The 288,358-nt window shown below is 38.4% G+C and overlaps 14 protein-coding genes, 4 long non-coding RNA genes and 6 pseudogenes across 41 annotated transcripts in view; 13 read left to right on the top strand and 11 right to left on the bottom strand.

The window, feature by feature from the left end:
• Positions 1-2,145, top strand: part of LOC126600370 (folylpolyglutamate synthase) — an 8,691-nt gene extending 6,546 nt beyond the window's left edge. For 3 of the 8 annotated variants that reach the window (XM_050266958.1, XM_050266957.1, XM_050266956.1), the window contains 4 exons: positions 79-157; positions 605-757; positions 918-1,114; positions 1,847-2,145. In XM_050266958.1, the coding sequence (XP_050122915.1) occupies positions 79-157; positions 605-757; positions 918-1,114; positions 1,847-1,906 (489 nt within the window). In that variant the 3' untranslated portion in view covers positions 1,907-2,145. Of the gene's footprint in view, positions 1-78; positions 158-604; positions 758-917; positions 1,115-1,846 lie in introns of those variants that run through there. The other 5 variants (XR_007615430.1, XR_007615429.1, XR_007615432.1 and 2 more) reach the window with 5 other exon arrangements.
• Positions 2,146-5,601: 3,456 nt separating this feature from the next.
• LOC126598682 (uncharacterized) lies at positions 5,602-7,011 on the bottom strand. The gene is made up of 2 exons (XR_007614924.1): positions 6,061-7,011; positions 5,602-5,974 (listed from the first exon to the last, which is right to left on the bottom strand). It is a non-coding gene; the product is annotated as an uncharacterized LOC126598682 (long non-coding RNA).
• An 820-nt stretch (positions 7,012-7,831) lies between these two features.
• On the top strand, positions 7,832-12,893 carry LOC126600482 (glycosyltransferase-like At3g57200). The gene is made up of 11 exons (XM_050267047.1): positions 7,832-8,400; positions 9,085-9,234; positions 9,364-9,416; positions 9,699-9,807; positions 9,896-10,030; positions 10,567-10,611; positions 10,751-10,938; positions 11,143-11,284; positions 11,733-11,779; positions 12,045-12,132; positions 12,255-12,893. Exons 1-11 carry the CDS (start codon positions 8,029-8,031, stop codon positions 12,561-12,563), a joined length of 1,638 nt encoding a protein of 545 aa, XP_050123004.1. The 5' UTR covers positions 7,832-8,028; the 3' UTR covers positions 12,564-12,893.
• A 45,519-nt stretch (positions 12,894-58,412) lies between these two features.
• Positions 58,413-61,051, bottom strand: LOC126598737 (protein ANTAGONIST OF LIKE HETEROCHROMATIN PROTEIN 1-like). Of its 3 annotated transcripts, none has more exons than XM_050265097.1 (3): positions 60,380-60,712; positions 59,269-60,283; positions 58,413-59,171 (listed from the first exon to the last, which is right to left on the bottom strand). In XM_050265097.1, exons 2-3 carry the CDS (start codon positions 59,623-59,625, stop codon positions 58,635-58,637), a joined length of 894 nt encoding a protein of 297 aa, XP_050121054.1. In that variant the 5' UTR covers positions 59,626-60,283; positions 60,380-60,712; the 3' UTR covers positions 58,413-58,634. The 3 variants fall into 3 exon arrangements, with proteins under 3 accessions (XP_050121054.1, XP_050121055.1, XP_050121053.1); XM_050265096.1 differs by lacking the exon at positions 58,413-59,171 and having other exon boundaries at positions 59,676-60,283; positions 60,380-60,605; positions 60,704-61,051; XM_050265098.1 differs by having other exon boundaries at positions 59,269-60,712.
• A 427-nt stretch (positions 61,052-61,478) lies between these two features.
• On the bottom strand, positions 61,479-63,546 carry LOC126598738 (uncharacterized). Its single transcript, XR_007614952.1, has 2 exons — positions 63,330-63,546; positions 61,479-61,675 (listed from the first exon to the last, which is right to left on the bottom strand). It is a non-coding gene; the product is annotated as an uncharacterized LOC126598738 (long non-coding RNA).
• A 763-nt stretch (positions 63,547-64,309) lies between these two features.
• On the top strand, positions 64,310-78,560 carry LOC126600608 (probable CCR4-associated factor 1 homolog 5). Of its 11 annotated transcripts, none has more exons than XM_050267199.1 (9): positions 64,310-65,048; positions 65,860-65,931; positions 66,455-66,621; positions 74,063-74,162; positions 74,321-75,209; positions 75,467-76,958; positions 77,047-77,093; positions 77,204-77,333; positions 77,703-78,560. In XM_050267199.1, exons 1-5 carry the CDS (start codon positions 64,509-64,511, stop codon positions 74,525-74,527), a joined length of 1,086 nt encoding a protein of 361 aa, XP_050123156.1. In that variant the 5' UTR covers positions 64,310-64,508; the 3' UTR covers positions 74,528-75,209; positions 75,467-76,958; positions 77,047-77,093; positions 77,204-77,333; positions 77,703-78,560. The 11 variants fall into 11 exon arrangements, with proteins under 11 accessions (XP_050123156.1, XP_050123155.1, XP_050123151.1 ...); XM_050267198.1 differs by having other exon boundaries at positions 75,393-76,958; XM_050267194.1 differs by having other exon boundaries at positions 74,321-76,379; positions 76,836-76,958.
• Positions 78,561-78,622: 62 nt separating this feature from the next.
• On the bottom strand, positions 78,623-89,481 carry LOC126600613 (uncharacterized). Of its 2 annotated transcripts, XM_050267208.1 has the most exons (4): positions 89,337-89,481; positions 88,782-88,805; positions 88,151-88,560; positions 78,623-78,994 (listed from the first exon to the last, which is right to left on the bottom strand). In XM_050267208.1, exons 3-4 carry the CDS (start codon positions 88,541-88,543, stop codon positions 78,824-78,826), a joined length of 564 nt encoding a protein of 187 aa, XP_050123165.1. In that variant the 5' UTR covers positions 88,544-88,560; positions 88,782-88,805; positions 89,337-89,481; the 3' UTR covers positions 78,623-78,823. The 2 variants fall into 2 exon arrangements, with proteins under 2 accessions (XP_050123165.1, XP_050123164.1); XM_050267207.1 differs by lacking the exons at positions 88,782-88,805; positions 89,337-89,481 and having other exon boundaries at positions 88,151-88,588.
• A 4,079-nt stretch (positions 89,482-93,560) lies between these two features.
• LOC126600605 (uncharacterized) lies at positions 93,561-99,709 on the top strand. The gene is made up of 11 exons (XM_050267189.1): positions 93,561-94,025; positions 94,527-94,614; positions 95,607-95,698; positions 95,812-95,930; positions 96,795-96,910; positions 96,983-97,110; positions 97,205-97,291; positions 98,060-98,120; positions 98,262-98,302; positions 98,400-98,520; positions 99,347-99,709. The coding sequence occupies exons 1-11, from the start codon at positions 93,667-93,669 to the stop codon at positions 99,404-99,406; spliced, it is 1,272 nt and encodes a 423-aa protein (XP_050123146.1). The 5' UTR covers positions 93,561-93,666; the 3' UTR covers positions 99,407-99,709.
• Positions 99,710-99,942: 233 nt separating this feature from the next.
• On the bottom strand, positions 99,943-111,710 carry LOC126600615 (U4/U6 small nuclear ribonucleoprotein PRP4-like protein; annotated as a pseudogene).
• A 1,273-nt stretch (positions 111,711-112,983) lies between these two features.
• On the bottom strand, positions 112,984-116,564 carry LOC126600611 (uncharacterized). Its single transcript, XM_050267206.1, has 3 exons — positions 116,382-116,564; positions 116,018-116,163; positions 112,984-114,236 (listed from the first exon to the last, which is right to left on the bottom strand). The coding sequence occupies exons 2-3, from the start codon at positions 116,107-116,109 to the stop codon at positions 113,384-113,386; spliced, it is 945 nt and encodes a 314-aa protein (XP_050123163.1). The 5' UTR covers positions 116,110-116,163; positions 116,382-116,564; the 3' UTR covers positions 112,984-113,383.
• A 4,061-nt stretch (positions 116,565-120,625) lies between these two features.
• On the top strand, positions 120,626-122,150 carry LOC126599001 (uncharacterized). Its single transcript, XM_050265391.1, has 2 exons — positions 120,626-121,182; positions 121,852-122,150. The coding sequence occupies exons 1-2, from the start codon at positions 121,050-121,052 to the stop codon at positions 122,148-122,150; spliced, it is 432 nt and encodes a 143-aa protein (XP_050121348.1). The 5' UTR covers positions 120,626-121,049.
• Positions 122,151-122,191: 41 nt separating this feature from the next.
• Positions 122,192-124,161, top strand: LOC126599000 (PKS-NRPS hybrid synthetase cheA-like). The gene is made up of 3 exons (XM_050265390.1): positions 122,192-123,730; positions 123,822-123,895; positions 123,989-124,161. Exons 1-2 carry the CDS (start codon positions 122,192-122,194, stop codon positions 123,825-123,827), a joined length of 1,545 nt encoding a protein of 514 aa, XP_050121347.1. The 3' UTR covers positions 123,828-123,895; positions 123,989-124,161.
• A 3,184-nt stretch (positions 124,162-127,345) lies between these two features.
• LOC126600606 (probable inactive purple acid phosphatase 16) lies at positions 127,346-139,524 on the top strand. 3 transcript variants are annotated; one of them, XM_050267190.1, is made up of 5 exons: positions 127,347-127,707; positions 128,213-128,437; positions 129,058-129,334; positions 129,498-129,666; positions 139,073-139,524. In XM_050267190.1, the coding sequence occupies exons 1-5, from the start codon at positions 127,446-127,448 to the stop codon at positions 139,283-139,285; spliced, it is 1,146 nt and encodes a 381-aa protein (XP_050123147.1). In that variant the 5' UTR covers positions 127,347-127,445; the 3' UTR covers positions 139,286-139,524. The 3 variants fall into 3 exon arrangements, with proteins under 3 accessions (XP_050123149.1, XP_050123147.1, XP_050123148.1); XM_050267191.1 differs by lacking the exon at positions 139,073-139,524 and adding an exon at positions 129,757-130,012; XM_050267192.1 differs by lacking the exon at positions 128,213-128,437 and having other exon boundaries at positions 127,346-127,707.
• An 8,143-nt stretch (positions 139,525-147,667) lies between these two features.
• On the bottom strand, positions 147,668-149,183 carry LOC126600609 (glucan endo-1,3-beta-glucosidase, basic isoform-like). Its single transcript, XM_050267205.1, has 2 exons — positions 149,018-149,183; positions 147,668-148,828 (listed from the first exon to the last, which is right to left on the bottom strand). Exons 1-2 carry the CDS (start codon positions 149,115-149,117, stop codon positions 147,888-147,890), a joined length of 1,041 nt encoding a protein of 346 aa, XP_050123162.1. The 5' UTR covers positions 149,118-149,183; the 3' UTR covers positions 147,668-147,887.
• A 7,605-nt stretch (positions 149,184-156,788) lies between these two features.
• LOC126600617 (uncharacterized) lies at positions 156,789-159,107 on the top strand. The gene is made up of 2 exons (XR_007615487.1): positions 156,789-158,397; positions 158,466-159,107. It is a non-coding gene; the product is annotated as an uncharacterized LOC126600617 (long non-coding RNA).
• A 1,811-nt stretch (positions 159,108-160,918) lies between these two features.
• On the top strand, positions 160,919-170,783 carry LOC126600614 (bidirectional sugar transporter SWEET5-like). 2 transcript variants are annotated; one of them, XM_050267211.1, is made up of 5 exons: positions 160,919-161,028; positions 161,128-161,164; positions 161,284-161,503; positions 161,578-161,739; positions 170,203-170,783. In XM_050267211.1, exons 1-5 carry the CDS (start codon positions 160,986-160,988, stop codon positions 170,206-170,208), a joined length of 468 nt encoding a protein of 155 aa, XP_050123168.1. In that variant the 5' UTR covers positions 160,919-160,985; the 3' UTR covers positions 170,209-170,783. The 2 variants fall into 2 exon arrangements, with proteins under 2 accessions (XP_050123168.1, XP_050123167.1); XM_050267210.1 differs by lacking the exon at positions 170,203-170,783 and having other exon boundaries at positions 161,578-161,880.
• A 139-nt stretch (positions 170,784-170,922) lies between these two features.
• Positions 170,923-182,388, bottom strand: LOC126600616 (uncharacterized). Its single transcript, XR_007615486.1, has 3 exons — positions 181,907-182,388; positions 181,628-181,863; positions 170,923-171,338 (listed from the first exon to the last, which is right to left on the bottom strand). It is a non-coding gene; the product is annotated as an uncharacterized LOC126600616 (long non-coding RNA).
• Positions 182,389-185,947: 3,559 nt separating this feature from the next.
• Positions 185,948-189,019, top strand: LOC126600612 (mediator of RNA polymerase II transcription subunit 6-like; annotated as a pseudogene).
• An 11,374-nt stretch (positions 189,020-200,393) lies between these two features.
• LOC126598750 (protein IQ-DOMAIN 12-like) lies at positions 200,394-203,265 on the top strand. Its single transcript, XM_050265107.1, has 6 exons — positions 200,394-200,583; positions 200,927-201,101; positions 201,243-201,554; positions 201,772-202,017; positions 202,128-202,259; positions 202,380-203,265. Exons 2-6 carry the CDS (start codon positions 201,027-201,029, stop codon positions 202,818-202,820), a joined length of 1,206 nt encoding a protein of 401 aa, XP_050121064.1. The 5' UTR covers positions 200,394-200,583; positions 200,927-201,026; the 3' UTR covers positions 202,821-203,265.
• Positions 203,266-215,575: 12,310 nt separating this feature from the next.
• LOC126600045 (protein NIM1-INTERACTING 3) lies at positions 215,576-216,276 on the top strand. The gene has a single exon (XM_050266550.1). It carries the CDS (start codon positions 215,660-215,662, stop codon positions 215,990-215,992), a length of 333 nt encoding a protein of 110 aa, XP_050122507.1. The 5' UTR covers positions 215,576-215,659; the 3' UTR covers positions 215,993-216,276.
• Positions 216,277-217,880: 1,604 nt separating this feature from the next.
• Positions 217,881-241,599, bottom strand: LOC126600470 (pentatricopeptide repeat-containing protein At1g56690, mitochondrial-like; annotated as a pseudogene).
• A 14,610-nt stretch (positions 241,600-256,209) lies between these two features.
• Positions 256,210-260,299, top strand: LOC126600471 (uncharacterized; annotated as a pseudogene).
• Positions 260,300-268,038: 7,739 nt separating this feature from the next.
• On the bottom strand, positions 268,039-269,215 carry LOC126600475 (glucan endo-1,3-beta-glucosidase, basic isoform-like; annotated as a pseudogene).
• Positions 269,216-281,303: 12,088 nt separating this feature from the next.
• LOC126600474 (glucan endo-1,3-beta-glucosidase, basic isoform-like) lies at positions 281,304-282,670 on the bottom strand (annotated as a pseudogene).
• Positions 282,671-288,358: the final 5,688 nt, after the last annotated feature.

Raw genomic sequence — 288,358 nt, 5'->3', positions numbered from 1 at the left:
CTCATGGATTCCTGTTTACAGTTAGATTATGTTTGATCTAATAATTCGGTTCTTATGCATAATTCTCATGCCTTATAGATTCTTTTATTCAATTGCATGGAGGTTAGAGACCCTCAAGCACTGCTTCCGCAGCTTGTAAATACATGTGTTTCCTCAGGTATTGCAGATTCAAACACAATTAGTTAGTCGATTCAATTCTACCTTTTTGTTTCTTCCAAAAGTTCTGAGGTATGGGTGTCAACTGGTGTCTTTTCCTTTATAAGGGGAATGTTGTGTGAACTTGTCGGCAGAGTTGGGGATGGGGCAAAAGAAAGAGGCAATTGCCGGCCTCCTTTCTAGACCTTACATATGATATCAGTATCCTAAAGTACTACGATAATTTAAACATTTAAAGAACGTACTTCTGTTAACTTTAAATATCCAATTAAACAGAGTCAAGATCAGAGGTGGTCCCTTGAAATTCTGAGAATAACATCATGTAAACAAAGTTTCATTTTTGTTCATCTTATTGCTTATTCATTTTTATGCCTTTTTTTTCAAGGATAATGATCTATGGTAGATCTGACACCAATGCCTTAACGACGTGTTGCAATTTTTTGCTCAGGTATTCATTTCTCAAAGGCCCTTTTCGTTCCAAGTATGTCAAGTTATAGCAAAGTTACTTCTGCTGCCTCGGTCATTCCTGAAAACTTTAGCCGGGACCTGTCTTGGCAATTTAACCTCCAGAGACTTTGGGAGAAGATGATTCATGGGAAGGGTATATACTTTGACTTCCTTTATATTGCATGTTATTCGAATATTACACACCAGATAATAATGAAAGCGTTTATGTATATATTTTACGTGTATATTTTGGTTTACTTTCACTATGTTAGATACATCCAGCACCAATACAATGTTTTTCTGCTCGGATGCAGAAGTCGACATTGTTATGGATGCAGAACTAGAGATTGATGCTGCAAAAGTTTTACCTTATGAGTTTCTTTATGAGGATGCTTCTCATTGCAGTCCGGTAGATAATCGTTTTTCCTGCAGTGCTGTAATCCCTTCACTACCATTGGCAATAAGTTGGCTCCGGGATTGTGTAAAACGTAACCCTTCTGTTAGAATCCAGGTAAATTACTGGCTGAAACTTATACTTTCATTGAACGCGTGAAGCTTTACTATTTGCTTCGTATAGATAAACAAGCAGACCGTGGAATTAATATTGGAATTTAAAAGGATCTAAATAGGGATTCATGCATCTTAGTGAACTTATTCATGTGGGTCAAATGTCGTTCTTTCAGTAACTAGATGAAGCCTTTTTCTTTTCGGCTTGAATTCCTATAAGAAAGAGGCTATATCATTGTATAAAAATAAGGTGTCATGTATGACCGATATAGATATAAGATTAAATCGTACAAGCCTACTTAGATGAAGTAGCAAGGCGTATAAAGGGAGTGACGACCCTTCTTGGAGATAACTCCAAAAGCCAAACCTATCCCAACCTAGACCATTAATGACTAGTTTGAACATCAGGAGCGGTCTGATCAAATAAGGGATCAGACCGCTCTTAGAAACATGAAACAAAAGCAATCTCTCATAGTTCAGTCACATACAGTCCCACATAAGTTCTCCATATGTAGCGTTGTCCTTCAGAATTATTTGGTAAGTTTTGAATAGGCTGCTAGACAGATATACTGAATGATGTGCATTGTGATATTATACGCGATGGCCATTGTTCGATTACTGAAACCCGTGAAAACGGAGCCATAAAATTATGTTCTTGTAAGGGTTCTTGTAAGGGGGAATAGTCTGGATGATGGTAGAAATGAATACATGTTGAATGCTTATTGTGGATGTTCAGGTTCTTGTAACGGGATCGCTGCATTTGGTCGGAGATGTACTAAAGCTGTTGAAGAGATGATTCCAATATTTTTCAACCAAAACATTCTTAACATTCTTAAACTCCCCCAACATTCTTAAACTACGTTTCCGTTTTGTACCAGTAACTGTTTGTATTACCCCTTCGTGTTGTACCATAAAGAAAATTGTTCTGTTCTTTTGGCAATCCCTGCGTGATATAATGTCTTGTTTAACAATGCCGGAATGAACCGTATGTATGCATACTGTCATGATTGAATTAAAGAAACATTAATTTTTTTTCCTTTGTTATCAACTAAGGGATAAAAAGTTGAGTAGTTTGAAGCCAGACTTTTATTTTATTTTTTTTAGTCAAACAACAGATTTAGTTAGATTAGATGTTAAGATAGCCACCGACGAAATTCGAATCCACACCGTCAGTACAAGAACTCGATTACTTTTTCATACTGTAATAAAGGACCACTTGCGTCTGAACTGAAGCTGGAAAATGAGTTTCAAAGTCAAATTGTAAAAAAGTTGGCGTGCACGTTTAAGTTTTGGAATAATTCTTCAGTAGGATTCGTAGCCAGCCACCATTAAAACAGTTTCGATCCAGTCCCAGTGTAGCGAACGAGAACCCTCTCTGGATCCTCTTTAAAGAATTCTCGAAATTCTTACAAAGATGATCCGGAGATGGATCCTCATTCCAGCGTAGCCACCATTTTTAAGAGTAGCCGCCTTTTCTCTTTAATGCCGGTTTTCTCTTTAATGTCGGTTTTTGTAGAGCAGTAGGTGGGGACGATAAGGTACAATTTACAAACACATGGATCAATTTCAACGGCGAGGATTGCTACCCTGATATGTAATTTGCTTAAGCCAATACAAAGAGCTCATAAATGGTAGCAGCTACAGCTAGGCGTACCAAATTTGTTACTCTCACCCTCCTTTCATTCTCTCTCATGTTCCCACCTCAACAAATACAAGCATGGTCGTATTTATGTTTCGGTTTGCAAGATCCTTCTACTTTGTAGTTAAGGACTAATCTAAGAGTCTTGATTCTTTCAAACTGCTTTGTGCGAAATTAAAAAGTAAGGTTACTATTGTAATTCGATGACCAAAATTTTAGTTAGTTCATTTGTCTTAATTCATTATCATCCTTTCATTTTATAAAAAAAAAATTGCAAGAACGTCGGTTGTTGTGTTTGCTTTCTTACAAGTATGTTGAGATTGGAGATTATGAATTTTGTTTTGATGAACACCAAACATTTTTCGATAAATAGATTGGAGATTACGAATTTTGGTTTGCAAATTTGGTTTTAAATTTTGGTTTCCCTAACATTATTCATTTGGATTAGCTTTTTATCCAAAATAATCCTTGAGATTGACATAACTTCTCACTTTGGTCACTAAGATTTGAAATCAATATCAGTGGTCCCTGAAATTGTCCATTATCAATCATTTTGATCATTTTGTGAAAAATCTTCATTAAATAAAGATACAATGACAAAAATATCCTCAATTTTTATCAAATTAATTTAACCCATTATTTATTAAATAAAAAATATTTTTACTATTTTAGTTCTTATTTAATATAACACTTTTGAATTTAGATTAAGAATTTAGAGTGGCCTTCAATAATAACACTTTTGCTTTTGCAATTAGTGCACGACGGAGTCGTTTTTAGATATATAACACGTGATATGTGGTCTCTTGGGAACAATACCTAAGCACAACACCTGTCTCTTTCTTTTGTCTAAAGAGAGAAAAAAACCAAAGAGGAAAAAACGCGCGATGAATATAAAGTAATTACTTTTGTTTTCCTCTTTCTAAAAGCTCTAGAGAATAATGACCATTTTTGTTTATTTTTTATTAAATAACTGAAATCTAAATTTTGACATATGTTACTAGACCAAATGGTTATTGACATTAAATGTGCGTTTATTGCACCAAACTATCTTAGACTGGACTAGCTTTAGGGACTAAACTGGACTGGCTTATAATAGGCTAAGTTGGACTAATTTAGTGAAGCGTTTGGTGCAATGTCACACTAAAAAGCCGAACTATAATATTATATTATTTAATCTATATCTATTAAAATTTGATTATTAATTTAAAGAAAAACTAATGAAAATGGCTTGAAAATTTTGAGTTTTAACGATAAGGACAAAATAAATGATAAAGTGAATAATTTTAGGATTGACTTTTTAGTGTAAAAATGAGATTTTTCGTTAAAGTGAATAGTACCGTGAGCTTTTCGTTAAAGTTTTCTTAATTTAATCTATATCAAATAATATTTTATTATTTCTTTATCATTTTCCATTTGTTCTAGACTTATCTTCTTCTCTGATATCTATGCCTCTAATTTTTTCAATCTCATGTTTTACTCCGCCCACTGTCTCCTACTTCCCCTTCCTTTTTCTACCGTTTCACATCTGTACCACTGTCTCCTCTCCCCTCTCTCCCTTTGTATTCATTTTGTTTTGCCTCCAAGGAAGCGCTTGGCGTAGGAGCTGTGGGGTAGCAGAAGGATCTCAAATTGCGAAGATTGTTTTCAGATCCAAAGTTCTTCAGGCGGAGACCGTTATCTCTGCTTTATGGGTCTAATTCCAGTTCAATCGACAAAAATGGAGAACCCATTTCCGCATATTGATTAAGTGTTCTTTCGTCGGTTCGTTGGGAAATTTGGGTTGTGGGTTCGTCGGGAAGCAAATAGGGGGTTGGGTTCGCGGAAGTGTTCTTTCGTCAGTTCGTCGAGAAATTTGGGTTGTGGGTTCGTCAGAAAGCAAATAGGGGGTTGGGTTCGCGGATGATGGAGATCGGCAAAAAGGTTGGATTTTGATGACTGGGTTCACGGGATGTTGGTGGTGGAGACAGGATTAGCAATCCTGTAGTTTTCGAGGGGCTTAGCTAAGATCAACTAGCGAAATACTTAGTCGGCATGAGTCCGACTTAGTCTCATTAAACTCAATCCCTTCTTGCACCAAACACGGACTGGGAAATCGATCCAATCCAATGAATTCTAACGAAGCCAAACAAACGCCCCCTAAGTTTTATTTAAAAATTATGACAACCCGACTTTGTTTTGACACTTATGTATTGAATGAGAACAACAAAACGATTGATTCATTTTTTATCTTAAATAAAGACATAATGCTCTAAACACGAAGATGAGTAAGAGACCCAAGTAAGTTCTTGTATAAGAGAAATGCTTACATTAACCTTTGCAAATGAAATTTCTCAATTTAACAAGTGTCGTGTCATTTTTTATACAAAAATAAAAAGACATTTAATGCATTGAAATTATATTATTTTTTATTTTCCTCCTTTAATTTCTAGCCCGAAGCATTAAAAGTCTTGCTTTTTTGTGTAGAAAATGACATGTGTTATTTGTATATGCAAAGGTTAAGTTCATGGCTTATTTTTAGCTTCATCCTCTAAAACTCTATTTTGATAACTCAAAAGTCAACATTTTACTCTCTAAAACTCAAAATTCGTTCAACTTTGACTTGTGGGCTCTCTCTTTTCCCTGAACATGTATGTTGCCTCCTAAAATATATGTGAGACCCAATACCCAATAAGGTTATGTCACACGGGCAATAAATTTTATTATAAATCTCTATTATGTGTTAACATTCAACAATCAAAGAATATTAAGTTTAAAAGCAATTGAAGAGATGAAAAATAATAAAAAAGAAATTGATTGCCTTGACACACCCAAATCAAACCCACATAAGAAATTAATAGATCTAAGGCAATGTGGAGCGAATTTTGAGTTTTATATAGACGACTTTCAAGTTTCAGAGAAAAATTGGATCAAAATCGAGTTCTATGGGGCAAATGGAGCGCACTATGAGTTTCAGAAAGTAAAGTGACGACTTTTGAGTTACAAAGAATAAAATGAAATTAAAATCGAGTTCTAGTGGGCGTATGAACTAGGGGTGGGCACGGGCCGAATATTACAAATCTCATCACTGGAACCAGACCTAACCCGGCCCATTTGAAACGGGTCGGTTCGGGACAGGTCCACGAGTCTTTTTTTTTTTTCGGTTTGGATCGCCTCCCGGACTTGCTCTGTCACTCATGCTCCAGATCTTTGACATCGCCAGAGCTTACCGGATTCTGCAGAGAAGATCTAGAAATTGTCTAGGGTTAGAATCAGCTTTATTCTTTCACCAAATTAAATCAAAACCCTCCAAACAAGGGTGTGAAGGAAATAACTTTTCTTGGCCTGTAGCAAGTGCCGGCCAATAGAAACTTGAGATTCAAAGACAGCATTTGCAGCCACACATACATAAATAAAAAAGTTCAGAGCTTTGTTGAATCTAAGCTTATTTTAATCAAAACCCAGCAATATACAACATATAAATACATATATAAAATTTTAGATGTTAAATTTGGCAATACCTAAAATGAAAGTTGGAGAGGAAGAAGAAGCAGGAAGACCCAGAAAAAGGAAGAAGAAAACAATGGAAAAGCAGAAGTAGAAGCTCTGATTAAACACCATACTTTCTGGGTCTTCTCTGTCATCACTACCAACCTTTTCGCCCTCTACACTATTCTTCCAGCTACTATGACTTCAAATCTATCCTCGGAAATGCCGTGTTCACCCAAACCCACCTCGATTCTCCGTCACGGGAGCCAAAGCGTCTCAAATCCTCATCCGGGTCTTCTCCCTCCGAACTCCTCTTCAACCACCCCGCCACCTTCTCCATTCCACAACCACAACAACCAATCTCCCTCCCCGCCACCGCCAAGTCATCATCAACCCGCCCAGGCCTCATTGTCGACTCGCAGGAAAATAGAGTCTGGCTTGTCCATGGCCTCATGGCCTGCGTGGAAGCCGTCCAGTAGAACATCTTCGACCTCACCAAAGCTCTGGTGACCCAGATCGATTACCTGGCAGGTTCACAAGCATGCGTTGGTCTTTAGGTAAGAGAGGAGAGAGATGGAGTTCGAGAAGACGATGAAGATTGAAGTGAATGACTAAATCTGGAAGTGGAAACTTGGACACATGGGACATCGACTAGGGTAGGAATTACTAGTTGAGATTAGATAATAGGGTATCATTTAATCTCGACCGTTCATTATTATTAGAAACGGGTCGGTCCGGGGCCCCGTTTTTCTAAGGATTAAGACCTGGCTTGCCCCATATTTGACAGTGCCCCGCCCCGCCCCAGCCTATTTACTCTCTACAATATTTGGAATCGGCCAGTACCCGCCCCGAACCTACATTACCCGCCCTGACTCGCGATTCCTTTACCCGTTTGCCCGCCCCTAGTATGAATACATATATAGCACGTAACAATTACAATTTATAGTTCAAATTAAACACATAAAAATAGCTCAAATTAAACATACTTACAACACTTTGTTAGAGAAATATTGCATTTTGAAATGAGAAATTTTTGCACCCAATTATTTTAATGTTGAGAAATTAGGCCCTTTTACAAATACAACAACCAAAATTAGGTCTGTCACATCCTAGCCCGGCCCCCACCATATTCCGGGCTCGACTCCGCCATAGCACACTATTGTCCGCTTTGGGCCCCGACCACGCCCTCACGGTTTTGTTTCTGGAACTCACGCAAGCAGAACTTCCCAATGGGTCACCCATCATGAGATTGCTCTCACGCGAACTTGCTTAACTTCGGAGTTCTAATGGAACCCGAAGCCAGTTAGCTCTCAAAATGCCTCGTGCTAGGAAGAAATGAGAATATACATATAAGGCTTACATGATCCACTTCCATATGCGACGTGAAATGTTACAAGGTCTCTTTGACAAAAGCACTCTTAAGAAAAATAATTTATCAATATTGAATGGAGAACGTATTAATTTAATATTGTATCGATAATATATTAACTTGAGGGTATTTTTTGTTAGTAGATTTGTAAAAGGAAAAATATAAGAAAAGAAACCTTTCCAAAATAGAAAATAAAAAACTATGAAGGCCGGCAATATATTGTCGACACAAACAACAAAAAACGTCTGTCAGTCTCTGTCTCTCTTTCTGGGGGGATTTCCAACTTCCTTTCCTCCTTTCAGTTACAAATTACAATTCAAAACTCTCTCTCTCCTCCCCCCTTCTCTCTATCTCTCTCTATACATATCACAATTCAGCCGTTATATATATATATGCACAGACCAGAGACCTCATCTCTCTCCTGTCCCTCTCTCGTCAACCTCCCATGGCGGGTCTCTACTCTTCCTCCAGACCCACCTCGTCTTCCTCCTCCTCCTCGTCGTTTGCATCTTCTTCTTCCTTCCAGACCTTCGCCTCCCGCCTCCTCCTGCTCCTCACTGTCCTCCCCCTGACTCTCGCCGCCTTCGCCTTTGTTCTCCAGTGGCGAGGCGGCCTCAATGACCCCGTTACCCGGTGGTCGCCGGACCGCCACGAGTTCCCCGGCATGGTTGGGATGGTCCAGACGGGTGGGCCCCAACGCCAGGCTTTACGTTCTTCGGGTTCTGACTGTGTCGATGTTCTGGGTGGGAGCCACTCCCCCGCCTTCCCTTACTACAAGGATTGGAAGTTCGATTACGCCTCCGATCTGAGGCCCAAGGTCTGTGTGTGTCTGTGTGTTCGATTTGATTTGATTTTTTTTATTGCGATTGGTGTTTGTCGAAATTTGATTGATGGTGTTTTGGATTTGATTTGATTGATTGTGTTTGGATCTTGGGATCTGATTGGCTCTGAGAATCTATGCTTGGGGATTTGTTCTGTAGTAGATTACTCTTTTGGTTGTTTTGGCATTTGTATTGTCATTTCTGATTTAACGATGTCATTGTGCCATATCTTTTTAAATACGATTGGATTCTATTATTTAGTTGTCACTGTCTAAATTCTACAGCGATTTTCGGGTTTCATGATGTAATTTAAAGTTGTACTAGGCATCGGTACATGAAGAGGCAATGTTACGACTGATGAACTAGTAAATATATTGGCGTCATGACTTGTGGATGGAAGCACGAATTGAACTAAATTTAAAGGAACAACAACGATCATTTTACATTGAAAGAAAACTGGAAAAAATGGTTCAAGTAGAATTTTATGTCACGGGTGCATTAGGTTGTATGTGTGTCGTGGATTTTCCAGTTTGCTATTTGTATAAATGATATGGAATCGTGTTTCCAATTGGTCTTAGATCTTTGATTTTGCATTGATTGCCATGATGTATGTTTATAAATTTATACAACCATGACATTGGAGCCATCTCACGACCCGTCTGTATTTTTGTGTGTGCCAGATATCCATTCAAACAAGCACTTCAGCTGGTTTAGAGCAAACTTTGCCATGGATCTTTTATCATAAGGTTATTGGAGTAACAAACTTTTTCCTTTTCGTGGAAGGGAAGGCTGCATCCCCCAAAGTATCTAAAGTTTTAGAAACCATTCCAGTGAGTTCTAGTTCAATGCTTCACTTAAATATATTACCAGTGAACAAAACTCAGTTGATGTCTATAAGCTTAGTTTCTTTTTAGTTTTGGTTTGCCAAGTTCTTATGGGATACAACACCCGTGTTATAGGGAGTGAAGGTTATATACAGGACAAAGGAATTGGAGGAGCAGCAAGCTAAAAGGTTGGTACTCTTTCATTTTCACTAGGCTGTTTTATATCTTTGATTCCCCTCTAGAATGGGTAAATGTAATAAAGAACTTTACTTTCAAGATGGTGTGCCAAATGTACTGAACGGACTCCTCTCCCGCAATTTTTTGACAAATGAATAAATAAGCTTAGATTAGAGCACTTTTTTTTCAAGAGAAAAATTCAATTTAAAGAAAAAAGACAGTCCTGCGGTTCTCTCATACTCTTACTACCATGATCTGATGGTTTATTTACACCTTTTGTTTTGTTTACTTAGCCGGATTTGGAACGAGACTTGGTTGTCTAGCTTCTTCTATAAGCCGTGTAATTATGAGTTGTTTGTGAAGCAGTCCCTTAACATGGAGATGGCTATTGTCATGGCAAGGGTATGAATTTTTTCTTTCATTGCACACAGCACAATTTCTTCTTTTTCCAGCTTGATATAGTCTGTAAAATTTTCTTCTACTATTTTAGGAAGCTGGCATGGATTGGATCATCCATCTTGACACTGATGAGCTAATATATCCAGCAGGCATTCATGAGTACTCTTTGAGACAGTTGTTGTCCGATGTACCTGGAAATGTTGATATTGTTATCTTTCCAAATTATGTAAGTGATTATCTAGATATAGTTTTTTTCCGCACATTTTTTGTCATATGGGTTTTTAGGGTATACAGCGAAGAGTGGCCGTCTTCCATTGTTTGAAGTTTGAACTCCAACTGTAAAGACAAGTTCTGATCTTGGTTCTGTAGAGGAATGCTAAGCTTTACTGTCTAAAGCTAGACTGCGCCCCTGAATGTGGATTTTGGTCTTTTTACTAAAGGAAAACTAATGAAAAAGGTTTGAAAACTTTGAGTTTTAACGATAAGGACAAAATAAAGGGTAAAGTGAATAGTACCAGGATTGACTTTCTAGTGTAAAAATGTGGTTTTTCGTTAAAGTGAACAGTATCGGAAGCTTTTCGTTAAAGTTCCCTTTTACTAATGATGCATTCATTTTGCCCTGTGAAAAAAATGATGCATTTTATTGATGTCAAGAAATTATAGTTGATCAGACTTCTAGTCTATTTGCTTTTTTAAATTTACCATTGACACTAATATGAGAGTAAGTTTAATTTATGGTGACATCTGCTTGTGTTTCTTCAGGAAAGTAGTGTAGAGCGTGACGATATCAAGGAACCTTTCAGTGAGGTATAATTACTGTAAATAATTTCAAATGCTCATGAAGAGAAAGTGAATCAATTTTGTGGAATCATTATATTATTTCTATGAAAAAAGAACACAACAAATTTTTGCTGACCATTATCATTTATCGTTTATGTTGTTGTAGGTGTCAATGTTCAAGAAAAACTATGACCATCTTCCAAAGGATGTATATTTTGGAAATTATAAAGAAGCAACTCGGGGCAACCCAAACTACTTTCTAACATATGGAAATGGGAAATCAGCTGCTCGAATTCAAGATCACCTTCGCCCTAATGGTGCACACAGATGGCACAATTATATGAAGACGCCAAAGTATGGCTATACTATCTAAAATATTTTATCAACCTTTTAAACATGCGTCTATATAATACTTCTGTCCTTTTGCAATTGACTAATCATTCCAGTATATTCCCAATTTACGAGCATTGTAAACAGTCTTTCTGCTTGTAGTTGATTACTAGTGTTCTCCTTGGTTATATGTATTTACTTAGCCTTCATCCGTATGATATTTTATAGTGAGATCAAATTGGATGAGGCTGCTGTTCTGCATTATACATATCCCAAATTTTCTGATTTGACCTCTAGACGTGATCGGTGTGGTTGCAAGCCTACCAAGGACGATGTTAAAAGATGTTTCATGTTGGAATTTGACAGAGCTGTGAGTTCTGAACTTCTTATACCTGTGTTCTTATTATGTTCTTTGTTGCCTTGTATATTATTCTACTTTTCCCCCTTGACATATTACCATCTATTTTAATCTTGCTATATATTTGTTTTTGGTCAAATGTACATTTATTATGTTTGACGACTAACCTTGATATTACATTTGTTATGTTTGTAAATTTATTAAGCTTGTTATTGTTGTGGTAATATTTGAAGATTTGTTGGAGATGTCCTGGGACTACCACATATTTTATTTTTCTATGGTTTTTATTATTGTAAAAGTGTAATTCATGAAAACAAATTTCGTTGAAGTCTGAGGGACGAGAAAGTCTTTTAGGTGTGGCCATATTTCCGATATTGGTTTTTCTTTTCAATCCAGTTGTCTCGACAGTTAGTTAAATTTGATTTGTCATGCTTACACTTCTTCCTCTCATCTTTTGCAGGCATTCATAATTGCTTCCACTGCAACAGAGGAGGAAATGCTTAGCTGGTAATAGTTATTATCACAATCACCAATAAATTTTCTTATCCTTGTTATGTGGCGGTGCAGAAACATTCAGGCATTAAGTTACGTTGATCACTTCATTGTGGGGTTTCTAGCTTTTGCTTAGTAACAATTGTCACTCCACTCCTACAAAGAAAAGGATTTCTTCCAACAAGAAATTGTTGGAAATCCTTGAGAGTCGGATGTAAGGTGGTCTCAAAGTTGAAATTTGTTTAGGTTCCTAGTCTTAAAAGTCCCTTCTGTGATTTAGGTACCGGGAACGCATTGTGTGGACTGACAAAACGCTAAACTTAAAACTTCAAAGGAAGGGCATCTTGACTCGGATTTATGCACCAATGGTTAGTTCTATACCATGGCTTGCCTTGCTTTTCTTTCTTGGTTCAATCAATATGGTAACTAATTGTGTGATGATACAATTGCTGTGAGGTTGGACTCCTGACTTGATTTCATTCTGTTTCAGGTCATCATTCAAGGATTAAGGGAATCGGGTGTTTTCAGCTCGGTAATTGCATCAGCTGCACAAACAAATCTCTCAAAAGATCAGTTTTTGTCATCGGTTGAGAGTAGCAACTCCTCTAGGGAATCAACGTCTGGGGCAATTACTTCTAGAAAGATTGGTAAACTAATAGATTCTCAAGCAACCGCAAGAAGGGTCTTGGAATTCACAGACGATGCCTCTCACCTGTTGGCAGTTCCACCATTATCTCCTCCTGGCTTGGATGAGGATGATTTTCAAATTGACGTACAACTCTCTTCCGAATCACAATGACCGATACCTCATCAGAGGGAGTGAAAGAAACAGACAGGTTTGGCTGCTGTTGAGATGTGTTTTTCCGTTTCTCGGTTTTCTATGGGGTTCTTCCCGATCATTGCCCAAGCGCTGATGTACATTACAGGTTTAGATTAGGATTTTTCAGAGTTTTAGAGGTTAGAGGGGATTTCCTTTGGCAGTGTCTTAATTTTCTTACTTGGTAGCTATTCAAGAACCCGCCGGATTGCCGGCCACTGTAAACCATTTTCTTGCTCCCCTCATATTCGTTCTGTTTATACAACATTGGATGGGGGTTAATAACTTAATACAGAGATGCTTTACCTGGAACCTTGATTATTATTATTTTTTTTTAATAAAGGATATTATCAAACTAAGAGCAACTCCACGGTCTCCACCCCTAAAAACCTCTGTAGGCAAGAGTTTATTCAATCCACCCAAATGAATAGTAATCGACTGCAATGACTAGTAACTCGTTAAGTACATTTCCACCCTTAAACTGAATAGTCTAGTCAATTCGTATTAAAATATTATTAAGTTTTTTTTATAAAAAAATATTAGTTTTATTTTTTCTGTATTTTTAAACAATTTTTACATTTTTTTTTAAATTTTTAGTAAGTTAATTAATCTAGACCGTTGGATTTCAAAAAAATTGAAATCCAATAGCCCAAAAGTTCCAACAGTAAGATTTCAGACATTTTTTTAAAGTCCGGAACGCGCGCTCATGCGGGCATGGATCCCACGTGCCAGCCGTAAAAAATATTATTTCACATGGCTGACATCATGCTGATGTCAGCCTGGCGTCATGTGGCCTGATCAGTTTATTTGTTGGGCCAGCTAATTGAATGGGGTGGAGTGGGTTTTTGGGGTGCTAGGCTTAAAAATGAGCTATTGCCCATCTCATTTTGGACGGGGTGGAGTTGCTCTAAGGGGGTGGGGGGTCAAGCTTTACAATGGGTTAGCAATAATGTGGTTCAAATTTGCTTTTGTCGAGAATCAAACCTAAGACCTCTCATTTATAAATGAAGAGGAATATCACTAGACCATAATACTAAGTGACCCTAAAATCCGTCTTTTGAAGACGTCAGTTTTACATGAAATTGACCTTTTATTCTTTTCTTTCGTCCCAATTAGGTCAAAACTTTTTGATGAAAGTGTGTTTAGCCGAGCCAGAGACTGAAACATATCTTAAAATTATTTGAATCAGCAACAGTACTCTAGTACTTTTAACTATTAGATCTTAAGTTTAAAACACAAAAATTAAGATCAATGGTTGAAACACTCGTAACATCGTACAAGTAAAACCATAGAGAATGAGGAATCAGTTTTAATTGCTAGTGATGCACTGAAATCTCAACCTAGTTGTCGCAACGCTTGAAATTGGGTATCGAATTAAGCAAGGGATTAGTAATTCGATATGGTGCTCTACTTTGCTCTATTAATCCCGATAGAAATTAGTTATTAATTCTATTTTAATCTTCTTGTTGTATCTCCTTGTCAGGTGAGGAGTTTGAACAAATTGTAGTAAGCAGCTCAGGGCTCATTGGTGATTAGAACTGCGTGTTAAATGAATGTGGGTCTTGCCAATAAATGAGAGGGCATTCCCGTTATTAGTGAATAAAAGTCTATGTGTCAGCTTCAAGATTTTTTGAATTATTTTTTGCTCCACAAATGTTCGCACATATCATGCTACGCATAGGAGATGCAGGAGGTTAGGAATCTCAAGTTGAGTAGGTGTGAAATATAGATTCCTTGACTGCATTGAATTTTGAGCTTTGACTTGCAGTATAAGTCTTATGGAGATGAAATCCAATTGCCTGTAGAATTTATTTATTACTATAAATACATGATTAAATAAATTTAGTTAGCAATTATTATTCATATTTGTCTTCTTAGGTTGAAAAATGAACATTTTTAGGAAAATTATTTTTAGGCAAGTTTTGCTTGACGAAATTAAATTAATCTTGATAGAATTACCATTATCTTCTTGCATGATAACATCTTGTCCTCCTGCCTCTTCCTCTACACGAATGCGTGTAATCAAGGTTTCCAATAAAATCTCTTTTTGCTTGTGGCGCATTGTTTTTGGGAACTCTCTTCAGGAAGGTGGAAATTTGTCTACGATGCCAACTACAATGAAATTGTCACCAATTTTGACATCTTCGGATGTGGTTTCCACTACAATCATATAGAAATTTTTGACTTGCTCTACAACTAATTTCCCATCCACCATTTGGTAACGGAAAAAAAGGTTTGTTGCATATTTGTTTGCACTTGCTTCCTCGGTGTCATATTTACCCTACAAAGCTTTCCAAATTTTTAGAAGAGCAAGTGGTATCATAATAGCCATAGAAATGATCATTAAGACAATTCAAGAGATAATACCGGCCTTGTACTCATCTTTTTCATATTGTTAAACATTTTCTTCATGGTCATAGAGCTCATCTTCATTCATGCTCTCCAAGCTCTCTTTATCTTTGGATTATCTTTGGATTTTTGTTGGTGAGAACGTAGGCCACTTTGGGAAGATTGAGATGGAAAAGGATTTCCCTTCCACTTCTTGAAATGAGTTCCCTTGAAACATAATGGCTTGTTGAGATCTCCAACATTATCAAATGGCTTCTCAGGTACATGCTCCATGAATCTCCTTAAAATTGTTGGGAGAACTACAACAAAATTACGATAAAAAGTTACAATAAAATAATATTCTTCTAAGAAGCATGTAGACAATTAGGTTGAGGCGTGGTTATCTCGCTCTCTTTAAGGGGATTCAAGCCGGTTTGATAAAGTCCACAAACTGATGTAACAATATATCCCTTGACTTGTCCTCTCCAGAATAAAATAGCCCAACTAAATTGTTGTGTGACTCAAACCTATCTGCACAAAAAGAAGAGAATACCCTTCTTTAGCCAGTAAGTAAAAATGTAAAAGATGGAGAAATTGAGAGAAAAAGTATGAGGGAGAAAACGCTACCAATCTACTGTTAGCAATGTATAGTGGTCAAATAAAACAATTTTCTTCTGGAGATCTTTTACTTTTTTTTCATAATGTGGGTGTTAGAATTAAATCCAGTTAATCTACTTCTATCCATGTGGGGATATGGAAAAAGGATTTGCAGTCCTCCACCTTACCGCTCGGCCATGCCACCAAAATGATACAAAATATATGAAAAAAAATTCTTTTTGCCTAGTATTTTGAATCTTTCAATCTCTCAACTTTGATACCATGAGGCGGACCCTAGAAAGTTTTAACATAAGCAACAGGGATTCGCAAATCCTCCAAACATAGAGCATGCAAGGCCTTGAACCCAAACAAATTACCTCCAATGGAAGTCTATAGGAATCATCAAATCAATACCAATAAGTCATATTTGAAAAGGCTCGTATACAAAACGTCTCGATATAATTCCAAGAGGAGATATCTTGAAAAGTATTTAGTGCCCATTTCTGTCAACTCTCCATCATCTTTCTTTGGTTGAGTGGTATGGGATTTGCGATCCCAAGTAAGATCGGTTCAGGATCATGGGATCCTTTTCCATCAGATAGAAAGGGTTGTTACACAAAATGAACTTCTAAGTAATTGCTTCATAGATCCTATATCTATCTATATGCAGAAGAAATCATGTAACGCAGGGGATACTTATTTGTACAAATGGTACTTCAAACTTGGAACGAACATGAAGAAATTAATGACACTTCTTTATCTTTTGAGTTGTTCTGTCGGATTAGGTCAGGGTAGAAACCAAATTGTGAATGAACCAACCGAGCTTGCTATCAAAAGAAAGGATGATTTGAATTAGGGAATCGGCACGGCCCGAACCCTTAATTCTTCATGAGATGTCTTTAGCTTGAGCCCAAAATGGATTAAGGCTATCCGACCTCACAAAGATTGTTTTATTTTCACAAATATAGATTCTCGAGGAGGCTATTAGTGAAGGCTTCTCGAAAATGTACTTCAGAGGATCCATCTTTGACATAAGCATGTTGGTGAAGTTTAACATGTAATGTCGTCGCCAATCGTAGCATCACCATCTGCTAAATTTTCCATTTTTAATACATTTACCTCGTCGAACCTTGGGTTTTTGGTGCATACAAGTATTTTGGTTGGAACGTTGATATATAACTAAATGGAGGAGGGATGTTCAGTATCGATTTTTATAGTAGTGTTCGGGCGGCGGCCCGGACGGCCACGCGTCAATTTGGGTTGCTAAAAAGTTGGCCGGAAAAATCAACGACGGCAGAGCACAGTACCTCCGATGGAGGTGCATATGCTCTATGGGCCAGTTAAGACAGGTGCCCACGCAGGCCCACACCCAAGCCCAAGCACAACCTGGATTTTGGGTTGGGCTTGGTTTTTGGGCTGGGTTGGTATTTGGGTTTGGGTTTGTGTTTAGGCTTGGCTTAGTGGATTGGGTCTCTGAGTTGGGGTTGGTTACAGAGGCCCAAGGTTTGGGCCATATTAGGGGATTTGGGCTGGGTTTTACGGGTCGGGTCGACCCGGTTTCAAGCCAAGGTTTGCCTGGATTTTGGGCACAAATTCAAATGCCTATAACTTCTTCAATACTCAACCAAATCAAGTGATTCAAAAACCAAAGTTGTAATACTCAACGACATGAAGAGAATGGTACCTTTCACGATGGCTAACTCAATGTGGTTTGGCCTGAAAACACCTCGAAAGTGGCGATGCTCGTCGGAAAACTGGGAAAAACTACTCCGAGCTATTTTTTTACGATTAACACATATGTACAACTTAAAACAAGCTTCATTTGACCCTAAAATACATCCCAAGGGTTTGAGGGAACTTACCAATGTTGGAATAGTCACGAAACATGTAGGAGTCCGACAAGGAAGACGGTGAATAATGACTCCGTCACTGTTGAGGTTCGACGAAGGTTTGCCTAGGGTTGTGGTTAATGTGGTTAAGCCCAGAGAGGAGAGGGAGAGTTTTTCGAGAAAAAGAGAGAGAGAAAGAGTCGGGGAACTAAGAGAAATGGGAGAGAAAAGTGAGGGGAAGGAGAGATATGAGAGAGTTATAAGAAGGAAAGTGAGTCAAGGGTCCAAAGGAAGAAATGAGAGAGGGTCGGAGGGGGACCAAAAAAGAAATGGGCCCCAAGTGGCACACAATTTAAGACCCAAAAAGCAACAATTCAAAATATCTAGCCCAATCCCAATGACATTACCAAAATGCACTTCTGATCTGTAAATTCCGGGACAGGTCGTCACAATTTACCCCCATTAAGAAAATTACGTCCTGAAATTTGAAATAACGTATTATACATAAATACTCGAAGATAGGAAAGACTATATGTATAAAGAAGAAATCAAGTTAGAGTGGTTGCATCAAAGAGAATATGCCACACCGTCGCGAGCGGGTTGCAAAATCCTCTTTCATACCTCTAAGCTCCTACTTTCTCCCCCCATGACAAAATAGTAGAAACATACTTTATAAAGATATAAAGTCGAAAATATTTAACAACATAAGGTCAAAAGTATGTACGTAGTCGGATAATGTCAAAATAGATAATTACTAACATATAGGTCGAAAACTAGTATTGAACTTAAAACTGAAAGTGGGAAAGATTCAACCGAACATTTGTAACATCAAAAATACAAATATATTACTATAATAAGGTAAGTTAAAATACTTGTATTGAAAATCAAAATTGAAAATGAAAGTGGGTATCGCCCAAGCATTCATAACATCACGTACTCCGAGAACAGATGTGTTTTTAGGTCAAGCCCTAACAATAACTAAACAGTACCAACTATCGTAGGTGGGTCTACCTGTCCACTTGCTTGACGATCCCAACAAATAAGCTATCGATATCACAGTCGGCCGCCCGTGATATTGACAACACATTGTTGTCTCGATAAGCAAGTAGTAATTTCCTAAAGGTGCAAACATACCAATCTATCAAAATACTAAGGCGACAACAACACATGCAAACAGTTTCTCAAATCGTAAAATCAAACATTCGAAAACCAATTCGCAAAACTCTACTGTTTAACCAATGCTGCCAATAGAATTTAGGGAACTTTAACGAAAAGCACCCGGTACTATTTACTTTAACGAAAAACCACATTTTTACACTAAAAAATCAATGATGGTACTATTTACCTTACCCTTTATTTTGTCCTTATCGTTAAAACTCAAAGTTTTCAAGCTCTTTTCATTAGTTTTCCTTAGAATTTATCATACCAAGTATGAAACAGTGCTATACTCAAACTGAAAATAAAACTATCGTCGTAACTACTCCAAAAGAGATCGGTGCAAAATCTAATCATTTAGAAACCACAAATCAAAGGAACGCAACATGTCTTTCAAGATCTAGATAGTTCATTCAAGACTGTCCAACAGTATGCAAATAAAAATGCAATACAAGACAAACAACTTAGTATTCAAGACCTTCCCGAAAACTTCACAAAACTTAGAGGTGAAATGCGCATCATGATGAGGTACAAAAGTGACGATACACCGAGAACCAGAACAATGTGATTCACAACACCTACAGAAGCTGATTCATTGAAAATTTCTCTCGGATTTAGCAAATAGTGATGCCGAGAATGATAAGTGAACACTCACGAATTTAAGGGTCAAAACAAGGTCAACAAATCTAAAGTATATGGTAACAGGAGTGAATGTGTAGCATTGATGCAAGAATACGTGTAAGTACCTAACTTGATTCTATGGTGGTAAGTTAAGATGGTTGAGTGTGGACTTGACTTCAGTGGTAGTCTAAAGTAATCTGATGGATGTGAACTCAAACTTTTTCCCTATTCTAATATTCACAACAACTTGTTACAACGATAAACTCAGGGGCAATAATTGCATGGATATTCAATCACCGGTAGTAATGATTCACTCGACAGAATGTTAATGGGTGATTAAACACCTAAAGGTTATGGCTAAAACTTTCGGATCTGAGTGCTCTTCCAAGACAGTCTGTCTGCTATAGCAAAGATATGAAGTGAAAAGATACGAAGTGTTGTAGGGTAAGCACGAACCCAAAGTTGACTAAAATGCCTTCCAGTGGTGAAACAGAGATTTCAGTCGAAACCGATGTTAATCGAGATGTCAGTCAAACAAAGTCTAGGATGAAGAATTTTACCAAACAATCGAAGTATAGTCCTTTCGAACTGGTAGATAAAATGACAAGTGAGTTGATCAACAAATATTAAAACATCTTATAGTCTCCACGTGTACAAGATGGTTTGTATCGAAAATCTATGGTGAGATTCACCCATTTCCATTCACATCCTTAATGGGTCCCCGACAACCCAAGAAGGACAATCGTGGGAATTTCTTCCCACCTCCAAACAAGAATTGAAGGAAATTGAGAAAGCCCAATGACTTCCATCTCACCGCTTCCACTTACCAGTAGATCAGACATCTACTCACATATTCAACGACATCCCATTCATTCAATGCCAATAATAAAATGGATGAAAATAGTGGTAATTTAATACTGCCAGCATGCATGGCATAAGCTAAAATGTGAGCCTCACCAAAAATTTTCCTTTTTTCCAACTTCGTCGCCCTTAAGCAAAAGCAACTAGTTTCATATCAAGAGAGTTCAAATTTCACAAAGAGAAAACAATAGTGGGACATAGATAGCTCAGATGAAGGTAAACTGTCCATGAGATTTCCGACTAAAAGCATCAGCTACGACAGTTGCCTGACCATGATGGTACTCAAAGGTGCAATCAACTCACCGATGAGTTCCATCCACCTATTCGGTCGCCAACTCAACTATTTATGTGTGAAGACACATGATAGGAGCATATTTATGCGACTTAGTTAGCTTTTTCTTGTGCATTTATGTTATTATTTCTTAGTTGAATTAGTATTTCAAGCCATTTTCGTGTGGTTGTAGGTACAAAGGGTTAAAGAGGCAAAGAAGTGCATTTTGGTGCCTTTTGGAGCAGTTTTGGGCATGTAATGGATATCACATGCATGGAGCAAAGTGGTTGGACAAAATTAAAGATCTAAAGAAGCTAGGAATGTGCCAAGGAAAGGAAGAAAATAAATTGAGGACCAAGGAAGACTAGGAAACCATTAGGAATGAGGAAAGACTAGTCAAACTTGCCTTATCTTGTCGTTACCTTTCCTAATCCTAAATTACCAAAGATTTAGTCACACGAAGGGTTCCTAAATACTTTGGGACATTTCATTACATATTCTACAAGTCCTAAACCTGCCTAAAAGTCCAAGGCATACCATCCTTCACCATTTCTCTTCCTTGTCGTGCAAGGGAGCCATTCCTTTCCTATTTTCTGCCATAAATCACTCCATTTTACCACCTATGCCATGCACATTCATCCATGTTCCCTCCTTGCACTCATTTGTTGCATCATTCCACTTCCTTTCCTTTGCCTACCATGTGCACAATATCCTTTCACCTCCTTACACTCATTGATTCACCACTTACTCACCTTTCCACCCATGCCATGCATTATCACCCTTGTCCCCTTCATGCACCAGATTTCTTGCACTCATTTCATTCACCATTACACTCATTATCCCTCATTGTCGTGCACCACCCTTGTCTCCTTCATTATTTCTGATTTTATGCACCAAAACATTGAATCATTGCACTCAATTGTTGCACTTGTCCCCTTCACCCATCAGATTTCATACAACTTTTACTTCCACTACATGCACTCATTGATGCACCATCCACCACCTTTGGAATCCCATGCCGTGCATCATGACTCAACTTGCACCTTTGACTCATTTCTGCATCATTCCACTTCCCTATCCTTTCTCTACCATGTGCACAATCATTCATGTTCACCACTTGCATTCATAGCTGCAACACCACTCTATTTTACCTCTCATGCTTTGCATCATCACTTCACTTTCACCTTTGAATCATTTCAACATCACTCCATGCACTCATTGATGCAACAACACTCCATTTTACCCCCCATGCTTTGCATCATTACTTCATTTTCACCCTTGAATCATTGCACACACCACCATTTTCCCCTCCTTGCCGTGCACTTCCTCTATAAAAGGAAGTGTGTGTGGCAGCCAAATAGTTTAGTTTTTGCTTGATCATTCATCCCCATTTCAATACAACCTTCATCCAAACACATCCATTCCTCCATTCAAACAAACCTTCAAACACTCACCAACACCTTGTGCTGTAGCAAAGGAATGGAAAGAAAGTGTTAGGACGTGCTTGCTGTCCAACTTGGATCGTTGGAGCGTTTAGGTGTTTTCTTTCTTTTGTTTCCAATGTTTAAATTCATTTTCTTTCGTTTTGTTGTGAACATGAGTGGCTAAACCCCTCTTAGCTAGGGGTGATTTCAAAGCCATGATTATGTGTGTAATATGATTTGATAAATTCTAGTTATGAACTCTTGAATCGTGAATGCAATTGGCTTAACTATTTGATTGATAACTTATTTGTATTTGTTGATTAAGGGTCGACACTTAATTGGCATGCATAAATCCGATGCTAGAATATAAGAAAGTTTCACATAATCGTTACAAACTTATATTCATAAGTAGTGGAGGTCACTTATAAACGATCACGTTAAGTTTAATTCTAGCATGAGTGACATGATGTCATAGTTGCAAGTGCTTTGTCAATGCTTATGATTTTCATTAAACGTAATGATCTTTGATTGTATCTCTATTATGATATCATGTGGGGAACTTTTGAAGAATGTTTTGGGTTGTCAAATGATGTCATCTAATCCAATAAAACAAGGAAAATTTGAGGGTTAACTAGTGATGTCACAGTTAATTTGGGGCATTGTCGTTCATAATTCAATGAAGTAGTAACTGGAAATCGAGTTGTTTGCATACATGTCATGTGTGGAGAAAAAGCCTCTAGCTATCCCATCCATCATCTTATTTCTCAAATTTGTTTTACAATCTGTCTAGTTTTTCATACTTGTTTGTTTGTTTCAACTTCATCCAAATCAAAACCCCCCTTTTTAGTTTCTTATTTCAAAGTGTTTCAAATATGTTTTAGTTTGTGTTTTTAAGTGTTTTGATTCAAGTAAAAGTCAATTTTCGTCCAAAGTCAATCTTAGTGTCTAGTTTAAGTTTGTTTGGTTCTTTTAAGCTATTTTGAGTATTTTAAGTTTGCTTTGAGTCTTGTGAGTCTTGTTAAGTGTTTTTTAAGTTAGTTTTATGTTTTTGAGTCAGTTTAGAGGTTATTAGCAAGCCCTCCTAATCCCCGGTCCAGAACGATCCCTGCTTATACTTATACTACAATTGTCAAACGAGGGTTAAATTTGTGTGTTAAGTTAATTTTCGCATCAAGTTTTTGGCGCCATTGACGGGGATTAGCAACTTTGCTAATCCCTTGTTATTTCTTTTTGTTTATTTTCATGTGTTTTTGTTCCTAGTTGCTAATTTTACTTGTTTTCTTGTTTTAGGTGGTTTATGACTCGAAGTTCTCAACTTGTTCATAAGCACATCTTTGACTTTGACGACGATTTTGAATGAACTTTGAGACGAGCAAGGAATCAACAAGAACCCCAACCATCTCAACCTGCACCAGATCTTGAAGAAGAAAAAGTAGAAGAGCAAGAGGAGGCCACGACAAGGACTTTTGAAAAAGTCCAAGATATGGCAGTAGACAATCAAACAATCAAGGAGTTTTCCGCTTCGGGATTGGACAATGCTCTGCCTTTATGCATTCAATATCCAAGGGCGGCCCAAAACAAGACCGACGAGTTCGAATTAAAGTCCAGTTTATTGCACCATATTCCTAAGTTCCATGGGTTGTCCATGGAAGATCCTAATAAACATTTGAAGAGTTCGAGGTTGTTTGTTTGAGCATGACCCTTGTGAATGTTGATGGGAGCATTCTGAAAATGAAGGCTTTTCCCTTTTCTCTCTTGGAAAAGGCTAAAGATTGGTTGTATGAGTTAGTCCCCGGAACTGTCACATCATGGGAGAGTATGAAATGGGCATTTTCGGAGAAGTTTTTCCCAACTTCTTGAGTCATTCTACTACACAAAAGGATTAGTGGCATTCAGCAAAACCAAGGTGAATCCTTTCCCACTTACTATGAGCGTTTTAAAACCCTTGTTGCTTCATGTCCACAGCATCAAATGAAGGAGGAGCTTCTTCTTCAATATTTCTATGAAGGGCTTCTACCAATTGAACGCCAAATGCTAGACACCTCAGCAGGAGGAGCTTTGGTGGACAAAACACCCATGGCTGCCAAGACCTTAATTGCTAACCGAGCATTAAATGCTTAACAATATGAAGGCGTTGGTCAAAGAGACAACCTACGACGGCAACAAGTTAATGAGGTAAGTGCTATTTCTGAACTTCAAAATCAAATGGCTAATCTTACTACTCTTCTTTCACAGGTGGTTGAAAAACCAAAAGAACAAAGTGTAGCTGCTTGTGGCGTGTGCTCAATGAATGGACATATCACGGATAACTGCCCTCAATTGATCGAGAACGGAGGGTGGGAATCTGCCAACGCCGTGGGTTTTGGGAGTCAAAACCAACCAAGGAATGACCCATTCTCGAATACATACAATCCAGGTTGGAAAGATCATCCAAATTTCAAATGGAGGGAGCCCCAACAAACCCAACAACAAAGTGCATTCAGACAACAACCTCCGGGATTCTACCAAAGGCTGTATGCACCCACACAACCCCAAACACAACCTACCCAAAATAACTCAGGTTCGTCTTTTGATAATGCTTAAGTTATTCAGTTACTAACTACGTTGGCAAAGGGTCAGGAAAATCAAGCCAAAGATATGCACAATTACGCCAAGGAAATGCAAAATCAAGCTCGAGAGGTGACTGAATTGAAGAGACAAATGGGACAAATGGTTGAATTCATAGGGCAATTTAGTAGAGAACAAGGTAAGTTACCTAGTTTGACAGATGTGAATCCAAAGGGAAGCTTCGAATCTGCCAAAGCCATCACCTTGCGAAGTGGAAAAGAAGTTAGATCTGATCCCAACCCATCTAAATCCAATCAAAAGGAGGAACAAAAAGATGCAATCTGAGGAGAAGGAACAAGGCCTGCCCTCGGCAAGGATTGAGCAATCTTTGCCGCAGCCACCTACACACCCTAATTCAACCATCAAAGGTAAGTTGGGTTCAAATTCCATTCCACCTAATGCACCATTTCCTCGTAGGTTTATGCAATCAAAGAAGGATGAGAGTGACAAAGACATCATTGACACATTCAGAAAGGTGCAAGTCAACATTCCACTTCTAGATGCAATTAAACAAGTCCCCAAGTATGCTAAGTTCCTGAATGAGCTGTGCACTACAAGGAAGAGGGCTTCGAACAAAGAGGTGGTAAGGGTAAGTGAGAATGTCTCAGCCGTGTTGCAACGAAAATTACCTCCTAAGTGCAAAGATCCCGGCAGTTTTACAATTCCTTGTGTTATAGGAAATACTCGCTTTGAATCTGCCATGTTAGATCTAGGTGCATCAATAAATGTCATGCCTTATTCAATATATGCATATATGAACTTGGGAGAATTAAAAAATGATGGAGTGATCATTCCACTAGTCGATAGATCTAATGCGTATCCAAAAGGTGTTTTGGAGGATGTTTTAGTGCAGGTGAATCACCCAGTCTTTCTGGCGGACTTCTACGTGCTTGAAATGGAAGACTCGAACCATTCCCCTCAATTACCAATCTTACTTGGCCGACCATTCATGAAGACTGCCCGTACAAAGATAGATGTATTCAAGGGAACATTGACCATGGAATTTGATGGGAAAGTTATTGATTTCAATATTTCTGATGCTATGAGATATTCTTATGATGGTCACTCTTGTTTCTCTATTGATGTGATTGACTTTTGGGCGCAGGAATTCTTGATGATTTGAGTGAAGATGCACTTGAAAAGACTCTCACGCAAAACATTGGACTAAAAAACGAAGGGTTAGCACTTTGGCATGCACACGGCAACAACAAGGAACACCTTGCCGTGCCTATTCAAGAAGAATTGGTGGAGATGGTTGCTACCCTAAAGTCAAATTCAAGGCATGTTGGTTGCTGCCCTAATTTCAATTCCCATTTCGACTAACAAGTTGCTTCCTTCTGTAATCCAGCCACATTCCCTAGAGCTTAAACCATTGCCTAGCCATTTGAAATATGTGTTTTTGGGAGAACAAAAGACGCTGCCCCTCATCATCTCTTCTTCACTCACTGCACAAGAGGAGGACAAGTTGGTGAGGGTGCTTCGGGATTACAAAACTGCCATTGGGTGGACATTGACCGATATCAAGGGAATTAGTCCTACCACTTGCATGCATCGAATACTCTTGGAAGAAGGAGCCAAACCATCTAGAGAAGCACAACGCTGACTCAATCCACCCATGATGGACGTTGTGAAGAAGGAAATCATCAAGCTACTAGATTGTGGAGTGATTTACCCAATTTATGATAGCCATTGGGTCTCGCCGGTCCAAGTTGTTCCTAAGAAGTCCGGAGTCACTGTGGTAAAAAATGAAGATAATGAGCTTGTGCCCACCTGAATCCAAACCGGATGGAGAGTTTGTATTGATTATCGGAAACTCAACGCTACGACAAGAAAATATCACTTCCCGCTGCCCTTTATTGATCAAATGCTGGAAAGGTTAGCCGGTCATTCGTTTTATTGTTTTCTTGATGGCTATTCAGGTTATAATCAGATTGTGATAACTCCCGATGACCAAGAAAAGACTACCTTCACATGTCCCTTTGGTACCTTTGCTTATTGACGCATGCCATTTGGGCTATGCAACGCACTAGCCACATTCCAAAGATGTATGGTAAGTATTTTCTCAGAATTTGTCGAAAAGATAATTGAAGTGTTTATGGATGACTTTAGTGTTTTTGGTGACTTATTTGATGCATGCTTGAATAATCTTACTTTGATCTTACAACGATGCATCGAAACTAATCTTGTCTTAAATTGGGAAAAGTGACATTTTATGGTAAAACAAGGTATAGTTTTGGGGCATATCATATCAGAAAAAGGGATTGAGGTTGATAAATCTAAAATAGATCTTGTACATCACTTACCCTCTCCCACTTCAGTGAGGGAGGTTCGCTCTTTTCTTGGCCATGCAGGATTTTATAGGAGATTCATCAAGGATTTCTCAAAAATCGCCCAACCCCTTTGCCGTTTACTCCAAAAGGAAGTAGCCTTCGAGTTCAATAAGGAGTGTGAGACCGTTTTCAAAACCCTCAAGGACATGTTGACTTCGGCCCCCATCATCATGCCACCAGATTGGAGCCTTCCATTTGAGCTAATGTGTGATGTATCAGATTATGCCATTGGTGCTGTTTTAGGCCAAATGAGGAACAAACAGCCCCATGTCATCCATTACGCTTCCCGGACCTTAAATGATGCTCAATTGAATTATTCTACCACTGAGAAAGAACTTCTTGCAATTGTATTTTCTTTAGATAAATTTCGTTCATACTTACTTGGCACTAAAGTGATTGTATATTCTGACCATGCAGCGTTGAAGTATCTTCTCACCAAGAAGGAGGCCAAACCAGTGCTGATTCATTGGATGCTCCTACTTCAAGAGTTCAACATTGAAATAAGAGACAAAAAGGGGAGTGAAAACGTGGTGGCTGACCACCTCAGTCGTTTGGTGCATGAGGAGGACTCCTTACCCATTCTAGAGACATTCCCTGATGAGCAATTGCTGTCTCTAGATGTAAGTGAGCCCTGGTATGCTAATTTGGTCAATTATTTGGTCACAAAACAAGTTCCTAGCATTCTAGATAAATACAAGCGTGATAAACTCAGAAATGATGCACGATTTTATGTGTGGGATGATCCATATTTGTGGAAGTATTGTCCTGACCAGATTATTCGTAGATGTGTGCACAATTCTGAGTTTAATTCAATTCTTGCATTTTGCCATAGTTATGCATGTGGGGGTCATTTTGGCACCCAAAGGACAGCCCTTAAGGTTTTAGAGAGTGATTTCTATTGGCCTACATTGTTTAAGGATGCTAGAACATTTTGCATAACTTGTGATAGATGCCAAAGAACAGGTACAATAGGCGCCAATGACCAAATGCCGCAAACCCCTATCTTTAATATGGAGATCTTTGATGTATGTGGTATGGATTTCATGGGACCCTTTCCGCCCTCATATGGTTTTACTTATATTTTGCTAGTCGTTGATTATGTGTCGAAATGGGTGGAAGCCAAAGCCACCCGTACTAACGATTCTAAAGTGGTGGCAGATTTTATCAAGGCTAACATCTTTTCCAGATTTGGCATGCCGAAGGTGTTCATAAGCGATGGAGGCTCCCACTTTTGCAATCATACCATTGAGGCGCTGTTTAAAAAGTACAATGTGAAGCATCGGGTTTCCACGCCATACCACCCTCAAACAAGTGGCCAAGCCGAAGTCTCAAATAGAGAAATCAAGCAAATTTTGGAGAAGACTGTTGGGCTAAACCAGAAAGATTGGAGCTTGCGTTTAGATGATGCATTGTGGGCATATTGCACTGCCTACAAAACACATCTAGGGATGTCTCCATTTCGACTAATCTACGGCAAGCCGTGTCACCTACCTGTGGAACTGGAGCACAAGGCGCATTGGGCTGTGAAAACATTCAATTTAGACTTAGATGCTGCGGGAATGAATAGGAAGCTCTAACTGAATGAACTTGAGAAGATACGGAACGAAGCCTATGAGAATGCATGAATTTACAAGGAGAAAACAAAGGCGTTTCATGACAAAATGATTCGGGGAAAAACATTCTGAATTGGATAGAAAGTGCTACTATTCAATTCCCGTCTACGATTGTTCCCTGGTAAGTTACGGTCTAAGTGGATTGGGCCATTTGTTGTCACTAATGTTTTTCCCCATGGTTGATGTGAAAAATAAGTTAACACACAAAATTAAACCCTCTTTTTATCAAATGTAGTAAAGTATGTAAGTAGGGATCGTTCTAGGCCGGGGATTAGGAGGGATTGCTAAACACTTGAAAACTGACTTAAAAACATAAAAACAAAATTTAAAACACTAAACTAGACTCAAAGAATGCAAAACTATACTTTAAAACACTAAAACAAACCAAAAGACTCAAAACAGCACCTAACACTCAAAACTGCCATAAAAACACAATCTGGGCAGTTTTGAACACTAAGGAAGAAATTGAACGAAAATATGTTATAACTTGACTCAATACACTTAGAAACACAAACTAAATTGATTTCTAACTAAAATGACACTTGAAACTACAGGGGAAATTGGTTTTGACGAATTTAAAATAAAATAAGAACTTTGTAAAACAAAACAGGTTTTAAAACGACTTTGGTTTAAAACTTATGGATGGAAGGCTAGCTAGGAGGTTCTTCTTCACACATGTCACACTTGCATACAAAATGATTTCCAATTGCTTTTCAATAAGTTATGAATACTCAACGCCCCAAATTAACCGTGAATTGCACTAATTAACTCTCAGTTTTTCAACAAGTTATTAGATTGGATGATTGCATACGACAACCCAAAACATTCCCTACAAGTTCCCTACATGAATTGCATAATAGAGATACAAGCAAGAATCATTAAGTTCTATGAAAAACATAAGCATTGACGAGGCACTCGTTACTATGATTTGCATGAAACTTATGCCAAGAATTTACTTAACGTGATTGTGACTAGCAACCTTCACTACTTGTGAATATAAGTTCATAACGATTAGGTGAAACTCCCTTATATTCTAGCGTCAAATTCATGCATGAAAATTAAGCGTGCACTCTCAACCAACATACACAAATTAGTTTTTATACGAACGGATAAGTAAATTGAATTCACAATTCAAGAAACGCAATTGGAAGTAATCAAATCATATAGCAAGCATAAACATGGTTTTGAATCCCCCCCTAGCCAAGGGGGGTTTAGTTCCTCATTCTTGCAATACAAAGATACATAAAATTAGACATTAAAATCAAAGGAAAGAAAACACCTAAAATGCTCCAACTTGGAAAGCAAGTGCATCAATGGATCTCCCTTCCTCTTTGTTGCGGCATGAAGCTTGTGGACAGATTTTTGGGTGGATTTATGGTGTAGAATGGATGGGGAATGATATGGAGGGGTTTAGGGTGAGTGTGGAAGAGTGTTTGATGGTTGGAAGGTGGTGGAGAACTAGGCAAAGAGGGTGGAAGAAGGTGGAGTGGCTGTTATGTTTTCTAGGCACTAGAATGGTGTTTTTGGGGTGTTTTGCTTCCTAGGGTGTGTATGGACGAATTTCTGTGATAAAATGATGAATATGGGGGATTGTTCTTTGGCCAAGGGGTGTAAACATGTATTTATAGGCCCCAAAAACCTTAGAAAATCAGGTTAGGCTAGGGATGAAATGCATGGCAAGTTGGTGTGTGTGGTGTGCAATGGTCCAAGGGTGAAAATGAAGTGATGATGCAAAGTGTGAAGGGTAAAATGGAGTGGTGTTGCAGCTAGGGAGCATGAATGATTGTGTACATTGCATAGAGATGGAAAGGGAGGTGAAATGTGTCAACAAATGGGTCAAAGGTGCAACAACATGTGTGACACATGCCATTGGATTCCAAATGTGAATGATGGAGCATCAATTGGTGCATGTAATGGATGTAAAGGTTGTCTAAAATCTGATGGGTGAAGGGAACAAGAGGTATCAAGCAATTGAGTGAAATAATTAAATGAATTAAAGCATGAAATCAGAAATTATGTAGGGGACAAGAGTGATCAAGCATGGCATGGGAATCCAAAGGGAATTCTATGTGTTTTGCATGGCAAGGAGTGTGCAACTTGGAGTGACAAATTTTTGGGCTGAATTCTTTATCTTTTGGACACTAATTCTTCACATTCTTGGCCTCTTTAGTTCTCAAATTCGTCCATCCACTTTGGCCCATGCATTTGCTATCCATTCCAAGCCCGAAACATGCTCCAAAGGCCTCCAAAATGCATCTTCTTGCATACTTTGTACTTAGAGTCTTTCACTTTGCATGTGGGCTTATTTGCATGTGTATGAGTTGTCATTGTTTATCCTTGCAATTACACACACACACTTGCACACACATATGCCCAAAACGTCCATCCTCATGCATGCAATCCATTTGAGCCCAATATTGATCCAACATGCACCAAAATGCACTTTTCTTGCCAAGGTTGTTATTAAGACCTACAAACAAATGAAAATGGCTTTAAACACTAAAATAACTAAAGAAACACAACGTAAACGCACAAGAACAAGCCAATTAAGTCGCATAAATATGCACCTATCAAATTCCCCCACACTTAGCTTTTGCTAGTCCTCGAGCAAAACAAAGAAATAAAACGAAACAAAACAAATAAAACACAACCTAAACCTTCCAACATTTGCCTCAGGGATTTCCAATGCACATGACATGTTAAAAATCATTATCCCCACAGATTTGAGTCATCTTTACACTTAAGCACATACTTAATCATAGTCACCACTTACTAGTTCACAATTAATCAATTAAAACAATGTTTTTGATGTAGTAACATGCCTTAGAGAATTCGCTCAATTCCTTACAAGATATGCACTCAATTTTCACTCAGATTTTCCAACTACACACCCTATACTAGTTATATGTGAGAAGATTGATGTAGATATGAAAACGAATGCTCACATATATGTATCACAAAGAAAGCAATTTCTGGAGTTAATAAGCAGGTTTAGATATGATCTCATGAATGGAATGCTATTACTTAGACGCGAGAACCAGTGACACCATATGCTCATACCAAATTCAAACTCCACAAATTGAAACACATAACACTCAAGATTGAAGTCAAAGGTTGTAACGGGCTTGGGGTGTTGGCTAACAAATGAAGGATAGGGATAACAAACGTTCTTAAAGCAATAGCAAGAAAAGTAATGAAATGGAAACTTAGAATTCACTTAGATTGCAGTAATCAACTTTTAAACACGAAGGGAAGATTCAAGCAATATTTAGGGCCGAATTCAATGTTTTGGACCCTTTCTTCAACAAGCAACACTTTAAAACTCTTTTTCACATATTTTTCAACTCCTTTTTCTCTTCACAGCTCTTCTTCTTTTCATTCTATTTTTCACGAATCTTTCTTTTCTACTCGTGCCTTATGAATGATTTTGGCATACACACACACAAGAATCACTTCCCCCACACTTGTTTTCTGCCATACATTAATCAAAAGGAATTCAATTTGACTCATACTTTACTATGCTTCAAGAACAAGGGTATGGATGGTCCTAAACTAGGCTAGGTAAGGATAATGTGGTTTAACAAAGAATGTAGGCTATCAAGGCTCAATGGGGTTAACTTAAACATATAACGATATGGGATACATGGCAGTTTGGCTTTGGTGGTGGTAACTACACAACTTCATCTTGAATATGTGTTATGCAAATCAATAGCATGCTTTGAATGAAATAGGCATGAGTTCTAGCATTTGGAACTAAATGATGAAACGCCTTCTAAGTAATAACCAAGCAAAGAATAATGAGATCATGCAACGACTTTAGAAAACAATAATGCACAGATTTTAACTCTCCAAATAAACATTTAGGCTCAAGTCTCACAAGGTTGTAGCGTTAGTTTGAGTTCTTTCCTTCAAGCATGTTACAAAAAACTAATTTTTTTCTTTTATGATTACATGTGATTTCATAAGTTATAACCACAATCACGCATAAATAAAGAGTAAATCAAACTTTCATCCATGTTTATAACTCTCTTTAACAGTCATGCAATTACAAACTAAATCCTCATCATTGTGTTGGAAGGTACCCTAAGACACAAATAAGCACACAAAAACAACTTTTTTTGGGATTTTCAAAAACAATTTTTCAAATTTTTATGAATTTTCGGATTTTTATATCAAAACACACTGAAACACTCCAAAACAGCTTAAAAATACTTAAAACAGCAAGGAACAACACTAGAAGTAATGGGTGATAATTTTCTACGAATTTCATGTAAAACACTAGTTACCCCCCCCACACTTAAATCAAACATTGTCCTCAATGTTTCAAGCATAACTCACACAAAAAACAAGCAAATAAACAAACAATGAATGAACATGACAAATATAGCAAGGTAAAAACAAGAAGGAGTAGAGTTTAGGAACGCAAATCTGGTTATGGAGGTAAATGATCTTGTTGCCTTTCCACAGCTTTGATCTTGAACTGGATTGGAATTGTACAGCGAAGCTTTGCTCTTTGGCGATGTTGTTGAAGCTTCTTGAGTTCTTCAACTCGGACTCCTTGTGCTGGGTTGATTGTACGAGCTGCATTCTTCTCTGCTTGTTTCCTCTGCATAGCGGGCAGGCACGAGGTAGAGGTGTTGGTCTGTTTCTTTCTTCAATCTTTCCAAGTGCCCACCTCTTGCTTTCTTTCTCCTTGTCCCTAGTTGAGGATGAATCAGCACGTTGTCTCCACATGCTTCGAGGTATCATCTTCACTTCCCTTATACGTAAGAGACGAAGAGGAAACACAAGATGATGAGTACTCGAGAGCAAGTGCTGGCTGGAGAAAGGACAGGGAGAAAGCATGATATGAGATACTCGTGCTCTCAACCTGTATGATATGAAATACTTGTGCTCTGGATGGGTTGTTTGCAAGGGTATCCCAGGGGATGAGAAATACAGAGTGACTCGAGAGGGTTTGTTGGAAAGCCATTTCAGAAAGATGAAGAAGTGCTGAGAGGGTGTGCCTTTGCTGTGGAAGGCGAAGGTAGATACTTATAGGGCTTTTCTTCACAACCGGAACTATTCTCTCACTCATTGTCGGTAGCCGGTGGATGGATGAATAGTACAAATTACGCGCTTTCTGACAAAGCTGCCCGTAATTTCCGCAAAGCTGCAAGTTGCATGTGACGAGTGACGACACGTCTGGACAAATTGATCTTTTGAAATCCGGGGTTCGGCTCGTGGTTTCTGAGCAAGCCCTTTTTTTTTGAGAAATGAAACGCCTCTTTTGAGAAAAGAATCCGGCTTTTGAGAAATGAGCCTCGACTCTTCGATTTGCGAGAGGACGCTTCTTCGATTTCTGAGGAGCGCTTCTTTGATTTCTTCTTTTTATAGAGGCATTAATTTTGTTCCACAACACACTTGAGCTCCCTCCTGTAAACACTCCCTTCTTGCACTTCCGAAATCTTAATCTGTCCGATCTCTTCTTTCTCCAAAACCTCTGAAAAATGTCTGGCCCTTCTGATCGTCGTTTTGATTTGAACCTTGGTGAAGGTGCAGCCCCGCCTTCTCCAGACAACATATGGCGCCCGTCCTTCATATCCCCTACTGGTCCTCTTACGGTTGGGGATTCGGTGATGAAAAATGACATGACCGCTGCGGTGGTGGCCCGGAACCTTGTCACCCCCAGAGATAACAGACTGCTCGCTAGATGGTCTGATGAATTGGCGATTAAGGAGTCTCTGGCTCTTAGCGTGCAGTGTGCGGGTTATGTGTCCAACATGGCCCAACGCCTATTTGCTCGAACCCGTCACGTTGAATCGTTGGTGGCTGAAATACAGAGTCTCAAAGAGAAGATTAGAGGACTCAAGCATGAAAATAAACAATTGCATAAGCTTGCACACAGTTATGCCACAAACATGAAGAGGAAAATTGACCAGCTGCAGGAAACTGATGGTCAGATTTTACTTGATTACCGGAGGTTTGTGGGTTTGTTCCAACAGCATATGCCTTCGTCTTCTGGGGCGGCACCGCGTAGTGAAGCTCCAAATGATCAACCTCTGATACCTCCTCCTTCCGTGGCCCCACCGACTGCTGAGACTTCGCCGACTACTGCAACTCCGCCGACTACTACATCTCCGCCGACTACTACATCTCCGCCGACTACTACGACTCCGCCGACTACTACGACCTCTCCCAAGCAGCCTTTGTGAAGGCTCCCTCTTGTATTATGCTATGTTTCTTTATTTCCCAGTTTGCTGTTCATTTCCACGAAGTTTAATGTTAAAATCCTTTGCATATTTGTTAATGTTTCAAAATAGAAAGTCATAACCAAAAATAATTAAACAAGTAATAAAATAGACAATCAAACAGAATAAATGGGTTGCCTCCCTTAAAGCGCTTGCTTTAACGTCTTCCAGCCGAACGATGAACACCTTCACTTCTCCTTGGAACCCACGGCATGCAGTGGGATCTCCTCCACAACATGCTCCACAAAGTTCTCGTAGTATGGCTTCAAGCGATGTCCATTCACTTTGAATTCTTGCCCGGTTCTCAAGCTCTTAATTTGGACTGCACCATGCACAAAAAGATTAGTAACAACAAACGGGCCAACCCATTTGGAACGTAACTTACCAGGGAATAGACGAAGGCGGGAGTTGAACAACAACACTTTCTGCCCAATTTCGAAAGTCTTGCCTCGAAGCATCTTATCATGGAATGCCATGGTCTTCTCTTTGTAAATTCTAGCATTCTCATAAGCTTCATGCCTTATCTCATCAAGTTCACTCAATTGAAGCTTTCGATGAATTCCAGCTTGGTCCACATTCAAATTGAAGGTCTTGATGGCCCAATGAGCTCTATGTTCTAATTCCACGGGAAGATGGCAAGGCTTGCCATACACAAGTCGAAAAGGAGACATACCAATGGGGGTCTTGTAAGCTGTTCGATACGCCCATAGTGCATCATCCAGCCATAAGCTCCAATCTTTTCTATTTGGCCCAACGGTCTTCTCCAAAATCTGTTTGATCTCACGATTAGATACCTCGGCTTGGCCATTGGTTTGGGGGTGGTAAGGTGTGGAAACCTTATGCGTCACATGATACTTCTTGAGTAATGCCCCAATGGTACGGTTGCAAAAATGAGACCCTCCATCACTGATTAGCACCCTAGGCATCCTAAATCTAGAAAAGATATTAGTTTTCACAAAATCTGCCACAACTTTAGAATCGTTAGTTCGAGTGGCTTTCGCTTCCACCCACTTTGAAACATAATCAACGACAAGTAATATGTAGGTGAAACCAAAAGATGAAGGAAAAGGACCCATAAAATCGATACCCCAAACATCAAAGATTTCAACAACAAAGATGGGTACCTGCGGCATTTGATCTTTTTGGCTAATATTACCTGTCCTTTGGCAGCGATCACATGTTAAACAGAAGGTTCTAGCATCTTTAAACAAAGTAGGCCAATAAAAACCACATTCAAGAACCTTAAAAGCTGTCCTTTGGGTGCCAAAGTGACCCCCACATGCATATGTGTGACAAAAACTTAAAATTGAGTGAAAATCTGATTCATGCACACATCTTCTTATAACCTGATCTGAACAATACTTCCACAAGTATGGGTCATCCCAAACATAAAATCTAGCATCCTTTTTAAGTTTATCACGTTGGAATTTGTTTAGGGTGCTAGGAACTTGTTTAGTCACCAAATAATTCACCAAATCCGCGTACCAAGGCTCACTTACCTGGATAGACATTAGTTGCTCATCGGGGAAGGTTTCAGAAATTGGCGATGCTTCCTCATGCACCATTCGACTTAGGTGGTCAGCCACCACATTCTCCACGCCCTTCTTATCCCGAATCTCAATGTCAAACTCTTGTAGAAGCAACATCCATCGAATTAGTCTAGGCTTGGCCTCCTTTTTTGTGAGTAAATACTTGAGAGCTGCATGATCAGTAAAAATAATAACTTTAGTACCAAGTAAGTATGATCGGAACTTATCTAATGCAAATACCACAGCAAGTAATTCTTTTTCAGTGGTGGAGTAATTTAATTGAGCATCATTTAGTGTCCTAGAGGCATAATAAATAACATGAGGTTGTTTGTTCTTTCGTTGCCCCAAAACAGCACCAATCGCATAATCCGAAGCATCGCACATCAACTCGAATGGAAGGCTCCAATCTGGAGGTGTGATAATGGGAGCCGAAGTAAGAGCTTCTTTTAATTGCTTGAATGCCGTGGAGCATGCATCATCAAACTCGAAAGCCACCTCTTTTTGAAGCAATCGGCATAGTGGTTGTGAAATCTTGGAGAAATCCTTTATGAAACGCCTATAAAAACCTGCGTGACCAAGAAACGAACGAACCTCTCTAACCGAAGTTGGAGAGGGTAAGTGACGAACAAGGTCTACCTTAGATTTATCCACTTCAATGCCTTCTTCAGAAATAATATGTCCTAGAACAATACCTTGCTTAACCATGAAGTGACATTTTTCCCAATTAAGCACAAGATTCGTTACAACACAACGTTTCAAAATTAAGGTTAGATTACTCAAGCAATGATCGAATGAATTACCAAACACGCTGAAATCATCCATGAATATCTCAATAATTTTCTCCACATAATCAGAAAAGATACTCACCATGCATCGTTGAAATGTCGCAGGGGCATTGCACAAACCAAATGGCATGCGCCTGTATGCAAAGGTGCCAAAGGGGCACGTGAACGTTGTCTTTTCTTGGTCCTCTGGAGCTATCACAATTTGGTTATATCCGGAATATCCATCAAGAAAGCAATAAAATTTATAACCGGCTAACCTTTCTAACATTTGGTCCAGGAATGGCAACGGAAAGTGATCCTTCCTTGTCATGGCATTTAACTTCCTGTAATCAATACAAACACGCCAACCGGTCACCACACGAGTGGGTACAAGCTCTTGTTCTTCATTCTTCACCACCGTGATCCCGGACTTCTTTGGAACAACCTGCACGGGAGACACCCAACGACTATCAGAAATAGGGTATATAACACCACAGTCAAGCAATTTTATAACCTCCTTCTTTACTACTTCCAACATGGGTGGATTAAGGCGACGTTGAGCCTCCCGAGATGGCTTAGCTCCCTCCTCCAAAAGGATGTGATGCATGCACGTGGTGGGACTAATGCCTTTGATATCCGCCAAGGTCCATCCAATGGCAGATTTGTGCTCCTTTAACACCCTTATCAACTTGTCTTCTTCTTGGGCCGTGAGTGAGCTAGATATGATGACGGGTAGTGTTTGATCTTCTCTCAAGAAAACATACTTCAAGTGACTAGGTAATGGCTTCAACTCAAATGTAGGTGGCTGCACAATGGATGGAAGTAACTTGTTAGCCAAAACCGAATCTAAAATTGAGAGTGAAGACTTACCAGAATGTGATGGCAATGACTCGAGGGCCGCGACCATTTCAAACACTTCACCACAAGGGGGCACGGCAATATGGTCAGATTCCATGCCGTGGATTGCTTGGATTCCCCCACACTTGTTTCTTGCTCCTATGCCGTGCACTAAGGCTATTTCAAGTGCATCGTCGTTCATTCGATCCAAATGTACCTGTGCCAAAGAATCAACAATGTCAATAGCGAAACAAGAATGGTCCTCCATTGGATATTTAATGGTTTCAGAAAGATTAAAACGAATAATGTCTCCATCAAACTCCATGGTTAATGTTCCCATAAACACATCTATTTTTGTTCTCGCTGTTTTCATGAATGGTCGGCCTAGCAAGATTGGCAATGATGGAGCATGGCTTGAATCCTCCATTTCTAAGACATAAAAATCTGCAGGAAAGATAAGATGATTGACCTGCACTAAAACATCCTCAAGGACTCCCTTGGGATAAGCGTTAGAACGATCGGCCAATTGAATTATCACGCCATCCTGTTTTAACTCACCAAGGTTCATTGATGCATAAATGGAATATGGCATGACATTAATAGAAGCACCTAAATCTAACATGCATTTTTCAAATCTAGTGTTTCCAATTACGCATGGGATAGTAAAGCTCCCTGGATCCTTACACTTTGGAGGTAACTTCCGTTGCAAAACCGCGGATACATTTTCACTTACCTTCATAACTTCTTTGTTTGAAATTCTTTTCCTAGTTGTGCATAATTCTTTTAAAAACTTTGCGTACCTGGGCACTTGCTTAATAGCATCAAGTAAAGGAATGTTCACTTTGACTTTTCGAAAGGTATCCAAAATGTCCTTTTCGCTTTCTTCTTTCTTCGATTGTGCAAATCTGCGAGGGAAAGGAACATTGGGCAGATTAGTGTTCGAAATCACAACATTTGGAACATTCTTACCTGAGGTGGACGGATGGGATGTCTTAGATGGCTGCAGCATGGGTGATGGTACCCTTGCCGTGGGGTAGGTGTTCTCATCTTCCTTGAGTTGTATCTTCTCATCTTCCTTGTTTCTCACCTCTTTTCCACTTCGTAATGTGATAGCCTTTGCAGATTCCTTCAGCTCATTAACCTCATTTGCTTGGTTCTGCATTCCCTGCGCCATGGTGGTTAGTAACTGATATGTTTTATCATCATTCATAGACGTACCTGGGTTGGTTTGGGAAGATTGTGCCTGAAGAGGTGGTTGTGGTGCCATTGGCCTTGGAAAGAAACCCGGGGGTTGTCGGAATCCACTTTGTTGGCCATATTGTGGTGCATCTCTCCATCTGAAATTGGGGTGGTCACGCCATCCCGGGTTGTATGTATTGGAGAAAGGATCATTCCTTGGTTGGTTTTGATTCCCATAACCTACAGCATTGGCCGATTCCCATCCTCCATTCTCAATTAATTGAGGGCATTGATCAGATTGGTGTCCTTGAATGGAGCATACACCACAGATTGTAGTTCCTTGCGTTTTGGGGCCTTCAACCAACTGCGATAACATAGACGTAAGGTTAGCCATTTGGGATTGTAACTCAGAAATAGAACTTACCTCATTGACATGATGTGGCCGTGGGGTGTCTCTTTGCCCAACACCTTCATATTGTTGTGCATTGAGTGCTCGATTCGCAATGAGGGTTTTGGCATCCCTAGGTGTCTTATCCACTAGAACTCCTCCCGCGGAAGCATCCAACATTTGCCGTTCAAGTGGTAAAAGACCTTCGTAAAAGTATTGAAGAAGTAGCTCCTCCTTCATCTGATGCTGTGGACAAGAAGCAACAAGTGATTTAAATCGTTCATAATAAGATGGGAAAGATTCACCTTGGCTTTGCTGAATTCCACTTATTTTTTTACGAAGAAGAATGATGCGAGAAGTTGGGAAAAACTTCTCCAGAAACGCCCTCTTCATACTCTCCCAAGATGTAACTGTACCGGGAGCCAACTCGTATAACCAATCCTTGGCTTTGTCCATTAAAGAGAATGGAAAAGCCTTCATCTTTAAAATACTTTCGTCAACATTAACCGGAGTCATACTTGAGCACACCACTTCAAATTCTTTCAAATGTTTGTTCGGATCCTCCATGGACAGCCCATGGAACTTTGGAATGTGGTGGAGCAAACTTGACTTTAATTCGAACTCTTTGGTTTTACCTTGAGCAGCCATGGGATATTGGATACACAATGGTGCGGCATTATCCAAACCCGAGGCGGCAAGCTCCTTGAGCGTACGGTTGTCCATGGCTATACCTTGCTCTTCTCCACCCACTTGTGCCGTGGCCTTCTCTTCAACCTCAACTTCTTGCTCTTCTAATTCAGGCTCGGGACTAGGAGGATTAGACTCTTGCAATTTCTTTTTCCTTCTCAAAGTCCTCTCAAAATCACCGTCAAAGTCAGAGATATGCTCACGAACAGGTTGTGAGCTACGGGTCATAAACTAGTACCTAAAAACAAAGAAAACAAAACAAATCAGCAACTTAAACAAAATACAATAATTCGAAAGAAAACAATCCAAGAGATTAGCAAAGTTGCTAATCCCCGGCAACGGCGCCAAAATTTGATGTGAAAAATAAGTTAACACGCAAAATTAAACCCTCTTTTTATCAAATGTAGTAAAGTATGTAAGTAGGGATCGTTCTAGGCCGGGGATTAGGAGGGATTGCTAAACACTTGAAAACTGACTTAAAAACATAAAAACAAAATTTAAAACACTAAACTAGACTCAAAGAATGCAAAACTATACTTTAAAACACTAAAACAAACCAAAAGACTCAAAACAGCACCTAACACTCAAAACTGCCATAAAAACACAATCTGGGCAGTTTTGAACACTAAGGAAGAAATTGAACGAAAATATGTTATAACTTGACTCAATACACTTAGAAACACAAACTAAATTGATTTCTAACTAAAATGACACTTGAAACTACAGGGGGAATTGGTTTTGACGAATTTAAAATAAAATAAGAACTTTGTAAAACAAAACAGGTTTTAAAACGACTTTGGTTTAAAACTTATGGATGGAAGGCTAGCTAGGAGGTTCTTCTTCACACATGTCACACTTGCATACAAAATGATTTCCAATTGCTTTTCGATAAGTTATGAATACTCAACGCCCCAAATTAACCGTGAATTGCACTAATTAACTCTCAGTTTTTCAACAAGTTATTAGATTGGATGATTGCATACGACAACCCAAAACATTCCCTACAAGTTCCCTACATGAATTGCATAATAGAGATACAAGCAAGAATCATTAAGTTCTATGAAAAACATAAGCATTGACGAGGCACTCGTTACTATGATTTGCATGAAACTTATGCCAAGAATTTACTTAACGTGATTGTGACTAGCAACCTTCACTACTTGTGAATATAAGTTCATAACGATTAGGTGAAACTCCCTTATATTCTAGCGTCAAATTCATGCATGAAAATTAAGCGTGCACTCTCAACCAACATACACAAATTAGTTTTTATACGAACGGATAAGTAAATTGAATTCACAATTCAAGAAACGTAATTGGAAGTAATCAAATCATATAGCAAGCATAAACATGGTTTTGAATCCCCCCCTAGCCAAGGGGGGTTTAGTTCCTCATTCTTGCAATACAAAGATACATAAAATTAGACATTAAAATCAAAGGAAAGAAAACACCTAAAATGCTCCAACTTGGAAAGCAAGTGCATCAATGGATCTCCCTTCCTCTTTGTTGCGGCATGAAGCTTGTGGACAGATTTTTGGGTGGATTTATGGTGTAGAATGGATGGGGAATGATATGGAGGGGTTTAGGGTGAGTGTGGAAGAGTGTTTGATGGTTGGAAGGTGGTGGAGAACTAGGCAAAGAGGGTGGAAGAAGGTGGAGTGGCTGTTATGTTTTCTAGGCACTAGAATGGTGTTTTTGGGGTGTTTTGCTTCCTAGGGTGTGTATGGACGAATTTCTGTGATAAAATGATGAATATGGGGGATTTTTCTTTGGCCAAGGGGTGTAAACATGTATTTATAGGCCCCAAAAACCTTAGAAAATCAGGTTAGGCTAGGGATGAAATGCATGGCAAGTTGGTGTGTGTGGTGTGCAATGGTCCAAGGGTGAAAATGAAGTGATGATGCAAAGTGTGAAGGGTAAAATGGAGTGGTGTTGCAGCTAGGGAGCATGAATGATTGTGTACATTGCATAGAGATGGAAAGGGAGGTGAAATGTGTCAACAAATGGGTCAAAGGTGCAACAACATGTGTGACACATGCCATTGGATTCCAATTTTGAATGATGGAGCATCAATTGGTGCATGTAATGGATGTAAAGGTTGTCTAAAATCTGATGGGTGAAGGGAACAAGAGGTATCAAGCAATTGAGTGAAATAATTAAATGAATTAAAGCATGAAATCAGAAATTATGTAGGGGACAAGAGTGATCAAGCATGGCATGGGAATCCAAAGGGAATTCTATGTGTTTTGCATGGCAAGGAGTGTGCAACTTGGAGTGACAAATTTTTGGGCTGAATTCTTTATCTTTTGGACACTAATTCTTCACATTCTTGGCCTCTTTAGTTCTCAAATTCGTCCATCCACTTTGGCCCATGCATTTGCTATCCATTCCAAGCCCGAAACATGCTCCAAAGGCCTCCAAAATGCATCTTCTTGCATACTTTGTACTTAGAGTCTTTCACTTTGCATGTGGGCTTCTTTGCATGTGTATGAGTTGTCATTGTTTATCCTTGCAATTACACACACACACTTGCACACACATATGCCCAAAACGTCCATCCTCATGCATGCAATCCATTTGAGCCCAATATTGATCCAACATGCACCAAAATGCACTTTTCTTGCCAAGGTTGTTATTAAGACCTACAAACAAATGAAAATGGCTTTAAACACTAAAATAACTAAAGAAACACAACGTAAACGCACAAGAACAAGCCAATTAAGTCGCATAAATATGTTCCTATCAATGGTGCAGTCCAAGTTAAAAGCTTAAGGAACGACGACGAATTCAAAGTGAACGGGCATCGTCTGAAGCTATACTACGAGAGTGATATAGGGCAGATTGTGGAAGAATTCCCACTCAGTGCCGTAGACCCTATCCAAGCTTAGAAGGAAGTTTTGTCTGGCTACAAGACGTTAAAGCAAGCGCTTCTTTGGAGGCAACCCATGTATTCAAATAAGGAAGATCTTTGAATTACTCCACGATTAGTTTTGCATTCCTAAAAACCTTCCCTGTTCTGCATTTTTATTTTGCCATGATTGTCATTTTTATTTGTTGGTTGTTTAATTGTTTTTAGTGTGGGTTTATTTTTGAAACATTGACAGATATGCAAGGTATTTTTACATTAAAATTCGTAGAAAATGAACAGGAGGTAGAAAAATACAAGAGTGAGCCTTCACAAAGGCTGCTTAGGAGAAGTCTCAGTAGTCGGTGGAGCCCAGAAAGAAAAGGCACCGGAGGGTGATCATTCGGAGCCTCAGCAGTCGGTGGAACCCTAGAAGGATGAGGCATCGAATGTTGATCATTTGGAGCTTCATTACGCGGTACAGCCCCAGAAGACGAAGGCAAATGCTGTTGGAACAAACCCACAAACCTCTGATGATTAAGTAAAATCTGACCATCAGATTCCTGCATCTGGTCAATCTTCCTCTTCATGTTTGTAGCATAGTTATGTGCGAGCCTGTGCAACTGTTTATTCTCATGCTTGAGCCCTCTAATCTCCTGTTTGAGACTCATCACTTCAGCCGCTAATGATTCAACTTGACGGGTTCGAGCAAATAGGCGTTGGGCCATATTAGACACAGAACCTGTACACTGCACACTGAGAGCCAGAGAATCCTTAACAGCCAACTCATCAGACCGTTTGGAAAGTAGTCTGTTATCTTTGGGAGTGACAAGGTTTCTGGCCACCACCGCAGCGGTCATATCATTCTTCATCACCGAATCCCCAACAGTAAGAGGACCAGTAGGGGATATGAAGGATGGGCGCCATATGTTGTCTTGAGAAGGCATGGCTGCCTCTTCACTAAGGTTCAAGTCAAAACGACGGTCGGAGGGGCCAGCCATTTTCAAAGGTGTTGAAGAAAGAAGAGGTCGAACAAATCAAGATCATAAAAGTGCAAGAAGGGAGTTTCTACAGGCAGAAATTCAAGTGTGCTTTGAAACGTACTGCGTGCCTCTATAAAATTCAGCACTCAAAGAGATCGAAGAGATCGAAGAGGCGAGCTCAGAAATAGAAGAGGCCAATTCAAAAATCGAAGAGGCACTAGCTTTCTCAAAAGCTGGGCTTGCTCAGAAACCACGGGCCAATCTTCTTTTCCAGACTTGTCCGCACTTGTCACATGCAACCTCTGCATTCGATGAAGCTCAGAAATCAAAGAGGCAATCTCAGAAATTGGAAAGGCATTTGCTTTTCCAGACTTGTCAGCATCTGTCACATGCACACTCAGCTTTGCGGAAATCACGGGCAATTTATCGAAGCGCCGATTTCAGATATCGAAGAGGCACCTACTTTTCCAGACGTGTCAGCACCTGTCACATGCACACTCAACCTTGCAGAAATTATGGGCAATCTATCGAAGATTTCTGGTGAAGTAGAAAGCACATGAAGTTTACTGTTCAATCATCCAACGATTGCCGACAAGAGTGAAAGAATAATACCGGTTATTAATTCATATAAATGTTAACCTTCACCCTCCATAGCAAGGCAGACATACATAACCTTATTCATCTCCGAGAATGTCTTCCCAACGAAGCCTCTCGAGTCACTCAGTGTTCCTTATTCCTTGGGGTACCTCTGCAAACAATTCATCAAAAGCAAAAGTATTTCATATCATGAAGGTTGAAAGCAAGAGTATCTCATATCATGCTTTCTCCATGTCCTTCTCCTTGTCGTTGTTTTCACCTGCAGGACAAGGAGAAATAGAGCAATCAGCCAACACTTGGTATCAATCTTCCGATCTGGAATCGACTGCCTGGAACCCTTTCCTGATTGCTTACCTAGCCTTGCTCTCGAGTACTCATCTTCAACATCTTATGCTTCCTTAAAAGCTACCACATCTGCCTGGAGAACAGATAAGGGAAATGAAAATGATACCTCGAAGCATGTGGAGACAATGTGTTAATTCATCCTCAGATAGGGACAAGGAGAAAGAAAGTAAATGGTCGGCACTTGGACAGATTGAACAAAGAAACAGACCAACACCTCTACCTCGTGCCTGCCTGCCGTGCAGAAGAAACAAGCAGAGAAGAATGCAGACTGCACAATCAAATCAACCCAGCAGAATGAGTCTGATTTGAAACCAAGGAACTCTCATATTCCTCGCTCAGAATTCCAAACCAGTTCGAGATCAAAGCTGTGGAAAGTCAACAAGATCATCTATCTCCATAACCAGATTTGCGTTCTTAAACTCTACTCTGTCTGGTTTTTACTTTGCCATACTTGTCATGTTTATTCGTTGTTTGTTTGTTTGCTTGTTTTTGTGTGAGTTTATGCTTGAAACATTGAGGACAATGTTGGATTTAAGTGTGGGGGGGTAACCAAGTTGTTTTGCATGAAATTTGTGGGAGTTTATCACCCATTACTTCTAAGTGTTGTTCCTTGCTATTTTTAAGTGTTTTTAAGCTGTTTTGGAGTGTTTTAGTATGTTTTGACATAAAAATCCGAAAATCTCATAAAAATTTGAAATATTGTTTTGAAAAACCCAAAAAGAGTTGTTTTTGTGTGTTTGTGTCTTAGGGTACCTTCCAACACAATGATGAGGATTTGGTTTTTAATTACATGACTGATAAAGAGAGTTATAAACATGGATGAAAATTTGATTTACTCTTTGGTGTATGTTTGGTTGTGGTTATAATTTATGAATTCACATGCAATCATAAAGGAAAAATCAATTTTTGTAACATGCTTGAAGGAAGGAACTCAAATGAACGCTACAACCTTGTGAGACTTGAGCCTAAACGTTTATTTGGAGAGTTAATAATCTGTGCATCATTGTTTTCTAAAGTCGTTGCATGATCTCATTATTCTTTGCTTGGTTGCTACTTAGAAGGCGTTTCATCATTTAGTTCCAAATGCTAGAACTCATGCCTATTTCATTCAAAGCATGTTATTGATTTGTATAACACATATTCAAGATGAAGTTGTGTAGTGACCACCAAAGCCAAATTGTCATGCCCTTATTTCATTATGTGTTTAAGTTTAACCCCGTTGAGCCTTGTTAAGCCTATGTTCTTTGTTAACCCACACTATCCTTACCTAGCCTAGTTTTAGGACCATCCATACCCCCTTGTTCTTGAAGCATAGTAAAGCATGACTTAAAATGAACTCCTTTTTTATCAATGTATTGCAGAACGCAAGTGTGAGGGAAGTGATTCTCGTGTGTGTGTGCGCCAAAGTCCTTAATAAGGCATGGGTAAAGAAAAGAAAAAAGAAAAAAAACAGAGTATGAAAAAGAGCTCTAAAGTGTTGTTTGTTAAAAAAAGGTCCAAAACATTGAATTCGGCCCTAAGTGTTGCATGAATCTTCCCTTTGTATTTAAAAGTTGATTCTGCATTCTAAAGTGAATTCCAAGTGTCTATTTCATTGCTTTTCTTGCTATCGCTTTAAGAACGTTTGTTATTCCTATCTTTTCTTTGTTAGCCATTACCCTCAAGCCCTGTTACAACCCTTGACTTCAATCTTGAGTGTTGTGTGTTTCAATTTCTGGAGTTCGAAATTAGTATGATCATATGGTGTCACTGGTTCTCGCATCTAAGTAGTAGCATTCCATTCATGAGATCATGCTTAATAACTCCAGAAAATTGCTTTCTTTGTTATAACATGTGAGTCCCAGTCTTTCATGTTTACATCAATCTTCTCACATATAACTAGTGTAGGGTGTGTAGTCAGAAAATGTGCGTGAAAATAGAGAGTATCTTGTAAGGAATTAAGCAAATTCTCTAAGGCATGTACTACATTCAAAACATCGTTTTAATTGGTTGATTGTGAACTAGTAAGTGGTGAGTGTGATTAAGTATATGCTCAAGTGTGAAGATGACCAAACTCTGTAGGAATGATGATTTTTAACATGTCATGTGCATTGGAAATCCTTGAGGTAAATGTTGGAAGGTTAGGTTGTGTTTTGTTTGTTTTGTTTGTTTTGTTTCGTTTTGTTTCTTTTGTTTTGCTCGAGGACTAGCAAAAGCTAAGTGTGGGGGAATTTGATAGGAGCATATTTATGCGACTTAGTTAGCTTGTTATTGTGCATTTATGTTGTTATTTCTTAGTTGATTTAGTATTGCAAACCATTTTCGTGTGGTTATAGGTACAAAGGGTTAAAGAGGCAAAAAAATGCATTTTGGTGCCTTTCAGAGCAGTTTTGGGCATGTAATGGATATCACATGCATGGAGCAAAGTGGTTGGACGAAATTAAAGATCTAAAGAAGCTAGAAATGTGCCAAGGAAAGGAAGAAAATAAATTGAGGACCAAGGAAGACAAGGAAACCATTAAGAATGAGGAAAGACTAGTCAAACTTGCCTTATCTTGTCGTTACCTTTCCTAATCCTAAATTACCAAAGATTTAGTCACACGAAGGGTTCCTAAATACTTTGGGACATTTCATTACATATTCTACAAGTCCTAAATCTGCCCTAAAAGTCCAAGGCATACCATCATTCACCATTTCTCTTCCTTGCCGTGCAAGGGAGCCATTCCTTTCCTATTTTCTGCCATAAATCACTCCATTTTACCACCCATGTCGTGCACATTCATCCATGTTCCCTCCTTGCACTCATTTGCTGCATCATTCCACTTCCTTTCCTTTGCCTACCATGTGCACAATATCCTTTCACCTCCTTACACTCATTGATTCACTACTTACTCACCTTTCCACTCATGCCATGCATAATCACCCTTGTCCGCTTCATGCACCAAATTTCTTGCACTCATTTCATGCACCATTACACTCATTATCCCTCATTGTCGTGCACCACCCTTGTCTCCCTCATTATTTCTGATTTCATGCATCAAAACATTGAATCATTGCACTCAATTGCTGCACATTCCTTGTCCCCTTCACCCATCAGATTTCATACAACTTTTACTTCCACTACATGCACTCATTGATGCACCATCCACCACCTTTGAAATCTCATGCTGTGCATCATGACTCAACCTACACCTTTGACTCATTTCTGCACCATTCCACCTCCCTTTCCTTTCTCTACCATGTGCACAATCATTCATGTTCCCCACTTGCATTCATAGTTGCAACACCACTCCATTTTACCCCTCATGCTTTGCATCATCACTTCACTTTCACCTTTGAATCACTTCAACACCACTCCATGCACTCATTGCTGCAACACCACTCCATTTTACCCCTCATGCTTTGCATCATTACTTCATTTTGACCCTTGCATCATTGCACACACCACCATTTTCCCATCATTGCCATACACTTCCCCTATAAAAGGAAATGTGTGTGGCAGCCATATAGTTTAGTTTTTGCTTGATCATTCATCCTCATTTCAATACAACCTTCATCCAAACACATCAATTCATCTTCACATCCATTCTTCCATACAAACAAACCTTCAAACACTCACCAACACCTTGTGTCGTAGCAAAGGAAGGGAAGGAACGTGCTTGGACGTGCTTGTTGTCCAACTTGGATCGTTGGAGCGTTTAGGTGTTTTCTTTCTTTTGTTTCCAATGTTTAAATTCATTTTCTTTCGTTTTGTTATGAACATGAGTGGCTAAACCCCTCTTAGCTAGGGGTGATTTCAAAGCCATGATTATGTGTGTAATATAATTTGATAAATTCCGGTTATGAACTCTTGAATCGTGAATGCAATTGGCTTAACTATTTGATTGATAACTTATTTGTATTTGTTGATTAAGGGTCGACACTTAATTGGCATGCATAAATCCGATGCTAGAATATAAGAAAGTTTCACATAATCGTTACAAACTTATATTCATAAGTAGTGGAGGTCGCTTATAAACGATCGCGTTAAGTTTAATTCTAGCATGAGTGACATGATATCATAGTTGCAAGTGCTTTGTCAATGCTTATGATTTTCATTCAACGTAATGATCTTTGATTGTATCTCTATTATGATGTCATGTGGGGAACTTTTGAAGAATGTCGAATGATGTCATCTAATCCAATAAAACAAGGAAAATCTGAGGGTTAACTAGTGATGTCACAGTTAATTTGGGGCATTGTCGTTCATAATTCAATGAAGTAGTAACTGGAAATCGAGTTGTTTGCATACATGTCATGTGTGGAGAAAAAGCCTCTAGCTATCCCATCCATCATCTTATTTCTCAAATTTGTTTTACAATCTGTCTAGTTTTTCATACTTGTTTGTTTGTTTCAACTTCATCCAAATCAAAACCCCCCCTTTTTAGTTTCTTGTTTCAAAGTGTTTCAAATCTGTTTTAGTTTGTGTTTTTAAGTGTTTTGATTCAAGTAAAAGTCAATTTTCGTCCAAAGTCATTCTTAGTGTCTAGTTTAAGTTTATTTGGTTCTTTTAAGCTATTTTGAGTATTTTAAGTTTGCTTTGAGTCTTGTGAGTCTTGTTAAGTGTTTTTTAAGTTAGTTTTATGTCTTTGAGTCAGTTTAGAGGTTATTAGCAAGCCCTCCTAATCCCCGGTCCAAAACGATCCCTGCTTATACTTATACTACAATTGTCAAAATAGGGTTAAATTTGTGTGTTAAGTTAATTTTCGCATCAACACACTACAACTTTTATGGTAAAAAATGATGCAACATTTCTCACTGTAGAGAAAACGTCACCAGATTTTACATCAAGAAAGATTGTTATCAGCTCTAGGTCAAAGATAGGATGGTTCACATCATGCGATTCCAATCGTCAAGAGGTACACACGTTACTCGATCCTGCTACATCAACATGCAGCCAACATTTAATAATACACCACCGCAGAAATTTCAAAAGTGTAAAAGCTATGATCAGATAAAACAATACCCCATTGTCAGAAACTTCGTTCACCGTCAGCTTTGCAATAAGGTTGATTGGTTTCTTAGCCAAAAAGGAAGTAGGTCTAAGCTCAAAGAATAGTTAAGAAGTGCTGATAGGATTTGACAAGACTAAAGACATTTCGCATTTCACAACATCTTGTGAGGATTTTCAATTTCCAACAGTCATAACCCTTTTTGGAAATTGATAAGAATAACGTATGCTACCAAAGAAACTCCCAAGAAGAGTATCTACTCTAAACAAAAACAATGTTCAAAGAATTTGACATACAGCTGACTGTCGATGTTTAGTGAACTTGAACTCATGGTTGAAGTAAGCGAGAAGGTTATCGATAGAACAATCACCGAGAATTGTTCTAAGGATCCACATGAATTTTCTCAGCGGGAACAAGTTAGAGGACATTGATTCGATCCCACTAACTAACACTTACTAAACTTTGCAACATCTATTGCTTACTCGCTTTCTCCAACATGAACTTAAAATGTTTCAAAAAAATTCCATACAGATATGACTCTGCCTGCCATTCCTAGGGAACGCATGTCGCAGAGTGACATCCCGATTCATTTCTTACAAATTCAAACCATTTAGATTTTTTATGTTTCACCATACTCCAGTGTAGATACGACTCTGCCCGTAATCTTAAGGAACGCATGTTGCAGAGTAGCATCACCGTTTCGGGTCTCCAATTGGTTTTAACCAACTCATACCATATAGATCTTTCTGTTTCCCCACACACTTATGTAGATCCGATTCTACCCACAATTCCTAAAGAACGCATGTTGCAGAGTGGCATCCCCACCTCGGATCTTCAGTTGGTCTTAACCAGACTTCCTCTTACTGAGATTTATAAATTCAGGTTACTTCAATGCAAAATTGACTCTACTCGCAATTCCTAGGGAAAGTATGTTGCAGAGTATCGGTCTAGTGTCGAAAGTCGTCCAATAATCCATCACATCGCCGATGAGGCACAATCCCGACACGAAATTTGTTATTCTCCAATATGATGCGACTATTCACTCAGAATAAAGGTTGCACAACCGTGCCGAATGACAACAAATCCAAAAGTCGTGACATCCAAATGATGTCATGACCGACACATTACTACTCTAACAGAAGATCCTAAGTATGCTCTGAACAAACCATGCTCTGATATCAAATTAACACACATGACCCTGATATCCTCCAAATACCAAGGTAAGCACATGCTGGCTGACACCCAAAGATGACGAAGCCATATTAGAATGCATGAGAACAAGAAAGAAATAACTAACATAAATAAAACTTATAAATTTAACTATAATGAATATGCAATTGTGGAACGTGTTCAGAGCATACAACTAATCCAAGACACTAAAAAGGAATAATATAAAATTGAATGAACAAAAGGATGAGTCCTACATCGAGAGAACTCGAAGATACCAACACGAAAATGCCTTCCCGCCTGGATTGTACGCCTCGATTCTATGTCCTAAGGGGGCATAAAACATGAGTGGACCAAGTTGATATATAACTAATACTAAAATAGTTAATCTTTAACGTACTAACCCCCAGGTTTAGAAAACTCATATATGATAATAAGTAATAGGTTTTTCCAAAAACCCTAGCATGCCACAAAACCTTTCATAAGACATATATCGTATATAGGGTGCTTAGTAGTAGTAGCACAATATATATATAGACACACACACACACACACATACATATAACTTCATTTGCCTGAAGGCACTATATCTCCCGCCGAAGCCAATATAAATATCTTCCGGCCGAGGCCACCAACCTACAACCGGCCGAAGCCAATATAAGTATCTTCTGACCAAAGCCACCAACCTACGCCCGGTTGAAGCCAATATAAGTATCATTCGCCCGTAGGCATATCGTATGAATAACCACTAAGTAAGCACATAAAAACATTAACATAATACTTCTAATATATATATATATATATATATATATATATATATATATATAAATCTCTCTCTCTCTCAAATTAGAGCTCAGTAACTAAAACATCATATCGTAAAACCACGTTCATAAGTAGGTATATAGTCATCAATATATACCACAAAGAACGTAAAGTCTAATAAGCATGATAATTTATAAAGTGTGAAACCAATTTACTCATAAACATTTATTTCATAAAACGTAGACATAAAATCATGCTTTTCATGTATGCATTTTGTTGATGCACAAAACCGGAGGTCTTGGAACAACGTAAATCCGACCGTAAATCTGCAAGAAATGTAAATAACATAAGATGTATCGTGGTTCATCCCAAGGTTTGGGCTACGTCCACACTGATATTGTATTTATCTGAGAGGTGAGGGAGAGAACCTCTGAATATGAGAGGGGATGTGAGAGGGGTGAGAAGGCTTAAGAAATTGCCTCCTCCAATTATGAGGGTGACGAGTCCTTTTATAGAATAAGGGCTCCTCACTTATTACATATTTGCCCCTTCCTTTATTACATAATTACATTTAAGTCCCCCGAGTATTTATACGAGATCTAAATATGAAGGCCCTAAGTATGGTACAAACAGTAGTCCCCCAAGTCTTCAATCAAGAGAGTCTTTTGGCTGGAGACTTGAAATTCAGTCCATGTGTGGGCCGAAGTAACTAGATGTCGTCTAGAGCTGAATACTCGATATGAGGCGGCGCTCAATGTGAAATGAGGCTCAACTAGATATAGCACATGTTGCGAGGCTGCTCGGCTTGTGGCTTATGTTGCCTTGGTTGGCTCGGCTTGTGGCGTTTGAAGGTGAGGGAGTCCCTTTTATAGAATAAGGGCTCCCTTCTCAATACATAAATATGGGCTGGAGTTGATGCTCGCGGCGAGGCGGTTGCTCAATAGGCGGTGATGCTCTCTAATGATGGTGAGGGGGTCCCTTTTATAAAATAAGGGCCCGCTCCTCAATACATGAATAACGGGCTAGAGTTGATGCTCACCGCGAGGCGGTTGCTTAATAGGCGGCGATGCTCTCTAATGATGGAGAGGGGGTCCCTTTTGTAGAATAAGGGCTCGCTCCTCAATACATAAATAATGGGCTAAGTCCCCCAAGTATTTTTTATGAGGCCCAATATATGGTACATAATGTAGTCCCCCAAGTTTTCGGTCAATAGAGTCTGTTGGCTGGAGACTTTAAATTAAATCCGTGTATGGGCCGAAGTGGCAGTTGTTCGGAAGTGGTATTTGTATACCTTGCACTGAAGCTTTGTAGGTGAAGCTTTGCAAGTGAAGCTTTGAAGCTGGAGCTCTGTAAATGAAGCTTTTGAAGCTAGAGCTTTTTGTAAATGAAGCTTTTGAAGCTAGAGCTTTTTGTAAATGAAGCTTTTGAAGCTAGAGCTCTGTAAATAAAGCTTTTGAAGCTAGAGCTTTTGTAAATGAAGCTTTTGAAGCTGGAGCTCTGTAAATGAAGCTTTTGAAGCTAGAGCTCTGTAAATGAAGCTTTTGAAGCTGATTGACATGAGTGATGCTCATGAATGTTTATGTTGATTGACATGAGTGATGCTCATGGATTTTGACATGAGTGATGCTCATGAATGTTAACATGAGTGGTGCTTATGAATGTTGACATGAGTGATGCTCATGAATGTTTATGTATGATTAAATGAGTGATACTTCATGAATGTTTATGTATGATTGACATGAGTAATGCTCATGTATGATTTGGGAGTACTGGACGTACTTTTGATCACCTAGTTAGTGGTAATAGCAGCAGGTTGCCAAATAGTTTTGGAGTACTGGGTGTACTTTTGATCACCTGGTTGGTGGTAATAGCGGCAGGTTGCCAAATAATTGTGAAGTACTGGGCGTACTTTTGATCACCTGGTTGGTGGTAATAGCGGCAGGTTGTCGAATAGTTTTAGAGTATTAGGTGTACTTTTGATCACCTGGTTGGAGCTATTTTGGGCTTATGGGCCTTCGCCCTCTACACAACATTCCAGCCCATTTATTTTGGGCTTTGCTGTTTTTTTTTTTTAACCTTCTGATGGGGTTTATACAGATGTCTCCGAAATATAAGAAAAATAAATTACATCATTCAACAACAAGAAAAGTAAATCACATCATTCAGGTGGGGTGTTTATTCCTTGGTTTTGCTTTCTCTTTTGCTTTCACTTTCTTGGAGGACCGCTCTTTTTAGGAATAATGGTGCTCGGTGTCTTGTCAATCCAATGTCCCAAGGCATTGACACAAGGAGATATTGTGACCTTGTAGTGGGATGGCAACAGCTTGGCATCATTAGATGTCTGAATTCCTTTATCATCGTGGTCGCAGGACCATTTTCCAACTGTGTGTTTAAAGAAAACCTGTTTTACCTTTACTGCTTTTCCACCACATAAACTCCAATCTTTATCTTCTCTCCGATTTCTCTCTCATAGTCATCCTTCATCTCTCTCTGTCTTCAATCTCTCTATACGCCGAGAAAGCCGACCACAGTCTGTCTAAAAAGATATTAAACGGGACGTTCCCTACGTAAATCTTCCTGGCCGAAACGTCAGCAGCGTTGGGGTTGCTGTTGTTTAAACGACGTCGCTAATCCGGCGTTGGCGAACTGCGTGACGCTGACTCTGCCGTCGATTTTCTTGCTCGGTTCTTTACGGGACATAGCTCTGACCATCTCTCGTCTCCCTGTTCTTCCTTGTACCTTAATCTGTCCTTTCAGAACCTTCTCTGTGTCTACATCCTCCTCCGCCTCCATCCATGCAAATGCTGGATATGGTTCAATGGACTCTCCAGAGAAGATGCAGTACTTTTAGGGTAGTTGGGTAGGCTGAAAACTTCACTTGCTCGACCAATTTTCTTAACCTCTCCCATCTGTTCCCCATTATTTGATGGCAATGGTCGAAGAAGAGCTCAGAGTTATCAGTGGACTTGCAGTTCTCATATCCGTCGCAGATCACTCACATTATCTTTGCAGCTCGTTGCTGTGAATCCTTGGACTTTTGCATCACCATTCTTTTCCAGATCATTAGGTGTCAGGGTGCTGCCATTGGTGGCAGCATACCTTCATCCCACTATGGTTGCCATGGCAGCTTTGCTTCTACTCTTCAAGATTCCTTAGGAAAAACCAGCGAAAAGAAGAGATCAGCTTTGCTCTTCTCCAGATCTACCTCACCTCAAAGCCACTTGCAGTTCTTCTTTCTTGAGCCATAGAGAGAGGAAGTGAATGAGCCAGAGATTTATGCGAACTTGGTGGGTTTTGAAAGCTTTCTACAGAGAGAAAGAGAAAGGGAATAAACTGTGGTTTTCTGGAAAAAGCCCCAAGAAGGGAGGTTCTGGGTTTGGCTTTGGATCTTGGGTTTTTTGCAGATTCACGGTGGAGGTGAAAAAATGAAAGAGAACCGACATAGTTTTTCATGTCGATTCCCACAGACGGCACCAAATGTTGATGCACAAAACCGGAAGTCTTGGAACAACGTAAATCCGATCGTGAATCTGCAAGAAATGTAAATAACACAAGATGTATCGTGGTTCACCCCAAGGTTTGGGCTACGTCCACACTGATATTGTATTTATCTAAGAGGTGAGGGAGAGAACCTCTGAATATGAGAGGGGTGAGAAGGCTTAAGAAATGGCCTCCTCCAATTGTGAGGGTGAGGAGTCCTTTTATAGAATAAGGGCTCCTCACTTATTACATATTTGCCCCTTCCTTTATTACATAATTACATTTAAGTCTCCCGAGTATTTATACGATATCTAAATACGAAAGCCCTAAGTATGGTACAAACACATTTCTAATAGTAAAATATGCATTTTAGAAATGGTCCACTCACATATACTTCACCGTCGAAGAGCCATGCAAACAAGAGTGGATGGAAATGCCATACACAATTGCACCTAAGCACATAAAGGTACCAATTAATAAAACTATACTAAAACAATTGAATTTCGGGAAATAGACATCATAAATGGATTCAGGACGTCAAAAAACATAAGGGGGGACCTTAAGTACCCCTACGCGCCGCCATGGACGGCGATGGAGCACAGTACCTTCGGTGGAGACGCGTGTGCTCCACGCGTCGGCCAAGATAGGTGCCCACGCGAGGCCTGGATTTTGGGTTGGGCTTGGTTTATAGGCTGGGTTATTATCTGAGCTTGGGTTTGTGTTTGGGCTTGGCTTAGTGGATTTGGTCTCTGAGTTGGGCTTGGTTACATAGGCCTAAGGTTTGGGCAAGATTAGGGGATTTAGGATGGGTTTTGCAGGTCGGGTCGACTCGGTTTTAGGCCAAGGTTTGGCCAGATTCTGGGCATAAATTCAAGCGCCCATAACTTCTTTGATACTTAACCAAATCAGGTGATTCAAAAACCAAAGTTGTAGTACTCAACGAGATGAAAAGAATGGTACCTTGCACGACGGCTAACTCATCGTGGTTTGGCCGAAAAACACCTTGAAAGTGGTATTGCTCGTCGAAAATTGGGAAAAGCTACTCCGAGCTATTTTCTCCAATTAATACGTATGTACAACTTAAAACAAGCTTCAATCTGACCCCAAAACACATCCCAAGGGTTTGAGGGAACTTACCAACGTCGTAAAAATCACAAAACACGTAGGAGTCCTACGGGGAAGATGATGAACAATGACTCTGTCACTGTTGGGGTTCCACAAAGGTTTGCCTAGGGTTCTCGAGGTCCCTACGTCCAGTGGGAAGGGTTGTGGTTGATGTGGTTGAGCCTAGAGAGGAGAGGGAGAGTTTGTCAAGAAAGAGAGTCGAGGAACTAAGAGAAATGGGAGAGAAAAGTGAGGGGATGGAGAGATATGAAAGAGTTGTGAGAGGGAGAATGAGTCACGGGTCCAAAGGAAGAAATGAGAGAAGGCCAGGGGGACCAAAAAGGAAATAGGCCCCAAATGGCACATAATTTAAGACCCAGAAAGCAACAATTCAAAATATCTAGCCCAATCCCAATGAAATCACCAAAATACCCTTTCGTTCCGTAAATTCCAGGACGGGTCGTCACAGTTGATAAGCTAATTCATGTGGATGTCCGTTTGTTGGGCTATCCACCGAAATCGAAGGCCGTTATAGATGCTATAACAAAACTTTGTAAGGAAATTTCTTGAGACAGGAATATCAACATTTTACTACCAGTCATAAGTTTCATGTTGGATGCAATACTCATACTAGAAATTATGATCAAAGATTGCTCTATCAACCACCGTCTAACGTTTTCTCCATCATACTTATTATTCATTATAAATTTATCCACTCTTGATGAATAGGGTAATAAACACAAATTAATAAGAAAAAGTTACAAGAATTACATAAGTTGAAAGGCATAATTTTTTACTACCAATTCATTATTTATTTATCTAATAATAAAAATGCACCAACACTTTGTTTTTTGAACAAACGATAGTGTCTACACTGAGGGGATGGGGGAGTAGGCTAAGTCTTATATTGGACTTACTATAATAATGTGATTGAAAATCGTCTTTCCCGATAGTAACCGGATGTTAGTTTAAGATGGCGAATAATTCTTGCCTTTCCTTTGTTGCAGGATTCTCGTTCCGCCTCCATCTTTATTTGGCAACAAGGCGAAACTAGTTTGAAGATATTGTTGACAAGTTACAGAGATTAAATTGGGGCTGTATTTTGACAGTTTTGATGTTTTTGTTTTCTCTAATTTTTCTTTTTATTTGCTAGTGTTGGGTATTAATTAATTTGAATTAAGTGTCAAACGTTATGTGTATTTGTTTTATCAAAGAGAATTGTTATTAGCACTTCAAAAATTTCATTTAGCACTCCAAATTTTCTATAATTAGAAAGAAAAATAAACTTATGACGAGTGTATAATGAATTTTTTGGAGTGCTAATAACAGTTCCTTTATCAAATTGATTTTTATTATTTATATAAGTTTTAATCCCCTAATTTTTTTAGTGTCATTCGAAATTGGTCTCAAGACTCTCAACCATTTTAATTTTAAACATTTTAAGCAAGCACCCAACCCATTGACAACGTCACATCCATTAAGCCTCGGTTAATTTTTTCCCCTAAATATACATATGGCAACAATGGGTTCCACTTTTTAGCTTACTTGAATAAAAATTAGTAACCTGAAAAAATGAAATAAAAAACGAAGACCGGGAAAAATCAAGCTCCCGTTAGGCTGCCACCACCAGCTCAACCTACCACCACCAAAACCACAACCCAACCTTTACATTCAAAACCTGTTGACCAGCTGGGTTTTTCATGGTCAACATTAATATTAATAACCTCCAAATCTAAATTTCACACAAATTATATAATATGTAACCCAATAGTTAAAATGGTATTAAATTGAATCAAAATGGACCCAAATTGCTTTACATTAGGAGGCAATCTCCTAATAAAGAAGAGGGTTAAGAATTCATATAGGGTTTCAAGAAGCCTTTTTCTGTTGTTTATTCTCTTATTCTCTTCTGCACATCTAGGGTGCGTTTGTTGCGACGGACTGTCTCGGACTGGACTAGCTGCCGGGACTAAGCTGGACTGGCTTAGACTGGACTAAGCTGGACTAACTTAGTGAAGCGTTTGGTGTAATGTCGGACTAAGAAGCAGGATAAGAAAAATAGTACTGTTCACCAGATTTGTGTTTGCTTAGACTAGGACTACAAATTTTTGCCATTGTGTAATAGAGTAATGCTACAAATCTCATGATATGGGTTAATTGGAGCATATTTTTGCCATGTATATTATGAATCTTAAAAAAAATTGACAATTGTTTTGTTTCTATTACCTGCTAATAGAATTGGGTTTAATTTGCAAATGTAGCTTGGTTTAAACTCTATCACCCAACAGAAGAAAAATAATAGTGCCCAATACATGCAACTTCAACAAATACAAGTACATAAGAAGATCTCCATAATTTAGAAAATCCTAGTTAACATTAGTTAACATTAGCCAAAATAGATCTCCATAATTTACAAAATGGCTAGTTAACATAAGCCAAAATACTAGTGCAAAGCTAAGTTATAAGCCATAACATAAGATTGTATGATTAATAAAATACATCCATGTTAACATTAATAAAATACATCCATGTTAACATTAGCCAAAATCCTCATTCGCTTGCGTTGTCGCTTAAAAGCCTTTGGACGAACACTTTCTTGAGTTCCGGTTTGATTGCCCTGAACACTCCCACATTTTTTGGTTTATCCAAAATAAGAGACAATGCATCAATTTGATCCATAGGAGAGAGACCCATTGCTTCAAGTTCATTAGCTATGTCAGTATGATCTGCAGTACCTTGAACTAAAGCTTCAGTTACCATTTGCATCCTCTTCCCACTTTCAACATAAAAATCTTTCAGTCCACTGATAATTGCCTCGGTTCCATCACTTGAACTTCCCACAGCTCTTTTCCTCTTTCTTTGGCTATTTTCAGATGGGGTGCTTTGTTGGCTTTGTTGGTTCATTGAAGAAACAAAATTTTCACCTCCAATATCACTTTCACCAACATGATCATGACTTTGTTCCTCCACCATTTGAGCAGGGGTTTCGGCTACATTACCCGTAGCCCGATCTTTTCCAAATATATATGCAAATCTATCAAACAGTGGAAAAGGTTTGCTTCTCCATCCATCGGCTTCTTTATTTCTCTAAGATTATATCAACATAGCAAAACTAAAATTTAGCATGCGTAACAAATATAGCAGCAATAATATAACTAATGTATAAATAAAATAGGATATGAACCTGCACATAAGTTTGCCATGAGTCATCACTGTCAACTTCAACGCACTTTTTGACATCATTCCATGCAAATCCACTTGTGTTTATCATGTCAACGACCATACTATATGTTTTTTTCCATTTCTTCAACTTGGACTCAATATGTGGATTTGCCTTTATATTTGAATGAGGACATAAAACATTGACAGCTTTTGCTATTTCAACCAAAGTACCTTGTTTGAAAGCACCGGTGTCACACCGTTGCTTCCGAGCAACAAAATCCTCAAGAACTCCTAGTAATACTTCTTCCTCAAATGCTTCCCATTTACGCCTTCTTCCTTTTGGTTCTTGAGTAGCATTCAAAATATTTTCGTTATCCATACCTAAACAAAAAATATTTTAATGAAGGAAAATACCATACAAATAATCAATTTGCATAATATCCAATCAACTTGCATAATATCCAATCAACTTGCATAATATCCAATTAATTTGCATACCATCCAATCATTGTGCTAATATCTAACAAATGCATGATAAAAAGGAATACTAAAATAAAATGTTATCATTAACACATATAGCTAGTTCGGTTGCTGGTTCCTAATTGCTCTCCACTCGTTATACATTTCCTGAGCCATATCATTCCTCTTTGCAGTCCACTGGTCAGATGTTTGAACACTACCAACATATTCACCTTCTTCTGTATTTTGTCCATCTTCTATTATTGGCAAATTCTCCATTGGATCTACAGACATCTCTTGCCTAATAAGATTGTGTAGTAGGCAACAAGCGGTAATTATTCGACCTTGTGTCCTTATCGGATAGAAAGATGGACTCCTTAGTATCGACCACCTTCCTTTTAGCAAGCCAAAACAGCGTTCAATTACATTCCTTGCCTTAGAATGCTTCATGTTAAAATATTCTTCTTTATTAGAAGGTGTTCGTCCCTCCCATTCAGATAAATGATAAGGTATTCCTCTATAGGGTGCAAGGAATCCTTCACCATTTGTATAACCACCATCTACAAGGTAATAATAACCTAATGAAAAAAAAAAAACAGACCTTATTAGTGTTTTGTAGTTGACAAACAGAACTAGACCTAACTTACAAAGTTGAGACTAAGTAATAGTCTTACCCGCTGGTACCTTAAAACCATTAGGCCTAGTAATTGCATCATGTAGCACTCTAGAGTCTGATGCGGAACCCTCCCACCCCGGAAACACATATATGAACTGCATATCTCCTGAACACACACCTAACACATTAGTTGCGACTCGACCCTTTCTTGTTCGGTATCTTGGTTTGTCAATTTCAGGTACATGCACATCAATGTGTGTTCCATCCAATGCTCCCAAGCAATTCTTAAAAAAAAAAAAAAAAAAAAAAAGTTTTTGTTAATTTATACAAAGGGAATGAAGAGTTAAAGCTTAGGGAAAATGAAAAAAAATTCTCATCATACCTTAAAACATTGCCACCTAGGATCTGTAGAATCAATAGGCACAGGCTGAGGGACTTTTAGTAGGATACCTTGTAATCGCAAAATTCCTTGCAATACGCTATTGAAATACCTACTTATAGTCTCTCCCGACCTATAAAATCTACCGCCAACACTACGATTCTTAGTATGATGTGCTAATATTTGTAAAGTCATACACACCTGCTCCTCTACAGACACCAAACCATCAGTTTTTACCCTCCCATCTTGACGAAGTAAGTCACATAATATGCCAAAAGTCCTTCTATCCATTCTCAATTCGTTGACACATTCAGTATCAGTATTCCCTATTATACCATTTAGATAACACAAACTAATCTCTCGTCTAATAAGTGAACGGTTAGTCAATGTGGGTCGTTCAACATGTCTCTGTTTGCCACGTAGCATCATCAACACAAGAATCGTACAAATGCAAATTGTCTCCAAATAAGACATCTCTAACAATAAGATCAATAAAAGCTTCCTTCGATCCATATCTATCCAAACAAAAAAAAAACAAAAAACAAATTAAGGACATTATATATGTAATATTTACTGTTATTAAGGGTGATGGAAATGAAGTGATTATGATACGAAATGAACTAGATCAAAGTAACTAGCGAAGTCACAATCCGAGGCATCAAATATACGGGTGGTGTTGGAAAAAAAAAGTTATCATTAACCCGAGGCAACAAATATACAGGTGGCGTTGAAAAAAAAAAGTTATCATTAACCCGAGGCAACAAATATACAGGTGGCGTTGAAAAAAAAAAAGTTATCATTAACCCGAGGCATCATATTCAAAATGTTCTACTCTTATACATCTATAAACATGTGTCTAAGAACACTAGTATGAGGATTGCTATCATTGCTAGGCATTGCATGTGAAGAGGGAAATTAAAGGACAACTGTAATGCAGTAGCCTTAGCCTTAGCCTTCCGTTTATGCTCCTCTTCTCTGCAACCAACAACCACAAAAAATTGCAATTCAGCATCAACCCCACACAATACAAAACATTCACATTGTAATATCATGGTTATAAACCAAGTACACACACACACACTCATGGACAAATGTGCAAAATACACATACATACTCACACTCACACTCACACTAACACACACACACGGACATACACACTCACACACACCCTGCATACATACACACACACACACACACACACACACACACACTGCATACATACATACACACACACACACACACACACTGCATACATACATACACACACACACACTCACACTGCATACACACACACACACACTGCATACATACACACACACACACACACTGCATACATACACACACACACACACTGCATACATACACACACACACACTGCATACATACATACACACACACACACACACACACTGCATACATACACACACACACACACTGCATACATACACACACACACACACACGGCATACATACACACACACTGCATACATACACACACACACACACACTGCATACATACACACACACACACTGCATACACACTCACACACATACTCACACGGACATACACACTCTCACACACGGACATACACTCACACACACCCTGCATACATACATACATACATACATACACACACACACACTGCATACATACATACATACACACACACACACACTGCATACATACACACACACTGCATACATACACACACACACACACTGCATACATACACACACACACACACACACACTGCATACATACACACACACACACACTGCATACATACACACACACACACACTGCATACATACACACACACATACATACACACACACACACACACTGCATACATACACACACACACACACTGCATACATACACACACACACACGGCATACATACACACACACACACACACTGGTCAGCTGCACACACTGCACTCACACGGACATACACACTCTCACACACTGACATACACTCACACACACCCTGCATACATACACACACACCCTGCATACATACACACACACCCTGCATACATACATACACACACACACACACACTGCATACACACACACACACTGCATACACACACACACTGCATACACACTCACATACATACTCACACGGACATACACACTCTCACACACGGACATACACTCACACACACCCTGCATACATACATACATACACACACACACACACACTGCATACATACATACATACACACACACACACTGCATACATACACACACACACACAGAGATTACATACACACACACACACAGAGTATACACACACAGATTACATACACACACATATTACACTTACACACACACAGATTACACACACACACACACATAGAGTATACACAAACAGAGATTACACGCACACAGAGAGTATACACACACACACATAGTATACACACACACGCACACACACACAGACACACACAGAGATTACACACACAGATTCTAATCTCAATTTGACCTAAAAATTGATTTTGAAGTTTACCAGAAAAGTTGAAATACGAAAACCCCAAATTCTAATCTCAATTTGAACTAAAAATATGAAAACCCCAAATTCTAATCTTAATTCGACGAAATCAATCGAAGATTTGAAGCTTACCAGACTGTCTCCGACCAGATGAGGGCGAGAAGACGCAAAGATGAGGGTGAGGAGGACGACGACGAGGAAGCAGGGCAAGGTCGACGACGAGCGACGAGCAGGACGAGGGACTTTGGGGATCCTCGCAGAGATGAGGACGAGCAGGACGTTGGGGATCCTCGCGGTTTTCTCTCCGAGCTTACGAGTCCGCCCAAAATTGGGGTTCTTCGTTAAGAACTCGTAAGGAGGCGTGTAATCCGAGCGAGTCTCACCTAAGCCCATTAAAGCTAATCCGGTTGCACACCAAACACAGGACTATAGTCTAGTCCAGTCCAAGCCTTGCTAATCCTGTCAAACAAACGTGCCCCTAGGGTTTTGTCAATTTAGGGTTTTAGATTTTTGTGAATTTTGGGGTATTAGGTTTCCTAATGACCTTAGGAAAAAAAAATCAGAGAACTAAAGAGCATGAGAGGGTAATTCTACGGTTCACAAAGATTAGAAAAATAAAATAAAATAATTTTGAAGTTTATGCATATTCTACATATATACAAGTTCTTCATGCTCCAGCATGTACCGGTGAAATATCAAACATATAAAATTCTTAATATTAGAACTACATAAAATGCTTGACCATGTATTAGGAGTACATGCTCGATCATGTACTCGTAATACCAAAACTATTTCAACATATCAAATTCTTTTGAATTGTGTCAACATGGACTAGTGTGGTGTGTCTAAAGAACAAAATCTTATTTAAAAAATATTCAATATAAAGCAAATAAGTCTTTTAATATTAAAAATAAACAACCCAATTCTTGTCATAATTTTAATTGTTATTTAAAGTTAAACCGAATTGAGTTGTCAACAAGGGTATAGTAGTAATTTAACACATCACCAAAAGCGCCAATTTGACGCCAAGTATTCAAATTGGAGGGAAAACGGTAACATGTGCTTGCGGAGCCCTAATAAGAAAAATTAAAATTAAAATAAAATAAATAAATAAAAGGAAAAACGAATCTGTACATATTGCGATTGGAGCGCGGTGAGAAAATTAGAAACTTGAAAAACGAAAAATAACAAATATCAGAGAGAAAAAGCGGCCGTTTGAAATTTGAATCTCTCCCTCTTCTTTCTTCTCCGACCTCCATTGATTCTTCATCATTCATCGCTACACAGAGCAATTGATTTGTTGTGAAAGAGATGGCCAACAGATTCACGGCCGTTTGGGCCGACAATTTTGCACAGGAAATCGCCGCCGTCGATCGCTTTCTCACCCACTTCCCCATCGTCTCCTTCGACGCGGAGTTTCCCGGATTTCTCCGCAACACGCCCAGAAGTGCTTCCGACGCTCTCCGCTACCAAGATCTTCGCTTTAACGTCGATTCCCTCAAACTCATCCAATTGGGTATCACCCTCTTCGACGATCTCGGCAACATCGGGGGCACCTGGGAGTTCAATTTCCGGGGTTTTGACGAGGAAACCGACCCGCACGTCGCCGATTCCATCACCCTTCTCAAAGCCAACGGCTTGGATCTCGAGAAATTCCGGAAATTCGGAATCGACCCGGAGGTTTTCGAGGAGGGTTTTGCCGAGGTTTTGCGGATGCACAGAGGGCGCCTCTTATGGGTGAGCTTCCACGGCCTCTATGACTCGGCCTATGTGATGAAGCTCATGACCCGGAAGGCCATGCCGAGCTCACCTACCGAGTTCGCCGCGATGGCGGGAAATCTATTTGAGAGGGTGTGTGACCTGAAATTTATGGCCAAATTTTACCAGGGCCTGCTTGGGGGCGAATTTGGGCTCGAGAGGATGGCGAAAATCCTCCGAGTGCAGCGTTACGGCGATGCCCACCAAGCGGGTTCCGATAGTTTGTTAACGGCTGATGCATTTGTGAGGATGAGGGCTCAATTTGGGTTGAAGCCAGGGATGTATGAGGGGTTTCTATATGGGTTAAGTCCAAAGATTTGTGCTTCTTCTGATCCTTCTTCTGTACACAGGGTTAGAGCTCCTCCTGGTCAGGTTATCCTTGTCCCTGTTGTACCCACTAGACCTGTCATTCTCGTCCGCCACTCCTCCTCCTCCTCCCGTGATCAGTCCTTCCAGAGCCATCACAAGGCTTCGCCTATGCTCTATCCTTATCCTTCTCCAGCTCCGATGTTTATGCATAGGCCGATGTGCATTCCTTTTCATGCCTTGCCTCAAGCCCCTCCCCACTATCAGATTCAAATGTGAATTTGATGATGCATATAATGTGATAATGTCTCTGTTAGTTAGAATAGTTATATATGTTTTGGATAGATTAGTCGAATGTAAACTAGTTCATATGATGTCATTTTTTGTAACACTCGTCTAATTGTTCATACATGATTAATTTATTCATTCAATTAATGAAAATTCTATGGAATAAAAGCTGTTTCAGTCAGTTCAATTTTCTTATGCAGCACTTTCTGTTTGAAGTAATTATTGTTTTTATGTTTATTTTCACTTTGCCACTACCCTTTGTAATGCTTTCTATCTTTTGATATTTGGATCATTGAATGTTTATTTTCAGGGAATCTCTACTTTCCTGTTTTCCCATGTGGAAGATTTTGATGTATTGTGTTTGCATGAGACCAAACAGCAGGCAAGTATTTTAGTTCTTGTTGTTCTTCACAAAGCTTAAATTCTTGTCAATAATAAAGTTAACGTCTTGTTGTTCTACAGTCATGTTTTATTATTCCGACATCATATCTTGATCTGTGATTGGCAAAGAAATAACTCACTATTTGGCTTCTGAAAACTATTCCCTTTTATTGTGAAGAAATGGAACAAATTGCTTCTTTTATTTTTTTGTGTTTTAACATGATGGGCTATCTAAGGCTTAATGTTCATTCTCAAGAAGGCTCACCTATGAACAAGATTGAGTTCTTTTACGTAAATAATGCTGGATAACCTCTGTCCAATATCTCTTTTATGTACAACCGTGTATCAAGTTTCTTCGCTACTGTCACTTAATGTAATTTTGAGCATTATATAAGTAAACAGAATTCTTTGGTAGATTTTATTAAAAAATAAAAAGGTGGTCTTGTAGTGTACTTTTATGTACTACCATGTATCAAGGTTTCAATTTTATAGCAATTTCAGCTACATTAGTGATTGATGACCAGAATAGCATCAGTGGCTTCACAGTAGCTCCAAGGAATTCGAGAAGTGGAGGAGCATTGGGCTCTTTTTTAGATTGTGAGCAACCCAAGCAGTCCCTTAATGACTCATATCGATTTCAATTACATCAAAGATGTTCAAAGGATCAATGGGAGCTGGTGGGTACAACCAGGTCAACTCCTTGTAAACCTATTTGATATATATAAGTATAACCAAGAAAATAGGTTTACAAGGAGTTGACCTGGTTGTACACACAAAAGAAGTACTTTGATCCTATTAGACGGGGGATGGTGAAGAAGCTAGGACAGAAGGGTAGAGTTCAAGAGAGTAGAATGCGTTTAGGAACGTGGAATATAGGAACCTTAACGGGAAAATCTATGGAAGTAGTGGAAGTTATGGTGAGGAGAAGGATAAATATTATGTGCCTACAAGAAACTAAGTGGGTTGGTCTTAAGGCAAAGGATCTAGAAAACTCAGGGTTTAAGCTTGGGTATTCGGGCACAAATAGAACGAGAAACGGTGTTGGCATCATTGTGGACAAGACCTTGACACAAGATGTTGTAGATGTCAAGAGGGTAGGAGATAGAATCATGGCAATCAAGATTGTAATAGGACAAGAACTCATCAATGTGATTAGTGCGTACACACCTCAAGTAGGGTTGGATACGAGTTCGAAGGAGAAATTTTGGGAAGACCTTGGAGACTTGGTGCAAGGAATTGCTCAGACGGAGAAGTTATTTATAGGAGGAGATTTAAATGGACACGTGGGCAGGGAGACAGGCAACTATGGAGGTTTTCATGGTGGCCATGGTTTTGGGGAGAGAAATGAGGATGGGGAAGCTATCTTGGATTTTGCAATGGCATATGATCTCTTCTTAGCCAACACCTTCTTTAAGAAGAGAGAAGAACATGTGATCACCTACAAGAGTGGGTCGTCAAAAACACAAATAGATTTTCTTCTAATGAGAAAAGGGGATCGTATAACTTGTAAGGATTGCAAAGTTATACCGGGGGAGAGCTTGGCTAATCAACATCGCTTGTTGGTGATGGATGTACATATCAAAAGAGTGAGAAAAAAGAACAAGACTTGGAAGTGCCCAAAGACTAGATGGTGGAATCTAAAAGAAGAAAAACAAGTCATTTTCAAAGAGCAAGTAATCACCCAGTGTGTGTGGGATAGAGAGGGGGAAGCTAGCCAAATGTGGGATTCCATGGCTAGCTGTATTCGAAAAGTAGCAAAAGAGGTATTAGGAGAGTCCAAGGGCTTTGCTCCACACCAAAAGGAATCTTGGTGGTGGAATGAGGAGGTACAAACAAAGGTGAAGGCTAAGAAGGAATGTTGTAAAGCCTTATACAAGGATAGGACCGATGAAAATGGTGAAAGGTATAGAAGAGCAAAGCAGGAGGCGAAGAAAGCTGTGAGAGAAGCTAAGTTAGCGGCTTATGACGATATGTATAAGCGACTAGATACCAAAGAAGGAGAGTTGGATATCTATAAACTAGCTAGAGCAAGGGAAAAGAAGACAAGGGACCTAAACCAAGTGAGGTGCATCAAGGATGAGGATGGAAAGGTTCTTGCTACAGAGAACGCGGTCAAAGACAGATGGAGAGGTTATTTTCATAATCTTTTCAATGAAGGACATGAAAGGAGTACTCCTTTAGGGGAGTTGAGTAACTCAGAAGAGTGTAGAAACTACTCCTTTTATCGTCGAATCAGGAAGGAAGAAGTGGTTGTAGCTTTGAAGAAGATGAAGCATAGAAAAGCAATGAGCCCAGACGATATACCGATTGAAGTGTTGAAAGCCTTGGGAGAGACCGGTATAGCATGGCTCACTGACCTTTTCAATAGGATTTTGAAAACGAAGAAGATGCCAAACGAGTGGCGAAAGAGTAACTTGGTGCCTATTTACAAGAATAAGGGCGACGTACAAAATTGCATGAACTATAGGGGTATTAAGCTAATGAGTCATATAATGAAGCTCTGGGAGAGAGTCATTGAGCATAGATTGAGGCAAGAGACACGGGTTTCGGACAACCAATTCGGGTTCATGCCAGGGCGCTCAACCATGGAGGCAATCTATCTCTTACGAAGATGGGAAAAAGGATTTACACATGGTCTTTATAGATTTGGAAAAAGCGTATGATAGGGTCCCAAGAGACATTCTTTGGAGGATTTTAGAGAAGAAAGGAGTACGAGTAACATATATCCAAGCTATAAAGGATATGTATGAAGGAGCAAAGATTGCCGTAAGAACTCATGAAGGACAAACCGAAAGCTTCCCCATAACTGTAGGATTACATCAAGGCTCATCCTTAAGTCCTTACCTTTTTGCGTTGGTAATGGATGAGTTAACAGGACATATTCAAGATGATATTCCTTGGTGTATGCTTTTCGCAGATGATATAGTGTTGATAGATGAAACTCAGGAAGAGGTAAATGCGAAGCTTAACCTTTGGAGAGAAGTGTTGGAATCTAAAGGTCTTCGCCTAAGCCGATCAAAGACAGAATATATGGAGTGCAAATGGAGGCCAAAATGAGTTAGGGGTGAGGATCGGAGATCAGGAAATACCAAAAAGCGACCGTTTTCGCTACCTAGGATCTATCTTGCAAAAGAACGGAGAATTAGATGGAGATCTCAACCATAGAATACAAGCTGGATGGATGAAGTGGAAGAGTGCATCCGGCGTGTTGTGTGATCGTCGTATGCCACTGAAGCTTAAGGGAAAATTTTATAGGACGGCAATAAGGCCGACGATGCTGTATGGTACAGAATGTTGGGCGGTGAAGCACCAACACGTACACAAAATGGGTGTAGCGGAGATGAGGATGCTTCGTTGGATGTGTGGGCACACGAGAAAGGATAAGATTAGAAATGAGGATATCCGAGGTAAAGTAGGAGTAGCCGAAATTGAAGGAAAACTAACAGAAAATCGGTTACGGTGGTTTGGATATGTGCAAAGAAGGCCTACTGACGCTTCGGTTAGAAGATGCAACTACGGGACAGAGGTTCAGGGCCGAAGGGGTAGAGGAAGACCTAGGAAAACTTTGGAAGAGACTCTAAGAAGAGACTTAGAGTACTTGGATCTAACGGAGGACATGACACAGGATCGAGTACAATGGCGTTCTAAGATTCATATAGCCGACCCGACTCAGTGACTTGGATTTTTCAAGTCTCCAATCGAGAAGTTTTCCCCACTCGGGAAATTAAGGGAACACTAACTCAACCTACATGCTCCACTCACAAAGCTTCAATATACAAGCTTCAACAAAAGAAAAATTCAAAGAACTTAGTGAAGAAGGCTTTGGTGTATTTAACACAATACGTTGAAATGAAACAAAGCTTATTTATTGATATCTCTAAGAAGTTACAAATATGTACATATACACGAGTCAAAATAAACAAACAAGAGGGAGCCTTCACAAAGGTTGCTTAGGAGAAGTCTCAGCAGTCGGCAGAGCCCCAGAAAGAGAAGGCACCGAAGGGGGATCATTCGGAGCCTCAGTACTGGACAGCACCCTAGAAGGAGGAGGCATCCGAGGTTGATCATTTGGAGCTTCATTACGCGGTACAGCCCCAGAAGACGAAGGCAATAAATGCCTTTGGAACAAACTCACAAACCTCTGATGATCATGTAAAATCTGACCATCAGATTCCTTCATCTGGTCAAGCTTCCTCTTCATGTTTGTAGCAGTCATGAGCGAGCCGGTGCAACTGTTTATTCTCATGCTTGAGCCCTCTAATCTCCCGTTTGAGACTCATCACTTCAGCCGCCAATGATTCAACTTGGCGGGTTCGAGTAAATAAGCGTTAGGCCATATTAGACACAGAACCTGCACACTGAACACTAAGAGCCAGAGAATCCTTAACAGCCAACTCATCAGACCGTTTGGAAAGTAGTCTGTTATCTTTGGGAGTGAGAAGGTTCCTGGCCACCACCGCAGCGGTCATATCATTCTTCATCACGGAATCCCCAACGGTAAGAGGACCAGTAGGGGATAAGAAGGATGGGCGTCATATGTTGTCTGGAGAAGGCGTGGCTGCCTCTTCAACAAGGTTCAAGTCAAAACGACGGTCGAAGGGGCCAGACATTTTCAAAGGTGTTGAAGAGAAAAGAGGTTGGACAAATCAAGATCTTAGAAATGCAAGAAGGGAGCTTCTACTGGTGGAGATTCAATTGTGCTTTGGAACTTAATACCAGCCTCTATAAAAATCCGCACTCGATGGAGCTTCAGAAATCAAAGAGGCGCCTGCTCAGAAATCGAAAAGGCGTTTGCTTTCTCAAAAGTTGGGCTGCTCAGAGACCACGAGGGCCGATCTTAGGAATCGAAGAGGCGTTTGCTTTCTCAAAAGCTGGGCTGCTCAAAGACCACGAAGGTCGATCGCAGAAATCGAAGAGGCGCTTGCTTTCTCAAAAGCTGGGCTGCTCAGAGACCACGAGGGCCGATCTCAGAAATCGAAGAGGCACCTGCTTTTTCAGCCTTGTCAGCACCTGTCACATGCACACTCAACTTTGTGGAAATTACGGGCATTCTGTCGAAGATTTCTAGTGAAGTAGAAAGCACGTGAATGTTACTGTTCAATCATTCACTTTCCACACGCAACATCAACTCACGGGTACCACAGATAACTTTGCCAAAAATCTCTGACAAAGTTTAGACACGTGAAGCTTGCAGCTCCCATTACATCGCTATGACCAAGAAGGGTAAAAGAATAGCAAAGAAACAGCACTAACAAAGTTTAGACACATAAATTTTGAAGGTCTAGCTACCATATTATTACCCACAAGGGTAAAGGAACAGGACCATTGCTGGATAATTGGAAAGTCCCTGTGGGTCAACCTCTGTGCTCCGTGGCAAGGTAGACTAGCAAACAGGCCTAACCTTTACTCACATTCGAGAAAACACTCCCAACAAGATTGCTTGCTTCAAGATCGAAGAGGCATCGTCCTCCAAATCTCGAGAGCCAGACTCCCAACATGATTACTTTCTCAAAAAGCGACGAGACACCGCTCTCCGAATCTCGAGAGCCAGACTCCTAGCAGGATTGCTTTCTCAAAAATCGAAGAGGCACTGTTCTCCGAATCTCGAGAGACAGATCCCCGACAGGATTCCTTGTTCGAAAACCGAAGAGGCACCGCTTTCTCAACTTCGAGAGCCCCTTAGATAAAGCTTGTCTGTAATCCTCACATCGCTTTCTCAACTTTGAGAGCCAGATCTCCTTGGATAAAGCTTGTTTGTAATCTCCACACGTAACATCAGCTTTTCAAATACCACAGACTACTTTTTCAAAGTGCTCTGACAGAGTTAAAACACGTGAAGTTGGCAGCTCCCACTACCGTGCTATGACCAAGCAGGGTAAAAGAATAGTATTACTCCTTGTTAGGGAGACTCCTATATATGTCGACCTCCATCCTCAACGGACAGGCAGACCTGCAAAAATGCTCAACCCTTCCTCATATCTGAAAGGGCACTCCCAACGAAGCCTCTCGAATTACTCAGCTTTCTTTCCCCCCGAGAATACCTCTGCAAACAAGCTACACTAGAGCAAGAATATCTCATATCATCCGGGTTAAAAGCAAGAGTATCCCATATCATGCTTTTTCCCTGTCTTTTCCTTTGGCCTTGTTCTTACCTGCAAGACAAGGAGAAAGAGAGCAATCAGTCAGCACTTGGAATCAAGCTTCCCGTCCGGAACTGACTGCCTGGAACCCCATTGCTCTCGAGTACTCATCTTCAACATTTTATGCTTCCCGAGAAGATACCACATCTGCCTGAGGAACAAATAGGGCAAGTGAGAAGGATACAAGGAAGCATATGGAGACAAGCGCAACAGAACACGTGCCGATACATCCACTACTTTGTCAACAGCAAAAGTATCCCATATCAGCAGGGTCGAACGTACTCTAGATTTGATGGACTTGTTTTGACCCTCAAATTCTTCAGTCGGCCTTATACTCTGGCGGAAACAAGAAAACCCTCCAGCTCAGTTCAAGAATAAGCCTGTGGAAAGGTACTTCTTCAAAAGCAAAAGTATCTCATATCACCTTTTTTCCTTTTCTTCTCTTTATCCTTCATGCTACCTGCAAGATAAGGAGAAGGATAACAATCAGCCGAAACTCGAAATCAAACTTCTGATATGGGACTGATTGCTTGGAGCTCTGATTGCTTACCTTGTCTGTCACCTCTTTCAGCAGATCCCCTAGCTCGGCGACTTGGGGAACTCCTACTACATGGTTTGTATCGCGCTTGACCAAGCCTGAAACTAAAAGTAAGCGTCAAGTGAAATTGATACATTACCTTGTGCATCTCCACCAGTTAAAGATACCACCCCTAGAGGGAGGAAGAGTACTTCCAAAGAAGATACCACATCTACCTATGAGACAGATAAGGCAAGTGAAGATGATACCACACTTCGGTACTTAAAAGTTTCGTGATTACGAGATCATTCTTCCACAATATTTCCTAATGTCATTTGTACTAAATCATTCACTTGTACTCACTAAAGGAGAGCTTGAACCTATATACTGTGTAAACCCTTCACAATTAATGAGAACTCCTTTACTCCGTGGACGTAGCCAATCTGGGTGAACCACGTACATCTTGTGTTTGCTTCCTGTCTCTATCCATTTACATACTTATCCACACTAATGACCGGAGCAATCTAGCGAAGATCACAAACTTAATATTTAAGATGATATTCTTTGGTGTATGCTTTTCGCAAACGATATAGTGTTGATAGATGAAACGTAGGAAGGGGTAAACGCGAAGCTTAACCTTTGGAGAGAAGTGTTGGAATCTAAAGGTCCTCGCCTAAGCCGATCAAAGACAGAATATATGGAGTGCAAGTTCAGTGCAAACGGAGGCCAAAATGAGTTAAGGGTGAGGATCGGAGATCAGGAAATACCAAAGAGCGACCGTTTTCACTACCTAGGATCTATCTTGCAAAAGAACGGAGAATTTGATGGAGATCTCACCCATAGAATACAAGCTGGATTGATGAAGTGGAAGAGTGCATCCGGCGTGTTGTATGACCGTCGTAGGCCACTGAAGCTCAAGGGAAAATTTTATAGGACGGCGATAAGGCCGGCAATGCTGTATGACATAGAATGTTGGGCGGTGAAGCATCAACACGTAGGTGTAGTGGAGATGAGGATGCTTCGTTGGATGTGTGGGCACACGAGAAAGGATAAGATTAGGAATGAGGATATCCGAGGTAAAGTAGGAGTAGCCGAAATTGAAGGAAAGAGGAGAGAAAATCGGTTACGGTGGTTTGGACATGTGCAAAGAAGGCCTACTGACGCTCCGGTTCGAAGATGTGACCACGGGACAGAGGTTCAGGGCCGAAGGGGTAGAGGAAGACCTAGGAAAACTTTGGAAGAGACCCTAAGAAAAGACTTAGAGTACTTGGATCTAACGGAGGACATGACACAAAACCGAGCGCAATGGCGTTCTAGGATTCATATAGCCGACCCCACTTAGTGGGAAAAGGCTTTGTTGTTGTTGTTGTATACTTATATATGTCATGTATCTACGGCATCTGCGCTGATTTTATTCATCATTTTTTGTTGGGTAATTTGCAAATACTTTGTTATTATTTGATTGAATTTTTCAGGAAGAATGTGTCGAAAGCAATGAGTTTGAGATTGAGAGTATCAAGTATGACCGACATGAGTCAAGGCAATGACAGTTCAGCAACTCAGAACAACCCTGAGGTAAACATTCCAAGTCCTAATTTTTTGTCAGTCAAATCGGAATGTTCCTTTTATCAAGTATATGGTATTGACCAATATGAAATGGTGGCTTTGAGTTGTAAATGCTATGTTTACACAATGTCTTATACAATGGTTTGAAACTTTAAATTTACTGCCAGGAACTTTGGGATATCTGCCAAGGTCATAAATGTGAGCTTGTCTCTGGCTTGAAACAGCTTTCCCAAAGGGAAGATTATGATGCAGGTGTTTGCAATAGTCAAAACTACAGGCAAGGATTTTGGTTCTTATTTCTTTTTAAAGATAAAATTCTTGCTGATAATACAGTCGACAAATTGATATTCTGCAATTACTTTTTATTACTCTGATATCATATCCTGTTCTGTGATTGGCAAAGAAATAACTGACTCTTTGGCTTCTGAAATACTTTGCCCTTTTACATGTTGAGCATTGATTGAATTTAACGCAACGCTAACCTAAGAATAGAATTCAATTTTTGTGGCTAAACAAAGGTCAACTTTTTGTGTTTATTCAATCTCTCTTTTATGTATAACCCATGTTTCAAGGTTGCTTTGCTACTCGCACTTATATAATTATGTTCAATTTATATGAAAAAAGAATTCCTTGGTGGAATTATACAAGAAATAGAAAGTGAGCTTTCAGTGTAATGCATGCCAATTACTAGTAAGCATTCCCTACTTTGAACTCTTAGGTAGTTGGAAGATACTGTGCAAGTTTGTTGTATGAGGTATATACTTTGTTTTGGCCCCTGTTCTATGGTAGCAGCCACAATTTCAAAGATTTAGAATATTTGAGATGGGAAAATCCTCATGTGTGTGTTTTAGAGCTGATATAGAATATTTCTTTCTAGCTGGGACAACCTTATGACATTAGAGTCCTTCTGAGATTGACCACAACTTTACAAGACATGTTTTGAACCCATCTTTCTTATAGCATATTGTGAAAAGGTTGCTGATAGTTATCCATGAGAATAGCTTCTGGTGTAGTATTTGCAAGCTCGGTTATTCAGGAACTGCGGTTACTTCTCAGGTATGTTGCGTTCTTTTTTCTTACTGGCAGTTATATGTGTTTAGGAAATCAAGCATTTAACAATCGTTGCTTGTTAAATGTGTAACTCTCAGCATTGTGGCTCTTCGTTTTTTGGGTAAAACATTGTGGCTCTTTAATGTCCTGTAAAGTTCATTTTTGTGAAAATGCTTTAACCAAATGTAGAATCAAATGCGAAATATCTTTTGATTGAAATGGCGGGGGATGTCGTTTGTTATTGCTGTAATGAGAAATCACAGACAGTTCGCAATGAAGAAGAGATGGCAATGGAAGGTAGCACGAGCGCAAGTAGTGATGGGAGCAGGAATTCGAGATGCGGACACGAACACTGATTATCATTTACCAGAGAAGAAGGATGATGAAGACTTTTAAGGCTTGGCTGAAATTAATTGTTTACATATTCTATTTGTGAACTTTTGTTAAAGGTTTCTTTTTAAGGAGTTTTATTGAGATCCTAAGATGTGGCGTGCATATATATAAACTGTGATTACAGGCAAGTAATCTTTGGATGAATTTTCATGCTGAGCATTGATTGAATCTAAGGCTTGAAAGTTTATTCTCATAAACGCTTCTCTAAGAATAGGATTCCATTTTTGTTAGTAAACAAAGGTCAATTGTTTGTATTTATTTCAATCTCTCTTTTATTTATATTCCATGTTTCAAGGTTGCTTTGCTACTCACACTTAAATAATTTTGATCAATTTATATTAAAAAAGAATTCCTTGGTGGAATTTATACAAGAAATAGAAGGTGACCTTTCAGTGTAATGTATACCAATTACTAGTAAGCATTCCCTACTTTAAAGTCTTAGGTAGTTGGATCATAATGTGCATGTTTGAGGTCTGCAATCCGCTCTTTCGAAGATTTATTCTATTCAAAACTTTGGATAATTATCGTAATATGTGCGCAGGTGATATAAAATATTTCTTTCTAGTTGGTACAACCAAGATAAATCTGACAACCTTTGTCCTTCTGAAATTAACTATAAGATGAGGTTTGAACCCTTCTTTATTATAGCACATTCTGTGAAAATTTAATATGTTTGGTACTAGGAGAATGATGTTGAAGATGAAAAGGTGTCTGATAAATGGCTATGAGAATTGCTTCTGGACACTTAGTGTTGGTTATTCAGGAACTGTGATTATTTCTCAGGTATGTTGCATTCTTTCTTCTTGAAGGCAGTTATTTCTGTTTGTTATAATGTATGACAGTCTTGATTTATGCCTGTATTGTGGATCTTTAATGTACTGTTAACTCCACTTAATGTTTAGTTTTGATCACCAATTTATTTGTGTGAATTTTTTTTAACAAAATGTAGGTTCCAGCCCAATAGTGAACCAAAAAAAATTGATAGAAACAGATAAGTTTAATGAAATCTGTTTTCTAGGAAGTTCAAGAACATTTTAAAGGGAATGTGATTTTGAGGGTAGCTAGTTTAGCCTTATGCCAATTTGGAAATGTTTCGAGCAATGACTTTGCTTATTATTAAGAATGATATGGTTACGATTAATTATATACATCTTTACTATCAATTGCTTCTTTATTTAAATACCACTATTCATTTTTGCTTTTATAGTGCTATTTAAATTGGCTTTTGTTCTTTGACAGATAAAGCCATGTTCAGTCATACATGGCCTTTGCTTACCAATCATGATAGTGAGGGGCAGGTTGTAAGAGAAGAGTTTGATTCAGTGGATATGTTCCTAATTCTGGAGATGGTTTGAGAAGCTGGTAAATAAATTCAAGCCATTTGCAGCCTATTTCGAGGATGCAGTATTAAAGATGCCTTGTTGACTAACAGTTCTGTTTTCTTTTTTAGTAAAATAGGAGTACGGAGTGGGATCATCTCTCAGTAGTTACATGACAGTAAGTGCACTCACATTTCCCCTTCTATTGGAGGACAAATACTCTTTCATTGATTCATTCAATGTATGAAGCAATTTTAAATGCTTATGAGCGCTTTCATTTTAATTCAGGAGCCAGAAAAGTCAAAACCTGTCATTTTAAGGTTAAAACATTCGTCGAGTAGAACTTTTCTAGGAGAACAAAGGTGCCACGAAGAAGGAGAAGCTGTCAATTGAATCCACTGAGGTTTCAGCCTTTCAGGTGCTGTGAAAAATAGAGTGGATTCTCATAATTGAGTGTATATTCATATTTTTTCCAGTCTAGGTTAAACATAACGAAGATGACTGGTTCTACTTGTACCGTTGTTATATGTCTAGGGGAGAAGCTTTTATAGACTTGGAGGACGGTATCTTCAGAAATTATTAATACTAATGTCAAACTGATGATAATGCATCTGAACCATGGATAGCTTTTGCACCCTCGAAACCTCAGAAAGATTGGTTTCCTTATAATCCAAGAAACATGAAGCTTATACTGCTTACTAGGGATGCTAAATTTGTTAAGCTTATATTCTGGAATGCCAATGGTTTAAGTGCATTACTGAAGTAAGAAGGACGTTTTGCTTTGCAGCTCCACAAAAGGGAAGATTTTGATGTAATGTGTTTGCAGGAGACAGACGCGCAGGCAAGTATCACAGTTTTTATTTTTCAATTTATCATTTATGCATACTCCGAGTATCAAGGTTTGCTTCCCTACTGCCACTCATCTAAATTCGATCATCTAGTAAAAAAAAATATTCGTGGTTGAATTTATCAAAAAATATAAGGTGATGTTTTAAGGTACTGCAATGCTTTACTGCAAAACCGCGAAATATGCATGTCAAGTACTAGCCAAGCATTCTTGTAGCATATTGTGAAAAGGTTGCTGATAGTGACCTATGAGAAAAGCTTCTGGATATGTAGCATTTGCAAGCTCGGTTATTCAGGAACTGCGATTATTTCTTGGGTATGTTGCATTCTTTTTTTCTTACTGGCGGTTACGTGTGTTTAGGAAATCAAGCATTAACTAGCGTTGCTTGTTAAATGTATAACACTCTGCATTCTGGCTCTTTGTTATTTTTGGTAAAACATTGTGGCTCTTTAACCAAATGTAGATCAAACGCGAAATGTCTTTTGATTGAAATGGCAGGGGATGTCCTTTGTTAATGATGTAATGAGAAGTCACAGGCAATTCGCAATGAACAAGTGAAGGCAATGGAAGGTACCACGAGCGCAAGTAATGACGGGAGCAGGAGATGGGAGTTGCAGACACGGCCACTGATTATCATTTTCCAGAGAAGAAGAATGCCGAAGACTTTCTGTGAACTTTTGTTACAGGTTTTCTTTTTGTCGAGTTTTGTTGAGATCCTAAGATGTGGCATGCATACGTATAAAACTGTGATTACAGGCAAGTAATCTTCGGATGAAATATAACTAGATTTTCATATTCTTTGTTCGATCTTTAATTTTTCAGCATCGTACGTAATATCAACTCTAACGCTGAGTCGATCATTAGAGCAAATTTTTCTCAATGACATTACCATAGAAGCATCGCGATCACAATCCATTCGGATATTATTAAGTACCTTACAAAGTTCTGAGCATACGCGTACAAATTTTGTCAAAACTGAGGACTCTAAAGTCCCGAATATCTTGTGTATACGGTGAAACTACAAGAGAGCAGCGCTTGGACAATTTGGAAATGAAATAGACTCAAAGGGGTGTGGTATCAACGATGGCTTCTAAAATCTTCTTTTCCAGTTCTTGTTCATTGATCCACATGGAACTCTTGCGTCGCAGCAGTTCTTTCTCGTCTTTTTTCATCTCTTCTTTCCGTTTTTCCTTCATCTTCCAATTCTCAAGCTTCTCTGCTCTTTCTTTCAACTGTGCATTAAGACAAATCAAAACACGTAAGACAAGTGCAAGAAACATAGAAGCAGTGTCGAACAAGAAAAGAAAAAATAACCGGTTCTCCTTCCTTCCTCTCGAGGACATTGGTTGGATTTCAATCAAGTACAAAATTGTCATTTATTTATGTAACCCGCCAAGGTAGATTCGCATGCCGCAGTTAATCATGTGAATTTACATTAGATATTCAAAACTTGCGTACTTAACAAAGAACAGATCCCACATGTCCCTACCAAAACCACATCAAAGGAAGTTGCATCCGCATCTGATAGACTTAATCTTTTCATCCAAGTGGTGAAATCTTGACTACATAAGGAGAGAGAGAGTTGGAAAAGCTTGAACCCCGTGTGCACTCTAAAAGGAGAACTCTACCAAGGAAACTGAAAACGACGACTTCACCTTCTACCCCAAAGAAAACACCACTTTACCACACACCACTATGACTATTTTCTTTAAATGATCAAGTAAATCTGACAATTGATACATTTAAGTTCACCCAAAATTTGTTAATCATCATTATTCATGTTATTACAGTATGAGCTTGGATTGTTAAACGAAAATTATGAAGACACCAGTATCAAATATATTTTTTATAGTTCATGAAATCAATGACAATGAACATTTTCTCAAGTTTAAGTTGGTACAGGAATGGAAACTAAACGGATAACATTCTAAGATGCCAAACCAGAATTTCGATCAACGCTTAACAAGGAAATTTATTAATTCTTGCAGAACATATTTCACCATTGAACATTTATAGACTACCAGCCTATTGTTCTAATCAAACACTAAGTTAAACACATTGATTTGGACTCAATCTGAGGACCTTCTTAAAAGCTTTCTTTTTTTCCGTAAGAAACAATTTGTTAAAAGGAAAATGAAAGAGTACAAAACAGGGGAGAAATAGAAAAAATTAAACCTAAAACTATCTCAAGGTTTCCCAGGAATACAAATCAATGTCTGGTTTTACTTTTTACGTAATGAACTTTGTTTTGAGATCAGGGTCAGAATGCACCATGCACGTTATCGATGAATAGACTGAAGTACTGTCCGAATAGTTGGATGCACAACAGCACAAATCGATCCATTATGAATGTCTTACTTTCTAATGCTTTTTATGGGTAAACATCTCAACATAAATAGCAAAGACACTAACATATTAATCTATGCTAATTTCTAACTACAGGACCATTAGTTATTGCCCTCAAATTTCATATCTTCTTAATCTGCATCTAAATTCAATAAAACGAGGAAAAAAAAAACTATCATCTAGCTTTTCTCCTATTAAATCTTCCCAATTTCTCCCAGAAAACAAACTGAAAAACCAAAAAACAAAGGATTCAAGTGTTCTCATTCTTTTCATCTTTCCATCCACAAAACTGATAATCAAAAGTTCAAAACGAAATAGAAATTTGAATTTGAAGCAAACACAAACCCACCGAATAATGTTTTGACCCAACGCCAAACTCAAATGATTTACTTTTCCCTTTTTCATATTTTCTCTGAAACTTAACCAATTCAAATTCTACTCTGCCCTCCCATTTGCACATGACAACCCCTAAAAACAAAACCCAGATCCTAGATTTCAAAATCAATTCAAAACCCATAAACTTCCTTCCATTTCACACTCTCAGCAACCAAACAACAACAACAACAACAACAACAAAGCATTTTCCCACTAAGTGGGGTCAGCTATGTGAATCCTAGAACGCCATTGCGCTCGGTTTTGTGTCATGTCCTCCGTTAGATCCAAGTACTCTAAGTCTTTTCTTAGGGTCTCTTCCAAAGTTTTCCTAGGTCTTCCTCTACCCCTTCGGCCCTGAACCTCTGTCCCGTAGTCACATCTTCGAACTGGAGCGTCAGTAGGCCTTCTTTGCACATGTCCAACCCACTCATTCCTAATCTTATCCTTTCTCGTGAGCACACACCTCCAACGAAGCATCCTCATCTCCGCTACACCCATTTTGTGTACGTGTTGATGCTTCACCGCCCAACATTCTGTGCCATACAACATCGCCGACCTTATTGCCGTCCTATAAAATTTTCCCTTGAGCTTCAGTGGCATATGACGGTCACATAACACGCCAGATGCACTCTTCCACTTCATCCATCCCGCTTGTATTCCATATATTCTGTCTTTGATCGGCTTAGGCGAAGACCTTTAGATTCCAACACTTCTCTCCAAAGGTTAAGCTTCGCATTTACCCCTTCCTGAGTTTCATCTATCAACCCTATATCGTCTGCGTAAAGCATACACCAAGGACTAACATCTTGAATATGTCCTGTTAACTCATCCATTACCAATGCAAAAAGGTAAGGACTCAAGGATTGTTGATGCACAAAATCAGTGAGGACTTTGGTACAACAGGAAGTATTAACTTTGTGACCTTCGCTAGATTGCTTCGGTCATTAGTGTGGATAAGTATGTAAAAGGATAGAGACAGGAGAGCAAACACAAGATGTACGTGGTTCACCCAGATTGGCTACGTCCACGGAGTAGAGGAGTTCTCATTAATTGTGAAGGGTTTACACAAGTACATAGGTTCAAGCTCTCCTTTAGTGGGTACAAGTGAATGATTTAGTACAAATGGCATTAGGAAATATTTTGGGAGAATGATCTCCTTTTATAGAACAGAGTTTCTAGCCTTGTTCTGACATTGACACGTGTCGTGTTGTGATTGGCTTTCGATGTTGACACGTGTCGCGCTATGATTGACTTCTGATGTCGACACGTGTTGCTCTGTGATTGGCCTCCTGGTTGGAAGGGAAGCTCCTCGGTTGGGGACTTGCAAGATCCAAGCCGCTGAGTAATCACGAAACTTCTAAGTACCGAAGTGTGGTATCGTCTTCACTTGCCAAATCAGGAGTTTGATTTCGAGTTCCGGCTGATTGTTCTCATTCTCCTTATCTTGCAGGCAGCATGAAGGATAAAGAGAAGAAAAGAAGAAGAGATGATATAAGATACTTTTCCTTTTGAAGAAGTAACTTTCCACAAGCTTATTCTTGAATTGGGTTGGAGGGTTTTCTGGTTACCTCCAGAGTATAAGGCTGACTGAAGAATTTGAGGGTCAAAACAAGTCCACCAAATCTAGAGTACGTTCGACCCTGCTGATATGGGATACTTTTGTTGTTGACAAAGTAATGAAAGTATCGGCACGTGTTTTGTTACGCTTGTCTCCACATGCTTCCTTGTATCCTTCTCACTTGCCCTATCTGTTTCTCAGGCAGATGTGGTATCTTCTCTGGAAGCATAAGATGTTGAAGATGAGTACTCGAGAGCAATGCCAGGTAAGTAATCAGGTAAGGGGTTCCAGGCAGTCAGTTCCTGACTGGAAGCTTGATTCCAAGTGCTGATTGATTGCTCTCTTTCTCCTTGTCTTGCAGGTAAGAACAAGGCCAAAGGAAAAGAAGGGAAAAGCATGATATGGGATACTCTTGCTTTTAACCCTGATGATATGAGATATTCTTGCTCTGGTGTAGCTTGTTTGCAGAGGTATTATCGGGGGGAAAGAAAGCTGAGTATTTCGAGAGTCTTCGTTGGGAGTGCCCTCTCAGATATGAGGAAGGGTTGAGCATTTTTGCATGTCTGCCTGTCCGTTGAGGATGGAGGTCGACATAAATAGGAGTCTCCCTAACAACAAGTAGTAATGCTATTCCTTTACCCTTCTTGGTCATAGCACTGTAGTGGGAGCTGCCAGCTTCACGTGTTTTAACTCTGTCAGAGCACTTTGAAAAAGTGGTCTGTGGTATCTAGAAAGCTGATGTTGCGTGTGAAGATTACAGACAAGCTTTATCCAATGAGATCTGGCTCTCGAAGTGGAGAAAGCGATGCCTCTTTGGTTTTCAAACAAGCGATCCTGTCGGGGATCTGGCTCTCGAGATTCAGAGAACGGTGCTTCTTCGATCTTTGAGAAAGCAATCCTGCTAAGAGTCTGACTCTTGAAATTTGGAGAGCAGTGTCTCTTCGATTTTTGAGAAAGTAATCATGTTGAGAGTCTGGCTCTAGAGATTCAGAGGACGGTACGTCTTCGATTTTGGAGCAAGCAATCTTGTTGGGAGTGTTTTCTCGAATGTGAGTAAAGGTTGGGCATTTTTGCTAGTCTACCTTGCCACGGAGCACAGAGGTTGACACACAGGGACTTTCCAATTATCCAGCAGTGGTGTTGTTCCTTTACCCTTATGGGTAATAATATGGTAGCTAAACCTTCAAAATTTATGTGTCTAAACTTTGTTAGTGCTGTTTCTTTGCTAATCTTTTACCCTTCTTGGTCATAGCGATGTAGTGGGAACTGCAAGCTTCACGTGTCTAAACTTTTTCAGAGATCTTTGGCAAAGTTATCTGTGGTACCCATGAGCTGATGTTGCATGTGGAAAGTGGATGATTGAACAGTAAGATTCACGTGCTTTCTACTTCACCAGAAATCTTCGACAGATTGCCCATAATTTCCGCAAGGCTGAGTGTGCATGTGACAAGTGCTGACAAGGCTGAGAAAGCAGGTGCCTCTTCGATTTCTGAGATCGGCCCTCGTGGTATCTGAGCAGCCCAGCTTTTAAGAAAGCAAGCGCCTCTTTGATTTTTGAGATCGGCCCTCATGGTCTTTGAGCAGCCCAGCTTTTGAGAAAGTAAACGCCTCTTCGATCTCTGAGATCGGCCCTCGTGGTCTCTGAGCAGCCCAGCTTTTGAGAAAGCAAACGCCTCTTCGATCTCTGAGCAGGCGCCTCTTCGATTTCTGAAGCTCCGTCGAGTGCAGATTTTTATTGAGGTTGGCATTAAGTTCCAAAGCACACTTGAATCTCCACAAGTAGAAGCTCCCTTCTTGCACTTCTAAGATCTTGATTTGTCCGACCTCTTCTCTCTTCAACACCTTTGAAAATGTCTGGCCCTTCCGACCGTCGTTTTGACTTGAACCTTGGTGAAGAGGCAGTCGCACCTTCTCCAGACAACATATGGCGCCCATCCTTCTTATCCCCTACTAGTCCTCTTACCGTTGGGGATTCCGTGATGAAGAATGATATGACCGCTGCGGTGGTGGCCAGGAACATTCTCACTCCTAAAGATAACAGACTTCTTTCCAAACGGTCTGATGAGTTGGGTGTTAAGGATTCTCTGGCTCTTAGTGTTCGGTGTGCAGGTTCTGTGTCGAATATGACCCAACGCCTATTTGCTCGAACCTGCCAAGTTGAATCATTGGCGGCTGAAATGATGAGTCTCAAGCAGGAGATTAGAGGGCTCAAGCATGAGAATAAACAGTTGCACAGGCTCGCACATGACTATGCTACAAACATGAAGAGGAAGCTTGACCAGGTGAAGGAATCTAATGGTCAGATTTTACTTGATCATCAGAGGTTTGTGGGTTTGTTCCAAAGGCATTTATTGCCTTCGTCTTCTGGGGTTGTACCGCGTAATGAAGCTCCAAATGATCAGCCTCCGATGCCTCTTCCTTCTAGGGTTCTGTCCAGTACGGAGGCTCCGAGTGATCACCCTCCGGTGCCTTCTCTTTCTGGGGCTTTACCGACTGCTGAGACTTCTCCTAAGCAACCTTTGTGAATGCCCCCTCTTGTTTGTTTATTTTGACTCATGTATATGTACATATTTGTAACTTATCGGAGATATCAATAAATAAGTTTTGCTTCATTTCAACGTATTGTGTTAAATACACCAAAGCCTTCTTCACTAAGTTCTTTGAATTTTTCTTTTGTTGAAGCTTTGTGAGTGAAGCATGTAGGTTGAGGTAGTGTTCCCTTAATTTCTCGAGTGAGGAAAACTTCTCGGTTGAAGACTTGAAAAGTCCAAGTCACTGAGTAGGGTCGACTATATGAATCTTAGAACGCCATTGTGCTCGGTCCTGTATCATGTCCTCAGTTAGATCCAAGTACTCTAAGTCTTTTCTTAGAGTCTTTTCTTAGAGTCTCTTCCAAAGTTTTCCTAGGTCTTCCTCTACCCCTTCGGCCATGAACCTCTATCCCGTAGTCGCATCTTCTAACCGGAGCGTCAGTAGGCCTTCTTTGCACATGTTCAAACCACCGTAACCGATTTTCTCTCAGCTTTCCTACAATTTCGGCTACTCCTACTTTACCTCGGATATCCTCATTCCTAATCTTATCCTTTTTCGTGTGCCCACACATCCAACGAAGCATCCTCATCTCTGTTACACCCATTTTGTGTACGTGTTTGATGCTTCACCGCCTAACATTCTGTGCCATACAGCATCGCCGGCCTTATTGCCGTCCTATAAAATTTTCCCTTGAGCTTCAGTGGCATACGGCGGTCACACAACACGCCGGATGCACTCTTCCACTTCATTCATCCAGCTTGTATTCTATGGTTGAGATCTCCATCTAATTCTCCGTTCTTTTGCAAGATAGATCCTAGGTAGCGAAAGCAATCGCTCTTTGGTATTTCCTGATCTCAGATCCTCACCCCTAACTCATTTTGGCCTCCATTTGCACTGAACTTGCACTCTATATATTCTGTCTTTGATCGGCTTAGGCGAAGACCTTTAGATTCCAACACTTCTATCCAAAGGTTAAGCTTCACATTTACCCCTTCCTGAGTTTCATCTATCAACACTATATCGTCTGCGAAAAGCATACACCAAGGAATATCATCTTGAATATGTCCTGTTAACTCATCCATTACCAACGCAAAAAGGTAAGGACTTAAGGATGAGCCTTGATGTAATCCTACAGTTATGGGGAAGTTTTCGGTTTGTCCTTCATGAGTTCTTACAGTAGTCTTTGCTCCTTCATACATATCCTTTATAGCTTGGATATATGCTACTCGTACTCCTTTCTTCTCCAAAATCCTCCAGAGAATGTCTCTTGGGACCCTATCATACGCTTTTTCCAAATCTATAAAGATCATGTGTAAATCTTTTTTCCCCTCTCTATATCTTTCCATCAATCTTCGTAAGAGATAGATTGCCTACATGGTTGAGCGTCCTGGCATGAACTCAAATTGGTTGTCCGAAACTCGTGTCTCTTGCCTCAATCTATGCTCAATGACTCTCTCCCAGAGCTTTATTGTATGACTCATTAGCTTAATACCCCTATAGTTCATGCAATTTTGTACGTCGTCCTTATTCTTGTAGATAGGCACCAAAGTGCTCTTTCGCCACTCATTTGGCATCTTCGTTTTCAAAATCCTATTGAAAATGTCAGTGAGCCATGCTATACCTCTCCCAAGACTTTTCACACTTCGATTGGTATATCATCTAGGCCCACTGCTTTTCTATGCTTCATCTTCTTCAAAGCTACCACTTCTTCCTTCCTAATTCGACGATAAAAGGAGTAGTTTCTACACTCTTCTGAGTTACTCAACTCCCCTAAAGAAGTACTCCTTTCATGTCCTTCATTGAAAAGATTATGAAAATAACCTCTCCATCTGTCTTTGACCGCATTCTCTGTAGCAAGAACATTTCCATCCTCATCCTTGATGCACCTCACTTGGTTTAGGTCTCTTGTCTTCTTTTCCCTTGCTCTAGCTAGTTTATAGATATCCAACTCTCCTTCTTTGGTATCTAGTCGCTTATACATACCGTCATAAGCCACTAACTTAGCTTCTCTCACAGCTTTCTTCGCCTCTTGCTTCGTTCTTCTATACCTTTAACCATTTTCATCGGTCCTATCCTTGTATAAGGTTATACAACATTCCTTCTTAGCCTTCACTTTCGTTTGTACCTCCTCATTCCACCACCAAGATTCCTTTTGGTGTGGAGCAAAGCCCTTGGACTCTCCTAATAACTCTTTTGCTACTTTTCGGATACAACTAGCCATGGAATCCCACCTTTGGCTAGCTTCCCCCTCTCTATCCCACACACACTAGGTGATTACTTTCTCTTTGAAAATGGTTTGTTTTTCTCCTTTTAGGTTCCACCATCTAGTTCTTGGGCACTTCCAAGTCTTGTTCTTTTTTCTCACTCTTTTGATATGTACATCCATCACCAACAAATGATGTTGATTAACCAAGCTCTCTCCCGGTATAACTTTGCAATCCTTACAAGTTATACGATCCCCTTTCCTCATTAGAAGAAAATCTATTTGTGTTTTTGATGACCTACTCTTGTAGGTGATCACATGTTCTTCTCTCTTCTTAAAAAAGGTGTTGGCTAAGAAGAGATCATATGCCATTGCAAAATCCAAGATAGCTTCCCCATCCTCGTTTCTCTCCCCAAAACCATGGCCACCATGAAAACCTCCATAGTTGCCTATCTCCTTGCCCACATGTCCATTTAAATCTCCTCCTATAAATAACTTCTCCGTCTGAGCAATTCCTTGCACCAAGTCTCCAAGGTCTTCCCAAAATTTCTCCTTCGAACTTGTATCCAACCCTACTTGAGGTGCGTACGCACTAATTACATTGATGAGTTCTTGTCCTATTACAATCTTGATTGCCATGATTCTATCTCCTACCCTCTTGACATCTACAACATCTTGTGTCAAGGTCTTGTCCACAATGATGCCAACACCGTTTCTCGTTCTATTTGTGCCCGAATACTAGAGTTTAAACCCTGAGTTTTCTAGATCCTTTGCCTTAAGACCAACCTACTTAGTTTCTTGTAGGCACATAATATTTATCCTTCTCCTCACCATAACTTCCACTACTTCCATAGATTTTCCCGTTAGGGTTCCTATATTCCACGTTCCTAAACGCATTCTACTCTCTTGAACTCTACCCTTCTGTCCTAGCTTCTTCAACCTCCCCCATCTAATAGGATCAAAATACTTCTTTTGTGTGTCCTGTGTAAAGTTGATAGGAGCGTATGCTCCCAAACAACTTTGAGTGGAGTCGTTCGAAAAAAAGTTTATATGGCCCCCTAGCTCATTTAACACTGCATCCGGGTGCCGATGGAGATACAGCGACCCTTGCTCACTTATCACTGTGCTCGGGCCACACAGCGCGCCACTTACGGGTGACGCCCTAGCTTTAGCACGATTTCGTTCTGGATTCATTTTCATAAAGATTCGACGTAAACCAGGAGTGTCGGCTGTCGACTACCTCACGCCCTCCCCCTCCTCCTTTATCCGGGCTTGGGACCGGCAATATAAGATAAACTTACACAGGCGAAGTTTCTCTCAGCAACCAAACACCGGAGCAAAATCAAAATCAGAGAAAAATCATATTGCACATACCAGCGTTTGCTGGAACTCCTGCTCGGCAACCTCACGCTGTTGGGCGCGGACCTTTGCAACCTCCGCCTTGAGCCTCTTGCGCTCCTCGTTCTGGAGCCTAAGGGCTTCTTTACGAGCCTCGTCCTTGCGAAGCTTATCAAGCCTCATGAGCTCGACCTCCTTGATGTACTCCTTGCGGACCTCCTTGACCTGCTTGGTGTAGTCTCGGCGGAGGTGTGCAAGCTTGGCCTCCGCCTCCTTGGGGTCCTTGGGGGCCTCCCAACACCCAACGAAGGAATTGGGTTCCGTGTACTGGTGGTTCTGCTGGTGGCTGTTGTGATGCGTTGGCTTTGTGCTTGTGGAGAAGGACCGCAGGCACAGTCTGCAGTACAATGAGCGAGAGGTGGTTGCCATTTTTGTGCGCTTTGTCACTGTTGAGAGCATAGTTAGTTAAAAAAACACATCTGTATGTATTTTTTTTTTTTTTTAAATATGCCTGTATCTGGCATGGTTCAAAAGACATGAAAAGAAATCACAATTTCTTCAGCTCAAACGTATAATACTGTATTATACAACTTAAAAAAGGGCAACAAACTGGGAAAATAAATCAAATTGGAACACTTCATCATTATATATATATGAAGAGACTAACCTGCAAATGAAATGTTGTTGAGTCCTGCAGAATAAAGAACAAACTATTATAAGCATGCATTTGATAGTATTGAAAATCAACTAATAATTTAGGTAATTAGTTGACTGAAGTTGCTTTAAAAATCCAAACTTTATGACCTGAATGTTGAATATTCTAGAATCTACATGACAGTACAGCTAATAAACAGATTAATTAACTTAATTTCATTAGCAGAAATCTAAGAGTTTTAGGGTTTCAGCCACAAATTCGTAAGAATTTGATGACATTTGGTACACACTCATACATATTAAGGAACAAATTGACTAAAAAATGATTATGTTAGAAACTTTTCAAAGCCCAAAAAGAAAAAACCCTAAATTGATATGAAACCCTAGAAAAATACCCACCAAATCACAGCTCAAACTTGACCAAAATCATGATCAAAACTTAAAATGAAACAAAAACCCCCAACAGATTTTAACCCATAAAATAACTGAGTGAGACAGTGAAAGAGTGAGAGCAATCGTATGAGAGAGTGGAAGAGAAAAAGAGAGCTCTGGAGAGGGAGAGGTTCACCTCAGTGCGTGTGTGTGTGAGCAGAGCTCGGTCGCAAACCAGGAAGCGCTTGAAAGCGCAGAGTACCAGAGGAGGCCTAGAGTATATTGGGCTAATCACATAGAAATCTTGGCATGGGCACCCCTTTTTTGGGCACACTATTAAAAACATTTTGTTTTTACTTTAAAATGAAAAAAATGAAATTTGTTTGATTGCTATTTTCGTTTCTCAGTTAAAAAAAATTAAAATAAAAAACAATAAAGTAGTCAAAGTTAATTTTAAAAATTCAAAAACGTCGTTTTTGTTATGAAATGTGGTATGAATGTCACACATGCGTTTATGTAAGAAAACTAACCAAAATAGACTTTGGTGAATGCATTAAATGAAAATGTCATAGAAAGGTGAAATATTTTCTTTTTGTATGTAAGAAATTGTCGGATCAAACTCTTATAAATAGAGGCATGTCTGTAACTTCATTACAACACACTAGATCAAGAGAGAAAGAAATAATACCATTATCCCCCTCCTCTTTTTATCTACATCATTTGTGTGATACATTGCACTCACTCCGCTTCTATCTCTAGCAAATCTTATCTCTCTCACTTTTACTTATTTATAACAGTTTTTAATTGGTTTCATTTTTTGTAAACTAAAAGTAAGAAGAGACTTACTTGCATAAAACATACTAGATTGCTTGGCTTCAAGATGGGTGTGGATGTAAATTTCCGCCACAGAGCAATCAGTTAGTCTAAGTTCTTATCGACTCAATTGAGACATGCTATATTCTTTAAAGAACATACAACCAACAAAATGTTAGAAATGTGCCATAAAGCCAATCATATGATGATACTTTACGAACATTTCACAAGTTAAACTAATTTAGTTTAATATAAAGGGCAAAGATTATTATTTGAAGTCGTCTCATATAAATGTTATATGCTTAAACGATAAGTCCAAGGAATATGTAATTGGGAGAATGTGATCTAAATAAGTCATGAGACCATTCTCTTTCATATACATATCCTAAACGTTCCTGATTATAAGATTGTCAAGTGGGCATTGACAATCCGTTAAGATCAATATGTGTTATATCTTCTTTTCGAGAGAGTGACTGGTCTCGAGTCATTGGTGTGATTGACACCAAGACAAGCATGTAGGTGCTCAATAGAGAATGAGTTCACTGAACGCGATCAACAAGGAGTTCTCATACTCATATTATATGAAAACTTATGGTTAGGATAATGCAAAGTAGTCATTTGACCTAAGGCATCATAGTTGTCTTATGGTTAGGTCCTTGATCTTTGACTATGTCAAAGTCACTCCGTCAAGGGGTGTCCATGACATAGTTGAGGTTAAGCCACTTAGCCATGGAGGCAAGTGAATGCACAACAAGGGATCTCTAACTTTCAAACCGTTTAAGGGAGAATACTCTATGATATGATTAAGAATCTATGGCCAGAGTATGAATGAGATTTAGGAATTCGTTTCAAATCACATTCAAGGTAATCATATAAAAAAGATAATCACATTGGATAGTAGACATGAATAAACTATCAAATCAAACAATGTGGTCAAGAGTATTGTATTAGAGAAAGATTGTATTGCATTGTAATCCCAAACTGAATAGGTTATCCACCTCTTCTGATTAGCTTGAGTAGCCATGGCATACTGCTAGGTGTTACTCATAGTTTGTGAAAGCCCTAAGGTATATATTCACTAAAGGGAGAATTGAAAAGAAAGTTTCAATTTACAATCGATTTGAAGAGTTCTAATCGCTCATTGCCTCGCTAAAAGGAATTTAATGAATCGTACACCGTGTAAGATAGAGATTAAATAAACAACGGAGATGAGTAAGGATAATTAAACGGTTTAATTATTTATGGCTAAGATTAAATAATATGTTAATTAATCAAACAAATAAGTTCATTTTAGACCTCGAGTTATTTTTGGGCATCAAGGCCTAATGGGCTTCGAATGTCAAGTCCAATAACTCAAGGTGTATGACAACTTGAAAACACAAAGGGCATGAAAGCCCAATGAACCCACATGGCCGGCCATAGAGAGTGTGAGGGAGAATTGGTTTTGATTTCAATTATGCCACTCAATGTAAGTGGCTATAGAAAGGAAAATATAACCCATTCCCTCATAAGGGTTTTCTATAGAGAAACGAGAAAAACACAAAAATGCTTTCTCTTCTCTTAGGAGGCCGGCCACCCTAGGAAGAATGGACTAGCATCAATTTCTTCCTCGGTCACTCATCTCTTCCTCAATGCTCTCCTTGGTGTGGAAACTTAGAGGTTCATTTTCTTGGGAACTTGGAGAATTCATTCCCTCATCCATAACTAAGAAGTCATGGAGCCAAGAAGCAAAGTTTTTCCATCCGCATCCATGGAGCCAAGGGGTAAGGAAACTAAGGAAAGAAGGCCCTCAATATCCTTTGCTAAGCAAAGATCTCTTCTAATAATGATCATGCAAAAGTACCTTCATAATAAATGCATTAACATATCTAACTAGAAGTAATATAAATATTACTATACAACAAAGCATAAGCTAATATGTAGATAATGTTAAAATACAAGTTCTCACAAGGCAAGTGAATGCGCAACAAAGAATCTATAACCTTCAAATCGTTGAGGAGGAATACTTTATGATATAATTGAATCTATGGTTAGAGTATGAGTGAGATTTAAAAAGTCGTTCAAATTACATTCAACGTAATCCTATAAGTAAGAGAATTACATTGGATAGTAGACATAAATAAACTATCAAACCAAACTATGTGGTCAAGAGTATTGTATTACTTCTCACATTTCTCCTTAGTCTATGAGTTTTTCACCTACTTTGGATTTTACCATAGCAAGATTTGTGAGTTTACTACCAATGCATGCTTTCGTTAATTTGAGACTCGCATTTGCCCATTGTGCTAATGACTTCATAAACTAATCTACTTCATCCATTGAAGACCTGATGCGATGTTTTGTTTGAGTATTTACACACTCAAGGATGAGTTTTGTAGCCCTATTAGATTAATAATGTGGTCATGTAAATCCTATCGTGTATTTTTGTGGGATTCTACAATATCTCTTAGATTAGATATTAGGAAACTGTTATTAGCACTCCAAAAATATCATTCTACGTTCTTCGCAAGTGTATTTTTGTTTCTAATTATAGAAAGTTTGGAGTGTAAGGTAAGATTTTTGGAGTGTCAATAATAATTTTTTGATATTATCCTATAAGAGTTGTAATCCTATTGGGGTAATAAATTTACCTTCCCTATATAAATAAAAGCACAATGGGATGAGATAACTCACACCTCATAATCACACATCTCTTTCTTGATGATGCACCCTTTCTCTCTCTGTTCTTTATATTGTTTAGTTAAATCGGCCTAAAATAGTACATTAATTATTATGAATTTTAATTTATTTTGACCTACTAAAACCAATGTTCACAAGGGTTAAAAATCCAAATGACGACGTACCATCGTCGAAGTGTAGAGAATGCAATCACAAGTGTTTGCATTTTTATTTTTTTTACATTTTTCACACTTATCAATTAAATATTGTAAATATTTTAATGTATTATGGTATTTTGTAAGAAGAATCAAATTACCTTAGAAAAATTCATAATAAGTGGCCAAAGTTGACCAGCCTTGATCGTTAATAAGTGGCCAAAGTTGACCAGCCTTGATCGTTAATAAGTGGCCAAAGTTGACCACCCTTGATCGTTGATCATTGTTGATTGTCTTTTTTTTTTTTTGAATAGACTGAGCTAAAACTTCATAATGGGCTAGTAATAATATGATTCAAAATTTCTTTTGGCGAGAATCGAACCTAAGACCTTTCAATCTCACTTACAAGTAAAGAAGAATATCACTAGACCGTAGTACTAAACCTAAGACCTCTCAGTTTCACTTACAAGTGAAGAAGAATATCACTAGACCGTAGTTCTAGCAATTAAAAGTTACTAAAATAAATTTTTTCTTAACGAGTTGATATTACATTTGAAACTTGATTAGTTAATATGTTAACTTGAAACCCATTATTCTCGTACCGTTTCGTGCCAGGTTAACGATCCAAAACCATGTGGCGTAAAATTACGTTTAACCCAAAATAAAACATCATGAAAATGATGACGTGGATGAGAATGGAAGGAGTCTAGTAACAATGGTGAGTTGGCAGCGCGCTACTGGTGCAATGACGGGGTGAAAAAACGTAACTGGACAGTCATGAGTCATTATTCGGGGGGTCTAAACGCAGACTTTCAATTGAAGACTGCAAAGAAACTACTCAGATCGTCGGGGAGAGAGAGAGAGAGAGAGAGAGAGAGAGAGAGAGAGAGAGAGAGAGCCATGGCAGCTCGAAAGCGAGCTTCAACAGACTCGTCGGCACAACCCAAACCAAACGAGACCGCCTCACGGCCCAAACCCCAAGAACCCACATTAGCAGAGCCGCCGATTGCACCACCAAAGTCGGGCCTAATTCTGAAGGTCGTGCTCTTCTTCTCAGTCCCATACTTTTACCTCATCTTCTACCACTACAAGATCGAACCAGAGCTTCGCAAATCGATTCTCATCAATGCGGGTCTCAGCCTTGCCGGGTTCTTCGTCACCGTTAAGATGATCCCCATCGCTTCCAGATACGTTCTCCGGCGCAACCTCTTTGGCTACGATATTAACAAGAAGGGTACCCCTCAGGGTACTGTCAAAGTGTGAGTATTTTTTCCATTTGTTTTGCTATATTATTCATTTGTTGAAATTATGATGTGGGTAATCGAAATTATGAGGTGGGTATGTACTAGAATTAGTTTTTAGTTGAATTCATGAACTGGGTATATGTTTGTTACCTTAAGCATTTCGCCAGGGCAGTGAATCCGGCATGTTGCATTCTAAACATCCATCTCAAATGTTTTGTTTTTTTCGAATCTTTGGAGCTCATTGCTTAGACTGTTGGTTATGAAGGCTTTTATTAAATATGAAAATCCACATATTTGACAATTGAGTGCACAGTGATTGACATCATAGTTTTGTATTTGGTTTTGCCCTTTTGATTCGCGATTAATTGACATAAGGTTTGTTCCGGAAATATGGATTGTGTATTGGAGAAGATCCTTTTTTACTTTCCAAATACATTGTCATATATATTGATCTAATGCTTCATACTCTGCACGTATTTTCCTTTTGATAATTATGGTTCCATTTGTGTTTTTCAGGCCTGAGTCACTGGGTATTGTTGTTGGAATTGTCTTCTTGGTCTTGGGAATCTTGTTTCAGTATTTTAACTTCACTGCAGATTCAAATGTAAGTGTGCTACCTTTCATTGAACTCAGGAACATACAGTTTATTTCAGCTTAAGATGAAACTTATAGATCTTGGTGACAGGAGACGTTTTATGTTGGTTTTGTTCTGTATCTTTGTCTACTTGTTTAATGTATTTATTTGCATTATTAAGGGTGTGAGTGAAGGAACCATTGCTACTTAGGAACCCAATGGGCAGGGAGAGAGATATGAATGCATACTAAGACCATAGTCAATCTATATGCTTGCTGGAATAGGCCTCCTTTGGTAAATGGTGGTGTTATGGTGCAATCAAAGCAGGTTTAGTTAGTGTTGTAGAGATAGTCATTAGTTTGGTGTGGTTGGTGATGTAAAAGTGGCCTAGAGGGAATGTCACTGGTGGCTCAACTAGAGGCCTAGGAAGAATTTATAAATAAGGCACTTCTGGTAGAGAGCATCTCAGAATAATTAATGTTAAGTGTTTTTCTTAATTATTCGATTTTTGTTATCAGAAAGAAGAGTAAAAGAGAAAGAAAAAAGATATTAATGTGAAAAAATTGGAAAGTTAGCTTTGATTGAACCCTAAATAGATGGGGTTTTAAATTTCGTTTTGGTCCTTGGCCATTGCCTTTGGCCTTAGGAAGAGCTGGAGCAAAACGACTCAGAACAGCTGACAACCCCATCTGAACACCATACAAGTGCTGAAACTTCCTCTAGCCTCTGGATTGTTGCGGCAACCACATAGTAAGGTAATGGGTGGGAGTGGAAAATCTTTGAAATCCAGAAGCTTGTGAGGCTTAAGCCTCTAACTCTTTCACACAAAGGCACAACAAAGTATACAATTCACCAAAAAGCCATACACCTTTAGGAAGCCTGCTTTTGAGAACACTGGGAGAGAGAGGTCTTTATTCTTTGACATCAGCTTTAAAGGCTTCTTCTATTGAACTTTGTGTTTGCAAATTGTGACTGTGTTCTAATGATGGAAGACTAAATTGTTAAATATCTGAATCATGCAGTGGCTTGTCGAATACAATGCAGCATTAGCATCCATATGCTTTATGGTATTGCTTGGATTTGTAGATGATGTTCTTGATGTACCTTGGAGGGTGTGAGTATTCAATCACCATTCTAGATTTTATACCACTTAATGCATTTTTTACGGCTCTCCAGATTAATGCTATATTTTATTCCTGTGTGCTTTCTTGTAATTGAGAAGAGCAGGAAATTAGTTCTGCCATCCATTGCAGCTCTACCTCTGCTGATGGCCTATGCTGGACATACAACTATCATCATACCAAAGCCTCTTGTTCCATATACTGGGCTTGAGGTTTTGGACCTAGGTATTCTTGCAATATAGTTATTTAACTCCAATACAGTTACTTTCGTCACACCTCCCGCTCTCCCCCTCTCCCTCTGTTACACATACACCCCAAAAAGGATGCTAGATTTAGTTTTGTTAATTTTCCCTCATGTAAATGTAGTGAGATGCCATTAAGATCTCGAAGTATTGTAAAATGTAAAGGATATAATTTTTTCAAAGTGTATATCTTGCTGGTGAAAATAGAAAAGGTATATCCTTTATTTTGTGTTATATCTGGAAATATTGAGCATGTAAAAGTGTGCACTAGAAGGTAGCCACGTACTTATCAATTCTGAATTCCAAGGAATCAGACCGATTATTAGCTTTTGCACTTATGGATGACAAGGAACAGATTTCCTGTCATTGGTCCAAGTGATACTCATCACATGCCCTTAATTCATCTTGTAGTTTTTATGTCTCTGCATATATAGCCAACTTGTCTTGGAAATGATTTACTATATAAAAGACTTAAATTTGTTCTATTTATCTAATCTGACTGTATATAATTATTTTCTAAAATGTAATGGAAGTGATGTAGTTTTTTATCTTAACAATCATAATCATCATTCACTGGCATGAATATTGACTATAAATTAGCATCAAACCGAGTCACTAGGATGCAACTCGCAAACAGAGGCATAGGGAAACTTCTGCATCTTTCTGTTATGTGTTTGAAATTTGTATAATCCAAATTTGAGAAAACAATAGATAAATTGATCATATGCACTAGGTAGCAATTGAAATTATCTATTTATATGCAGTAATATCCTAAAAGTTTACCACGCTTGTATATTAACAAATGGATTCTTATCCTTTCATAAATATGTTCCTTTTTAATGTGAAGGATGGATTTATAAACTGTACATGGGACTTTTGGCGGTTTTCTGCACAAACTCCATAAATATTCATGCTGGCTTGAATGGTCTTGAAGTTGGGCAGACGGTTGTTATTGCAGCTGCTGTAAGTATACGGACTTATGAAACAGTTGAAGTCCAACTCTATTTTGAAAATGACACGTGCGACTGATTGCAGGTTTTAATACATAATATCATGCAAATCGGGGCATCTGCAGATTCTGAGTATAAGATGGCACATGCATTCTCTATATATCTTGTCCAACCCTTATTAGCCACCTCTTTGGGATTGCTCTCTTACAACTGGTGAAGCTGCTTGTTGATTTTATTTACTGAGTTGCCTATGCTTATGGCTTTCTTCTTGCATCAGACATTAACATTTCCTTTCTCTTTAATTTAGGTATCCTTCTTCAGCTTTCGTTGGAGATACTTACACATATTTTGCTGGGATGACGATGGCTGTAGCTGGGATTTTAGGCCATTTTAGGTGTGTTCTCCATTATCTTTAAATTTCACTATTAATACAAATGATATGTGGACCTTAATTTGCATAATTTTAATGTGGCTTGCCGTACTATGGGCAGTCCTTATCACTAGATAGTTTTCTAACTGGAACTCACAATCTTGCATAGCTAAAAGGAACTACGGTAAATTCCTTGTTTTTTCTTTCAAATCTGTGGCATAGCTGGAAGGTCAAAATTTGGCTCTCTTGTTTCAATTAATAATTCTGTCATTTTTTTTTTTAATTTTATGCAAATATGGTTGTTTCTGCTTTTGCTTAACCTTTAAAATCTCATATCATACAGGTCGTTTTTCCTCTGATGTTTACTCATAACAGTAAGCTGTTTTTTTTACCCAAAAAAACAGTAAGATGTTTTTTGACCAAAAAAACAGTAAGATGTTTTTTGACCAAAAAAACAGTAAGATGTTTTTTGACCAAAAAAACAGTAAGATGTTTAAGAATTGAACCTTAAGCTGTACTACTTGGATGCAATTCGTTAGAAAAAAATTGTGGATCTTATCATGACCACCTTTTAGCTAAACAGAAAAAGTATTAAGTACTAGCATTGAATGAGGGGTCAAAGTATAATTCTCATGAGATGACCCCACAGAGTGTAGTACAAAGTTAACAATATATATACCTTATGCAACGAGGCTGTTTCTTTCCCCATACGTACTTTTTGTCGACTACTATCTAGCATACTCATACAGTCGCTGATGGTAAACTCTTTTCTTCTTTCTAATTTTGTCTCAGCGAAACACTCCTGATTTTCTTTGCACCTCAAGTATTGAACTTTCTCTTGTCAATGCCCCAGGTTTGACTCATCTCTCTCTCTGTCTGTCTCTCTCTCTCTCTCTCTCACACACACACACACACACACACACAGAGTCACAGACACACGTGACATCTGAAATTCATGACATGTAAAGCATCTTATACTGTTTTGTGTTTTCAGCTTGCAGGAATTGTTCCATGTCCACGGCATCGTCTGCCTAGGTAACTTTGTATAAATTCGAACAGACAGTTCAGAAATTGCTGGAGGCATCTTATGGGAATGATTGTTATAAATATCTCACGTGTCTTTTTACGTCAGGTTTGATCCTGAAACTGGACTGCTGACTGGGACAAAGGATGGGACGGTTGTAAACCTTTTTCTAAGACGATTTGGCAGGATGACAGAGAAGTCACTTTGCATCTCTCTTCTAGTTTTCCAGGTGATTATTCATGTTACTTTTGCCTATAACTGCATTTTTAGGAAAAATAAAGGAAAGATCCCGCTGAACTACTTTTAATCCTTCCGGTGCATATGAGTGTTTCCCATTTTGAGAATAAAGTGATTCTGTTGGCATGAATCATGATTATGTTGTGTCAGTCCATCCCCTTACAAGTTGATCCAGCTGAACTACCCATATAAGTTTACAACGTACCCAACTAGATATTGTAATATACCGTGAATATGTTTCTCAGATTTATTTGGAGAATCAGGCACTAAGAAGCCCACAGAGTCACACAGTGGCCTCAGGAAGGAGTTTAAGTCTTGGTACATTGCTTTAAACAAAATGCATTCATCTCTTAAAAATGGGGTTTTAGTGACTTTTGGCTCCAGGTGGAACCTTATGGACGGTTAGCCTGGTATCAAGATAATGCACATTCTTTGTAGTCTTGTTGTGCTATTCACGATCTCTGTTCTGTAGCTCGGATGCATTCCAGAAACTTGTTCAAGATATTCTCTGTGTTTGACGATCTGGACAGTGCCTGTTTGGAGGTTCTTTGGGTTAGAGCTCAGTTTTTATCTCTGGGCTTCAGTTTCCTAGAGTTTAGAGGAATTTCACCCTAGTGAAAGATGGCTACTTTCTAGTTGGTCTTAGGTCCTTTACGAGCTTTGTTGAGTCGGTTGTTTTTCCATGCTTTTGTTGTATTTTGTGGCTTGGGTGGTCTTGATCACCCTTTTTGTTTCTTCTCTTTGGGTTCACGTGCATGCTTGCGTTTTAACCGCGTTATTTGTATGTTTCTCATTTGTTGAACGCCTTCACGCAACAGGCTACGGCATGCTGCTTCTGTTTCCTGCTGAGGTACTTTCTTGCTGGCTGGTACAAATGAGGTGGAAAAGATGAAGGTAACTTCGGGCTAATCTTATTAACACGCGCATTTGATTACCGGTGGTGGAAGCATGTTGTACTGTATCATTTCCTGCAGGCGGGTTGATGGCAGATGCTCGAGAGAACATCTTGTGAGTAAAATACAAATGACCAGTTTGAAGTTTTGACATCCTTAAGATGGTTGATTCCAACTTGTATTTGTTTATAGTATCTTAAACAAAGACGAGAAATGTTAAATTTAGACATACAAAATTTGTATTTTGGCACTAGAAGTTCAAGATGAGAAAATCAAACCTTACTTGAAGTTCATTCGTAAAAAGATTATTGGTGATGCTGGTCGCATGCACTATCGTCTGCAGCTTGTAGTGACTGTTTGAACGAAAGGAAAGCTTTACATCCATGTCCAAAACCAGCCTAGCGCTAAGAAAAATTTCGCTAAAAACACAGGAAACCATTAGACACACCAATGTTTTATGAGTTCAACTAAAACAGAAGGAATTAATCTGTAAGCTGTAAAAGGGAGACATTAAGGAGACATTAAGGAAACAGTAGGCATACCGAACAATTCGTAAAATGTCTGAAAACAAGCCTTCAACGTTACATAACAAACGAGTAATCGAAAGCAATGTACAAGAGCAGGGAGGATTTTGACTCGAACAAAACCCTCTTTCAAATGGGTTCCTTCATGGTTAAAAATAAAGTTGAACACCAATATCTGCCTGAATACAGTACTAGAAGCATTGTACAGAAGTTTTAGATTGGACAAAACTGTCTCACTATAATCCATGTATCCGCTAGTAACCCACCAACTCTTTATCATCTTTCGAAAGTCTGTCTCGAACTGAGCAGGTCCTAATCCGCATCCATTGCCTGGTCTTTGCAATTTGTACTGGAATCCACATCCATTGCCTGATCCTTCTAACTTGTACTGTAATCCACATCCATTGCCTGATCCTTCTCATTGGTACTGCTGGACCACAGTTTGATGGTTCGGTCATGTGATACAGTAGCAATTTGATGCCCGTCTGCTATCAACAACATAAGTTGGGAAATTAATCCAGAAACTAGCTTTCCAGCACAACAATTAGATAACTAGTCAACCCGAAAAGTACCCGAGTGGGTTAAAAAGGTACTCTTATTTTAAGAAATTATTAAAAAGCAGAAGCAGGTTAAGAAGAGCTTTTAGAAACTAGTTAATTCCAAACAAAACCCAAGAAGGAAAGAAAAGCAAGAAGAAAAAAAGAAGAAAAGAACTGGAGGTGCAGTTACAGGGTCTACGATACAGAATTTGAATGGCTAAGTGGCACAGAGATATTCATATATCATAACGATATAAAGGGAACTACAGAGTTTAAGTATTTCCAAAAACAGTGTCACGGAGAGGGAAATAAAAATAGAGAACGGGAAGAAAAAAGGGGTAAGGGGTTAAGTGGAGGAGCATTTGCAGGTTAATGAGTTGTCTTGAGCTGCAACAGACAAAAGTTTGTTTGCTTTCATAACCTAGGATTACAAGGCAATGCACATGTTCATATCCTAAACCCGTTAAATAAAAAAATGTAATTTCAGACTTGGTAGATCAAACAGTGCCACAAGCTCAAGATACGATTGTTCTAAGGGCCCCTTAGAAACCTTTGAAAGCATTACACTTCAGAGAAAAACACTTCAATCTCAATACTTGTGGTAAAAATACCTGGGCTGACTTTGTAACAGGTGAAGGGCACCAAAATAATTTCCCAACTAAGAATCAATTAGAGTATGAATAGTTGGATAGATGAGGGTTATTTCTCCAAATGAGCTTTTAAAGTGTTTTTGTGTAAATCTTGTAGTTGTCCGTGTGTGTGTCTTCTAATTTATTATTATTCGATATGACCATTGCCTCATTAGTTACAGCATCATGCGATTAAAAACATTGTTTCAGAACCAATCATTCTGAATAATTATTTTAAATAAATATGATTAATTGTGAAGCTCCGACTAGAATTCCCACTTATGACCCCAGAAAAACAATGCAAAATATGATGCAATACCTCCTAAGGTAACAGCTTTAAAGAGCAGCTGGTAGGGACGCACTAACAATTGTTGAGATTTTGGGGTTTTGATATTGACTTAAAAATGTTTGGGTGAGACTTTACTGTTTGAAAATCTAAACTTAAGTACAAACTGATCGCAACAAACCATCATGGACTCAACATAATTAACTACAACTTATCACTTTATTTTGACAGGGGTCTCTACAGTTAAATTAATCCATAAAATTGAGCTAACTTGGTGATATCAAAACACGATGACAAGGTCCGATTGCAGTTGTACACAGATGAAAGTCTGAACCAACTATATAAGGGAGGAGTCAGTATGATCTGGTATAGTACAAAGTTGGAGAGGGGTGAAAAATGTAAGAGTGCCTACATGTAACATATGTATACAGTACATATCGAAAGGTGTACATGGTAACACATATCAAAAGGTGAGATAAGTTCACAGCTCTGTCTGCCACTCTTCGTTCCACTTATCAATTTCTTATTACACAAAAATCCACTCATTCTAATTACGGATTAGTAGACCTATGCCATGATATAGTCATACACCCAAAAAATCCATCCATACTTTTTATCAATAAAGTCCATGCATACCTTAGGTTGGTGAAACAAGAAATAATAATGAAAAAAATTTGCATAACTTGGACGAGGAAACTTACCTCCTGAAATATCCAAAGATGCAACTTTTTCTTCATGTCCAGAGAGCGTTTTGACAGGCTTAAATCCCGGGCTGACCATATCTGGCAAAGATGAAATATTTCATAGTCAAGACATGAAACCAAAAAAATAGTAATAACAAATAATAACTACATCTCGTATCAATTCAGAAATCCAGGTTCTCAAAAGAAGTATACCTTTGCTGTCAAATCATATGAAGCAGTTACAAGGAAATATCCGTCTTCAGGCTCAAACTTGACCTGTGATATGAGATTGGAATGTGCTGGAATGGTGTATATGGATTTCCTTTTTCGTAAATCCCATATCCTGCAAGTATTGTCTTCACCCCCAGTGGCTAAATAATAGCCATTTGCTGAGAAACTGAGTGCAAGAACCTGAAAGATAGCCAAATACATGAATGAATCATGAACAATAAAAAACTATAACTAATAGCCCTTAGATAACAACAACAACAACAACAACAAAGCCTTTTCCCACTAAGTGGGGTCGGCTATATGAATCCTAGAACGCCATTGCGCTCGGTTTTGTGTCATGTCCTCCGTTAGAACCAAGTACTCTAAGTCTTTTCTTAGAGTCTCTTCCAAAGTTTTCCTAGGTCTTCCTCTACCCCTTTGGCCCTGAACCTCTGTCCCGTAGTCACATCTTCGAACCGGAGCGTCAGTAGGCCTTCTTTGCACATGTCCAAATCACCGGAACCGATTTTCTCTCATCTTTCCTTCAATTTCGGCCACTCCTACTTTACCTCGAATATCCTCATTTCCAATCTTATCATTTCTTGTGTGCCCACACATCCCACGAAGCATCCTCGTCTCCGCCACACCCATTTTGTGTACGTGTTGATGCTTCACCGCCCAACATTCTGTGCCATACAACATCGCTGGCCTTATTGCCGTCCTATAAAATTTTCCCTTGAGCTTCAGTGGCCTACGACGGTTACACAACCCGCCGGATGCACTCTTACACTTCATCTATCCAACTTCTATTCTATGGTTGAGATCTCTCTAATTCTCCGTTCTCTTGCACGATATATCCTAGGTAGCGAAAACGGTCGCTTTTTGTGATCTTCGCTAGATTGCTCCGATCATTAGTGTGGATAAGTATATAAATGGATATAGATAGGAAAGCAAACACAAGATGTACGTGGTTCACCCAGATTGGCTACGTCCACGGAATAGAGGAGTTCTCATTAATTGTGAAGGGTTTACACAAGTACATAGGTTCAAGCTTTCCTTTAGTGAGTACAGGTGAATGATTTAGTACAAATGACATTAGGAAATATTGTGGGAGAATGATCTCGTAATCACGAAACTTCTAAGTATCGGAATGTGGTATCGTCTTGACTTGCCTTATCTGTCTCACAGGTAGATGTGGCATCTTCTCTGGAAGTACTCTTCCTCCATCCAGGGGTGGTATCTTTAACTGGTGGAGATGCACAAGGTAATGTATCAATTTCACTTGAAGCTTACTTGTAGTTTCAGGCTTGGTCAAGCGCGATACAAACCATGTAGTAGGAGTCCCTCAAGTTGCCGAGCTAGGGGATTTGCTGAAAGAGGTGACAGACAAGGTAAGCAATCAGAGCTCCGGCTGATTGTTCACATTCTCCCTATCTTGTAGGCAGCATGAAGGATAAAGAGAAGAAAAATGAGAAGAGATGATATGGGATACTTTTGCTTTTGAAGAAGTAACTTTCCACAGGCTTATTCTTGAACTGAGCTGGAGGGTTTTCTGGTTTCCTCCAGAGTATAAGGCCGACTGAAGAATTTGAGGGTCAAAACAAGTCCATCAAATCTAGAGTACGTTCGACCCTACTGATATGGGATACTTTTGCTTTGACAGAGTGATGGATGTATCGGCACGTGTGCTGTTACGCTTGTCTCCACATGCTTCCTTGTATCCTTCTCACTTGCCCTATCTGTTCCTCAGGCAGATGCGGTATCTTCCCTGGAAGCATAAGATGTTGAAGATGAGTACTCGAGAGCAATGCCAGGTAAGTAAGTTCCAGGCAGTCAGTTCCTGGCTGGAAGCTTGATTCCAAGTGCTGACTGATTGCTCTCTTTCTCCTTGTCTTGCAGGTAAGAACAAGTCCAAAGGAAAAGACAGGGAAAAAGCATGATATGGGATACTCTTGCTTTTAACCCTGATGATATGAGATATTCTTGCTCTAGTATAACTTGTTTGCAGAGGTATTATCGGGGGGAAAGAAAGCTGAATATTTCGAAAGGCTTCGTTGAGAGTGCCCTCTCATATATGAGGAAGGGTTGAGCATTTTTGCAGGTCTGTCTGTCCGTTGGGGATGGAGGTTGACATATATAGGAGTCTCCTTAACAACAAGTAGTAATGCTATTCCTTTACCCTGTCAGAGCACTTTGAAAAAGTGGTCTGTGGTATGTGGAAAGCTGATGTTGCGTGTGAAGATTACAGACAGCTTTATCCAAGGAGATCCGGCTCTTGTAGTTGGGAAAGTGTTGCCTCTTCGGTTTTCGAACAAGCAATCCTATCAGGGATCTGGCTCTCGAGATTCGGAGAACGATGTCTCTTCGATTTTTGAGAAAGCAATCCTGCTGGGGGTCTGGCTCTCGAGATTCGGAGAGCGGTGTCTCTTCGATTTTTGAGAAGGTAATCATGTTGGGAGTCTGGCTCTCGAGATTCGGAGGGCGGTGCCTCTTCGATTTTGGAGCAAGCAATCTTGTTGGGAGTGTTTTCTCGAATGTGAGTAAAGGTTGGGCATGTTTGCTAGTCTACCTTGCCACGAAGCACAGAGGTTGACACACAGGGACTTTCCAATTATCCAGCAATGGTACTGTTCCTTTACCCTCTCTTCGATTTTTGAGAAAGTAGTCATGTTGGGAGTCTGGCTCTCGAGATTCGGAGGACGGTGCCTCTTCGATTTTGGAGCAAGCAATCTTGTTGGGAGTGTTTTCTCGAATGTGAGTAAAGGTTGGGCATGTTTGCTAGTCTACCTTGCCACGAAGCACAGAGGTTGACACACAGGGACTTTCCAATTATCCAGCAGTGATACTGTTCCTTTACCCTTGTGGGTAATAATATGGGGTAGCTAGACCTTCAAAATTTATGTGTCTAAACTTTGTTAGTGCTGTTTCTTTGCTATTCTTTTACCCGTCTTGGTCAGAGCGATGTAGTGGAAGCTGCAAGCTTCACGTGCTCAACTTTGGCAGAGAACTTTGGCAAAGTTATCTGTGATACACATGAGCTACTATTGCGTGTGGGAAGTGGGTGATTGAACAGTAAGACTCATGTGCTTTCTACTTCACCAGAAGTCTTCGACAGAATGCCCATAATTTCCGCAAAGCTGAGTGTGCGTGTGACAGGTGCTGCCAAGGCTGGAAAAGTAGGTGCCTCTTCGATTTCTGAGATCGGCCCTCGTTGTCTCTGAGCAGCCCAACTTTTGAGAAAGCAAGCGCCTCTTCGATTTCTGAGATCGGCCTTCGTGGTCTTTGAGCAGCCCAACTTTTGAGAAAGCAGACGCCTCTTCGATTTCTGAGATCGACCCTCGTGGTCTCTGAGCAGCCCAGCTTTTGAGAAAGCAAACGCCTCTTCGATTTCTGAGCAGGCGCCTCTTCGATTTCTGAAGCTCCGTCGAGTGCAGATTTTTATAGGGGCTGGCATTAAGTTCCAAAGCACACTTGAATCTCCACCAGTAGAAGCTCCATTCTTACACTTCTAAGATCTTGATTTGTTCGACCTCTTCTCTCTTCAACACCTTTGAAAATGTCTGGCCCCTCCGACCGTCGTTTTGACTTGAACCTTGTTGAAGAGGCAGCCCCGCCTTCTCCAGACAACATATGGCGCCCATCCTTCGTCTCCCCTACTGGTCCTCTTACCGTTGGGGATTCCGTTATGAAGAATGATATGACCGCTGCGGTGGTGGCCAGAAACCTTCTCACTCCCAAAGATAACAGACTACTTTCCAAACGATCTGATGAGTTAGCTGTTAAGGATTCTCTGGCTCTCAGTGTTCAGTGTGCAGGTTCTGTGTCTAATATGGCCCAACGCCTATTTGCTCGAACCCGCCAAGTTGAATCATTGGCGGCTGAAGTGATGAGTCTCAAACAGGAGATTAGAGGGCTCAAGCATGAGAATAAACAGTTGCACCGTCTCGCACATGACTATGCTACAAACATGAAGAGGAAGCTGGACCAGATGAAGGAATCTGATGGTCAGGTTTTACTTGATCATCAGAGATTTGTGGGTTTGTTCCAAAGGCATTTATTGCCTTCGTCTTCTGGGGCTGTACCGCGTAATGAAGCTCCAAATGATCAACCTCTGATGCCTCCTACTTCTAGGGTTCTGTCCAGTACTGAGGCTCCGAATGATCCCCCTCCGGTGCCTTCTCTTTCTGGGGCTCTACCGACTGCTGCGACTTCTCCTAAGCAACCTTTGTGAAGGCTCTCTCTTGTTTGTTTATTTTGACTCATGTATATGTACATATTTGTAGCTTATCGGGGATATCAATAAATAAGTTTTCCTTCATTTCAACGTATTGTGTTAAATACACCAAAGCCTTCTTCTCTAAGTTCTTTGAATTTTCTTTTGTTGGAGCTTTGTGAGTGGAGCATGTAGGTTGAGGTAGTGTTCCCTTAATTTCCTGAGTGAGGAAAACTTCTCGGTTGGAGACTTGGAAAATCCAAGTCACTGAGTGGGATCGGCTACATGAATCTTAGAACGCCATTGTGCTCGGTCCTGTGTCATGTCCTTCGTTAGATCCAAGTACTCTAAGTCTTTTCTTAGAGTCTCTTCCAAAGTTTTCTTAGGTCTTCCTCTACCCCTTCGGCCCTGAACCTCTGTCCCATAGTCGCATCTTCTAATCGGAGCGTCAGTAGGCCTTCTTTGCACATGTCCAAACCACCGTAACCGATTTTCTCTCATCTTTCCTTCAATTTCGGCTACTCCTACTTTACCCCGGATATCCTCATTCCTAATCTTATCCTTTCTCGTGTGCCCACACATCCAACGAAGCATTCTCATCTCCGCTACACCCATTTTGTGTACGTGTTGATGCTTCACCGCCCAACATTCTGTGCCATACAGCATCGCCGGCCTTATTGCCGTCCTATAAAATTTTCCCTTGAGCTTCAGTGGCATACGGCGGTCACACAACACGCCGGATGCACTCTTCCACTTCATCCATCCAGCTTGTATTCTATGGTTGAGATCTCCATCTAATTCTCCGTTCTTTTGCAAGATAGATCCTAGGTAACGAAAACGATCGCTCTTTGGTATTTCTTGATCACCGATCCTCACCCCTAACTCGTTTTGGCCTCCATTTGCACTGAACTTGCACTCCATATATTCTGTCTTTGATCGGCTTAGGCGAAGACCTTTAGATTCCAACACTTCTTTCCAAAGGTTAAGCTTTGCATTTACCCCTTCCTGAGTTTCATCTATCAACACTATATCGTCTGCGAAAAGCATACACCAAGGAATATCATCTTGAATATGTCCTGTTAACTCATCCATTACCAACGCAAAAAGGTAAGGACTTAAGGATGAGCCTTGATGTAATCCTACAGTTATGGGAAAGCTTTCAGTTTGTCCTTCATGAGTTCTTACGGCAGTCTTTGCTCCTTCATACATATCCTTTATAGCTTGGATATATGCTACTCGTACTCCTTTCTTCTCTAAAATCCTCCAAAGAATGTCTCTTGGGACCCTATCGTACGCTTTCTCCAAATCTATAAAGACCATGTGTAAATCCTTTTTCCCATCTCTATATCTTTCCATCAATCTTCGTAAGAGATAGATTGCCTCCATGGTTGAGCGCCCTGGCATGAACCCGAATTGGTTGTCCGAAACCCGTGTCTCTTGCCTCAATCTATGCTCAATGACTCTCTCCCAAAGCTTCATTGTATGACTCATTAGCTTAATACCCCTATAGTTCATGCAATTTTGTACGTCGCCCTTATTCTTGTAGATAGGCACTAAAGTGCTTGTTCGCCACTCATTTGGCATCTTCTTCGTTTTCAAAATCCTATTGAAAAGGTCAGTGAGCCATGTTATACCTGTCTCTCCCAAAACTTTCCACACTTCGATTGGTATCTCGTCTGGGCCTATTGCTTTTCTTTGCTTCATCTTCTTCAAAGCTACAACCACTTCTTCCTTCCGGATTCGACGATAAAAAGAGTAGTTTCTACACTCTTCTGAGTTACTCAACTCCCCTAAAGAAGCACTCCTTTCATGTCCTTCATTGAAAAGATTATGAAAATAACCTCTCCATCTGTCTTTAACCGCATTCTCTGTAGCAAGAACTTTTCCATCCTCATCCTTGATGCACCTCACTTGGTTTAGGTCCCTTGTCTTCTTTTCCCTTGCTCTAGCTAGTTTATAGATATCCAACTCTCCTTCTTTGGTATCTAGTCGTTTATACATATCGTCGTAAGCCGCTAACTTAGCTTCTCTCACAGCTTTCTTCGCCTCTTGCTTCGCTTTTCTATACCTTTCACCATTTTCATCAGTCCTATCCTTGTATAAGGCTTTACAACATTCCTTCTTAGCCTTCACCTTTGTTTGTACCTCCTCATTCCACCACCAAGATTCCTTTTGGTGTGGGGCAAAGCCCTTGGACTCTCCTAATACCTCTTTTGCTACTTTTCGGATACAACTAGCCATGGAATCCCACATTTGGCTAGCTTCCCCCTCTCTATCCCACACACACTGGGTGATTACTTTCTCTTTGAAAATGGCTTGTTTTTCTTCTTTTAGATTCCACCATCTAGTCCTTGGGCACTTCCAAGTCTTGTTCTTTTGTCTCACTCTTTTGATATGTACATCCATCACCAACAAGCGATGTTGATTAGCCACGCTCTCTCCTGGTATAACTTTGCAATCCTTACAAGTTATACGATCCCCTTTCCTCATTAGAAGAAAATCTATTTGTGTTTTTGACGACCCACTCTTGTAGGTGATCACATGTTCTTCTCTCTTCTTAAAGAAGGTGTTGGCTAAGAAGAGATCAAATGCCATTGCAAAATCCAAGATAGCTTCCCCATCCTCGTTTCTCTCCCCAAAACCATGGCCACCATGAAAACCTCCATAGTTGCCTGTCTCCCTGCCCACGTGTCCATTTAAATCTCCTCCTATAAATAACTTCTCCGTCTGAGCAATTCCTTGCACCAAGTCTCCAAGATCTTCCCAAAATTTCTCCTTCGACCTCGTATCCAACCCTACTTGAGGTGCGTACGCACTAATCACATTGATAAGTTCTTGTCCTATTACAATCTTGATTGCCATGATTCTATCTCCTACCCTCTTGACATCTACAACATCTTGTACCAAGGTTTTGTCCACGATGATGCCAACACCGTTTCTCGTTCTATGTGTGCCCGAATACCAAAGTTTAAACCCTGAGTTTTCTAGATCCTTTGCCTTACTACCAACCCACTTAGTTTCTTGTAGGCACATAATATTTATCCTTCTCCTCACCATAACTTCCACTACTTCCATAGATTTTCCCGTTAAGGTTCCTATATTCCACGTTCCTAAACGCATTTTGCTCTCTTGAACTCTACCCTTCTGTCCTAGCTTCTTCACCCTCCCCCGTCTAATAGGATCAAAGTACTTCTTTTGTGTGTCCCGGGTAAAGTTGATAGGAGCATATGCTCCCAAACAACTTTGAGTGGAGTCGTTCGAAAAGAAGTTTCTATGGCCCCCTTGCTCATTTAACACTGCATCCGGGTGCCGATGGAGATACAGCGACCCTTGCTCACTTATCACTGTGCTCGGGCCGCACAGCGCGCCACTTACGGGTGACGCCCTAGCTTTAGCGCTATTTTGTTCTGGATTCATTTTCATAAGGATTCGACGTGATCATGGAGTGCCGGCTGTCGACTACCTGACGCCCTCCCCCTCCTCCTTTATCCGGGCTTGGGACCGGCCATGTAAAACATAGGCGGAGTTAGCCCTTAGATAACACTAGAGAAAAATTAGAGTCTCACTTTCTTGACATGGCCTTCAAAGGCAAGAATACTTCTACCATTACGGAGGTTCTAAACACGAGTAAGTGCATCCAGTCCAGAGGATCCCACCAATGATCCATCAGGATGGAAGTCTATCCCACAGACACTCCCACTGTGACCATCTTGAGGACGCAACTCTTCACCAGTTTCTACATCCCATAACCTCCATGTCTGGTCGAAGCTAGTTGTACCCAAGTACTTTCCTGATGGATGAAAGGCAATTCGTGCCAGACGGTCTAAATGGCCCTTATATGTCACCAGCTGAGTTCCTTCAGTATTCCACAACCTTGCTGTCCGGTCAGCAGAGGCAGTTGCCAAGAGGTTATGCACAGGAGAAAACTGAACATCAGCCAGTCGCTCCGTGTGTCCCTTTAAAGTGGCAACCTTCTTTGCATCAGGCATGCTCCACAACTTGGCAACTCCACTTATAGCACTGACAAAAGCAAAACAACAGGAAAAATCAATTCAACCTCTTGTACATACAATAGTAGTCTCGCAAAATCTATCACCCTAATAAAACAAACAAATCATGGCCACCCTCCTACGAGAACCGAGTTAGCAATGGCATTTTGATATGAAAAGGATGAAACTTTCTTCACTGGTACTGACATGTTTATCTCTCAACCCAAGATGGCTATAGTCATCGAAAATCAAATAGCAGGAAATAAACCACGAACTGTTTAACTTAGCAATCAATTAAATTTGCAATTTAGACACCATAAAAGAGAGGCGAGGAGATACATACACCAAGTGGCAAGCAGTTGGCTATCGTGTGAGAAAGAACAACCTGAAAGTGGCCTATCATCCCCAATCTCACTGCAATCAAGTTCCAAACTTTTTGCCTGCTCCAAAACAAAGTCCAACTCTGCATCCATATCCTCATCTGGGTCATCCTTCTTCCTTCGAGCCCGTTCGAGCCGCGAGGCTGCCCTCCTAATGGAGTACTTGGCAATGTCAATCCTAGCATTCAACAAAGCTTTGGACCCTTCAGTGTAAAAAGCGTACTGAACAATTTGATCATCACCATCCTCCAATGCAGCAGAAGAAGCCGCAGCCTCCTCCTCCTCATGAACTTTCAACAACCTCTCCAACTCCCCTTGGGAATCAAGCCTCGCCATGATCATCCTCAACCTGTCTCGCCTTTCCATCTCTCTCTCCCCAAAGAGGAGTAATGGGTTCGCCGAGCCGCCGAAGCCAAGCCCTCACGGCCATGTCGTTGGTGGGAACAGCAAGAGCAGAAGCACGGCGCTTCATTAGTAGCTCCTGCATTGTTTTCTCCTGCTGCTCTCTCACCACCCTGCTCTCTTCCGATGTCTCGTACTCCCCACCCGAGACGACGCCGGTGGGTCGTGGAGGCTCCTCCAAGTCAGAATCATCCGAGTCGCTTGTGCTCGTCCTCGCTTCCCCATTTTGTGGTGGCGGTGTGAGTACAGGAGCGCGGAGTGGAGCAAGTGGGGGTGCTGCAACAGATGCGTCCATGACAGTTGATAGAGGTTTCTCCTCCTCCATGGTAATCTGAATACCTCACAAGGAATTACTTTCCCTGTCTTTCTCGTTTTTTCCCAGTGAGACGTATAAAACGAACATTTGGCGTGCAATATGACAAGGAGAACTCCCATTGTTTGCCTTTTTCTTCTATGAAAATAAAAATAATAATCTCTTCTCTGTATATAAAGCCAGGATCTACATTAATTTAGTAAACTTCTCTTTTGTCTCTCATTTGCCACTTAATACAACTAGATTCACTCGTACGTGAAAGACGTTCGATTCTCGTCGGATGCAAATTTAATCACATTATTGCTAATTTTTTGTGAAATTAAGCCCACATCTTCCCTTCTCTCTCCTTAAAGTAGATAATATCGTTTGTTAAAAAAAAAATTACCCTTGATTATTTCTGCTTACTAATATAATTTTGGCGAGTAAATTGTAGTTATGGTCCCTTAACTTTAACTTAATTGGAGTAATGGTTCATCAACTAAAAATTCATTATCATTGGTCCCTCAACTCATCAAAACGTGCAACTATGGTTCCTCAACTAAAAATCCATTATCATTGGTCCCTTAACTTTAATTCAACTGAAGAAATGGTCCCTTAACTTTAACCTAATTGTAGCAATGGTCCTTCTAACATAACTCGTTTAACAAAAATTTTGACGTAATTGACGAAAATGACCATAATTACACACTTTGATGAGTTGAGGGAGTCTAATTATATAAATGGTTATTCCAACATAACTTATTTTGACGAAATTGATGAAAATGACTATAGCTATACATTTTTATAAGTTGAGGAACCAATGGTAATGAATTTTTAGTTGATGAACCATTACTTCAATTTGATTAAAATTAAGGGATCATTGTTACAATTTACCCTAATTTTGGCTGGGGAGTTCTGATAGTATGAGTGTTAGTCCTATTTTGGCATTTCGCAACAGCAGCACGAATTGAGGGCAAAATAGTAAAACGAATACGGAAAAGAAGTTGGGGAAAAAAAAACGCCTTCTCCGTCTCCATCAGTCAACTTTCCCAAACAAAAGTCTCTCTCTGTTTTTGTGCATGTGTTAATTTTCCAATTTTTTTTTTCTGCAGAATCATGAGATGATCAAGGGCGCAGACACCACCAAAAGGGCTCATCCGCCTCCACCAATCAATTTTCCCAACCAAACACTTTTGACCGTACCAATTTTATTTTAACAGCTTGTGGCACCCTCATTCAATACTAATATGATACGTATAAACACACGTAGCATGATATTATTAGATTGGAAATCCATAGTGGACCACACGGCATGATAATATTGGTCTCCCGAGGATAGTGAACCCGATCCACATAAGTCATTATCCCGCTCTCTGAACAGTGAACACTAACCAACAAAAGAAATCAAGAAAATATAAGCCAAAAACAGACTGCCTCTGCACTTCGATATTCTGATTTCATTTTACACTTGCTGCGACAATCAACAAACATATATCGCCTCAGATATACAGGCACTCTCCCAACCAGTTTTCAGGGGCTGGGCTGGCCTGCCACAATATCTCAGGTGACCTTTTTATTCCATTTATACATTGCACAAATGCTACACATACGAACTGAATTAATAAAATTGGTACGACCTCGCCGATTTCACTTCACATTTATACTACCCCACTGTTATATACTCTGCCCTAAACAGCCAAAGACGATGAAAAACATAAACTACAATACACATCACTTACCCGAGACACACGCAAAACTGGTTTCCCCACCCATTCGAGTCTCGAGATTTGGTTTACACTTCTGAGTTTTACCCCCTCACGCCAGGTTCTCGCAACCAACATGAACTCTGGTGTTCCTTCTCCCACCGTTGCCCCACCCTTTGTTCCTCCACCCTCCGCGTTTATGGTGGTAGTCACCTTGATATCCAGAGGTCTTATGCTTTGAGTTGTACCAACTGCCACCATCTTTCTTCCTGCCATTTCCATCTGAATTTCCCCATGAAGCTCCACCAGCTCTTCCGTTCCAACTGTCGTCCCATCCTCCCCCAGCTGCTTTGCTCTGAGTCTGGGCAGAATCAGGCCCCCACGGATTTTCTTTATTATCCGCATTCCATCCACAATCCCAGTTTGCAGGATTTTCTTTCGTTTTGAAGTCTTCCTCAGCATCACCCCATCCACAACCCCAGTTTGCAGGATTTTCTTTATTTTTGAAGTCCTCCTCAGCATCGTCCCATCCACAGCCCCAGTTTGCAGGATGCTCTTTAGTTTTGAAGTCCTCTTCAGCATCGCCCCATCCAGTGCACGCAAATGACTGATCTAAAAGGAGAGGATTAACAAGAGTGACACCATTATCTTGGTTCTCATCATCGGTGGGTTCAGGCTCCCTTTCCAAGTCCAAAATAAGTTCAGGATCAATGCTTGAATTCCAATCTATGTCATCAATATAAATGTCAGGATCTGGCAATGATATGTTACAAGGCATGCCGTTAATTGCTGCCCAAAAGCGGTATTTCTCATTGTTGAATGTCTCCAAATTTGCAGAATCATTCCATTGAACGATGCTTTCATAGAGATACATATATTTGTTTGTTTCTACGACCTTCCGCCATGGAACTGAGCCAACAATCAAACAGAATTGCTTTTCCCAGTAAGGCACACCTAATTGCCAACTATCTGCGAAGCAAACAGAAGAGAACTGTCAATTCAATCATCATGAACATACAAATATACTACATTTGGATAACAGTTAAAAAATCTAGACAAACAAGAACTTCCTGAAAGGGGAAAAAGATGCAATAAATCATCAGAGATGGAACAATGATGCAACTTAGAAGAAGATACAATGCTGGATCACCGAGATGGAAATATGAAACAACCTTGAAAAGTGTCGATTTTGATAGCAGTTTCACAATTTTTCGTTTTTCTATTTACAATATATCCATCTCACGTTAACTTTAACAGCTAAGCTAACCGAATCAGCAGAACCACTTTCCAAACCCTAGTGTCGTTATTCTCATTAAAGCCGGGAATACCTCAAATTTAAAACTTTACTCTCAGGTGTTAACGGCTACACTAACTGAATTAGCGAGAACCACATTCCACACCCTAGTGTCATTATTCTCATTAAAGCCGGGAATACCTCCAATTTAAAACTTTTACTCTCACTTTAACCTTAATGGCTACACTAACCAAGTCAGTGAGAACCGCCTTCCACACCCTAGTGTCATTATTCTCATTAAAACCGAATACCTCCAATTTAAACCTTTCATGCTCACATTACCCTTGACTGAATCAGCAAGAACCACTTTCCAAACCCTAGTGTCGTTATTCTCGTTAAACCCAGAAATACCTCCAATTCAAAACTTTCACGCTCACATTAACCTTAACGGCTAAACTAACCGAATCAGCACAAACCACTTCCCAAACCCTAGTGTCGTTACTCTCATTAAGGCTGGGAGTACCTCCAATTTAAAACTTTCGCAGTTCAAATATAGAAACTGCACTATCCCATGCACACATGCTAACTAAAACCAGTAACAAAACACAAACCTCACCAAAAACCCTAGCCCTTGGGACAAAATCTACTTAGAAAATTAACAACTAAACCTGACTTGAACACCTCTACATTTTCAGCATAAAACTTCTGCCATAAAAAGCCACAGCTTGCATCATTGTCAGAACAACATCTTACTCTAAACAAAACTAACCTCATAACAAAAACACGCAGTACAAAAAAACGTTAAGAGCCTCAGCAGGAAGTGTCTTTGTTCTGAAACTGTTAACAAACTTACACATGCTTTAACTGAGTGAAAAAAGGTTAGCCTAACGTTTGAGAAGGGGGATTACCTAAATCACAATTGCTCCTCATGTTTAGATTGGAAAATAAAATTTTCACAGTACAAGTAATCCAGCAGAAATTTTTTTTTGGTAAACTTTACGCCGTTCGGTAGATTTGAGAAGACATCCTGATTATGATTTGATTAAGACTTGTGAGTAATTTCAGGAGAAAACATATGGACACTGGTTTGGATAGTAAATCTGGGGAGAAACAGAGGAAAGACATTAGTTTCTCTTTGGTCCCACTTTACTTTTAATTTACAGAGAAACATTAGATTTCCTTGTTTAATATTTAAAACCTCATTTTTTAAACCCAAACTTGGTTACAAACCTCACTTACAGATTATATCTCAATTACTTTCCTACTCAATTAAGATTTTACCCATCAAAACCAGCAAATCATTACCTCATTCATCAATGGTTCAACAAAAAAGCACAAATATTATAAATAACACAGACAGAGCCAATGATATGGAAATCAAAAGAGAACCCGATTTCCTAAACCAAAAACCCACCTCAAAGATACAATCTTTCACAAGAATTAAAGCCTACCGCTCATGCAACAGCTCAAAATTCCAAGAAAATTAAAAAACAAAATTAGAAATTAGAAAACATGCCTTGGTGGTGCTGTGGCCTTCTGTTCTGCAGTTTAGTCCATGGATTGTGTGGAGGATGAGTGCCACCTTGTTTCCTTCTCCAACTCATTACTCAAAAACCACAGCAACCCAACAATCCCAGAAATGAATACCACCACAGATTCTGTGAGTCCAATCAGAAAAACAAAACAATTAAAAAAACGAAAAAATGAAGCAAAAATTACAAATTCTGAGGCTTTTTGATATGGAGGTCTGTGAATTTTTGGCGAGGCAGATCCGATGATAAGCAGAACAATCAAGAAAAAGGGTACATATATATATACACACCCATACAATATATCTGTGTGTGTGTATATATATATTTAGTTCTTTGCCAATTACCAAAAGAAAGAAACTCCGGAGGTTTAAGAAGTGTCGTTTCGACGCTTTTAGTTTCCTATAAAAAGGCCCTGGTTTTTGTGATTTGGTGTTTTTTATATTCTGCAGCCCTCGGTTTTGTCTGAAATTACGAAATTGGATGTTTATATAGGGTGGGAGTTTTCCCTTTAGATGACGAAAGGAAAAGAGGGTCGGTGACTCGGTGGCGGTCGAAGAAGGTTTCGAAACCCCACGCGTACATCCTGGTTTTCGATACTCAAACACGTTACCAGCTTTTTTGGATTCTTCTCTCTTCTTCCGTTACGAATATTATCTTCAGATTTTTATTTTTCTTTTTTTCCTTAAATGGAAGGGATAAATCCTTCCCTTGGTAAAGAAAAATGCATGTTTTGCAAAGCGGATGACTCATATAAGATTTCAAGTGATGCCCATGTGATACTTTGAGGATACGGCACATCATATCTCGTCTAGAGATTTCTCATTCGATCATGCCAAAACAACAAAGTGGTTTGGAATTCGGGCATAAGGCTGGCCACGTGATAAGTCTCAATTCCTCAAATGGTTATTATGTACAACCCATTCGGAAGACGTTCCAACTTCTCATGAATACGCTTCTGGTCATATTCGTAAGAAATGATACAAAGAAATTCAGAATCATACTCTTCAGTGGTTTCAACATGATATTGATTATCTCGAATATCTCTAAAAGTCAGCACCGTTCTTCCGAAACGTGGAGAATAGAGTGTTGCTTTAATGGTTAATTCAGTACTATTGGACAACATTATATGGGCCTTTTCGTATCCTTCTATCAAGTTGGATGGGCTTGAAAGGGTTGTCAGATTTGCATTTTTAGGTATGAAGTTAGTAAAATATTGTTTTTCACACAATATGGTGTGCGTGCTGGCACTATCAGCCAAACAACTAACTTTCCACTAGTCATACATAGAAATAAATTAATTGAATCAGTCACATGCATAAATATAATTCCATTCATTCAATTAATCAATTCGAGAAATAATATCCATAAAATAATTGACACATCCCGACCTAGATTGAGGCATGCTAGCCGTCAAGTGAGGGTGACGTAGCCATGTGCACAGTGCGAAAGCAATATTAGTATAAGAAATGCGAATAAACAAACGAAAAAAAAAACAAACCAACTAGAGCACTAGATAAGATACGGTGCAAGAGCGATATTAAGTGTGATTGCACAACTAGAGCATAAGTAGCATAAGTGTAGTCTAACAGGACAAATACTAATTATACAACACCCAAAAGTGATCATACATTGGTGATAATTTGTCAGAACCTCCGTCAAATCCTCGTAAGCCACCAACAAGCACTCCTACCTAAAACATGGAGGGGCGCAAAACAAAAAGTGTGAGTGGGCAAAAACAAAGTTTTCTAAAACCATTTCAACATCAAAGATAGTAACCCATTGCCGTAAAACCTGTATAATTTCCTAGATATACATATCTCAAAACCATGCTCGGAATAGTAATATTCAAAAGTATGCCATGCCAAATATCTCAAAATAACTGAATAAGTAACTCAGGTGAATTAACTCATGAGAAATAACATATCAGCCGGATCCACCTAAAGTGGCCTATACGACTGAATCTATAGCTCAACAAGTATGCTTGCACACGAGTTAGAACCACCTAAAGTGGTCTGAAAGACAGGATTGTGCACCTAACTTGGATCCAAGGTGAGCGTATGGTGCGGGAGGTGAACATCACGTGAAGAACTGTGCCCTAACCACGGGCAGGAGCACTAACATCGGGGTGCAGGTTTATGAGCTCTCAACACATTTCACATAATCATCAATTCACATAAACAATCTACAACTCACCTGGTACTTATATGAGCGTCCACAACGTCAAATCACATTTATGCATACTATACTAATTTATAGTCTAAGCATAAATCAATAGGCATGACATTTCAAAGCATAATTTCATTTAAACACATTTTATGGGAAAAATACCAAGTATATAAGTATATACTGAAAACCAAAAACCCACTCACTCATATGTAGAAGGGTCATAGCCCCCGAGTCTCGCTTGATTACGCTCGTCCTCTGAATAGGTCTCACCTATATGCGAAACAACTATATAAACGTTATTTTAAAGCACATAAACAAAACCAGATAATAACTTCTCATACATTGCTCAATTGGGTTATTTGAATATACCACTGTGGCCTACTCAACCTCAGGAACATCCCTATATTTTTAGAAAAATTTTCCAAGCACCCATGCACCGGCCAAGGCACGACCACACGTGCGGCCACGCACAGGCACATGCCTGACACAGTGGATGGAATTTGTAACGCCGTTAGGGAAGATTCCATTAAAATATAGAAAATGCCGTTAAATATACCTGACGCCGTTAGAATATTCCGTCAACTTTGACGGAATATTCACCTTCTTCTCTGGCGAGTCACCAGATTTCGTCGCCGTCGCCGGAAACTGGGAAAAAGTTCTAATCGTCATATATTCTTCAATTCTTAACAAAAATTCACGAATTTTATACCAAAATGAAGCTTAGGATGAGAGGAACAAAACCTTACCACTTTTAGGTCCTAAAACTCACGGAATCTCACCGAAAAAATCACGATAATCCGGCCCCCTCTACAACTTGTCAAACCCGAGCTTCCTAACGTCCAAAACCTTCCAAAATTCTTCCCTAAGCTTCGTGAAGAAGTTCTAAGGCTCCCTAACACCTCCAAACTTGAAGAAAAGTCTGCGATCACGTTAGATGAACAGTGCACCAAATTGGGGTTTTCTAGTTCTCGAGTTCTACGACTTCTCACGTCGAACTAATGGCATGGATGAACTCATGGACTTGCAAAGAACACAAAGATCACCTTCACAGCCTCGATCCATGCATGAAATGGTTGCTAAAGGAGTTGTTCGTACAATTGTACGGACAATGGAGGAAATCCGAGAGAGAAGAGAGAGAGAGGGTCAACATAAGTGGTATGAGTGTGTGTGTGTGGTCCAATTTTGGGCTACCAACCCACAAACAAAAGCTTACTTCCAATTGGGTCCCAAAACTTAGGAAAAACATGTCATGGTCCAAATCCTTAGCCTGTTTACACACACACGACCACTAAGGGCCCGTTTGTTTGACCGGATTAGAGGGAACTGGACTGGACTGGATTGTAGTCCCTTGTTTGATCTGCACCAGGATTAGATTTAATGAGCTTAGGTCAGACTCGCTCGGATTATACACCTCGCTACAAGTTCTTAACGAGGATCCCCAACAACCACGGGATTGCTAGTCCCGTCTCCCTCTTCTGCAAGTAGCGTCGCTCAAACCCGCATGAGCAGCATCAACCCTCCCTTCTCCACTGACCAAACCAGAAACGACTGTCGCCGATCTCCGTCGTCCGGTAAACCTAGCGCCATTTTGGCACCTGGGTCGGTGATTTGGGGTTTTTTGCCATCTGGGTCGACCCGAACGATGGCAAAAACGGGTCTCATGGTGACCCAAATTCTTTCGCCAACAACAAGATTGAAAACTTTAGCATGAGTGCAGTAACTTTAAGTGATTTTTCTTGACCAAACTATGATTTTCCCAGAAAATACAGGTACCAAATCTGAAGAAAAAAGAAATACAAAGAGAGCGATAGGAGAGCACAGAGGTGAAGTGAGAGAAAAAAGAAGAAGAGGGGAGTGAGACACTGCCTATGGGTCTCTCAAAGATGCAAGAACAAACTCACAGAGGACATCATATTACTCCTGCGTTTTTTGTTTTTGGAAGAATCAAAACATGCAAGAAAGCAACCCTTGATTTCGATATCTCTCTCTTTCCCTCCTGTAGGTCTCTCAAAGATCTTGTTTTTCTGCAAAACATGACCCCGAAAAAAAGGTGGGGCAAAAATGGGGAGAAAAGGGAAATAGGAGGGAGAGGCGGAGAGACAAAAATGGGAAAAAAGGGAAAGAGAGATGGAGAGGCGAAGTGAAAAATGAAAGGTTACAGATATTGGAGAAGGATGATTCTAGAAAAAGATAAAAAAGATCAAGATAAAGTAATAATAAAATATTAATTAATATATATTAAATTAATATAAAATAATATAATATTGCAGTCCTGCTTCTTAGTCCGACACTGCACCAAACGCTTCACTAAATCAGTCCAACTTAGTCTAGTCTAAGCCAGTCCAGCTTAATCCCTGAAGTTAGTCGAGTCCGAGACAGTCCGGTGCAACAAACGCACCCTAAACACTCAAGGGCAATAAAGATAGGGTTGTGATTTTCACACACCCTTAATTACCTTTCCCACACCCCTTCTTATTTTTTAATACTTAATTGATATCTTACTATTTACTCTTCCATATATACCCTTTTTACTTTTTGACTTTTAAAAGTTGTTTTTTATTTTTTGATTGTGTTGTAGATTGGAGTAGCAGCCCGATTCTTCCCACTCCCCTGCTTTTTCCCTTGCTTTCTCCCGCTTCTTCCCCAAAACCCAGACACCTCCTGCTTTTTCCTCAAAACCAGACACCTCTCGCAGCCCGATTCCCTCGCTGCCGCAAATATTTCCACTGCTTCTTCGAAGCCTCCCACTCCCTCCGCCGAGCCTAACGAGACCTATTCTGAAATTTCCACTGCTTCTTCTCTTTTCGTTCCTCTGTCCTCTTTATTACTTCTTGTGAAAAACCACAATGGATGACCTGATAATAACAGATGAAGAACTCCAGATGGACATTGAGTTGCAGAAGATATTGGATATGGCATGCAAGGAGGATGGCATGGAAGAAATTTCAGAATGCATTCCTCCTCTTAACACTTTTGATGGTAATTTTCTAAAGTATTTTCTCAAATTATTAAGATTGATTTTGGAATTTAGGGTTTTTGTTCTCTTCTTGCCTCAATTTGTTTTTTAGGTTTAGTTTTTTCTTTCCCTAATTTGTGGTTCAAATGATAATTGAATGAATGAATACTGGTGGTTTAAGATAAATGTATCATGTAACAATGAAGTAACTAAATCCAGGGGAAGAAATTTAGAAAAATGCGTCAAGTAAACAGAAAATCACGAAACTAAGTTTGTAAATGTTTTTGACATCATAATTTTTTTTACAAGAATAACGAAAAATTAGGCAATGCTCAGAGACTAAAGAGCAAAAGATTAAAAACTACCATGCTTACGTGAATGCACCGGGCAATGCTCTATAACATATTTTTCTCTCATGTACACGGCAATGCTCTATAATAGAGAATATTGATTTGTGTTGGTTTTGGGGAAATTAATTTTCTATTGGAATCTATCGGTCCCCAATACACTTTAACTTAATGGTAAATTGGTATTAGGTTTAATTGTTGTGGTTTTACCTAGGCTCCATGTTTTGGTGTAAACTTGATATAATGCATACAATGCTTTGGTATAAATTTGATACTTAAATGTCTAGTCCATTGATAAAAAGTATATATTCTACATATATAAATGTGTTGGTTTGTGATATATAGGAAGTCAACCAACGATTGATGAGCCCGATAAAATGCTCTCTTTGTTGGCGAAATGTTTTGAAAGTCGAGAAGACCTCATCGGGGAAGTTCGTAAGATAGCATTAATGCAAGGGTTTGCAACCGTTATTAGAAGATATAAGACAAATACATATGTTGCTATTGGTTGTGATAGAGGTGGGGATTATCGAGCCTCTAAAACTTCACTAGATGAAAGAAAAAAAAACTCAGGATCTCGCCTCATAAATTGTCCATTTGAAGTCAAGGGCGTAAAAAGAAATGTGAAGAATTTTGGAAGCTAGAGATAAAAAGTTTATTGCATAACCATGAACTTTCAAATGACATGTGTGGACATCCTTCTTGTCGTCAATTTTCACAAGAGGAAATCGTACGAATTAAAGAAATAAGTAAGGCTGGTATACCACCACGCCAAATTCTATCTTCGCTTCGGCAAGGCAATCCTCATCTTCAAGTAGTTTCTCGAAACATCTATAATCTAAGAGCTAAGATTGTGAAGGAGAGTCTAGCTGGGCGTCCAATTGTTCAAGCATTATTAGAAGAACTTGGTGAAGGTGGTTTCACTTATAACATTGAGTATGATCATGAAGGCCACTTGACTCATTTGATCTTTGCTCATCCCTTGTCTATAGAGTTGACCAAGAGCTACCCATATGTTTTTGTGATGGATTGCACATATAAGACCAACAAGTATAAGATGCCATTATTGGATATCATAGGAGTTTCAAGTTTCAACACATCCTTTTATTCTTGTTTTGTTTTCATGCAAAATGAGAAAGAAGAGGATTATGTGTGGGCTCTAAAAATGTTTAGTAAGATTTTGGGAGTTGATAATCATCCTATGGTGATTATAACGGATAGGGAGTTGGCATTAATGAATGCTATACGCATTGTCTTTCCGAGTACTTCCAATCTTTTGTGCGTGTGGCATATTGAGAAAAATATACTTGCAAATTGTAAAGCTCATTTTGAGGAAGAAGTTGATTGGATTGATTTCATTTCTACTTGGACAATTTTAATCCAATCTCCTAATGAAACATCATTCAATGAAGCTTGGAGTCGTTTTGAAGTTAAGTACGAGGAGAAGAAATTTGTTTTGAAATATATTCTTGGTACTTGGCTTCCATACAAAGAAAAGTTTGTAAGTGCATGGTCAGAGAAAGTTACCCACTTTGGTAACCGTGTTACTTCAAGAGTCGAAGGTGCACATGCAACGCTAAAAAAATATCTTCAAGTTTCAACTGGAGGTCTTCGCGAGGTAAAAGAAAAAATATGCCTTGCTATTGAAAATCAATTTCAAGAAATCAAAACTCAACTTTCAAGTGAAAAAGTTAGAGTTTCACACAAGTTTCGACTTCCCTTCTTCAAAGAGGTTGTTACTCATGTATCTAGATTTGCATTGAATGAGTTATATAATCAATATGAAGCATCAAGTTCTTCTGATCTTCCATCTCAATGTAAGGGTCATTTTCTCAAGACAATGGGTCTTCCTTGTGCTCACATGATTAGAGAGATGAATATTGAAGTCTTGCAACTAAATGACATACATCCACAATGGAGGATTGATAGAAGATTGTTTGTCAATGATCGTCATGTAAGCTTGGACAATGAACAAGATCAAATAAGCGGCCTTTTATTGGAGTTTAAAGATAAGTATGAAAAGTTGCCTCTTACTCAAAAAGAGGATACCAAAAGGCAACTTTGTGAATTTATTGATACTTCTCTTCCATTAACTCTTGAGCCTAATGTTAAACCTCACAAAGGTCGTCCAATGGGTTCTAAAAATAGAAAAGAATCAAGCTCTACAAAGCGTGGTCCTTCAAAGTTTGAAATAGTGGAGAAGGCTCAGAAACGTGCTCGACGGGTATGTCATTTTTTTTATTTATCTTTTAATATTGTCTACTATGGTCATGATTATTTATATATACGTATAACTTAATGTTCATTGTTTATAGGTGTGATGAGCATAATGATTTGCCAAAGAAACTTTTTGTTAATAATAGCTTAGATGTGTAAAGAACACATTAAGGTACATATATTTTTGTTGATTTTTCCCCATAAAAATACTAATTAAGTTTGTAATTTTCTTTCCTTTTGTTGACATGTTTTTATTTTCTTGTAGGTTGGAGTGCATGGGTTTCATATCTTTTTGGTAATATTGACATCTCCTTTTGAACACAAGATTAAAGGCCAAACATAGTGTAGGCAGAATGTGAAAGCTTGTAATGATATCTGATGTATTTTTTGGGGCATGAGGCTACTATTATGGGGATTAAAGTGTATGTGGATTGCTTACTAGTATTTTGTACAATTCATGTAACTTATGCATATATGCTATATCATTAGGTAATCATTTTATTTATATTTATATAATAGGTGTTTTATACTTGTTTTGGGATCTCTCAGATTAGGTAGTAGAGCTTGAGTTACAAAAGGCATATATGGTTGAGTGTTAGAAAAAGAAAAAAACAAGTTTAAAATAAAATAACATAAGTATTTTAAAATTTCAATGGTCAAAAAGTAAAAAGGGTATATATGGAAGAGTAAATAGTAAGATATCAATTAAGTATTAAAAAATAAGAAGGGGTGTGGGAAAGGTAATTAAGGGTGTGTGAAAATCACAACCCTAAAGATATTTCACACTATCGATAAAATATTTCGGGACGGGGTGTCACAATAATTGTCCATAATTCAAAACAAACTAAAACCAAACAAATAATTCCAAAGAAATAGAAAAATTGTTCGAAAATTAAACCATAAACCTAAAAATTTAGGGAGGGTTCGGCCACTCCTAGTGGGTGTAAACCATCCTAACATGTCTTTAGAAAAATAAAACTTTATTCTTCCATAAGAGTGGACGCCTCCTGAAAATCTAAAACCTTCAGAGTTGTAGTAGTATCTTCAGGAAGTTCTACAAGTGCAAAGTTAGACTCACGATGGGAATGATACTTGACAATAGCCTTAGGGATAGCTCGGCATACGCGTGACCAATGATCCTTTGATCCACATCGATAACACATGTTCATTTCAGTGGAAGCCGATTGAACGATAACGTTTCCCTTGTTCTTGAGGTTTGGGGCCTTAGGTGCAAGGGGTTGGCGCTTCTGGGTCAAATTTCCTCTCTTGGGTGGGCCTTTGTTTTGTTGACCTTGGGCCCATGGTAGGGCTTGCCACCCATTTCCACGGCCATAATGAGGTTTCCGTCGGTTGTGGCTGCTAGAATTAGTTGCATGCGCTTTAGGCATCGTCAGTTGGTTCCTTAATAGTAGCTCTAAGACTCTTTACAATAAGATGAAGCTTCACGTCTTGAACCCACTTTAGGTAGCTTATTCCAGAGACTTCCAGAGCGGTGAAATCAATCTTTTTCAAGTTCGACATGTCCCTAAACAGAGGGTACAACAAAACGTGGTTAGTCATATGGAAAGCCATATACATATATCATAGAACATTCGGGTTTTATAGACATGTATTGGTTTAATTTAAACATGAAAGCTATAGGTTTCATGTGGTAAGTTTTGAATGAAAACTGTGGGTTTTCAAGGGCACTAAATTCGAAACTACAGGTTCGATTTAGCTATGAGCGTTCAATTCATATATAGGGGTACCTGGAAGAACACATAATACAATATACAATAAAGTGTAATGGGTTTGTGGTTGCTTCAAGAACCCAAGTATGAGTGTTTTGGGACTACGAAAGATAGTCAACGGTTCAAAGAAATGAAATAATTTATTGAATTGTTAATTGCCAAAAAGTGAAATTCAGGTCAATATTTTTGGATTAATTGTTAGATTAATGGACTGCTGGTCACTTTAATTAATTCAATAGATCGGACCATACATGGTCGATTATAAAAGCAAAAATAATTATAACATTTGGGTTAAATTATAGAAAATACCAAAAAATAACTTTGGATTAAAAAAACCATAGCCCAATAGCATTGGGCTTGGGCTTCGTGAGTAGGGCAAGGCCCTAAAAGGGCTTAGTGGGCCATGGGTTGCTGCGGGGTAGCCCGATCATGGCTGTAAGCCACGGGTCGTGTGTATGGGATAAGCCCAGCAACAAAACTGCTGGCTTTTGGGCCAAAAATGGCACGGGTGCTTAGGCCCATCACTGGGCTGGCCTGTGGTATGGGTGCACATAAAGCCTAGCAAAGCTAGCTTTGGTTTTGGGCCAGTCTAGGTAAGCTTAGCTGCATAGGCTGGCTTATGGTGATCACAAGTCGAGACTGTTGTCAAGCCCAGCAAGCAAAGCTTGTTGGAGGTGAGCCAGGTCAAGGGAACGAGCCCAATAGGCTTTAGGCATGCTGGTGTAGGCTGGGGCTTCAAACCCATTTGCAATTCAACCCAGGCCTAGGTTTGGTTGCAGTTTAATGGCAGCAAGCCTAAAAGGTTTTGGTCCAAGGTGTCGAAAATGACACCGATGGTCCAACGATGGTGCCATAGTGGTGCGGTGGCGATGCTGCATAAATCCCAATTTTTTCCTTTTTTTTTTTTCGAATTGCTTCTAAATTAATTTCGATGTTTTGACTCATAAATTCTACATAGCATATTTGCGTATTGCATTAACAAGTATATATATTGACAAAAATATTTGAACATATATACAATATATATAATTGAAAGGAAAATATAAATATAGAGGGTTCATGCATCATAGAGAATGTTTTCATGCTTCAAGGTTTTTTCAAATATCTTAATTTATTTTAGAAGAACCTGATTGACAGAAAATAATTGAAAGCCTTTTGATGTTGTAGAAGAGAGTCTCCTTCAGGACCCTTCAGTTCCTTAGCTTCTGGCAAGATCGTGTTGATAATGTGTTGTAGGCTTATTTGACTGAACTGTATTTAGGACAGAGAGGGAGAAGGGCCGGTGACAACAGAGAGGGAAGAGAGAGATGTAATTCTGAGGTGTGTGCTGTTTAACCCCATTGTGCCTTTATGCATAGTAGTAGGAAATGTTAAATCCTTAACCTATTAGTATTACAACTCTAATAGGAATTAAACTACTAAAGTAAATATACAAGATACTCCTAGATACACTATAATTTACATAATTACATTCCTAATCTAATAAGACTGCAACAACTGTATCCTAGTATTGATAGGTTTTTCTATATTATTTTGTTATAGGAAAGTGATTTATTTATTCTTTGAATAAACAATATTATTTATATTAAGGAGAGGGGTGAACTTAGCCTCACAATGACTAACAATAATGTGGTTCAAATTCGCCTTTAGCGGGAATCGAACTTAAGACCTCTTACTTTTTATTTATTTATTTTTATATTTTTTTTAACAAACGATATTATTTACACTAAGAGGAAGGGTAAACTTAGTCTCACAATGAGTTAGCAATAATATGATTCAAACTCGTCTTTAATAATAATTGAACTTACAACCTTTTCACTTGTAAATGATGAAAAATATCACAAAAGCGTAATAGTAACCTTTCCCACCAAAACGGAATATGCCGCCTCTTTCTCACCAAAAAGGCCATAGGCATTGTCCCCGTCTCGTAAGGAATATGCCGTCGTTAACATTAAACACGACAGCGCGCCTGTAGCCCTGCTTTACTGCGTCATGACAGAGACGGGGCAATTCTTGTTCTTCACATCATGTCTGTACATCATCATCTACTCTCTGATCATCTCCACTGTCGTCGTCGCTCTACCCACCAAGCCAGAAGGTTACGATCTACGGCCGGGTGCAGCAGATGCACCGTTCAAGATCGCTCTGTTCGCCGACCTGCATTTTGGAGAGGCCGAGTCCACCGAATGGGGCCCTCTACAGGATGTCAATTCTACTAGGGTCATGTCCTCTGTACTCGATCATGAAACCCCAGGTGACCAAAGCAAGTTATCTCAATTCTCATTAGCCGTTTCTCATGTTTTAGTGTATGCATTTAACTTCCATTTTGTCTAGCCACTTAGTACTGGTATTCATCTTCACTTGTAAACGAGAGGTCTTAGGTTCGATTCTCGTCAAAGGCGAATTTGAATCACAGCCCATTCAGGCTTAGCTCCCTTGATTCTCGGTTCATTTTATTCAACCCAAACGTTAGGAAAAAAGGTGTGCGGTAGAGCAAGAAAATAAGCGTGCGGAAATCGCTTAAGGGAAATCAAGTAAGGACGATTCATAGCTTTCGAAGAAAGCCAACACACCAAAAGAAGTACTTCTGTCAGTGTGACAATCTTTTGTTTAGGCTTCTTTACAATGTGATATATTTTGTTCAATATATTTTCAAAGTTTTCCCTTTGGTTCTGTTGCAGTAAGTAAACCATGCGTCCATCATTTCATCAATGTTCATATAGCAATCATATATCTAATGAATGGCATGTACATTGCAGAGTTTGTTATCTATCTCGGAGATGTCATCACAGCTAATAATATATTAATTAGAAATGCAAGCTTGTATTGGGATCAGGCAATTTCTCCAACAAGAGCCAGGGGTATTCCTTGGGCCAGTGTGTTTGGGAACCATGATGATGCAGCATTTGAGTGGCCGATTGAGTGGTTTTCGGCTCCTGGAATTCCTAAAATTCATTGTCCTGTAGCCAATTCATCATGCTCAGGTGAATTAGAAGTTTGATCTATTATGTGTTCACAATTTTGATCAACTCGTTTGCTTTTGCTTAGTACTTCTTAATAGTTAGTGACTAATTTCTCCACTTTTAGCATTGACGACCTCTTTCTGTAGGCCTATTTCAAAATCTGGAATCGAAACATAAACATATAAAAGAAAGTCACCCACATCAACTTTTTTTTTCCACGAACATTGCCATTCACGTTATAGTGTCAACTTTTATTTTTCTTACTTTGTTCGTTCTAGGCTGCAAAAGTAATGTTGTTATACATTTGAATGAAAGCATTCAAATCTGTGTTTGATGAACCGAAAAACAGGAGACTCTTGACAGTTTCTGATATCTATTACTTTAGGAGTATCAACTACTGTTCCGTTTATTCAATCCCTTTGCATTGTATTGCCTTCAATTGTAATCATATTTCTTTGAAACATTGAGTTTGATCGATGCAAACAAAATATGTCAATGCCGTCATAAAGTTTGATTCTCTTCTCACAATTGATTTAGGTAAGTTATAGTTTTAGGAGATAATCACTAAGAATTTTGTTATTTTTTATACTTGTTCTAGAATAATCAGTAAGAGATCTCTTACAACGCCATCTGATCTGTAGGGAAAGAAGACTGTAGCTTCCAGGGAACTCAACGTTTGGAGCTAATGAAAAATGAGATTGAGCTTAATACGCTATCACATTCTAGATATGGCCCGAAGGGGCTTTGGCCTAGTGTATCCAACTATGTCCTCCAAGTTTTGTCATCAGAAGATCCCAAGTCAGCTGTGGCATTTTTGTACTTCTTAGATTCTGGTGGTGGTTCCTACCCAGAAGTTATATCCGGCGCCCAAGCAGAATGGTTCCGGCAGAAAGCTCTAGAGATTAACCCTGATTCAAGGTAGAAAAGTATGGAAGTATTACCTGAAATCATTGTACATCTTTCATCTTATTAACGAGTATAGGTTTACTGTTCTTTTCTCAGAAGAATACAAAATTGATTCACAGTACTAAATCTTCTTTTTATTTTTACTCTTTTATTTCTTGTCAATCAAATTTTGCAGTGTCCCAGAGATAATCTTTTGGCATATACCAAGTCGTGTGTATGAGAAAGTTGCTCCAAAGTTCGGCATACACAAGCCTTGCGTGGGTTCACTTAACGAAGAGCAAGTAGCACCTCAAGAAGCTGAAATGGGTATGATGAAACTTTTGGCCGAAAGGAAATCTGCCAAGGTGAGATCAAATCTTATACCTCCCATAAATTTTTTTCATACGTAGGTTTGGTCATAGATGAGCATGCTTACCATACATGCATGAATCCAGGTGGGAGACACCTGTGAAATTTTAAAAAAGGGTACAATGTCCCAGTAGTGACAGACAAACGCGTGCGTAATCAACTTATACACACATACAGACACCCTCTTTACATTTATGTATAAATTTATGTTAATAAAATACAGGGACAAACACAATTTAACTGTATCATAAGCTAGATATGCTTAGAATGGATTAACTTGTATATGATTTCGAGAGCGTTTGACTTTAACATCAGAAGTTTAAACGAATTTGTTAAGCTCTATATGCTTTTGTTTTTCTTTTGAAGTGCATCAGTGGGGTGGGTGTGAGGAATGTTTCCTTGAAGTACAATAAGCGTCTCCAGTCCACCCATCACCAATTGGTTTTGGCTGCTCCAACTTTGACAATGTATCAAATTGCGAGGCCTAATTTAGCCACAAATTGTCCATGTCACCCAATTATCCACATGTTTGGTTTAGTCTGGCTTTAGGTGATGCGATGTGCTGGGAATAATAAAAATCTCATGTCGGCTATTTTAAGCCTTGCATCAAATTATAGGAAACTTTGCCCCTCTCCCACTAAGGTCAATTAGTTTTAGGGTCGACGTTCCAACTTTAACATCGTACAACACCTGCTCTGATTTAGAAAACTGTTTTCTTGGAAATTATGGAAAAATTTCATGAAAATGTTAAAAAATGGTGAATTTTTGTGGATGTACCAACAACAACAACAACAACAAAGCCTTTTCCCACTAAGTGGGGTCGGCTATATGAATCCTAGAACGCCATTGCGCTCGGTTTTGTGTCATGCCCTCCGTTAGATCCAAGTACTCTAAGTCTTTTCTTAGAGTCTCTTCCAAAGTTTTCCTAGGTCTTCCTCTACCCCTTCGGCCCTGAACCTCTGTCCCGTAGTCACATCTTCGAACCGGAGCGTCAGTCGGCCTTCTTTGCACATGTCCAAATCACCAGAGCCGATTTTCTCTCATCTTTCCTACAATTTCGGCTACTCCTACTTTACCTCGGATATCCTCATTCCCAATCTTATCCTTTCTCGTGTGCCCACACATCCCACGAAGCATCCTCATCTCCGCTACACCCATTTTGTGTACGTGTTGATGCTTCACCACCCAACATTCTCTGCCATACAACATCGCTGGCCTTATTGCCGTCCTATAAAATTTTTCCTTGAGCTTCAGTGGCCTACGACGGTCACACAACACGCCGGATGCACTCTTTCCATCCAGCTCGTATTCTATGGTTGAGATCTCCATCTAATTCTCCGTTCTCTTGCAAGATAGATCCTAGGTAACGAAAACGGTCGCTTTTTGTGATCTTCGCTAGATTGCTCCGGTCATTAGTGTGGATAAGTATATAAATGGATAGAGATAGGAAAGCAAACACAAGATGTACGTGGTTCACCCAGATTGGCTACGTACACGGAATAGAAGAGTTCTCATTAATTGTGAAGGGTTTACACAAGTACATAGGTTCAAGCTCTCCTTTAGTGAGTACGAGTGAATGATTTAGTACAAATGACATTAGGAAATATTGTGGGAGAATGATCTCGTAATCACGAAACTTCTAAGTATCGGAGTGTGGTGTCGTCTTGACTTGCCTTATCTGTCTCATAGGTAGATGTGGCATCTTCTCTGGAAGTACTCTTCCTCCATCCAGGGGTGGTATCTTTAACTGGTGGAGATGCACAAGGTAATGTATCAATTTCACTTGAAGCTTACTTGTAGTTTCAGGCTTGGTCAAGCGCGATACAAACCATGTAGTAGAAGTCCCCCAAGTCGCCGAGCTAGGGGGTCTGCTGAAAGAGGTGACAGACAAGGTAAGCAATCAGAGCTCCGACTGATTGTTCACCTTCTCCCCATCTTGCAGCAGCATGAAGGATAAAGAGAAGAAAAATGAGAAGAGATGATATGAGATACTTTTGCTTTTGAAGAAGTAACTTTCCACAGGCTTATTCTTGAACTGAGCTGGAGGGTTTTCTGGTTTCCTCCAGAGTATAAGGCCGACTGAAGAATTTGAGGGTCAAAACAAGTCCATCAAATCTAGAGTACGTTCCACCCTGCTGATATGGGATACTTTTGCTTTTGACAGAGTAATGGATGTATCGGCACGTGTGCTGTTACGCTTGTCTCCACATGCTTCCTTGTATCCTTCGCACTTGCCCTATCTGTTCCTCAAGCAGATGCGGAATCTTCCCTGGAAACATAAGATGATGAAGATGAGTACTCGAGAGCAATGCCAGGTAAGTAATCAGGTAAGGGGTTCCAGGCAGTCAGTTCCTGGCTGGAAGCTTGATTCCAAGTGCTGACTGATTGCTCTCTTTCTCCTTGTCTTGCAGGTAAAAACAAGGCCAAAAGAAAAAACAGGGAAAAAGCATGATATGGGATACTCTTGCTTTTAACCCTGATGATATGAGATATTCTTGCTCTAGTATAGCTTGTTTGCAGAGGTATTATCGGGGGGAAAGAAAGCTGAATATTTCGAAAGGCTTTGTTGGGAGTGCCCTCTCAGATATGATGAAGGGTTGAGCATTTTTGCAGGTCTGCCTGTCCGTTGGGGATGGAGGTCGACATATATAGGAGTCTCCCTAACAACAAGTAGTAATGCTATTCCTTTACCCTGCTTGGTCATAGCACGGTAGTGGGAGCTGCCAGTTTCACATGTTTTAACTCTGTCAGAGCACTTTGAAAAAGTGGTCTGTGGTATCTGGCTCTCGAGATTCGGAGAACGATGCCTCTTCGATTTTTGAGAAAGCAATCATGCTGGGGGTCTGACTCTCGAGATTCGGAGAGCAGTGTCTCTTCGATTTTTGAGGAAGTAATCATGTTGGGAGTCTGGCTCTCGAGATTCGGAAGGCGGTGCCTCTTCGATTTTGGAGCAAGCAATCTTGTTGGGAGTGTTGTCTCGAATGTGAGTAAAGGTTGGACATGTTTGCTAGTCTACCTTGCCACGAAGCACAAAGGTTGACACACAGGGACTTTCCAATTATCCAACAATGGTACTGTTCCTTTACCCTCTCTTCGATTTTGAGAAAGTAGTCATGTTGGGAGTCTGGCTCTCGAGATTCGGAGGACGGTGCCTCTTCGATTTTGGAGCAAGCAATCTTGTTGGGACTGTTTTCTCGAATGTGAGTAAAGGTTGGGCATGTTTGCTAGTCTACCTTGCCACGAAGCACAGAGGTTGACACACAGGGACTTTCCAATTATCCAGCAGTGGTACTGTTCCTTTACCCTTGTGGGTAATAATATGGTAGCTAGACCTTCAAAATTTATGTGTCTAAACTTTGTTAGTGCTGTTTCTTTGCTATTCTTTTACCTTTCTTGGTCAGAGCGATGTAGTGGGAGCTGCAAGCTTCACGTGCTCAACTTTGGCAGAGAACTTTGGCAAAGTGATCTGTGGTACCCATGAGTTATTGTTGCGTGTGGGAAGTGGGTGATTGAACAGTAAGATTCATGTGCTTTCTACTTCATTAGAAGTCTTCGACAGAATGCCCATAATTTCTGCAAAGCTGAGTGTGCGTGTGACAGGTGCTGACAAGGCTAGAAAAGTAGATGCCTCTTCGATTTCTGAGATCGGCCCTCGTGGTCTCTGAGCAGCCCAGCTTTTGAGAAAGCGAGCGCCTCTTCGATTGATTCGGAGAACGGTGCCTCACCGATTTTTGAGAAAGCAATCATGCTGGGGGTCTGGCTCTCGAGATTCGGGGAGCAGTGTCTCTTCGATTTTTGAGAAAGTAATCATGTTGGGAGAGTGGCTCTCGAGATTCGGAGGGCGGTGCCTCTTCGATTTTGGAGCAAGCAATCTTGTTGGGAGTGTTTTCTCGAATGTGAGTAAAGGTTGGGCATGTTTGCTAGTCTACCTTGCCACGAAGCACAGAGGTTGACACATAGGGACTTTCCAATTATCCAGCAATGGTACTGTTCCTTTACCCTCTCTTCGATTTTTAAGAAAGTAGTCATGTTGGGAGTCTGGCTCTTTAGATTCGGAGGACGGGGCCTCTTCGATTTTGGAGCAAGCAATCTTATTGGGAGTGTTTTCTCGAATGTGAGTAAAGGTTGGGCATGTTTGCTAGTCTACCTTGCCACGAAGCACAGAGGTTGACATACATGGACTTTCCAATTATCCAGCAGTGGTACTGTTCCTTTACCCTTGTGGGTAATAATATGGTAGCTAGACCTTCAAAATTTATGGGTCTAAACTTTGTTAGTGCTGTTTCTTTGCTATTCTTTTACCCTTCTTGGTCAGAGCGATGTAGTGGGAGCTGCAAGCTTCACTTGCTCAACTTTGGCAGAGAACTTTGGCAAAGTTATCTGTGGTACCCATGAGCTATTGTTGCGTGTGGGAAGTGGGTGATTGAACAGTAAGATTCCTGTGTTTTCTACTTCCCCAGAAGTCTTTGACAGAATGCCCATAATTTCCGCAAAGCTGAGTGTGCGTGTGACAGGTGCTGACAAGGCTGGAAAAGTAGGTGCCTCTTCGATTTCTGAGATCGGCCCTCGTGGTCTCTAGGGAGCCCAGCTTTTGAGAAAGCGAGCGCCTCTTCGATTTCTGAGATCGGCCTTCGTGGTCTTTGAGCAGCCCAACTTTTGAGAAAGCAAACGGCTCTTCGATTTCTGAGATCAACCCTCGTGATCTCTAAGCAGCCCAACTTTTGAGAAAGCAAACGCCTCTTCGATTTCTGAGCAGGCGCCTCTTTGATTTCTGAAGCTCCGTCGAGTGCAGATTTTTATAGAGGCTGGCATTAAGTTCCAAAGCACACTTGAATCTCCACCAGTAGAAGCTTCATTCTTGCACTTCTAAGATCTTGATTTGTCCGACCTCTTCTCTCTTCAACACCTTTGAAAATGTCTGGCCCCTCCGACCGTCGTTTTGACTTGAACCTTGTTGAAGAGGCAGCCCCGCCTTCTCCAGACAACATATGGCGCCCATCCTTCGTCTCCCCAACTGGTCCTCTTACCGTTGGGGATTCCGTGATGAAGAATGATATGACTGCTGCGGTGGTGGCCAGGAACATTCTCACTCCCAAAGATAACAGACTACTTTCCAAACGGTCTGATGAGTTAGCTGTTAAGGATTCGCTGGCTCTCAGTGTTCAGTGTGCAGGTTCTGTGTCTAATATGGCCCAACGCCTATTTGCTCGAACCCGCCAAGTTGAATCATTGGCGGCTGAAGTGATGAGTCTCAAACAGGAGATTAGAGGGCTCAAGCATGAGAATAAACAGTTGCACCGGCTCGCACATGACTATGCTACAAACATGAAGAGAAAGCTTGACCAGATGAAGGAAACTGATGGTCAGGTTTTACTTGATCATCAGAGATTTGTGGGTTTGTTCCAAAGGCATTTATTGCCTTCGTCTTCTGGGGCTGTACCGCGTAATGAAGCTCCAAATGATCAACCTCTGATGCCTCCTCCTTCTAGGGTTCTGTCCAGTACTGAGGCTCCAAATGATCCCCCTCCGGTGCCTTCTCTTTCTGGGGCTCTACCGACTGCTGAGACTTCTCCTAAGCAACCTTTGTGAAGGCTCCCTCTTGTGTGTTTATTTTGACTCATGTATATGTACATATTTGTAGCTTATCGGGGATATCAATAAATAAGCTTTCCTTCATTTCAACGTATTGTGTTAAATACACCAAAGCCTTCTTCGCTAAGTTCTTTGAATTTTCTTCATAAGGATTCGACGTGATCATGGAGTGCCGGCTGTAAACCCTAAACATAGGTTCAAGCTCTCCTTTAGTGAGTACGAGTGAATGATTTAGTACAAATGACATTAGGAAATATTGTGGGAGAATGATCTCGTAATCACGAAACTTCTAAGTATCGGAGTGTGGTGTCGTCTTGACTTGCCTTATCTGTCTCTAGTCTATGAACGTGGAAGTTCTAATTCCATGAACTAGAACTTAGCATAGACTAGAATCAAAGTCAAGACTTGAAGGCCTCGAGAAACCACGAGACGTGAAGAAGATCAAGTCATATGCAATAAGATTTGCATCAGCAGAAGGAGGCCATCATCAAGGCAGAGGTTATGTCTAGTGAGTGCAGGACTTTGCCAAATTTTTTCGTATAGGTCAAATCTAGGACTCAAATAGCGGCATAGCTGGAACACTGGAAGAGAAAAGGCCAAAAAAGATCCAACCTTCTGTAGGCCTGCTATGATCAACCTGACCAAGAAATGTTGAGAAATGTTGAGAAATGTTTAACAGTCAAATGAAAATGTCCTAGCTGACTGCCGAGAGTGAGCAGTCTGAATGAAATGTCCCTACATCCCCAATGGACTAGTTGAGGGACTACTAAAGAAATTCAAAAGTATCTGCGACAGTTTGAAAAAATATAATAGCGTAATCTGCCTTAACTAATTGTTGCGGAGATGATTTTCAAAGTCTGTAAGGCCTAAAGACTCTTGTCCATTCCTTCTTTAAGGAGGATTTGAAGTGCATAGCATCTGTTTATTTTAGTTTGTTAGGCTATTCCATTTAATCCCATGTCCGGTTTTTGCATTGGTAGGATAGGAACAAAGAAAACACCCTAATCGCTCATAGAATTGTGAAAAACAGTAGCTATCTAGCCACTATTTCCGGAGGGTGTTATGTTAACGTTTTTTGTTGTTCCTATGTGAACAAAACTAATTTAGTTTCAGCTTGTAAGAATCTTTGGGCTAAATGCTTGTATTGGTTTTACTCTTTTACTAATTCTACGAATTCTTTAGACTCTTAATAATTTGAGCTGCCATGGTGTTTGTCAAGTCATTATGGTTCACTCTCAATATCGCTTTTTGCGTTCTATGGAAATTGATATTGGTTTGTTCTGGTGACTTGTGTTGATTTTTCTCACTTACTACATGAAATGTAAAACAAATCATTTCCCTGTGATTCTTGTCCAAAACATAACATATCAATTATCATTGTAACATCTGTTTGTGTCAACCGCAAAATTTTCCTGTCATGAGAAAATTCAAAACTGGATTAGGTAAGTTGTTGAGTAAGAGAGTAAGTGGTCCTGTATAGAGAAACTGCAAAGAGTAAAAGTCAGGAAATGCATGCTCTATTATTTTTCCCTATCATCAGCAAAATAGTTGTTCACTCTCCATCATCTCGAAGCTGTTCGATGGATCAACTAGCTTTCGGTCTGTCAGTTGATTCTTTCTACATCCTGCTTTAACTTGCCCCTTGCATTTGGTTTTTACCCTGGAGACTTGGAAAGTGCTATGATCTCAGCTATGAATTCTGACCCTATTGTACATAAGAACTGTGCAAATTGCCGAGTCGGGCGGAACCTTCTTTACCAATATGGTTGTATTTGTAGGGCAAGCAAACCGATCCTAAAGAAAATTTGTTGTATTTTTCATCTTACATGGTGATGAATCGGTGTTCAAGAAAATGTTTGAGCTGAATGGTTTGTTTGCTCTCAATGCAAGCGGGAGTTTCCTAGTCTGTTTTCTGCGAACAATTTGCAAAACAAATAAAATGGGCCGAGGCCCATTTAATTAAAAGCTGCTCAAACCTTTTTGTTTCTGAGAACCCAGGGCCCACTTTTCGTGGATGGTCATTTTTATCCGTATTTTTTCAAAAGATTTTCTCACTGGTTTTTCATGAAAAACATCTACCTAAAATCACAACTATTTTATAAGTAGGAAATGAATTCTTTGTGTCATTTCAACTCTTCTCACAATAATAATTAACAATGGATTTATTTATTGTTTGTGACCGAATAAGATATTGGAGAAAACTAAAAAATGGTACCGTTAATATTGGAGGAAACAAAAAAGTGGTCCATGAACTAAAGGGAATGATCTAATTAACACCTTGCCAAAAGATTTCAAGATTATGACCGTTGTCAAACATTGGCAAGCCATATATGTAAAGGGTAGCTTGACATGCTTCTTAGATTCTCCTATTTCGAAGAATCCATAGCCACGATTTGCAAATCTGTATGCACAGGTAACTTGGGATGCGAGGCAAAGCTCCCTTATGAAATACAAAAACCAAGTATTTTATAAAAATTAAAGGATGAAGAGAGGTGAGTTTGTTTTGGTAGGGGTAGAGGTACAACGAGAAATTGTTTCCTTGTTTGAAATATTTTAGGGAGTAAAAGTTAATGTGGGTGGGACTGAATAAATTTAGAGATGGAAAATAACTTTTTAAAAAGGAAATACAATCTTCTCACTACACCTCAATCTAGCGAGAAAATAAATTTCTTTCGCCAATTTAGGGGAACAAACCTGCCTCATTTTTTTGCAAGAACTAAATAATTTTCTTGCTGAAATCAGTCACTAAGGGAAATAAATTTCTAATTTTTCTTGCTAAAAGACATTTTGTTGAAGTGAATCTTTAGCTTTTATTTGTTATCCGGGCAACGTTTAAACTAGTTATTATGGCAAACAAGGTAGTCATGCATGACTCTTACAAAACGTTTCCATTTTCATAAAACCATGCTTTAACTGTCCTCATGGTTTTAGTTTATCAATTGGTATGTCGCCATGAAAGATTCTTCGCTAATATCTTCTTGGATCAAAACGAGTTGGTCAAGTGCAAATAACCTATCTTCCTTGCAAATATCTGTGAGTATTTGTGTTCTTGTTCACATGGGATGGTTGCACAACCGGTTACCCCACATTTGTAGTTTATTACTAAGGTTATGTTGGGTTTTGCTATGCTTGTCAGAATTTATCGGAAGTCCATGTTTATGTTGATTCTTTCTTGCTTTTTTGCCAATAAAAGGTTGAATTAGGGAGTCTAGTTCGTTCCTTTTTTTTTAAATGGGAGCAAGCATCCGTTCGTTCTAGTTTGTAAAGCTATTCCAGGTAATTCCATGCCCCATTTGTAAATGATATTGTAAAAACTAGTAGCTAACAACTTTGCTTGGGGTGTTGATGTTTAGGTTTTTGGTTTTCCCTTCAAACCCTTGTTGGTTGCTGTTATTTAATTCTTGGTAATCATAGAGTTAATGAAGCTCATATATTAGTTGAGTTAAAGTTGTTTGTTGTTCCAGTGTGAATAAAACTGCATTAGTTTAAGGTTGTAGGCATCCGGGGGGAACTTGTAAGTCCCGTTAGGCAACGATCAAAAACCTTAATTAATTACTTGGATTAGTTTTTTTCGTGTGCCAAAGTTCATTAGGCTTTTAATAATGTGAGAGGCCATGGTGTTTGTCAAAACGCTATCGGTTTACTTTCAATATCGCTTTTTGTGTTGTGTTAGACGGAAATTGATATTACTTTGTCCTAAGATGGTGAAACTTATACGATAGTATGATGATTTTAGATTGAGCTATAGAGTAACACATTGTGAAACTCATGAGCCTCTGTGGTAACTAATTTTCCTTGGGTTTTCGGCAGGCAATATTTGTAGGACACAACCATGGATTAGACTGGTGCTGTCCCCATAAAGAATTGTGGCTATGTTTTGCTAGGCATACCGGTTATGGCGGTTATGGAAACTGGGATAGAGGAGCTAGAATTGTGGAAATCACTCAAAAGCCTTTCTCCGTTAAATCTTGGATAAGAATGGAGGATGGCAATGTCCATAGTGAAGTTGTCTTGAGTCCCTGAAAACTTTTCATTCTTATTTTATGTCCTATTGCAACAGAGAGAGAAGTTTTCCATCTTTACAAAAGTACAATAAAATAACATCAAAATAAATAATACATATACATACACATGACCGTACATCTCTCTGTATATAAATCGTATACATTTTGTTTATTCACCGCTCAATATATGTATAAACAATATGATATGATGCGTAGATACTGCAATGCCAGAAATAAATTTCAAATTCTAGGTCGTGACCCTACGTTTTCTACGTGACTACATATAACTTTGCAGTTTTTATTTAGTAGGTTGATTCAAAGATCAAGAATGTGTCACATTGTTTTTGCCTACTTTTGGCACCTTCTACATAGCATGGTCATAGTGAAAAAAAAGAAAAAAAAAAGAATTGAGTCATAATCACCAATCATAACATTTGAGGAAATTATTTGCAAATTGAAGACAAAGACATCATCATATTTGCCATTGAGTAAAATATATTTTGAATTTTGTAATGGAAATAAATCAAGGCTCGAGAGGCCACTTAGTATTACGGTTTAATGATATTTCTCTTTACTTGTAAGTGAAAGGTATTTGGTTTGATTCTTGTCAAAAACGACTTTGAACCACACATATTATTGCTAACTTATTATAAGGTTAAACACACTCCTTCTTCTTAGTGTAGATGATATCGTTGGTTAAAAAAAAAAAAAAATCAAGGCTCGAGAGGCAATCAAGGGGCATTCATTGAGAGTGGATGACCTCAATTAGTATATAGGATCCTCTAGGTCAGTGTTAGAGGTCTCCGACCATCACATTCAACTTATCTTTTTATGGGGCGTTTGTTACACCTCTTTAGGAGAGACTAGCTTGGACTGGCTTAAGTGGGATTCTAATTCTATGTTTGGAATGGTATTGGACTACAATTAATGAGACTCGCCTCGACTAGGAGGCGCTGTCTCCTTCGCTAAACCACGCTATCTAGTCTCGTGCTTTACCTTGGTATTAAGGGGGACTAAAAAGGAGACGAGGCCAAGATCCATAGCCAAGCTTTCTTGCTAAACCCCAACACCAATCCCTGGGCTTTGCCTCTTCTTCTTTGGCGTCACTGTGGCTAGGCAATTGGTGGTGCTTGTTCTTCCTTTTTCCCACAAAATTCCGAGACGGCTAGCTTTAGGGACGAATAGAAAATTCCCAGAAAATCCATGAGCTTTGCCTTCTTCTTCTACCCATCTCTAAAGAACTCTTTTCTTTGTTTCAGATGAAGCTCAAAGCTTCATTCTGTTTGATCGACACTTTGACCAAATGACCGGAAAAAAAAAAAACTCAAGAAATACCCAATCAATGGAGTCAGTCAAATTATTGATAGAGATGATGGTTGTATAGATTACAGAGGTCAAAGGAAGAGATGGGAAGGATTTGCGATTTGCAGGAATAAAAGGTAGAAAATGAAGAGAATGGGGACGGAACCAAACGAGGGAGACAAGGAGGAAGACATTTTTTTTATTAATTATTTTCAAGTCAGAAGCAAGGAAGAAAATATCGGTAATATCAGAAATATCGGTAGTCCGAAAACACGGAAATATCGGGATAATATCGATATCGATAAAAATTACATGGAAACCACGAAAATTGTAAGAAAAACTTGGAAATTTTTATTGAAACTTTGCATGATGTTTATTTAGTCAATTATCTATTAGTTTATCACAAAAAATTGGAAGGAAATGCATTGCATGATGGATTTAACATTATCAAGTTGATTATATAGCGAGCTGACAAACATTATGAGTGTAGAAAATATGTAGAAATTAATGAAAGAAGTCTAAACACACCATAATCATTTATATATAATGAATTAGTACAATATTTTACACTTTATACATTGCATGGTAAGATACATGAGTGACTTAGTACCACATAGAGTTCCTATGAGGTTCAAAATTTTCACTATCTTCATCATCTCTATGTGTAGAGTGAGTGTATTTTGAAGAGTAGTTAGCAACCATGGCAATGGTTTTCAAGAACCAAAACCCAAAAGTCAATAGGAAACGGAATACTTCGGTATTTTTCGGGATTACCAAACAAATGGGATTTGGAAACCAATCCCATATCGAAAATTTCGGTATTTTTCGGGGTGGGATTCCCGAACTTCAGGATGGTTTTGGTTTGGGATTTTTCGGTTTGGGTTTGGGACTTTTTCGATTTAGTTTGGGATTTTCCGGAATTTTTTCTAGCCCTACCATGTAAGTGACCAAATAAAAAATAGAAAAATTAAAAACCACATGCCATTGACTAAGTAATTAATTGACACAATTTAAAATATAATACCACAAAAAATTTGGAATATGTGCAAATTTGTTTCTTGTAAAAAGAATTCAAAACAATACCATATATATAAATATTGTAGCATATTATCACAACAACATAAGTGGTATAGCGGTTAAGGCGTTAAGGAGTTAAGTGGTCGAGGTTCGAACCCCTCTATGCTCAAAATTGAGATTTTTCCAAATTTTCAGGAATTTTTGGACTAATATTGCGATATTATAAGCTAATATCTCAAACTCATTGGATACTCATTAAAATATCGGTAACTAAAAAAAACGAAAATATCGACGATATTTTGGATATTTTCTTCCATGGTCAGAAGTAGAATAAGAGAGGTGTTTCCAGAAAACGTTATGTTTTTGGGGGGGGGGGGGAATGAAAAACGTTGAATGAATAGCAAAATATTATTGGACAAGCATTAAATAATATAATATTGTATTTGTTAATTATCCTGTTTTTTAGTCTGACACTGCTCCAAACGCTTTACTGGTTAGTCCAGCTTAGTCTAGTCTAAGCCAGTCCAGCTTAGTCCCTGAAGATAGTCCGGTGCAACAAACGCACTCTTAGTGTCTCTGCACCAACGTGCTTTATCTTTTTATTTTTATTTTAAATTTTTTTTAATACATATTCAAAATGTAGCCCTACTTATCTTTCTATTTCCAATTAATTTTAGTTCCTGCAAATTATTTTCTCGCATCTTGCGTAATTTATTTTATCGCACTTAGCGTAAAAGTTATTCTCTCAAACTTTGAGTAATTTTTATATTATTGCAATTTATTTTTTCGTAACTTACTCTCTTGTATTTTATTTTATCGCAATAGAAATATTGTAATGTAATTACTTATCAATTTGATCCATTTGACAAGTTCATTTGGGTTATGTGATTCACTTCCTCATACATTGCATCACAACATATCAATCACCAAAATCGCTTCTACCCATCCATTCACTCATCATGCCGCAGGGACAACACCCATCTCAAAAGTCCTTGCACCTAGACCTGCATCAAATTACTGGGTTTTTGCTAAATTGATCTCCAACACTGTTTGTCATTATATCTCTACCCACTTGCCCAATTTGCCCACAATTGCTGACTACACTCGTTTCTCTCTCTCCCTCTCCAGCTTCTCTCTCTTACCCAATTTCAATTCCGAAGTCCACTGTTCTTCCCAAGACTGTAATCAAATTACTGGGTTTTTGCTTAATTTAACTCTAACATATTATGGAAGAAGCATCTGTTGTTGTTTATAAAACTTATCAGACTTAGCAAGATTGTGACGACAATGTGTGACAACTTGATGACACATTCGCAGTTTGCAGCTGGAAGAACAGTTTGAGACGACAATGTTTAAGTTGAAAATTTGGGAATTTGCCACGGAATTGAGCTCTGTTTCAATTCAACTTGCCGCCTAATTCAATGGAACCAACCGAAGCAACCGTTCCCGAATCCACTTTATCATGACCCGAGCTCGAGTCCCTCCAATTCCGAGAAGAAATCCATCGACTCATGACAGTGCCGGAGAACACCCGCTCCTTCACCTGGCTTCTAGAACTTGCGCCGACCCAAGCCATGGAGCTCCTCCACCCCTCGTGGTTGACCCAAAATGATCCGTTATTTAACTGATTGATCCATTAATCACCCGACCCATTTATAACCCACCCAAATACTAATTTTAACGGATCGGGTTGAAAATGCCAGGTCTACTTGCATCCAAGGCATAGAGAACCTATTGCCAAGACGGGTGCCTTTCTTGGTTCACAGTCACATTTCAAACCGTAACTAAAATATCCAACTTCTCTTTATTCACTTGGCCTTAGACAACGAGTTGGCACACCTGCAAGACAAACTTGAAGGGCCAAGAGATCCCGAAATCTTTGGCATATTGGCTGAGGCCGATTTTATACCAACATGGCACCAAACACCAAAACGTTGTTCGTTTTGTATGGAACCAAATTATTTCTTCTACCCGAAATGACTACCACCACGGTGTGACAGGGTATTATGAGCCAAATTAAAATTATAATCGAATTGAAACATGACCGAATCATTGGTTAACACAATATCTCAATCTGGAGTAAGGCAAAATTTAAGGAGCACATCTCTAGTCAAGACTTCAGACCCTCAAAGTGAATAATTCGTGCAAGTTTACGCGGTAAATTGAGAAGCAAAGTAGTTTAGGGTTAAATGGCAATAGGGTGCCGGTTCACCCAAAACTATGATATGTAGATTCTATTTTCCAAGAAATTAGGAATCCCAAATTAAATAGAAGCTCGTTTTGGTATTGTGTGTGTGTCTAATATGTGACATAAATAGAGTGAGAGAAAAAACACAACATCTCCTTCAACCGTCTTATATATTTACTGTCAAACTCAAGAACTCGCGAGACGAACAAACATGCTCATCAAGTAAAATCAATATCCGATTTCAATTATAAATTTTGTATGGTGAAATACGATGTAACGTTATTATTTATAATTTAAACCAGGACGAGACGAGAGTGTAGTGGCGGAGTAAAAAACAAGACTATAAGGACACAAATTTGGCAAAGTAGCTTAAACCAAGCGAATGAACCATTCATAGTATAATGCATAAAGTGAGCTAGTGACAAGTCACCTAACCTGCTTCCCAAGGAAAACTAGAAAATTAGGATGAATGTAATGCCAATTAATCTTGAATGAAGCTATGCAGTTTGTAACAATTTGGGTTTAATAACACACTTAATATTACGGTCTAGTGGTATTCTTCTTCACTTGCAAGTGAGAGGTCTTATGTTCGATTCTCACCAAAGGCGAATTTGAACCACATTATTGCAAGCTCATTATGAGGCTTAACCCACTTCCCCATCCTCTTAGTGCATATAATATCGTTTGTTAAAAAAAAAAAAAAGAGAGTATTCAAAATTACAAGTAATTAACCTCTTTAAGTGGAAAAGAGCTAGAAATTTTGATACTTATTACTTATACAACATGACAAATTTGCAGACAAAACATTTGCTGTCTCAGTCTTGGTGGTTCCAGCTATGGGACACTCATATCATTCCCTTGGTGAACCCAGACTGCTAGTGCTAACTGAGATATAAGATATGCAGTTAACTAGAGAAGGATAATGGAACCTATAGTCATGAAGAGCAACAGATAATCTGCTAAGAATTCTAGGATTATATTATAACAAAGTGTTATATATTGTATCCAAAGACGAATACTGAAATCTAAATGCGCAAAAAATATCCAAGTCCAAATTAATAATATATGATTGCTTAGTGTGGAGATCCATTGTTTGACACTATACCTGGGCAGATGAGTTCGAACTACTGTTTGACTTCAAAACAGCAATTTCATCTTGGTGTGCTAATCAATTGCTTAATCACTACATCCTCCATCTTGTCTTTAAATTTCTGCTTTCTGTCTTTCACCTTTTGGTTGATTATATCTTTGAGCATACGTGAATTTGAGCAGGACGAGCCTCTCTGTTTGTCGTATACAACACTCTGGCGCACTGCAGTACCATAGGTGCTCCAATTCCATGACAGTCTTCACCTACAATATACGCTATAAATTGTACAAACTATGCGACAGGTTTATATTGCTGTCATAAATTTTTTTTTTTCTGTAGGTGACGGTGAAGACAACAGTCGCTAATACTAATTAATTTTACGACAACACTGTCTATTGTCGCAAGTAGTCTTGCTTTTCGACGGTGACTCTGCGCTGTCGCAAGTAATAAACCATTTTTAACAGCACAAATGCCATCTCAAAAGGAAGTCCTTTTGCGACAGTATTCCATCGCAAGTTTTGTCGGTAAAGAGGTTTTGTCTAGTAGTGTTATTTTCTTTCGGGTTATGGGAGGCAGTATTTGTAGAATAACCATGGGTTAGACTGGTGCTGCCCTTATGAAAAACTATGGCTATATTTTGCTAGGCATACCGGTTATGACGTCTACGGAAATTGAGACGGAGGAGCTAGAATTGTGGAAATTACCTAGCAGCCTTCTATGTTAAAATTTTTGGATAAGAATGGAGAATGTAGTAGACATAGTGTAGTCTTGAGTCCTTGAAAAAATTTCCCTTTTATTTTAGTTATCACCAACATAAAGAAAAGTGTTCCATCTTTTACTGGATTATTCGCTTTTAATTTAGTTATTACCGACATAAAGAAAAGTGTTCCATCCTTGAAAAATTTACCTAGCAACTTTCTGTATTAATTTGTATGTACAATTCTTGCATGTTTAGCTAACTCTACTGGATTATTCGCTTGCTTTCTTTCTGGGTTCATTTGTTTTGAGATTTCGTTGCTGTTATTGTGAAAGTTGACGACTTTGATTGGATTCGGCATCTGGGTATTTTGTGGATTTCATAATTGTTGACCGAATGCTGTTGGGAAAGGCCTATGTGATCTGAATGTTTTTCAGATCATGACCTCGAAGCAGCCTTTTCTGATCCCATCTCCAAGAACCCTCAATATCCAGATTAAAAAAAAAATTCAGGGAAAAAACCGATCCGGACTGAAACTGAACCGAAAAAAATCAAAGAAAAATCGAATAGAACCAAACCGAACAGTACATTCGGTTTGGTTTCTGATTTCGACAAAAAACCGAACCGAACGAAACCGAACCTACCCCTAATAGCATGGTCATCATTTTGAATTTAGTCATAATGAAAAAAGAAAAGAAAAAGGAATTGAGTCGTTATCATTTTTTAATGGAAATAAATAAAGTCACGAGAGGCAATCAAGGGCCATTCATTGAGAGTGGATGATATCAATTAGTCTATAGAATCCTCTAGGTCACTGTTAGAGGTCTGCGACCAAAACATTCAACTTTTCTTTTTAGTCTCTCCACCCACGTGCTTTTATCTTCTTCTTTTTTTTTTCTTTTTTTTTTCTTTTTTTTTTGTTTTTATTTTTTATTTTCAAAATGTAGGCCTTCTTATCCTTCTATTTCAAATTAATTTTAGTTCCCCCAAATTATTTTCTCACACCTAGTGCAATTTATTTTATTGCACTTAGAGTAAAAGTTATTCTCTCAAACTTTGAGTAATTTTTATTCTATTGCAATTTATTTTCTCGTAGCTTGCTCTCGCATTTTTTTTTTATCATAATAGAAATATTGTAACGTAATAACTTATCAATTTGATAAATTTGACAAGTTCATTTGGGTTAATGCGATTCACCTTCTCATACATTACATCACAACACATCAATCACCAAACTCGCTTTTACCCATCCATTCACTCATCATATTGTAGAGACAACACCCATCTCAAAAGTCCTTGCACCCAAGGCATAAAGAACCTACAGTCGAAACATGTTCCTTTCTTGGTTCACAGTCACATTTCAAACCGTAACTAAAATATCCAACTTCTCTTTATTCACTTGGCCTTAGGCAATGAGTTGGCATGCCTGCAAGACAAACTTGAAGGGCCAAGAGATCCCGAAATCTTTGGCATATTGGCTGAGGCCGATTTTAGACCAACATGTCCCCCATGATTTATTGAATCCAACCGCTGAGATCGAATATAATTAAATCTAACATTAACAAAAAAGATTTAACGGTCCAAATTTAAATCCAACGGTTAAAATAATTAAAAAAAATATTTAACTCAAAATTCACCCAAATTTAGTGATTTTTCAATATTTATCGAAATCTAAATAATTTTTAGATTAAAATGTTCATAAAATAAAATGAGGATAGTGTACATAATTTTTTTTTAAAAAAAAAATTACTTAAAAGAAAAAATTAGCCTAAATTTATTCTTTAATAATCTTAGGCTAAAAAATGAGGCCATAAGGGTTGGAGCAGGAAAGCTATTTCTGGGTTAAAACCTAAATTTTTTTGTGCTAAAAATTTTAGGTTTTAGGACAAGGGTTGAAGATAGTCTTATGAAAAACAATCTATATTTTGCTAGGCATACCAGTTATGATGGCTACGGAAATTGAGACGGAGGAGCTAGAATTGTGGAAATTACCTAGCAGCCTTCTATGTTAAAATTTTTGGATAAGAGTGAAGGAAAGTGTTCCATCTTTTACAAAAGTACAATAACAGAACATAAAAAAATTGAAAAAATATAATGTAAACATACATACATACGAAAACCATTTATTTCTCAGTATATTAACGGTATTCATTTTGTTTATTCAGACTATTACAAAGTCAAAAATAAATTTGAAGTTCTCTAGGCCTTGAGTCACCTTACATTTTTTATGGAACTGCATATATAACTTTGCAGTTTTTATTCAGTGGGTGTAATTGCAAACCACAGCCTCCCTTTATTTTCACGGTACATTTAGTTGCTAATATTAATTAGTTGAAATTGATTGGGTATTTAGGCTGTTTGTTAGGGGAGAATAGCCCCCAATGTTTCTCAAGCTCTGGGGTCTTTCTATTCTCATCAAACATGGCAAAGATGTAAGTTTCAATGGGCCTTCCAGGCTTCCTTGGAGTCCCTCCCTTCACATGTTGAACCAAATTCGAGTTATAAGTCCTCGCATTATCAACTGTTGTTGCCGTCCCACCAGCTGTCGGCCAACCACTCTCCGATACAACAATGTCCAAAGATCCTCCACCGACCTTGTCAAGCGCAGCATAAACAGCATCCAAAATGGCATCGAAAAGATTACGATAACCACGTTGGCCATCTTGTACTACAACTGACTTAGCTGTGAAAAGAGCATAATCTAGACGAATGTCACGAGTGTTGCCAATATAACTAAAATAAGGATACAAATTAACCAGTAGCGGAGATTTGTTGTCCACCAGGAACCGGACAACAGGATTCAAAATTGGGCTATAGTCACCCCTAAATTCTCCTTTTGATGGAGGAAAGGAATTTCCAAGCACACCGGTGTCTATGGCGGTGGAAACTTTGATTTGGTTTCCAAGACCGGCACTGGAAATCGCATTTTGAATGTTCCGCATGGCCGGGACCAGAAATTGCGCAGACGAGTCCGAGGGCTTGATTTCGTTTCCTACGGCAATGTATTTGAATCTTACATTGGCATAGTTTCTGACATTGTTTTGGACCCATGTATTTGCATTGGCTTGGCTTGAAGCAATGTTTTGAAGTTGATCGTTTGGTATGCCTAACATGAGCTCAATGTCAGAGCCTCTGAGGGCTGCTAGAGCTGCTGGGTTCGGATCATATAGTCGCATTCTTCGGATGTTATTTTGCTTGTAGAGAGCAATAACTTCTGCCTGGGGTGGTAAGTCTCCATTCATTCCATAACATACACCAATTTGGGCGCCTGTAATATATTAAAAAAGAAATTAATTAATTGGTTAGATATATTGTCACAAAAAGCATCACAATGAATATAAGAAAAGTATATTGCAAGCGGTTCTCTACTAAAGTGGTGCAAAGGTGTTGATTTCTTGCATGACGATATAGGTTTGAACTCCGTCAGTGACTAATTTAACATAGAGTATATGTATACCTGTTGTTTCGAAGCTGGCCATCAGCTGCCCAAGAACAAGTATTATGGAAATCACAGAAGGGCCTCTGGCTCTACCAACTGATGAACTTGGTTTCGCCATCGTATTTGAAGTGCCTCCGAATGTTCCCCCTTGCTCTTGAATTTATAGAGATAAGAAACAGGTCGGTTTGTGACGTTTGTCTGACTACGAATAGTACTCAAGCACTAACTTATACCAAATTATACGGCAACTAATTTTTTTTCCGACATCAAACTTATTGAAACTACATATATATGACGATCTAATTATATTTGTTGTTCATAATATATGACGTTGTAGTTAATGAGTAAATTGTTGTCCTCATCCTTGTTTCCTCTCAAAGTTTTGCCAAGTCAAGGCTTCCACTACCGAATCCTAAAGTCAAGGATTATTCCGGAATCAAGTTTTGAGAAGTCAAGGCTTTCACTTCAAAGATTTAAAATCTAATTCTAGAATGCAACAAGGTTTTAAAAACCTAATTCTAGTATGCAACAAGGTTTTAAAAGATCTTGACGAAAATATCGACATTTCAATTTTACAGATATATCGACTGATATTTTGAGATCGACTGACACACCCCGACCTAGATCGAGGCATGTTGGCCATCACATGGGAGTGACGTAACCATGTGCACAGTACGAAAACAATAAAGATATAAAGGAAATGCAAATGAATAAAAACCAAACTACCAGCAGAACTCGCTAAGATAGAGTGCTAGTGCGAGATTAAATGTGAAATACACAACCAGAGCATAATTATCCTAGATGCAGTCAAGCAAGACAAGTACTAATTGTACAACACCCAAGGGTGATCCTACATTTATGATGTTTTTTCAGAACCCCTGTCGAAATCCTCGTGATCCACCAAATCACTTCTACCTAAAACCTGGAGGGGCACAAAACAGAAAGTGTGATGGGCAAAAACAAAGCTTTTCAAAATCATTTCATTTCTCAAAAGTTCTAACCCCTCGTCGTAAAATATAATATATGCTATATCAGAATTCATACTCAGGATGAAAATCCATAAAATATATCATGCCAAAATATCTCAATGAAATGCCATAAGGAATCCAGTTAAATATATCAGTGTTAGATATCCTGCCAGATCTACCTAACTTGACATGCACGGCTGAGTACATAGCTCATAACCAATCTCAATCATATCAAATCAAATCCTGTATACGAGTCGGAACCACCTAAAGTGGTCTGTACAACAGGACTAGGTGTAATATAAATGCTCTAGTGTTATGATCACGTGAAGACTGTGCAAATAATTGCGGGTTACCTACAAGTCGGAACCACCTAAAGTGGTTTGTATGACAAGCATGTGCACCTAACTTGGATCCAAGGTGAGCATATGGTGCGAGAGGTGAACATCACGTGAAGGAATGTGCCCTAACTCTGGGTGGGAGCATTAACACCGGGGTGCAGGTTTATGAGCTCTCAATACATCACATCATATCTCACATAACTGAAGCAATCTCATATCTTTAATTTATGAACTTACCTGACACTTACATGTGCATCCACAACACCAATCATGAATGTATGCAACTACTAATGCATAATTAAAATAGGCAGATACTTGCATGGCATTTCCAAAACGTAATTTCATTTAAACACATTTTCTGGGAAAAATCTCAAGTATATAGGTATATACGGAAAACCAAAAGCCCACTCACTGATATGTCGAAGGGTCGTAGCCTCCAAGCCTCGATTGATGGCACTCATCCTCAGGATTGGTCTCACATATATGCGAAATAACTGAATAAATGTTATTTAAAGCACATACACAAAACTAGGAAATAACTTCTCATACAATGCTCAAATTGGGTGTTTGAATATACCAACGTGATCTACTCAACACCACAAACATCCCCATATTTCTAGAAAAAATTTCCGACCACTCATGCGCCGACCAAGGCATGGCCAGACTCACCCCCACGCGTGGCCAAACCCTAACTGAAACTTAACTGCCATTAGGAATATTCCGTTAAAACCTTAACAGAAATTAACGGCGTTACCTGATACCGTTAGAATATTCCGTTAAACTTGATGGAATATTCCCCTCCTCCTTCCTTGGTTCGCTGGAGTCCGGCGCCGGTCGCCGCTACACTCGCTGGTTTCTGGAAAAAAAATTCAAATCTTCATATCTCATTCGATTCTCAACCAAAATTCACAAAATTTATACCAACTTGAAGCTTAGGATGAGAGGAACAAAACCTTACCACTTTGGGGACCTAAGACCAACGAAATCTAGCCGGAGAAACCTCGATAATTCGGCCAAAAATTGAAACTCGCGAACTGGGACTTCCCGACGTCCAAAACACTCCAACTTTCTTCCCTGAGCTTCGTGAAGATGTTTTAAGGCTTCCTATAACCTTAAAACTCCTTGAAAACTTCAAAATCATGAGTGCATGAACAGTAACCCAAAACTGGATTCTCGGGTTCTCGAGAAAATGAGGTCTTCACGTTCTAAAAACGGTATAGATGTGTTCCTGAGCTCACAAGGAACACGAAGATGACTTCAAAAACCTCGATCCATGAAGAAATTGCTTGGTTTGAGGTTTGTCTGTACGTATTGTATGGAAAATGGAGAAAAACTGAGAGGGAGGAGAGAGATAGGGTCAACGGGATGGGTATGTATGTGTGTGTGGTCCAGCTTGCAGCCAATGACAACAACCATAAATTTTGAGTTCCAAAAACTTAGGAACTAACTAGATTAGTCTAAAACCCAAACTCAAGCCACAACACCACATAACGTACTTGACGTCGAAGGGCAATTTAGTCAATTCACACCATCGAAAAATTTATTTCGGGACGGGCTGTCACACCGACATATATTTTGTGAAGATATTTTATATAGGATATAAGATAATCTATATAAAATTTACGTAAGATGTATGTTATTAAGGTTCCAATCCATGTTATGAATTAAGGCTTCAGCCTATATTATGTACAGTATATATGAGATATGAGCTTATTTGAACACTTTTTGTATATACTAGTTAACCACCATTTTTGGTCTGGGTATGCAAAAACGATGCTGGATGATACGGCAACTCTTATAATACAAGCAATATTATTACTTTAATTTACATTTGGGAGAGAGGAAAATTTTGAATAAAAAAAGTGGTGGGTAGGGTTGTAAATCAGTTCGAAACAACTCGAGCTCGCATTGAGTTCAGTCCGTGTTTGGCTCGTCAAAGTTCAACTCGTGAAAGAATCCATGTTAGTTCGAGCTCGCATCGAGTTTGGTCCGTGTTTGGCTCGTCAAAGCTCAACTCGTCAAAAGAACCAAGCCAAGTTAGTCCGGCTTGATTAAGAAACAAATCAAGCTTGAACATTAGTATGTTCGACTCATAATGTTTGTGAAGATATCGAATTTTTGTACAAAACAACTCCAAATAAGCTTGAGCTTGGCTCGGTCATTTAACTAATACATGCACTCAACTCTTGTCCAACACATATTTGGAGGAACAAATCCAACTAATTGAATTAACAAAATAAAAAATTAAAATAAAAAGAATATTTTTATTCGTTTTTTTTTACCATATAAAAGGATTAGTTAGTAGCATTTTTCTATCAATAGAGATGGTAAAAGGCTAATGCTAGGAGACAAATTTTGTAGATAAAATGTGCAAATTAAATGATGTGTCATCAATAGGAAATGAGCATGCACGTTTATTAATACTTAAGTAATTAATCATCAATTATTAACTTTTATGTCATTTAGTTTATAAATTTGTCTACAAATTTGGTGTTGCTTTGTTTAATTATATTTAATATATTTAATTTTTCACATGCATTGGTAAGTTGCAAAGGAAAAAAAAAACTTTACAACCAAACCAAATTATATTATAAGAAATAGTTTGAAAATGCTGATGCTCGGTATCAGGCTAAAAATTTATAAACTCAGCTTGTATAAAAAGCAAGCCAAGCCTAACTCAAGTTCGGAAAAAATTAAACAAGCCAAGCTTGAGCACTGTGACGTACGGTTCAGCTCGGCTCAATAACAATCCTAGTAGTGGGTTTACCATAATCAATGTCTGAAATGCCGATAATATCGGCGATATTTCGTCGATGTTATCGGTTTTTCACGTTACCGATATTTTAATAGGTATCCAATAGGTTTTTGTCAAAATATCACGATATTATCGATAATATCGCGATATTAGCGATAATATCGCCGAGGCTCCATTGTCGCAACGGCAGCCGAGGCTCCGTCGTCGTAGCTGCCAAGATCTGCGCCCCTCTCTGCAAGCCACGCTTAGACCCATCAAAATGAGCAATCCATTTTCTCCTGAGGTGGCCGGAATATGGGTTAGGTGTCCTTGGGGTCATCAGGGTTCTTCCTCTGCGCGTTGTCGTGCTTCCCAGAGACGGAAGAGAGGGAGGGAGAGTTCAGGAGGGTGGTGGAGATGTTGCGCTGGCATCAGGGTGGACGAATTTGGGTGTGCTTGGGTGTGGGTGCGATCGGGGAAATGGAGTCCTCTGCGCGTCGTCGTGCTTCCCAGAGACGGAGGAGAGGGAGGGAGAGTTCAGGAGGGTGGTGGAGATGCTGCGCTGGCATCGGGGTGGACGAATTTGGGTGTGCCTGGGTGTGGGTGCAATCGGGGAAATGGAGTGAGAGAACGAGAGTTCGAGAGAGAGATAGAGTTGAGAACTGAGAGAGAGTGAGGGGTCCGAGAGAGACTTGGGAAAAGAGGGAGAGAGATAGGGTGAGGGTTAATGGGCTGCCACGTGGCAGCGTGACGGAGAGTGAGAATCAAGATGGAGGGTCCATATTAGATTAGGATAAAGGCCTCAATTGCACAATTTATATAATTTCAGGGAAAGAGTAAAAATATAAATTAATCTGGAGGTCCATATTAGATTAGGATAAAGGACTCAATTTCAGGGAAAGAGTGAAAATATATAATTTTAGGGAAAGAGTGAAAAATTTGCCAGCTCGTTATATAATCAATTTAAATAAGTTAAATCCATCATGCAATGCATTTCCTTCCAATTTTTTATGATAAACTAATAGATAATTGATTAAATAAACATCCTGCAAAGTTTCAATAAAAATTTCCACGTTTTTTTTACAATTTCCGTGGTTTCCATATTATTTTTATCGATATCGATAATATCCCGATATTTTCGTGTTTTTAGACTACCGATATTTTCGATATCATCGATATTTAATACCTTGACCATAATAACCAAGATACTCTTCGCTTGCTGGATGATGCCATTTGAAACATAATACAAAGTTAACATAAAAATAAGTCATTAAAATCCAAAATGATATTATTGTCTTGCATCTTAATGAGTCAACGTCCTTCGGGGGACATGACAATGTGTACGAATTCTATAAGGACCTTGTAATTTAAATTGCTAAGAGAGGCATTCAAACACTTGGGATATTGTGTTTAAACTACGGTATAGTAATATTCATTTTTATTTATAAGTAAGAGGTTTTAGATTCAATTCTCGTCAAATACGAATTTGAATCATATTATTGCTAACTCATTGTGAGGTTAAGCCACCACCTCTTCCTCTTCCTCTTTCTCTTCCTCTTCCTCTTCCTCTTCCTCTTCCTTCTCAGTGAGATAATATAGTTTGGTAAAAGATATTATTGGAGCCTAGATAGATGGATGAGGACCATTCTAGTGTGCGCAAAAACGCTTAACTTCCGTGTTTCAGGATCGATGCTAAAAGAATTAATGAAAAAGTTAATGGTGTCGGCTGTATTGTGCTTATCCTTGAAAATTATATGTGGAAAAATGAGACTCGTCCTTAGGCACTAGCTAGTTAATTTGTGGAAAATGAGACTCGTCCTTTGGCACTAGCTAGTTAATTTGTGGAAAATGAGACTCATCCTTTGGCACTAGCTAGTTAATTTGTGGAAAAACTTGTGAGACTCAGGACAGCATTATGTGGAAAATAAAGACTCAGACGAATAAAAGTTGGGTGCATTCATAGGACTTTGACCTTTCTTAATCTCTAAACTAACATTTAATGATGTACATATAGAATTGGGATATTGAGAGATTTGAAATTTCTTTTTACAAAATCGTGTATTTAATTTGGATTTAAGTGATTGCTTGAAAGTTTATGTGTATTCAATTAGGATTTCAAAGAAGTTTATTGTCACGCCTCGATCCCATCATACGTTCAGGATCGACACATGATGTCACCAAATACCCGTATCTCAACATACCCCGCCTCCGGGATATGGCAAATCACAACTTGAGCATTGAATTGCATAGTAATTTTTCGTATACTTTATGGCTACATCTAACCTCTTCGTTAATATGTGGAAAACTGAGACTCGTCCTTTGGCACTAGCTAGTTAATTTGTGGAAAAATGAGACTCGTCCTTTGGCACTAGGTAGTTAATTTGTGGAAAAAAAATTGTGAGACTCAGGACAGCGTTATGTGGAAAATAAAAACTGTGACGAATCAAAGTTGGGTGCATTGATAGGACTTTGACCTTTCTTAGTCTCTAAACTAATTAACATTTAATGATGTATATATAGAATTAGGATTTTGAGAGATTTTAAATTTCTTTTTACAAACTCACGTGTACTTAATTTGGATGGCGCTAGGCGGTTAGACACCGTCCCGATTAATGCTTACGCGTTTGGAAATTTAGAAAGGGCGCCTAGACCGCCTAGGCACCCGCCTGATCAGTCCAGACCCGCCTAGGTTGCAACTCACTTAGATAAAAAATAGATAATTTCCATTTTGCATTATTTTTTAATAAATTGTAAGAGACTTGTTGAATAATTAAATGAACACACATTATATGCTTGTTCCCCATGTTTTCATTATATTTCAATACTTCATAATATATATGTCATTCTATTTTGTAATTTATGATGTAATTATATATATTTTATGTATAAAGACACTTATTTATATGAAATATAACAGATGTACTTAAATTTGCCTAGTCCGTCTAGGCACCCGCCTAAGCCCGCTTAGGCACCTAGGCGCTAGGCCCCAGCCTGCTGCTCGACTAGCGCCTAGCGTCTTTTAGAACCTTGGATTTAACTGATTGCCTGAAAGTTTAGGTGTATTCAATTAGGATTTCAAATAAATTTATAATATTTTAGGTATATTTAATTAGAACTTGATTGTTATTTAATACTACGGTCTAATGGTATTCTCCTTCACTTGTCAGTGAGAGATTTTAAGTTCGATTCTAGAAAAAACAAATTTGACCACATTATTGCTAGCCTATAGTGAGGCTAAGTCCACCTCCTCCCCTCAGTATAGATAATATGATTTGTTCAAAAAACAAAAAAGACTTGATTTTAAAGGATTTTAAAAAGTTGAGGAACTCGCGAGAATTTGAGAGATTTCTTAATGTATTTTATGCCTTTACAAATCTCACATCTACCACTAAGAATTTAAGAGAATTCATTGAAAATTTTGTTGGACAAGGTCCCATGTTCAAATCTACGGAAGATTTGTCTACTTCTTTTTCAGAAAAGAAATATAGTAATTTAAGTTAAAACCAAAAGAGCCTTTTGGACTATATATATATTTTTTATTTATGAAAAAACGATATTATTTACACTAAAGTGAAAGAGTAGGCTAACCCTCACAATGATTTGTTCCAAAAAAAAAAAGACTTGATTTTAAAGGATTTTAAAAGGTTGAGGAATTCGCGAGAATTGAAGAGATTTCTTAATATATTTTAAACTTTCACAAATCTCAAATCTGCCCGTAAGAATTTAAGAGAATTCACTCAAAATTTTGTTGCACAAGGTCCTATGTTCAAAACTTCAAATCTATGGAAGATTGTCTACTTTTTTTTTCTTTTCAAAAAAGAAATATAGTAATATAAGTTAAAACCAAAAGGGCCTTTTGTACCCTAATCCCACAACCACTTCCCCTCCAGTCGACAGTGTTGCTGTCCTCCGACCAACAACGATCCAAACATATATTTCTAGAATCCTTTCTTCGGACCCAGTCCAAATCTCTACCTTATTTCATCAAATTCGAAGTTCATAGGTTCGAATTTCAGATCTAGATTGCGAAAGTTCGTGGGTTTTCTGGCCCAACCCACAATCTTTTTCTCCTCACGGGGGAACGGTGGTGGACTATGTAGCCTGTGCAGGCTGTAGCATGACGATAACGACCTCGATTTTAATCCGTACGTACTGTTCGACTTGGACGAAGAAACCCACCACTCGATTCCGAAGAACTGGAACTAGAATGCATCAGGAACTCTTTCTAATGGCTGCATCTGGAATTTTTCATCTAGAAACCTGGCATGGAATATCGTCGAATACGAAGTTCTCGGCGGTGGGTTCGTCAATGGAACTGTAAATAGAGTCAAGAAGGGTGGAAGCGAGATGGGTTGTCTCTGCTGTGTCCGTTGGAGCGTCCATCTATATTTTCTGGGAGTGATTTGATATCCTACATCTCCATTTTTGTCTGGTTTTGTAGTGGTTGAAAATAGAGAAATGGGAAATAGATGTTCTGGGTTTTTCATGATGTTTAATTATGGAGCTCTCCCTGTTATGTCTGCTGGACCATCTTTCCATTTTCCTTTTCCTTGTCTTCCTGCTTGCTCTATTTCGTTCTCTTCTCTCCCCACATCTTAGATACCATCATACCAGATGGACAAAAAAAATATTAATTTTACTTAATTTATTTAACAAAGGAAAATAAAATTTGGCAAATACAAAAGCAAAGAAGCTCGAGACTGAAGCTCAACGGAAGACACGAAGCTGAAACTTGGACGAAATCCACCACCACAGAAGACCCAGACCCCGGAGGAACAAAACCCACATTTCCATTGTAGCCATTGTTGTCGCTGTTTGAAACCCCCAGAACAGAGAACCCAATATTGCATCTCTGGATCCCTCATCCCAATCTGGTCACGATTTCCAACCCGCCGCTCCAAATCGACTGGAGCTCGCAGCCCCACCCGTCTTTCAGCGACTCTGGTCCCATCGCAGGTGAAGTCTCCCGCCGCCAAGCAGTGTCGATTTGTCGTGCCACCGCCGTCGTTGTTGAAAAATGAGGAGAAAGTTGAAGCCGAAGGCACTAGGTCGTCCAAAACCCTGATCTGGAGATCGCAACGATGCCGTGAAACGGCGTCGTCTTCCTCGACTACTCTGCCTCCCTCACTCCGCCACCCTCGATTACTCCATCTCGCGCAGTAGGCTAAATCGAAACATTGGAACAGATTGGGAGAAACATGGAAGAAAATGCCGATAATATCGGCGAAATATCAGTTTTTCGGGGGATGGATATTTTAAGTGGTATCCGAATGGTTTTCGGTCAAATATCGCGATATTACCGAAAATATCGCGATATTTTGGATACGTGCGAACCGGAGAAGAATGCCGGAAATGGGTGTGCCGATTTCGGCCTGGATCTGAGGCGTCGAGTTGCAGAGACGTCGCGGATCGTAAAGCTTGCAGAGACGCCGAGTTTCAAGTTGAAACCCAGTGAGAGCTATCATCGGAGGGAGACTCTGAGTCCTCAAATGTCCGCCATGCCTACCGTTGGCGTCGGCCTGGATCTGAGGCGCCGAGTTGCAGAGACGCCGCGGATCGTAAAGCTTGCAGAGATGCTGAGTTGCAGAGGCACCGAGTTGTAGAGACGCCGAGTTTCAAGTTGAAACCCAAAAGTAAAAATGCCATCGCCGCGGATTGAAGAAAAAAAATGGGAAAATTGGATCGTAAAGCTTGAAACCCAGAAGTAAAAACGTCGCGGATTGAAGCAATCGAACGGGTTTTGTGTGAAGGAAGAAATAAAGCGCGGAGGAAAGCACAGGGGAGAGGGGAAGCTCGAACCCGTGTGGGAGATCTGTGTGTGTGGGAGAATGGAGAAGGGGGAGAAGGGAGCTCAGAGAAGAAGAGAGAAGGATAGAGAGAGAGAGAGACGTATGCGTGTGAGGTCTGTGTGCGTGTGTGGTGGCATGTCTGTGTGTGTGTGGTTGATGAAGTTTAATAATTTTTAAAACTTTTATGTAAAATTTTAAGTGAATTCTCTCAAATTTTTCGGGAGCGATTTGAGAATGTTTAAAATATTATGTGCAATATTTCTAATTTTTTTGAGTTTCCCAACTTTTTAAAAATCTCTTCGAATCAATTTCTAAATGAATACATTTGGAATGTATGAATTTCTTAAAAATCATGATCGAATACCCCTTAAACTTTAAAGAATCACTTAAAAACCTGATTAAATGCCCTTAGATTTTTAAGGAGAATTAAAATGTTTATAAGCCCGAATTAGATGTACCACTTAATTTAACTAATTGACACAACACAACAAAACCAGTTAAGATTACAAATTCACACAAAAGACGACTTGATGCGAGGTCATATCTAAAAAACTTGCCGCAATAAGCCCCAATTGGTGTGTTTAAACTTCTTTCATTAATTACTACATATTTTCTACACTCACAATGTTTGTCAGCTCGCTATATAATCAACTTGATAATGTTAAATCCATCATGCAATGCATTTCCTTCCAATTTTTTGTGATAAACTAATAGATAATTGACTAAATAAACATCCTGCAAAGTTTCAATAAAAATTTCCAAGTTTTTCTTACAATTTCCGTGGTTTCCATGTAATTTTTATCGATATCGATATTATCCCGATATTTCCATCGATATTTCCGTGTTTTTGGACTACCGATATTTCCGATATTACCGATATTTAATACCTTGGGGAGAAAAGAGAGGGAGAAGGGAGAGAGAATTTTTAATTTTTTTAATATTTAATTAATTTTTTAATTATGTTGGGCAAGTGAGTGGATCCTATACCTGTCACGTCAGCCGTTAATAGATAAATTGACGGAATTTTTAAAAGAGGTATGATATTGCAACGAATTTATAAATTAAGGTGTGACATTGTAATGTTTAAAACTTGAGGTATAAAATTGTTATACGACATATAATTGAGATAATTTTGTATAATTTACTCAAAAGTTTACAATTAATTTGGCCACTCATATAGGTGGGGCGAATGAAAACTTTGGTGTAGGAGTTGGCAATATAGGTGGGGCGAATGAAAACTTTGGTGTAGGAGTTGGCAAGGTATGGTTGTTTCTTAAGGAATTGGATCCTCTTCTGAGCTTGGGCTCAGGAGCCTGCTGACGAAATTACACATGGGCCATTGGATTTTAATGTAACGGCTATAAATATGAGGTCATCTAAAAGTTATAATAATTGTAGCCGTTTGTTCAAAATCTAACGACCCTTATGTGTTGGTCAGGAGGCTTCTGAGTCCAAGCTCAGGAGAAGATCCAATTTTGTTTCTTAGTAATTTTTTACATTACATTTTGGTTAGTAGGTGATTAATTCATTCAACAAGTTCATGAACACATCGTATAGAAAGCATACAAACAAGACGTCACTTATACTATAATAGCATGAGTTATTGTTCCCAAAAGTTGCACAAACATTAACATGAATTGATAAACTCTAAACTTAACTACATTGAATTCACTAATATATAGACCAATATAAATAATCAAATATAGATAAATGTACATGTATTTATTATTTTCTGTATATAAAACTTCAATTATTGTTGCATATATATATAACCATAAAAATATAAAATTATATATATGATTCGTTAATGTATTTTTTGGTTGATATAAACGAACTAATTGGAAAGTTAATTTAATAAAAAATAGAAGATTTACTTGATTGGTGCATATATGCCATGCATGACGCATGTTTGACAAATTTCATTTAACGGCAAAAAAACCAAAGTTAGTTCACTTACGACTTTCGTTTCACTTTAGTTATCAAGGATGGCGAGTTCATCAGGACATTTGCTGTATTAGTTAGGAAGGTACAACCCTTCGACTTTAAATAAGCCAAAACTTCTACGTCTTGATTGAGGGACATCGAACAAGTGTTGTACTGTTCTTCTTGATTAAGAAAAATAGTACTATCCTTGTTCATATTCTCCAAAACATTAAAATGGCCAATGTTGAAGCAATTAGGATCCTCGTAGGCACCATTGGTCAGTTTATGATTTTCGCGATGAATTTACTTTTTAGTTTTACTTTACGTAAAAAATGACCATGTTCTTATTAAATTCTTCTTGTTCCTCCCCTTGTAGGAAATGTCATATCTTTTTTCTTATTTACCTCTCCAATGTAAGTTCTCTCTCTCTCTCTCTCTCCCCCCCCCTCCACCTTCGTCCTTGTATTCCACGTACGTACATTGTTACGAAATTCTTATGTTTTATGAGTGACTGTAACTAAAATTTTTGCAGCCCAACATTTGTGAAAAGCATCAAGCAAAAGTCAGTTGGCGAATTCAAGCCATATCCTTATATTGCAACTCTGCTTAATTGTGCAATATTGTGGTCGTTTTACGGCATGCCGATTGTTAATCCGGATAGCCTTCTTGTCATTGCAATCAATGGCACTCGATTTTTAATTGAACTCGTTTATATTGCCATCTTCTTCACATATTCTTCTGGAAAAAAACGCGTAAGTCGTATTAACACTAACAACTAAACTGCACATTATGAGTTTGTAACACTTGTGTTTTTTCTTTCTTTCAGCGAAATATCATGTTTGCTCTTCTGGTTGAAGCTGCATTCGTTGCCATTGTGGTTTTCATTACCCTACATTTATTCCACACAACGAAAGACCGGTCGATGATAATTGAGCTCTTGTCCATTGTCTTCAATATCATTATGTACGCGTCACCCTTGACCTTCATGGTATGTATTTTATGCGTGTACGCGTACTGCTATTCAGACAACATTTACTGACAACTTACTTCTATTAAAGTGAGGTGGTCACTAAAGACCATCCAAATGCTACTGTAAACACGGAAAATTCCTGCGATGAATAAGATAAGAACACGTTGGTGCGTGAAATTACTTGACACACAAATTAAACCCTCTTTTTGACAATTGTAGTATAGATGTAAGTAGGGTATCGTTCTAGGCCGGGGATTAGGAGGGATTGCTAATCTATTCTAAATTAATTTAAAAATATTAAATAAGACTCAAGGACACAAAATTAGGCTAAAAACTCTAATAACTCGAAACACACTTAAAATGACTCAAAACAATGAAAACAATTAAATTAAACACTAGGAACTGAAATGGACGGAAATTAAATTAAAAGACTAACAATAAAGAAAACTAACTAAATAATATAATTTAATAATGGATGGGTGTTTGGTTTTGATGAAAAGTAAATTAAACTTAATTAAATTACAGAATTGATAAAAACATAAAATTAAGGTAAAATGATAAATGACGGACTAGCTAGAGGGTTCTTCTCCACACATGTTATACTTGCATACAAAATGATTTCCAGTTGTTCATTTAATAAATTGTGAATCTCAATACTCCAGATTAACCGTGAACAACACTTTTTTAATCTTCAAGTTTTCCTTAAGTTATTGAATTGGACGGGAAAACGCATACAACAATTCAAAACATTCTTCAAAAGTCCCCTACGTGAAAAGCACAATAGAGATACAATCAAAGATCATTAAACTTTGTGAAAACTATAAGCATTGACGAGGTATTCGTAACTATGAAAAGCATGATACTCTTGCCAAGAATTTACTTAACGTGATTGTGACTAGCAACCTTTACTACTTGTGAAAATAAGTTCATAACGATTAGGTGAAATTCACTTATATTCTAGCATCAAATTCATGCATGTAAATTAAGCGTGCACTCTCAACCAACATACACAAATCAGTTTTTATACGAACGGATAAGTAAATTGAATTCACAACTTATAACTCACAACTGAAGATAATCAATTCATATTACAAATATATTCATGGTTTCGAATTAACCTCTAACCAACATAAATTTAATTACACATTATTAAAAACAGAAATAAAAGAGAAGTTTGGAAAAATTAAACCGAAAGAGAGAGTGCTTCAGTGTTCTGTCTGTCCCTGCGCACTGCTTCTGCTCTGCTGCCGCGCCTCTGACCTGCCCTCTGACTTCCGTCAGTCTCTCCTATTTTTCTGTGCAGCCTCACGCTGCCCAAAGGCAGCTTATTTTTCTGCGTCTTTTCCGCTTCTCCAAGTCTCTCCGCGTCAATCTCCCCCAGCTGCAAAAGCAGCTCCCTGACTTCCTTCTGCTTTCCGTCTCTCCCTGACCTCACTGCCAAAGGACAGCGTTATTCCCCCCGTGTCTCTATCTCCACGCAGCTCAGCTGCTTCTGTTCCTGTCCTGCTGCACGCTGCCAAAGGCAGCTCTCTCCTTCCACCTGTCTCTCAAGCTGCCAAAGGCAGCTTGGCTGCTTCTTTCCGTCCCTCTCTCCCCCCCAGCTGCCAAAGCAGCTTTTCTTTCCCTTTTATTCTTTCACCGTCCCCGTGTGGACTCTCCCTAACCTGCCCTCTATCTTTATTTTTTTATTCCATCTTTCTTTCCAGCTGCAAAGCTTTAGCTTTTTTTATTCTTTTCTTTCCTCTTGTTCTCTGCTTTTGACTCCTTGGATTCCTTCTCCGCGTCCAGCTGCAAAGCAGCTCTCTCTCTTGGATCCCTTTCACGTTTTCTGCTTTTCTCTATTGCTCACGCTGTCTCTCCACTTTCTTCTCCTACAAACACAATAAATTAAAAGTATCATAAATACTTAAAGCTTTAACTAAATTAGACAAGACAAGAAAAGAAATATAAAAGGATGAAATATATAGTTTAAATATTGGTTTATCATTTAGCGTCACAATGGGTTGGCAATATTGTAATTTAATTTTGCTTTTGACGAATTTATTACATAAAATTTCACTTGTTCTATTTTTATTTTCTTTGCATAACAAATCCTATAAACACAAAAATAATGTAAATAGCTCAAAAATATAAGGAACTAACTAAGAAAAGACGAGTGAATTTGAAGTAAAAATATATATAAATATCATCCGATCAAATACCCCCACACTTAACTTTTGCTAGTCCTCAAGCAAAACAAAGACAACAAGAACAAGAAGTAACAAGAAAAACATTAGTTTCTCCCTATCTGACCCTCATAGAATTTCATTTAAGAAAACAAATCATCAAGAACCATAGCTAGCATCAAGGAACTAATCCAAGTTCATCTTCCTTATTCAAATATTAGCAGTAGTCTTCAAATCATCCTTGAAGTGTAGTGTGTGAGATAGCCATGCTAATGCAATTTCAAGTTTTTATTTTTAAAATCATCATATGCAAACTAGTGACCTTCTCACGGGATATGCACTCAATCACACATGTGTTTAGTTTTAATGTGTTTCGCTCAAAGAAACAAATGTGAAATTTCTACCATAAGCTTGCATAAAGATCACTTCTCCACAGTCATAATTGCAAAACTTAAATCAAGAGGACTTTTATTGGATGTAATGAGGTTTAGGGAGAGGGTTATTGAAATGAAAGAATAGGAAAACACAAGTTCCAAGCTATATTGCAAGCAATTCTTTTGTTTAGATTTATAAGAACTCAATTTTTCCAGCGATTCTTCTAGCACCTCCAACCATACCCTTAAACTGAAACTTTTAAAAAAAAACTTTTTATTTTCTTCCCTTTTTTTTTTTCTTCGTATACAATCTTTCTTTTTCTTTTTCTTTTCTCTCTTTTTTTTTTTTTTTTTTTTTTTTTTTTTTTTTTTTTTTTTACAAACATGAAATACCCCCACACTTAATCTTTTGCTAAACATCTTCACAATACTTCACAAACGTTTCTCATAAAACAATCTCACATTGCTCACTAGCTTGCTTGGAAAGGGTAAGGAAAAATGTTTCAGGTATAAGGGTAGACATATCTGGTGATAAGAAATAAAAGGCTCAACATACATGGCTCAAATTGGCAATCTAATGATATCATTTTTCTTTGGGAAACATGGTTATTTGGGCCATAGTGGTAAACCTAATGCCTCTATCATTTCCAAGTTCATGCAATCAATGACAAACATTTCGAAAGATCGTTACGCAAGTTCTAGAGATGTATCTCACATAAGTTCATCACACATGAAAGAATAGGAGTGTATGAAAAATGCACACACTTTCAATAGGCTCAAAAACTCACATAGGAATTATATATGGTCACTAAATTCACATATGAAGCTTTAATTCATACTTTAGTTTCACATCAACAAGGCTATGTGCATTTGGTTTTTCAAAGATGGTCAAACATGTACAAAACTAACAAGAGAATTAGGAATTTCACAAAATACATGTTAACTAAGTTCTTGATGATCATGGTTCAAATTTGATCCAATTATATCATTGGGTAGGGAAACTAACAAAAAAAAAATCTAATTCAAAACAATAAGGGAAACAAGACAATATTTTTGGATTTTTTAAATTTTCCGATTTTTTTTTTTTTTTTTTTTTTTTTTTTTTTTTTTAAGAAAACAAAAACTAACAACACAGAAACAAATGAAATTCTAGAGATTTCTACCCCCACACTTAAACTGGACATTGTCCCCAATGTCAGAAAACACTATAATGCAAATAAAAATAAAATAAATAAATAATAAGAAACAAAATAAAACAATTGGACTGAAAACTTCCCTAATTTGCAGTAAAATCAAGCGATGACCCCCAAGCTAAAATTCTGCAATCAACTTCAAGGGTGGAAATAACTAAAAGTTCCTGCAAAGAAAAGAAATAATTCAGTTAAGTACGCAAGAAAATTAATTAAAAAAAAAAAAAAAAAAAAAAAAAATTGCAAACGAAAAATTGAAAATTACGATAAAAGATAATGAATAAAACTAATAAGTAATCATTGGTCGTGCTTGTTGACTTTCCACAGCTTTCCTCTTGAACAGGGTGACACTTAGCTTTTCACTTGCAAGTGATGATTTTATGCTATTGTACTGCAAGGCTTTGCTCTTTGGGAATGTTGCAGTTCCTTATTTGTTCTCCAAGCAGATGTGGCAGCTTCTCTAGTTCTTCATCTCAGACTCCTTCTGCTGGGATGATTGTGCAAGCTGCATTCTTCTCTGCTTGTTTCCTCTGCATGGCGGGCAGGCACGAGGGAGAGGTGTTGGTCTGTTTCTTTCTTCAATCTTTCCAAGTGCCCACCTCTTGCTCTCTTTCTCCTTGTCCTTAGTTGAGGATGAATCAGCACGTTGTCTCCACATGCTTCGAGGTATCATCTTCACTTCCCTTATACGTAAGAGACGAAAAGGAAACATAAGATGATGAGTACTCGAGAGCAAGTGCTGGCTGGAGAAAGGACAGGGAGAAAGCATGATATGAGATACTCTTGCTTTCAACCTTCATGATATGAAATACTTTTGCTTTGAATGGGTTGTTTTCAGGAGTATCCCAAGGAATGAGGAACACAGAGTAACTTAGGAGGATTCTTTGGGAATGCATTTTCGGAGATGAAGAAGTGTTGAGAGGGTGTGCTGAGAGAGTGTGCTTTTGCTGTGGAAGGCGAAGATAGAAACTTATAGGACTTGTCTTCACAACCGGAACTGTTCTCTCACTCATTGTCGGCAGCCGGTGGATGGATGAATAGTACAAATTACGCGCTTTCTGACAAAGCTGCCCGTAATTTCCGCAAAGCTGTGACGAGTGACAACACGTCTGGACAAATTTATCTTTTGAAATCCGGGGTTCGACTCGTGGGTTCTGAGCAAGCCCATAATTTCGAGAAATAAAACGCCTCTTTTGAGAAAAGAATTCGGCTTTTGAGAAAGGAAACTCCTCTTTTGAGAAAAGAATCAGGCGTTTTGAGAACGGAGCCCCGACTCTTCGATTTGCGAGAGGACGCTTCTCTGAGGAGCGCCTCTCCGATTTCTTCTTTTTATAGAGGCGTTAAGCTTGTTCCACAACACACTTGAGCACCCTCCTGTAAACACTCCCTTCTTGCACTTGTTTAATCTTGATCATTCCGACTCTCTTCTTTCTTCACCACCTTCAGAAAATGGCAGGCCCTTCTGATCGACGTTTTGACTTGAACATTCGTGAAGAGGTAGCTCCGCCTTCACCAGACAATATATGGCGCCCATCCTTCATATCCCCCACCGGTCCCCTTACCGTGGGGGATTCGGTGATGAAAAATGACATGACTGCTGCGGTGGTGGCCCGGAACCTTGTCACCCCCAGAGATAACAGACTGCTCGCTAGGCGGTCTGATGAATTGGCGGTTAAGGAGTCTCTGGCTCTTAGCGTGCAGTGTGCGGGTTCTGTATCCAACATGGCCCAACGCCTATTTGCTCGAACCCGTCACGTTGAATCGTTGGTGGCTGAAATACAGAGTCTCAAAGAGGAGATTAGAGGACTCAAGCATGAAAATAAACAATTGCACAAGCTTGCACACAATTATGCCACCAGCATGAAGAGAAAGATTGACCAGATGCAGGACACCGATGGTCAAATTTTACTTGATCATCGGAGGTTTGTGGGTTTGTTCCAACCGCATCTGCCTTCGTCTTCTGGAGCGGCACCGCGTAGTGAAGCTCCAACTGATCAACCTCTGCCGCCTCCTCCTTCTGTGGCCCCGCCGACTGCTGAAGCCCCGCCTACTACTGAAGCACCACCCGACCAATGAATACTATTAGTTTACATTATTGTAAAATATTTGTACTTTTTTTTTTTTATGTATTTTTTTTTTTTTTTTTTTTTTAATTTTTTAATTTTTTTTTTTTTTTTTGCATTAATTTTAAATTTTATCTTTTTTTTTTTTTTTTTTTTTTTTTTTTTTTTTTTAATGTGTAAATTAATGTAAAGAGACTTTGGTTAACCTTCCCCCACACTTAAACTAAATAACACAAACTCACAGAAATCAACCAAATAACACAACTAACTAAACAAAACAAAATGAAAGCAGTAAAGATAAGGGTGGAAGAATGCAAAGCTGATTGGGTTAGTGATTCCAAAGTCTCCCTTCGTTGAATGCTTGGGTTGCCTCCCAAGAAGCGCTTGATTTAACGTCTTTAGCCGGACGCATCTTTCCTTTAAATTTCCCTCGGCTCCATTTGAACCTAAAATCAAAGAAAGAAAAATAAATCAAATATCAAAAGTAAAATACACAAACACCAATATAAACATAAACAAAAACAAAAATAAAAGGATTAGCAAAGTTGCTAATCCCCGGCAACGGCGCCAAAATTTGGTGCGTGAAATTACTTGACACACAAATTAAACCCTCTTTTTGACAATTGTAGTATAGATGTAAGTAGGGTATCGTTCTAGGCCGGGGATTAGGAGGGATTGCTAATCTATTCTAAATTAATTTAAAAATATTAAATAAGACTCAAGGACACAAAATTAGGCTAAAAACTCTAATAACTCGAAACACACTTAAAATGACTCAAAACAATGAAAACAATTAAATTAAACACTAGGAACTGAAATGGACGGAAATTAAATTAAAAGACTAACAATAAAGAAAACTAACTAAATAATATAATTTAATAATGGATGGGTGTTTGGTTTTGATGAAAAGTAAATTAAACTTAATTAAATTACAGAATTGATAAAAACATAAAATTAAGGTAAAATGATAAATGACGGACTAGCTAGAGGGTTCTTCTCCACACATGTTATACTTGCATACAAAATGATTTCCAGTTGTTCATTTAATAAATTGTGAATCTCAATACTCCAGATTAACCGTGAACAGCACTTTTTTAATCTTCAAGTTTTCCTTAAGTTATTGAATTGGACGGGAAAACGCATACAACAATTCAAAACATTCTTCAAAAGTCCCCTACGTGAAAAGCACAATAGAGATACAATCAAAGATCATTAAACTTTGTGAAAACTATAAGCATTGACGAGGTATTCGTAACTATGAAAAGCATGATACTCTTGCCAAGAATTTACTTAACGTGATTGTGACTAGCAACCTTTACTACTTGTGAAAATAAGTTCATAACGATTAGGTGAAATTCACTTATATTCTAGCATCAAATTCATGCATGTAAATTAAGCGTGCACTCTCAACCAACATACACAAATCAGTTTTTATACGAACGGATAAGTAAATTGAATTCACAACTTATAACTCACAACTGAAGATAATCAATTCATATTACAAATATATTCATGGTTTCGAATTAACCTCTAACCAACATAAATTTAATTACACATTATTAAAAACAGAAATAAAAGAGAAGTTTGGAAAAATTAAACCGAAAGAGAGAGTGCTTCAGTGTTCTGTCTGTCCCTGCGCACTGCTTCTGCTCTGCTGCCGCGCCTCTGACCTGCCCTCTGACTTCCGTCAGTCTCTCCTATTTTTCTGTGCAGCCTCACGCTGCCCAAAGGCAGCTTATTTTTCTGCGTCTTTTCCGCTTCTCCAAGTCTCTCCGCGTCAATCTCCCCCAGCTGCAAAAGCAGCTCCCTGACTTCCTTCTGCTTTCCGTCTCTCCCTGACCTCACTGCCAAAGGACAGCGTTATTCCCCCCGTGTCTCTATCTCCACGCAGCTCAGCTGCTTCTGTTCCTGTCCTGCTGCACGCTGCCAAAGGCAGCTCTCTCCTTCCACCTGTCTCTCAAGCTGCCAAAGGCAGCTTGGCTGCTTCTTTCCGTCCCTCTCTCCCCCCCAGCTGCCAAAGCAGCTTTTCTTTCCCTTTTATTCTTTCACCGTCCCCGTGTGGACTCTCCCTAACCTGCCCTCTATCTTTATTTTTTTATTCCATCTTTCTTTCCAGCTGCAAAGCTTTAGCTTTTTTTATTCTTTTCTTTCCTCTTGTTCTCTGCTTTTGACTCCTTGGATTCCTTCTCCGCGTCCAGCTGCAAAGCAGCTCTCTCTCTTGGATCCCTTTCACGTTTTCTGCTTTTCTCTATTGCTCACGCTGTCTCTCCACTTTCTTCTCCTACAAACACAATAAATTAAAAGTATCATAAATACTTAAAGCTTTAACTAAATTAGACAAGACAAGAAAAGAAATATAAAAGGATGAAATATATAGTTTAAATATTGGTTTATCATTTAGCGTCACAATGGGTTGGCAATATTGTAATTTAATTTTGCTTGTGACGAATTTATTACATAAAATTTCACTTGTTCTATTTTTATTTTCTTTGCATAACAAATCCTATAAACACAAAAATAATGTAAATAGCTCAAAAATATAAGGAACTAACTAAGAAAAGACGAGTGAATTTGAAGTAAAAATATATATAAATATCATCCGATCACACGTGTACAAAATAATATTTTGTATTAATTTTGGGGTTACAATCTCTTTTACAATTTGATCCTTTGATTCTATCTTCGTAAGGTGTAGATTTGTGGATGGGTTGTTGATCCAAAAGGCCGTCGGGACTTGATCTTAGGATGAACGAGGATGAACCGATCTTCAAGGGCCTTCGGGGCTTAATCTTAATGAATAGTTGTGTGGATTTCAAGGGGCGTTGGGCTTGACCTTGATGAACGAGGATGAATGGATCTTCAAGGGTCTTCGGGGCTTGATCTTGATGAACGATGAACAGATCTTCAAAGGCCTTTGGGCTTGATCTTGATGAACGAGGATGAACAGATCTTCAAGGGCCTTCGAGGCTTGATCTTGATGAACGATTGTGTGAATTTCTTCAAGGATTTGACGAAGAACGAAGAGAGTTTTCTTGATCCTTCGGGATTCTTGGGAATTTGGGAGGTTAGATGCTTGAAAGCTTTAGAGTTTCATGGCTTCAAGGATTTGGGGAATTTTTTTCCAATTTGGGAGTAGAGAAATGTATATGTGAATTAGTCCTTTGAAATGGATGAATTGGTCTTGTATTTATAGAATTTTTCAAGGCTTAATTTTGAATATAATTGTAGACATCGAAATTTCAGTAAATAAATGTTGACCGATAAATCAAAGTTTCAACACTCATGTATTACATAAATTTTACACGTAGCGTGTGTCTAAACAAAAAAATCGAAATAAGTTGGAAAAGTCATCAAACAGGACACGTGTCAACACCTGGCAGAAACGACTTATTTCATCTGGAATATTATATTCAAAATTAGACCTTGGAAATTTCTATAAATAGAAGGCTAATTCATTCATTTGAAAGAAAGGAACCAAAATCATTAGGCAAAATTCTTGAAGCTCTGAAGCTCTGAAACTCCGAAGCTCTCAAGCATCCAGGTTCCCGAAGAATCAAGAAAGCGTTCTTGGTTTTTTGTTCATCGTTCTTCCAAGATCAAGCCCCGACGGCCCTTGGATTAACAATCACCAATTCAAGATCAAGCCCCGACGGCCCTTGAAGAAAGTGTTCTTCGTTCTTCGTTCATCGTTCTTCCAAGATCAAGCCCCAACGGCCCTTTGGATCAACAATCATCCACCAATTCAAGATCAAGCCCCGACGGTCCTTGAAGAAAGTGTTCTTCGTTCTTCGTTCATCGTTCTTCCAAGATCAAGCCCCAACGGCCCTTTGGATCAACAATCATCCACCAATTCAAGATCAAGCCCCGACGGCCCTTGAAGAAAGTGTTCTTCGTTCCTCGTTCATCGTTCTTCCAAGATCAATCCCCGACGGCCCTTGGATCAACCATCCACCAATTCAAGATCAAGCCCCAAAGGCCCTTGAAGAACTTCCACCAATTCAAGATCAAGCCCCGACGACCCTTGAAGAAAGTACCATCGTTCATCATCCGTTCATCCAAGATCAAGCCCCAACGGCCCTTTGGATCAACAACGTCGACAAATCCACACATCCAACCATTCTTTAAGATTAAGCCCAAAAGCCCTTGAAGATCCGTTCATCACTGTTCTCAAGATCAAGCCCAAAAGCCCTTGAAGACCCGTTCATCACCGTTATTCAAGATCAAGCCTTAACGGCCCTTGAAGAAACACTCATCCTTAACATCAAGCCCGAACGACTCCTTGAAGATCTGCTCAAATCCACCTTCAAAGATCAAGCCCACGGCCCCTTGAAGAAACTTCCAACAGTTCATCCAAGATCAAGCCTGAACAGCCCTTGGATCAACGAAACATCCACAAATCAACACCTTACGGAGATCGAATCAGAGGATCAAATTTGAGAGAGATTGTAACCCAAAATCATCAAAATACAAATATTTGTTTGTGCACGTCGTTCTTGTCTATTTCCTTTTAGGAAATTTTCGTGTTCACAAATTGGCACGGCCAGTGGGACAATCTCTACCTCTCATCTCTTTCTCCGTTCAAGGAATCCAAGCACACCTCAAAGTCAATGGCATCAAGCAAGGGACAAGCCGTTCTCGCAACCACTGAGGGAAGGATCCTAAGCACTTCTGCCGCAAACGGACAATCCATTGGCGCCACAACCGCTCCTCAACATGCCACTTCGAAATTGGTGCCGCTAAAAGAGCAAGGGGAGCATCTAAGGTGTGAGTCTGTCATCAACCTGACCTCGCTGGGGGCACCGAAGCATGATGCTGAGGCACACAAGATGACATCCCAAAGCAGCCAACGACGTTCTTCATCAGCATCCTGGATGTCTAAAGGAAAATCACGTTTATTGGTCGCACAAGTCATGACTATCGGCGTTACCTCCATTGAAGAACAACTGGCTCAAATGAATGAAGCGATTGCAAGGCTAACACAGATTGTGGAAGAAAAAAACTTGCAAATTGCTGCACTCGTCAGCCGACTGGAGCCACAGGACGGCGATAACCTTAACCCAGAAGATGAGCCTACGGTGGAGAGAATCGATGTGAAGCCGGAGCCAGACCAAGTAGCGGCACTCATGGGATCTTTTTCTATCCAGCAACTGCAAGAGATGATCACCAACACCATCAAGGCACAGTACGAAGGGAGCTCAAATATCTCCGGGTTGTACTCGAAGCCGTATTCAAAGAAGATCGACGCTTTAAGGATGCCGAAGGGTTATCAACCGCCAAAGTTCATGCAATTTGATGGAAAGGGAAACACGAAACAGCACATTGCCCACTTTGTTGAAACTTGCAACAACGCAGGGACCGAAGGGGACTACCTCGCCAAGCAGTTTATGCGCTCGCTGAAAGGAAACGCCTTTGAGTGGTACACAGACCTAGAGCCTGAGTCCATCAACAGCTGGGAGCAATTAGAGCGGGAATTCCTCAACCGCTTCTATAGTACCCACCGCACTGTGAGCATGCTAGAGCTAACGAGCACAAAGCAGTGGAAGGACGAGCTAGTCATTGACTACATCAACAGATGGCGCACTCTAAGCCTCGACTGTAAAGACAGGCTCTTGGAAACCTCTTCAATTGAGATGTGCATCCAAGGCATGCAATGGGGTTTGCAATACATCCTTCAAGGCATTAAACCACGGACCTTCGAGGGATTGGCCACTCGCGCCCATGACATGGAGTTGAGCATCGCCCATCATGGGAAGAAGGAACCGATCGCCGACTACAAGAACGACAAAGTTCTTGGGACAAAGGTGGAAAAGGCTGCATGGAAACCCACCAAGGAAGCGATGACGGTTAACAAATCTCCCGTCAAAATCTCCACACGAGGCAAGTGTTGGAAATGTGCCCTAAAACCAATCATATGATGATACTTTACGGACATTTCAAATGTTAAACTAATCTAGTTTAATATCAAGGGCAAAGATTATTGTTTAAGCCGTCTCATATAAATGTTATATGCTTAAACGATAAGTCCAAGGAATATGTAATTAGGAGAATGTGATTTAAACAAGTTAGATTACTGAGACCATTCTCTTTCGTATACATATCCTAAACGTTCCTGATTATAGGATTGCCAATTGGGCATTGATAGTCCGTTAAGATCAGTACATGCTATGTCTTCTCTCAGGGAGAGTGACTAGTCTTGAGTCATTGGTGTGTGTGACATCAAGACAAGCATGTAGGTGCTCAATAGCGAATGAGTCCTCTGAACACGATCAACGAGGAGTTCTCATACTCATGTCACATGAGAACTCATGGTTGGGATAATGCAAAGTAGTCATTTGACCTGAGGCATCATAGTTATCTTGTGGTTAGGTCCTTGATCTTTGACTATGTCAAAGTCACACCATCAGGAGGGTGTCCACGGCATAGTTGGGGTTAAGCCACTTAACCATGGAGGCAAGTAAATGCGCAACAAGGGATCTCTAACCTTCAAACTGTTTGAGGGAGAATACTCTATGATATGATTAAGAATCTCTGGCCAGAGTATGAATGAGATTTAGGAAGGCGTTCCAAATCACATTCAAAGTAATCATATAAGCACACGAATCACATTGGATAGTAGACATGAATAAACTATCAAACCAAACAATGTGGTCAAGAGTATTGTATTAGAGAAAGACCGTATTGCATTTGTAATCCTAAACTGAATAGGTTCTCCACCTCTTCTGATTAGCTTGGGTAACCATGATATGCTGCTAGGTTTCACTCATGGTTTGTGGAAGCCCTAAACGTGTATAATCACTAAAGGGAGAATTGAAAGTAAGTTTCAATTCACAATCGATTTGAAAGTGTTCTAATCGCCCACTGCCTCGCTAAAAGGAACGTAATGGATCGTACACCGTGTAAGGTGGAGATTGAAGAAACAATGGAGATGAGTAAGAATAATTAAATGGTTTAATTATTTATGGCAAGGATTAATTAATATGTTAATTAATCAAACGAATAAGTTCGTTAAAAGATCACGGGTTAGTTATGGGCCTCAAGGTCCAATGGGCTTCGAACGTCAAGCCCATTGACTTAAGTTGTATGACAAATTAATGACTAATAATTCACAAAGGCCTTAAAAGCCCAATGAAACCCTATGGCTGGCCATTTAGTTAAAGGAGTGGGTTTTGGACTTATTTACAAGTTTGTCACTCTAATGAATTAAGGTATAAATATGACTTTATAGCCAAAATTCATTTAGGGTTTTCTTTTAGGAAATTGGAGAACACAAAGCTCTCATTTCTCTCTAAAGAGGCCGCCCCCCTTGGAGGGATTAGCTAGCAATCCTACTACTCCAAGGTCACTCATTTCTTCATCAATCTTACCTTGGTGTGGAGACTTAGAGGTTCTCTATTTTGAAAACTTGGAGAAACATATTCTTCCATCCAAATCCATGGATCTAAGAAGCAAGGAATGAAGGCCCTATCTCTTGGGTGATTATCCTTTGCTTATGCAAAGAGGAATCAACAAAGGTATAAATTTCTCAACTCACTTTGATTTGAGTTGAGTCTTGGTTCACCAATCTACTAGGCTTTGAATTTCATGGTTAATGTTTTGTTTTTAAGTGCATGCAAGCATGATTTCGCCTTTTAATTGTTAATTGCATGCTATAGATGTTGCTTAAATGAACATGTTTTTCACAAATCATCCTTCAGCAAGGCGATTCAAACTGAAGCTTTTCGTGATCAAGAGATGCGTACACGCACTTTGAAGGAGCTTGAGGAGAAGACTTATCCATTCCCCGACTCTGATGTGGTTGCCATGCTGGATGACCTGTTGGACAAGAAGGTGATCAGTTTGCCTGAGTACAGACGGCCGGAAGAGATGAATCGTACCGACAGCCCAAGATACTGTAAATTCCACCGCTTCATCAGCCATCCAACGGAAAAATGCTTCGTACTGAAAGATCTCATCCTGAAGCTAGCACAACAAGGGAAAATTTAGCTTGACCTCGAAGACACGGTTGCAGCATACACTACTACTATCGTGTTTGAATCACTCGATCCTATGCATCTCCAAAGCATGCATGACCATTCCCGTCAATGTTCAAGTCACATGGCACCTCCTACACAACCATCACTAGGGGCAAGCAACCAAGATGCATCTACTGGTGATAAGAAAGGGTGGACATCGGCGACCTACAAAAAAACGAGGAAGCCAAGACCACAAGCGACAAGTCCAAAAGAGGAGCCTAAACCCGCCCTTCGAACTTCAGTCTTTGAAAAGCTGAATTATTCAAAACCTAGAATTTCGGCACTTAATTGCATCAGTGGTCGAGACCAAACTTCATTTTTCAAAAGGCTTGAGACGCCAACACCGCAAAGATCTGTCTTTGAAAGGTTATCAAAACCCAAGAAACAAAGCGGCACAGCTAGATCTCCTCCTTAACGGTCGGCTTTGGACAGACTTGAAGAAACTAAGAAGCCTTCTAAAAACAGGAAAACAACGCCAAAGGGAGAAAAGCTCGACAGTCTAGCAGGAAAAGACGATGTTCAAAGCTTGATTCCTTCAAGGATGAAGCGCCAAGCAACTTTGGAAGTCGACACAAAAGGACCACTGAAGGTAAGGAGGCGCACCATCATCTACACTGGCCAATCTTCACGGCAACAAACCCAAGAGAACCACACTGAAGAGGAGGCCCAAGAAGACAAAGAAGACGAAATCCTGGAAGAAGACATCACTTCCGGCTCTGTCAACTCAAAATCTTCACCTCAATCGCTGAGGGCATGCTCTAAAAACATGCCAGTCAAGCCGAGTGAAGTTGAAGGATGGACTTATGTCACTCCGAAGAAACTGCACAAGAAGCATATGTCTTCTCCACAAGTTCACCAATGGGAAATGGGGCAAAGCAGCTCCTGTTCACCTCTAGAACAATGTGAAAGTGTTGGAGATAATGAAACTTTGACATGAAGATCATCTATCCCCATCACGATGCGTGACATCTTCCCAGAAGACTTTTTCAACTACTCAGTCAAGGCTCCTGGCTATGAAGATTGCGAGGAACGACTCTCTCAGATCGCTTGACGAACCAAGGCTCCTCGCCTGCACGAGCCTAAACTGCATGACACTAAGCTCCTGGTCTGCACGAGCATAAAAGGCAACACCAACGCTCCTTGCCTACTTGCCTGCACGAGCTGAAACTGCAACACGGCACAATGCTCCTGGTCTGCACGAGCATAAAAGGCAACACCAACGCTCCTTGCCTGCATGAGCTGAAACTGCAAACGGCACAAAAAAGAAAATACCAAAAAAAAAATATATGTATGTATTTGAACTACGTTACGACTTGATTTCTTCTTTAGAGGGATACGTAGGCAGCTTGAATATTCAAAATTTCGAGTTCAGTCACACCAAAATAAGGAATAAAGATTTAATTAAATTTTTTGATGCTATTACAATTTCTTTGTACAAAAAAAAAAAGAAAAAAAAGAAAAAAAAGAAAAAGAAAAAGGAACATATTCCTTATACATATATATATATATATATATATGTATGTATGTCCTCTATCTAGCAGCAATAAGCCCATCAAAAGGAGGTTGTCCAAGCCCAAGCCATCACTCTCCAAACAGCAGCTCCAGCTCGCCCAAAGCCTCCGTGCTCTCGGTCCAAACTTCACAGCCGTGCCCATCCACTTCTGCTGGTAAATCTCAGTTTGATAACCATGCAGCAGCAACTGCAACACATGTATGGAGTGCGTGAACCAGCTGGCGGCAAGTATGAACAAAGCGAGGGAGTTGCGGGATTACAGCTGTTTCGTCTTCCCTGCATGGCACAGCGCCATCTCGTCATCTTTTCCTCTGCATGGCACAACAACATCTTGGATCATCCTCTCCAACATAGGGAAGCCGACGTCCAAGAGCTCCTGGGCCAGCATCACGAGTCATTGGTCTCGGTCGCCACCAGCTTTGCATCCTCCTCCTCACCGGCTGCCGGGAAATCACCGACCTCAGCATGATCGCGTCACGCAGAACTGTAAGGATTTGAAGAAGTTCGCCTGCGGCTCATGCGTGTTCGGCGTTAAAGCCATAAACGCCATCTCCTCTGTGCATTCGGAAAGGGTTGTCTTTGCTGTGCTCCACCAGCCTCAACTACAACTCCAGCACCCTCATCTGGCAGATACGAAGACCAGCGTTGCCGTTGCAGCCGCCATCGAAGCCATCGGCTCTGGCAGCTCCACTAAGTGGTTGGGACTTACCCCAGCTCACTCGTCCTCCTCTGCAAGCCTTCTCCTTCTGCCCATCAGCTTCAGCAGCACATGCAGCTCTTCCTTCTTTTTCTATCTCTCGGACTTGGCCTGGGTTTTCACCCACGAACCCAGCTTGCAGAGAGCACCATATAAAGAAAAAAATAATAATATAAAAAGAAAGGAAGGTGTTGGCCGACAAAAAAAAAAAAAAAATATATATATATATATATATATATATAATATAATATAGAGTGTTTTGGGTGGTGGATCAACACCATTCTGAAAAAAATATGTATATAATAAAAAATGTTTAAATTTTGGTGCATCTGGCACCATGATTAAAGCCAAAAATATATATATAATAAAAAATGTATGATCTTTGGTGTGTCTGACACCATGATTAAAGGCCAAAAAAAAAAAAAGTTTGATCTTTGGTGCGTCTGGCACCATGTGAAAAAATGGGGTGCACCATGATTAAAGGCGAAATATATATATATAAAATGGATGGTGCATCTGGCACCATGTGCAAGAAAAGAAAAAAAAAAAAAAAAAAAAAAAATATATATATATATATATATATAAATGAATGGGTGGCATTTAAAAAAAAAAAATTTACGCTTTAATAAAATAAAGCTCGTTTATTGATTTCTCTGAAAAATTTACATAAATGTACATTTTACATCAGTAAAAAAAAAAAAAAAAAAAAAAGAGCCAACAGGAGGGAGGGAGCCTTCACGAAGGTTACTCGTGTGAAGCCTCACCACTTGGCAGAGCTCCAAGAAGAAGAGGCGCCAGAGGTTGACTGTTTGAAGCCACACCACTCGGCGGAACTCCAGGAAGAAGAGGAGCCGAAGGTTGATCATTTGGAGCTTCATTACGCGGTACAGCCCCAGAAGACGAAGGCAAATGTTGTTGGAACAAACCCACAAACCTCTGATGATCAAGTAAAATCTGACCATCAGATTCTTGCATCTGGTCAATCTTCCTCTTCATGTTTGTAGCATAGTTATGTGCGAGCCTGTGCAACTGTTTATTCTCATGCTTGAGCCCTCTAATCTCCTGTTTGAGACTCATCACTTCAGCCGCCAATGATTCAACTTGACGGGTTCGAGCAAATAGACGTTGGGCCATATTAGACACAGAACTTGCACACTGCACACTGAGAGCCAGAGAATCCTTAACAGCCAACTCATTAGACCGTTTGGAAAGTAGTCTGTTATCTTTGGGAGTGACAAGGTTCCGGGCCACCACCGCAGCGGTCATATCATTCTTCATCACCGAGTCCCCGACGGTAAGAGGACCAGTAGGGGATATGAAGGATGGGCGCCATATGTTGTCTGGAGAAGGCGGGACTGCCTCTTTACCAAGGTTCAAGTCAAAACGACGGTTAGAGGGTCCAGACATTTTCAAAGGTGTTAAAGAAAGAAGAGGTCGGACAAATCGAGATCTTAGAAGTGCAAGAAGGGAGTTTCTACAAGCGAAAATTCAAGTGTGCTTTGAAACGAACTGTGTGCCTCCATAAAAAATCAGCACTTGACGGGATTTCAGAGATCGAAGAGGCGAGCTCGGAATTCGAAGAGGCCAATTCAAAAAATCGAAGAGGTGCTAGCTTTCTCAAAAGCTGGGCTTGCTCGGAAACCACTGGCCAATCTTCCTTTCCAGACTTGTCCGCACTTGTCACATGCAACCTCTGCACTCGACGGAGCTCAGAAATCGAAGAGGCCAATTCAAAAAAATTGAAGAGGCAAGCTTAGAAATCGGAGAGGCATCTTGCTTTTCCAGACACGTCAGCACCCGTCACACACAAACTCAGCTTTGCGGAAATCACGGGCAATTTGTCGAAGCGCCGATCCCAGATATCGAAGAGGCGCCAGTCTTTTTCAGCCTCGTCTACACCTGTCACATGCATACTCAGCTTGGCGGAAATTACGGACAATTTGTCGAAGATTTCTGATAAAGAAGAAAGCACGTGAAGCCATACTGATCAATCATGCATTGGTTGCCGACACGAGTGAAAGAATAGTACATCTACAGGTATTAAAGAACTTCCTATAACTGTCCACCTTCACCTTCCATAGCAAGGCAGGCATACAGAACCTTTCTTCATCTCCAAAAATGCTTTCCCAACGAAGCCTCTCGAGTCATTCAATGTTCCTTATTCCTTGGGGTACCTCTGCAAGCCAATGACTCCAAAGCAAAAGTATCTCATATCACCAGGGTAGTAAGCAAGAGTATCTCATATCATGTGTTATCCCTGTCATTTCCTTTGTCCTTGTTCTTACCTACAAAGACAAGGATAAAGAAAATAATATGTCGGAACCTCCACTCAAACTCGGGTAAGGAATCGACTGCTTGGAACCCTTCCCTGATTGCCTGCCTAGCACTGCTCTCGAGTACTCGTCTCCCACTGCTGCTGTACTTCCAAAGAAGCTGCCACATCTGCCTAAAGAACAGATAAGGCAAGTGAAAATGATACCTTGCAGCACGTGGAGACAACGTGCAGAAGAAACAAGCAGAGAAGAATGCAGCATGCACAGTCAACTCAGCAGAAGGAGTCTGAGATGAGGAACTCGAGAAGATGCCACATCTGTCTGAGGAACAGATAAAAGAAATGAAAATGATACCTTGAAGTATGTGGAGACAAGTGCAACAAAGCACGTTCTGAGTCATCCGCTACTTCTTCAAAATCAAAAGTATCTTATATCATCAGGGTTGCAATCACTCTGGACGGTGAACTCATTTTGACCCTCAAATTCTTGGGTCGACTTACTAGGCGTTGTGGGCTGCATGTGCCGATTCACCACCCTTGAATCAAATCCTTAAAGATCAAGTCACCAATTGGAAGAAGAGCCCATCAATCTTGAAGATCATACCGTTAACCAAACTGCTCAGGTGTGAATTAGAAAGATTGAACAAAGCAACAAGTCGTCACCTTCACCTCGTGCCTGCTTGCCATGTGTTCGAGTCAATCTTCAAGAATCAAGTCTTAACGGCCCTTGAAGAAGCTTCCAGGTAGATTCAAGATCAAGCCTCGACGGCCTTTGAGGAAATCACAAGTCCGATTCAAGATCAAGTGTCTACCACCCTTGAATCAAAACCTAGTTCAAGAATAAGCTGTGGCAAGTCAACAACTGGAGGAATCCAGAAAATCCTCCAACCCAATTCAAGATCAAGCCTCGACGGCCGTTGAAGAAATTTCAAACAAAGTTCAAGAACAAGCCTCAACGGCCCTTGAAGAAATCTCAAGCCCAATTCAAGATCAAGCTTCAACGGCCCTTGAAGAAATCTCCAGCCTAATTCAAGATCAAGCCTTGACGGCCCTTGGATCGACATCTACAGTAAGGGACTTCAAAACCCATCTCCTACACGCGACAAGCACATGTATACAACGCGCCTTGAAGTGGGGGCATTTGTAGACATCGAAATTTCGGTAAATAAATGTTGACCGATAAATCAAAGTTTCAACGCTCATGTATTACATAAATTTTACACGTACCGTGTGTCTAAACAAAAAAATCGAAATAAGTTGGAAAAGTCATCAAACAGGACACGTGTCAACACCTGGCAGAAACGACTTATTTCATCTGGAATATTATATTCCAAATTAGACCTTGGAAATTTCTATAAATAGAAGGCTAATTCATTCATTTGAAAGAAAGGAACCAAAATCATTAGGCAAAATTCTTGAAGCTCTGAAGCTCTGAAACTTCGAAGCTCTCAAACATCCAGGTTCCCGAAGAATCAAGAAAGCGTTCTTCGTTCTTCGTTAATCGTTCTTCCAAGATCAAGCCCCGACGACCCTTGTATTAACAATCACCAATTCAAGATCAAGCCCCGACGGCCCTTGAAGAAAGTGTTATTCGTTCTTCCAAGATCAAGCCCCAACGACCCTTTGGATCAACAATCATCCACCAATTCAAGATCAAGCCCCGACGACCCTTGAAGAAAGTGTTCTTCGTTCTTCGTTCATCGTTCTTCCAAGATCAAGCCCCAACGGCCTTTTGGATTAACAATCATCCACCAATTCAAGATCAAGCCCCGACGACCCTTGAAGAAAGTGTTATTCGTTCCTCGTTCATCGTTCTTCCAAGATCAAGCCCCGACGACCCTTGGATCAACCATCCACTAATTCAAGATCAAGCCCCAAATGCCCTTGAAGAACTTCCACCAATTCAAGATCAAGCCCTGACGGCCCTTGAAGAAAGCACCATCGTTCATCATCCGTTCATCCAAGATCAAGCCCCAACGGCCTTTTGGATCAACAACGTTGACAAATCCACACATCCAACCGTTCTTCAAGATTAAGCCCAAAAGCCCTTGAAGATCCGTTCATCACTGTTCTTCAAGATCAAGCCCAAAAGCCCTTGAAGACCCGTTCATCACCGTTATTCAAGATCAAGCCTTATCGGCCCTTGAAGAAACACTCATCCTTAACATCAAGCCCCAACGGCTCCTTGAAGATCCGCTCAAATCCACCTTCAAAGATCAAGCCCACGGCCCCTTGAAGAAACTTCCAACAGTTCATCCAAGATCAAGCCTGAACGGCCCTTGGATCAACGAAACATCCACAAATCAACACCTTACGGAGATCGAATCAGAGGATCAAATTTGAGAGAGATTGTAACCCAAAATCATCAAAATACAAATATTTTTTTTGTGCACGTCGTTCTTGTCTCTTTCCTTTCAGGAAATTTTCGTGTTCACAATAATATTTAGAGGAAATAAATCATTTCTACCAGGTGTTGACACGTGTCCTATTTGATAACTTTTCTAATTTTTTTCGATTTTTCGCTGAGTCACACAACACGTGTAAAATTTATGTGACACGTGAACGTTAAAATTTTAATGCATTGGTCAACATTTATTTCCCCGAAATTTCGATGTCTTCAGCTGCCCCCACTTTAAGGCACATCGTATACATGTGCTTGTCACATGTAGAAGATGTGTTTTGAAGTCTCTTAATGTAGACGCTGATCTAAGAGCCGTCGATGCTTGATCTTGAATTAGGCTAAAAGTTTCTTCAAGGGCCGTCTGGGCTTGATCTTGAATTTGGCTGGAAGATTTTATGGTTTCCTCCAATTGTTGATTTTCCACAGGCTTAATCTTGAACTGGATTGGAGGATTTTCTGGTTTCCTCCAAAGGTCTAAATTTACTCCTTTTAAGGGTGGTGGACACTTGATCTTGAGTCGGACTTGTGATTTCTTCAAGGGCCGTCAAGGCTTGATCTAGAATGAAATGGGACCACGAGCAGTTTCACGACAAGTGACCTTCGACTTTGTTGGGGATGAATAAGCACGTGCAGTTATTGTGTTTGATTATCCACAAGCTTGATGTTTCATTGTCACTCGTCTTATCTGTTCTCCAAGCAGATGTGGTATCTTCTTTGGAAGTACATCAACAATTGAAGATGAGTACTCGAGAGCGAAGCTAGGTAAGCAATCAGGGAATGGGTTCTAGGCAGTCGGTTCCTGACAGGAAGCTTGATTCCAAATGTCGACTGATTGCTCTCATTCTCATTGTCATGTAGGTAAGAACAAGGACAAAGAAAAGGACAGGGAGAAAGCATGATATGAGATACTTTCGCTTTAGACCCTGATGATATGAGATACTTTTGCTTTTGACTCTGTGATGAGGGATGAAATAATGGCTACAGTAGTAGCTAGGAACCTCCTCACTCCTAGAGATAATAGGCTACTTTCAAAATGGTTCGATGAGTTAGCTGTCCAAGACTCCCTGGCTCTCAGTGTTCAATATGTGGGGGCTCTGTGTCCAATATGGGTCAACGCCTACTTTCAAGCCATTTTCAGTCCATTTTCGTCCACTTTTTGGACTTTCAAAAGGTACAAACTTGTTCTTCTCTTCCCAAGCTTCATTTCCATATAAAGTACGTCGAAAATGGTTGAGAAATGAGAAAGTTGTGAAGTTTTAAAGTTTTTACAAAAATCCGGCCGACTTTTCTAGATTTCTGGTAACCAAGCGGCGACAGCAACTAGAGAACTGAGGAAGAAGGGAGAATATTCCACTAAAGTTGACGGAATATTTTCATGCCATTATTGATGCAGTTAAGGTATTCCGTTAGAGTTAACAGAATATTCCCTAGGGTTTCTGCCAGCGCATGTAGCCGCGTGGCCGCACGTGTGGCAGCAAGCTGGCGACGCGTGGAGGCGCGTGCTGCTTCGTGGCGACGCATGGTTGATGTGTACATGTCTGTAACGTCGCGTAGACTGTTTTTATATATTTAAACCCTTCGTTTAAACAAACTATGGGGGATTTTCCTAGCCTTTTCATGCATGTTTTAATTAATTAATTACTATAGTTGTTTCACATATAGGAGAGAATTATCCTAAGAAGGTACGAGGTCAAGTGAGGCTAAGAGGCTACGATTCGACTACGTATTAGTGAGTGGGCATTGTTTATATATATATATATATATAAAGTTTTATAGTTTCCACAAATTCTTTTGGATTTAATATTATGCCTATCATGCCATGCTTTATTTCATTTTAAAAGTGCTATTATATTGTTGAGATTTATAAATTGTCATGGCATGTTCATATACATTTTACATGCTCATCATGCATGCTTGCACCGGTGTAGTACTCGTCCCGGGCCAGGGCCAGACTTCACGTATATGTTCACATCGAACCGCAAGCTTACTTTGGATCATTGTAGGTGCCAGTCATGTTCTCGGTTGCAATAGGCAACTAGAACTCATATGTGATGTGCTTAACGCCAATCTTCACGTGATTGTACTACTAAAGCATATATTATGATTACACTCAGTCTTGTTCATGTCAGAATTTCTCTTCATGAACTCGTGTGTTACCATAGATTGATAAGCACTTGATTTTCTTATGTCACGGTTAAGATTTTATGATTTGTTGTGTTTCTAGAATTATTGATGGATTACATTTGGTTTCATACTTATACGTAGTATGATTTTATGGAAACTATACATGTTTTACAGCGAGAGGTTAGTATGTTTAGAAAATAAATGTGTTTCATAAACCTTTGTTTTTATCCACTTACACTTTCTGTTTTTCACCCCTCCAAGATTGTGGCGTACGAGGGATCTTTGGTGATTCTGACTTTCTCCCGAGTAAATGTAGGAGTTTATTTCCAGTTGTGTAATAAGTATCTTAACTAGATTCGACTGCACTATTTATGTCGTACTGTCATCTATGCTCTGACTACTTATGTATTATGGGGTTTTCCCACTACTGTGCACTCTCTTTATTAGCTTAAATAATTTCTAGTTTTGGTTTAAATTTATCCGTATTTTTTTCCACCTCACTTTCCTTTTGGCTACATCACCTTTAGGTGTCGGGCGAAATGCCTTGACTTTGATCGGAGTGTATCACAATGTATCTTTTGTAAAATGCAACTTTTATTCCCAATATTCACGGTGGGTTTTGAACTGTCATTTTTTTTTGGTGCCCTTGTACTATCCTACGTGTTTTTTAGTAAAACATCTATTATTCCTACAAAATATATACATAAACATAACTACTACATTACTCATTATTTTATATTAGAATAATACCATAATACAACGGATAGCTAAAGAGCTATCCCAAGAGAAATCTTAAAAAGACACTGCACAAAAGAATCTGGGTCCAAAAGTAAAAAAAAAACAAACAAAATTAAAAATAAAACACGCTTCTTCAATATTAACTTGAAAATACATACATGCCTTTTCGAAACAACTATTAGAGCAGAAACCAACCAATTACAATTGGTTTCAATTAAAACCTTCTCGAAAAAAATCACGTAAAACAAAATTTTGGGATATAAAAAAGGTTTTTTGTTTTTTGTAACTAAAATAGGTTTTGAAATTGAATAATTTTTTATTTGGTCATTAAGATTTAAAATAAAAAATTGGGAATATTTTTGCTATTTTTTTTCTTAGTTAACCAAGATTTTTCACAAAATGAATAAAATGATGATGGTGGACAAACTCAAAAACCAGTTCTATCAATTTCAAATTTTAAAAACCAAATTGAAAAGTTATGCCAATATTAAAGATCTTATTATTTTTTTAGCAAACTTGCAAACTATACTACACTAAGAGTCCTAAAAAAAAAAAAAATAAAAAAAAGATCTGGACACAATAAGGCACGTGTTTTTTTTTCACTCTCATTGTGACAAGCCCGGTTGTCTTAATTATTGTACCAGTATATATTTTTTATTCGGTTACAAAACAATTATTTTTGTTAACCAGTGAGGTAATTCATTATTTTTCCCCGCCAGCTGTCCCGTTGCCCAAAGAGGAGCAGAGCATTGCACAGTGACAAAAATGATAATTCATCCACCGGTTGCGCCGCCGAACATGGAAGGCGGTCCGCCGCCCGTGGTAGCACAGCCACCGGGTACGGACATGACTGATATATGCTTCAAGGACCAGCTATGGTTGAACTCGTATCCTCCTGGTCTTCGATTACTTCGCTATCTCTACGTTCTACGACTGGACTTGTAACAATGAACAGCTTCGTCAACGCTCTATTCACCCCCTCGGCCGAGATCAACTCGTGTAAGTAAAACCCCTCCCCAATGTTTGGAAATGGTCTTCGATTTTTGCTTTTTGTACTGAATTTACTTAGCTAGGGTTTCTGAATTTTGTATGAAATTTCTTTTGATTAAGCGAGAATTTGAAGAAATATGAATCAATGGTATTGGTATGCTTGGAATAATCATTAAAAATAGGTGCTTTTTAATTTTATAAGCAGAATCAGTCTAAATATTTTTTTTATAAGCATAATCGACTTGCTTTTTGTTTTTGGTTGGTATGGACTAATGAAACCTGACTGATTCGTGGTTAGCTTTCGGATCAATTTGATTAAATACAGATATTATACGGAACTAAATTTTCTTTTGGTAACCTTCGTGGGCATCATTGCGCTAGACGGGAATGCAGATTGTTCATATGGTTCTTTTGATTGACCCCAAATGTTTGGGACCTGGGGTTTTGGCACAGTTAATGATGGTTACATGTCCATTTTATAGGAAAATGTCTGGCACTGAATACTGGCTGAGTGAAGTTATGGAGCCACACCTTTTTGTTTTCCGCAAGCAACAGAGGGATGGTCCGGAGAAAGTTACACCGATGCTGACTTATTATGTCTTGGATGGTACAATTTACCAAGCACCACAACTTTGCAATGTTTTTGCCGCTCTAATTGTAAGTTTCTTCTTTGGGTTTGTTTGAACGAATTAGGACTTATCTGAATGGAGTTTGCCACATTATAATTATAAAAGAACTAGTAGCTTCAAGCCTTCAAGTAATTTCCAATTTATGCTTAATTTTATTCTGATTGGACAGCAGTACAATCATGTGATGTGTTCCTAAGTGGTGGAATTAATAGGGATCTTTATTTCATTCTGATTGTTTGTCTACTCATGTTGCAGGCACGTGCTCTCCATTATATATCTAAGGCTTTTACGACTGCTGTCTCAAAGCTGGAGAAGATTGGATACGGTATATTGATTTCCTTGTACTTTGTCCAATATCTTGATTATATAAGTATGATCTTAAACAAATGTTAATAAATCAGCTAGTGGGAAGGTTCTCAACAGTTTCTTTGCTGTTACAGTGATAGTTACTTATTTTTGTTGGTGCTCCATACAAGTTATATAGGAATGCTCTGCTCATATCAATTATATTGATATTTACATCACATCAAAAACTTGGAAGATGAAAACTCTAATGCTTTGCAGAACCATGATATATCCCAAACTCCGATGTTTCCCCAGTTTACATATAAAAGATGGTTGATTAGTTTACATTTGTTTTGACGTGGCTATAAGGATTTGGGAGTAATTGGGGTAGGCAAGTTCAATCACGATCCAATCACTACACTTTTCTCTTTTCCGATCATCATGGTCGTATATGTGAAGATGTCATGCAAGACAGAAAAATTCAAAATCAAAATCAAAATCAAAGCTTTATTTGTCTGGTTTTTTGAAAAGAAAAAGGGGGGTGGAATAGGGTTTGATGGCATGCTAAATCATGCAACCACCTCTTGCTGTTCAACCATTCTGTCAAGATCTACAAAATCAGTATTTTAGATGTCAATTTATTTGTCTGTTACAGCATCACTTTTCTTTTGTTTCATGAGATATTTACTTTGATGAGCATGACAAACTTGGACGCTACGGGTGTACATGGGTCGGTTCAGGTCAGATTTGAAGCAATTCCAATCAAACCAACCTTTTGGAGTTGAAAGATCAAAAGACCAATGTCCAATCAAATCGCTGTAACAACTTGGCCAATCCAATCCAAGAAGCATTGGATAACTTGGATTGGATTTGGTTCACGTGTGCTACTATGCAAGGATCATACTGCTCTCTGATCACAAAATTATCTTGGTTGAATTCATGAAATCATGCTTGTTTAAACATGGTGACATGTTGTATCACGCCTATAAAAGGATGGTAGGTGTATCATGTATGTAATGCTAAAACCTTAAGCATATAGTATATTTAAAATATGAGAAGGCTCGTCACTGCTTGTCCTATTTCTGTATTAACTTCTTGTTTTTGTAGTGTCACCATGAGTTTAATGTTCATGGTTTCTAATTCGTTTAAATTTTGTGATGCAGTTGATTCAGAAAATGAGGCTGCAGCCTTCGAATCAAAGGTTACCAAAGAGACAATTGACTTCAAGGAAGTAAAGCGAGTGGACCTTATTCTTCAATCCTTACAGCGCAAGGTAACTACGATAGAACTTAAACATATCTTTTCCCATGCACCTATTTGAAGTGAATTATTGCATTGCACTTCTGGGTAAGAATGTTAGCTAACGTACCAGAGGATATTTGGGAAGCTTGTAATCATTAACTGATCACAACCTATTACTAGGAGTAGGTCCTTATTATCATACTGTTTATGCAGCTACCACCCGCCCCACCACCGCCACCATTTCCAGAAGGCTATGTTCCCGCCCCAACTGCAGAAGCAGAGAACAGCACTGAAACCCAACAAGCTGGAGAGACACAAAACCCTCAAATAGATCCCATCATTGATCAAGGCCCAGGTAAAAGAATGTAATTTTAGAGTACAGCTACCATTTCTGCATCCTTTTAAGAGAACAAAGCTGTATCCAACATTGAAGGTACAAACCGGTTGAGAAGAAACTACATTTCTTGTGCAAACCGTGATGGAGTATCTACTAACCTCTAGGTTTGGTTTTGTTAATCCTAAAAATAATTGTATTTTTGTAACTGGAGGTTCTGAGTTCACCCAATTACAATTATTCAAAGTGATAGGTCAGTTCTAGTGCGACACTGTATAGTTGTTTAACATACTATGCTACTCAATATAAAAGAGCAAATTGGGATTAGGGCAATAATTTTTTGACAATTTGGAAAAAAAAAGGCCAAAGGACTAGCAAAAATACCAACAAACTCCTATGGGCACGTTTGTTGCATAGGATTGGCTTTGGCTTGGAGTAATTGTAGGGATTTACTTGGAGTAGAAGGTTATAATCCCAGCTTGATGTTAAAAATCCAACTCATATGTAGCCCGGTCAATATTTTCAAGCTTGTCTAGCATCTCCTGTTCTTGCGGTTTGTCAATTTTTATGATTCGGTGGTTCAATAATTGTGTTAAGTAAAAGCACCGAAGTTGTACAGTCAACTGCATCTGTTGGGGAACAAATAATGTACCACCGTGAGAGGGGTCAGACGCGAAGTTGTATGTACAACTGACCAACTCGAAATATGACCACAAAGTTTTATATACAGAGATTCATCGTATCCTGAGTTTGATCGTTGTTCTCCTGAGGAATCGAGACACACATGCACTGCAAAACAAGCATAATCTCGTTTCAGGCGCAACCGGATTCTTGCAAGTTACATTTTCACTCTGTTCTTGTAGTATAGTATGCAGTAGGCACAAGGGTCTGCACTCTCCAACATAACGTCGACATTGTCCCAACGAGAAACAGACGAGGCACGTAATCATACAACCAACACGCATATGCAGTTATACGCCAAAAGAAATCAAAATCCCGACGCTTGTGGGTGTGGGTGTGTGTTGGTGCTCTATTGTTAGTAGAGTATGTCAAGGAACACAGTACCAATGTTAAAAACACGCCTAATCTCGGCCTAGGTTTTGGAACGTGAAGTTAGGCCATGCATTTATCACTCTTAACTTGTTTAATTCACTTTTAGGCGCTTTGTTGAAACCAACTTACAGAATGGACGTTGATTAGATTGTTAATTTTAATCAACATGCGAAAGGCTAGCATTTTCTGGTCTCCTATAGTTGAATTTGATGATACGTATCATCAAGTATATTGTATACCATACAAGATCTTGGTGTGTTGTTTTCCTTTTCTTTGAACCAAATGTATGTTCTCTTTTTATGTTTCACATTTCTGGTTGTGTTGGAGCTGGTAAGAGTTTGATATTATTACTTAACCTAGCCTGTAGACCTGCCAGCATCCCGTTGCTGTGTCGTTAAAGAATCTAAGGAATGAAACGTAAATTGCAGATTTCGTTATCTACCTCGGAGATGTCATCACAGCCAATAATATATTGATTGAAAATGCAAGCTTGTACCGGGATCAGGCAATTTCACCATGAAGAGCCAGGGGCATTCCTTGTGCCAGTGTATTTGGAAACCATGATGATGCAGCATTTGTGTGGCCAATTGAGTGGTTTTCATCCCCTGGAATTCCTGAAATTCGTTGCCGTGTTGCGAATGAGAAGTTTATCTACTATGTGATTGTGGCCACAATCATGAATAATGTTGGCCCGCTGTATGAAAACACAGTTGCCTCCAACTTTCTAGTGAGAAAATTGGCAACGTTAGGGGTGAGAAATGGTGCTTGCAGCAGCAGTGGTTAAACCAAGGGGGAGAAAAGATCTTGTCGTGGGACAGGAGAGGAAGATAGAAACTGATATTTGATGTAATTTGGCTGGATGCCGTTTCCTTCTGTATTATTGATATATATATATATATAGAGTTACAAGGAAGAGCTTGAGATTGAATCAAACTCATTTAAAAGCTCACTGATAATACAAGGTTAATTACATAAATCTATAGTTACAAAATTCAAACACTAAGGTCCCTTCGATGAAACAGCATCTTTGACACGGTCTCGAGGATGTGCCGTGGGCTGTTAAATGTATTCCTGTTGGGATTTGGGGTTATGGAATGAACTGGTTGAGTGATCCCTCAGGAAAATAAACTAGATCGGCATCCGTTCCAAAGAAATATAACAGAAACATTGCTTTAAACTAATTGAAGGAGCTCAGGAATAAAAACCAATACACCCCCCATTTCAGAGGTGATGGTTTTCAGAGAGTACAGAAGCAACTTGTGCCTCAAGGAATTAGTGTTTAGGTTTTAAATTCTCCTTTCAAATCCCAGTTGGCTAAGGTGTTTGGTAATCCCGGAGTTACAACGAAACCAAGATTTGAGTTGTGTTGATGGTTTTCGTCGAACCACTTTAACTACTTTTTCTCTTTGATTTTTAATAACTTGAGCTGTTATGGGGTTCGTTGAAACACTATCGTTTACTTTCGATACAAGTGTTTGCACGCTTGGGAAGGCGATATTTGTCCGTTCTAATGACTTGCGTTGCGTTGATTTATCCTCTCTAGCTTATTGTGCCTGCCATATGTAAATGCTACCTGTCTTATGCTTATTCTGTAAAATAATACAGCAGTACAATTATCGTAGCAACCAACTAATTTTCCTCACTGTTCTAAACCACCTAGTACTGCTTAGGCGCTAAGAAGCTGGCCACTGCTCCAGTTAATCCCTATACGTTTGAAAATTAAGAAAGTGCGCTTAGACATAAACTCGCCTAGGTCGCGACTCACTTCGACATAAAATTGAAAACTTTCTTTTTGCATTTAATTTTTTCAATAAAATGTATGAGGGTTGTTGAATATTTGGATGAACACTCATTATATGCTTGTTCCCATGTTTTCAATATGTTCTAATACTTAGTTCTCACACACCCCTTGTTAAATTTTGTCCTTTGATCTTCTTCAATTCATCTGATCCAATGGCCGGAAGTTATAATGGTGTGTGAGAAGTAAAAAGGGGTGTGGACACACCCCTATAATCTGTGTCATTTTATTTTGCACTTTATGTATATAATCATGTGTTTTTTAATTATAAATAGGCACTTATTTATACAGTATATAATAAGTTTACTTAATCCGCCTGGCAAATAAGCACTTAGTTATACAATATATAATAAGTTTACTTCATCTGCCTGATCCATCTAGGCCCCGCCTAGCTGCCTAGGCACTAGGCACTCGACTAGCGCCTAACATCTTTTAGAACTTTGTTTTCGTATTCAGACTCACATACACCCCCTCCCAATTCTATGTCAATTTCATTAGGTGTTGAAGTGTTGAAGTGTATTTTGGCCTCTAGAGTCAGCTATCATGTTCTCTAGGGATAACTATAGGCACTAGAGTAATTAGTCTTCTTTCCTTGATTTAAGGGATGTGATTGACTGGTCAGCTATCATGTTCTCAAGGGATAGCTCTAGGTACTAGAGTAATTAGTCTTTTTTCCTTGATTTAAGGGATGTGATTGATTGGTGAGCTACCATGTTCTCTAGGGATAGCTCTAGGCACTAGAGTAATTAGTTTTCTTTCTTATCTCTCTACCATGTTCTCTAGGGATAGCTCTAGGCACTAGAGTAATTAGTTTTCTTTCCTATCTCTCTTTCTTCCCCCTCTTTCTTCTCATATATAGTTGGACCCCTTGTACATTAAACTCATGAAATACATTACAAATTAAAGCCATAATTTCTATATGGTATCAGAGCAGGTTCTTTTGTAACCTGTCTCTGCCATTCTTGCTGCTGCGAATTTTTTCTTTCAAAGTCTAAGTCATGGCTGAAGAAAGTTCTGTGAACCATGATGAGGAAACCCAGCATAGTCTCTCTCCAAACTTCTCGGACGTTAAGGTTAACACCAATCAACGTTTATGTTCAGTTCTCTTAAATGAGTTCAATTATCTTCCTTGGTCCCGAGCTGTTTCACTAGCTCTTGGAGGCAAAGGGAAGTTAGGGTTTGTAAATGGAAGTGTGGAAGCTCCAAACTGTTCTTCCTCTACATACGATGCATGGCTCTGCAAAGATCAACTTATCATGTCATTGCTGCTCAACACATTGGAGAAACATGTTGCTGAAATTTTTAGCTACTCCAATTCCGCACATGATCTTTGGAAAGCTTTCCAGGATATGTATGGAAATCAAAACAACTATGCGCGGGTTTTCCAATTAAAGGACATTGTCAGTGCTCAACAGGAAGGGAAAGCGTTTGTTCAACACCTTGGGAGTCTCAAAGCCATGTGGAATGAGTTGGATGTATATCTCCCACATACCACAAATCCTACCATTCTCTTAAAACGAGCTGAGGAAGACAAAATTTGTCAACTATTAGGTAGTTTGAGCTCTGAGTACGAGGACCTAAGGAGTCACATCTTGATGAGTCAAGACCTACCTACCTTCAACAATGTTTGTGCAACTATCCAATGAGAAGAAGCAAGGAAGAAGGTTATGAATGCTAATCACAGCCCCAGATTGACTGAGACTCGGGCATATGCATTAAATTACAAGAATTTAGAAGCCAAGGTATACAAGGGAAGAAACACACATCTAAAATGCAAATATTGCAATAGTGTTAGTCATGTAGAAGACAAGTGTTGGGAACTTCATCCTGAACTCAAGCCAAAGTTCACCAAAGATGGAAAGATGATACCAAGGTCATCACAACAATAACAACCTCATTTCAAGGCACAACTTGCTAATGCTCACCCTCCTACTATTTCACAAGGATCCATGGAGTTCACTGCCAATCCATTGTTATTGATCAATGAATTTGTAGCTTACCTACAAAGTAAGGGACACGGAGGAGGCTCACATGGTCAAGGCAATGAAGAGAGTAGTCACACAGCTATGTTGGGACAATTTGCTGGCTTTCTTGCTGGAAATGAGAAAGTTCCAAAGGGAGAAGCATCAGGTATACTCAAAGCCTTCACTACTGCCCTATTAACTAGTACTGAAACTGATTGTTGGATAATTGATTCAGGCGCCACAGATCATATGACAAACAAAGTTACAAATTTACATCATTTTAAAAAAATTTCAAGTCCCTCGCATGTGTCTGTTGCAAATGGAAAAAAATGTCTTAGTTTTGGGAAAAGGAGAAATAAACTTACTCTCTCAAAAAAATACCTTCCACTGCCCTCTATGTACCAACCTTTCCTTTCCAACTTTTGTCAATTGGAAAGATCACCAACACTCTAAACTGCCATGCTATTTTCTCACCAAATAATGTGATGTTTCAGGATGTTCTCACCATGAAGATGATTGGTAAAGGGGTCTTCATAAATGGACTTTACTACCTGTGCAAGAATGCCTATTTCACTCAGGCTCTTCAAGCTCAATCGAAGTCCATAGATGAAAACCAACTTTGGCATATGAGATTAGCTCACCCCTCTGAAGTTGTCTTGTCTAAACTATTTCTAAATTTTTGTAACCCTTATCCTACTTGTGATACTTGTCAAATTTCTAAGTTTACTAGGTTACCTTTTGGTAATTCAATGTCTAGGACAAGTAAACCTTTTGAAATGGTACACACCGATGTATGGGGACTTGCAACTGAATCAATGGAAGGGTTTAAGTACTTTGTTCTATTTGTTGATGATTTCTCTCGAACAAGTTTTCTATATCTTATGAAATCAAAGAGTGAAGTTCCAACCATTTTCAAAGATTTTCACATGCATGTTAAAACACAATTTCAATCAAACATTAAGGTTTTAAGGTTAGATAATGGCACTGAATTTCTATCCAACAACATGCTTCAATACATAAGTTCTCAGGGTATCATACATCAAACCAGCTATGTAGGGACTCTTCAACAAAATGAAGTAGCCGAGAGGAAAAATAGAGATCTCTTGGAGAAGACTCGTGCTCTCATGATTCACATGCATGTTCCAAAGAAATTTTGGTCGTTTGCCTTACTGCCACTTTTCTCATCAATCGACTTCCAAGTCGTGTGCTAGGGTTTAAATCTCCCTATGAAGTTCTCAAGGGGAGGAAAATAGATTTGACATACCTCAAGGTGTTTGGTTGTGTTTGTTTTGTTCACATCCAAACCTTGAACCATGACAAACTAGATGCCAGGGCAACCGAGTGTGTGTTTATGGGATACTCAGCCACCCAAAAGGGATACAAGTGCTTCAATCCGGTCACTAAGAAGTGCACAATTTCAAGAGATGTGAAGTTCGAAGAAGACTGTCCCTATTTTACAAGTCAGGGGGAGGATTTAGTTGATACGTTCCCACTCCCTCAAAACTTTAATCATCCAATGTTGGAAGAAAGATCAGTCACTGTGAGTCCAGATTGTGAAGAGGTACAAACTGACCAAATTATTGCCAGTGAGAGTGAAGAAGAGCCTTACTCTGATCATTCTCAGTCCACTACAGAGTCTCAGGTGATTAAGAGAAACCCTCCTCGAATCAGAAAACCTCCAGCTAGGTTGCAAGACTATGTTACATATGTCTCACGGCATCATATCACTGAATGTATCAGCTTTAGTAAGTTTTCAACATCTCATGCTGCATTTCTTAGTGAAATTGATAAGCACTGTGAACCAAGAAGCTTTCAAGAAGCTTTTCTTCTCCCACAATGGAAACAAGCCATGACAGAAGTGCTTCATGCACTAGAAGAGAATCATACCTAGAGTCTAGTTTAACTACCACTAGGAAAAAAGGTTGTTGGAAGTCGTTGGATCTACAAGACAAAATTCAAAGCTGATGGATCTATCTAGAGACACAAGGCTAGACTTGTTGCTCGAGGTTTCACCCAAACCTTTGGAGTAGATTATAAGGAAACATTTGCACTGGTGGCCAAGATGAACTCAGTCAGGGTTTTACTTTCAGTTGCAATCAATTGTGGGTGGTCACTCTACCAAATGGACGTGAATAATGCTTTCTTTCACGGAGAGTTGTAGGAAGAAGTGTATATGCAACCTCATCCAGGCTATGATGGTATCAAATGCAACATGGTTTGCAAATTGCACAAGGCAATATACAGATTGAAACAATCACCAAGAGCTTGGTATGCCAAGCTCAGTTCTGTTCTGGAAAAGGCTGGATTCGTGCGAAGTAATGCTGATTCTTCGTTATTTGTGAGAACTGGCACTAGTGGGAAGTTGGTGGTTCTTATTTACGTTGATGATCTTATCATCATTGGAGATAGTACCGTGGAGATTGAGGCACTAAAACTCTCACTACATCAAACTTTCATTATCAAAGATTTGGGGAGGTTAAGGTATTTTTTGGGGATCAAAATGGCAACATCTTCAAAAGGATTGTTTCTACATCAACGAAAATATGTATTGGACCTTCTTCAAGAGGCAAAAATGCTTGACTGCAAGACTACTATCACTCCCGTTGATTGTAAACTGAACCTCAACATAGATGGAGAAGCCATGCATGATGTAACCTACTATCAGCGATTAGTAGGCAAGCTCATATACCTCACCATCACTCGTCCAGATATCACTTATGCAGTGAGCTTAGCTAGCCAATTTATGCACTCTCCCACTGTTGATCACCTTAACATTGTTAAGAGAATCCTTCGTTATCTCAATGGTTCAATAGGGCAAGGAATTACAATGCACAACAATCAATCCACTGTCATTAGTGGCTACACAGATGCAGACTGGGTAAGTAATGCAATTGATAGGAAATCAACCACAGGCTATTGTACATTTGTTGGTGGAAACCTTATCACATGGAAGAGCAAGAAACAACAAGTAATTACTCGTTCCAACGCGGAGTCTGAGTATCGAGCCATGGCAGCCACTGCTTGTGAACTCATTTGGCTTAAAGGGCTTCTTTCAGACTTAGGGTTTTGTAGTTCTACTCCATGTCACTTATGTGTGATAATCAGGCAGCCATGCATATTGCTGCCAACCCTGTGTTCCATGAAAGAACCAAACATATTGAAGTGGATTGTCATTTCATCAGAGCTCAAGTTCAAACTCAAATCATCCGGACCATGTTCACACGAAGCCATGATCAATTGGTAGATCTCTTTACAAAGGCATTGGCATCCACTCAGTTCCATCGATTATTAGGCAAGCTTGGCTTAGTTAACCTCCTCGATCCAGCTTGAGGAGGAGTGTTGAAGTGTTGAAGTGTATTTTGGCCTCTAGAGTCAGCTACCATGTTCTCTAAGGATAGCTATAGGCACTAAAGTAATTAGTCTTCTTTTCTTGATTTAAGGGATGTGATTGATTGGTGAGCTACCATGTTCTCTAGGGATAGCTCTAGGCACTAGAGTAATTAGTATTCTTTCCTTGATTTAAGGGATGTGATTGATTGGTGAGCTACCATGTTCTCTAGGGATAGCTCTAGGCACTAGAGTAATTAGTTTTCTTTCCTATCTTTCTACCATGTTCTCTAGGGATAGCTCTAGGCACTAGAGTAATTAGTTTTCTTTCCTATCTCTCTTTCTTCCCCCTCTTTCTTCTCATATATAGCTGGATCCCTTGTACATTAAACTCATGAAATACATTACAAATTAAAGCCATAATTTCTATATTAGGAAACTTATGTTATGTTAATAGATTATTAGTAATAGAAGCATATCATATTGTTGAAGTGTTGAAGTGTATTTTGGCCTCTAGAGTTAGCTACCATGTTCTCTAGGGATAGCCATAGGCACTAGAGTAATTAGTCTTCTTTCCTATCTCTCTTTCTTCCTGCTCTTTCTTCTCATATATAGCTGGACCCCTTGTACATTAAACTTATGAAATACATTACAAATTAAAGCCATAATTTCTATATTAGGAAACGTATGTTTCGTTAATCAATTATTAGTAATAGAAGCATATCATATTGCTGATTCCTAAAGTCAATGTTCTGTATCTATTCTGAATTTCAGACAAACTCAATTGCGATCCTTCCAATTGACAATCGTACATTGCGAAAACATGAAAATTGCAATCTTCTTGCAGTCTTCCAAGTCACACAACTTATAGAATGGAGAAACTATAGGATACAGCCAGATGATGGTACTTGATCAGTGTATGTAAAACGTTTACGTTAAATTGATTAAATTTTCTTTGGGGTTGTGGTAGGCAATATTTGTACGACGCAGCCATGGATTACCCTGGTGTTGCCCCTACGAAAAACTGTGGGTAGGTTATGCTAGGCATACCAGTTATCGCGGGTATGGAAACTAGGACAGACGAGCTAGAATTGTGGAAATCAACTATCAGCCTTTCTCTGTTAAATCTTGGATAAGAGTGGAGAATGGGAATGTAAATAGTGAAGTTGTATTGAGTCCTCGAAAACTATTCCCTTCTAATTTTAAGTGCTACTACCAACAGAAAGAGTAAAATAATGAAAAAATAATACCCGATATTTGCAAAAAACCGTATTTGTATGTCTCTGTATATAAACTGTATTAATCTTTTTCTGTTTATATATGTTTCAATGCTTCAAAGTGTATTATTTTTCCTTTTGTGTTTTTCATTTTCAGTATTTTTGCAGTAAAAAAATGCAGCCTTTTGGAAAGCAAAGAATTAGTGGACCACTTACATAATTGGTTCACATGTACAAAAATATTTAAATCAATTAGCCAAAAAGTTTAGTTTAAAAAAAACAACATAAAGAAAGATAAAGAAAAAAAGGTTGCTTAAATATATTGTTGGTTCTCTTATTTCTTTTCTGTCCCTTAACCTGAAAGCATAAAGCAAATGCTCAGCCGCTTCCAATACTGCTTGGTTAAGATTATATTAACGTGCCACTTAGAAGTTTGAATATTCACGAATGAAGAAATGCATGCATCAATATTGTTGGCAAATGCAGGCTGTGCATGCATGTAGCTATTATGACATGCTTCATTCTTTTCTCCTTTTAGGTAACTGAGTAAGAGATTATATAATACACTGCTCTAAATAACTCAGAAATTATGAAAACGATGAATTCGAACTTTAGTGTAGACAATAACACACTGCTCTAAATAACTCGGAACTGTGATTTTGTCATTCAAGGTTTCAGACAACGGGTTTTGCCTAACTACTCTTTTTCGACGAACTTTAGTCGTCTAAAGCCTTCAACAACGAAAGTAGCGTATAGCCGACGGGAATTATCTGTCTGATGAGGTGTTTTTTTTTTTTTTTTTTTTTTTTTTTTGTAGTGCATATTCAATTGAATATTTTCATGCTTACATGGGTCAACCTCCTAAAACTGATGATTAGTTTGACTCATGTTTCCAAATCTTATCATGTATATAAAACAGCTTCTTTAAGGGATACATAAATAAAGATATCTTTAGCAGCGGTTCGATTTTAATATGGGCTACTTATCTTTTCTCTAAAGCAACAGTCGGCAAGAATAAAATAGGGGAAATGAAATATCAGTGATGAGAAATTTGCTCCATTTTATTAGTAGTACTATTTGTGTTTCAATCAATATATCGAGGCAATCAATAATCTAACACATTGCAAATTAAAATGAAAAGAAAATTTCAGTTTTAAAAGTGAACTTCTAAAAAAAGTGTTTTAGTTAATAATCTAGTCTATATCAATTTCTAAAAAAAGTCTTAAGTTCGTTTATTTTATGAATTTGAACAACATTAATAAAATTCTCACTAACTGCATAGCTGTTTTTATATGATAAAATAGATGTTGAGAAAATAGCCACTATGTTTCAAAAACTCATACTTTTCCTTTTTCAGTTTTATCTAGAAAACGTGTCATTTTATTTTTTTATTAGGACAACTCATTGGAGCCCAATCTAAGCAAAAGTTGCAAAAAATTCTGCATTGATAAAAGTCTTAAATCATGGAAAACTGAACAGCTCAAAAGCTACTTTGGTGTCACTTTTGCCCGGGTCACACTTAGGAGGATTAGGATTGTGACGAAAGTTCTTATTTGACAAGTCAAAACTCCCTCACATATAGTGTCACATTACATGCAGAATTAAAGGGAAGGGAGGGGGACCGATCCTTTTAATTATAGACTTTATAGGTGCAATTTGTATATCATTGTTGTGAAAATACTTTATCCATTCTTCCGACCAAAGTTTTGTAAAAATTGATAATAAACCCTTTCAAAAGTTGATATGAAGTGTTTTTTCTAATATACAAAAAATGTCTACACAATCAAGTCCTTCGAATTAGTTTAAATGGTGAAAGAAGATAGTATAATGAGTTAAACTAGTAGTTTAGAATAGGCCAAGCGTTGGATACTTACATTTTATTACGTGCATGGTACATCATTGGTAACAGCTTTATCACAAAACGCTTCGTGTAACTACAAGCAAATCCGCTCAATATGTCATATTTTGTTCTGTCGATTTTCTAACGCATAATTCTTGTATTTTTTGACCATATCAATGCCACTCAAGCTTGAGAACAGATTCTTAGCTAGGTTTGCCACTATATTATCTGGGAATGCAAGGGATAAATAGAGGGTTACGTAATATGTTAAAAACTTTAAAAGTGGTCGAGGAATTCATGCAATATATAGTATCCACTATCCAGGTTGTACTTATAAGTGGACCAAACCAAAACCATCATTATTTTCCATAGATCTTTGGCCTCGCACATGTTAGACTTTCTAACGTCATTATAACTAATGCTAGGGTAATTTCATGAAAGCAGACATTAGGACTCGTCAATGGTGGTTGTTGAATTGACCGTTGATGGTGGAGAGAGAGAGAGAGAGAGAGAGAGAGAGGACCACAGTGAAGTTAAGCAGACTCGTGCTTCTTCTTAAACCACCACACCTGCTGCTGTCATGAGTCATCAGTCTTCGTCAACTAACAACGTCTACGTACCTGCAGCAGCCATTGTACAGTTTCTCTCTCTCTCTCTCTCTCTCTCTCTCTCTCTCTCTGTATGCTGTTAGTTGTAGTGATTGACGGCTTGAAGCAAAGAAACCATGGAAAACCTACTTGAAGTATCACGGTTCATACATTTAAGTTGATTGATGTAGGTTTTAATAGGTTTGGACTTGAGAGTTTAGTGTTTAGCATCATGACAGAAGAATTATGAGTCTAGAATCTTTCAAGTGCATATATCATGATTCATTATGTATTACATATTCATGTTCCTTAAGTTTTCGTATTATATACGTACCTGCTACGAACCTTAATATACACACAAATTAGTAACATATATATGTATATATATAGTTACAGTAGTGCTCCAGCGAGTGGTTAGCGCCTGAAAAATAAACGACGATGGTTGACATCATAATGGATTAAGATTTAAGATGGTCTTACTACTTGTTCAATGGCAAAGACAAAGTGCTGGTTTGGTTGGGTCAAGAAGCTCTTCACTTCTGAAGCAAACTCAAAGACACAAAAGGTTGGTGAATTGAATTCTATTTCTCAGTCTTCCTTCATTGCCTTAATTAGGTTAACTACTGCTTAATTATTTACACATATGTTGTGATCCTCTTTAATTTGGTTCTCATTATATATTTTTTGTTTCCTAATTAATCACCAGAAATCGAAGAACTGGAAATGGATTTTCGGGAAGTTGGAGGTACTTCCTCAGTACCCTGCACAGCCTGCACTGATCACAGCATCATCATCAGAGAGAGCAGTACTGCTCAGTGAAGCAACAGAAGAGCAGAAAAGACATGCTTTCACTGTTGCAATTGCAACCGCTGCTGCAGCAGAGGCAGCAGTAGCTGCTGCCCGTGCTGCAGCTGAGGTTGTGCGCCTTACTACTACTTCAAAATCTCGCCACTATCACACAAAGTTTGATAGGAACTTGGCCGCCATTAAAATTCAAAGCGTTTATCGCGCACATCTTGTGAGCTTCTTCAAAACTTTAAACTCAGATTCATAATCTTGAAATCTATGCATGAGTAGTCAATGTGTACTATGAATTATTATAACCATTCGTTCAAATTTATTTATTTAATGGGAAAATTAAATGAAACGTGCATTTGAAATAAGTATCGGTATTGAGAAATCACCATTAGATCCTCTATAGAAATTAGCATGGTCTAAAAGTTAGAGTGAAACAGGCAAGGAAAGCATTGCGAGCGTTGAAAGGACTCGTACGAGTTCAAGCAATTGTTCGTGGCAGAGCTGTGAGACGACGACAAGCAGCTACCACTTTGAAGCGTTTGCCGTCCAACAGAAAAGGAAATGAGGGGCAGGCAGAGGTTTGCCAAAGGAGCATTCTTACTACACACGAGATATGTAGTGATGGTGAAAACAAACAGCTGATCAGCAAGACAAAAAGGGAGTGGGAAGAAAATGAAACACCAGTAAGTGAGAATTTATTTCTTCATATCTACAAATAATTATTCCTTTTCATGATACTAATTTATGACGCCTCTACATTGATTGATTTACGCAAGATGTTTGTTATGGACAGCTTCAATGTAGCAGCCAGAGAGGGTGGGATTTCAGTATAATTTCACAGGAAGACATGGAATCCGTACGGCTAAGAAAGCAAGAGGCTATGACCAAAAGAGATAGGATGAAGAAATACTCTTTTTCTCTACGGGTAAGTAAAACGTACTTTTCAGCTTAAATTATCTGAACATCTTGATTCAGATGAGAATATACAAGGAAAAGGAGAACCCACAGCAAATTTGAAACTCCGTACAACTATTGTGTTTTGCAGGAAAGCAGAAATGTGCAAATGTTAGAAGATTCAGCGAGCATCAACGAAACTGGAACGCTAATCCTTCATTCAAATCTTAGTGCTATTACTGGAGCATTGTTTGGGAGATCACAAGTTAAACCGCAACATGTGAGAAATGAAGATTCAGTGGAAAGACCGACCCCAAAATTTCTGGTATTGCCAAGGAGATCATTTTGCAATGTAGAAGCGGAACAGAACAATTCTGTTCATGATCAACATTACATGGCTGTGACAGCATCTGCCAAGGCAAAGACACGGTCGCTAAGTACCCCGAAGCACCGCCTAGAATCCCAGGATCGACACAACTATGGGATTTCTCTTTCTTCTTCTTATGATGCTGAGTCTGTTAGCAAGAATAGCAAGAATGGATGGGGTTCTTTGGCAGATATGTTGAAGCAACATCACCATAAACAACGTTGAAAAATAAGAAGTCTATCGTCAAATTTTCCTCCCGGAGATCAATGTGAAGTTTAGGGTGAACAGTGATCTGAAAACAAGGAGGCTGAATTCAGTTCTATATCCGCCAAGACTTTCAAAGATGACGATGCAATTTTATTGACCCTTCAACACTGTAGTCAGGTTTCCGATGTGGGACTTTTACATTCGTCAAGAAATATTTCAAGAGAGAGGAATGTGTGAACGGGCTGTTGGAGATTGAAGGAATTTGTAAAATCTGAGGATGGTTTTTTATTTTGTTTTGGATATTGTTTTTGTTTGGAGGATTTTGTGTCTAAGAATTTTGAGGAAGAAAATAATGCTATGAAAGGCATTGTTTCGGTTGGAGTGCAAATAATATCCATCTTCCATGTCCCTTAACTCTACATGCCCAAAGCTAGTGCAAAACAATTCACCAAATTCTATTAAACTTTGGAGTTTACTGAAACATTTTAAGTATCAAAGAAACTGAAATTCCTTTTATCGACGGAGTCAGAAATATTGTCGTTAGTTATAAATTCTAATAAAAGATAATGAAATTGATAAACAAACAGATTTTTAATTTCTTTTTTCTTTTTATTCTGTGTGCCATCATTTAGGTGGTCCCCGTCCCCATATCCCTCTCCCTCACATCACTCTACACAACCCACTTCTTGTTTGTTTTGTGTTTTTTCTTTTATTTTGTATATAATTCAAAAATTAGTGCATGAATTCAAAAATTAGTGCATGAACCTTATATATGTGGACTCACCCTTTTATTATTATTTTTCACTCTATTATGTTTTTCATTTGGTGTATTGTCACATCTTTTACAAGACATACTAAAATGGTTTGTTAATCGCATACCAAAAAATAAATAAAATTGTTATCAACAAACTTAAGGAAAAAATAAATAAATAATACAACCATGCATAATTTAGAAGAAACTAGTTAATAATATTACAATCCTACAATATCGAGAAAAACCTTTATTATTGAGTTTTAGAAACAGTGCTTACTTTAATTTTGAAAATGGTGATTCTAAATTTAGTTTGGGCATATCTTTTGAGTTTGTGCCATATTATCCGAGTTAAATAATACAACCATGCATCATTTATATCAAACTAAGTAATAATATTACAATTCAAAAAAACAAAAAACTAACTATATTTAGAACTGAACACTGACTATTTCTTAAACTGAACACTAGTACTATTATTATTTTTTAAACTGAATAGTTGTAATCTATTTCTTAAACTTAATAGTGAACACTAATACTATCATTATTTCTCAAACTGAACATTGATTATTTTTTAAACTGAACACTAATACTATCACTATTTCACTATTTCTTAAACTAAACTGAACATTAGTACTATATTTCACTATTTCTTAAATTGAACATTAATACTATCATTATTTTTTAAACTGAACAATAGTATTATCACTATTTCTTTAATTGAAAATTACTATTATCACTATTTATTAAACTGAATACTAATATTATCACTATTTCTTAAAATGAACACTGACTATTTTTAGAATCAAACTTGACTATTTATTAAACTGAACATTAGTATTATCACTATTTCTTTAACTGAACACTAACTATTTCTTAAATTGAACATTAGTACTATCAATTTCTTAAACTAAACACTCAATATTTCTTAAAATGAACAGTAGTACTATCATTCTTTCTTAAATTGAACATTAGTACTACCGTTATTTTTTAAACTGAAAATTGACTATTTCTTAAACTAAACACTAATATTATCACTATTTCTTAAAATGAAGACTAAATATTTCTTAACTGAAGACTAATAATTTATTAAGCTTAATACTAGTACTATCATTATTTCTTAAACTGAACATTAGTACTATCATTACTTCTTAAATTGAACACTGATTATTTTTTAAAATGAATATCTACTATTTTTAGAACTAAACTTGACTATTTATTAAACTGAACACTAGTATTATCACTATTTCTTTAATTGAACACTAACTATTTCTTTAACTAAACAGTAGTACTATTAATCTTTCTTAAGCTAAACACTTGTGCTACTAATATTTCTTAAACTAAAAACTGTCTATTTCTTAAATTGAACACTAGTACTATCATTACTTCTTAAACTGACTACTGACTATTTCTTAAACTCAAAACTAACTATTTCTATAACTGAGCTTGGGTACTATTACTATTTCTTAAACTAAATACTGGTGCTGTAACTATTTCTTAAACTGAAAACTGAGTATTTCTTAAAATTGAACACTGACCATTTTTTAAACTAAATATTGACTATCTCTAGAACTGAACATAGGTACAATCACTATTTATTACACTAAGTATTTTTAATATGCATGAAATAAAAACACAATTTCGGGGCACCCACAGATGCAAGCCATAGAATTTCATTCACAAATCACAACTTTATAGAAATTCGTTCACATAGATCTTCCCTATACATCTAAGTTTGAAAGTCAAATTGTCTTTCCAAAGACTTGAGTAGATACACATTTTTATGTGTATGGTTTTGTGCATAACTTGTATCGACAACGTATCTCAACCATATTGACAGTATATTGTTGATATACTTTCCATATGAAGATACATTATCATTACACTATCTATCTGGATCATACGCATTAGACTATCTACTTAAATTATGTGCCTTACACTATCTATCTGATTTATGCGCACCACCCAGGTGATGAGCAAACTCTTCCTCCTCCGTTATGTATGGAAAGAGAAATATAATGCGTATAATTATAAGTTAGATAAAAAAAGTTCAAAAGAAAACTACTTGGCATAGGATGATGGTATTGGCGCCAAGGGGAAAAGCTCCCTCATTTTCCTGCCGAATAAATAGCCCATTTCACGACCAAAAAAAAAAAAAAAAAAAAAAAAGCCCCATTTAAGGATTGGTCTTGCACACGCTTTTAGTGTGTTTTTTTTTTTGGTTGTTGTCCTTCTTTATCTATCTATCTATATATATAAAATGAGAAGCCTTAATAGATGAAACAATCGAAAATCTAAAATGCCCTTTTGTTTCCTTCACAATCAAACTCCAAAAATTTCAAAAAAAATGAGGACAAATTAGTAAAAAAAAAAAAAAAAACATAACAGAGTATAAAACTGTCTTGAAAAAACAAATTAAAAAAAAAAACAAAAACATAATAATTATCCTCTTAAACTCAGTTATGCGGTTAACTACTCGGCAGACACGATTACAAGAACAATGCAGCGGTTGTAAAGAGCGGAGGACGATGGAAACCGCCTTCCACACGTTATTGAGAGGAGAACGATTAATCAATTACAATACACTCATTCTAACTGCTTTCATACCCATTTTCCTTCTCAATACTCTCTCTCTCTCACGCTACCTTGAGAGTCTCCCGAGCGTATTGTTCTTCATAATTGCAATTTGACCAATTTATGCTGTTTGATTTCGTGTCTCTATGTGTTGTCTTTGGTACTTTTTTATTTCATTGATTGGCTCATTAGTTTACTTATCATTTGCGTATGTGCTTCTTCCTACGTTTCATTTCAGTTTTAGTTTTCTTACTAAATATCTCACTTCTTTGCATTTTGTTACTACAAAAATTAAGGTAATTTTTGCCCTAACTTCTTTGCATTTTGTTGGAATTAGGGTTAATTTTTTTAATGGATTTATTTGCTCGGTTAATTTTCACCCAATTTCTCTGTAGCCATTCTATCTCTCTCTCTCTCTCTGCGTTTTTTCTCTCTGGGTTCCATTAGTAAATGGTTGATTCAATCACCATTTTAAAATTTCCATACCCCGTCACAATTCAACCAAAATCAATCACCAAATAAACATATTCAGGGAACAATTTCCTCACGGATATCTGTTAGATAGATTGAAATTATTTTCATAACTAATCTGACTCTTAATTTATACTCTACACAACCATATCCGCTGCTAGGATATATATGATCGATGTTCATACCATTACCCCATACCAATAAGAGATAACGTCAATTGGTGAAGTGTGGTGACATGAATGCATGTAGTAATTAACAAATTTGTTAGCCAAAAAAATTAAATTGAATGAATGTTTTTCCAACGTGGTGTTTATGTCTTTCCGGATTGATTATGGTGAATCTCAATTGTTTTATTCTTTGATAGTATATGCTCCTCATAGTGATTGTAGATGCCTTGATAGGAATAAAATTTTGCTGCTATATTTTAAATTTTCTATTTTCCTACTAAATATCTTCGCTTCCCTTGCAATGTGAGTTTTGTACTGATTTTGTGCCTATTGCTGGTGTTTGGTTGGTTACTCATGGTGCAGGACATTAAAAGTGACACATCAATGGTGTTAACGCCTTCTAATTTGGATGATTGTATTCAATCAAAAGCCGTGGGCAAAGAATTTAGAGCAACTCCACCCATGGAACCCTTCCTCTTGGCAATCCACTATTGAATTCACCCTATTGAACAGTAACTGCCTTTAATGAATAGTAACTACCCTTAATGAACAATAATTGTCATTTGCATCTCCACCCTTGGAGCCCTCCCCCTGGCAATAGGCAATAAAATATTAGTTTTTTTTGTTTGTTTAAATAATACAAAATACAATTATTTGTAATTTCGAATAAAAATTTTTAAATCGTTCTCATTGCGCCACGTGTCATTTTATAAAAAAAATAATTATTTAGCGATGGATTTCGATAAGATTTTTATCCAATGTCATCGTGCCACGTGTCGTTATCTTTTGAGAATCTTTGACGATAGATTTCGATCATATTTTAACTCGTTCAAAATTATGCCACGTGTCATTATCCGAAAAGATAATTATTGAAGATCGATTTTGATAAGATTTTTATCCAATACGATCGTGCCACGTGTCATTATCTTTTCAGAATCTTTGAGGATAGATTTCGATCAGATTTATAACGAATGATAGCATGTCATGTGGCCTTATCTACAATCCAATCCTTTTTGAATCGTCCATATAATCCACCATCCATCCTCACAAATCTCACACCAATTTTCTCAACATCTCTATCTCATTATTCATAGTTTCTGCTTCTTCTTCACCATCCATCCTTACAATGTCTTCTTCTTCATCAAGGATGATGTGGGAAATCGATCAGCAAGAGGAAGAATTGTTTAACCAATTTGAAGGAATGTTCAACCTTCAGATAGCCGAAAATGAGATGGAAGAGGATGTGGAGCGTACAAGGAGAGATGACGAAACAAGAATGGCCAGAGCCTCACATTCCCGTCGAGTCATCTAGACTGTTACTCAGATATGCAGGCCCAGCCGTTCAAGAAACCTTGATAGAAGCAGGAAACGACGGGGTGAAGAGCTGTTGGATGATTACTTTGTCCATAACAGTGCATTTCCTGATAGGTACTTCAGACGCCGTTTTAAAATGGAACGACATTTGTTCAACAGAATCATGACTGATGTTTGCAACCATGATTCTTACTTTGTGCAAAAGAAGGATGCTTATAGTGTTATGGGTTTCCTGCCTGAGCAAAAAATCACTGTTGTGTTGTGGATGCTTGCGTATGAAGCATTCGCAGACCAAGTGGATGAGATAACGAGGATGGGGAAATCAACCATTCTTGAGGCCCTGATGACGGAGCAGTCGAATCTTTGTACACCGCATAGTACCTCCAAAAACCTACTCACATGGACTTGTAAAGGCTTCTGAAGAAAGGCGAGATGCGAGGTTTTCCTGGGATGATAGGAAGCATCGATTGTATGCACTGGACGTGGAAAAACTGTCCAAGTGCATGGCAAGATGCATATGGGGACAGAAAATGAACAAAATCTATCATTTTGGAGGCAGTGGCATATTTTGATACATGGATATGGCATGCCTTTTTCGGGGTTCCGGGGGCTCAAAATGATCTCAACGTCCTTGCCCAATCCCCAGTGTTCAACAACGTCCTACAAGGAAAGGCACCAAAAGTCACGTACGTCGTCAACGAACGTAGGTACGACAGGCCATACTACCTAGCTGACGACATTTACCCACGGTGGGAAACATTTGTCAAAACAGTGCCATGTCCGCGAAGTGCAAAGGAAAAACACTTTGCAAGCTGTCAAGAGGGGTGCAGGAAGGATGTGGAGCGTTGTTTTGGTATTCTTCAAGCTCGTTGGGCGATCGTCAGGGGTGCTGCCAAAATGTTCGATGTAGAGTCACTTCGATCCATCATGATGACGTGCGTCATTCTTCACAACATGATTGTGGAAGATGAGTTCGATTATGATGCGGTTGATGAATATGAGCCAGAGCCAGACACAATGAACAATTCAAGAACACGGATATATTGTGCGCATGATGCCACCGAAGAACCCGTGCAACACGAGCCATTAGAAATGGATGGACATTACAATGAAAGGGTCATTCAACGATATACTGCACTTCAAAGGTCATCTATGCACAATGATCGGCAAATTGACTTGATAGAGCACCAGTGGGCATTGAAACAAGTTGAAGATACTTAAGTTTATTTAGTATGTTTGTTTGTATTTGGTGTGTTTATTTAATTTTATTTGGTGTGTTTTTTGTAGTGAGTTTTTTATTATTTGGTATGTTTATGTAATTTTATTTGGTGTGTTTTTTGTAGTGAGTTTTTTATTATTTGGTATGTTTAAGTAATTTTATTTGGTTTGTTTATGTAATTCCATTTGGTGAGTTTTTTAGTTTTATTTGGTGTGTTTTATAATTTCATTATACTTGAACAATTTGATGAATAAAGATTCTATTATTAGGATAAATATATTACGAAATTAAATAAATGTACTCACTTTAAATAAAGTACTAACTTCAATAAATTGGAAACAACATAAATAATAAATTACAACCCAAAGTGATTGGAAAACTATGGGCTCCGATTACAAAAAGTACCCTATTCATCATCACTTAACCAATCTGTGGTGTTAGGATCATCTTGTCTTGTTGTGCTAGGACCATCTTGTCTTGATCTCGCTTCTCTTGCATGCCTCCTTTGCACCACATCTGCTTTCTCCGACTGCCAAAAATATTTAGAATTTGGAGACATCCCTTCTAAACGCATGTTCATAATGTCACGATCTCGTTGTGCAATTCTTTCTTCTCTAAGCAACTCCCTTTATTGCCTAAGTAGCTCTTTTTCCCTCTATTCAGCTTGAAATGCTTGTTGAATATCTGCAGCTTTTGCCTCATCTCTAGCCTTTTTAGCCTCATATTTCACCAATTCCCACGCCAACGTCAATTCACCTTGACGAGCAAGTTCTTGCATGTACTTTCCATAATCATTCTTGGAAGCACTCCCTTTCCTCTTTTAAACCTTCTTACCTTGAAGCCTAATTGGATAACGGGTCGACCCTGACGCTTGTTCAGGAATGGGCGTTTCAAGCACTTTTTCTCCATCTTCTTCATCAACACGGGAGCCATGATCGGGTGTAGAGTGTGGAGGGGTGCTGTGTAGAGGGGTGTTGTTCATGCTTACTTTTGGACCAACATGCACAACTTTGAATTTAGGACAATCTTTAACAATATTCCAACATTCCCACCGGCTGAATGATTTGTTTCTTGATTTGATTTTGGCAGCATACCATGCTTGTGCTTGAAGTTGCTACAAATGAATAATAATGAAATTATTAGGTAACAAATAAATAATACAAACAAATAATAATAATGAAATTATTAGGTAACAAATAAATAATACAAACAAATAATAATAATGAAATTAGGTAACAAATAAATAATACAAACAAATAATAATAATGAAATTATTAGGTAACAAATAAATAATACAAACAAATAATAATAATGAAATTAGGTCACAAATAAATAATACAAACAAATAATAAAAATGAAATTAGGTCACAAATAAATAATACAAACAAATAATTATAATCAAATTAGGTAACAAACAAATAATTATTATATATTCTTACCTCATCCGCATAATTTGCCCCACTTCGAACATTACTATTAGCTTGTGTCAAGGCATCTCTCCACGTACTAAAGGAATGGCTAAGTATTTTCCAACGACTGGACATCGATTCTTTGGTTCTTTTCCCACCCATTTGCTCAAGAAATTTGGTATGAATTAAACTCCACATTTCTCGCAACTGCATCTCATTACCCGTAAGGGAATTATGAGTAACTTCAACCCAGCTAGTACCTAACGCAACATCTTCAAGAAGCGACCAATTCGTACCTGCATCAGTAGTCATTTTGTGGAAAAAAAATTGGATTGAAACCTTGAGAGAAAGATAGGAATTTGATTGAAAGTAGTTGAGAAAATATGAAATTGTGGTGTAAGGTAGATGGAGAAGAAGTGGTATTTATAGAAAAGTAAAAACAATTTTTTACAAATTTTTTTCAGATTTTTTACAATATTTTTAAATTTTTATTCAAATAATTAATTTCTGCCATTGGATTTTAAAAAATTTGAACTCCAACACTCCAGATTGTGCCACGTGTCACAACGGTAGTTTTTCTTAATTTTAAAACTATTTTTTCTTTTTTTTTTAATTTATAAAGCAGATTAATATCAACCGTTGATCTCAGATCGAACGATTGATATAAAATCAGCTTTTTTTTTATTACCGTTGCAAATCGGACGGCTCATATTAAAGAGCCGTCGGGATCGAACGGACCGTGGGAAGCCACGTGGCTTCCCAACGGTCATTGGGTTTTTTGAGGCGCACGGGCCCGTGCCCTGAATTCCGGTCGAGCGATGCGCCCCCACTCGCGAGTGAGGGGCACGAGCCTAACACAAAAAAAAAAAAAAAAAAAAGGCCGGCCACAGGCCTTGCGTTAGCCTGACGTCACAGGCCTCGGGCAGCAGGCCTGTCAATCCCCCACAGGCCTGGCCCTCGGGCTCCCATCCTCACTCGGACTCTCCAAGGCTAGAGGCCTACCCACCGGCCTTCGGGCCCTTTCCTAGAGCATGTCCCCCGAGCAACCACCATGGGTGAAGTTGCTCTTAAGATTTGATAAATTTGTTATTTTTACTTTTTGCAGTACACGTGCCCCGATGCAACTCACGCTTCGTTGCGCTGCTACAAGTTACCTATGCATATTTGTACAAATTTATTTCATTTTATTTATTTTGGTGTTGATTTTTGTGTAGTGTTTTGTGATTTGATTTGATTGATCAATCCCATAATCTCCGATGTATCGAATTATTCAGGAGAATGTGGTGGGCGTTCCTAGGGCAATTGGGGCCCGATGACTAAATGAAACTGAAAATGTTGGATATATACTGAAACGATTTCACTTTGAAGAAGAAGAAACTAATGACATGGATGATGATGATGATGCTGGTATGTTTTTATTTTACTGTTTTAAATGATGAACCATTCATAATGGCACCTGATACAACTGTTTGTCATGTCCTTTGAGTTTACATATATATGGATGCATGAATTGTTCTATATATTTTCAACGACCTAAATTTGACTCAAAAACGGAATCCAAGATCAATATTGTCACCTATTCAACATGTCATATGATCAACGAAAGATTGAGAAATTCCTTGATCAATTGAAAATGCAATTGGCTTATGAAGGTAAAAAATTTTGGAAACCATTTTTTGTGTACGTTACTCTGGAGAAGATCAATATATACTCCACAGGTAATTTCTGAATCTACAACATAGGAGTTATTACATATTGATTGCATACCTTACAATATTACATTATACTTTGTATTCCATTTGTAGAGTTTATATTGTTTCATGGTGTTTGTTTGTAAACCATGCTTAGAAGAAATCCCTTCATTTGAACTGACTTGCATCTTTTTTCTACCATTTAATTTATTTTAATTTTATATTTTTGTTTTTCTTGGTACCAAACTTTTGATGAAACTTACTGTTTTTTAAATTGATTCTAGAATGTTAATTATGTTGTTTTCTTAATTTCTACAGTGAGGCTTTGGTAATCTCATTGCATTTAGGTGCTGAAATTTCCAAAAAATAAAAATAAAGCAAACCGATGATGATGTGGTTACAAATTTCCGCCATCTTCTCATTTGACGAAAATGCACCTGCAAAATAATAACACCTAAGATTAAGGCTAAAAACCTCATGTACCCATGATGAATGGGGGGCTTTGGCCGAAGAATCTCCAATGCCAAAGTTAGAATTTTGAAAAGAATGTATATTTGGAGTTTATGGGTAGCAAATGACTTGGCATTTTAGTATGATAAGAGGGGTATTTATAGGACGTGGCCGGGCCTTAGGGTGGAAAATGGTCGGCCATATATGGTGGTATTTGGAGAATAATTGCAAGATATTATGTGAAATAATATATTGCAATTAACATGACAATTATTCCTATATTAAATAGGAAGTTTTGGGAGTTACCTTTTGAATAAAATCAATAAGGGATTGATGAGGAGTGATGAGAGGGATTTGAATAAATATCATATTGATCACCTTTGAATCTTCCTTGATTGAGACGTTATTGTCTGTTACATGCGCGTGAGAATCCTAGTGTGTCTCGAGAGTAATTTTGTCTTCTTATCCAAAATTCCATGTGTCACCTCCTTGATTTTTTGGATTATTTTTGGTTCCACATATGAAATATATAAGGCTATAGAAGAAAAGGGATGTAGTTTTGAAGCAACACTTATGACAAATGGTTAGAGTTGTTTGTTTTTATTTGATTCTTTTTAAGGTGTTGCTAACCATACTTTTAGAGTATTAGTGTTAGGTACGTTTTAAATGATTTCATTTGCTTGTCTTTACATTAATTGTTTTGGACTTCTACCTTCATTGTATTATTGAAAGTTTGATTACTAAATTACTTTGTAGACAGAGTTCACAAGAGCCAAGAGAATACTGAGCAAAGACTTATGACATGCATAGTAACTTAAAATAGTCTTACTATTATTTTCTTTTGTTTCTCTTCAATGTTTTGTTGTATGTATTGAACAATTCTTTTGTGTTAGTAATTTGTTCTAGATGCATGTACATTTTGTTACTTAGAGAACATAATGTAAGACAAATGGGTGTCTGGAAGGATTATGTGATTACTAATTTACTATTACATTGGTTTACACAACGATTTCAAGACACTAGCTACTATGCCTTGCGTTAGTTGTTTTTCGTCCCTAAAAATGTCTTGCATTAGTTGTTTTTCATTGTAATTGTTGAAATTGCTCACTGAATGAATTGAAAACTACCAGAAGACATCTTCAAGGGTGTGTAGCGATTGTGATTGAAAAAGGCCTCTCGCACGCACGTGAGTGTGTGTGGAGAGGCTAGTCATTAAATAAAGTTATTAGATGTTTTTTTTTGTTAAAATTTAAAGTTTTGAAGTTCTTTTCATTAGTTTTCCTTAAAAATTAATCATGAAGAAAACTTATCCATTTTGATCATCTCCAAAATGGTGTCGGTCTTTGCGTAGCCTGGTGGCTTTGTGTTCACATAAGATCCACTGGGTCAACAATTCAATCGGCACCAAAAGAAAGATCATCTCTAAAGTGGTAGGATTAGAAGGAATGAGTTTTCATAATGTCTAATTCTCTTATGATCTCCTCCAAATGTGAAGTCATTCACTAATGCCTTTAATTTGTCTTGAAATTAGTGTAGATTCATTTCAAATCCTAATCCTATCTTACTTACTAAAGGATTTGGATCCTCTCCTAAGCAGGGGGTCCGAATTCTCTTGATCCAATAACAAGGGCAATTGGATTTTGATCCAACATCTACAAACAGGAGGTCTCTCTAAAAGTTATAATAATTGTAACTGTTTGATCAAAATCCAATGGTCTGTGTTATTGAGTCAAAATGATTTGAACCCCTTGCCCAAGAAAGGATCCAAATCCCTTACTAAATGACGGATTTGGATCCTCTCCTGAGCTAATGGAGAGAATCCTCCTGACCAAGTGTTATGGGCCGTTGGATGAAAATCCAACGGCTACAAACAAGTGGATCATTTTAAAGTTATAATAATTATAGCCGTTTGATGAAAATCTAACGGCTCATAACACTTGGTCAGGAGGATCCTCTCCGTTAGCTCAGGAGAGGATCCAAATCCCTAAATGACCACACTATGGTGAAACGTTATAAATATGACGTCTTAAATTCAACTGCCACCAATGATGATTTTGACATCGTTAACTTATTGAGTGACAACTCAACACCCCACTTCCAATATCTTAATCAGAAAAATATGAAGTACAGTAAGGGGAATCAAACCCGCCGGGAAAAAGACATGCTATCACATGTCATAATTGCATGAAGTACAGTAAGGGGAATCAAACCCGCCGGGAAAAAGACATGCTATCACATGTCATAATTGCTTTGCTCACCACATGGTTGGTGGAAACATTACGTTGTGGGGATGACGCAGCCCAATTATTCTGCTAACCGCACCCAATAGCCGAATTGACCATTCTACCACTGCTGTCCAACACAGATTTCGACCCTGCGAGTCAAAATATGCAGAGTTCCCAATGGGTATTTTTGTCAATGCGTGTGTTCCTTCCTCTCTCCGTCGGAGGTAGATTCTCTGCCCTCCAATTTCTCGTGCCCTCACGTGCTCTTCTGTTTGTATGGTCACGGTTAAGCCACGCGGAAAGTGGGAGGGCAAAGAATCTGCCTCCCTCTCCGCCAACGACTTCTACAGTCTTCGTCAATAATATAAACAGTCACGCTTTTCATGTCCTTATCTTTCCCTTCTCTCTAACGTCACAAACAAGTTGAGAAAATATGCAATGCAGAAGAAAACAAAGTGATTACATCTATGTATATCTATACACACACACATACACGCATATACATACAAACATAATACATATATATGTGTGTGTATACCAGACACACTCACTCACACAGAGCAAGGGGGAGTTAAGAGAGAGAAGCATGGAAGGAGGAGGAAAGAAGAGGAAGATGGAGGATGAAGAGGAGGATGAAGAGGAGAAGATTGAGAAATTTTATGCGTTGATTAGAAGTACGAGGGAGGTGCGCCAGCTTCTTAGGGGCAATTCAAATGGGTCGAAAGAGAAGAAATATGAGAAGAAGGAAGACGACAAGGCTGCCGGGGGTTGGAACCCGACATTTCAACCGGAAGACTTCCTTGAGGATGTTAAGATTTCTGGTCATCATGGAGGAGGTTCCTCTAAAGCAAAACAAGAGGAAGATAAGAAAGAGGAAGATAAAGAAAGTAATGGTTTAAACCTAAACCTTTCTTTGTAGGGCATGGAGCTTGTAGTTTAGTTTCAGAACATTCACCCTTGCGCCTGAGGTCCCAAGTTTGATTTTCCTTCCTCCTACAACATTGCTTGTACCGGAAAAATTAAAAATAAAAAAGGCTTCTTTGTAGGCACATTGTTCAATTTTCTTTCTGGGAAATTGGGTGGTAGGTCGAATGAACTAACGGTGCAGTGTATTTTCTTCCATGTGGCTCAGATTGGCCTAAGCTTTTGTAAGTTACTAAGTTGTTTCCTCAATGTCAATGCTATGGCCTCTCATACAGTGTATTTTCTTTTGGCGTCCTTCTCCCATTACAAAGTTCATGATTTTTTTCGTTAAGTTTTAGGGTTTGACATGTTTTTCTCTAAGATGTACTGTTATCAATAGCGTCTACGTGAAAAACCGAAAGAAAATATGAAATTACATCTTACAACTTAGGAGAGAATCCAATTATTCAAGTAGAAAATATCTTCGTGGATCATAAACTATCACGAGTGGTAACCACTACTTCTAGCATGAAATAAAGAAGTAAAGAGATTAAAGAGTGATGTAATAGCATGACATCAGCAAACTAAACCAACCAACCATGTATGACTCATTCAACTTTTGAAAATGCAAAATTCTAGAGTGCTCCGTAGTATGAAATACTTGTTGTTTTAACCGTTAGATCTTGATTTTTGTATTTTTAAACAAAGATCACGGGTTAAAACAATCAGATTATCTCATACTCAAGAGTACCTTAGAAAATCACTTTGAAAATGAGCAAACTTAGTTGATTCACATCAAACCAACACTTGACCCACATTGAAAGACATCACAACCTACAATAGGTCCCACTTAAATGATAGATCTTTTCTGTATATAAACAAAGAAAATTACTCTAGAACGAAAGCTTTGTGCAACTTATTTTTCACTTCACTCATATAAGATGGACTCTACGATCAAGTGAGTTCAAAAACAGTTATACTCTAAGCCAAGATCAGAGGAGCAAAGCGAAAATCGACAGGTATTGTATTTCGACTACATCCTTATTTTCATGCACTAACAATAAAAAGGATGAATTTGAAACAAGCTCACACACAAAAGGAGAAAAAGAGAAGCCTAGTTTAGCTCAATTCAAGTGAAGATCTTTTAGCATGACCAATTACAACTCTGAAACCAGTTCGAACTTCTTTTGCTGTTTGGGCACAAGTTTTGGTTTTACTACTTTCTTCTTCAGTGTAAAGGGAAATACCTTTTTTGTTCCTTAACATCTTAGAGGATTTGTTTGAAATAATAAACTGACAGACACCAGGATGCAGTGCAAAATGCTTTTGTTTGAACACAATATGTTTTCGGCAACAACTGATGTGCAAACAATCAATAACAGGTTTAACAGTTGAAGAGAAATAAAAAAGTTTACAAAAAATTGTCAATATCAGTGATATTGCCCTTCAAATATTTTACTAGTATAATTTATTTACACCAACATCCCAACCATTCAATTGGCGGGAAACCTCTTGGACAAACTCAACCATGCATGCAAAAGTTCACTCATGCACAGACACACACTCGCTAACATGGTAGTTGATAGCAGGGCATAGAGGAAACCATGTGTTTGATCCCAAAGAGATCACCCTAAGTTAGGAACGGGGGAAATTTAAAAGTTTTTAAAAAATGACCTTTCTTAATGAACTTCAGGGCAACAAAAGCTCTATGTTCGCCTTCCTCGGCTGAGCTCACTGTGTATTATTCATGTCAAGTTCCAGCCCTGAATCATAAGGTGAACAGCGAATGTGGCACAAAATATTAGCCGAGTAACAGAACAAATAGTATAAAAAGAGTAAAAAATAAAATAAAATCAATATTATGAACTTAGATTGAATATAACATACCTGCACACGAGAAAATTTTCACCCCATGCCATTTTCACACAAGCATAAGTACTTCAAAACCGTTTCAATTCCAGAACCATCATTGTAGGCCTTACACTTTGAAGTTTACAAGCTTTTATGGATTGCCAGTGCATACAAGTTATCGTATTTGGAAGTTCTCCCCATGTACCAACAAAGTTATAGCAAGTTCTCCTCATGGTTCTATATATAGGTGTCATTATCTGGAAGTATCAATTTCTGTCCTGGTCAATTAACTCCCGTAGGCACAATTCCTGTCTCAAAACCAGACTGTCCCAGGATGTACCCCATTAAATTTGGAATCACCAATAGTCTCCGCAAGAACACACACCATCCTTAAAATGATGAAATCTGTTTGCATCCCTCAAAACAATCTCTCTCTGCGTAACTTTAGCTATTAATTTAATTGCAGAATGGCAATCCCCACAAACCCTAAGGTTCTTCATCAAACGAATTGGCATCCCTTTTGGCACCTTCAGGAGCCCATATGCTATGGCCAATTCTCACTATGATAACCAAGCTGTGCGCCTTCTCTTCTTCTTCTACATCATGCAATACAAAGCTCCCATCAGGGCAGTAACCAGTTTCTCTTAATAATACACCCAGTCTCTCTAACTCTCTCATGATCATCTCATGTTTTGGGTGACCCGTGCTCTCTCCCCCAGTAAACATATGCACATTTTTCTCCACCACAATCCAGCTACAACCAGGTAACTTGCGAAGACTTCTGGCTCTCATGTTTTCCCTCACCTCTACAACATCATACCATCTACCCTGGGTTGCATAAATATTTGATAGTGTTGATGCACAAAACCGGAGGGGTCTTGGAACAACGTAAATCCGACCGTGAATCTACAAGAAAGTAAAGAACACAAGATGTATCGTGGTTCACCCCAATGTTTAGGCTACGTCCACACTGATATTGTATTTCTCTGTTTGTGAGAGGATGAGAGGGTGAGAGCCTCTGAGGGTGAGAGTGAGGCTTTCCATGGCCTAAGAATTGGCTCTTCCCAATAAGGAGAGTGAGGGGTCCTTTTATAGAATAAGGGCTCCTCACTTTTACATATTTGCCATTTCATTTATTACATAATTACATTTGAGTCATTCGAGTATTTATACGAGGTCTAAATACGGAGGCCCTAAGTATGGTACAAATAGTATTCCCCCAAGTCTTCAGTCAAAAGAGTCTTTTGGCTGGAGACTTGAAATTCAGTCCATGTGTGGGCCGAAGTAACTAGATGTCGTCTTGAACTGATATTTGATATGAGGCGGTGCTCAAAGTGAAATGATGCTCAACTAGAAGTAGCACATGTTGCGAGGCTGCTCGGCTTGTGGCTTATGTTGCCTTGGTTGGTTCGGCCTATGGCGTTGAAGGTGAGGGAGTCCTTTTTATAGAATGAGAGCTCACTCCTCAATACATAAATGATGGACTAGAGTCGATACTCGCGATGAGGCGGTTGCTCAGTAGGTAGCGATGCTATCTAATGATGGTGAGGGAGTCCCTTTTATAGAATAAGGGCTCGCTCCTCAATACATAAGTGATGGGCTAAGTCCCCCAAGTATTTTTCATGAGGCCCAGTTGAGGCCCAATATATGGTACATAATGTAGTCCCCCAAGTCTTCGGTCAATAAAGTCTGTTGGCTGGAGACTTCAAATTGAATCCATGTATGGGCCGAAGTGGCGGTTGTTCGGAGGCGGTATTTGTATACCCTACACTGAAGCTTTGTAGGTGAAGCTTTGCAAGTGAAGCTTTTGAAGTTGGAGCTTTCAAAGTTGGAGCTCTGTAAATGAAGCTTTCGAAGCTGATTGACATGAGTAATACTCATGAATGTTTATGTTGATTGACAGAAGTGATGCTTATGAATGTTGACATGAGTGATGCTCATGAATGTTGACATGAATGATGGTTATGAATGTTTATGTATGATTGACATGAGTGATGCTCATGAATGTTTATGTATGATTGACATGAGTGATGCTCATGTATAATTTTGGAGTACTGGACGTACTTTTGATCACCTGGTTGGTGATAATAGCGGCAGGCTGCCGAATAATTTTGAAGTACTGGGTGTACTTTTGATCACCTGGTTGGTGGTAATAGCAGCAGGCTGCCGAATAATTTTTTGTAGTACTGGGCGTACTTTTGATTACCTGGTTGGTGGTAATAGCGGCAGGTTGCCGAATAATTTTTTGTAATACTGGGCGTATTTTTGATCACCTGGTTGGTGGTAATAGTGGCAGGCTGCCAAATAATTTTTTGTAGTATTGGACGTACTTTTGATCACCTGGTTGGTGATAATAGAGGGCCTGGCTCTTTTAGGCATATGGGTCTTCGCCCTCCACATAACATTCCAGCCTATTATTTTGGGCTTGCCCTTTTTTTATTACCCTCTGATAGCGTTATACAAATATCTGCAAGAGATAAGAAAAATAAATTACATCATTCAAAACAAAGGTTTCGACACAAAAGCTTCGACAGTTGCAGATCGTTGGTGCGTACTGCACTTATTGCGTACTGGGTTGTTGCAGATCTTTTTCCATGTGCGTATTGCGCCTGCTGAACGTTTTACCTTTTCCTTTCTCTTTATTTTTCTTTCTTTTGGCAGATGACAGACAAGGGAATAATGCCATTTCCTTTTTTTTTGCTTTTGCTTTTGCTTTCGTTTTCTGCTTTGCTTTTGCTTTCGTTTTTCTCAGCTCACCTTTGCACCTTTGCTGCTTTTGTTTTTTTGGTTTTTGGATCTTGAGGTTTGGAAAAATATGAACCAGAGTTACCGGTTTCCAAACCTAAGCAGGTTGTGGAGTGCCCATCGAAGAGCTGTGCTTGATGCATCCACCAAATGCGGCACGAATCCTGACCATATGATCTTCACCTTGTTGGGCTTCTCCAGAGACAAGTTCACCAGCGAAGTGAGGGCGTTTTGCTGTACGGTGTTGTATCGCGAGATAACTCACCGATTCGACGGCGGCGATTCTCCCTTTTTTAGTCGGAGCAAAAACTATCGTTAACATTCTGTATAATGAGACACTGCAACCACACAAATTTGCAACTCTGCCACTGCCATGGTCGACTTCCCCAAATCTCTCTCTCCGAAGCGAGTCCTGAAGCTCCTCAAAGCCGAGAAGAATCCTCACACTGCATTCGCACCGCTCGACTCAGTGAGGCTCTCCTGATTTACCCCATCGAAAAATCTGGCCGTAGGACCATGATCCGACGAGTCTTCAGCTGGAGCTCGTTGTCGCCCTAGTATCGTCGGGTGGCGTCGATGCCGTGCTCGGCGTAGATGACTTCCCAGACCACAAGACCACATGTACTTGTTCCTGCAATCACATCAAAATAGTCGACGATTCTTGCATCTTCCTTCTCTAATTTTTATGTCGGCAAAATCTAATCTGTGGAAGGCACTTTAGCCAAATCGGGCTGTACTACCTCTGCCACCTCGTCGTCGAGTGGAAGCGGGAAGGTCTGCACTTGTTGTGCTGTCGCCAGGAAGATGTCGTTTTGGGCTCCGATTCGGGGGTCGTAAACGCATCACACTTGAACGGTAGGACGGAAGGGAAGTCGACGGCAGCAAGTTGTCTCCGAAAATCGATGATCTCTTCCTGCACACTATGGCAGACATGTTTTGCCTTCTCTCACACTCTCTCTTCTTCCTCTGCATTCTCCCCCACTATCGTCTTCATTCTCATGCAGCGTACCGTTTCGATCTGGAATGGAACCCCCTTCAATAACAACCCCTAATTTCCCTAAATTTGGCAACAATTACAATTTCTAGGTTATGTGGGGTTTGTTTTAGTAGATCTGAAAATGCTTGAGACAAGTCAAAGAATATATGCTCAAAATTTTTTGGGTTTCTTTTTGTTTTCGTAGCTGTTGGATGGAAGAAGAAGATCACGAAAAATAAGAATAATGAGAAGAGTTGTAAGGCAGCCATTTGATAGTACTGAAAGTTGTTTGCAGATTCACGGCGGAGGTGAAAATATGAAAGAGAACCGACATAGTTTTTCGTGTTGATTCCCACAGACGGCGCCAAATGTACTGTTTGTACCATACTTAGGGCCTCCGTATTTAGACCTCGTATAAATACTCGGGGGACTCAAATGTAATTATGTAATAAATGAAGGGGCAAATATGTAATAAGTGAGGAGCCCTTATTCTATAAAAGGACCCCTCACTCTCCTCATTGGGAGGGGCCAATTCTTAGGCCATGGGAAGCCTCACTCTCACCCTCAGATGCTCACACCCTCTCATCCTCTCACTAACAGAGAAATACAATATCAGTGTGGACGTAGCCTAAACATTAGGGTGAATCACGATACATCTTGTGTTCTTTACTTTCTTACAGATTCACGGTCGGATTTACATTGTTCCAAGACCCCTTCGGTTTTGTGCATTAACAGATAGCAAGACGTAAGGCCTTGCTTTATAGGGCTCAAGCTCTGTAAGTTTCTTTGCTGCAACTTCCGCCAAGTCCATTTTCATATGCTGTCTACATGCACCTAATACGGCACCCCAAACAATCGCATTTGCCTCTACTGGCATCCTATTAATTAAACCCATTACCTCATTTACTTGTCCTACTCGACCAAGCAGATCAACCATACATGCAAAATGTGCAGTTCCTGGCTCCACCTGGTAATTTGATTTCATTGTTTCAAAAATCTCAAGACCTTTTTCTACATTTCCACTGTAGCTACAGGCTAAAAGAACTCCAACAAAGGTGATTTCATCTGCTGCTATGCTCAAAGAGCACATCTCATCAAACACTTGTAGAGCTTTACCTCCTAAACCATGTTGGGCATAACTAGTGATCATTGAGTTCCACATAACAATATCCTTTGCAGAAAACCTGTCAAACACCTGTTTTGCCTTCACAAGGTCGCCACATTTAACAAACATTGTCATCAATACTGAAGCAACATATACATCAAGATCAAACTGGTTCCTCACCAACTGGGCATGAATCTGTCTACCATAATCAAGATTCGCCAAGCTGCCACAAACAGATAGAACACTTAAAGGGAAATTCGGCCTTATATCTTCTCTTTGCATCAAAGCAAACAAGTCAAGGGCTTCCAAATCAAAACCTTTTAGTTCGTAAACTTTAATCATTGCACTCCATGTCCGATCATCCCTATCTCTCATATTATCAAAAACTTCCCTTACTTTAGCTACCTCTCCATTTTGACCGTAACCACGTATCATGGCATTACAAGTAACAACTGACTTAATAGGCATTGCTTGAAAAAGCTCTGAAGCCTTTATGATCCGTCCACACTGAGTGTAATCTATCAGCATTGTTGTCCAAGACAACTCATTTTTCTTTGGCATCACTTCAAAAAGCTTTCTAGCAATATCCACTTGTTGCTTATGCACATAGAAGGCTAAGAAGGAATGTTGTAAAGCCTTATACAAGGACATGACCGATGAAAATGGTGAAAGGTATAGAAGAGCGAAGCAAGAGGGGAAGAAAGCTGTGAGATAAGCTAAGTTAGCGGCTTATGACGATATGTATAAGCGACTAGATACCAAAGAATGAGAGTTGGATATCTATAAACTACCTAGAGCAAGGGAAAAGAAGACAATGGACCTAAACCAAGTGAGGTGCATCAAGGATAAGGATGGAAAGGTTCTTGCTACAGAGAACGCGGTCAAAGACAGATGGAAAGGTTATTTTCATAATCTTTTCAATGAAGGACATGAAAGGAGTACTTGTTTAGGGGAGTTGAGTAACTCAGAAGAGTGTAGAAACTACTCATTTTATCGTCGAATCAGGAAGGAAGAAGTGGTTGTAGGTTTGAAGAAGATGAAGCATAGAAAAGCAGTGGGCCCAGACGATATACCGATCGAAGTGTGGAAAGTCTTGGGAGAGACAGGTATAGCATGGCTCACTGACCTTTTCAATAGGATTTTGAAAACGAAGAAGATGCCAAATGAGTGGCGAAAGAGCACTTTGATGCCTATCTACAAGAATAAGGGCGACGTACAAAATTGCATGAACTATAGGGGTATTAAGCTAATGAGTCATACAATGAAGCTCTGGGAGAGAGTCATTGAGTATAGATTGAGGCAAGAGACACGGGTTTCGGACAACCAATTCGGGTTCATGCCAGGGCGCTCAACCATGGAGGCAATCTATCTCTTACGAAGACTGATGGAAAGATATAGAGATGGGAATAAGGATTTACACATGGTCTTTATAGATTTGGAAAAAGCGTATGATAGGGTCCCAAGAGACATTCTTTGAAGGATTTTAGAGAAGAAAGGAGTACGAGTAGCATATATCCAAGCTATAAAGGATATGTATGAGGGAGCAAAGACTGCCGTAAGAACTCATGAAGGACAAACCGAAAGCTTCCCCATAACTGTAGGATTAAATCAAGGCTCATCCTTAAGTCCTTACCTTTTTGCATTGGTAATGGATGAGTTAACAGGACATATTCAAGATCATATTCCTTGGTGTATGCTTTTCGCAGACGATATAGTGTTGATAGATGAAACTCAGGAAGGGGTAAATGCGAAGCTTAACCTTTGGAAAGAAATGTTGGAATCTAAAGGTCTTTGCCTAAGCCAATGAAAGACAAAATATATGGAGTGCAAGTTTAGTGCAAATGGAGGCCAAAATGAGTTAGGGGTGAGGATCGGAGATCAGAAAATACAAAAGAGCGATCGTTTTTGCTACTTAGGATCTATCTTGCAAAAGAACGGAGAATTAGATGGAGATCTCAACCATAGAATACAAGCTGGATGGATGAAGTGGAAGAGTGCATCCGGCGTGTTGTGTAACCGTCGTATGCCACTGAAGCTCAAGGGAAAATTTTATAGGAAGGCAATAAGGCCGGCGATGCTGTATGGCACAAAATGTTGGGCGGTGAAGCATCAACACGTACACAAAATAGGTGTAGCGGAGATGAGGATGCTTCATTGGATGTGTGGGCACACGAGAAAGGATAAGATTAGGAATGAGGATATCCGAGGTAAAGTAGGAGTAGCTGAAATTGTAGGAAAGCTGAGAAAAAATCGGTTACGGTGGTTTGGACATGTGTAAAAAATGCCTACTGATGCTCCGGTTAGAAGATGTGACTACGGGACAGAGGTTCAGGGTCGAAGGGGTAGAGGAAGACCTAGGAAAACTTTGGAAGAGACTCTAAAAAAAGACTTAGAGTACTTAGATCTAACGGAGGACATGACACAGGATCGAGCACAATGACATTCTAAGATTCATATAGCCAACCCTACTCAGTGAAGAAGGCTTTGGTGTATTTAACACAATACGTTGAAATGAAGCAAAGCTTATTGATTGATATCTCCGATAAGTTACAAATATGTACATATACATGAGTCAAAATAAACAAACAAAAGGGAGCCTTCACAAAGGTTGCTTAGGAGAAGTCTCAGCAGTCGGTAAAGCCCCAGAAAGAGAAAGCACCGGAGGGGGATCATTCGGAGCCTCAGTACTGGACAGAACCCTAGAAGGAGGAGGCATCGGAGGTTGATCATTTGGAGCTTCATTACGCGGTACAGCCCCAAAAGACGAAGGCAATAAATGCCTTTGGAACAAACCCACAAACCGCTGATGATCAAGTAAAACCTGACCATCAAATTCCTTCATCTGGTCAAGCTTCCTCTTCATGTTTGTAGCATAGTCATGTGCGAGCTGGTGCAACTGTTTATTCTCATGCTTGAGCCCTCTAATCTCCTGTTTGAGACTCATCACTTCAGCCACCAATGATTCAACTTGGCGAGTTCGACCAAATAGGCGTTGGGCCATATTAGACATAGAACCTGCACACTGAACACTCAGAGCCAGAGAATCCTTAACAGCCAACTCATCAGACCGTTTAGAAAGTAGTATGTTATCTTTTGGAGTGAGAAGGTTCCTGGCCACCACCGCAGCGGTCATATCATTCTTCATCACGGAATCCCCAATGGTAAGAGGACCAGTAGGGGATAAGAAGGATGGGCGCCATATGTTGTCTGGAGAAGGCGTGGCTGCCTCTTCAACAAGGTTCAAGTCAAAACGACGGTCGGAGGGGCCAGACATTTTCAAAGGTGTTGAAGAGAGAAGAGGTCGGACAAATCAAGATCTTAGAAGTGCAAGAAGGGAGCTTCTACTGGTGGAGATTCAAGTGTGCTTTGGAACTTAATGCCAGCCTCTATAAAAATCTACACTCGACGGAGCTTCAGAAATCGAAGAGGCGTCTGCCCAGAAATCGAAGAGGCGTTTCCTTTCTCAAAAGCTGAGCTGCTCAGAGACCATGAGGGCTGATCTTAGAAATCGAAGAGGCGTTTGCTTTCTCAAAAGCTGGGCTGCTCAAAGACCACGAAGGTGAAGGAAAAATTTTGTCCTAGCCAAGAACAAGTATGAACATTTGAATACAAAGGCAAGCTATTAACACTTTAAAGTAGACATGCATTCAAAAACAATTCATAAAACCCATGACTTTCAAAGCCTAGTATATGGTGAACCAATAAACTCTTTAACAACATTAAAGAGAAGTAAAGATTTAGAGTTTCTTTACCCTTGAAGCTCATCCTTGTTTACACAAGGGATTCACCCAAGTGGAGGGCCTTCAAGTCACCTCCAAGCTCCTTGAATCCTCCTTGTGTTTTCCTCCCTTTAGTGCTCCTTTGAAGATTTGAGGAAATGAGGATATGTTCTCCAAAACACCAAAAGTTTGATGTCTCTAAGTCTCTTCACCAAGTATGTATCTTGTGAAGATGATATGGATGACTTAGGGAAGAAGAGATTGCTAGATGTCCCTTCCCTTAGTGGCCGGCCTCTTAGAAGAAAATGGAGAGAAAATGTTTCACCCAATTTCAACTAGAAAACCCTTAAAGAAAATAAAGCTATAAAGTTGAATTTATACTTCATTACAAGTGAGTGGCAAACTTGTAATTAATCCAAGTTTGCCCATCCACCCTAATGGCCGGCCTCTTTGATGTTATTGGGCTATTTGCCCATTTTGTTTTAGTTGTCATACAACTTAAACATAATGGGCATTTTGGACCAAAACGCTTTTGGGCCCCGAAACCCAAAACCAACATATAAGCCCAACACGAACCTTTCGTAAAATTAATTAACTAATTAATTAATCTTGACCATTCTTCAATTAAACCATTTAATTGCTTATCCATTTCATTTGATTTCTTCACATACATCCTTACTCGGTGTACGATCCATTAGGTTCCAATTAACGAGGCAGTGGGCGATTGTTACTCTTAACGATCAATTGTGAATTGAAACCACATTTCAATTCTCCCTTTATTGATTAGTGTTTGCTAACCATTAGGGCTTCCACAAACCATGAGTGACGCCTAGCAGAATATCATGGTCACCCAAGCTAAGTAGAATTGGTTGGAGAACCTATCCAGTTACAACTACAATGCAATACGATCATTCTCTAATACAATACTCTTAATCACATTGTTTAAGTGATAGTTTGTTTCATGTCTACTATCCAATGTGATACTTTCCTATATGATTCCCTTGAATATGATTTGGAACAAACTTCCTAAGTCATATTCATTTGCTTTGGCCAAAGACTTTAGAATCATATCTTAGAGTATTCTCCTTCCACCATGGAAGGTTAGAGATCCCTTGTTGTGCATTCATATGTCTACATGACTAGATAGCTTGACCCCAACAATGCCGTGGACACTCCGATGGAATGCCGTTTGACATGATCAAAGATCAAGGACCTAACCATTAGACATCTATGATGCCTCAGGTCAAAGGACTACTTTGCATATTGCAACTTTAGAGTTCATACATGACATGTATGTTCGAACTCTCTTTTGATCGTAGTTCAGTGTACTCGATTACTCTTTCGAGCACCTATGTGTTTGTCTTAGTGTCCAACACCAAATGACTTGAGACTAGTCATACTCACGCTTGAGTCAACATAACACATACTAACCTTAGCGGATTGTCAATGCCCAATTGGCAATCCTATGGCTAGGAACGTTTTAGGAATGAACATAAGAGAATGGTCTCGATAATCTAACTCACTTAGATCACTTGTCTCTTAGATCAAATACATCCCTTGGATTCCCTTATTGTTTAAACACATGATACAATAAATAGTGATTAACAATAAGCTTTGCCCTTCATTAAACATATAAAAGTTTAATACATTAAGTATTCCAAAAAGCTATTACATCAAATGAGTGGCTTTGTGGGCATACTTCCAACAGAAGGCCGATCTCAAAAATTGAAGAGGCGCTTGCTTTCTCAAAAGCTGGGCTGCTCAGAGGCCATGAGGGCCGATCTTAGAAATCGAAGAGGCACCTGCTTTTTTCAGCCTTGTTAGCACTTGCCACATGCACACTCAACGTTGCTGAAATTACGGGTATTCTGTTGAAGATTTCTGGTGAAGTAGAAAACACGTGAATCTTATTGTTCAATCATCCACTTTCCACACGCACCATCAGCTCATGTGTACCACAGATAACTTTACCAAAGATCTCTGACAAAGTTTAGACACGTGAAGCTCGCAGTTCCCACTACATCGCTATGACCAAGAAGGGTAAAAGAATAGCAAAGAAACAACACTAACAAAGTTTAGACACATAAATTTTGAAGGTCTAGCTACCATATTATTACCTACAAAGGTAAAGGAACAGCACCACTGCTGGATAATTGGAAAGTCCCTGTGTGTCAACCTCTGTGTTCCGTGGCAAGGTAGACTAGAAAACATGCCCAACCTTTACTCATATTCGAGAAAACACTCCCAACAAGATTGCTTGCTCCAAAATCGAAGAGGCACGGCCCTTCGAATCTCGAGAGCCAGACTCCCAACATGATTACTTTCTCATAAATCGAAGAGACACCGCTATCCGAATCTCGAGAGCCAGACTCCCAGCAGGATTGCTTTCTCAAAAATTGAAGAGGCACCGTTCTTCGAATCTCGAGAGCCAGATCCCCGACAGGATTGCTTGTTCGAAAACCAAGAAGGCACTGCTTTCTCAACTTCGAGAGCCAGATATCCTTGGATAAAGCTTGTCTGTAATCTTCACACACAACATCAGCTTTCCAGATACCACAGACCACTTTTTCAAAATGCTCTGACACACGTGAAACTGGCAGCTCCCACTACCGTGCTATGACCAAGCAGGGTAAAGGAATAGCATTACTACTTGTTGTTAGGGAGACTCCTATATATGTCGACCTTCATCCTCAACGGACAGGCAGACCTGCAAAAACGCTCAACCCTTCCTCATATCTGAGAGGGCACTCCCAACGAAGCCTCTCGAAATACTCAGCTTTCTTTCCCCCCAATAATACCTCTGCAAACAAGCTACACCAGAGCAAGAATATCTCATATCATCAGGGTTAAAAGCAAGAGTATCCCATATCATGCTTTTTCCCTGTCTTTTCCTTTGGCCTTGTTCTTACCTGCAAGACAAGGAGAAAAAGAGCAATCAGTCAGCACTTGGAAGCAAGCTTCCAGTTAGGAACTGACTGCCTGGAACCCTATACCTGATTACTTACCTGGCATTGCTCTCGAGTACTCATCTTCAACATCTTATGCTTCTAGAGAAGATACCACATCTGCTTGAGGAACAGATAGGGAAAGTGAGAAGGATACAAGGAAGCATGTGGAGACAAGCGTAACAGAACACGTGCCGATACATCCACTACTTTGTCAACAACAAAAGTATCCCATATCAGCAGGGTCGAACGTACTCTAGATTTGATGGACTTGTTTTGACCCTCAAATTCTTCAGTCGGCCTTATACTCTGGAGGAAACCAGAAAACCCTCCAGCCTAGTTCAAGAATAAGCCTGTGGAAAGTTACTTTTTCAAAAGCAAAAGTATCTCATATCATCTATTCTCTTTTTTCTTCTCTTTATCCTTCATGTTGCCTGCAAGATATGGAGAATGAGAACAATCAGCCGGAACTCGAAATCAAACTTCTAATCTGTGACTGATTGCTTGGAGCTCTGATTGCTTACCTTGTCTGTCACCTCTTTCAGCAGATCCCCTAGCTCGGCGACTTGGGGGACTCCTACTACATGGTTTGTATCGTGCTTGACCAAGCCTGAAACTACAAGTAAGCTTCAAGTGAAATTGATACATTACCTTGTGCATCTCCACCAGTTAAAGATACCACCCCTGGATGGAGGAAGAGTACTTCCAGAGAAGATGCCGAATCTACCTATGAGACAGATAAGGCAAGTGAAGACGATACCACACTTCGGTACTTAGAAGTTTCGTGATTATGAGATCATTCTCCCACACTATTTCCTAATGTCATTTGTACTAAATCATTCACTTGTACTCACTAAAGGAGAGCTTGAACCTATGTACTTGTGTAAACCCTTCACAATTAATGAGAACTCCTCTACTCCGTGGACGTAGCCAATCTGGGTGAACCACGTACATCTTGTGTTTGCTTTCCTGTCTCTATCCATTTACATACTTATCCATACTAATGACCAGAGCAATCTAGCGAAGATCACAAACTTAATAATTTTTGTTGTACCAAAGTCCTCACTGATTTTTTGCATTAACAATCCTTAAGTCCTTACATTTTTGCGTTGGTAATGGATGAGTTAACATGACATATTCAATATGATATTCCTTGGTGTATACTTTTCGCAAATGATATAGTGTTGATAGATGAAACTCAGGAGGGGTAAATGCGAAGCTTAACCTTTGGAGAGAAGTGTTGGAATCTAAAGGTCTTCGCCTAAGCTGATCAAAGACAGAATATATAAAGTGCAAGTTCAGTGCAAATGGAGGCCAAAATGAGTTAGGGGTGAGGATCGGAGATCAGGAAATACCAAAGAGCAACCGTTTTCGCTACCTAGGATCTATCTTGCAAAAGAACGGAGAATTAGATGGAGATCTCAACCATAGAATACAAGCTGGATGGATGAAGTGGAAGAGTGTATCCGGCGTGTTGTGTGACCGTCGTAGGCCACTGAAGCTCAAGGGAAAATTTTATAGGACGGCAATAAGATCGGCGATGCTGTATGGCACAGAATGTTGGGCGGTGAAGCATCAACACGTACACAAAATGGGTTTGGACATGTGCAAAGAAGGCCTCCTGACGCTCCGGTTAAAAGATGTGACTACGGGATAGAGGTTCAGGGCCAAATGGGTAGAGGAAGACCTAGGAAAACTTTGGAAGAGACCCTAAGAAAAGACTTAGAGTACTTGGATCTAACGGATGACATGACACAAAACCGAACATAATGGCGTTCTAGGATTCATATAGCCGACCCCACTTAGTGGGAAAAGGCTTTGTTGTTGTTGGTTATACACATACCCAGATACCATCACAGTTCACGAAACAACATTCTACGCGGCATCTCATCAAAAATCTCACGTGCTTCAGCCAAACGCCCAACCTGAAAATACCAACCAATCATATTAGTCCTTGCCACAACATCCTTGTCGGGCATCATATCATAAAGCCTACGGGCATCATTAATCCTACCCTCTTAAATCAGGCCACCCAACATCATTGTCCGCAAAACAACATTCTTTTCAGGCATTTCCCAGAAAAGTGAGTCAGCCTCCAAAATCCTACCCTCTTGCACGTACCCTCGAACCATCGACGTCCAAGAAACAATATTCATTTCGGGCATTGAATCAAACACTTTCCTAGCCTCACTAATCATCCCATTCTTGACATACCCAGATATCAAACCGTTCCAAGAAACTATATTCCTCTCCTGCATTTTATCAAACAACCTCCGGGCTTCTCCTGGCTGATTACCTTGGAAGTGACCTCTCACCATTGAGTTCCAAGACACAATATTTTTATCGTGCATTTGATCAAACACCCTTCGGGCTTTCTCAATTTGGCCAAGCCGAGCATACTGAGCAATCTGAGAATTGGCAGAAATTGCAATACTAGTGCCATATTTCCGAGATAGAATAAACCGAGCCAGCATTGTTACACTAAATATTGCACTACCTACATAAAGAAAACAATTATTCAGAGTTTACAAAGTAAAGGCTAGAGATCTAGTCTAATAAACTAGTTCCCTTTTTTTCCAGCGCAACCTCCACAACAATACACAATTTCATTTTTACACGGACAATACAAAGTGAAACATTAACAACCATATTACAAGGGAACTTTTATTAGCACTCTAAAAATCTCTTTCTATACTCCTCATAAGTATATTTTTCTTTCTAATTATAGAAAATTTGTAGTGCAAAATGAGATTTTTAGAGTGCCAATAACAATTCCCTATTACAAAATGGAATACAAATTACTCTAGACACAAGCACACCTCATATTCTTTCTTGTTTGCCAAGCTTTAGCTCCCACCCTACAGAGACACACAGATATCAATCATAAGCTAACTTTTGCACACGTAGATTCATACTTAAGCAAGTGAAATGTTATGCACAAGAATTTTCAGAATGACCAAATTATACAAGCATGAAAAAGTAACTATTCAGGAGATGTATACTAATAAGAAAAATGTTAACCATTCCCATCATATTCGAATTACCAATTTGACATATTGTACTTTGCTAAAAATCAAACAATGACGAAGATGTGAGCAAAGAGGTGTGAGAAAAAAAATCATTGTTAAGTTTGCTTTTATCACCAGTTACAGTATCATGAAACCTTCAAGCTAATGAACCTCTGAAAAGAAAACAAATTTGCTCCTTCACAAGGCCAAGGATTTTAAATGTCACAAGCAACATCGGATGTCATATCAAGTTGTGGACTTTCTTGAAAATGGAAGGATCTAGAATAAGCGGCCAACCTCCTAGAGAGGACCCATAGATATAGCAAGTAAGCAAGGTTTTCCTTTTAGGACCGACTAGAACAAGCTGGCAACTGTAATAGAAACAAACAGTAAGCTCTCTTCCCTATTTGCTTGTAATGCTACGTTTCCCCTTCTCAATCTCTCTCGGAAATGCCATCTCTTTCTAATTTCACCAATGTAATTCGAGCAAAACAATACTGTAATCTCTGGCAGCACTGAACACCGCCACAATGGCTCAAAGTTCAGCTGATCAATAAAAGACAGACAAATTTCATCCCCTCTTCATCAGATAGATACTCAAATAATTACCATTTCCATATCACACTTCACGGACTCACCTCTCTTATGAATGCAACCATTCTCAATTCCATAACCATATAATGACCTAAAACTAAGCTACAATCCTAACAACTCTTATCAAAATTCAATTAAAAAATCCAAAAATGCAAAATTCTTTTCCCAAAAAAAATCAAACTAGTCCAGTGGTTTGACTTCATATTTCATATTTATTTTTCCGGTTATTTCTAAATTAATATGACTTTCATAGATGCAATAGGAAACCCAATCGGAACATCAAAATTTGCCAATTAATCCATACATAGTGTTGATGCCCAAAATCAATAAGGACTTTGATACAACAGAAAATGTTAAGTTTGTGACCCTCACTAGATTGCTCCAGTCACTAGTATGGATAGGTATGTAAATGGACAAAAATAGGGAAGCAAACACAAGATGTACGTGGTTCACCCAAATTGGCTACGTCCACGGAGTAGAGGAGTTCTCATTAATTGTGAAGGGTTTGCACAAGTACATAGGTTCAAGTTCTCCTTTAGTGAGTACTAGTGAATGATTTAGTACAAATGACATTAGGAAATATTGTGAGAGAATGATCTATTTTTATAGAAGAGAGTCTCTAGCTTTGTTCTGACTTTGACACGTGTCGTGCTGTGATTGGCCTCTGATGTTGACACATGTCTCGCTATGATTGGCCTTTGATGTCAACACGTGTGATTGGCCTCCTGGTTGGAGAGAAACTCTTATGGATCCTTGATGGTATAACGTTGACCGGTGCTTAGTAGTTTCGGGATTGATCAAGTATGGTACAAACAGTGCTCCCTTATGTTCCCGAGTAAGGGAAACTCTTCGATTGGGGACTTGTAAGATCCAAGCCCCTAAGTAATCACGAAACTTCTAAGTATCAAAGTGTGGTATTGTTTTCACTTGCCTTATCTGTCTCATAGGTAGATGTGGCATCTTCTCTGGAAGTACTTTTCCTCTATCCAGGGGTGGTATCTTTAATCGATGGAGATGCACAAGATAATGTATCAATTTCACTTGAAGCTTACTTGTAGTTTTAGGCTTGGTCAAGCACGATATAAACCCTATAGTAGGAGTCCCTAAAGTCTCTGAGTAAGGAGATATGATGAAAAAGGTGACATACAAAGTAAGTAATCAGAGTTCCAAGCAATCAGTCTTAGATCGAAAGTTTGATCTCGTGTTTCTGCTGATTGTTCTCCTTCTCCTTGTTCTGTAGACATCAACAAAGATAAAGAAAATGACATGGAGAATAGATGATATAAGATACTTTTGCTTTTGAAGAAGTAACTTTCCACAGGTTTATTCTTGAACTGGGCTGAAGGGTTTTTTGGTTTCCTTCAGAATATAAGGCCGACTCAAGAATTTGAGGTCAAAACAAGTCCATCAAATCAAGAGTTCATTTGACCTTGATGATATGTGATACTCTTACTATTGACAAAGTAGTGGATGTGGTATGGCAAGGTTTTGCTCTTTGGCGACGATGTCAGCGAAAGGTTGTTGAAGCTTTTCGAGCTCTTCGGATAGGGCAGCGATGCCGGGCTTGGATTTGATTTAGACTCCTTTGTCTAGATTGTGCGGTTCTGCAGGAAGAGCATCGTCCTATAGTGACCTTTGCATCGCAGAAGTGGTGCGCAACCTTTGCATTTAAATGGTCCTTTAGAGCACTACTCCTCATCGACTCATCCATGCGTGGCAGCTTCAGTGTAAAGCATCAATATTGTATCAACTGTTCTGAGGTATTTACCGAAGGAATTTGTGACCTTGACAACAGTTGAGGATGAGTACTCGAGATCAATGCTAGGTAAGCAACCAGGCACAGGTTCCGGACAATCAGTTCCAGATCAGAAGTTTGATTTCAGGTTCCGATTGATTGCGTTCTTTCTCCTTGTCTTGCAGGTAAGAGCAAGGGCAAAGGAAAAGACAAGGAAAAAGCATGATATGGGATACTCTTGCTTTTAACCCTGATGATATGAGATACTCTTACTCTAGTGTGGCTAGTTTGCAGAGGTATTATCGGGGAAGAAGGAAACTGAGGAGAGGCTTCGTTGGGAGCGCTCTCTCAGATGTGAGGAAGGGTTGAGCATTTTTGTAGGTCTGCCTGTCCATGGAGGATGGAGGTCGACATATATAGGAATTTCCTCAACAGCAAGTAGTAATGTTGTTCCTTTACCCTCCTCGGTCATAGCAATGTAGTGGGAGCTGCAAGATTCACGTGTTTTAACTTTGTCAAAGATCTTTGACAAAGTGGTCTATGGTATCCGGAAAGCTAGTGTTGCGTGTGAAGATTGCAGAAAAATTTTATCCAAGAACATCTGGCTCTCAAAATTCGAAGAGCGGTGCCTCTTCGATTTTTGAACAAAAAGATATGTTGAAGATCTGGCTCTCAAAATGCGGAGAGCGCTGCCCCTTCTATTTTTGAATAAGCAGATCTGTTGGAGATCTGGCTCTTGAAATTCAGAGAGCGTTGCCTCTTCGATTTTTGAACAAACAAATTTGTTGAAAGTGTATTCTTGGATATGAGGAAAAATTGAGCTTTCTTGTGAGCATGCTTTGCCATGAAAGATGGAGGTTGACACATCTAGGGATTTGCCAATTAGCCAGTAGTGGTGCTATTCTTTTACCTTTATGGGTAATAGTAAGGTAGCTGGAACTTCAAAATTCTCGTGCCTTAACTTTGTCAGAGTTCTTTGGCAAAGTTATCCTTAGTATTCAAGGAGCTGACGTCGCATGTGGAGATTGTCGACAAATCTTACCTTGGAAAATCTACTTCTTGAAATTCGGAGAGTGATGCCTCATCGATTTTTGAACAAATGGCCATGTTGCCCTTTCTTTTATAGGGGCACCAATTGTGTTCAAGAAGTACGTTCAAAGAGTTACTGCTTGTAGGAATTCCTTCTTTATTTTTGTATTTCTTAGATTTACTGTACCTCATTTTTTCGTCATTATTTCTGAAAATGTCTGGCCCATCTGACCATCGTTTGGACTTGAATGCGGTGCAAGAGGTAGCTATGTCTCCTCAAGACAACATATGGTGCACATCCTTCTTATCCTCTATTGTCCTTTTACCATTGGGGACTCTGTGATGAAGAATGATATGACCGTTGCGGTGGTGGCCAGAAACCTTCTCACTCTTAGAGATAACAAACTACTTTCTAAATGGTCTGATAAGTTGGTTGTTAAGGATTTTCTGGCTCTCAGTGTTCGGTGCGTAGGTTCTGTGTTTAATATGGCCCAACACCTATTTGCTCGAACCCGCCAAGTTGAATCTTTGGCGGCTGAAGTGATAAGTCTCAAACAGGATATCAGAGGGCTCAAGCATGAGAATAAACAATTGCACAGGCTCGCATATGACTATGCTACAAGCATGAAGAGGAAGCTTGATCGGTTGCAGGAATTTGATGGTCAGATTTTAAGTGATCATCAGAGGTTTGTGGGTTTGTTCGAAAAACGTTTATTGTCTTCGTCTTCTGGGGCTGTACCACGTACTAAAGCTCTAAATGATCAACCTCTGGTGCCTTTTCTTCCTAGGGTTCTGCTCAATACTGAGGCTCCAAATAATCACCTTTTGATGCCTTCTTTTTCTGGGGCTTTGCCGAGTACTAAGACTTTTCCTGAGCAACCTTTGTGAAGGCTCCCTCCTATTTGTTTGTTTTTATTCATGTATATGTACATATCTGTAATTTCTCAGGAATATCAATAAATAAGTTTTGCTTCATTTCAGCGTATTGTGTTAAATACACTAAGGCATCATTCACTAAATTCTTTGAATTTGTTCTTTTGTTAAAGTTTGCGTGTTGAAACTTCATGGGTGGATCCTGTAGGTTGAAATAGTGCTCCCTTAATTTCCTGAATAAGGAAAATTTCTCGATTGGAGACTTGAAAAATCCAAGTCACTGAGTAGTTGCGAAACTTTCGGGTACCGATGTAGTAGCATATGGTAGGAGTCCCCAAGTCTTCGGTTGAGGAAGTGGATAAATGAGATGTCTTGCTAGAAGCCAATTTTCCAAAGTAACAAAACTTCACCATTTTCCTTTCTAAGTGGTAGTCTAAAACTCTTCCTTCATATATATTTGGTATGAAAGTTGTTAGGCCTAAAGAAGGGGAGACCTGGCCTTTTTTTTTTTTTTTGAATTTTTGAATATATTTTTTTTAATAGAAAAGCTTTTGCAGGTGAAGCTTTTGTGTTGAAGCTTTGTAGGTGAAGCTTTGGTGTTGAAGCTTTGTAGGTGAGACTTTTGTGTTGAAACTTTTGTGTTGAAGCTTTGTAGGTGACGCTTTATAGGTGAAGTTTTGTAGGTGAAACTTTTGTGTTGAAGCTTTGTAGGTGAAGCTTTTGTGTTGAAGCTTTGTAGGTGAAGCTTTGAAGGTTGAAACTTTGTAGGTGAAGCTTTGTGGTGAAGCTTTGAGGTTGAAGCTTTATAGGTGTAACTTTGTGGTTAAAGTTTTGTAGGTGAAGCTCTGAAGGTTGAAGCTTTGTTGACACCATAAATTGATTTTGCTTCACACTATCTTGATCAAGAGTGTGTGAGGCTTTTGCGAATTGTAGGTTGAACTCCTTTGATGAAGCTTTGTTGGCACCATAAATTGATTTTGCTTCACACTATCTTGATCAAAAGTGTGTGAAGCTTTTGAGAATTGTAGTTGCCCTCCATTTGTTAAAGTTGTTGAATTTCTCAATTTCCCTTCTTTTTTTTATTATTCTTTTTTGGAAAACTGGAAATTTGAAAATGTGGGAGAGACAACATATACAAATTTTGCTTCCACACTGTTAAGCAAGAGATTGTGATGCAAGCCACACTTTGTAGTAGTTGAAGGTTTGGATGAACCATATAAATTGAATTTGCTTCTAACGGTCTTGATCAACAATGTGTGAAGCTTTCTACGAGTTGTAGTATTTGCATTGTTATAGAGGAGAAATGTCTGAAGCAGATGCAAGAGGGTTGAAGAGCTTGATCTTCGTATACCATGCACTGAAGCCATTGTTGGCTTGCAATAAGACTTTGTTGGTGACTATAACTCTTGTTGGGCATAAGTGCTCCCCTAGTTGAGTTGTAAAGCTTGAGGGTTTTTTATTATTTGTGAATGCTAGGACTTCACATGTACAAGTTGTATCACTCGTCTTCTAGTTGGTGGAATGAATGGTGAGTTACTTTCATCACTTGGTTGGTGGTACGAAGGTGAATTCCTTCATCACCTTTAATCACGTTTCATCACTTGGTTGGTGGCATGAAGATGAGTTCCTTCTTCACCTAGTTGGTGATAAGAGTGGCAAGTTGCCAAATAATATTAGAGTATGGGTTGTACATTTCATCACCTAGTTGGTGGCACGAAGATGAGTTCCTTCTTCACCTGGTTGGTGATAAGAGTGGCAAGATGCCAAATAATATTAGAGTACGAGTTGTACATTTCATTACCTGGTTGGTGGCATGAAGGAGAGTACGGGTTGTACATTTCATTACCTGGTTTGTGGCATGAAGATGAGTTTCTTCTTCACCTGGTTAGTGATAAGAGTGGCAAGTTGCCAAATACTATTAGAGTACAAGTTGTACATTTCATCACCTGGTTGGTGGCACGAAGGTAAGTTCCTTCTTCACCTGGTTGGTGATAAGAGTGGCAAGTTGCCAAATATTATTAGAGTACGGGTTGTACATTTCGTTACCTGGTTGGTGGCACGAAGGTGAGTCCTTTCATCACCTAGTTGGTGAGAATAAGGGCAAGGTGATGAGGCACATTCTAGCAAGTGTTGAATGACACAAAGTATGTTAAACCCTTTCGAAGCACAATTGGCTTATGTATGAATGTGTTGGAATGTATGAATGTGTTAGAATGTATAATGTTTATGTTGATTGATACGAGTGATGCTTATGAATGTTTTGATATACATGAAGGAATCCATGCTTTCAATATGTGAACCATGTTGGTTGTAACACTTAGTATCACTTGCTTTGTGTCAAAGTACGCATGTTGGAGCTCTAAGTTGGAGTATAGAGGTAGGTCAACGTAGACCAAGTGTTCCAATGCTAAGAATGCAAAAGACTCAGAAGAAGTTGTTTGAATTCTCTCTTCTTTTAATATTTGCTAAATGCCTTGTGTGACAAAAGAGCTCAAGCGGTTGAGGGTCAAAATATTTGTAATGTGTATGCCTTCTTATAATAGCATTTCCTTCAGTACCTAGTACTCCATTTTGACAGAGTGAGGCTTGGCCTCATACTTATAATAGTCGACGGTACGTTCACCCTTAGTTGTCTTAATACGACTTTTATCCCTCTTGTTGTAATGAGTTTGCTGAGAGTAAAAATTATTCCCCTTACAAGAGACGAATATGTTTGGTGACTTAACGAGTAGCTAAATGAGGTAAGAGATGATGCAATGGGTGTCTGAATGGCCAAGATCTCCTCACTTGGTAAAAACGAGTAGCTAAATGAGGCAGGAGATGATGCAATAGATGTCTGAATGGCCAAGATCTCCTTACTTGGTAGAACTTGACTTCCACTTCCCATTTGTTAATAGGGGTTAACCATATAAGGGTTCCCTTAGTATGTCCTTACCTCGACAAATGCATGATTGTAAGCTTGCATCATTACCTCAGAGTAAGTCTTCCAAGTGTTAGCATTCATCATGTACTTGAAGAAGCATTCATACATGCCTACCGTGAAGGCCTTGAGTGATGTTTTATCATCTACCTCAGCACAATGAGAGTACTCATAGCAGAAGCGATTAACATATTCACGCAATGACTCATTTAATTTCTGACGAATAGTGTATAGATCATTAGCAGAGTGTACGCGATCAGCTTGGAATATGTGTTGAGCCATGAAAAGCCTCCTTAGCTCAGTGAAGGAATCCACAGTATTAGGTCGAAGACGAAAATACCAATTGAGAGCTCCACTAGAGAGAGTTGAGGGGAATATAAGACATTGTTCCTCATCATTGTGTCTTCGGTATGCAATTATAGATTCAAAGAGGTATATATGCTCAATCAGATCTTCCCTCCCAGTATAAGATTGCAAGCTAAGCTTCTATTTCGTTTCTCCTTATAGATGGGTGCCAAAGATTCTCTTTGTCAGAGGGTCGAGCCTTGGTTGATCCCAGCCAGGGATTTAGGCATGACACTCGGCCTTTAACTTGCTCACCTCTTCGATGAGATGCATGATAAGAGGGTCCTGAGTGGAGTCAGGCTTCATTAAAACTCTCATTCGCAAGTTTTCCTCATCCTTAGGAAGAATGGAAGTTTGGTCAAAGACATGTGGCTTTTTCTTAGATTCACCGTACTGGCTTTCGAGATGTGCCGTTTAGAAGTCCCCCAAGTCTCCTTCACCTTCTTGTCCCTCCAAGGCATGTGGTTCCTTTCTTGGATTAGGCGTTGGCCTACGTTGTGGTAGAGAACTGATCCCTTTAATGACTCTTGGGTCTTTGACCCTTAAGCCTATATGGATAGAATTTTCTCGACGTTGTCTTAGGAAGTCTCGACAGTCATGGTAAACGGCTCTTGATCTTTCCATTCCTTCTGTAAAAAGGTGCATTCCTCTACTTTTCCCGCTTCAGGTCGAAGTAGCTGGGTTGAGAGAAGCCTCATGTTTATTGACATTTTGATGAGTAGCTCGCTCCTCGTCAAGAATACTCATGTCGAAGGCAGGTGACCCTCCGTGTTGGGGGGCACCCATTTGATGGTTAACTTCCACGAGGGTGATGAGCTCGTGTGCTTGAGTATGCCTAGAATCATGGAGCATCTTGAAGAGCTTTTCATACTACTCCTGGATGACCTTGTTCTTCATTGTTATTTTGTTATTCTAAGCCTCCAGTTCTTCGACTTTAGCTTGAAAAACGAACTTCTTTCGTTCCTTCTTTTGCTGCCTTACATTAGGCACAATGGGGGTGTCGTTCTGTGTGTTGTGGCTTCCTTCGTTCCCCATGTTAGATAATGATGCCTGGTCAAAAGAGAGTGTACAAATGGTGGAAACCAGCTTGACAAAGCTGAAGATAGTAGGAATAAGTGTGTTTCCCACAGACGGCGCCAAATGTTGATGTCCAAAATCAATGAAGACTTTGGTACAACAGCAAATGTTAAGTTTGTGACCTTCGCTAGATTGCTCCGGTCACTTGTATGGATAGGTATGTAAATGGACAGAAATAGGGAAGCAAACACAAGATGTACGTGGTTTACCCAAATTGGCTACGTCCACGAAGTAGAGAAGTTCTCATTAATTGTGAAGGGTTTACACAAGTACATAGGTTCAAGCTCTCCTTTAGTGAGTACTAGGGAATGATTTAGTACAAATGACATTAGAAAATATTGTGAGAGAATGATCTCCTTTTATAGAAGATAGTCTCTAGCTTTATTCTGACTTTGACACGTGTCGTGCTATGATTGGCCTCTGATATTGACATGTGTCACGCTATGATTGGCCTCTGATGTCGACACATGTCGCGCTGTGATTGGCCTCCTGGTTGGAGGGAAAATCTTGTGGATCCTTGATGGTATAATGTTGACCAGTGCTCAGTAGTTTCAGGATTGGTCAAGTATGGTACAAACACATAAGAATTCAAACCAGAAAAAAAAATCAACGGTCTAAAAAACTGAACAGAGTAAATATTGATGATCTGAGAACAAGAAATCTCACCTTCAAGCTGCCGCTGGTAATGTGTGTTCCAAGCCTCAAACTCTCGCCGTTGCCGCAGGAGAAGAGGGAGAGTGCAAAGGTGAGAGGATTACATGAAATTTTATAAATATATGAGGGTATAACAGGAATTCTGGAACTTTTTAAACCTGCAACCTTCCCAGTCGTAGCTAGAATATTTATCAATAATAGTCAAAATTTAACACCCATATTCATAAATGTCATTTTTTATAAAATATTTCAAATATAGCAGAAAAACCACTTTAAAAGAACTATAAATACCTTGAAAATTAAAACCAAATAAACGTAAGAAACAAAACCCTATTAGAAGTTCAATCGTTCCAAAGAAATCCAAAACTAAAATTGAATTTCCAACATGATCAGAATAACAGACTTGTATAATGAAAAGTGTGATCGATTCATGGCATCCATTCGCTTTGGGTATAAGAATTGGGATGAGTTGAAATCAACAATTTAGAACTTACAAATTGGTGTTGTAGATTAATTAGATTGGTGGGGAAGAGAAGAAAAAATAAAGTTGGAATGATCCTCTTGTGAATTAGATTGGAATTTGATTCCAATGAGTTAGAAGCCTCAACCAGTATCATGTCTGCTAAATTGATTGTACAAAACATACTCTTTTAAGACAATCTTGTATCAACGGTAATGATTGAGTTTCAAACATGAGTGACAAAATTTCAAGTCCATACTCCATTTGTTGATTGTTGAACAACACCCGCAATTGCTCTACAATGTTTATCAACTCCACTTGTGGCCTCACACTTTGAACAAAGATGTCGAGAAGATCCATTCAAGGGTTTTGGCTTTTTGTGTAATTAGGTTTTGGATTTTTAGGACATTTAGGTCTATTCACATGGATTTTCTGCTACATTTGAAATTTTTTATAAAAAATGACATTTATGAAATTGAGTGTTAAATTTTGGATATTAACGATAAAAACTCATAGCTGTTTGCGTTTGTTGCACTGAACTATTTCGAACTCAACTAATTTCAGGGATTAAGTTGAATTGTCTTGGCTTGAAATAAATAGAATAATAATAGTGAAGCGTTTGATGTAGTATCAGACTAATCACGGACTAAGCCCTGGTTTGGCTTAGCTTAACTTTTTTTAAAAGTGGGTATGAAAAAAAAATTGGAGCATTTTAGGTGTTTGGTAAACATTTTAAATCAGTATTTTTTCAAAGTTATGGGTGAAAAAAAGATGAAAACCAGAAGCTGGGTTTTGGTAAACATTTTAAATCAGTATGTTTTCAAAGTTATGGGTGAAAAAAAGATGAAAACCAAAAGCTGGAAATAACAACTTCAACAAAACAGCTTATTTTGGTAAAACACGGGTGAATAGTAAAACCTTCAGTCTCTCCTGAAGCTCCTGTAAAATCTTCTCCAGTATTGATCCCATGCATGTGTGTTCGTCAAAATCCCAAGGTAATACTTTTTCCAAAGACTCCATATTTATTTGAGTTAACTTGAAAATCTGAGCATTTTAGGCACCCATAGTAGTCACTTAGGGTGGAATCTCTTCAAATTTGTCATGACCCATTTGCAGAAACTTAGATTAGCATCTGTTCGCAAATGGGTTTCTTTGAATTGTTGCGAAAACCGCGTTACATCATCACCAATCCCATTTCAGCCAATTGGGTATTTCTGCAATGCCCTAACCTTTAGAATGTACAGTACCAATGGAGCTTCTGCAAATGAGAATTCTGAAAGTTCGGATAAAACTTCAACAAGTTTATGAGACAGGTTGATATTGAAAAAGAGATTCTTGCAAAAAAGAATAATCAGAAAGATTTTGGGTGAGCAATTGCACGGTTCTTGCAGTACCATCCGATTAATGAATTTGAGCCCTTCTTTGAAATGGAGCAGCACCTTGGAAATGGAGGGTTGTTCGCGACGGCTACGCCTTGGTTGCATTTACAGCGTGAATGCGATAAAGGAGGAAAACACGAGAGAGACACAGAGACAGAGATTAATTAATTTTTAGGCATTAAGTTTTGTATTTTAAATTTCTTAATTATAAATATTTAAGATAAAGTATATAAATATTTTTATTTGAGAGAGAGAGATTTATTAATTTCTAGGCATTAAATTTTTTTTTTAAATTGCTTAATTATAAATATTTAAGATAAAGTTTATAAACATTTTTATTTGAGAGAGAGAGAGAGAGAGATTTATTAATTTTTAGGCATTAAATTTTGTTTTATAAATTGCTTAATTATAAATATTTAAGATAAGGTTTATAAATATTTTTCTTTTAAAAATAAAGTATATTTAGTAATTCACTTTTATTTGTTAAGTGACACACCCCGATCGAAATCGAGATGTGCTGGCCGTCACGTGAGAGTGACGTACCCATATGCGCAAAGCGGAAGCGATAAAGAGTAAGGGAATACTAACAATTTAAAACCAATCAACTAACAATCCCAATTAAGAAAGGATGCTAGTGAGAGTTTAAGTGTATAAATATACTTTCAGAGCAATAAGAAAGTCTAGTTGCAGTCAAGTAGGATAATTACTAAGATACAACACCCGAAGGTGAATCCTACTTCTTCGGATTCTGTCAGAACACCGTGGGATTCCTCGTGGCCACCAAACTCTGCTATCTAAGACTTGGAGGGGCGAAAAACAAAGTTGAGTGGGTCAGTAAAAACATTCTTACATGAAAACCTTATTTGTTTTTGAATATATTAACCCCTCACCGTAAAACAAGTATATAGATACTTTCCCAGAAAATAGAATACATAAATATGTATATATTTCAAATCATGCTCAAAATCAAGATTCATATTTGTATGTATGCCATGCCTATATATATAATAGAATAAGCAATTTAGATAAGAATAGTTTCATAGAAATATAACATGTTAGTCGGAACCCTTGTGGTAGTCTGCACGGCTGAATACATAGCTTAAAGTCAATCTAACCGGAGTCACTACAATGACCTATACGGCAATACACTGCACAAGAGTCGGAACCAAATGCAAAGGTATGTACGACGATGATGGGTGTAATATAATTATGCTTAATACTACTCTCACATAATAGCCAGGCGAATAATCACTAGTCATCTACGAGTCGGAACCATAAATAAGGTCTGTACGAGAAGACTGTGCACCTAAATTGGATCCAATGTGAGCATATGGTGCGCGAGGTGACATAATAAACAGGCCTGTGTCATATCTCTGACTAAAATCACAATCACCTTACATGCAGTTTTATGAGCTCAACAATATTCAATCACATATCACATCATCGACAATTCACATAACCAAACATAACTTACCTGAGCTTACCTGAGCCTCCACAACACCATGCAACAATATGCATAATTATGATAATGCATATACTAAAATAAAATATAGGCATAGCATGGCATTTCAATCACATTTTCTTAAATACGTTTTCTCGAAAAAACGTCAAGTGTATATATATATATATATATATATATATATATATATTGAAAATAAATGCCCACTCACTGATATGAAGTCGAGTCGTAACCCCCATGCCTAGCCTGGCTACGCTCGTCCTCCGGATAGGTCTTGCCTATAGGAGAAGCAACTATATAAACATCACTTTAATGCACATATACAAAACTATGTAATAACTCTTCATACATAGCTCAAATTGGGTATATGAACATACCACAATGGCCTACACAAACTTAGGATCGTCCCCAAATTTTTAGAATAAATTTTCGAGGCCTCACGCGCCGCCACGCGCCGGCAAGTGCACGGCCAGACGTGCCCCCACGCGTGGCCAACCCTCACGAAATCCTAACTGCCGTTAGGAATATTCAATGGAATATTCCGTTAAAAGATAACGGAATTCGTCTAAACTAATTAACGGCGTGAGAATATTCCGTCAGACTTGACGGAATATTCCTTCATCTCCTACCTCCAGCTCCAGCAACCATCGCCGATGTTGGAAACTGGGCAATTTTTCAAACTCTTTAATCTCCCTCATTTCTTCACCATTTTTCATGCAATTTCCACCAAAATGAAGTTTAGGAGGTAAAGAATTGTGTTATACCTCTTTCACGCTTCGAATCACATGAAATCAAGTCGAAGAAGTCCTCGAACTCCGGCGACCTCTGCAAAGCTCCGTTTTCGAGCTTCCCGTGACCCAAATCTTACCAACAATGCACTCTGAGCATCGTGAGGACCTCCTTGAGCTCACTGTGGTCCTAAAATTCACAAAAACTCAAGGGTTTAAAAGCTGATAAATAGTACCCAAGTCGAAGGTTCATTTTCCGGGGTTTTCTGATGTCCAAAATTGTTCCAATTTATGCCAAAACAAACCAGAAGACTAGGAGATTACCTTTTGAGTCTTAGAACAGCTTGAAACCTCCACGAACTAGTTTGGTGTACTGTACACCCATGGCTCCCTTTCAAACTAGGGTTGTTCGAAGGTTTCCTTGCTGAAAATGGGTACCACTCGACTCGTAAGGATCCTAGGAACACACTGGAGACCTCAAAACCTTCGATCCGTGTTGCTTTGGTTTTGTTTGTGTGTGTCCATACAAGTTCAAAGAGAGAGAGAGAGAGAAAGAGAAAGGGAGAGAGAGAGAGTAGGTGGGTGTGTGGTCTAAAAACCACCAATCAAAATTAAAGGAACACCTAATTCTAATTGGGTCCAATAATAGAGGAATAAAACTAATAGGTCCACAACCCTAAGTCAAAACCACAACACTCCATAATAATTCTCAATGTCCAATGGTATTTAGATAATTTCACGTTGTCAATAATTAAATAATATACTTCTCTAGGACGGGCTGTGACAATCTCCCCACCTTATAAAATTTCGTCCTCGAAATTACATACAACAGATACATCCACTAATACTCATAAAACAACCTTGGATGCATCTCTCTCATCTGATCCTCTGTCTCCCATGAAGCTTCTTCCACTCCATAATACTTTTACCAAGTACACCATCTTATTTCTCAGGACTTCCTCTTTCCAATCCAAAATAGTCACTGGTTCCTCATCATAAGTCAAGTCCGGATTAATCTCCAAGGCTGAACCGGAATCACAAGCGACGAATCTGCAACATAATAACGAAGCATCGAAACCTGAAATACATTATGCACCTTAGCCAATTCTGAAGGCAACTCAAACTTGTAAGCATTTCACCGATTCTTTTAGTAATCAAAGACGGCATGATGTACTTAGGTTTTAGCTTGCCTTTCTTTCCAATCCCTACTATCTCTTTCCATGGTGTAAGCTTAAAAAATACCCAATCATTAACCTTGTATACCTGATCAGTAGCATGCCTGACAGCTAGGCTCTTTTGTCGATCTGAGGCCGTTTTCAGGTTAGGCTTAAGTGCCTGAATATTCTGAGTAGTCTCCTTTACTAACTAAGGGCTTTAAATTTTTCAAACCGTTCGTGGTTGAACTTTTTGCTCCCCAAAATACCTTCCGTCGACAAGTCCTAAAAATTTTGATACACATGACACCATTTTCATGGGCTTTATGGTGTCACTCTAGGAAAACTTTTTTCAACAGATCCGTAAGCCCAAATCTCTTTTCCATAAAATAGATAAATAACTGTTGCACTTGCTGGAAAGGTCACTGCTCCTTCACTGAAGAATAATGTGCTGACTTAATAAGCCAATCAACTATCATCCAAACTCCATCGTAACCATTTATGTACGAGGAAGTTTGTACACAAAATCCATAGTGACAATTTCCATTTCCACTGTGGAACCGACAGTGGTTGCATCAATCCAAAAAGTTTCTTCCTTTTTACTTTAATTTGTTGACAATTGGTACACTTATTAACATATTCAGCAATTTCTCTTTTCATACCTGGCCAATAATAAAATGGTCGAATGGTATGATACATTTTAGTACTTCTAGGATACATCGCATAAGCTGAATTATGTGTTTCATCCAAAATTGCTTTCTTAATTCCACATCATTAGGCACATACATCCTACTCTCTTGCATAAGTATGCCATCTGATTTTCTAACTCTGAGGTCTTTCTTTTTCTCTTCATTCCTTGCCTCGATTAATTCTTGAATTTCTTTATCAATCCCCTGGGCATCGAGTATACAATCCACTAAAATTGGCCTAATTTGAAAATTAGCCAATAAAGCTTACTCTCGTTCTTTCACCTTAAGCTTCACTCTAGAAGATCTCAAATCCACAAGAAGATGAACACAATAAGCATACAAAGCATTAATTCTCACTTGAGCCTTCGTACTAAGTGTATCAGCAGCAACATTTGTACGATTACTCTGGTCATGCAATCATAGTCACTAAGCAACTTCAACCATCTTTGTTGCCGAAGATTAAGGTCTTTCTGAATAAAATATATTGGAGACTCTTATGATCTATAAAAAACATCTTGCATTTCTCACCGTAAATATAATGTCTCCATAACTTCGAAGCAAAGATGATAGCTGCTAATTCCAAGTCATGAGTAGGGTAAGTCTTTTCATAAGGTTTCAATTGTCGTGAAACATAGGCAATCACCCTACCATGTTGCATCAACACATATTTAAGACCATTCAACGAGGTGTCACTGTAGACCACAAAATTTCCACTATCATCTGGGAGTGCTAAAACAGGTGTATGAGTAAGATAATACATTCAGCTGCTGACAACTTTGTTTACAATTTTCATCCCACTCAAACTTAACCTCTTCCTTGTCAACTCGTTAATGGCAAAGTAATGACTAAAAAAAATTTCCTTAACAACTGCCTATAGTAGCCTGCTAAGCCAAGAAAGATCCTTACCTCAGTCACGATTCGCGGTTGTTCCAAATCCTCCATCGCTGCTACCTTTTAAGGATCCACTTGAATACCTTGAGCAGATATCGCATGTCCCATAAATGCCACTTGATTCGTCCAACATTGGCATTTACTAAACTTGGCATACAACCGATGTTCTCTCAATTTCTTTAATACCAAGTTAAAAAATGTCAAACATTGTCTGTTTTCAACTTAGAGTATACTGGAATATCGTCAATGAAAACAATAACAACTTGCATAGATACTGCTAGAATACTTGATTCATCAAACCCATGAAACCAACAGGCACATTCGTTAATGTGAATGGCATCACCAAAAACTTATAAAGACCACAATAAGTCCTAAAATCAATCTTAGGAACGTCTTCACCGCTAATCTTCAACTGATGATAACCAGTCCTCAAATTAATCTTTGAAAACACACAGGCACCTCCAAATTGATTAAACAATCATCAATGCGCGCGCGGTATTGGATAATGGTTCTCAATCGTTACCCGATTCAATTACCTATAATCAATGCATAGCCTTAATGTCCCGTCTTTCTTTCTCACAACAAAACTGGGGCTCCCCAAGATAATGTACTAGGTTAAATGGAACCTTTATCAACCAATTCCTATAACTGAATTTTTCAATTTCCTTAACTCAGCAGGAGCCATTCTTTAACATAAGATCTGTACTTGGAAATAAATCAATAGCAAACTCCACAACTTTGTCTGGCGGCAATCTAGGTAACTCATCCGGAATTATAACAGGAAAATGTCTAACCACCTTACATTTTCCACATTACTCAGAGTAGCATCATTTAGCACTACATGAGCTAAGTATCCTTGGCAGCTTTTCGATAACCATTTCTTCGCTCTCACAATAGAAATAAGGACATACCTCAATCCACTTTGCTCATCCATAAAAGTAACCTCTGGTGATCCAACACGATGAAAAGTAACTGATTTCCCGTAGCAATTTATATTGGCATGATCAATACGAGCCTAAGTAACATCGAAATCCACCATATCTAAAGGGATAGGATTTGCTGGCATAATATATCTTCCACCATCACTGGACACCCTGAATAAATACAATACTAACATGGAATGACCTACTTGTTACTTGCTTAACGAATCCAACGCATAAGTTATTAATATTACGGTCTGCAGCCTGCAATACTGATAACTCACTGTTGTCTTGATAAGTAAGTAATAATTCCCAATGGTGCAATATTAACATCTTGTCCTTTATTGGAAAATACATATGCACGCTTCGATCGTGCTCATTCACCACCTTCTTTGGCAACATCGTCCAAAATATAAAATTTCTACATTCACAATCAATGAACTCTGGCAAAGTGACCAAAATGATTAACGTGCCCATAATCAAGTCCAAATAATTTTGAGCATCTTGCAGTGATATGTTAACAAGTCATTGGCTTATTGGCGTCCTTCACAACCTCTATTAGCTTGATTTCTTCGCCCCTACACACCACAGCCCATCAGACCATAACTACTAGATCCAGGAACTTGCTGGATCGGCTAGTGGTGGCAAAGAAGACTGTTAGGCATCTACTGCTTATGGGGACAATTTGCAGCTCTATGTCCCATTTGTCCACATGTAAAACATCCACTGCTTCTTCGTCTACACTCTCTAAAGTGTCTATTATTGTACCCACGACACAAAGGTACATTTCCTTTACCAATATATCCCTGCCTCTGGGACTTGGGACCTCTAGTGAATCTACCACCTCTTCTCAGATCAGTAGCACTAAAACTTCCGCTAGAAGAACTAGAATTAGTGAATTAGTTTCACTTCTTTTGAAGCTCTGAGTTTTACAAAGTCCTTGAGATGACTGACCTTAACTTTTATCATCTTTCCTCTGATTCCCATTATTTTCCTTTTCTTCATCACTATCGTTGAACATATTCTCAGAGTCCTCAAAAAAATCTCGTAGAACTCCTAGTAAGAAGCACAATGGGTAATGGTCCCCAAAGAACACCACATCTTCTTATTACTTAGTTAAAAATGACGTAACATCTTAACCGGATTAGCAGCAACATTCGAATGGTAACGAGACAAGTCAATAAACCTTCTATAAGGCCCATCCATCGTCCTCTTTCCTTGTCTCAAATTGTAAACTCTTGTTTCGTACCATTCATATATGCCGGAGGAATAAATCTTTTCTTAAACAATTCCTTAAACAATTCTCAATTAGCAATTTCCTCTGGTGTCAATTGATAAGCCTCCTGACCCTACCAGGATGCGAACCAAGTAGTCGTCTTGATCCACCTTTCAAAAAGAAGATTCCTTTGACTTGTATAACGCGGAACGCTTTTTCGCAACGATTGAGCCAACACATTGCTCCCTCAGGTCCTTTATTTTTTTTTCCATAAAGTGATTCGGTTTCAACTTATAACCAATCTCAAAATGAGTCCTTTAAGAATGACGGACTGAATCATATTAGCAATAACTTCCCCTAACTGAGCTATATCAAGGAAACTAGGCTCATCTGAATAACGTGGCTCTCTACGAGGCGGTATAGTTCAGACAGAAGACACTAGGAAATTCTTAAGATATACAGGACTACAACCTAGGCTCTGATACCATTTGTCATATCTCGGCCCAGGGTAGACCACTTCCCGGGCCCGTTCCACAATCGTAGCACGATATTGTCCGCTTTGGGCCCCGACCACGCCCTCACGGTTTTGTTTCTGGGAACTCACGAGCAACTTTCCAGTGGGTCACCCATCTTAGGAGTGCTCTGGCCTCCTTCTCGCTTAACTTCAAAGTTCCTACGAAACCCGAAGTCAGTTAGCTCCCAGAATGCCTCGTGCTAGGTAGGGATAAGAAAATACATTTAAGGATCACTCCCCTGGACGATGTGGGATGTTACAATCCACCCCCCTTAGGGGCCCGACGTCCTCGTTGGCACACTTCCGACCAGGGATCGGCTCTGATACCAAATTGACACACCCCGACCGAAATCGAGACGTGTTGGCTGTCACGTGAGAGTGACGTAGCCATATGCACAAAGCGGAAGCGATAAATAGTAAGGGAATACTAACAATTTAAAACCAATCAACTAACAATCCCAATTAAGAAAGGATGCTAGTGAGAGTTTAAGTGTATAAATACACTTTTAGAGCAATAAGAAAGTCTAGTTACAGTCAAGTAGGACAATTACTAAGATACAACACCCGAAGGTGAATCCTACTTCTTCGGATTCTGTCAGAACACCGTGGGGTTCCTCGTGGCCACCAAACTCTGCTATCTAAGACCTGAAGGGGCAAAAAATAAAGTTGAGTGGGTCAGTAAAAACATTCTTACATGAAAACCTTATTTTTCTTTGAATATATTAACCCCTCGCCGTAAAACAAGTATATAGATACTTTCCCAGAAAATAGAATACATAAAATATGTATATATTTCAAATCATGCTCAAAATCAAGATTCATATTTATATGTATGCCATGCCTATATATATAACAGAATAAGCAATTCAGGTAAGAATAGTTTCATAGAAATATAACATGTTAGCCGGAACCCTTGTGGTAGTCTGTACGGCTGAATTCATAGCTCAAAGTCAATCTAACCAGAGTCACTACAATGGCCTATACGGTAATATACTGCACAAGAGTCGGAACCAAATGCAAAGGTCTTTACGACGATGATGGGTGTAATATAGTTATGCTCAATACTACTCTCACATAATAGTCGGGCGATAAATTGCTAGTCACCTACGAGTCGGAACCATAAATAAGGTTTGTATGACAAGACTGTGCACCTAAATTGGATCCAATGTGAGCATATGGTGCGGGATGTGACATAATAAACAGGCATGTGTCATATCTCTGGCTAAAATCACAATCACCCTACGTGCAGTTTTATAAGCTCAACAATATTCAATCACATATCACATCATCGACAATTCACATAACCAAACATAACTTACCTGAGCTTACCTGAGCCTCCACAGCACCATGCAACAATATGCATAATTATGATAATGCATATACTAAAATAAAATATAGGCATAGCATGGCATTTCAATCACATTTTCTTAAATACGTTTTCTGGGAAAAACGTCAAGTGTGTGTGTGTGTGTGTGTGTGTATATATATACTGAAAATAAATGCCCACTCAATGATATGAAGCCGGGTCGTAACCCCCATACCTAGCCTGGCTACGAATAACTCTTCATACATAGCTCAAATTGGGTATATGAGTATACCACAGTGACCTACACAAACTCAGGATCGTCCCCAAATTTTTAGAATAAATTTTCGAGGCCTCACGTGCCGGTGAGTACACGACCAGACGCGCCCTCACGCGCGGCCAACCTTCACGGAATCCTAACTGCCGTTAGGAATATTCTATGGAATATTCCGTTAAAAGCTAACTGAATCCGTCTAAACTAACGGTGTGAGAATATTCCGTCAGACTTGATGGAATATTCCTTCACTCCTACCTCCAGCTTCGACAACTGTCGCCGGCACCGGAAACTGGGTAATTTTTCAAACTCTTTAATCTCCCTTATTTCTTCACCAGTTTTCATGCAATTTCCACCAAAATGAAGTTTAGGAGGTAAAGAATTGCATTATACCTCTTTCACGCCTCGAATCACATGAAATCAAGTCGAAGAAGTCCTCGAACTCCGACGACCTCTGCAAAGCTCCGTTTTCGAGCTTCCCGTGACCTAAATCCTACCAACGATGCACTCTGAGCATCGTGAGGACCTCTTTGAGCTCACTGTGGTCCTAATATTCACAAAAACTCAAGGGTTTAAAAGTTGATGAATAGTACCCAAGTCGAAGGTTTATTTTCCAGGGTTTTCTGAAGTCCAAAATTGTTCCAATTTATGCCAAAACAAACCAGAGGCCTAGGAGATTACCTTTTGAGTCTTAGAACAGCTTGAAACCTCCACGAACTGGTTTAGTGTACTGTACACCCACGGCTCCCTTTCAAACTAGGGTTTCTCGAAGGTTTCCTTACTGAAAATGGGTACCACTCGACTCGTAAGGATCCTAGGAACACACTGGAGACCTTAGAACCTTCGATCCATGTTGTTTTGGTTTTGTTTGTGTGTGTCCATACGAGTTCAAAGAGAGAGAGAGAGAGAGAGAGAGAGAGAAAAAGAGAGAGAGTGAGAGAGTATGAGAGAGAGCACGGGAATGAGAAAGAGAGAGTAGGTGGGTGTGTGGTCCAAAAGCCACCAATCAAAACTAAGAGAACACCTAGTTCTAATTGCGTCCAATAATAGAGGAATAGAACTAATAGGTCCACAACCTTAAGTCAAAACCACAACACTCCATAATAATTCTCAACGTCCAAGGGTATTTAGGTAATTTCACACCGTCGATAATTAAATAATATACTTCTCTAGGACGGGATGTGACATTAAGAAAATTAAATTAATGACATATATAATATTATACCTTTTTTATCAATTCACACAGTAACAGTTGTTTTACGTAAAATTTTATCAAACAATATCATACTGCTTTTTTTTCTTTTCCAAAAGCACTTTTACAAAAAAGTTTACCAAACACTCTACTGTTTTATTTCACAACTGCTTATTCTCACATCACAGCAGAAGCATTTTTTTTTCAAAGCACAACAATACCAAACCAGCCCTAAATATGTCCAAAAAAAGTTGTACCATTTTTTCCTTCACACTTTTGCTCTAAAAAAAATAAAACTAAAAAACAAAAAAATCTCACATCATGCACTTAGTACTACGGTCTAGTAGTATTTCTTTTCACTTGTAAGTGAGATGTCTTAGGTTCAATTCGCGACAAAGGCGAATTTGAATCATATTATTATTAGTCCATTAAGTAGCTAAGCACACCTCCCTCCCTCAATATAAATAATATTGTTTGTCAAAAAAAAATAAGGCCAACATCACCACCATTTCTATATCTCTCGTCCAAGAATAGCCATTTTTATCTGGGCAAATTATTTATATAACCCATATGAGAATTTGACAATTTGTTAGTTGATCATCGTCCTCAATTTTAATCTGGGCAGTAATTCTTCATCACCTCACGTTGACCCACTTATCCCACAGAAATTAGACAATTGTGAAGCTCTGCTTCAACAAGAACTTTGAATTTTCAATCTAATTTTCTTGACGGCGTCGAATGATGAGAATGATTGAGGCTTGACTAATCCTCACGGAATTTCTGGTAGGTATTTCTTGACAGTTTTGAAATGAAATCGGTGGCTCTTATCTGCCCTTTGCCCGCTTTCTGCAACTCTTCTTTGGGGTTTCTCAGAACGGCGACAAATCCAAGAGGCGTACGGTGGGGTTGCCTAATGGGTGGGAGGAAGAAGCTGGTTTTGAAGATGGATGTGGGAGCGGGGAAAAAGAAGTAGATGGGAGGGGCGAGGCGGAGCAGAGAATCAGAGATGCTCTTGGCAAGTCCCACGGTTTCAGAAGGGTCACGCTAAGAACTTACAATGAGGCCTCTACTCCACGCGAGTAAACTCATTGTAGGGACCAAACGTGAGACTACATTAGTAAGAGCTTTTCCAATAAAGGCTTTATTCTTTGCTGCTATATTTTAAGTTTTAATGAGAATTTCATCACTAATGAGCGGAAAAATTGAGCTAGATTCATTACTTGGGCTAGCAACTTCCTTTTTCAGGAAACATAAATTTGGCTACACCTAGCCCCAAAAAAACAATGGCTCACACGAGAAAAGTAGCAACTCATGTCAGCCAAATTCTATCACTCTCCTTTGACTTGTGAATACACTTGTACTCTCCTTTTATTCTTTTTTTTTTTTCTTACGTATGTTTCTTGCAATGGCTAATGAATGATTGTTTTAAATTTCATAAGAATTAAAATTTCAAATTGATTTAACGTTTATGGGCATTGGTGGGTGAAATTTTGAAATAAATATTTTCAAAATTGTATGATACTAATTTACCAATTGGTGCTAGGTAGATTGTTGTGTTGTACGTGAAAATCAAATTATTTCAGGGGCCGAAGTGGGGGTTTGTATTTTTTAATGGATGAAATTGGAATAAAAGAATATAATCCAACGAATGGTTCATAAGTAATGAAATCTAATTTTGTTAGAATTTGAACTTTTTTAGATTGAAAGGTTCATAAAAGAAATTTAAAATAACATAACAAAAAATCAACTTAAGAAAAGTTAACAAAAAAAAATTATCACATAATCAAATTACTACATAAATAAATATATATAGTCTCATATAGAGCCCGAAAGAAATTGTCCCTCATTAGGAGAGATTCTTTTATAAAGACGCAAAAATTCCTCGAAGCTCTAAAATTGGCTATATCCACCACTTTTCCAACCCTAAATAGAGCCCCTCACTGGGGATGCTCTAAGTAGTCTAGTCTAATATAATCCAATCCAGTTCCAGTTAATGAGGTCAAACAAACACACTTAGCCTTACATAGGAGGGAGAGACACGTGACGTGCCGCCCATGTTTCGGGCAAAGCGAAAAAACTTTCGGTCCAATGGTTCCATGTAGGACAAAATTATTGTATTACCCTTACATTTAAGGTCATTAAGACGAAATCTCTTCGAAATGGAGCGAAAATTGAGTTCTAAAGATTAAAATGAAGGTATTGTGCTATTTAGTACTACGGTTTAGTGATATTTCTCTTTACATGTAAATAAAGGGTTTTAGATTTGATTCTCGGTAAAGGTGAATTTCAATCACATTATTACTGGCTCATTGTGAGATTTAACATTTCTATTCCCCTTAATATGGATAATATTATTTGTAAAAAAAACAATGACAGATACAGTTTTTTCAAAGCAGCTTTTACTCAAAAAAGTTACTTTTTTTTATTATTTTATTTTATTTTTATCCACCATGCAGCAGTTGCAGTGCCAAACCAGCGCTAGAAAGTATTCGTTGCCCTCAGTCGCTCTCTCAGTGTCTCTCCCGCTCTGTTTTCGTTCTCTCAATTCCCAGACCCAAACCCTAACCCTAAAAATCCAAACCTAAATTCCCTCAAATTTCTCACTCCAATTTCCCACAATTTCAATAAGCCCTAAGAAAAGACAAGGTATGATTTTGTTGTTCAATTTTCATTCCAGTTTAAGCACACCAAATTGTGAGGGAGTTTGAAAATGGTTATTTAACTCTCCCATCATTTTCTTCGCAAGTGTGAAAGTTACTGATGTGTAATGGATATGAATATCCGGTCATGGAATTATACGCAATTGAATTTAGCTTCATCTTTATTTGTGACCTTTACATACGCACACAAAGCATGATCACGAAATGTCATTGATGTTTGGTGATTACGCTGATCAAATATGTTAGTGCGTTCGAGCTGCTTGAGTTAGTTGGTTATTACTAATCACTGCGTCTAATTATGTGTTTGTGTGTGTGTGTGTATATATATCTATGTGCTCTCTCTGTGAAATCCCTGACAAACTAATTTTACAGAAAATAAAGGAAATGGAAGAACCAGAGCAAGAAGCTCGGCGGCTGAAATCTGTAGTAGAGGCCAAATACAAAGACTCCAATGTCAAATCAGCCCTCAAATATGCAAAACGTGCTGAGCGCCTGAGCCCAAGCTTGGAAGGCATCTCTTCCTTAAAGATCATCCGTACAGCCTCCCAAAGCCCCAATCCTGACTGGTACAACGTCCTGCAGGTGGAACCCTTTGCTCACACCAACACCATTAAGAAGAACTACAAGAAGCTCGCGTTTCTTCTCCACCCTGACAAGAATCCTCATGCTGGTTCCGAAGAGGCTTCCAAACTCGTCAACGAGGCCATTCGATTCCTTTCTGACAAGCTTAGGAGGAAGGAGTACGATATGAAGCTCAGGATAAAGATTCAGGATGAGAAAATTAAAGAGAGTGGTGTTGGGGGTTTAGGTTCTAGTATGGTGGTGGAAAGTGACACCTTTTGGACAGCCTGTTCAACATGCCGGCTTTTGCACCAGTTTGAAAGGAGGTATTTGGGGCATAATTTGGTTTGCCCGAGTTGTAAGAAGAGCTTTAAGGCTCTGGAGGTTGAAAATGGTGAGAATTTCAAGGTTAGGACTAGTGAGAGGTTAAGGAAAGTGAGTTTGGCATCAAAAGGGGGAATGAGTAGTGAAGGATTGGTTAGGAGAGTGAGTAACAGTGGTGAAATAAATGGCAGTACTGGTGGGAAAGGGAAAAGTGGTGTTTTGCAGAGGAAGGGTGAAGTGGGTACTGGTGATTTGGACAGTCAAGTGAGCGCTGGGAAAAAGAAAAGTGTTGTTTGGGAGAAGAAAGGTGAAGTCAGTACTGGGAGTTTGGGCAATCAAGCTAATGGTAGTGATGCTGGGGAACCGAGTGGTTGGAGGTTGAGGAGGAGAATGAGTAGTGTTGGAGAGGTGATGGAGAGGTAGGCAAAAACCAGTGATGAAATGATGACATTGGCGGAAATGAAGCAAAAGGCTCAAAAGGAGAAGATGAAGATGAAGATGAAGTTGAAGCTGAAGGACAAGAATGATGAAAGAGATAAGAAAGAGAAGAGGGAGAGGCTGAGGCATGACAAATTAAAGAAGGGTAAGAATTTAGATGTTGAGAAACGTGCTGTTTCAAAGAAGGATTTAGAAAGTGATAAAAGCAAGGGCTTGTCAATAGAGAAGAGCAGCATGGGGTCTAAGAGTGGGGATCTGGAAATTATGGTGGTGGAGGATTCAGATTTTTACGATTTTGATAAAGATAGAGTAGGGAGGAGTTTTGAGAAAGGACAGGTGTGGGCTATATACGATGATGACGATGGAATGCCAAGGCTTTATGGTTTGATTGATGAAGTTGTATCTGTCAAACCTTTTGAGGTGAAAATGAGTTGGTTGGATCTTCAGAATAATGGTTATGAGTGGCTTGCCTTCTCGGAAAAAATGGGATTCCATGTGTCTTGTGGGAGGTTCAAAGTTTCCAGGAAGACTTCCATTAATTCATTTAATATATTTTCTCAGCTTGTGGATTGTGAAAGGGTGGCAAGAGAGATTTATTGTATATATCCGAAGAAGGGGTCAGTGTGGGCACTTTATAGTGAAACGCCTTTTGATGCAGAGGGAAGAAACTTGTCCAGTCAAGACAAGCGTTGTTGTGACATAGTTGTGTTTCTGACAGCTTATAGTGAGATGCATGGTATGAGTATAGGGTATCTTGAGAAGGTCGATGGGTTCAAGACAGTTTTTAAAATAAGGGAGATTGGGTCTCATGCTGTTAGGTTGCTAGAAAGCAGTGATGTTAGGTTGGCATCACACCAAATTCCTTCTAGGAAGCTCTCTGGTGATGAGGCTCCAAACCTTCTCAAAGACTGCTGGGAACTTGATCCTGCTTCTCTTCCTCCGGATTTACTTACTTTTGGTTCGGGAAGATAGGTTTAGAATATTGTTTGGAAAGCAGAGAGCTCTTTATGTAGCCTTTCCTTCTCTGGTTTCGGGTTCAAACTGCAATATGCTACTGTTCATGCAGTACCCTACTGAGGTAATTTTTGTAGCAAATGAGGGTACCGCTGTTGAACTACAATCTAATCAGTTGCTGACTATATATAATCTTCCAAATTTTATTGGAAGTGGATTAAATGCTGGTTTACAATCAAAGGAAAATGCATCTGTACTAATTAATGTGAAGCAGCGGTTTTTGTGTTCTTCTCTTCTCTTGGACACACAGGCCCTTATTTTCTTTTCGCCCAAGTTTAGGTGGTTGACCTAAAACCAAGGGAACTGGTCACCGTTAGTCAGTATTGATACACAAAAATGAAAAAACACAGCTTTTGAAAATTAACCACATAACCATCCATCTCTCAAGACATCAAAAGAGTAATGGCCAAGCTCTCACTCTCTCTCAACCAATTTCCCTATCCTAAATCCCCTATTAGGATTGGAAAATGGGGGATGTTGGGTTGGTACAACCCATCTTTCTCTGTCTCGTGTCTGCTTGTGGCCATGGTAAGCTAATCTCACCCCTCTCTCTCTCTCTCTCTCTCTCTCTCTCTCTCTCTGTATTCCTTGTGAATTTTTAAAAGCTTCAGTATTTAGATTATGTGATGCTTTCATAAATCTTGATTGGAAGAAGACGATTGATTTTCTTGACATGTGCATACCTATGTATTGGTTTATATTAATCTTTCAAATATTTGATATTTATGATTTATGTAGAGTAGATAAATGGCCCAATACCCTATCTAGATTTTGGAAACCTTTTCCCTTTCAAACCTCGTTTTCAATAGAAGTGGTGTTTTTGGGTTATGTCATTGTATCACTTTAGAAGTTCAGAGATGATTTGTTTTTGGACTAAACATTTCCTCGAGTCATGCCATATATTAGTTGGTTGGTTTCTCACACATGTATCGTCATATTTTGTTTTTGGTTTTTATCAGGCCAAGGGAGAACTGTTACTTATTATTTCGTTCGTATTGCAAAAGCTTTATGTGCAGGAATCAGGATAAGTTGTACTGTAGCTACTTAGTGTTGTAAATCCTTTTTCGTTGCCCTGATTAATTTGGAAGTAGAACAACTTTTTACGTTTTTCTGCTTCGTTCGTTCAGATCAAATTTCAATCATGGGATGGAGAGTGCAGAGTGCTAGTCAAGAATATTAACGAGTAGCAGAAAATGGTAACCCCAGTTCTCCTTTTAATGGTTGAGTTCTGATGTTTTCCAGATTTGAATATGGCTTGGTGATGCGAATGGGGATTCGGTCTCATTTGTCTCCCTCAATGAGAGTTTGTGCCAAGCCATTAGTCGATTATTTGTTCAAATACTAAGTTAGCATTCTTATTCGGCCAAAAAAAAGTGAGAATTCGATATTAATTATGTGAATTAGAGAGCTTAGGTTGATTGATTATTAGTTTGAAACCCTAGCACCCATTGGCTGCTGGGAAAGTGAAAGAAATCTAACAGCCTAATTCTTTTGAATACATATTCTGTACTTCTGTGCTCCTGCAATTTCAGAGCTCCTGATTACAGTTCTCGTTTCTGTTTTTCCTTTCATTACCGGTGTTTTGCTGAATTAGATTGTTTTTGTTGGCCAATATAGGCTTCTGTTTGCTGATTTGGATGCAAATATGATATTGGGTTCGTTAGCATGACTTGATTGTGTTTGGCTTCTTGTCGCCATATGTACCTGAGTCTGACCTTGTGGCTACACTAACTAATGGTATGTGATATTCCCGCTCTCATTTTCTTCATGCACTCCTTTTTTCTACCCTCGAGACTGCATGAATCATAAGAGAATCAAAAGGGCAAAAACAAAGGGAAAAGTACAGAAGGATAAAATGAGAACGTGAAAATCACTAACCTAACTAATTTTCGCATGATTGGCAGTTGATTAATTGATATTAATAATTATCAATAACTAATGTAATAACTAGACCTGGCAGTTTTTTACACGACACGAAAATAACGGAATTAGACCTGGCAGTTTTTGACACGACACGAAAATAACGGGTTTCGGATCAACACGATAACTTATCGGGTCACTATCGGGTGACCCGTTAAGAACCCGTATACACGCGGGTAACACGTGGGTAACCCGTTTCAACCCGTTAAGAAAAAAATTATTTTAATAATTTTAAAGTTTAATTACTAAAATATTTATTATAAAATACAATACTCATATTAATATATACAATATATTCTATATTAAATATATAGTTTTGTATTATTGTTCTATATAAATTATAAAAAAATTAAAAAAAAGTTTTAGTCATTATTTATTTTTATTATGAGAGTTCCTTATTATCATTACTAGGATAAATTTTACATAACATATTCTTGTCCAAAATTAAAATATACTAGTATAGTATTTGTATATGCAAGAACTAAGAAGACATACATGCAAGTATGAAAAATGTGAAAGAATATATAAACACTCGTGATGTAACATCCCACATCGCCCAGGGGAGTGATCCTTAAATGTATATTCTCATCCCTACCTAGTACGAGGCCTTTTGGGAGCTCACTAGCTTCGGGTTCCGTAGGAACTCCGAAGTTAAGCGAGAAGGAGGCCAGAGCACTCCCAGGATGGGTGACCCACTGGGAAGTTGCTCGTGAGTTCCCAGAAACAAAACCGTGAGGGCGTGGTCGGGGCCCAAAGCGGACAATATCGTGCTACGGTGGTGGAGCGGGCCCGGGAAGTGATCCGCCCCGGGCCGGGATGTGACAATTTGGTATCAGAGCCTAACCCTGGCCGTGGTGTGCCGACGAGGACGTCGGGCCCCTAAGGGGGGTGGATTGTAACATCCCACATCGCCCAGGGGAGTGATCATTAAATGTATATTCTCATCCCTAACTAGCACGAGGCCTTTTGGGAGCTCACTAGCTTCGGGTTCCGTAGGAACTCCGAAGTTAAGCGAGAAGGAGGCCAGAGCACTCCCAGGATGGGTGACCCATTGGGAAGTTGCTCGTGAGTTCCCAGAAACAAAACCGTGAGGGCGTGGTCGGGGCCCAAAGCGGACAATATCGTGCTACGGTGGTGGAACGGGCCCGGGAAGTGATCCTCCCCGGGCCGGGATGTGACACGTGATTTATCATTATTCCTCTACGAATAGATAATTGTTACACTTATATTATCGTTTAGATTTTTAAAATCCTTCAAACCCTCATGAATAATGTTTTTTATTTGAGGGAAAAATTAATAATAATTATTGTAGAAGTGTAAAAAATGTAAAAATATATATATACAATCACTCGTATATAAAAAAATGTAAATGCTTTAAATTAAAGATCAAATTTATTCATTACATTCTTATAGGGTCGATGAGTGTATATGTACAAAATCATCAAAATCGAAGCCAAAATAACCGTTAAATTATGATTTTTCGTTTATAACCGTCGAAAACTTTTGTTCCGTTACGTTATCTCTGAATGTTTGTTTTTTACGATTTTTTAAGTTTGCAATCTCGAAATGTGTACAAATAAACTTGACAGTTGGATCGTTGAAAAAAGTTTCGTAGAATACATATTGCGTCAAAACGGTATATTAAACAAACACTTAGAGTTAATATTATACTTCTATTAAGTATAAAATAACTAGTGTAAATACTTTAAATTAAAGATCAAATGTATTCATTACATTCATATAGGGTCGAGGAGTGTATCTGTAAAAAATTATCAAAATCGAAGCTAAAATAACCGTTAAATTGTGATTTTTCGTTTATAACCGTCGAAAATTTTTGTACCGTTACGTAATCTCTGAATGTTTGTTTCTTATGATTTTTTACGTATGCGATCTCAGAATGTATACAAATAAGTTTGACGGTTTGATAGTTGAAAAACGTTTTGTAGAATGCATATTGCGTCAAAACAGTAGATTAAACAAACACTTAGAGTTAATATTATACTTCTATTAAGTATAAAATAAGTTTTTGTGGTATTCACTAGTGTAAATACTTTAAATTAAAGATCAAATTTATTTATTACATTCTTATAGGGTCAAGGAGTGTATCTGTAAAAAATCATCAAAATCAGAGATAAAATAACCGTTCAATTGTGATTTTTCTTTTATAACCGTCGAAAATTTTTGTTCCATTACGTAATCTCTGAATGTTTGTTTTTTACGATTTTTTACGTATGCGATCTCGGAATGTGTACAAATAAGTTTGACGGTTGGATTGTTGAAAAACGTTTCGTAGAATGCATATTGCATCAAAACGGTTAATTAAACAAACACTTAGAGTTAATATTATACTTCTATAAAGTATAAAATAAGTTTTTGTGGTATCCACTAATGTAAATACTTTAAATTAAAGATCAAATTTATTCATTACATTCTTATAGGGTCAATGAGTGTATCTGTAAAAAATCATCACAATCAGAGATAAAATAACCGTTAAATTTTGATTTTTCGTTTATAACCGTCGAAATATTTTGTTCCATTACGTAATCTCTGAATGTTTTTTTTTATGATTTTTTACGTATGCGATCTCGGAATGTGTACAAATAAGTTTGACGGTTGGATCATTGAAAAAAGTTTTGTAGAATGCATATTGCGTCAAAACAGTAGATTAAACAAACACTTAGAGTTAATATTATATTTCTATTAAGTATTAAATAAGTTTTTGTGGTATCCACTTGTGTAAATACTTTAAATTAAAGATCAAATTTATTCATTACATTCTTATAGGTCGAGGTGTCTATATGTAAAAAATCATCAAAATCGGAGATAAAATAACCGTTAAATTGTGATTTTTCGTTTATAACCATCGAAAACTTTTGTTCCATTACGTAATCTCTGAATGTTTGTTTTTTACGATTTTTTATGTATTCGATCTCGGAATGTGTACAAATAAGTTTGACGGTTGGATCGTTGAAAAAAGTTTCGTAGAAAGCATATTATGTCAAAATGGTGGATTAAACAAACAATTAGAGTTAATATTATACTTCTATTAAGTATAAAATAAGATTTTGTGGTATCCACTAGTGTAAATACTTTAAATTAAAGATCAAATTTATTCATTACATTCTTATAGGGTCGAGGAGTGTATCTGTAAAAAATCTTCAAAATCAGAGCTAAAATAACCGTTACATTGTGATTTTTCGTTTATAACCGTCGAAAACTTTTGTTCCGTTACGTAATCTCTGAATGTTTGTTTTTTATGATTTTTTATGTATGCGATCTCGGAATGTGTACAAATAAGTTTGACGGTTGGATCGTTGAAAAATGTTTTGTAGAATGCATATTGCGTCAAAACAGTAGATTAAACAAACACTTAGAATTAATATTATACTTGTATTAAATATAAAATAAGTTTTTATGGTATCCACTAGTGTAAATACTTTAAATTAAAGATCAAATTTATTTATTACATTCTTATAGGGTCAAGGAGTGTATCTGTAAAAAATCATCAAAATCGGAAATAAAATAACCGTTAAATTGTGATTTTTCGTTTATAACCGTCGAAAACTTTTGTCCATTACGTAATCTCTGAATGTTTTTTTTTACGATTTTTTACGTATGCGATCTCGGAATGTGTACAAATAAGTTTGACGGTTGGATCATTGAAAAACGCTTCGTAAAATGCATTTTGCTTCAAAACGGTAAATTAAACAAACACTTAGTGTTAATATTATACTTCTATTAAGTATAAAATAAGTTTTTGTGGTATCCACTAATGTAAATACTTTAAATTAATAATCAAATTTATTCATTACATTCTTATAGGGTCAAGGAGTGTATCTGTAAAAAATCATCAAAATCAGAGATAAAATAACCCTTAAATTGTGATTTTTCGTTTATAACCGTCGAAAACATTTGTTCAATTACGTAATCTCTGAATGTTTGTTTTTTACGATTTTTTATGTATGCGATCTCGGAATGTGTACAAATAAGTTTGACGGTTGGATGGTTGAAAAAAGTTTCGTATAATGCATATTGCGTCAAAACGGTAAATTAAACAAACACTTAGAGTTAATATTATACTTCTATTAAGTATAAAATAAGTTTTTGTGGTATCCACTGGTGTAAATACTTTAAATTAAAGATCAAATTTATTCATTACATTCTTATAGGGTCGATGAGTGTATTTGTACAAAATCATCAAAATCGAAGCTAAAATAACCATTAAATTGTGATTTTTCGTTTATAACCGTCGAAAACTTTTGTTCCGTTACGTAATCTTTGAATGTTTATTTTTTACAATTTTGTACGTATGCAATCTCGAAATGTGTACAAATATGTTTGACGGTTGGATTGTTGAAAAATGTTTCGTAGAATGCATATTGCGTCAAAACTGTAAATTAAACAAACACTTAGAGTTAATATTTTACTTCTATTAAATATAAAATAAGTTTTTATGGTATCCACTGGTGTAAATACTTTAAATTAAAGATCAAATTTATTCATTACATTCTTATAGGGTCGAGAAGTGTATTTGTAAAAACTCATCAAAATCAGAGCTCAAATAACCGTTAAATTGTGATTTTTCGTTTATAACCGTTGAAAACTTTTGTTCTTTTACGTAATCTCTGAATGTTTGTTTGTTATGATTTTTTACGTATGCGACCTCGGAATGTGTACAAATAAGTTTGATGGTTGGATCGTTGAACAAATTTTGTATAATGCATATTGCGTCAAAACAGTAGATTAAACAAACACTTAGAGTTAATATTATACTTCTACTAAGTATAAAATAAGTTTTTGTGATATCCACTAGTGTAAATACTTTAAATTAAAGATCAAATTTATTCATGACATTCTTATAGGTCGAGGAGTCTATCTGTAAAAAATCATCAAAATCAAAGATAAAATTACCGTTAAATTGTGATTTTTCGTTTATAACCGTCGAAAACTTTTGTTCCATTACGTAATCTCTGAATGTTTGTTTGTTACGATTTTTTACGTATGCGATCTCGGAATGTGTACAAATAATTTTGACAGTTGGATCATTGAAAAAAGTTTCGTATAATGCATATTGCGTCAAAACGGTAGATTAAACAAACACTTAGAGTTAATATTATACATCTATTAAGTATAAAATTAGTTTTTGTGGTATCCACTAGTGTAAATACTTTAAATTAAAGATCAAATTGATTCATTACATTCTTATAGGGTCGAAGAGTGTATCTGTTAAAAATCATCAAAATCGGAGCTAAAATTACCGTTAAATTGTGATTTTTCGTTTATAACCGTCGAAAACTTTTGTTCCGTTACGTAATCTCTAAAAGTTTGTTTTTTACAATTTTTTATGTATGCAATCTTGGAATGTGTACAAATATGTTTGATGGTTGGATCGTTGAAAAAAGTTTTTGGACCGCTCGCAATAGATAATTTTGTAGTAGTGAAACATTAAATTTATTTAACCGTCGATTGTCATTTACGCTTTATTCTTCTTACTGAATTTCATTTTTAAAATTTTATTTTTTGAAAACATGATCATTTGGCGGATGTAAGAAGATGATATCACGTTTCGATATTTATGGTTAACTGAAATATGAGTCAATGTCATATAATTTGTAGAAACTTTATAAACATCAAGCAATATTTTCACTAACCGTAAAACTCTAAATATAATATCAACGATCCAAACTGTTCATCTACTTGCTTCCTCTAATAGATCATGTTTTCGAAAAAGAAAATCTAAAAAAACGAAATTTGATAAGAACAATGAAGCATAAATGTAAACAACAATCAACAGTTAAATTTTAATCTATGATTTATATGATTATAGTGGCGAATTTCGAAGTTAAGCTCTTCATGGAAGTTATAAAGCTTGTCATTACGAGTATTTATATATTTTTTTCTATATTTTTTTACACTTCTACATTAATTAAAAAATTATTAAAGACTTTAGGTAAGCGAAAATATACTTAAAACAAAATTGCGTTTTTATGTTTTGGATGAGATAATATGGAATGTATATACTTATTTAGTATTATGTTTTTCATTTGATTATTTATTGGTTTAAAATATATTTTCCTTAACGGGTCGGGTCATATTACCTGTTAATATTATCGGGTCGATTTCGGGTCGGATCATTTTACCCGTTTATTTTAACGGGTGTTACACGACACGACCCGTTAAGATATCGGGTATGACATGAAAACGACACGAACACGAAAAACACGACACGAATGCCAGGTCTAGTAATATAACTACGTGCATTTCGACTAACACATCATGTGATTAAGTAATATGATAAAAAATATGATCTTTGCAAATGAGTTCAATTGTTGATTTCTTACTTTGCAAACAGGCGGTGCATATGCAACGAAATTCGTATCTCAAACTGCTTCCCCTACGTGGTTTGGCCTGGAACCCTAACCAGCCTCAGGTTTCAAGTTATATCCCCAAGCTAGCAGATATGTGGGCACTCGGAATCCATGGAGAGGCCACTTTTGGGGCCGAACCGGATGTTCCCCCGCCTCCGAAAAGTTCACTTGTGAAACTGTAGAGTGCACCCCCAATGAGGGTTCACGCAATGGTAATGGCACTTTTCGTGCCCGCGACTCTAGTGGAAATGACGATTGCAGCTGCGGGATCCCAAGTTCAGGATGATTCTTGTCATGCTGGTTTCAACTTGCCCATGTCGTGACCTCCCGGGCAGTAACGGCAGCGCGTGGTGGACGTCTGCTTATAATACATTTGGTTCGAACAAGTAAATGAATGTTTACACATCTGTTAGCGGGCTGCTGTAGGGAGTTTGTTGTCGGAAAATTAATCACTGCTGATATTGCCGCCCAGTACTCGTCTTATTTCTCCACCCACCTTAAGATCTCTCACTTGATAGAGTAACAGTTGAGATTGAGGGGGAATGTTGGCAATATCCACGTGCCGAAAGGTTGTTAGAGTTGTTATAGGACTAGTTAGTTAAATAGCTTAGGCTGCAAGCTAGTCATGATGGCTATATAAACTATATTGTCATAGTTGTAAATATTAATTCAGTATCAATGTAATCAATTACTTTCTCTCTTTCTCTAATTCCCTTCTCTCTCTTCTTCTTCGATACGTGCTCTTTCTGCATTTCTGTTAATAGACATCAAGTGTATCAAGAAAAGTAGTATTTCGTTACAAAATAGAATGAGCACGGGCATAAGATTACTTCTAAAAATTTAAGAACCCTATATTATATTGACAGTTTTAATGTATTGATTATCATATAATTAAACACGACATGCAAAATTATAGAGAATTTGATAATCCTATGAAACTATTTGGTTGTACATGACCGCTTTTTGGGTACATGATACATGGTAACTCTTTATTGTCATAATGTACATTTACCTAGCTATGATTAATTGAAAATAAATGGGTATTTAGGCTGTTTTTTGGGATAAAAAACCCCGCAATGTTTCTCAAGTTCTGGTGTCTTTTGATTGTCATCAAACATGGCAAATATATAAGTTTCTATGGGTTTTGCTGGCCTTCTTGGAGTCCCTTCTTTCACATGTTGAATCAAGTGTAAGTAATGTCTTTGCATTATCAATTGTAGTTTCCATTCCACCAGCTGATGGCCAGCCCGTCTCTGATACAACAATTTCCAATGACCCTCCCCCAACCTTCTCAAGGGCAGCATAAACACCATCCAAAATGGCATCGAAAAGATTATCATAACCAAATTTTCCATCTTGTACCACAATTGATGGAGATATGAAAATAGCATAATCAAGACGAATATCACGAGCGTTGCTGCTGTAAATAAAATACGGGTACAAGTTAACAAGTAATGGCGATTTGTGATTGGGTTGCTAAAGTGAGCTATATTCTGACTTGAATGAGCCATTTGACGAAGGATAGGCTTCTCCAAGTGCTCCAGTGTCTATGGCAGTGGAAATTTTAATTTGTTTGTCAAGGCCAGCAAGAGAAATCGCCTTTTCAATATTTCGCATTGCTGGGACCAGAAATCGGGCAAATGAGTCTGAGGGCTTGACTTCATTTCCTACCGCAATGTATTTGAATCTTACATTGGCATAGTTTCTCACATTGTTTTGCACCCATGTGTTTGCATTGGCTTGGCTTGAAGCAAGGTTTTGAAGGTTATCATTTGGCACGCCTAGCAAGAGCTCAATATTAGAGCCTCTAAGGGCACCCAAAGCAGCTTGGTTTCAATCATAGAGTCTCATTCTCTGGATTTTATATGTTTTGTAGAGAGCAATAACTTCTGCTTGGGTTGGTAGGTCATCGCCAATCATTCCATTACATACACCAATTTGGGCATCTAGATTTGAAAGAACTTATTATTGTTTTTATGATAACATGATGTTCCTAAATGATAACAAGTAGTGCGTTAAAACAAGTCATAAAAACAATCTTACTTACGTCGACTGCCATATATAGAACCCTAGTTTTGAAGCATGAGAGAGGGAGAGAGAGATACCTGTGGTTTCAAAGCTGGCCATCAGTTGCCCTAGTACAAGTATTATGGAAATCATAGAAGATCCTCTGCCAACTGATGAATTGGATTTAGCCATGACAAGAAAAATATTTATATCCAAATTAAGAAATAAATTATATTATTTTGTGTTTTCTTCAATGTTGCTCCTTGCTCTTTAATTTATAGACATAAAATAGAAGAATGTACGATTAAGAATAGTAAAGCACACTAACTTACATGAAACAACCTTAACTGTTTGTTTATTTATTCTGTTTTTTATGATGTATATTTGTGCTTCGCATATTTTTTGTTTTTTTGTTTTTTGCTATTCAAGGAATGACTATTTCTTAATTTGGTTGGTGGGTTGAGGTTAATGTGTTTTTAGTGGATTTGTGTAATTAACAAAGAATGGTTAGTATAACTGTTATTTTACCAATTTAATTCAATTGGGTGTGTTGATCTTGTTATTCGTTTATTCTCTTGTTTTTCTTCACAATTTGTAGTTTAAGGATCGATTCAACATTTTGTTGATTTTAGGGGCCTGTATGTTATTTCAATTATTTTATGAAAACTTTGTTTTTATTTCAAACTCTTACAATCCAATATAATTCAAAGAGAATATGTTGAAGAATATATTATGTGTGACAACTCGTCTCAAATTTTATTATTTTATAAATTATAGAAGCATGAATTTACGAAAATACCCTTTAAGGCACATGCTTTGTTCGAGGTTAATTGCTATGTCGTGCCACCTAAGATTTTTTTTTCTTGGCATATCCTCGTAGTACTCGTCGCTACGGACGCGTGGGCGCACACGGTTTGTGATTTTGAGCTATATCGAAGAAGTTATTAACATTTGAAGTTTGGACATTTTAGGAATTATAATTTTAGTAAAATCTGGAATTTCTTTTATGAAAGTGGACGGCCCATATTTAATGAAGAAATAAATGGATGGCTGGGATGAGAAGAAAGGAGGTTATGTATGTGTGTGCGTGGCTGGTGGAAGAAAAAAAAGACGAAGAGATTTGGCAGAACTGCCCAACCAGAGAAGCGGAAGAGCTCCGGGAGAGAAGGGTCGAATTGGGAGAAGACAGAGAGAGTGAGACAGACCAATCGGAACAGGGAAAGGAGGAAAGGAGAGAGAGGGTGAGAAGCGGAGGAAAAGAGGAGAAACGGGTTGGGAGAACCCGTGACCCGCTTCGACCCGGCGATGCCCACACCTAATTTTGACAGAATTACGTCCAATTTTCCGGCGTTTTACAACCTTGCACCTCTACCAATCAACTCCTTAGCCTTTCCTCTACCTATTACATCCCAAAATTTGGAAAGTTTGGCGTTAAAAGATGAGAAAAACGCACTGGTGGTGCGGTGGATGGGTGTTCGAAATTCTTCCATTTTTGAAGCAATTTCTTTCAATTGCCACCACCCATAGCTTCCTCTTGAGGCTTAGAACAAAGCCCAAGAAATGGTTAGGACGGCAGAGTTTTTTTGGAGGTGGATTGAAAACACCTAAAATCAAGGATTTCGTACGGTTTTGGTGAAATTGGAGCCCTTCTAGGCCAAATTGGCCTTGGCCAAAGGTATGAAAGTTGTTCCTCTCTTTGAGATCTTAAATTCTGCAATTTTTGAGAATTTTTAAAAACAGTAGAATTTTCCGGCGAGCCGGGGCAGCCAACCGCCACTCACGGCGACGGGTGCAGCAGCGAGTGGCCTGAGGGCCGCCAATGCAATTTTTAGACTATATGTGATCTCTTGAATTCAGTTTTGAGAAGTGAATGACATAGATTGATCGTTAGAGCCAAAATTCTCTAAGATACGTTAATAGGCCATTATATGAATCGATGATCCGACCGTTGGATCGTCATCAAACTTTGATAGATTATTATTCATAATATTTGAGTAATATAGAAACTTACGGATTGGGAATCTGACTTATAAATCTTCTCGAATTGGATTTGTAAGTTCGTAAAATAAAATGTTAACTGCCACTTGGTTTTGGCAATTGGCGGAGATCCGACCGTTGGATCGTTTTGAAACTTTAATATGTTGTTCTAGAAGCATAATGTGGATCCTTGGAAGTTACAGATCAAAGATCTGATTTGTGGATCTTCTGGACCGAATTGCATAGACTTATATGCGATGTAAGTCATGTATTATATCAACGAGAATTCTGAGATATGGTTTGATAATTGGTCACTGGCGCCGATCGTTTATGACGCCTTGATGTTCGTGCTAGGAATTTGTAGCGTGGACTCCAGGTGAGTGGATCTTTCATTGCTCATCTTATGTTTCATGATTGATAATTCTATAAATGCTTTTAAATAAAACTGAGAAACTTATGCCATGACATATATATATTTATAAGTTATAAAATACTATGAGATGGTTCAGTTTAGATTTCATCGTGATATATCCATATGCGTATTACTATAAAAAATTATTATGAACTACGAATGGCTTGATCCTTATTTAGGGTACGTAGGCAGTCTAGCAAGATGTTAGATGCAGCCATATAAGAAATAAGATTATATAATTGAGACAATAGCCTTGTTTAAGGAATTGAGCAATGTGTGTGAGCTTTTGGTTTTCAGTATATATTTATATACTTTATATTTTTCGAGAAATATGTTTAAACGAGATTATGCCTTGAATGTCATGCATATAAGTTTATAATTCGTATATGATGCATTATATATATATATATATATATATATATATATATATATATATATAATTGTGTTACTGTGAGTGCTCTGAAGTGCAAAGGTGAACGTAGGACATTCAGGTAAGTTCGGGTAAGTTTAGGTAAGTTTACGTAAATTTAAGTAAGTATACGGTGTTAGCCATGATTGATGAGATATCAATATGTCGTATAGGTCACTAGAGGTGACTCCGACTATTATATGCTAGCCATAACCGATGAGATATGTGATGAGATATCAATATGTCGTATAGGTCACTAGAGGTGATTCCGACTTGTGCACTATTTGAGATATTAATCACATGATTATTTGATATTATTGTTGAGATGCTGTGTTGTGGTACATTATGATTTCCTTGGAAATTATAAGGTGTTGTTGTTGGAAATGAATCATCCTTCAGTTGTAACGAGGGATTACTTGTGTTATATGTTTTCTATTAGAAATTTACTTACATGGTCACTCACCCTTGTCTTGTTTTCACCCTCCAGGTATTATTAGTTGAGTTTTATTATCACCAAAGACTCGCGGCGATTCTTAGTATCAGAATCTATTTCGAGGGTACGATTCTTATATCATTTTTCTGCACTTGCTTATGCTCTAACATCACGTGTGAAGTGGGTTCATTCTCGCTCCCCATTGCACTTTGGTATTTAGGCACTCTTAGGTTTAAATTTATTCACAATTTTCCACACCATCACACTTTTTAGCTTCGTCACCTTCCAGGTGTCGGCCAACACAGCTTGATTCGGAGTCCTAGTGGACATTCCGGGTTTGGGTGTGTCATTCTGCCATGCATACAATTTATATTTGGAAAGTCCACAATTATATCTTTGGGGCTTTTTACAATAAAACTCTACATCTAATAATAGGTGATTAAGTTGAGAACAATAACAGTGATCAGGGCCGATCCTGAGCTTTTTTGGGGCTCTGTGCGAATGCTCAAAATATGCATTTTTTCAATACACAAGCATGTATTAAAAAAATATATAGTTAAGGAGGGCTAGGCCTTCACGCCCATGTTATATTACTTGAAGAAAAAATATACAGCGGGGGGAAATAGTACCTAAATCCCAACGATCATGAGACTCATCACAAACATCTTGTAACTCTTCACCAACATTATTTTCTATCAAATTTTCAACCGACTCTTTGTTTTTCGAAAAAGAATTATTAAGAGATCCTCTTAAACTTTTGGCAATTTCTTTATCCTTTTCCTGTTTTTTTTCTTTTCATATTACTAGAGAGTTATTTCCTAAAAGACATGGCTTCAATCTTTTTTTTCAAAACATTATCTACACGCCATATAACAAAAAATTCCAATTCAAATTATCATCCCAACATATATTATATATTATAAAAAATACTGACATATCATTCCATCATATATTATAAAAGATTAGCAACATGCAACATATTGATGTGGTAAAAACTAACACACAAATTAAACCTTATTAAGATAGTTGTAGTACGCGTAAGTAAGGATCGTTCTAGGTTGGGGATTAGTTAGGGATACTAATCAATACAAATTAAACTTAAAAACTGAAAACTAGACTCAAACACTCAAAACAAGCTAAACTGACTCAAATAACACAAAACTAAGTTAAATTGACTCAAAACAAGAACTAGAATGTAATTTGGACGAAAATTGAACTCAAAAGATTCAAAACAACGTAAAACAACCAATCTGGACAGATTCTTACCTAAAAACACGAAATAGAAAAGGGGGGGTTTGTTTTTGGATAATTTAAGACTAAAAGCAAACAAATTTAAAGACTCTAATAACTTTGAACGAAATTGGTGATTTAAAGGAGTGAATTACTAGCTAGAGGGTCCTTCTCCACACATGACACATATGCATACAAATCGATTTCCAGTTATTCTTCTAATAAACCATGAATGACAATGCCCCAAATTAATCGTGAGAATCACAAATTAACTTTCAAATTCTCCTAAATTCATTGAATTGGACTCAGCGACGCAACCAAATTATTCTTATCAAGTTCCCTACATGAACTGCATAATAGAGATGCATAACAAAGATCATTAAGTTCTATGAAAATCATAAGCATTGACAAGGTATTCATAACTATGAACTGCATGATACTCCTACCAAGAATTCACTTAACACAATCATGACTAGTGACTTTTATTACTTGTGAATATAAGTTCATAACGATTAGGTGAAATTCCCTTATATCCTAGCATTAAATTCATGCATGCAAACGAAGTAGGCCTCCTTAATCAACATACAAGAACAAGTTATCAATCAAACAGATAAGTAAATTGCATTCACGATTTATGAAATCATAACTGGATGTAATCAATTCATATCACATATATGTTCATGGCTTTGAATTCACATCTAACTAAACCGAACTTAGTTCCACATGGTTGCAATTAAACAAAAACAATCTAATTTAAACATTGAACTAAAACTAAGGATAGAATACACCTAGGAATGTTCCAGCAATCCAAAGCCTTGAATGGCAGGCACGGCTCCAAGGGTCTCCTCTCTTTCCTTCCTTGTAAAGCTGCGGCACAATTGTATTTTTATGATGTTTTGGCTCTTGTATGTGTGTTGCACAAAATTGTGGTGATAAATATGTATTTATAGGCCTAAGGTTTGCACAATTTCTGAAGGAAAAAGGATTGTACAATCCTAGGATGAAAGGGAGTAGGATACACGGCAGGTTTCTAGAAGAAAAGGGATTAAATTCGTCATATTTCTAGGGGGAAAGGGATCATGTTATTTGCATTGTTTCAGGGCTTCTAGAATTAGATATTAGGTATTCTAATGTGATAAGGAGTCCCCCTTGTAGCTGGAATTAAGGTAGGATAGGATTAGGATAAGATAAGATAAGGTTAGTTTGGATAATGTTGGATAATGTTCATTCCTTTTAGCTGATTCCTTATCTTCTTTGTCTTGACTTTATTTTCTTCATCTCTTCAGCATATTCCTAGCCTCTTGAACTTCAAAAACGTCCATCCACCTTGCTCCATGCATGTGCTATCCATTCTTGGCCCAAAACTACTCTAAAATGCTCCCAATTGCACTTTCTTGCCAACTTTATCATTTAAACCTGAAAACACACGAAAATAGCTTAAAATACTATAATAAGTAGAAACTAGCTATGAAAATGCAAGAAAACAAGCTAACTAAGTCGCATAAATATGCTTCTATCACATATCAATTGGAATTTCAACATATATTATAAAAATATTCTATTCGCTAGTCGCCACACAAGTTTTGCTGCTTTTGCAGTCTTGATATGACACATGGTCATTACAGTTTGTTGCTTTTGCAGTCCTGTTATGAAAATAAAACTGATTTGTAAAAAACAAAAATTAAGTTGAAAAAAATTGAGAAAACTAAACGAAAATAATTGGCCAAAATTAAGCTGAACTCAGAACTAGGTATGCCGTCTGGGACTCTATCACTCTTGTGGACAACTAGAAGTGGACAAATAACAGAATGGGAAGTCGGATTGTAGCCTACAACCCTACAAGTCTGTGATTGTGAGAGACGACGAATTTAGGAGGACAAATAATAGTCGGAGGCAGTTGGGAAATTGCTTCGAAATTTCGAGTTGTGGGCATAACAATCTATAATGGTTCTTAAAGAATTGATTTATGATATTTAATTAATCAAAACCTTCAGGTTTGAAATTAGTCTTTGGATTTGCGAAGTGTTGAAGACGAAGTGACGAATAGAAGGTTAAGGGATGGTTTGGTATTTTTGTGCTTAAAAAAAAACTGCTTCTATTATGATGTGAGAACAAGCTTATTTTTGCTGCTTCACGTTTTCAGCTTTTTTCACCCAAAACTGTGAAAATAAGTTGTTTTTAAGTGTTTACCAAATACCTTTTTTAGCTCAGTTTTTTTTTATACCCACTTTTAATGAAAGCACCTCAGTACCGAACTAGTACTAAGAGTCGAAGACGCGGGAGCACGGTAGCAAAATTAAATTAAATTTTTTATACTTATATAAATGCAAAAGAAAAATGGTACCCCTTTCAATTTTAGGCCCTAGACAAGGGCCCTGTTAGCACTAGGCCTGAGCCGGCCCTAACGGCGATGTTTGTGACGTGCCATCCTGGGATAAAAAGTTTATCACAGTACGTATTAAAGTTGACTATTCTTCTTACATGTCTTGATCTCGATTTACTAGGCTCATATTTTCTTCTTTAAGTTAGGCTTTAAAAAAGATACTCTAATTAACTCCAACTTAAGAGTATTGAATAATGATTGGGCACTTAAAATGATGCGTTAATTAGTTGTGTCATAATGAATTTACTAGTTTTCGATGTGAGAATTAGTTTCTGTTATGACCCTGTGTGGTGTCACTCATGAGGCATGTTGAAGAATAAAGTTATAAGGCATGTTGAAGAATAAAGTTATACATATATGAGATATAATAAATATTACACGATTTGTATGTAAGAGCTTCAATATTGCTAATATCATCAATACCTTTTATAATAAAAGTGATTAAGTTTAGGAAAATATCAATGATGTTTATGGTAGATATTACTAGACGTGAAAATTTAATTAGAACCTTCATTTCTTTAAACCTTCATTTCTTTACAAGCCATGTTAAGTCTATTATGTAATGTGGTTCTAATTGATGACTAAATTTCTAAGTGATCTATACTAAGATGAGACGTTCAATGGATAGCCCTGCCTGGGCGAAAGCCTTAAGGCATGAGGCGAAGCCTCAAGGGACCTAATTATATATATATATATATATATGGGCAAAAGACTGTTTACTACCCTCATGTTTCGTGGTTTTCAACATTTGGTACATGAAGTTTTTTTCATCTTAGAGTCATACCTCAAGTGTTAATTTTGAGACAGTTTCATACATCCGTTAAGTTTTCCGTTAAAATTTTTGTTAACTGATGATGTGGTGCCCATGTGGACAATAATTAAGCGCCACGTGTCAATATGGGTCCACTTCAATATTAAAAAATTATAAAAAATAAAAAAACCCACCCTTCCCTCTTATCTTTCCGCTCAGCTGCTCAGATCACTCCATCTACGAATCATAAAGTGAGACGACCTTCATCTTCTTTTTCTTGGTTTCCCATAATGCATTCACACAATCATCCACCATCTACTTCTGCGACTCCATTATCATATGATTTTGCTTCATCTCCATCTTCATTCTCATCTTCTCCATCTCCCCCGCCATCTCCATCTTGGTTTCCCACAATGCATTCACACAATCATCCACCATCTACTTCTGAAACTTTCATAATTTCTGACCCAAAACCCACCTCCATATTGAACTCCGATGCGGATATCCGGATCTGGGTTGGACCCGAAAGCCAAAGGAAAGTCGCATTCCAAGTCGATCATGGGCTGAAACATATCTCAGGCAAAGAAAAACGGAGCCGGACCCAGGTGGCGGAGTCGGTAGTGGTGTTGTGTGGGCGAGGACCAATGTGGAGCTAGAGATTGATGGGCCATCGAGCCCTAGCAGCAGTGGGTATGCTGGCGACCACCAACACCACCACGAAGGCTATGAGGATTGTGGAAATTCTGAGGACTCGGGTTCTATTGTTTTCAGATATGGTGGGGGAGAGGGAGGAGGTGGGTCAAAGAGGTGAAGGGGGAGGAGTATGAGGGATCGGGAAAGAGAAGAGGGAGGGATCGAGAACGGGAAAAAGAAGAGGGAGGGAAGCCGCCTTGCGAGCCCATTGCCAGCTCCCGGCCGATGGTCTTGAGCTGCTCCATTGATGATTGAGGGTTTGAATGTTAGGTTTTTGGATGGAGAATTGGGGGTATGAATTTGGGGGAATTAATTAGTGAATTTCCATTACATGAAGAAATAGAGGGAGAGGTTTTGTGGGAGAAGGGGGTGCTTGGGTGGAGAAGACGAAAGGGGTGGAAGGGTGCTCAGGTGGAGGGATGTGGGGATTCTGGGGAGAAAGGAAGAGAAGAAAGTAAGAAGAAGAAGAAGAGAGAGAGAAAAAAAATCCACGTCTGAAGAGAAGAAAGAAAGAAAAAAAAATCCAGGTGGACCCCTAAATGACACATGAGACGTCCAGTCATTGTCCATATGAGTGCCACGTCATCACTTAACTGGAAACTTAACAGTTTGACTAACGGATGTATGAGATTGTCCCAAAATTTACACTTTAGGTATGACTCTGGGACAAAAAAAACTTAATGTACTAAATGTTGAAAACCACGAAACTTCAAGATAGTAAACAGAGTTTAACCCTATATATATATATATATATATGTAGTTATATATAAAAATATAATACTTTGTAAAACAAACATTGTCATTCAAATTCAAAAGGTAATATTATCCAAATCCATTGTCATTCAAAAGGTAATATCATCCAAATCCATTGTCATTCAAAAGGTAATATATCATCCAAATCAATTATAAAACAAACAAGTTTAGCTCACAAACGTACAGACAAAGAAATCATTCATCAAAATCCTCTTCATCTAAATCAAAGGTAACATCATCCTCTTCATTGTCAAGTCTAGTTGAACTTGGAGGGTATGTCATCAAGTCTTCAAACAAATCTTCTGAATCATACTCCAAATTTGTGATTCTTTGACTTGAGGTTTCTTCATTAATTTGTTTTCTTTTGAAAGTAATAGGAGCTCGAGGTTGAGTAGGTAGGTTCACAGGAAGAAGGAGAAGGAGGAGGCTTTCATGTAATTACATAAAAAGTTTTGATACTTTTGTATCATTGCACTTGGATCCAAACGTTTATGTTTTTACATAAAGGCCCAACTTCACTAAAGGATAAAATGTTTTTCTCTTTTAATGAAGTTTTTGTTATTGTTGAACTTTTTGGTATCTAGTTGTAATAACATGAAGTTGTAAACATTTGTGTATTTAAAAAGTGATCCCAAAAGTTTGTGTTTTTGCATTATAGACCGAAAGTTGAGGTTATTGCATTTTTACCCAAATTAGTTAGAGCACAAAATAGTTTTGTCTCTTTAATAAGAATTAGATTTCCAATTCACTTAGCTTCATTTAAATCAATTCTATGAATCCAAAAACCTATTGTTTAAATTGCTTTCTTGGTTAATGTGATTAATTATAAAAAAAAGGTGATTATGAAGCAAAGGCAACGATAATTGAGTTACATGATTGACCGTTTTTCATTATGAATAAATGGAAATATGTAGATTAGATCTCAATGTAATTTGATTAGATCAAATGTGATGTAAAGGGTGTAAGCCCTTCTATTTACTTTATATACTCTTTTAGTTTGATTGCATGCAAATTGGAGTAGTTGGGTCCAATGCCCAATAAGACATAACAGTTTAATTAGATTAAACATGTAATTAAAGTCAGATCTCTTAGCAGTCTTGCTTCCATTAGGACTCAGTTGAATCAGTGCTCTTCTAGGCTGAGAACCAATTGCATGAGGAATCATTATTGGGCCAAAAGTCATGGTCGTCCAACTCGAGTTATTTCTCTCAACCCAATTTTTGTATTTCAGGCCCAGGCAATAACAAGAGATATTTGACCTTCAATAGTCCAAGAATCGTATAATATGATTCAAGAGTCTCTAGAGCACATGAATTTGATTTAGGAAGTACGTTCCAAAATCACATTTGGATAGTAATTATGCCTAACAGCTAAAAAAATGTGATGAAGAGTATATATTTATTACACAACATTATCATGAGTTGAAAGCTTCAATGGTTTAAGTTTTTTCGGAGGTGGCTTCTATCTATATGACTAAAAAGAAGTAACAATGACATCAACAAGTGCATAAGGCAAGTAGTATTTCCTTAAGAAATAGAATAATGAGCCTGGACATAAGATTTGTGAGGTCTAGAAATTGAAGAAAACTTTATATTATATTGACAGTTTTAATGTATTGATTATCATATAATTAAACACGACATACAAAATAATAGAGAATTTGATAACCTTATTCGGAGGTGGCATCTACCTATATGACTAAACAGAAGTAACAATGACATCAACAAGTGCATAAGACAAGTAGTATTTCCTTAAGAAATAGAATGAACCTGGACATAAGATTTGTGAGGTCTGGAAATTGAAGAAAACTTTATATTATATTGACAGTTTTAATGTTTCGATTATCATATAATTAAGAGTAAAAGACTATTTACTACCCTCATGTTTTGTGGTTTTCAACATTTAGTACATCAAGTTTTTTTCGTCTCAGATTCATACCTAAAGTGTAAATTTTGGGACAGTCTCATACATCCGTTAGTCAAACTGTTAAATCTGCCGTTAATTGTGACGTGGCGCCCAATCATGGCGCCACGTGTCATCCACGTTTTTTTTTCTTTTTTTTTCTTTTCTTCCCCTTCTTCTCCTTCTTCCTTCTTCCTTCTTCCTTCTTCCTTCTTCCTTCTTCTTCCTTCTTCTTCCTTCTTCTTCCTTCTCCGAATCTGGGGAATTTTTTTTTTTTCTTTTTTCTTCTTCTTCCTCCTTCTTCCTCTTTCTTCTTCTTCTTCTTCCTCCGACTGTAACTTCTTTCTTTTTTTTTTTCTTCCTCTTTCTCCTTCTTCCTTCCCCTTCTTCTCAATCTTCATTCTTCTTCCTTCTTCTTCTTCTTCTTCTTTTTCCTCCGAATCTGGGGAAGATGAAGGTTTTTTTTTTTCTTCCTCCTTCTTCCTTCCCCTTCTTCTTCTTCTTCCTTCTTCTACCTCCAAATCTAGGGAAGATGAAGGTGTTTTTTTTTCTTCTTTCTTCTTTCTTCTTCTTCCTCCTTCCTCCTTCTTCTTCCTTCTTCTTCTTCTTCTTTCGACTGCAACTTTTTTTTTTCTTCCTTCTTCTTCTTCCTCCTTCTTCCTCCTTCCTCTCCTTCTTCCTTCCTCCTTCTTCTTCATCTTCCTCAAAAAAAAAAAAAAAAAAACCTTCATCTTCCCCAGATTTGAGGAAGAAGAAGAAGAAGGAAGAAGGAAGAAGAAGGAAGAAAGGGAAGGAAGGAGGAAGAAAAAAAAAAAGGTTGCAGTCGGAGGAAGAAAAAGAAGAAGAAGAAAGAAGGAGGAAAAAGGAGGAAGAAGAAGAAAGAAGAAAAAAAAAAAAAAAAACTTCCCCAGATTTGGAGGAAGAAGAAGAAGAAGGAAGAAGGAGAAGAAGGGGAAGGAGGAAGAAGAAAAAAAATTGCAGAAAAAAGAAAAAAAGAAGAAAAAAAAAACATGGTTGACACGTGGCGCCCAATCATGGCGCCACATCACAATTAACGGCAAATTTAACAATTTGACTAACGGATTTATGAGACTGTCCCAAAATTTACACTTTAGGTATGAATCTAAGACAAAAAAAATTTGATGTACTAAATGTTGAAAACCACAAAACATGAGGGTAGTAAACAATCTTTTACCCTATAATTAAACACGACATACAAAATAATAGAGAATTTTTTTTGATAATTTTATTAAGACTATTTGGTCGTACATGACGCTTTTGGGTACATGATACATGGTAACTCTTCATTGTCATAATGTACATTTACCTAGCTATGGTCAATTGAAAATAATTGGGTATTTAGGCTGTTTTTTGGGAGAAAAAACCCCCCAACGTTTCTCAAGTTCTGGTGTCTTTTGATTTTCATCAAACATGGCAAAGATGTAAGTTTCTATGGGTTTTCCTGGGCTTCTTGGAGTCCTTGTTTTCATATGTTAAATCAAGTGTGAGTAATATGTCTTTGCATTATCAATTATCGTTTCCGTTCCACCAGCTGATGGCCAGCCCGTCTCTGATACAACAATTTCCAAGGACCCTCCTCCAACCTTCTCAAGGGCAGCATAAACACCATCCAAAATGGCATCGAAAAGATTATCATAACCAAATTTTCCATGTTGTACCACAATTGATGGAGATGTGAAAATAGCATAATCAAGACGAATATCACGAGTGTTGCTGCTGTAACTAAAATACGGGTACAAGTTAACAAGTAATGGTGAAATGTGATTCACGAGGAAACGGATAATGGGTTGCAAAAGTAAGCTATATTCAGACTTGAATGAGCAATTTGACGGAGGATAGGCTTCTCCAAGTACCCCAGTGCCTATGGCAGTGGAAACTTTTATTTGTTTGGCAAGGTCAGCAAGAGAAATCGCCTTCTCTATATTTCGCATTGCTAGGACCAGAAATCGGGCAAACGAATTTGAGGGCTTGACTTCATTTCGTACCGCAATGTATTTGAATCTTACATTGGCATAGTTTCTCACATTGTTTTGCACCCATGTGTTTGCATTGGCTTGGCTTGAAGCAAGGTTTTGAAGGTTGTCATTTGGCACGCCTAGCAAGAGCTCAATATTAGAGTTTCTAAGGGCTCCCAAAGCAGCTTGGTTTGGATCATAGAGTCTCATTCTCTGGATTTTATATGTTTTGTAGAGATCAATAACTTCTGCTTGGGTTGGTAGGTCATCGCCAATCATTCCATTACATACACTAATTTGGGCACCTAGATTTGAAAGAACAAAAAATTATTAGAGTTTTAACGAAACACTCATAGTATTGTTTACTTTTAACGAAAATGACATTTTTACTCTAAAAAATCATTATGGTATTATTCATTTACAACATCTTTTTGTCCTTTTGATTAAAACTCAAAGTTTTCAAGCTCTTTTCATTAGTTTTCCTAAGTTATTATTGTTTTTATGGGATAACATGATGTTCCTAATTGATAACAAGTAGTGCGTTAAAACAAGTCGTCAAAACAATCTTACTTACGTCGACTGCCATATATAGAACCCTAGTTTTGAAGTATGAGAGATGGAAAGAGAGAGATACATGTAGTTTCAAAGCTAGCCATTAGTTGCCCTAGTACAAGTACTATGGAAATCATATAAGATCCTCTGCTCATTGATGAACTGGATTTAGCCATGACAAGAAAAATATTTATATCCAAATTAAGAAATAAATTATATTATTTTGTGTTCTCCTCAATGTTGCTCCTTGCTCTTTAATTTATAGAGATAAAAAAGAAGAATGTATGATTAAGAATAGTAAAGCACACTAACTTACATGAAACAGCCTTAACTGTTTGTTTATCTATTCCCTTTTTTATGATGAATATCTTTCGTTTTTTGTTTTTTGTATTTTTTTGGCTATTCATGGAATGACTATTTCTTCATTTGGTTGGTGGGTTGAGGCTAATGCATTTTTAGTGGATTTGTGTAACAAAAAATGGTTAGTATAATTGTGATAAATAGAGTGGGGTAAAATGTAATTTACACTTTTAGTTTTGTTCCTATTCTCTTTCTCTGGCAATCCAACTCTTGGTATGTAAAATTCCTTATATAAAAAAAATGTAATTTTCTAAAATAATAAACATACATTATATTCCCATGAAGAACACAGAAGGAACAAAACTTTTATGGGATATTCCTTCTACGTAGTATAGTGCCCCATGAGATTGCAGTCTAGGTTTTTTATTTTTATTTTTTATTTTTAACAAACGAGTACACTAAATAGAAGGGGGTGGCCTCATGATGAGCTAGTATTAATGAGGTTCAAATTCGCTTTTGATGAGAATTAAACCTAAGATCTCTCACCATGAGATTGCAGTCTAGTTAAAAGATACTATATTAATAATATTTATTTATTATATTATCTAAATGTAATAACTAGATGTTCTTCTTTTCTTTTTATTTGTCTTTTATTATTATTATTATTATTATTATTATTATTATTATTATTTATTTATTCATTTTTAGTAGGAGAGGAGTAGGTCAGATTAGCTAATGGTCGATGTAGGATGCAAAGCACCCACAACGAGAGGGTACCATTACTTCCAGGAGCCGGATTGAGATCCACTCCAAATTTTTATGTCTGGAACCTGTGGATTAAGAGATTTAGATCACTCAATTTAAATTCTATGACCCCTATTAACTTATCCCACTTACCCAGATATCTTTCTCTCTCTCTTTAATGGTTCAAATCTCTCGATCCACGGTTTTTGGACATAGAGATTCGGAGTGGATTTCATTCCCTGGCAACCCCCCACCCATCTCTCTTTAGGGTGTAATGACTAGATTGAGTATTTTTTTATATTTAGAAAGAAAAATACTGTTACAAAAATGTACAATTAAAGTATCAATAATAGTTCCATTTTTAAATACATATTTGTTTGTCACTATCGCATAGTAAGAACAACCCTACAAAAGTTATTCTACTTTATCCACGGATAAATGCGCATATATTCAACCCTCTAAGTCTAGACATAGATCAGCAACATTTATTGTAAGAAAATATTCAGAACTTGGAAAACTAACCAAAACACCATCAAAACTTTACTTTTAATCATCAGGACATATTTTTTCAAAAATGCCGATCCTACCCTTCACACATATGTACAAGATTGGGTTAGTTTTCTGCAAAGTTCATGTGGATACATCCAAAAGAAGAAAAAGGAGATTGACATTTTCAGAAAGCATTTGCATGCAAAAGGATATGTGGCAAACATTGCAACAACCAAGACAATATAGATTCACATGCAAAAGAAAATGTGGCAAACACTGCAGCAACCAAGACAACATAAATTCACATGACATTCAAGCAAAGACAAGACAGCTAGCTTTCAGAAACAGTGCTGACAGTTTTCAGAAACAGTGTGATGTCACTATTCAAAAAATTGTAAATAGATGAAATGTTATTTTGTCTTTGAAGAATTAGATTTTGTATATAAGAGAGCATTTCCTCCCATACAGAACACACTTCTTACACACACACCTCTCTCAACATCTGAAAACACCATACTCACTTCATACACTCAAGCATTCGTAGCCTTCATAGCATCCTTGTAAACACTTCTTTATAATCACTTTCTTGTAAACAACTATCTCTTTAAACATTTCATATATCAATAAAAGTTCAAGTGTATATATTCAAGCAATCTCCAAGTCTTAAGTAAGTTTTCTTTTCCTTCTTGAGTGTGTTTGTTTAATTAGACTTCTAGTCCAAAACAAGGAAACACTATTGTGGTTATATTATTAACCTGCTAAAACTGACGATCATACTTTATTCGAGCACTCCGTTATAGTTGAATGTCTATCAAAGAAATAACTGGACATTAACCAAGGTACCTCTGAATTCTTCGTACCTCTGAGTTTAGCTGTTAAAACCTTATACTTGTACTGTGAGTGGCCGTCATGCTGAAACATGTCGAGTTCTATGTGCAAGGTTCTATGTCTTTTTGCTATAATGGCCATCCTACTATTTAACCGAGCATGCGTTTCGAATTTGGTATCAGAGCTAAGTTTAGTATTTTAATAATATAAGCATAATAGTAAAGTACCTTGAGGATAGAAGTCATTGATACAACTGATATAATATTTGTTTATTGTGTATGAACAACAGATATTATTGTCCCTGTAGACCCTGTCAACCACAATTACCAGGTATTTATTGTCTCAGACATCCAACTATAACTAGCATAAAGAGAAGATTAGCATATATATCCAAAAGAATTATCAGTATTTTGAAGAAGCAAAAGTTTTATTTTGGCTATCTTGAACATCTTTCATTTATTCGTAAATATAATAACACAGAAGTGCAACATAAAGTTTTAGAAGCAAAAAGAACAACAGATCAAGTTTTAGAGACCTTGAGAGAAGAAAGAGAGTTTTTAAGAAACCAGTTAGTTGTAACTCTAGATAAGGGTAAACTGTAGTTTATGATAGATTATCTTAATTTAGAAATTAGTGAACATCAAAAAAGAAAAATAACTTTAGACCAAAATAGTTTAGTTTGTTATTTTCCATCAAGAAAGCATAATCATATTTTGCACAGTGAAGAAAATCCGCAAGCCAATAGTATTGTACATCTTATTATTAGTCAAGCAGAAAATATAAAATTAGAAAATAATAAGCATAATCATTTGTTAAACCAGTTGTTAGAACATTTTCAGAAAAATTCCATAAAGATAATCAAACAAAATTTAGACTATATTACATCTCAGTTAGAAGATAATAATAAAAATATTCAAAGGTTTCCTAGCAAAAGAGAGATAAAAGAGCTTGTTGACCTCATAGATAGTAAGCCAAAGCAAGTAGAACTTAGGTCATTAGAAATAGTTGAACAACTAAAATTAAAAGTTCAAAAAATTCAATTAGTACAAAAGGAGTTGAGTGAACAAGTAGATAAGTTGCATAATAAAATAGATAAATTATTGGTTTAATGACAGATTCTAGAACTAGTAGAAAATATATCCAAGCTTTGAAAGAAATTAGTAAGTTAGATAAAGAACCAGTAGGTTTAACAAATTTTTCAACACAGGTATCCAGTAGTAATATTCCCATTAGGCAAAATAATTTGATTATCCAATTAGTTTTAAGTTTGGCTGAAAAATTAGATCAAGTTGAAGAACAAATAGTAGAAATAAATCAAGTTTTACATAACGCATCTTCATCACTTCCACCATCTTTACTAGATAAATTAGAAAATTTAACTTTAAGTGCAAATAATAATAGAAGACCTAAGCTAAATCCTTTTGATAATAGAAAATGGAACTCTTTAGGAAAAAAGGAAAAGAAGTAGTTAGGGCTGAGGATATTTATCCAAATGAAGAAGAAGCACAAGAATTTATTCGAAGAGGTTTTGAGAGAACACAGAAAAATAAATATAACTTGTATCAATTAGGTTTATTTGAAAACAGAAGTAGAATTGTAAGCAACATCAGCCAACATGAAGTTAGTTGTATTGATAAAGAAGTCACACTTAATCTAATTAGTAAAGAAGCAGTTACTCATTTGAGAAAATCACATTTTAGTTAGATTCATATAGGAACAATATTAATTGGAACAGCAGGATTAACCAGAGCACAAGTAGGTACAAAAACTTTAGTATACATATATGATGATAGATGGGATAATCAACAATAAGCAGCAATAGCAACAGCTGAAGTAGACTTAAGTTCAAACTTAGCAGTCATAGGTTGTATTCCAAATTATGTTATGACGATTAATGAATTTAGTAAATATATCAAAGTGAGCATAAGAACAAAAAATTATAATATGAAAAGAGAGTATAAAAATTTGTGTATTAGCTTAATGTATATAGGTAAAGTGTCTGATAGATATAATCATAAGTTTAATTTAGAATTTCAAAATTTAGTTCAAACATTTGGCAGTAAACATATAAATATGATAGAAGCAAAACCCATAGATAATAGTTTTTTAGAATGAATTCAGTGGACATTACCTAATTTACAAGTAGCACAAAATAGACAACCAAATAAAGTACAAATAAATGAAACTAGTACAGGTCAAGCAACAATTATGTTTAGTAATTATAAGCAACTAGAAAAAATAGAAGAGGATGAGAGTGAAATCGAAAATGAGAGTATAAATATGGCCTTTGATAATTTAGATATTAATTTAGTTAAACAAAATTTTGATCATATTGTAGATAAACTTATAAAAGATATTGATCATTTAGATGAAGAACAATATTTGAAAAAATATAAGACATATGATTTAGAACTACATAAAATTTCAGACGAAGAAATGAAAATTTTAATCTTAGAAATAGGAGTAGAACACATTTTAGGATCAAAAGAATATAATAATTTATTAGAATTGAAAGTAGAATGTAACCCAGCAAAAGAAAGTAGTACATCAGGAGTAGAAAATCCAGGACACGTAAGTAGAACTGATCAACAATTTTTTAGAACAACAAATGAACAATATAATGAAAAAGAAAAAGTAGACTATATGGAAGAAAATATGATAAAACCTAGAAAAAATAATATTTCATATTTGAGAGGGTTAGAACAAATTAATATAACTGGTAATATATTAAATTTAGATAATGTAGATCCACAAGATTAGGAAAGAACGATTGAGAGATGGGAAAAATGTTGCGTACATGCAGCATTACTGTTAGATTTTAATAATTCACAAAATATGTTAGATTACTTTGAGCATACTTTGGATGGTTTAGTTTTTGATTACTTCCAATCATGGAAAGTTCAAAATCCAGAACAGCATCAGGCAGCTAAAATACATTTTAATATTGATGGTTTTGTTACTTTGATTAAACAAGAGTTTTTAGATCATAATAGGTTAGATGGCAGAAGCGAACAAGAACAAATAAGAGCAATCAGAAATTTAGAACAATTACAAATTTGCGATTTACAGTATATAACTGAGTATACCACAGATTTCTTTAAATATTTAGGAAGAACAGGTAAAATTAGTGATATTAATTTATTAGATACTTATATAACAAAAATAAAATGACCAATAGGTGAAAATATTTGGAATGAATGGCAAAAGCATCTGAAGAAAAATGATATTGCTATAGGACCTAGAATTCAACATGTATATGATATACTCAGACAAGAGTGTAGTCAAATAAAAGCTAAGAGACAAATTAGGAAACAATTTTACATGTGTTATAAAAATATAAATTTACCACAACAGTATGGTTGCCATAAGAAAAAGCATAAAAAAATATACAAAAAGAAATATAAGTCGTATAAACCCTACAAACAGCATAAGAATTTCAGCATAAAACCTTCAAGAACATATAGGAAAAGAAAATATATTCCAAAACAATTTAGAAAAAGAAG

Source organism: Malus sylvestris, chromosome 14 (genome assembly GCF_916048215.2).
Source record: "Malus sylvestris chromosome 14, drMalSylv7.2, whole genome shotgun sequence".
NCBI classification, from domain to species: Eukaryota; Viridiplantae; Streptophyta; class Magnoliopsida; order Rosales; family Rosaceae; genus Malus; species Malus sylvestris.
Note: the sequence above shows the minus strand (reverse complement) of the source record. Positions and strands in the feature narration are given on the sequence as shown.

Coding starts and splice junctions, on each gene's coding strand:
- LOC126599001 (XM_050265391.1), top strand. CDS start 121,050: ATGGATGACCTGATAATAACAGATGAAGAACTCCAGATGGACATTGAG. Junction 121,183..121,851: donor TCCTCTTAACACTTTTGATG/GTAATTTTCTAA, acceptor TGTGATATATAG/GAAGTCAACCAACGATTGAT.
- LOC126600608 (XM_050267199.1), top strand. CDS start 64,509: ATGGCCAACAGATTCACGGCCGTTTGGGCCGACAATTTTGCACAGGAA. Junction 65,932..66,454: donor TGCATGAGACCAAACAGCAG/GCAAGTATTTTA, acceptor ATTGATGACCAG/AATAGCATCAGTGGCTTCAC. Junction 66,622..74,062: donor GAGCTGGTGGGTACAACCAG/GTCAACTCCTTG, acceptor TGAATTTTTCAG/GAAGAATGTGTCGAAAGCAA.
- LOC126600611 (XM_050267206.1), bottom strand. CDS start 116,109: ATGAGTTGGAGAAGGAAACAAGGTGGCACTCATCCTCCACACAATCCA. Junction 114,237..116,017: donor CCACAGCACCACCAAGGCAT/GTTTTCTAATTT, acceptor CTTCGCAGATAG/TTGGCAATTAGGTGTGCCTT.
- LOC126598737 (XM_050265096.1), bottom strand. CDS start 60,991: ATGGATAGAAGGACTTTTGGCATATTATGTGACTTACTTCGTCAAGAT. Junction 60,606..60,703: donor CTAGGTGGCAATGTTTTAAG/GTATGATGAGAA, acceptor TTTTTTTTTAAG/AATTGCTTGGGAGCATTGGA. Junction 60,284..60,379: donor TGGTTTTAAGGTACCAGCGG/GTAAGACTATTA, acceptor TTTTTTCATTAG/GTTATTATTACCTTGTAGAT.
- LOC126599000 (XM_050265390.1), top strand. CDS start 122,192: ATGTGTGGACATCCTTCTTGTCGTCAATTTTCACAAGAGGAAATCGTA.
- LOC126600606 (XM_050267190.1), top strand. CDS start 127,446: ATGACAGAGACGGGGCAATTCTTGTTCTTCACATCATGTCTGTACATC. Junction 127,708..128,212: donor ACTCGATCATGAAACCCCAG/GTGACCAAAGCA, acceptor TGTACATTGCAG/AGTTTGTTATCTATCTCGGA. Junction 129,335..129,497: donor GAGATTAACCCTGATTCAAG/GTAGAAAAGTAT, acceptor CAAATTTTGCAG/TGTCCCAGAGATAATCTTTT.
- LOC126600605 (XM_050267189.1), top strand. CDS start 93,667: ATGGCAGCTCGAAAGCGAGCTTCAACAGACTCGTCGGCACAACCCAAA. Junction 94,026..94,526: donor CCTCAGGGTACTGTCAAAGT/GTGAGTATTTTT, acceptor TGTGTTTTTCAG/GCCTGAGTCACTGGGTATTG. Junction 94,615..95,606: donor ACTTCACTGCAGATTCAAAT/GTAAGTGTGCTA, acceptor TGAATCATGCAG/TGGCTTGTCGAATACAATGC.
- LOC126600482 (XM_050267047.1), top strand. CDS start 8,029: ATGGCGGGTCTCTACTCTTCCTCCAGACCCACCTCGTCTTCCTCCTCC. Junction 9,808..9,895: donor TGGCTATTGTCATGGCAAGG/GTATGAATTTTT, acceptor CTACTATTTTAG/GAAGCTGGCATGGATTGGAT. Junction 12,133..12,254: donor CTCGGATTTATGCACCAATG/GTTAGTTCTATA, acceptor ATTCTGTTTCAG/GTCATCATTCAAGGATTAAG.
- LOC126600609 (XM_050267205.1), bottom strand. CDS start 149,117: ATGGCGAAACCAAGTTCATCAGTTGGTAGAGCCAGAGGCCCTTCTGTG. Junction 148,829..149,017: donor GGCCAGCTTCGAAACAACAG/GTATACATATAC, acceptor AATATATTACAG/GCGCCCAAATTGGTGTATGT.
- LOC126600045 (XM_050266550.1), top strand. CDS start 215,660: ATGGAAGGAGGAGGAAAGAAGAGGAAGATGGAGGATGAAGAGGAGGAT.
- LOC126598750 (XM_050265107.1), top strand. CDS start 201,027: ATGGCAAAGACAAAGTGCTGGTTTGGTTGGGTCAAGAAGCTCTTCACT. Junction 201,102..201,242: donor CAAACTCAAAGACACAAAAG/GTTGGTGAATTG, acceptor ATTAATCACCAG/AAATCGAAGAACTGGAAATG. Junction 202,260..202,379: donor AATACTCTTTTTCTCTACGG/GTAAGTAAAACG, acceptor TGTGTTTTGCAG/GAAAGCAGAAATGTGCAAAT.
- LOC126600614 (XM_050267210.1), top strand. CDS start 160,986: ATGGCCAATGTTGAAGCAATTAGGATCCTCGTAGGCACCATTG. Junction 161,165..161,283: donor TTCTTATTTACCTCTCCAAT/GTAAGTTCTCTC, acceptor AAATTTTTGCAG/CCCAACATTTGTGAAAAGCA. Junction 161,504..161,577: donor ATTCTTCTGGAAAAAAACGC/GTAAGTCGTATT, acceptor TCTTTCTTTCAG/CGAAATATCATGTTTGCTCT.
- LOC126600613 (XM_050267207.1), bottom strand. CDS start 88,573: ATGCTCTCAACAGTGACAAAGCGCACAAAAATGGCAACCACCTCTCGC. Junction 78,995..88,150: donor AGGAGTTCCAGCAAACGCTG/GTATGTGCAATA, acceptor CTTAATGCACAG/TTGAAAGAAAGAGCAGAGAA.